This window comes from Panthera leo, chromosome B2 (assembly GCF_018350215.1).
Source record: "Panthera leo isolate Ple1 chromosome B2, P.leo_Ple1_pat1.1, whole genome shotgun sequence".
NCBI lineage: Eukaryota > Metazoa > Chordata > Mammalia > Carnivora > Felidae > Panthera > Panthera leo.
This window is the reverse complement of record NC_056683.1, coordinates 70,453,489-70,738,765: the sequence shown is the minus strand read 5'-3', so window position 1 is coordinate 70,738,765 and position 285,277 is coordinate 70,453,489. Positions and strand designations below refer to the sequence as shown.

Below are 285,277 nucleotides of genomic sequence, written 5' to 3'. Positions count from 1 at the left end.
AATTATCAACATACTTCCTTTATACTGGAAACTTTGAAATCGGAGTTAAATATGTTTATATATGCATGGAATCACTGCAACACAAGAGCTGCAGTCGTATCAGATACTCAAATACTACAAGGGCGCTGCAGTTGGTGATGTGGTGTTCTGAAATGGTGCACGACACTTGTTAAAGCTCCAAACTAAGCAGTGTTTAAAACTGTGCAAAAGGTATTCAGAATATTCAGTATGTATATGTTAAAACAGAGTTAGGTTCTAGGCTTAGAAACTTATGAGCATGATTTCTTTTTTTAATCTACCTGAATATCTGGGGGGCCTGAGTGGCTCAGTTGGTTAAGCACCAGACTTCAGCTCAGGTCATGATCTCACGGTTCATGGGTTTGAGCCCCGCGTCGGGCTCTGTGCTGACAGCTCAGAGCCTGAAGCCTGCTTCAGATTCTGTGTCTCCCTCTCTCTCTATCCCTGCCCCACTCGCACTCTGTCTCTGTCTCTCTCCCAAAAATAAATAAACATTAAAAAAATATATACATGAATATCCAATGGGGACATGAGAACATCATGAGAGATGTAAGAATGCTACACTCTGTGGGATTGTTCACGCACTGCAGGATGTCCAGCACCTCTGGTCTCTGCCCAGGAAATGCCAGCAATTTTCTCCAGACACCTCTCACCCACCTCCCCACTTCTGATCATTGTGACAACTAATAATGACTCCACAAAAGACCAGAATACCATCTGAGGGCATAGGGGTAGGCTCCATTAAGGAACACCACTCTAGAACTTTAGTATCCTCTTGGTGAAGTCAGAATTGGAATGAATCTGGGCATGAGGTCAGGTCCCAAGTGATGGAGCCTCTGCTGTTGTTTGGGGGCCTGATGGCATCAAGGTCACAAATACACCTCCTTTCCTGTGTTTTTCCATTCTACCTTTTTAATTTTAGTGTACTTTATTTTTTTTTAAGTTTATTTATTTATTTTGAGAGAGAGAGAAAAATGGAACCTGCAGACAAGCAGGGGAGAGGCAGAGAGAGAGGGGGAGAGAATTCCAAGTGGGCTCTGCTCAGTGTAGAGCCCGATGTGGGGCCCAAACCCACGGACAATGAGATCATGACCTGAGCCAAAGTTGGAAGCTTAACCAACTGAGCCTGAATACCCCTGTACATTATTTTTTTACTCAAATGTTTTGAAAGTCAAGTAGTACATAACAGTTACCTGCTATATACTTCCCCATCAAGCTCTTTCCCCAAAGGTATATACTTTCAGATATTTCCTCTGGTATTATGTATCCATAATTCTAAATATGTTTTTCTCTCCCTTAGGGATTGATGTCTTAAATCATAATCTTTTAAAATTTATATATAATTACATTATGATTATATATAATTTTATATTTTATATATAATTATGTAATTAAATAGAACTTTATATTATATATAATTAATTATAGATTAAATTATATTATTAAGTATAATATATAATAATACATATTATTAAAGTAATTTATAATCATAAATGTTATCTATTGGCTTTCAAATAGGGTATATAAATGTTTATGCCATATGTACAGCATATATTAAAATTAAACTACTTTCATGTAGTGTTTTAGAATTTACAAGCACACACAACACTTGCACACACATCATCTCATGTGATCCTCACAGAACTTTTGAGAGGGTTATTGTTAGTGTCATTCTCATTTAAAAGATAGGAAACTGGAACACAGCTAAGTGACAGATCCAAGATCTTGACTTACAACATAGCAAAGACAAGACTAGAGCCCGGAATGTTTGCTCTTAATAGACTTGTTTTCTACCTTGCTTCAACAGCTTATTTGTCTATAGACCTATTCTGCTTAGATTCCCTTCCAGCACTTCAAGGCCCTGTTCCAATGCCACTTTCTTCTTGAAACTTTGCTGACCCTCCCCAGGCTGTGAGTCCCCAGCACTTTGGCCCATACCTCCATAATAGCACTCATCACAATGAATCATGACTTGTCCTTTTCACACTGCCTGAAGTTGGATCATGAGCTCATCAAAGCCCTAGGCAGTTTCTGCTTCCTCTTTTTGTCCTCAGAGCCCAGCAGGTTATAGGGCACATGGAAGGTGCTAGTTATCCAGGAATGTGAAGAGGCATCTGTGTGTCAGGACTTGTGTTATGTGCTGGGGGTACACAGATGACCAGAACAGAACACATTCCCTGGCTTCCAACCCTCCAGTTGGTAAATACGTGAATGCTTGAGTGCTACTTTCTGAAATGGATAGAGAAGCAATGATTTCAAGAGGATAGCCACACAGACTGCAGTCCACTCAGATTTGGCTTGCTTTGCACCTTAAAACTTAAAAGATTAGCCAAAACAGACTGCAAGAGATACTCATGGAGGATGAACTAGATTCATAAGGTAATGAAGATCTTGAGAGAGGAATGGAATTAACAAAAGAGGTCAGTAAAGGTATATTCTTACAAGAACAAAGATGAAAAATGATTTTGGTGAACAGAAGTGAGCTATAAGTAAGGCCAATAGAAGTTTACATTAATCAAGATGGGAATTTATAAATGCGTGGATTGATATTTTATCTGAAAATTTTTTAATAGCTTTAACAATAGAGAAGATATCTTTGGCTTTCAAGATGATCGGGGAGAAAGGAGAAGAGGAACAATTGTTTTTAATATGAAATTTATTGTCAAATTGGTTTCCATACAACACCCAGTACTCATCCCAAAAGGTGCCCTCCTCAATACCCATCACCCACCCTCCCCACCCTCCCACCCCCCATCAACCCTCAGTTTGTTCTCAGTTTTTAAGAGTGTCTTATGCTTTGGCTCTCTCCCTCTCTAGCCTCTTTTTTTTTTCCTTCCCCTCCCCCATGGACTTCTGTTAAGTTTCTCAGGATCCACATAAGAGTGAAAACATATGGTATTTGTCTTTCTCTGTATGACTTATTTCACTTAGCATAACACTCTCCAGTTCCATCCATGTTGCTATAAAAGGCCCGAAAAATAAATAATCCAGTGAAGAAATGGGCAGAAAACATGAATAGACACTTCTCTAAAGAAGACATCCAGATGGCCGACAGGCACATGAAAAGATGTGCAACGTCGCTCCTCATCAGGGAAATACAAATCAAAACCACACTCAGATATCACCTCACGCCAGTCAGAGTGGCTAAAATGAACAAATTAGGAGACTATAGATGCTGGAGAGGATGTGGAGAAACGGGAACCCTCTTGCACTGTTGGTGGGAATGCAAACTGGTGCAGCTGCTCTGGAAAACAGTGTGGAGGTTCCTCAAAAAATTAAAAATAGATCTACCCTATGACCCAGCAATAGCACTGCTAGTAATTTACCCAAGGGATACAGGAGTGCTGATGCATAGGGGCACTTGTACCCCAATGTTTATGGAAGAAGAACAATTTAAAGAGATAAGCCTTGGGGCACCTGGGTGGCTCAGTCAGTTAAGCATCTGACTTCAGCTCAGGTCTGTGAGTTCCAGCCCTGAGTCAGGCTCTGTGCTGACAGCTCAGAGCCTGGGAGCCTGCTTTGGATTCTGTGTCTACATTTATCTCTGCCCCTCCCCTGCTCACACTCTGTCTCTCTCTCTCTCTCTCTCTCTCTCTCTCTCTCTCTCTCTCTCTCTGTCTCCCTCTCACTCTCTTAAAAATAAATATTAAAAAAATAAAAGAGAGAAGCCTTCAGAGGCAATATGATAAGAGAAAAGGAGTAAGGCTTAGCAATAAGCTAGTAATGGATATGAAATTGAAAGGAGTTTATAAAGTTATCAAATCAAGTGGTATTGAGAAATTATGAAGGAAAAGAGAGGAGGCTTTGTAGGGGGTGAGTAATTTTTTCATTGTCCAGTTGAGCAAGAAGTGAATGCAATGAACACCTAGTAGGAATTACAATATATAACATACAGACTTTATCCATAAATGCTATCAAAAGGTATTTGAATTGCCAGTTATGCATTTCTTTTCTTTTTCCAAGCCTAAAAAGGAAAATATCCTCCTTTACCTTTGGTAAATAAACACAGTTGTAAATAAATGTATTGGGGGAGTACTGTGTTAGCCAAATACTTTAGTTCAAAGAAAGCATTGACTATTTGTAAAGAATAATGTAATAGGGGCACCTGGGTGGCTGAGTTGGTTAAGTGTCCGACTCTTGATTTCGGATCAGATCATGATGTCATGGTTCGTGAGATCAACCCACATCAAACTCTGCGCGGACAGCATGGAGTGTGCTTGGGATTCTCTCTTTCCCTTTCTCTGCCCCACGCTCTCTCTCTTTCTCTCTCTCTCTCAAAAACAAATAAATAAACTAAAAAAAAAGAAGAATATGCATAATAGTAGATGCATACATGTGCTAGGCCTTGACACAAACTTGCCCTAATCTTCTGCAAAGAAGTTTTAGTGAGAAAATTAAAGTAACTTGCCTTTGGTCACATAGAACAGCTCAAAAGATCTGCTGTGCCAGGCACAGTGCTAAGCATTTCATATATAGTGTGACCCTTAATCTTTATAATAAATCTAAGGAGAAACTATTGTTCTCATTTCATGGATGAAAAAACAGGAACTCAAGAATAATTCTTGCCCGAAGTTGGTAATAATAGTTGTAGGAAGAATCTCCTGAAAGTCCACCTGGTTCCTCTCTTCCACCTGGCATCCAGCAATTCCTCTTTGATGATATGATGGATTATCAATTGTGCAAGGGTGTCCATGTAAACATGAATTATAATTTCCAGAAATATCTAGTTAAATAAACTCTCTTTTGTCAAAAAATCATTATCATCATTATCATCATCCTCATCATTGATGACAAACATCTGCCATTCTCAAAAAGAAGGCACTCAATTTTCATTAATGATGTTGAGTTGGGAAAATTCCTCATACACAGCAAGTTAATGGCCACTTTAGATTCAAAACAGGGGCTCAATAAAAGGAACAGCAAAGGAAGATAATTCTTGTGGCTCCAATGCAAAGCATGCATTAAAAAGGTAATTTATAGGAAAGGCAGACTGAATGAATTTCGGGTTGAAATAATGAATGTTAAATTAGGCTTTTTAAATCTTAAAGGAAGCTTCAGAGTGACCAAGTGTAATTTTGTTTCACACTTTCTCCTTTTATATTAGCATTTGTTTTAGAACAGCCAGTAATTTATCTTTAGCTAGCTTCTGAAACTAAATAAATTGATTTAAAAAGAGAGAGTTTTAATAAAATACCTCTGTTCCTGATGCATTTATTTGTGTCTCCATCCACAACATCTTTGTTGAGAGTCCAAGAACTAAAGAGTCACTTGGGGCTATGCCCTTTCAGGACCAGGTGAAATGGCAATTATCAGTGTAATGGGGTCAGCAGAGGGCCAAATAGCTTTCCCTGAATTAGCATGTGAGGGGAGTGTGGGCAAATTAACTGTGTATGACTAAACTCCACTTTAGTTGCTGCTGGTGACACATTGCTGGAGCCAGATTCATCTCTAAAAATGGAACTCTTCAGGGATCCTGAAAGAGTTCATTTCACATTCTTGGTCATTAGTCTGCATAATAATAAAGTTCACAAGTATTGAGTACTTACATACACTGGGTTTTGTGCTTTACATTATTTCATTCTCACAATAACCCTAGGAGATATTGATTCCAACAGGATTCAGTACAAAAAACAAAAGGAACCCTTCTAAGTATTTTAAGCAAGGTAGGATATAAGACAGGGAATTGGGTGTTTACGAAACTATTAGATGGGCCAGAGGAGCAGGTTCTAGATGGGGCCTCCAGAACTGATTCCCAGAGAAATAACAGAACCGGTCTACGAGGAGAGCAGTTACCTTCCAGGTTACTGAAGTTAGTAAATTTACAAACCATGTGCCAGAACAGGAATCCAAATTCAAAAAGCTGCTACCACTGCCACAACTTTTGACACCCAGGCAGCTGGAAAAAGAATCCCGGAGCACTGCTCAGATGAAACCTCACGCCTCCAGGATTTTTAGTGCCAGCAGTAAGATGGCCAAGTGAGATGAGAAGATGGCCTTCTCGTGTCTGCCTTCCAAATTTCAAACAAATCCATCTAAATGACGGGAACTAAATCACAGCCAAACTCCTAGTTGCAAAACAGTTTGAGAAATGCAGGATTTTAGCTTTTCAACCTCTGCAAGAGAGGAAGGACCGAGAAGGGAGGTGGAATATATGATAAGCAAGGTAATCCACATTATTATTCCAGGGGGGTACTCTATTACCATCCTCATGCCCCCTGTTAATAAATAAGGGAACTGAGGAACAGAGAATTAAGTAAATGGCCTAAGGTAACACCAAGGCAGTCTGCTCCAGAACCCGTGCTCCTACCCATGGGCCTTTACCGCCTCCTTATAGTCAAGTTATGGTCCTTGTGCACAGAGGCTAAATGAAAATTCTGGCAGCATTGCTCACCAAGTTGAAACTTTTTTTAACGATAAAAAAAGTTCCCACAAGGTAAATCAGGAAAGAACCAAAGCTATAGTAAGGGTACTATTGGATTCTTCCTACTTTAATAATACTAAACAAAATCCATTTAATCAGATAGATCCAGCAAAACTCTTGAATTTTACTTTTTTTAGGACCTGACTATTGATTTAGGTACTATTAGATGCTATGGAAATGGTGTTTCAGCTTGGAGAACCAAGAATAAACAGGGACCCAACTGCAGATTAATCCCCTTTCAACACTAAATTCAACCCAAAATCTCAGAATTTACTACTACAATGTGATGAGTAACCTCTTACAGAGACAATGGAATCAGACCTCCAGAGAGCAAAAGAAAATATCTTTTATCCCCAGCCCAGAACTGGTGTGACTGAGACATTTCCAAATGTTTACCAAGCCCATTTTAATTTCCTCGTGGGCTTCATTGCAGTTAGACTGGGGCATGTAAGTTCTGGACAATGGAGGTTGGGAAGTAACGATGTACATTACTTATAGGCCTGGCCACCCTTTCCACCCATCACTGGACCCTGATGACCAGTCCATGTGTTGATGATGGTGGGATCACAAGATAGAAGGAGCCGGAGCTCCTCACCACACTAGACCATGATGTGTGGAAGCAATACATTTTTATGGTATTAGGCCACTGGGGTCTGGAGCTGTTTGTTACAGCAGTTAGACTGACTAATCCAGCTGACCTGGACCTTCTGCTAAAGATCTTCTTGACAAAGACAAGACCAGGTCAAGAAGACCTAGCCCATGGGCAGAGGCACACCATGTTGGATTTGTAGGCGAGTACCCAAAAGGGTGTTACTCTCTGGATAGCCTCAATTTCATGGCGTTTTACCTGCCTTCTCCTCATCAACATCAGACTCTTTTTTCAAAAATTCATTCAAATATTTCCATACCCTTTGCTTTGCTTCTGCTTCTCAGACCAGAGTAGCAAAGCTGGACACAGTGTTGGAGAGGAAAATAAAAGAGCTAAAATGGAATCAGGGAAAAAGGACTCTACCTGAAATTGCTGGACCTTTAAAATCTTTTGATAGTGTCACCCCTGGAAAAAGTAGTCCCTTCCATCTGCTGAAATCAGATCATTGATGAGCCCTCTTCCACCTGGGGTGGGAGCAAGCAGCATGGGAAGACAGTAAGGACACAGAGGATTTGAGCTCCCTTTTCTGGGGAACATTGGTGATCACAGGATAGGACTTCACTGATGAGGGTCCCCTTCTGTACACCAAAAACATATGAATAGGCTAACCCAGAATTCACACACCCTAAAAAGAAAACCCTAAAGCTCCTTAAAAGCACCATTTATATACAATAGCAAATACGTTCATTGTAGATCACTTTTAGCTGTTCATTAAACCAAATTCCCTGGGGACATTTTATGTCAATGCTTTGGAAATTAGTCTTTGTTACTTTATGTAATTGAAAACAATAAAACTAAGGGCCTGTTATACTCTTCTGTAATTTGAAACAGGGACTCCCAACCTGAGGTCCTATCTCCAGGCCCCTCAATGGCCTCAGAGGTAATGATGGGAATCTGCATTATTTCCATTATATCAGAAAATCTTACAGAAATTGAACATTCAACTTAAAGCTGTATGACCTAAATAAAATGTTGTTTCTATTTTTTGACTGAGATATATCAGTTTAGTACAACAATTGATCATCTCAGAAGATAATTGATAGTTGATCACCTTATGCTACCTGGCCGTGCTGAATAGTAGTCATTTAATGTCTTTGATTAATCACCCAATAAGATCTTCATAAAGAGCAACCTTTAAGAAATGGGCTCCATGTAAGAAAAATTATTAGCAGTTTAAGAATCTAGCCAAAAAGTGGAAACAACTCAAATGTCCATCAATGGATGAGTGGATAAGTAAAACATGGTATAGCAATACAATGGAATATTATTCAACAATAAAAAGAATGAAATACTGCCACGTACTACAACATGTATGAACCTCACAAAACATGCTTAGTGAAAGAAACCCATCACAAAAGACCATTTATTATATGACTCCATTTATATGAAATGTCCATCAGATGCAAATCTATAGAGACAGAAAGTAGATTAGTGGTTACTTAAGGCTGAGATGAAGGACAATGGAAAGTGACTATTAATAGATATTAATAGATTGAGGGGGCGGTGATGACAGATTACGGTGATTGCACAGCTCTGTATATATTCTAAGACCTTTTGTAGACTTCAATGGGTGAATTTTATGCTATATAAATTATATCTCAATAAAGCTATTACATTTATTCAGAATCATGAATTGAACTCCATAATTTTCCATTTGACCAAAATTTGCCTGGATTAATGGAATCTTATAGTCTTGGAGTAAAATTGGGCTCTGGAGAAACAACACAAAAACAAACAATAACTGTCTACAGCATCTTCTCTCAACCCTCTCTCCCCACTTCAATTGGGTCTTCTCCTGTACCCTGTTCCTTACTCACAGCAGGAAGTCATGAAAAGAGAAGCTGTTTCTCCCACTGCATTGTCCCAAGAAATGACCTGGGGCTTTACACACTTTCACTTCTATGCAGAGAATACAGCCTGTGGCCCTTCAACCACAGCAAAGTCAATCCTTCTCTTTGGCAGTTTTCCCTTTTCCCTCTATAGCTGGTTTTACCTGGCACTAGATCTGCACACATGACTTTTCCTTTTCTCTCTTTGAGTCATTTAACAAATTCCTACCAAAGTCACCAAGAGGCACAACAGCATTCTCCTAATTATAAGTTGGAAGCCAATTGTAAAAATTTCAGAAAATATACCACTGGCCAGTAATAACCTTTGTTAATGTTTTGGCATATTTCCTTCTATGGTTTTATATATATTTTTACTCTTTTTTTTTTTTTAGTTGAGATCATACTAGAAATTTATTTTTGTAGATTATAGGAATCATGTAACTAGTCTCCTTGTCAGTAGCTGCTAAAAAGCCTAGAGGCAAAAGCACAAAATCTTACAACATTCATGCTCTGGATAAAACTCTCCTAGCTTAATTTTATGATTTTCCATTTAGTTTTTTTCTGTCCTACTTTCCTTGTTCTTTTATTTCTACATTTAATCTTTTATTATATGTATCTCTATAAACAATGCTAAAAGCTTTCCAAAATAAATACTTTTGTCCCTCATAATCATTCTTAAGTGTACAGTTCAGTAATGTATTCACACCATAATCTTGCAAAACTGAAACTCTGTACCCATTGAATAACAACTCCCATTTCTCCCTTCCTCTAGACCTGGTAGTCATCATTCTACTTTCTGTTTCTGTGAATTTGACTACTTTAGATACCTCACATAAGTGGAATCATACTGTATTTGTCTTTTTGTGACTGGTATATTTCACTTAGCATAATGACCTCAAAGTTCATCCATATCGAAGCATATTGGAGAATTTACTTCCTTTTTAAAATTCAATAATATTCCATTGTATGTAAATATTTTTTGTCTATTCATCCATTAATAGACATTTGGCTTTTATTTCCAATATTCTTGGCTATTGGAGATAGAGCTGCTATGAACATAGATGTACAAATATCTCTTTGAGACTCCACTTTTAATTTTTTTGGATATACAGCCAGAGTAGGATTGCTGGGTCATATGGAAGTTCTATTTTGAATTTTGAGGAACCACCATACTGTTTTCCAACATGATCGCACCATTATGCAATCTCACAAGAGAACACAGGGATTCAAGTGCCTCACCAATGCTTGTTATTTTGTTTTTGTTTTTGTTTTTGTTTTTGTTTTGATAGTAGTCATCCTAATGAGTGTGAGGTGATATCTCATCGTCCTTTTGATTTGCATGTCTCTAATGATTAGTGATGTTGAACACCTTATATGCTGTTGGTGATTTGTATATCATTTTTTTAAAATGACTATTCACATCCTTTGCCCATTTTTGATCAGATTGTTTTTTGTTGTTGAGGTGTAGGAGTTCTTTGTATATTCTGGATATTAACCCTTTATCAGAGATATGATTTGTAAATAATTTCTCCTATTCCATAGGTTGCCTTTTCACTCTAGGGATGTGTCCTTTGAGGCACATAAGTTTTTAAGTTTAATGTAGTCCCATTTATCTATTTTTGCTTTTGTTGCCTGTGTTTTTGGTGTCATATCCAAGGAATCATTGCCAAATCCAAAGTCATGAAGTTTCCCGTATGTTTTTTTCTAGAAGTTATATGTTTGGGGGTCTTATGTTTAAGTCTTCAATCTATTTTGCATTAATTTTCATATATGGGATAAGATAAGGGTTTAACTTCATTCCTCTGAATGTGGTTATCCAGTTTTCCCAGCAGCATTTGTTGAAGAGACTGTCCTTTTCCCATTGAATGATCTTGGCATCCTTGTCAAAGACCTTGTCAAATGTATTTGACCATATACATGAGGGTTTATTTCTGGGCTCTTTACCCTATTCCTCTTATCTTTATGTCTGTCTTTATGCCAGTATCACACTATTTTGATTACTGTAGCTTTGTAATATGTTTTGAAATCACAAAGTGTGAGGTCTCCACCTTTTTTTTTTTTTTTTTTTTTTAATGTTTTGCTTTTTGGAGTATCTTCAGATTCCACATAAATTTTAGAATGATTTTTTTCTATTTCTAAAATAGTGCCATTGGGATTCTGATAGAAATTGCATTGAATATATTCATTGCTTTGGGTAGTTGACATCTTAATAATAAATTCATGAACACAGGATATCTTTCCATTTATTTTTTTCTTTTTTAAATTTCTTTCAGCAGTGTTTTGTAGTTTTTAGTGTAAACACCTTTTTTCACCTCCTTGATTAGGTCTGCTTCTACATAGTTTATTCTTTTTAATGCTATTATTAATGGGATCATTTTCTTAATTCCTTTTCAGATAATTCATTATTAGTGTATAGAAATAAAACTGATTTTTGTGTGTTGATTTTGTGTCCTAAAACTGTACTGAATTTGTTTATTATTCTTAACAGTGTTTTGTAGAATCTTCAGGGTTTTCTACATATAAAATAAAATCATGTGCAAACAGATAATTTTATTCTTTTCTGATTTAGATGCAATAAACAATTTTTTAATGGAATAAATGTGTTTCCTGTGTTATTGAGATATGACTGACATGTAACATTGTATCCACTTTAGGTGTACAATATAATGATTCCATGTATGTGTATATTGAAAGATTATTCCTACAATGAGTTTAGTTAACAGCCATCACCTCAAATAGTTACATTTTTTTTTCTTGTGATGAGAACTTTGAAGATTTACTCTGTTAGCAACTTTCAAATATACAAGTACTGTTAACTATAGTCATCATGCTACACATTACATAGTCAGAACTTATTTATCTTATAATGGGATGTTTGTATCTTTTGACCACCATTACCCATTCCCCCACTCCCCCACCTCTCGCAATTACCAATCTGTTCTCTGTAGTTCAGGGTTTTGTTGTGTTTTTGGTTTTGTTTCTTTGTTTTTGTTTTTTTTTTTTTTTTTTTTTTTGGAGATTCCACATATAAGTGTGATCATACAGTATTTGGCTTTCTCTATCTAACTTATTTCACTTAGCATAATGCCCTCAAAGTCCACCCACATTGTTGCAAATGGCAAGATTCCCTTTTTTATGGCTGATAATGTTTCATTATGTATTTATACCACATTTTCTTTTTTCTTAATAATTTTTTAATGTTTATTTATTTATTTTGAGAGAGAGAGAGAGAGAGAGAGAGCTCCTGGGAGGGGCAGAGAGAGAGAGGGAAAGAGGGAATCTGCACTGATAGTGCAGAGCCTGATGTGGGACTTGACCCCACAAACTATGAGATCATGACCTGAGCCGAAATTAAGAGTCAGATGTGTAACTGACTTAGCCGCCCAGGCATTCCTATACCATATTTTCCTTATCCATTCATCTATCAGTGAACACTTACATTGTTTCCATATCTTGGCTTTTGTAAATAATGCTGCAATGAGCATGTGGATGCAGATATCTTTTCAAGATAATTATTTCATTTCCTTCAGTCATATATCCAGAAGTTGCATTATTGAATCCTATGCTAGTTCTATTTTTAATATTTTGAAGAACCTTTATACTGTTTTGTATAGTAGCTACACCAATTTACATTTCCACCAAAAGTGCACAAAGGTTCCCTTTTCTCTACATCCTCACCAATACTTATTATCTCTTGTCTTTTTGATAATAGCCTTTCCAATGGGTGTGAGGTGACATCTCATTGTGGTTTTGATTTGCATTTTCCTGATAATTAGTGATGTTCAGTACCTTTTCATATATCTATTTGCCATTTGTATGGAAATTGTCTTACTGGAAACATGTCCAATTTCCTTATTTGGAAAAATATCTACTCAGTTCTCCTGCCCAGAATAAATTTTATATACCACCTTTCACTATCAAAAGTATTCTCAACATCATTAAAAATGTTTGTAAACATGATTTTTTTTTAATTTTTTTAACGTTTATTTATTTTTTTGAGACAGAGAGAGACAGGGCATGAACAGGGGAGGAGCAGAGAGAGAGGGAGACACAGAATCTGAAACAGGCTCCAGGCTCTGAGCTGTCAGCACAGAGCCCAATGCGGGGCTTGAACTCACAGACTGCGAGATCATGACCTGAGCCGAAGTCGGACGCTTAACGGACCAAGCCACCCAGGCACCCCTGTAAACATGATTTTTAATTGCTACATGAGTCCACCATCAAGGTGTGCCATAATTTACATGACCATTCTTCATTGTTCTATTGTTGGACGTTTAGGTTGTTTTGAACTTGTGTTATAAGGAGCAATATTCGAAAGCATGTCTTTATGTATAGTTCTTTGGTCACATTTAAGATTTTTTTCTTTATGATACATTCCTAGAAGCAGTACCACTGAGTTAAAACTTGTGAATATTAAGACTTTTGACACATTTTTTTCTAATTTGGGAAAGCATAACTTTAAAAAGATAATTGAACATACAACATTTGGGTACATTATATCTATCTTTTGAGAATTTACATTATATCTTTATATTTTTAGATGGCATGAAATACATCATATAGGTAGTTTCAAAAACACAAATATGTAAATTTTATTTTTCATAACATTGAACTCTTTTGTTCCTTCCCAAATCCTTCCCTTCCTTGCTGGGGTGCTGGGCAGCCAGTACTGAAGAGTGAGTTTTGTGGGGCCAGGATGGGAAGGGGTAGCCTACTTTAGGATGTACAAAGTAGGAAGCAACTATGGGGCTAGTTTAGACAAAGTTTTGGGGGGACAGATGGCAAGGCTGAGAGTCATTTTTCTGAGGAGATATAGAGCAAGCCTGAGAGGCCTGACCTAGATTGGACAGTGCGAACCTAGTGCAGACCTGTGGGCCAAATGAGGCGTGTATCATAGCTGGGGGGCAATTGGAAAGGTGGGAGATTTGGGGCTGTCACAATGATTGGGAGGGTACTACTGGCATTTAATGGGCAGGGGAGAAAAATGCTAGAGATATTGCTTGGCTTCAGACTATTTCCTAAGTTAATTTTCTAGCCCTTAATGTCAGTATCTCTCCCACTGACATACACTGGACTACTTTTGTGTTGATGCTTCCAGACTCCAAGGGCTACCCTGTATTTGTTCCGTTAACCATTAAGGACCATAGAAATGTAGAAACTCACATTCAGTGATTTAATTAAGTGGATAACTTCAAAGTTCCTAAATGTGAACCATTTGAATGTTGGGTACCTTTTTAAAATGTACTCTATAGGGTTGCCTGGGTGACTCAGTTGGTTAAGCGTCAGACTTTGGCTCAGGTCATGATCTCACAGTTTGTGAGTTCAAGCCCTGCATTGACAGCTTGGAGCCTGGAGCCTGCTTTGGATTCTGTGTCTCCCTCTCCCTCTACCCCTTGCCTGCTCATACTCTGTCTCTCTGTCTCTCTGTCTCTCTCTCAAAAATAAACATTTAAATAAATAAATAAATAAATAAATAAATAAATAAATAAAATATACCCTCTAGTGATGATGGGTTTGGAATAAAAGGACAAATTTTATATTTATTCAAAAACCTATTATAAACCACAAACTTTATGTATTAGTCTCTTATGGCTATGTAACAAATCACTACAAACTGAGTAGCTTAAAACAAAAATTCATTCTCTCACACTTCTAGAAGTCAGACATGTGAAATCAAGATGCCACCTTTTAGAGAGGCTGTATTCCCTCAAAGGCTCTAAGGGATAATACATTCTTTGCCTCCTCCAGCTTTTGATGTCTGTAGGTATTCCTTGACTTGTATTGACTTTCCTCCAATCTCTGCCTTCAATAGCCTTCTCCTCTTCTATCTTATGTCCCTCTGTTTCACTCTTATAAGGACATTTGTCTTTGGATTTAGGGCCCAGCTGGCCAAGCCAAGATGATTCCTCATGTCAATATGCTTAACTTAATTAAATATCTAAGACCTTTTATAAAATAAGGTAACACTCACAGACTCCAGGGATTATGACATGAGTTTCTTTATTGGGGGACCACCATTTAGCCCACTACTACACTTTACTTCCAGAATCTTACATTTTATAGCAATTGTATGATGGAGCATTGTATTTCTTGTTTACAAGTGGAGACATTGAAATTTAGAAAAAATGAGTATTTGACCAAAGGGTCCTGGCACTTGAAGAGCTAAGATTCATGCCGCAGCTCCCTCATGCTTGGATCCAGTGCTGATAGGATCTGCCTCATGCCTGGTCAGTTACATGGCACTGTCTTCACTAATGGAAAAGTCAGTCTCAGACAACAAAGTTCACAGATGGCTACGTACACACCACTAGTCTTGACCTAAAGAAATAAAACTTTTTTGCTAAAAGAACATTTAGCTTAATACAAGAAAAATATAGTCAAGCCATTAGAGGTGCTCTTTCCACAATCAATTCTGAGTATGTATCAATGCAACCTAAATTTAGATATTGCAATGTTCCAAAAGTGCCTTTTTCCATTTTCTTATCCCCTGAAAAAAAAGATACATTTTTCTAGCTCAGTCCAACTTATTCTCTCAACATTTGTTGAATACCTACTATAATTTATGATATAACCTCCCTTTAAATCTTTCTTGGGCATTTTTATTTTAGAGTAAGAATACATTTGAACTCACACACATATACAAAAAGGCATAAAGATAATTCTAGTATTCTCTATATCCTGGGTTATTTTTTAACATAATTTATTGAACATTAACTTTTTGTTCCTTTTGCTTAAATTTAGGATATATTAAATAGCTTTAAGACTTTACATAACTGTGAGTGGTTATTTCTAAAAAAATTTTTTTAAATAAAGATTTTTTTTCACAATTCAAATTTAGGAGTGTTTTGAAACAGGGCCATGGAGTACACATTCAGTCAGGCCCATCAAAGCAATTATAAAATAAAGAGAATATCATACTGCTTTTCAAAAACAGTTCATTTTTCTACCAAGAGTGAGTTTTTCAACAGATACATATTAAGATATCTCATTATATACATAGTCAAAAAAGTTGATAGTTTAGAATCATAACACTTTTCAGGGAAAGGATAGATTTCCTGATAACCTTGTATGTTTAAGGAAATAATGTATTTAATGAACTTACACACAAATAACATCTGTTATTACTAATTGGGTAAATAATGTGGAAATACAAAAAATTGAAATGACATTAATTTGGCTACACTGGAGAGCATCCACAAAAGAGACCCCTTAGATGCTTTAAAATGTAAATAGTACCCATCAGGGGACGTAGCCTCACTTCACATAATAGGTTTTCAGATAAACAAGTAGGGGAAATTTGCACTAATTCTATAGGGGCATAATTAAAAATAATTAGAAAAAAAAACACATATTTTATGAAATAACTTCAAGAAAACATACAGAGATGGATTTTGCATTTTCAGAAAATGGTGAGCATGTTGCACAGTCCTGGGATCTGAAGTCCCCAATGATACAAACTTCCTTCCCTGTGTACCTGCCAATTTTCTTTAAAAAAAAAAAGAAGAAGAAGAAGAAGAAGGAAAGGAAATACACACACACACACACACACACACACACACACACAGGACTCTCCAGGGAAGAAAAGGCATGTGTTTAATGACTCAGTCCTTGGCAACCATCAATAAGTATGCTAGTTACAGGCAACCAAAGAGTGTAATATGTGTACTGCAAATCCAGGAAAATACTAGAGTGGATAGATAGATAGATAGATAGATAGATGACAGATAGATGAACAGATTCCTTACTACGAAATAAAAGAGTAAACAGAATGACAATCACTCTTGGCCTTTGCTACAATAACAAACAATGGCCAAATCTCAGTGCACCCACAAATATTTATTTTTCTTTCACATTACATGAAGGCTAAAGATTCACAGGGCTTGTGCTGAGTTTGTCTGGGTTCTACATGTCTTCTCGTTCTGGGACCCAGGTAATACTCATAGTAGAGAGCAGAAGGTAAGAGACAGAGCCAAATTACACAAGGACATTGTTCTGCTGGGACACAGCATACTCATCTGCCCACATTCCATTGGCCAAGCAAATCCAAAGTCAGTAGGGTAAGGAAATATGTTGTATTAAGAGGAAATATGGTGGGGAGCCTGGGTGGCTCAGTTAGTTAAGTGTCTGGCTCAGGTCATGATCTCATCGCTCGTGGGTTCTAGGCTCCTGTCTGTCTCTGTGCTGACAGCTCAGAGCCTGGAGCCTGCTTCAGATTCTGTGTCTCCCTCTCTCTCAGCCCCTCCCTCACTCATGTTCTCTTTCCCCCCTTCTCTCTCTCTCAAAAATAAATAAAGTTAAAAAAAATTTTTAAAGGAAATATGGAAAAGTGGAGAGGAATAAACAATTGTGAACAAATAGTCTATCACACCTAAGATATAGAAAATAGCAAAATAATATGACCAAATATATTTATTTTAAAGAAATATTATTATTAAACATTTAGGCAATTCAAACAGGAAAGTGCTCTAGTCAGTGGTGGACCCAAGTTTTATGGGGTTCTAAACCTATGCATTTTTGATCGTCTTTAGAAAACTATGATCAAATACTACTATTACAAAATTAGGGGACTTGAAGCTTAAGCTTAATTAACATCAAGGTAAATTCAATTTTGTCTTCAATTTATATAATGTAAAAAAACTTAATTTCATTCATCGGTAAAATTGTAACCAAGATACATATCCTCTACTTCAAAACTTGTATTAGCATAGTTCTTTTTTTAAGCTGAATTTTGTTTTATTTTATTTTTTGTTTTTATTTATTTTTGAGAGAGAAAAAAGAGCATGAGTGGGGGAGGGGAAGAGAGAGACAGAGACATAGAATCTGAAGCAGGCTTCAGGCTCTGAGCTGTCAGCACAGAAAAACTGAAAAATTTTAAACAATTTTATTAAGTTTTTATTTATTCATTTATTTATCTCTATATCCAACATGAGGCTTGAATTTACGACCCTGGCATCAAAAATCAATGCTGTTCTGACTAAGCCAGCGAGGCACCCCCAGCACAGTTCTTTAAAAATAAAATACCGTAATTTTTAATAGGCAAATGATGTTTATTCATTTGGTCCTAAGAACACAATACAATAATCTTCTGTCCTCCTGACGCTACACAGGGCACAGACTAAAAGGAAGGTGGGAGTTCTCTAAAGGTCCTCATCTAAAGAAACCCATCTATTCACAGTTTTATTTATTCAAAGAATCCAAATTGGTTGCCATTGTTAAGTATATTATGACCATCTCATACTGCTGTTTTAATGCGTATGTTTCATTTTGGAAAAAAATTTAGGCCCCTACCCCAAGAGACAACTGATGTGTAGATGCAAGATTGTTACTGAGAATTAACACATATTTTTACAGTTAACACAAAAAGCACATTATTTCTTATACATTTTCCACATCCTAGATATTGTTGAGGATAATAAGGGAAATCATAGATGGTATGGTTTTCAAGCCAGTGAGCTAAATAAAACTAAGCAATAAGAAGGGGGTAGTGTTAGAATATGTTGGAATGTATGGTAGTAGGCCCAGATCCAGTCAGCGTGGGTTAAGATCAGGAAGGTGGAGGCCAGAAAAATAAAGATTATCCTACTCTTTCTTCACTTGGTGTGGTAGGCAGGATAATGACCCCCTAAAAAACCTATTTCCTGTCCCCCCAAATCTGTGAATGTTACCTTGCATAACAAGGGTACTTTGCAGATATGATTAAGGTTATAGACCTTGAGATGGGGAAATTATCCTGAAATAGCCAGGTGGGCCCCATCTAATCACACAAATCCTTAAAAGCAGAGACCTTTTCCAAAGGTGGTCAGAGAAAAAGGTATGGTGAGAAAAGAGTCAGTGAAACTTGTTACAAGAGAGACTCCACCTGCTATGCTAACCTCCAAAAGCAGACACAGCTCGGCTGACACATCTATGTTAATCTAGTGAGATCCTTACTGGACTTTTGACCTCCAGAACTGTAAAAATAAATTTGTGATGCTTTAATCCACTCAGCGTATGGTGATTTGTTACTGCAACAATAAAAATCTAATATATTTGGCAAAGGCGGGAAGCGAGCCACTTGATGACATATGCAGATAGTATCCTGATTCACCAGTGGGAATGCTCTAGGAAGATTCATTCCCTGAAGCTCAGCACCAGGTCCTGGTCTTTGACCCTCCCCCCAAGTTTCTAGGGCTCTCCCAGGTACCCACTGCCTCTCTGCCATGGCCCACCAGGGGAAATCCTAGTTTATCTCTTCCAGTTTCTTCAGTTTGTTTGTGAAGTGACATTTCAAGATTACTCTTAGTTTGATTTTTCTGCATGAGGTATAGTGGGAAAACACGCTTCAGCAACTGCATGGGTCACATTCTCCAATGTGATCAAGCTGTTTGCAGTGGGTCAGGGAAATGATTTTGGAAGTACATTCATTTTCCACTGGTTCAGTGTTCGACAGTTTGGTTTGTTCACATTGCTGAAAAAAAGAGCATATAAGGTTAAGGTCTTCTGTGGTCTTTGAAATATGGATATATTTGAACTGTAAAACTGCATTCTGATTAAACCCACTTAAACATTGTTGCAAAAAACACAGGTCTGTATTTTTGTTCTCAGCTGGACATTCTGCTGTGCAAAACAATATCTGCCTAGCTCCAAAGGGGATACTCAGGAAGAAACCATAAGAAGAACCTCTAATTAAAAACAAAAGCAAAAAGTGAGTCATTTGGGAAAGTTAGAAAAAGATATAGAATATACGCTAAGGCAAGGGATGGACCGATTCCAAAACATCTTTTAAAATAGTTTGAATAGAAATGGTCATTGACTAGTGGTGAAAAACAGTCACACACAAGCTATTATGAATGATTTTCCTCACACATAAAATAGGCTAGAAAGTGAAATCAAGCAGCAGTAAAGTCATGATAGGTAAGTGGACTACATCTACTGAGGAGGAACAGAAGTCCTCAGGTAAGAAGAAACTATGAAAGAATAAAGCCATTTGCCAAATAATGGACCAGAATGATGAGCTTTGTGTTAACTGATATTATAAAGTTATTATATAATATTTTAGGATACTTTAATGCATATTCTTTTTCAACATCAAAGGATTTAATGTTGAGAAGAATGTTTACCATCCTCACAGAGCTTAGTTTCTGGATTTCAACTGTGCATCACTGAGAAAACAGAATGTAATATTAATCGAGCATTGCGTTGCCCAGAATATTGACTATTTATAATAGACAGTTATTAAGAAGAACCACTAGTATACTGACACTATTTAAATAGTAGAGATTGGCAAAAAAGGAGGTTATTTGTGTTCGTAAACTAGAGATATTTATTCATGCCAACTTTCTTTCCAATATAATCCAAGTAGAAGCACCAGGAGTATATTATGTATTTCCCCTTGAGAGATGGCTAAGTATAACAAGGAGCACTGGACTTGGTGCCAGGACACCTGGGTTCCAGTCCCCATTCCTCTGCTTCTGGCACTGATAATGCTGGGAGTCTCCCAGAGCCTATCCTTCACCTGAAAAACAGAGATAATGTTACCTATTTTTTGTCTGATTCACAAAAGAAGGTAACATGATATACCACAATATGAAAGTGCTTTGCAAATTTTAAAGGGTCATACATTAGGGTCCTCACATGATGCTTAAAAAAAATATATAGTATATAAGTCATTGAAATACCATTTAGCACAAATATACATTGTAACAACTTCTGGTAGAATTTCATCAAAACTTAATCTAATGATAGTTTTATAAGCTGGTTCTTGTTCTTGTCATGAACTTTGGTTGTGTGCTTGCACTGACGTCCTTTGCACATGAGTATTCTATAAATAAATGTTGCACTCTCCATAGTTTTGCCTAGAGCTAGCCTTTTACCTTTGTCTCCAAGTTCTCTTACAATTACTGTTCACAGCCAAATTGTGTCTCCATTAAGGTGCCAGAACAAAGTTAAATTCACAGATTTATTGACCAGCAAATATTAATCACTTATTATGTACATAGCACTATTCAAGGCGTTATTCAGTAAACTCAATGAAATGAACAGTTTGATTTTTTTCCCCTCTGCAAAACTGACTAGCTCGTTGTCTGAATTAATCAAATCAACCAGTAGGTTTTTGGCTTCCTGTAGACACAGCTTAAATGTCACTTTCTATCTTGAAGCTGCTATTTTGAGAATTGGTGATGTGTAGGTGGAAAACACTTTACTATTTAGAAATAGAGTACTATACAGTAAGGCTTATTAGACAGTTATTTTCACTTTGTAGTTTTTATTTCATTTAACTTTTCATTACAGAAAATTTTAAACATGTACACAAGCATATGGGATAATATAAGGAATTCATATATACCTAACCTAGCTTCAACAATTAACAATTCATGGTCAATATTGCTTCACCTGGACCCCTACCCAATAGTCCATTATCCCATATCATTTTGGTGTGAATATCAGAGTTTATATAATTTAATTATCAAGTGTTTCAATATGTATCTCTAAACATAAGGATATTGAGAAAATAACCACGGTAGCATAATCACACTCAAAATAAAATTAGCAGTAATTCCTTAATATCATCAAATATTCAGTGTGTGCTCAATATTCCAACTGTTTTGTAATGTGATTTTTTTGTAGTTTGTTTCAATAAGTTTTCAAATAAATCCACCCATTGTGATTGGCTGTGTCTCTTAATTCAATTTATACTTCAGCTTTCTCTATTTTCCTCCTTGCAATTTATTTGTTAAATAAATTGAGTCATTTGTCCTGTGGTCTTTTCTACAGATTAGATTTTACTGAGTGCATCCTATAATATAGTTCAGTGTTTTTCAGTCTTATGTGTTTCCTGAATATAAGTATAGAACTGTGCTGTTCTTTATTTCCATGTGTAGCTTCTTTTTTAAAATGCACATTTTTCAGGGGCACCTGGGTGGCTCAGTCGGTTGAGCTACCAACTTCAGCTCAGGTCATGACCTCATGGTTCGTGAGTTCCAGCCCCACATCAGTCTCTGTGCTGACAGCTCAGAGCCTGGAGCCTGCTTCAGATTCTGCGCCTCCCTCTCTCTCTGCCCCTCCTCTCTCTCTCTCTCTCTCTCTCTCTCTCTCAAAAATAAATAAACATTAAAAAAAATAAGCATTTTGCATAATAGTTTGATTTACAGAAAAATGTGAAGATTGAACAGAGTTAACACCCAGTTTCCCCTATTATTGTCTTCTTTGTTGTTGTTTTTATTCCAGTATAGTTAGCATACACTGTTATATTAGTTTTAAGTGTACAACATAGTGATTCAACAATTCCATAGGTTACTCAGTGCTCATCATAGTAAGTGCACTCTTTAATCCCCATCACCTATTTCACCCATCCCTCCTATCATTAAGATCTTTTTTTTTAGTTTTTTTTTTTAAGTTTATTTTGAGAGAGAGAGAGAGAGCAAGCGGGGTAGGGGGCAAAGAGAGAGGGGAGAGAGCGAATACCAAGCAGGCTCTGCAGGGTCAGCGCAGAGTCTGATGTGGGGCTCGGACCCACAAACCATGAGATCATGACCTGAACAGAAATCAAGAGTCGGACGCTTAACCGACTGAGCCGCCCAGGCACCCCTCATTAATATCTTAAATTAAGATGATTCATTTGTTACAATTAATAAGCAAATATGGATACACCATTAATACACCACTAATATCCATACTTTATTTAGATGCTCTTAGTTCTTACCTGATGTTCTTTTTCTATTCCAGGATCTCATCCAGGATACTAGATTGCATTTAGTTGTCATTATCTCCTCAGGCTCCTCTTGGCTACGACAATTTCTCAGAGTTTCCTTGTTTTTGATGACCTTTATAGTTTTGAGGAGTACTGGTGAGTTATTTTGCAGAATGTCCCCCATTTGGATTTGTTTGATGTCTTTCTCACGACTGATCTGAGATTAAGGGCTTTAGGGAGGAAGACCACAGAGGTAAAGTGTCATTTTCACCCCATCACATCAAAGGTACATACTATACAGATAATTTATCATTGTTGATATTAACCTCGATCACCCAATTGAGGTAGTATTTGTCAGGCTTTTCCAATATACAACTACTCTTTTTCTCCTCTTTCCATGCAGTCTCTTCTTTCCCCACAGTATCCTTTGGAAGGATAGCTCTATGTGAAGCCCCTGTTCGTGAAGTAGGAAATTATGTTCCATCTCCTATAGGTGGAATAGTACACACATTATTCCGAATTCTTCTGCATGGGCAATTTTTTCTACTCCTTTATTATTTATATATATATATATATATATATATATATATATATATATATATGTATATACTGGTATGATTCATGGATACTTATTTTATACTTTGGATACAATCCTATACTATTTTATTTTGCTGCTCAAATTGCTCCACATTTGGCCATTAGGAGCTCTTTCAGTTGGCTCCTGTGTCCCTTTGCCATACCCCATCATTGTGAGTGTGTGTAAGTTGTTTTTTAAGTAATTTCCTATTTTCTGGCATGTAAGACACCCCAGGTTCATCTTGCATGTTCCCTGCTCTCATCCTAGAACAAGGATTTCTCTAAAGATCCCTGGTTTCTTTTATTAGAGAATGGTATTAGAAACCAAGATCTGCGCACTAAGTTTAATAAAATATTTTTAATCATTCTTTTACCGACATTTTGTCTATTTCAAAAAAACTTAATTTTTTTTTATAGTTTGTGGTAAAATTTTTATTTTTTAAAGTTCCAATTTTCAAAAGTCGGTGGGTGTTGGTAGCATAGTGGTGAGCATAGCTGCCTTCCAATTTTCAAAAATCACTTTTAGGGTTTTTTATTTTTAATTTTTTCTTATATAGAGAGAGAGAGAATGAGCAGGGGAGAAGGGTAGAGGGAGGGAGAGAGAGAGATAGAGAGGGAGAGAGAGGGAGAGAGAAAGAGAATCTCAAGCAGGCTTCATGCTCAGTGTGAAGCCCAATGCGGGACTTGATCCCACAACCCTGGGATCATGACCTGAGCTGAAATCAAGGGTCAGATGCTTAACCAACTAAGCCACCTAGGTGATCCAAAAGTCACTTTTAGTCTAAAATTTCTGCCTATATTGAACAGTAAGTCTTTTTTCAAGCAAGTAATTTACACATATATTTTGGTTTTTATATCTTACTATTAAATCTAAGGTATGAAAATTTGAATTTTTCTATATTTTGCCAATTCAGTTAGTTCAAGTATCTATTTGGTTAAGTGATGTTAAGTGTCTGTGATCTTTGACTCTTTTTTTTTAATGAATTGACTAAATATTTTGATATGTATAATTATAAGGTAGCTAGAGAAAGTGGATAAAATGGCAAATGTCATAAAGAAAGATTATGTTAATTCTGTGGAAATCATACAACAAAAATTCATTAAGGTGAATCTGTTTAATGTGAACTTTCTGAACAGCTAGGTAAACTAGTCACTAAAATTTCCTCGTAAAATTTGTGAAGTGTTTGTTAAGAAAATAAACAATAGAAACATTTTAATCTAATAATACAAAAATAAAACATCAAAAAAAATTTTGAGTATAGTTGAAACACAATGTTACATTAATTTCTGGTGTACAACGTCATGATCCAGCTTCTCTCTACATTATGATGTGCTCATCACAAGTGTAGCTACCATGTGTCACCATAAAACATTTTCAAGAATTGTCATTTCTCTACAAGTATATTACTTACATTTTTTCATTTGTTGTATCTTCATAGAATTCATTTTTAAAAAATAGGTTTATGAAAGTTATTCATTAGGATTCCAAAGCCAGGCGAACCTAGCAAAACAGGTTACCAACTATCAGGCAAGGATATTTTTCTGTGTTGTTTCCTTCTCTGTAAAATCGGTTATTAAGATAAATTGGCTCATATTTGTATAGAACTTAATACATACACTACATGTATGTATAAAATATATGCGTATCTACATGTATTGACATACATGTATAATGTATGCATACACACAGAAAAATACCTAGAGCCCAGCCCTTCCAAATGTTCAGTGATAGCTGTGCTTTTCTTATCTTTAATAGTATTTTTTTCTACATACTCTAATATTACTTTTCCTTATTTTATTAATAGTTAATAACTTATACATTTTGCAAATTCAGACTGACCTCACCATTCAGTCCAAATTAGTGGAATTTGCTATAGTTAATATATTTTCTCTGAATCAATACTGTAATGGGAATGTTTTGATATATATTAATGAGTTTTTCTCCTTTGCGTTTCTTAATGTGTGGCCTTTGCTCATTCTGCCCAAGGCATTAGGATTATATTATAGCTGGAATGAAAAAATAAAGAGAGTTTCAATATTCAGCTTTTAATATCCAAAGTAGAGGTTTTAAGTTTGCAGCAAAAAAATAATCCTGAAATTTGGTCTTTGTCAAAAGACTATACAATTTTCTATATTTTTTTTAGCTCCATGTTGACTTTGTCTATGGAAGTTATAAAGTGACAGGGATAGACAGAATTCAAGATAAGACCTGAGGGAGGACCTTATAACTTGGGGAATATCATAAAGAAGGAAAGGAGAGGTCAGGCTATCTCTTTTGGCTTAGGGGAGATTTGCAGCAAAGAGAAGAGAGACAGGGATAGAAAGTAAGACCTAGGCAGAAGCCCTTCCAAAAGGGTAATGCCTTAAATATGTTGGGGAATCCTGAAGGCAGAAGGCCTTTGCTTTGCTTCCTCTGGTGAGCCTTTGGAGAAGAGGTGGTGTGGTGCCCAGCAATGGCATTTGGTGGAAAGAATTTGTCTACACCAAAAAGTCTGATCTGCTGACTTGCCTGGCCTGTGTGCAGTAAGCAAGGGATCCAGAAGTTTCTGTGTGTCCTGGTGAGGAAAGCAAAGATCTAGAAAAAGCCAGTAGACTAACAAGATCCAGGGGCAAGGTCCAGTGATGGGTGCCTACACAATGACACACAAGGCAGATGGGTCTGTCAGCAACCAGCAGTTGCAATTTCCAGGGACCAGATCAGGCACTCAACTGCAGAGATCAGCGAGGGTCCACTGATTCAGAGGTCACTATCTGAATCCAAAACCCGTTTTCACCACTACTCTCCCTACCTCCACCCCCTCACATGACATCATGACAGTATCTTAGAGTTGAGTAAGGGGAGGAAGAGAAAATCTTATATAATTAGCATTTGCCTAAAAGAGACTGGCATGCCCAAAAGAGACTGATGAAACCACCAGAAACTCAGTTATAGTGACTCTGTAAATTTAAAACACACTCACTATCTAGTAGGTGAGAAATAAAAAATCAGTTATGAGAAAAATATTAAGTTTGCAACCCCCTTAAAAATAGAAAAGCTTTTGCAATGATGAATGCCTTCCCTTCCCTGGCAGCTATGAAGATCAAATGGGTCAGTTGATGGGAAGCAATGTTGGAAAGTGAGAGCACTCACTGCGGGCAATGATAATGGCAGCTGCACATACTGCCTTGAACATGATGGAATTGGGACCATACAAGCAGCGGGTACATCTCAGCTCTGGGCCAGGAGGCAAGGGCATAGACAAGAAGCCAAGTTCAAGCCAATTGCATGGTATCAGGGAAAAAGAGACCAGAAATCAAGGGCTGCGTGCAGATGTAGCTGAGAAGTTGTGGGAGGAGAGCCAAAAAGCAGCAAAGGACCAGGTCTGAGTACAACCTCCCTACATGGGGAAGCAACATGGAGACACATTCTTCAGGAATGACACAGGGCCTAGAGCTATCTGATATATTCTTTTTTTTATGTTTTTTAAAAAATGTATTCATTTTTTGAGAGACAGAGAGAGACAGAGTGTGAGACAGGGAGGGGCAGAGAGAGAGGGAGACACAGAATCTGAAGCAGGCTCCAGGCTCCGAGCTGTCAACACAGAGCCCAACAGGCTTGAACTCAAGAACCATGAACCACGAGATCATTGCCTGAGCTGAAGTTGGCCACTTAACCAACTGACCCACCCAGGCATCCCTATCCGATATGTTCCTTAAACATATGGTGAAAAAGACTGAATATGTAATAGTAGATTCACTAAAGATCCTCAACAGAGTGTGGCTCCTAGTCCCACAGAAAGAGTCTTGAATTAAAATTAAGAATCATCTTGTTAGGGTAGAGAAAGATGAGAAGGTTAAGTCATAAAACTAAGTGAAATCAGGATAATTAATTCATGGGAAATTTTCTCAAGGCTTCCATTTGAGGAAAGAAAGTCTTTACAAGAATAAGGGGAGAAAACAGATTCAGGGATTCTGATGAACCATATGTTATTTGGCTCGTATTTATGGCACCTATGGTGCCAGGTTCTTTGATAGGTAATTAAGAGGTCCTTGCTAACAATCCAGTAGGAACAGATAAGTCAATAGACCTTTAAAACAAATGCACAATAATGGGAGAGGTATGGGAGAACAGAGGAGGAACAGAGGGGAAAATGGCATTTTTTTAGTCTGAACTGTCCAGGGTGGTACCTAGTTGGTCAAGTCTCTGAGCATATTTATTGAGGGCCTACTATGTGCAAATTGTACTAGAGGATATAAGAGTGGATGTGGGATGCCAAAAGAGGCTTCCCAAAAGGGGATTGCTATGAGAAATCCAAATGGTGTCCTGGAGAAGCAATTGACTGTTTGGATCTGGGGTTCTAAAATGATATCTGGCCTGGAGATGCAAAGCAGCTTAATTCAAGATGTGTAACTGTTAAAAAATAATGCTCATATTCTTCTCTTCTCTTCAATAGAGCTGTGTAAATGATTTTTATTTTTCAAACTGCATACCATAAAAACAAAGTTTTGAAATGTATTTGAAGTATGAATCGAGAATATTATTTCTAATATTGAATATGTACTTGGCAATGTAAAAAGAAATCAGTTTGCTAATTTAAAATGTTGGGGGGTTTTGTATGACAGGTTTTCTAACAAAATTATAAAATGTACGTTTAACTTTATATATTGTTCTTTTTACTCTCACAATTGAAATATTTTAATTTTTCTAATTTCTTATTATTGTTTAATTAGAGTCTAACTATAGTTTTTTAAAGTCACAGATCAAATTTTAATCATTTCTTGCAGAATTCCATTCCTTTGTGAGGTCATTTCTGCTTCAAATTTTTTAATTTTCACTGAGATATAATTGACAAAGAAAACATTGTGTAAATTTAAGGTGTATATGATATCATTGCTTTACTCTGTACCTTTATCCAAACACACATGAGCACTAAAATTTTGACAGTGTTTTGTCATCAGTAAATTTGGAAAATACTAGCCTGGTGCACCCATGTTGGTGTGGCTGGGGTCTAATTTATAGCTGTGCAGTAACTTGTGACTTAAACCCAGCCAACTGCTAGACACTTAAAATGTCTTTGATTTGGAAATGTTAATCATTGTCCTTCTCTCAACAGAACTAGTTGCATTCAAGAGAGGGCTCCAAGCCTTGAGCCTCTACTGACCGTGATGCCCGATACAATCCCTGTCTTTGCCTAAGGCTGGCTCTGCTTGACTGTGAAACTAGTATCTGTTAGGTCAAGCTCTTACTAAAACACTGCTCAACATGCTCAGTCTTCACTGTGGTTTTTCACTATATGCAAATGGAATAGTTGGAGCTAGACAGAGAGCTTCCATATGTAAAAAGACAATTGTCTCTCCATGCATGAGTTTGTTTTATCATAATGTTACAAAACTTCCAAGGAAATTGTGACATAAATTATGTATTTGAAATATGCTTACCAGATAAAATCCACCCAATGTTCCTGTCTACCACAGGCATTCATAGCTTGGCCAAGTCCCAGAGAGTGAAAACTCTCTATCAAGGCCCGTGTGTTTGTCACTTGTGAAAGGTGAGTCTGGGAAACTATTAGTATGGAAGTGGTATGAATTTGGTATGGAAATGCTATTTGGAGTTTCTATTTTAATTCCAGATGCCAGAGAAAATTTCAAATTGTTAACCATTGTATAATTGGCAAGCCTTAGCGTTTAGATCCACCAGCCATATTCATATGCCTCTCTAAACACCAGGAGAAAGTCCCAAAAGAAAGAGAAGTGGAGGATAATGGCATATTCAAAGTGTGGCTGGGCACCTGGGTGGCTCAGTCGGTTAAGCGTCTGACTCTTGATTTTGGCTCTGGTCATGATCTCACGGTTGTGGGATTAAGCCCCACTTCGGGCTCTGCGATGACAGCACAGAGCCTGCTTGGGATTCTCTCTCCCTCTCTAAACAAACAAACAAACAAACAAACTTACAAAAAATGTGTGGCTTACTTATCAGAAAACAGATATTTTGTTTTTACTTTCTTACATTAGCTGGGGACAACTGATTCTTTCCTGACTTCAAATCATTTATTAAAAATTCAGTATTAAAAACAGATATAGAAACCTATCAAAATACATTTATGGAAGCAATAATAAAACAACACTTGCAAAGCTGTAGGCATATAGATACACATTCAACATCACCCAGCATTTATTGGGCTTTTCTTGGGAATGTCCTAGATACTGAGGAAAAATACATAAATAAAATAGAAGACATGGCTTATATGTGTCAACACTGTTTCTACAGTTAAAACAATTGTTTGATTTAAATCTGACTCTTCCGATGCATTTAATCATTTATTTGCATTTATTTGCGTGTGACCAGTTAATATGAAATGGAACTTTGAAATCACCCATTTGATTCAATGTAGCCTGACAGACTGTTTAATTTTTTTTTAATGTTTATTTATTGGGGAGGGGGGGAGGGGCAGAGACAGAGGGAGACACAGAATCGGAAGCAGGTTCCAGGCTCTGAGCCGTTAGCACAGAACTCGACACTGGGCTCGAATCTACAAACTATGAGATCATGACCTGAGCCAAAGTCGGACACTTAACCAACTGAGCCACCCAGGCGCCCTGACAGACTGTTTAAATAATGTTCTCTACTGAAAGTTTTTAGCTTGAATTACCCAGTGTGGTATCTAGTTGATCAAATATCTCATTCATACATATTTACTGAGGGTCTACCTTGTGGTAGTTTGTATTAGAGGATACAGAGGAATGTAATCACCGTCCCCATCTTGGAGAACTTATACTCCAGCAAGATAATAATAGTATATACATAAACAACAACCACTTATCCTTCAGGCAGGGCATGATAAGGACCAATGATACAAGAGGGAGTGAATGTCACGGAAGCTCAGAAGAAGAAAAGGTGTCCATGGGTTTGAGGGTCTAGAGAGAATTCTGAGAGAAGAAGTGCAGGCTTTAGACTTAAGATTCTCATTATTTAATGAAAGATAATTCGGGGTGCCTGGGCGGCTCAGTCGGTTAGCCTTCCGACTTTGGCTCAGGTCATGATCTCATGGTCCGTGAGTTCAAGCCCCGCGTCGGGCTCTGTGCTGACAGCTCAGAGCCTGGAGCCTGCTTCAGATTCTGTGTCTCCCTCTCTCTCTAACCCTCCCCCGTTCATGCTCTCTCTCTGTCTCAAAAATAAATAAATATTAAAAAAAAAAAAGAAAGATAATTCTATAGTGACAAAAAAGTTATCTTTTACATCAACCCTCAAACATGTCTGTGCTGTGAAGCTATATTATGAGATTGGGTATGTCATGTTGTTTATTTCTTAATATTTTAGTCCCTAAATTCTTTCAGTTACCAGTTAAAGCCCAACAACAGCAACAACAACAAGACCAAAATTAGTTGCATGACTTTGTATCTCCAGATAATGTTGTTATATAAATTCATAGTTATAAAAATGAGTGGTACTAAGAAAACAAAAAACCCTATAATCAAATAAGAAATTTTATAACTCTTAATGATATTACTACTTAAATATGAGGGGGAGGAATGTGACAAGATTGTCTTACAAAAAATGTTAACATATTGTCCATCAGGTTTTCTTCAAATTCATAAGACCTCATTTTTCACTTATTTATTATAAGTCAGAACTGCTAATCTTCATACAACAAAATAACCACACTTTTCAATTTTCAAACGTTTTCTTTTTCTGACCTAGGAAGACCCAAGTGGATCAGAATTTCTCCTGTTCTAGTTAAGCGTTAATTTTTGGCCAAAGATTCAGTCATAAAGGCTGAATTTGGGGGAGGTTTAGCCCAAGGTTAAAAAAAAAAAAAGAAGCTATATAAAGGAAATGATAGTGTAATTTTAAGAAGAATATTTATAGCTGTGGGTACTAATTTATTCTTTTAAACTGGCTCTGTATTTTGAATTGGTCTAAAATAGACCAACCCTACTAAATTTACATTGGATGAGTGTTCAGCTGTTATGTATGTGCAGAGGTGGTATAGCATGGTGGTTAAATGCCGAGACTCCAGAGCCTGACTTGTCTGAGTTCAAATCCCAAACCTACCTCATTCTCTTCACATTTCCCTGGGCAAGTTGCCTAAATAAACTCTCTATCTTTTTCTTAACTGTAAAAGAGGAATAATAGCAGTGCCTGTCCCCGAAATAAATCGGTACATGGAAAGCAATTAAAACTGTGCCTAGCAAAGAGCAAGCATGAAGCGTTAGCCATTAATATTATTCTGTTTTCACGTAGTGATAACTGCAGGTGTGTTGTTTCTTTACTTTTCTGTCTACAACATCTTTTCTTTCCTCTCTCCTTCCTCCCTCCCTCTCATCTCCTAGACTATCTATCTTTCATTTTATGGCCATTTTCCATTGCTGTGCACATGTCTTCACAAAGGTGCACAATAACTGTTGAAAGAATGAACCAAACTCCTATTTATTTTTTAAATCCCCTCAAAACCATCCCTGGCCCTCTAACCCTGTTCTGTAGTGGAGAGGGTGCTTTCTTCCTTGCTCCCATAAGCCTTTATGTATACCCAGTCACTACAGTTAGCACTGGAGGTTAGGGTGATCTGTATATGACTCTTTCTCTTTTTCTTCAGGTTTGTTCAAATTCACGAGATCTTGTTTCTTCCTTAGGAATTACTGTGAACCGATATCTCTGAACTTCTTGAGGGTAGTGGCTCTCACCTTCATCCCCTAAGGTTTGGCACACTGTAGGCCTGGCTAATGATTGACTGAATGAGTACATGGACAAATGAATGGACTCATCCCAACTCCTCAGCAGGGGCTGGACATTCTCCTACCACTAGTCACCGTCCAGGAATGTAAGCACACGGGCCCATGGGTCCTCTGTTGAATGGCCTGACCCTGGGAAAGGGTGGCAGAAACCAATAGCAAAGAGCTCTGCCTGCCACAGAAATGAATGCTATAGCTAAAATTGTATTCTAACACCTTCATTTTTCAAATGAAGAAACTAAACCTTAAAAAAGGTTCAATTAGCCAAGATCTCTTAGCATATTAGAGAAACAATTGGGAATGTGATTTAGGTTTCCTGGATTGTTGCCTGTACATATCCAAGTGCAGAGAAAGTTTTCATTTAAGGTTTTCATATTCCATTGAAAGCTTAGTAGTAACAAGTGGAAGGAGAAGGGAGATAGGATAAATAAAAAATGTCATTGGAATGCCTGGGTGGCTCAGTCAGCTAAGCATCCCACTCTTGCTTTTGGCTAAGGTCATGATCTCACAGTCTTGAGATTGAGCCTTGAGCCTCAAATTGGGCTTCACATTGACAGTGTGGAACCTGCTTGGGATTCTCTCTCTCTCTCTCTCTCTCTCTCTCTCTCTCTCTCTCCCTCTCTCAAAAACAAATAAACAGGGGCACCTGGGTGGCTTGGTCAGTTGAGCAACTGACTCTTGATTTTTGTCTCAGGTCATGATCTCATAGTTTGTGAGTTTGAGCCCTGCATTGGGCTCCCCACTGACAGCAAGGAGCCTGCTTGGGATTCTCTATCTCCTTCTCTCTCTGTCCCTCCCCTGCTTGTGTTCACAAATGCCCTCCCTTTCTCTCAAAATAAACTTTAAAATAAATAAACTTTTTTAAAAAAAGAAATGTCCTTGTTTTTCTTGTTCATTATTTTTTTAAGTTTATTTATTTATTTTGAGAGAGTCTGTGAGCAAGGGATGGGCAGAGAAAGGTGGGGAGAGAGGGAATCCCAAGCAAGCTTCACGCTGTAGTGCAGAGCCTGACACAGGGCTCGAACTCATAAACTGTGAGATCATGACCTAAGCTGAAACCAGGAGACTGACACTTAACTGACTGAGCCACCCAGGCACTCCCTTATTTATTATTCTTAGCAAAAGCCTTGCTGGCTACAATATCCTCCCACATGTTCTAACTGTTAATGATCAAAGCCATAGATAGCAATTACAAATAAATGTTATGGTAGTTACAGTATGTTATATTTCAGAATCTAAGAACATGTACTACTCTCAACTCCCAGAATCTTTTCCTGTTTTTGGTAACCATGCCTTGATTTACCTCTGGAGATCTATGTCTTTCCAACTCCCTGCCTTCTTCGTCATAATTTCAGTGAAGATGTTCAGAATGTCCCAGTCAAGGTGTGGCCTTGTGAACTCTCATTCTGGGAATCTGGATCCTGAGCAGAATGTTGCTGAGACAGGGTGTAAATTCATTCCAGTGAGCTTCCCGCAGACATTGTCCACTGCTCCTTTTTACCTAATCCCTAGAACTGCTCTAGGTCTGCCATTCCTGGGGCTGCTCAGCAGCTTTCCTTTTGATTCTGTGAGCTAACCTGTATTCTTCCAACAAATTTCTTCTCTGTTTAATTAGGCAGAGTTTGTTTTCATTGCTTGCAATCAAATTCTGGTACTGGTTGGACTTCAACTTGCAAGTTCCACTTTAGCTATGGTTTGTGAGTACAAACCAAACTGGCAGAAAAAAGAAATAACTAGTAAAATGTATGTGTGTGCATGTGCGAGAGAGAAATCTACTAAGCATATAAATGCTTAAGAAAAAATAGATTTTGTGCTATAATATATTCAAAGCAAAACAAGCCAACAATATTTTTACCATGGAATTTGTATACTTCTTAAGATGGTCTGGAATTAAATTATTCAATTTAGGTTCTTTGTTACCTGACCTGACATATATTTCCCTTACAACTTAATATTTAAATTAAACTCGTTTATTTATGTAGGTAATAGTAAAACAAACAAATCAAGTTCATAAATTAGAGAAAATAGTATGTATAGTTTAATTTATTCACATTTATTACACTAAGCTATAAATATATACATTTTATAAATAATAGACAGGAAAAATTCTGTGTAAATCCAATGTTAATGATTTCACTATGAACTGTAGCTGTTCTTTAATTTTAAATTGCACTTAATAGGTTAAACTAGAAAGCACATAAAACATGTTCATTTTAAAAAGTATTTATGAAAACTCCTTAAGAATTAAATTATAAGAACAACCATCTATGTTCTCTCTGAAAAATAATTATTTTTTGGAAGAATATGACACAAAGGTCTTGAATAAATAATATTTGGGGATTTTTTCCATCTCTCCTTTACATTATGAGGCTTTTAAACATGTTATCTATTTAACTCTTTCTCAGGTGAATGTGTTTTGCAGGTTGAATGTTCCACCAAGCACTGGAAATAATTCCAAAGGGGTATTTATAGTAGTAGCAAAAAAGTACTTAAAAAATTTATGAAGAGGTCTTTACAGTTTCCATAATGCACATTTTTATAGTACATGTACACATATTTGAAGGAATTTTCTAATAGCTAATGTGTCAGTCTCTATGGTTGGCATACTCTTCAATTTTTAAAAAAATGCATACAGAAGCAACACTAATTTTTATTTCTTCCTCAATACAGGAGCTTAATGCATAATATTTACAACTCAGAAGCAGAAAGATAAAAGAGACACAAAGCTGATACCATCTGCCTTGCCTTATCTGGGGTTACTTTCCATTGCCTTTCACACCCTGACCTGTGTAGAACGAGGCTCGAGCACTGGTCTTCAGCACAGGTTGACACCGAGGTAATGTGTGCGTTGCCATTTAGCACTTGTTCTCTGATAACACTTAGAATAATGGTCTTTCATGAATTGGCAAAATCCGTAAGAAGACAGTCCTGGTTTCCTCAGATTCTGGGTATTTTGATTTGTGAAAACTGCTAGGACTATGAGTGTGTGTGTGTGTGTGTGTGTGTGTTCTCTTTAGTTACCTATTTGGTATTGCTTTTCTGTGCCAGTTTTCAACAGCAGGGGGACTTTAAAAAAAACAAAAAATTACTTTTGTATTGTTTGTGAGAGAGGAATTTTTACGTTAAAATTTTTTTAAGTTTATTTACTTTTGAGACAGAGAGAGGGAGAGAGCCAGAGCATGAGCGGGGGAGGGGCAGAAAGGGAGACAGAATCCGAAGCAGGTTCCAGGCTCCAAGCGGTCAGCACAGAGCCTTACAAGGAGCTTGAACTCATGAACCACGAGATGATGACCTGAGCCCAAGTCAGATGCTTAACCAACTGAGCTACCCAGGTACCCCAGGAATTTTTACATTTAAATGGAAAGTACATTTTAAGATTCAGAAAAACATACATCAAAGTCTTATTTCATGATTACATTAGGAGGAGAATGTTTCTGGGGAGGGAGGAACAATAGCCTGGAAGGGAGAAATAGAAAGGAGATCTTTATTTTTAACTCAAGATTTTTATTTAACTATACGTTTGGATTTTTAGAACAATCATACACTACCTTTTATAATTAAAATTAAATTTTAAATGTTTGAAAAATAGTTACTATATACTACAATAAAGCCTTATAAAAACTGGAAAATGTATGTTTTTCATTTGTTCTTATAGCTTTTAAAGTTTGACACTAAGTAGTTTAAGTTTTTTCATTTGAATATAGTTGACACACAATGTTACATCAGTTTCAGGTGTTGATTTTTAATTTTGATTGAGCTTTTACAATCCTTTGTATAGATAAGTAATATACTAGTATTAATAATGATAAAGGTGACAGCAATAGCGTCAAGGGCTTGTGCTAAGTGTTTCCTGTACATTGTCTATTTCATTCTTACAAAACCCTACCAGTAGAGGCAGAGCTAGGTTCAATGGGACTTGAAGTTGATAGGGTTTGGGGAAGGATGGATCTTTAAGAAAATAATACAAAATTACCATGGCCCTTTACAAGGCTCTGGAAAGGGATCTGTGCAGCTTTAGCTAAGCTTCATAGGCTTCCTAATAAATCCATCTTGACTCATCAATCACATACTAGTTTCATTATACATACAAGAAAATGAAGCTTAGAGAGATAACTCACCTAAAGTTATATACCTATGGAATGGCCAACCAAGCTAATTGCAATATTTTATTATTTTAATACAATTCTCTGTATCTCAGTAGTCTATGATCTAAAGTATTTCTAGTGGAAAGTTGGAAAGAGTATTCAACTCCTGCCCAGCTCTCATTACTACAGATCTCTGCTTCCCTTAATGACTTACCCAGTAAGAAAAGTAGAGGAGAAAGAGGGGACACTGAAGGAAAGCAGGAAAGAGTAGGGAATGGAACAGGAGTGACCAGAAGTTGTGCCATTGAGAGAAGGAAGGAGAAAACAAACAATGTCCAAATTCATGAGCATGTGCTTTAATGGCTGTCTATAGGCTACCATGGGCTTGCTGAAAAAGGCAGGGGAGGCCTGAGTCAAGGGTTCTGAAGGTCTGAAGCAACAAGTGTGTTCTTGCTTGAGATACACTCATGATGACGTACAGGGGTAAGACAGAATGGGAAATGGCCATGTTAGCTAATGGCATTAATATTATCAGGCTAAAGGTCAGAAAAATCAAAAGGAGCCCCAAGTAGCATTGTTTGAGGACTTGGAGCAGGAAAGAGTTGAAATAGCTGATATAGAGCTTAATCTCCACGAGAAGCAGGAAGATTCGCACTTGGAGGAGATCAAGAGATCTCCCAAATGAGGGGAGGAAGGTATATTGAATGATTTCTGATCTAATTTGAAGAGTTCCCTATTTTCAGTCCAACACTAAGGGTGATCCTTTAGGACTAGCGATTCCAAGGCAGACTTGAAAGAGCTACCAAGGGAGTCTGTGCCCTCTAATTGCTAGTCATCCTTAGATCTTTCACAAGGTCTTGCATGCAATGTGCCTTTAATATAATAAGTACTCAGTAAAAGAGTTTGAACGAATCAATCAATAAGTGAAGCTCACCAGAAAGTATAACCTTGAGCTGCCAAAAAGGTAAACTTCCTTAGGACCCCTCAAACCTTTCCTCCCCTCTAGTCTCCTATTTCCACCTCGCTTTAGCAAATCCCTTCCTTCTAGGAAGTCACTGCACATGAATGGAATCCCTAAGTAAACTCATAGTCATGGTTTTTCTCTCTAGGTCTATGAAGATGCATAAATAACTCCATAGGAGTGGAAAGACCAAAGGCAGAGAGGTCTTCTGAAATAACCTGATTTACAGGTATGTATGAATACAGAGCTATTATTTACAGTATATTCCCAGAGAATTTGTGTTACTGTAAAGTTCTTGGTCATCATCCTAAACCAGGTACTTGATATTTCCTGACAATCCTACTAGATCTTTCATATTTGCCACAAGCTCTTTCTCATTCCCACAGCAATCAATCACCAAGTCTCATCAGTGCTACCTCTCCAATCTATTTGATTCCATACATTCCCAGGGCTCATCTGGAGTTCTGACCACTATCCCTTCCCTACCGATTACAGCACTAAATTCCTAATGAATCTGCCTACCTTTCCTACTGTTCCTCTACTTTCTCCATTCCAGTAATCATCTTGGACTTCTCTTGACTTCTAAAACATGCCACATGCTCTTCCTTCACAATTTTCTACATGTGCTCCTATTCCCTGAAACACTTTTTCTCTCTACTCTCCATTTATTTATTTATTTTTTTAAATTTTTTTACATTTATTTATTTATTTTTGAGAGACAGAGCACAAGTGGGGGAGTGGCAGAGAGAGAAGGAGACACAGAATCTGAACCCGGCTCCAGGTTCTGAGCTGACAGCACAGAGCCCAATGCGGGGCTCGAACTGTCTACTCTCCATTTAGACAGCATCTACTTATGCTACAAATTCCCAACTAAATCTCTTTTTTAGCAAAGCATTCCCAGACGTGTATGCCTAGTTCAGTTCCCTTCCTGTATGTTCTATCATAATAGTCAATTTGCTTTATGGCGTTTATTTGTTGAATGTATCTTCTCTGCTAGTCTGTAAATTCCTTGAGGTCAGGGACAGTGTGGTCTCTTTCATTCCTGTGCTCTGAGCTCCCGAGCTCCACCCCAGGAATTCACAGTCCTCCAAGGTCTCTATTTTTCTTCCTGCTTTTCCTTGCCAAAGCCCATGAAATCTTTATCTAGTCTGGGAAAAGTTGAGAAACTTTCTCTTCTTACACAGCCTGCTTTCTTTCAGATATGTTGTCTTTGCCAAGGCCAAACCTTTTGAAACTCAAAAGCAAAGAATTGATCTTTGTGTTCTCTGTATTCTGCTGTTTCATCCCTCTGCCAAGATAATAGCAGATGGAATGGCAGACAAGTATGGGGTACAGGAATATCTATGTGGGGGTTGGGGTAGCAACCAAAGGTTATCTCAACTGTCAGTCACCTCACATTTGCAGTGAGCACCTTACCCAAGAATGACATCTATCCTCCATGACTTCTGGATCCAGTGCCACACTGCTTAGATTGTCTCTCCATGACCAAGGATCCTATTCTCCTGGAAGCTAGAAATTTTGTTTGCTGACAGCCATCAGCTTTCAACTTTCTCTGGGAATTTCCCTCAGGCGTAGTCAGCCTCCTTTCCTAGAGTGGAGTCCCTTCCTACAGCCATCTCATATCCAGTATAAAGGTGGGCCTCTTTCCCTAACCCAATCCCAGGAGTTGGCTGAAGTCTTGTTGTGACTATATATATTACAGGCTACCTTCTTGGGCCCATCATGCCTCTTTCCCTTCCCCTGGAAGTGTCAGTCCCAAGAGCAGTCCAGTAAATTTTGTGCACAGAGATCTCTATCTCAGGGACTCCTTCCTAGGAGACTTGTCCTATAGCAGCCACCTTTAGATCCATTTGCCTATGATTATATATATATATATATATATATATATATATATATATATATATTTCACCTATCTGCCAATTCTAGAAATCTAAAGAATATAGGGGGAATTTCAGGTCATTTAGAGTCTTCCCTCTTTTTTAATGTATATATAAGAAAATTTAGTACATTCTCATATATATACATTGATTGTATGTGTGTATATAAGTCACATAGAAAAACAGTTATAGTTTATTTCTGTTTACTTTAAATTTCAGATACAGTCAATGGGGTATTGTTGCAAGGAGAGAGAAAAGATAGGAGAGACAAAAATTCTGCACATTTATCTCTTTCTAGATTGCATTGGAAAGGACTTTATATGTGTGTGTATATATATAGAGAGAGAGAGAGAGAGAAAGAGAGAACTTGTAGAATTAAAAATAAGAAAGAAATGTAAATGAAAGTTGCTGGTAATTTTTTAAATACGAATTATAAAATTTTATAAACTTCTCTATAAGCCAAAATAACTCAAGTCATCTTGAAGAGTAGAGCTGATGTTTGTTATGCAGATTACAAAATACCATTTGCCAAGACTTTTAGTGTTAATTGCTTCTCACTGAAAAACTGAAGAAAATCAAGTTGAAGAGAAGGTAAGATTTAAAAAGACAACATTCATTGTGTTTTTCATGCAAAGGAATGATAATATTACTTTTTCCTGAGAGTTGAAAGATCTTAGAAGTCTCATAGTGTCAAGTCCTGGCCAGTGCAAAAATACCTTCTGTGAATTGTTTTATTTTTGCTTAGAACACATAAATATGTTTCTAATATTAATTTATATTTTCTTGTTTTGAAGTTTAATTAATAATCTTGGCTAAATATCAACTTGAGGCCCTGTGCACTACATTGCTTTTTATCATTCTTTGATTGTCTTAATATTGGTGCATTTACATATCTTTTGTTTAATTTTACCCATGGGAACTATTATATTTAGTTAGCAATGAGTGTCTAAAGGACATACATTGATTTGCTTTGGTTTGCTCTCACACTTACACTACACTTACCCCATGTTCATGAGAATCCAGAAGGTTTTCCCTCTTTGCTGAGCAACTACAAAACAGAGGTGGACAGTGTCAGAGTAATGCAGTAGAATAACTCTCTTGAGCATTGCCTCATTATGAGTGGATTATGTTACCAAGAAGACACCTGTAATTTTTTTCCTGTATGTGAGTGTATGTGTATGAGGAACAAGAGCGAGAATGTCCCCCTTGCCAAATAGTTTATTATTATTCTTGCCTCTTTATGAACAGTAGAGCAATTCCATTCAGAACACAGAAATTAAAACAAAGTAATAATAATAGCCACTCCTTATAAGTGTTTCCTATGGTCTAGGCACCATGCTGAGTGTTTTACATATATTTGGCCCATTTAAGCCTCATAACCCTCTGAGGTAGGTATTTAAAACCTACACTTTATAAATAAAAACCTGAGGCTCAGAGAGGTTTAAGTAATTTGCCTGAATTAACATAGCTGGAAAGTTACCATAAGTCATATCTGATTTTTTTAAAACCATTTTTCCAACACTCAAAGATTTTCACTTCAGGTCTTGACCAACTTTTCCAGAAACAGCCTCTTTGCCTTTACCTCTCCCTCTAGGATTAAGTAACTCAATTCCATAGCTGCTCCTCCCCTGCACATGAAAATGACCCGCGCTCCTTCCCTCTGCCAGCTACCTTTGCTTCACCCAGCCATCTCTCACTACTCAGCGTTTTATCTGTTCGTTATCTCCTAGACCTTGCTAACTGGATGACTAGCTGCCAAATAAAATCACAGGAGGAAAAGATAAAGCATCTCATCTTTCTCTCTTAAGCCTTCCCTCTCTTCGACTTCCTTGTTGGTGAGTGTTCAAGTTCTCCAGTTTCCACAGGGCTAAATATAGCCCACTGTGTGTGGCAGTGCGGTGCCATTTCCTGGGGAATGAAGGCTCCAGTAAAGACAACTAGTGCAGTGAGTGCGGGGTCACCCTATCCCTCGTCCCTGCAACCGCTGCCAGGGGGGGGGGGGGGGGGCCTCAGACTTCCCCCGGAATTTGCTCATAGTCACTCTTACACAGATCAGATCAAAAGGAACTGGTGTGTTTCCTCTCTCAGATGAGAGTGGTATAACTTAGCATGGCTTCAAGGACATAATATGAGTAAACTTGTTGAGGTACAAATATAATTCAAGCCTGTCAACCATACCATTGTTCCAACTAAGCAGAGAGGCTTGGCGAGAAGTAAATGTTAATTGTACTGCTAACGTATAACGAAACATAATTAAACTCATTGCAAATTGTTGGAGGAAAATCTTTCCTGGTACATACATAGAATTTGGGGGGCCATTTTTAAAAGGGGCTTACATTAAAAAAGACTCCCTGCCAGGACAAAAATAGAAACGAAATGATAAAGAGAAAAATATATATAAATCTGTACTCTCCTCAGCAATCTGTGATGAAATAAGGTTTTTCCACAAAAAAATAGCTTTATCATTTTTTATTAAGTAACAATCCCGTGAACTTCTAAAAATTAATCTGATATTAGAGAAGAAAGTAAAAATTACACAAAATCCCCCGCACTGAGAAAAACAAGTTTTGTGACAATCCTTTCTGCATACACATTTAGGCCTAAATCCCTCAGTTCATTTCCCTAGCCACAGGGATTCAGAAGTGCAGCCAGTTGGGGCCAACAAGATGTGAGAAGAAACTGGCTGAAAGGTTTTATTTCCTCACTCTTAAGAATAGGTCATGGGGGAAAAAAATGGCTCTTTTTATCCTGGCCATTGTCAAGTATAGGTGTCACTTCTAGAAAAACTGCTGCTATAGCTTTCTTGATACCAGCTTCAGAAGGAAACCAATTCAATGTTTATTTATTTTTGAGAGAGAGAGATAGAGAGAGTGCAGGGAAGGGGCAGAGAAAGGGAAACACAGAATCTGAAGCAGGCTCCAGGCTCTGAGATGTCAGCACAGAGTCTAGCTCGGGGGGCTTGATATCAGGAACCGGGAGACCATGACCTGAGCTGAAGTCAGACGCCCAACCGATTGAACCACCAGGCACCCCAGGAGGAAGCCATTTCAAAAAAAAAAAAATGAGCAAAGATGAGAGAATCACAGAAAAATGATTTGGATATAGACACTGAGTTAAGCCATTCTTAATGACCACCCTGCCTCTGGACTTCTAGGCATGTGAGCCCATAAATTCCCTTCTTGTTAAAGCCTGTATGACTTGGATTTCTTGGTACTTCAAGTGGAATGCATCTTAACTAACACAGGTATTTTTTGCCCTAAGAAAAAGCTTAATATTTATATAGGGTCAATCATGCATTTTCTTAATAATCTGGTTAGTAACTTAATAATAGTAAATACTTACTAATAGCAAAACGATATTGCTTTTCACAATATCCCCAACATATAGGTTATACACATTATCTCACGAACTTTATCTCTTAAACATTTTATTATTTTATTTTTTACCTTTTAAAATTAGTGGAATGCTTATACATCATATGCTTATACATCATATGAGGTAATGGTCCAATATTAATCTTTTCAAATGAATAACTAATTAAGCAATTTCTAATATGAAAATAAAATGTACTAATTTACTAAACCATTCTCTCCCTTTTGAAGTGCAATATTACCATTCTCCTATATTGAGTTCCCATGTATTCTGCAATTTTTGATTTGGTCTACTAATCTATTAGTCTATCCGATCTATCTGTATGCTAATACCTAACCATTTTGATTATGCTAACTTTATAACATTTTAATATCTCGAAAGGAATCTCATCATTATTTTTCATATTCATATATTTCTTAGCTTCCCTTGGACACTTATTCTTGCACATAAAATGTAAGATATTTCAATTTTTTAAAAACATAGAGATATAAATTACAATTCATTAAATATATATAACAACATGGGCAGAAGTGACAAATTTGTGAAATTAATCCTCCCTTGTAAGAATGGGGTATATGTTTCCATGTGTTCAGCTGTTGATGTAGTTCTTCAGTAAGATTTTCTGGTTCTCTTCCTATAGACCCTGAACTTTTCTTATTAAATTTATTACAAAATATTTAAAGTTTTTATATTATTGTCTGTGGATTATTTCTTACATTTCTAATTCTGATTATTTCTAGTATAGAGCCATACCATTACCTTTAAAATAAGTATGATGTATAAGCATGTCACCAAATTCCCTTATAACAGTTTCAAACTTGAATCTTTAAGTCTTTTGGTTAATGTCTAGAATTATATTTGCTCTTGGTTTTGCATAAGTAGTATTTATCACATTAGGTAGTTTCCTTTTATTCCTAGTTTGATTGAAATTTTAATAGAAATGGCTGGTGAATTTAACCAAATGCCTTTTCAGCATCTATTAATATCATTTTAATACATTAAAATAATGATGTAATAAATTATGTTATTGAAAAAGTTCCTGCCACAAAACCATCTTTGCATCTTGGCAATGAATTATACTCGGCCACTACTGACACCTACTACACTTTATTTGCTAATATTTTTATTAATAATTTTGTATTTAGGGGTGGGTGCCTGGGTGGCTCAGTCAGTGAAGCATCCAACTCTTGATCTCAGCTCAGGTCATGATCTCACGGTTTGTGAGTTTGAGCCGCACGTTGAGCTCTGCACTGACAGTGAACAGAACAGAGCCTGCTTAGGGTTCTGTCTCTCCCTCTCTTTGCCCCTCCCCTGCTGCTGCACATGCACAGGCTCTCTCGCTTTCTCTCTCAAAAATAAATAAATAAACTGGAAAAAAATTTTTAAGGTGCCTGGGTGGCTCAGTTAGTTGAGTATCCAACTCTTGATTTCAGCTCAGGTCATGATCTCAGGGTTCGTGAGTTCAAGCCCCATATCAGGCTCTGCATTGGCTACTCTGAGCCTGCTTGGGATTCTCTCTCTCTCTGCCCCTCCCACACTCACACTCTCTCTCAAGATAAATAAATTAAATTTAAAAAAAATTAAAAACAAATCTTGCCCAAAGTGGCTTTGTGACTCCTCATTCATATGAAGCAAAAATTCCTGAAGACTCTTTTTTTTATATTTTATTTATTTATTTTTTTTTTTGAGAGAGAGAGAGAGAGAGAGAGAGAAAGAGAGAATGAGTGGGGGAGGGGCAGAGAGAGAGGGGGACAGAGGATCTGAAGCGGGCTCTGCACTGACAGGCTGAGAGCAGCAAGCCCGATTCTGGCTTGAACTCAAAAATTGCGAGATCACCACCTGAGCCAAATTCAGACACTCAACTGACTGAGCCACCCAGGTGCCCCAGTTCCTGAAAACTCTTGAAAGAAGAGGTTGTTCATGTTCTCAAAACCCCCTGTGCCTCTGTGAAAAGTTTTAGGAATGGACAACCTTCCCACACTATTGACTTACCAATCTTGAACAATGCCATAGCTATACCACTCTCCTCTCCCATCCTCATGGTCATTACCTTGTGACATCACATTATCTCACAATCTTATTTTCTTTGTTTATCCTCAGCATCTTGAGAATACACAACATCCACATTGATGATTCGCCAAATCCCCATCTTGCAATTCCTTAATATTTTTTCCATCTATAATGCTCATCTCCTTATTCCTCAACACCCACTTCCATAGCTACATAAAAACTATCATTATAACAGCTTACATTTACAGAACACTTTTTGCCAAGCACAATTCTAAAAGCTTTATGTACATTAACTCATTCGGTCCTCACAAAAATCCTTCAGTGTAGCTTAAAATGTCCTCTGAGCAAAACTGAGGCACAGAAAAAAATGTGACTAACTTGCCTAGTGCCATATAGGTAGCAAGGGGCAGAGTTGTTATCTAAACCCAGGTAACCTGCTCTTAACCACTATTACATTATTCTCCTGTCTCTGTAAGCATAATTTCCTGTCTTTTAACTATTTCTGCGCCAATAGTCCTGCTAAACTTTTTCTTTAACCACATTAAACATACAGTTTCTTGTAGAATCTTTTGCCCTATCAGATTCTCTGGACTTTACTTTCTTCCTATTTGGATTTAACAATACTGTAAATCACTATACTTTTCCAAGCCTTCTTAATTATTTCGAAATATTCTCTTTGTACTAAAACTTATTTTCCAAGCCTTACTGTGGGCATAATTATTTGATTTTTCTGTTCCTTCTCTCAGGCTGGCCATCACAGCTATATAAAATGATACACTAGTGTTGACTGACTCCACTATAACCCTATGACCCAGCTGACACCTGCCTACCACTACTCTGTGGTTCTTTTCCTTCTATCTACTTGGCTGTCTTTCCCATTCTGAATAGTAATAGTCCCCCTCAACTGCTCAATAATTTTATTGCCCACAGTCTTGCTATTCACCTTCTCAGCAGATGACTTAATTTCTAATATCACAAGAATGCTGTGTCCATCATGAATAAACTCCTTTAACTTCTCCTTTTCTGCCTCCAAATTTTTCTGTATTTTTGTCCCTCTCTAAACTTTTCAACATTTGTGAGAGGAAGAGGTGGTCCAATTTCTCTCCAGACCCCCTAACTTACCATCTTGAATCCATTTTCTTCTGTCTCCTTTAAATTGCATGCCCATTAAGTACTGACTTTCAGATTTGTGTTTTGGTCAGAATCATCTACGCTATACTGCAATAACAAAAATCCCAAAATCAAGTGGCTTAATAAAAAAATGTGTTCATTTATTCCTTCCACCAAAACTACTGTGGATATAGGCAACTCTCCAGTGCAATTGACTTTGATATGGTGACTCATGAATTCAGGTAGCTATGATCATGTGGTTCCCCACATCAACATGAGGCCCCAGTGGTTCCCACGGCAGGGGAAGTGAGAAACTAAAAAATAACACAGGGGTTTTTCACCATCTCAGCTCACAAATAACACATCGAACTTTTGCTCACAACATATTCACCTGCACTACTCATATGACCTTGCCTAACAGCAAGGTAGCTGGAAATGGAGCTTTCAAAGAGATTTGAAACAGATTTGAGGACCATGTGGAATTGTTCTTCCATGTTTGTATCAGTCATCTCTCTCATTTTGCTGAATCTTTTGCCTCTATCACAAATAGTGCCAAGTCTAAACCATCTTGAAAAATGCCCACGCACCATTTCATCTACATACCTTCCCTGATATATTCCCCACATTCCAGCCACTCTGTACTGGTTGATGTTACCCACAGGTCTCATGCCACATGACTTATTTTCTCTACTCATGAGATTCCAGCTTCCATGTAGATAGATGCTCCTTCCTGGGATACATCTATATTCCTTGCCTCTGCAGCATTCCTGCTCATTCCATAAGTCCTATAGACAGAAAGAAGGTCTTATATCTGCAATTTATAAACCTATATCATAGTATAATTATTATTTGTATGATTTCTTGACTTTCCATATAAACAATGAGATCACTGAAGGAATAATTGTATTTTATTGACTCACATATCCAGCACCTTACATAGTAGTGCTTACATGTAGTGCCTGGCACATAGAAGACTTTCAGCAAATGTTTAGAGCATAAATGGCTGAATAAATCCATGAATAGTAAAATTTCTGAAAACCAATAGTGGAGAGTGTATGTTGCAATTTTTGAAGTATTATTTATGTCAGGGTTATGTCTTATTTTTTAAAAAGAGAATACAATACATATTTATTTTAAAAATTAGTTGGTAGCAGGGGTGCCTGGGTGGCTCAGTCGGTTAACCATCTGACTTCAGCTCAGGTCATGATCTCGCAGCCTGTGGGTTTGAACCCCTTGTTGGGCTCTGTGCTGACAGCTCAGAGCCTGGAGCCTACTTCAGATTCTGTGTCTCCCTCTCTCTCTGCCCCTCCCCTACTCATGTTCTGTGTCTCTCTGTGTCTCAAAAATAAATAAATGTTAAAAAAATGTTTGTAATTAGTTCGTAGCATAAGTAGCTTGAGATAAGGAATTACTGATAGCATTATATTATTTATGCAACAGTAAATAAACATAGCATGATACAAAATACATACTAACCCAATCATCCATTTAAAGGAGTTAAAGTAGGGGCGCCTGGGTGGCTCAGTCGGTTGAGCGTCCGACTTCAGCTCAGGTCACGATCTCGCGGTCCGTGAGTTCGAGCCCCGCATCAGGCTCTGGGCTGATGGCTCAGAGCCTGGAGCCTGCTTCCGATTCTGTGTCTCCCTCTCTCTCTGCCCCTCCCCAGTTCATGCTCTGTCTCTCTCTGTCCCAAAAATAAATAAACGTTAAAAAAAATTTTAAATAAATAAATAAATAAATAAATAAATAAATAAAGGAGTTAAAGTATGTCTCAATATTTATGATACAATGCCTTGCAATAAAGGCTGGGGGTGCTCTGGCATGTCCTCTATGACTGGTGATAATGTTTATAATATCAGGAATATATATGTGAAATTTGCTTATATGTGAATTTTGCTTATATATGTTATAAATGAACATGAAGTGAAAATATTAATGTTGGAAAAGAATTGACTAATTGATAATAATAAAGCTAAACAAATGTTTAAGGAAGATCTTAAATATGCTGAGGAAGCTTATAATTGTAAGTTAGAATCCTTTAAACTTATATTTGATATAGGCATGAAGGCTTGGGCTATAGATAAAGCTGAAATATTAGCATATAATTTCAACCATTAATTTTGGGCATTTCTATAATGCTTATTCACTTAATTATGACATTCCACCATTTGTCTTGAAGTGTAGGATAAAAATTATTATCCTCTGAATCTTTCTTATGTTCTAAAATAGAAGCACGTAGATAAGAGGATCTTGGCCAAAACAGACAGTGTTTTATTTGTTCACTTATCATAAGCCATACCATATAGAATTTAGCCAATGAGGACCATGCTTTTGTTAGAAAATGCTTTTTGAAAACTAGGATCATTTCATATGTTAAGTCCATTACTAATCCTCAAAATGGAAACTATTATTAAGTTTGAGATATACATATATATGTTATATATTTATATATATAATATATGTATATATATGTATATACTGGTCCATACTCTAAGACTGGCTGGAGATAGTTGAGGAGGAAAAAGGCAGGAGACAGTCAGGAGGGGTAGCTATGCATGCAAACATTTAGCAAGAGTTTTCCCTAAAATGGGAATCAGAAACTGGAAGGAGTCAAGGTAAGCCTGGTTGAACACAGGTACAGAGCAAACCCAGAAGCTGGAGCCAAGGATCAAAGGCAAGTTGAGCCCTAACAGTTATTGAAAAGAAAAAATAAATAAAAGGAGCAAGCAAGAGGATGCTAAGTAACCAAGGTGGTGAAATAAAAATATACCAAGAGAGAGAATCAAGGAGAGGGCAGAGTAATTAGCTAGAAATGAATTAATGTCAGAAGGAATGTTCAAAGAGCAAGAGGGTCTGTTCAGAATTCTGCTAGACATTGCCTTCTGCTTCCACTTTTGTTTATTCTTAATCTCCCCAGCCCAGGGCTTTTGATCCCAGGCCTTGAAGGCACCAAGAATGACTTCTGACATTTCAACTCCTACAAACATTTTCTTTCTCTCCAAGAGAAAGAGCAAAGGTCTTAACATTTCAAAATCCAAAGGTAAAAGCATGCAATTGAGAATTTTTTTTAACACTGAGGAATTCTTTAAAATTCATAGAAGTCTTATTTTGTCTATATGTTATTTCATATTTCACCCTGCAAGAGGACTATATATATGTTCCTCTTTTTGTATTTATGTATTTATATATAAATTACGTATTTATTTATTTTATATATATTATATATTATTTTATATATTTTTCTTCTTTTATATATATACTTTCCCCCCAAAGACAGTAGCCAAATACTTGTCAATCATCTGTATGCTCTATTCCATCTCACTAATTTATTCATCTCCTTCTAAATTGGAACAAATGGAGAGTATTCAAGTCAACTTTTTGTTATTTTGTTTTCTTATGAAAGATTATGAAGAAAAAAACTTGTTTGACTTGTTGCTGTCAGATGAGCTTCACTAAATTCAAGAGTCACTCAGTCCTGCTCCCATTTCCTTTTTGTTTTTCTTTTCTTCTTCCTTTCCACCCTTCCTCCTTCCCTTCCTTCCATTATGTTAAAGAAATAAAGAAACGGTGAACATCTAGTCATTACATCTTAAAGCCTAAGAGAGGCCTAATGCAATGGGAAGCCTTTGAAGGTTTTTGAAAAGTGGTAAAGTTTCTTGTTTTGTTTTATTTTTGATGGACTCTAGCTGCATAGAATTAGATTGACATAATCCTTGCTTCATGAGATAGTTTCATCATTGGTCTATGCAAGGCCTATTTTGCTTTATTCATACTAATTTATTTATAATATTATTATGTGTTATTAATGGTACTAATTCCTAAGAAAACTCATTACCATGCCAATTTAAAAATATATAATTATGGTGCATTAAGAAAAAGACATATAAATCTATACAACTAATGGTCATATCTTGCAGTTACTGTCACCTTGGCAAGATTAAATTTCAGATTCATTTCCAGGAGGAAACTGGGGCCAAGAGTTCTTTCTTGATGAGATAAACTTCATGGAATATTCCCTCTTTAGATAACAAGGAAAGCACATCCCGGGTGATATCTGTGAATGCCTGGAGAGAAGTGGGCATTATCTTTTCTCTTGTGTGAGACTCACAAATCGAACTCACAATAATAACTACCTTCATTGGGCAGCTACTCTGTAGCCAGCACTGACATAGGCTCTTGATTAAATATTCACAATAAGATCCTGACAATTAGGTACCTATTATATAGGCATTTTTATCAGCATGGTTTAAATGCAAACAGAGGCTCAGAAAGGTTTAAAAATTTAGCGAAGGTAGCAACACTAGTGAACGGTGGAATCCTAAGTTAAACCTGGCTCTGGCTGTAAAATTGCGATTCTCACTTTAGGCAAGTTACACATTTACTCTGAGCTTCCATTTCTTCAACTGTTAAGAAAAATAGAGATAACTTGTTCTAATCTAACACAGATCCTGGTACACAATTTCAGGTTGTCTGGGGATGAAATCTTTGAAGAGAGCATAAAGATGACAAAGACACTGAACCGTTCCCCTCTTCTAGGACTAGGGAAAAGAGTATATTCCAACCAATTTCCTCCCTAAGGAAGAACTACTTTTATAAGAAACATTAAGAGGTAGTGGTTAGAAGCACGAAGTTTCCATTTCCTCCTCAGTAAGGTAGGAAGGGTAATATCTGGCTTATAGGATTGTTGTAAAGAGTAAATAAGATGATACAAAGGAATTATCAGAGTTTGCAAATAGTAATCATTCAAAACATATTATATCAATATCATCATCATCATCATCATCATCATCATCAAAAAGCTATATACGAATCTTGAATTATAATTTCCAGAGGGAGTTATGCTGCTAACAGATTGAAAAATATAAAACTCCTAACTAATTGTAAGTTACTCTTAAAAACCGTGGTTTTCATATCCCTAATTTCTTGAAGAATTTTGCTTTGTAGGATCCACCTTTCTAAGTAAAGACCACGCCAGATGGAAACTGGTTCTCAAAGAACTGTGCCCAAGATGCTTCATTCTGAAAACATGATTGGCCAGTTTTGGGGGCTTCAGCACATGTTTGAAGGACTAGGGATCTGTGGAGGCTGAGCATGGCACCCGAAGATATGATACTTGGCTCCCATTCTCACTCTTAACCATCATCAAACTGGTTATATTCACAGAGAGCCCAAGGGCCAACACCTTTGATCTGTGCATATTTTTGGCCATAGAGACTTTTCGTCTAATTAAGACTTTTTTTATTAAAGGAAATTAAATGGAAATAATAGGCAAATGATTTGGTTGTAATGTATCAGGAATCAGTTTAGGCTTTGTTTTTATAATATAGACTAGGTGAATACACCCAAAATAGAAATGTAAAATACTGTATGAAATATATTTCTAATCTTTCCAGTGCTATGGACCTCCATATGTAAATCAGATACTTGCTGAATCAAATAACATATTATTCATAATTATATGATCATGGCGTGAAAATCTAGACATATTGCACATGCACAGCTAATAGAATTTCATGGCTTTAATGGATAAGCAAAAGTGAAATATTTTACTATCTCCATCAAACATTCAAAAGATCATACTCCTACTGAGATTATTTATTATGATGATGATGCTTTTTATAAAGATCAAGTATGAGTAACCCCCCTCCAAAAAAAAACAAAAAAAACTTAAGCTGTTTCTAAGGGCATAACATTTAGAAACAACATATGGTTCCTGTAGTCAAGAATAGGTTCCTTAAATTAGCCAAAGACATTCACAGAGAAATGAGTTGGAGGAAATAGGATCATGGGCAAGAGGGAAAAAATTGTCATCTCTCATCCTTCTGCTCTTCATCTTCCTTGCCTGGCTGAATGTGGTTTTGGTTTGATACCCAATTTTAGATGTAAAAATAAAACAGGTGTTGTTAGCCTCATAAAGAAAGATCTTTTAATGCACTTACCTTTTGTTTAATGACTATTATAAATGTTATTAAAGTAAAAAAGTGCACCAGATCATAAAATGTAAAAATTACATTTATCATTTAATAAGCATACATTGGATGCCTTCTCTGTGCCCAGGGCTAGGCCCTAAGGGGCAGCACCTATTCTCTTCACTATTAAAATCTAGTTGCAGCCTTGTTTTATTTTGCCAGCACTGTATTTCCATTTGGGAGCCAACATTTAAAAGTAAATAGATTTCATATTGTAAAAAAATAAAAATAAAAATAAAAAATAAATAAAATAAAATCTAGTGGCAGGCGCGAAGACAGACTTAACCTGGCTCCTTTTACTCTTGCATTCTCTAATCCTTTCAGGATACAGAGAATCGTATTACGTACCTGCTGAAAAATCCTTCAGTGGTTTCCCATGTCAGTAGAATAAAATCCAGACCGATTACTTTTTTTTATACAGTCCTGCATCATCATGCCTCTTCCTCTTAAATTTCAGCTCTTGCCGGTATCACTCACTAGCCTTCTTTCAGCCTCTAATTTTGCCTTGCTTCTTCCCATCTAAGGGCTTTACACATGTCTGGAACATTCACACACACACACACACACACACACACACACACACACCCTAGCTAGCTCCTTCTCATTCTTCAGATTTCAACTTAAATATTACCTCCTGGAAAGACTTTCCCTGAAACTCAAATGTAACTCAAATCACTTCACATGCTTTCCTTTATTCCTATTATTTCCTTCATTGTACTTCCTGTGATTTGTAATCATTATCATTTACTTGTTTATTTTTATGTATGTTACCTTTATTATACACACATTTTTTTAAGACTTTATTTTTAGAGCAGTTTTAAGTTCACAGAAAAATTGAGAGGGAGGTGTAGAGATTTCCCGTAAGCCCCCGACCCCATGCACGTCCTCTACCATTACCAACATCCCCCAACAGAGTGGTACATTTTTACAATTGATGAACCTACATTGACACATCATACTCACCCAAAGTCCATAGTTTACATTAGGGTTCACTCCTGGTGTTGTATATACTCATTCGTTTATCATGGTATGCTTCTCCCACTAGATTATATATTCCACAAGGGCAAACACCTTAAGCAGTGTAATTCCTGGTCTGTCATATCGTGTTCAATAAATTTTGTTTAAAAATGACTACTGAACAAATGACTAATTTGTTAAGGAAATAATTGCAAGGTAATATTTACATGAGCATATGACAATTTAGTACAAATTCTAGATATATATTCCAAGAAAGGCTTGATCAGAGTGGAATGGAATTTGCAGTAAGATCTTTCAGTAGAAGTGAGATAATTTAGCTTGGTAGGTTGTATGTTTCCAGGAGGATCCTCTTCACTGAGTTCAATGAAATGAAAGGAAAGAGAAAGATCCTTTGTGACTACTATTTTGCTCCTTCTGAATGTACAAAGTATAGAGGTGGTCTTGGCTCTGTGCAAGGAGCTTCAGGTAAGCAGGACTTATTTTATGAGAAGGGAATTAAAATTTTCCTTAAGTGACTCAAATAGTATAGCTGACTGGAACCTAGAACTCAGACCTCCTTCTAGTTCCTTCCTGCCCCTCTCCCACCTCGAAACCTGAGACTAGAAAATCATAGACAATTCACACATTTATGTATGGCTTTTCTCATACTTATCATCTCAACCTAAAATGATTTTCAGGTATTTGTAACAGGGTGTCTTATATATAACCAGGAATAAGGGGATGAGGTTTTTGCTTCTATACTGTTCATGTTTAAAAAACAAGCAAACAATCAGAACTATATTCATTTCCATCAGTAAGATGACCTGCTTTAAAATCTTGGTGTCATTGGAGAAAATTGAATATGTTAACTTCAGACCAAATTCTGCACTATAAATCCTTTCTTTAGCATGCTAGTAAGAGTTTTAGAAGTTGAGGCCTCTGTGCACCTGTCTTCAAGTTCTTACATTTCAACTAAACCATTATTTTACAGATCTAACACACTTAAAAACCATACACAGTCACACATTGCTTGTCCTACACACTAACTAAATCCTTTTGTTTGCATGGTTAGGAATTTCCCGATAATGACATTTAACTCTAATTCTGGAAGTAAGTAGGTAAAAAAAACAAAAACAAAAACAAAGAGTTGAGTTAACTAAGGCACTTGCCTCATACAACATTGAATTTGGTCACATGAAAAGTTCTTTTGCATAAATTTCTTGGTAACTTTGCACTTAGTTATTTACAAACTAATGTAGCTACCCTCCAATTTTAAAGGAATTGTAGGCATGAATTTATTTTTTTCTCTTTGGAGAACTCGATAAAATGGGTTGCTTTACAATTTATTTAAATGTCACTATAGCAATGGTTAGAAATTCCAATAACAACTCTCTCAAAAGATTTGAAGTTTGACATTCATCTTTGTAGAAGTTGATTCATTCTGTTTTTAACTAGTTTCCATGTGAGGAATTTGGGGCTCATTCACTTCACAAACCTAATAATTATCTAGGCATAACACTTCTCTGTATGTATCACATGATAGATGGGAAAAGAAATTATTCATTTAACAAATATGTATTAAGAATCTACTATGTGATAACTATTATCACAGGTGGGTAAAGGTCAGAATCAACTAAGAAGGGAAAATAGACATGAAAACATCATTTCAATGCAGAGCTAGCTACAAGGGAAGATTGTACAAGGTATGGGAGTAACACAATCCTCCAGTTAAGGGAAGTCAGGAAGGTTTTCTAGAGAAGACATTTAAGCTGGGGTTCAAAGTAAAAATAAGAATTTTGCTGGTAGATTAGGGTTGGAGGGTGGTTAGGAAGAGAATGGAAACATTGGACAATCCATGCAGAAAAATGTATAGGGGCATGAAACAATATAATGTACAAACAAAGCTTGGATGAAGCAACAAGTTTGAGAGGTAGAGTAGTTAGGCAACAGCTATTAGGTGATTTTTAAGTGCCAGGTACCCTGCTTGGTTTGGGGGAATCCAGAAGTGAATAAGACAGATCCCTAAGACAGACCCTTAAAGAGATTACAGGCTAAGCCCAGAAGATAGATATTAAACAAATTATTTCAAGTGTTATGTTCTTCAGAGAAGAAATGTAGGATGCTAAGAGAGAACACTACTCAGTCTGAAAGGATAATAATTTTGAAATACCAACAGACGTTTTCCTCTCCTTCATGTTTGCCCATTCTTGCCTTCTTCCATAAATGCCTCTTTTTCCTTTCTCCATTCCCAAAGCCAATTCAGGTAGCTAGTCTTATTGCCTAATAACCCTCGACAATAAGGAGAAAATAAATAACCTCTGTGGCTTTTCCCAACTTTGCAATCGTTGGTATAATAATTAAAACCATGGAAGTAGATGATTGACCTGAAGAGGGAAAAGGGTATAAAGTGAATAAAGGGTAGTACCAAGCATAGAGCTATGAGAAGCACACAAAAGAATACGTGAAAGAGTTAACAGAGAAATAAGAGTGAAAACAGAGAATAAGAGGAAGAGTAGGTAAATTAGATGGAGAGGTAGACAAGCCTCAGCTCAATATATGTAAATAATATAATATTTGGTTCTCCTTTCATGGTTCCATAATCAAAATGGCTCTCCCTTAAAAGTTCCTTAGTCACTCCTTCTCTATTACCCAAACTAGCTTATTCCTTTTGCCACTCCTCTAGGTACATTTCAGAAACTCCTCTTATTCCCTCCTTGTTCCACATCCATGCCTTGAAGCAGCCTTTCTCTTACCCCCACTCATGTGGCTACTGTAATTTACTCAACAAACTTCACCCATGAACAAAGGAGAGTCACTGAAAGAAATGTCTATTTTCTCACACTCTTTTTTTCTATTAAACATTTTTGTTAGTTTTACTGAAGTACAGTTTATATAAATAATATTAATCAAATTTAAGTGTGTACGTTAATGAATTTGGACAATTGGATACAGTAGTATGAACACAACACAATCATGATATGGTTTCCATGATTTCCATCACCATGAAAAGTTACCACATGCTCCCCTTGCAGTTAATTCCTGACCCTCACCCCTGGAAAATGTTGATCACTTTGCTGACACTATAGTGTTGTCTTTTCTAGAATTTCGTTATGATAGAATAATATAATATAATATGTAGCATCTTACGTGTGACTTGTCTTACTATAATGCTTTATAGAATCCTCAACATTGTTGTGTGTGTCAGAACTTTGTTCATCTTTATGGTTAGTAGTAGTCCATAACATGGATATTCCACAATCTATTTATTCATTCATAGTTTGACAGTATTTTGATTATTTCCAGTTTGAGGCTATTATGAATAAAGTTTCTATAAATATTCCTGTACAAGTTTTATAAAGATATGTGTTCATTTCTCTTGGGCAGATCTCTAGAAGTGAAACTGCTGAGTCATATGAATGTTTAATAAAAGTAGTACAAGTAGGTATCCTCGCCTTGTTCACAAACTTAGGGGAAAAGCATGTAGTTTTTCACCATGAAGTATTATGGTAGCCACAGGTGTTTTTGTAGTCACTTTTATTAGATTAAGAAAGTTTCCTTTAATTCCTAATTTTCTGGAAATTTTCATAATGACTGGCTGTTAATTTTGTCAAATGCTTTTGTCTTCATCTATTAAGATGATCATACCATTTTTCTTTTTTGTTTCTTAATATGGTGAATTACATTTATTAATTTTCTTTTTATCTTTAGGTTTATTTATTTATTTTGAGAGGGAGAGAGAGAGCACAAGCTGGGGAGGGACAGAGAGAATGAGAGGCAGAATCCCAAACAGGCTCCGTGCTGTCAGCACACAGCCCAATGTGGGGCTCAAATTCACAAACCGTGGGAGCATGACCTGAGCCGAGATCAAGAATCAGATATTTAACCGACTGCACCACCGAGACACCACACATTGATTGATTTTCTAATGTGGAACCATCCTTGCATTCCCAAGAAAGGCTACACTTGGTCCTGATGCATTGTATTATTTTTTTCTCTGTATTTGATTTGCTAGTATTATGATGATGATTTTGCATCTATGTTCTTGGGAGATATGGGTCTGTATTTTTCCACCTTGTTACGTCTTTGTCACATTTTATTACTAGGGTAATGCTAGCCTTATAAAACCAGTTGGGAAGCATTCCCTCCTCTCCTTTTTTTTTTTTTTTTTTTTTTGGAAGAATTTGTATAAAATTTGTATTATTTCACTGAAAATACTTGATGTAATTTGCCAGTGAAATCATCTGGGCCTGGAGTCTTCTTTATGTACAGATTTTTAACGATAAATTCATTTTCCTTGATAAACACTAGCTATTCCAGTTACTTATTTCTTCTTGAGTAAACTTTGATAATTTACTTTCAAGGAATTTGTTCATTTCATCTAAGCTAATTTATTTTCATAAATACTTATTAGGGGCACCTGGGTGGCTCAGTCAGTTAAGCATAAATACTTATTATACCTTTAATATATGACCTACACTGATGTCTGTTTTCATATTTCTGATATTGTTAGTGTGTCTTTTCTTTTTTCTTTTTAACCAGCATAGATACAGGTTAATCAATATTACTGACTTTTCTAAGAATCAATTTTTTGGTTTCATTGATTTTTAAAATTATTTTTCTCTTTTCTATTTTATTGCTTTATACTATTTATTATTTCCTTTCTTCTACTTGCTTTGGGTTTAATTGCTCTTCTCTTGCTAGTTTCTTAAGGTAAATGCTTCGATCATTGATTTAAGAATTTTCCTCATTTCTGATGTGAACATTTAATGCCGTAAATTTATAAATTTTGTAAATAAAATACTACCTTTGCTGTGTCCCACAAATCTTGATATGTTGCGTAGTCACTTCCATTCAGTACAAAATATTTACTAAATCCCTTTGTGACTTCCTCTTTAGTATTTACAAGTATGTTGTATAACTTCCAAGTATTTGAGAATTTTACAGATATCTTTCTGTTATCAGTTTTTTAGCTTAAATCCATTGTTGTTGGAGACCATATTTTGCATTATTTCAATTCTTTTAAATTTACTAAGATTTGAGGTGCCTGGGTGGCTAAATCGGTTAAAGGTCCAACTTCAGCTCGGGTTGAAGCCCCTGAGTTCAAGCCCCACCTAGAGCTCTGTGCTGACAGCTCAGAGCCTGGAGCCTGCTTCAGACTCTGTGTCTCCCTCTCTGTCTGTCTTTCCCCTACTCATGCTCTGTCTCAAAAAATGAATATACATTAAAAATAAATAAATAAACTAACTAACTAACTAACTAAGGTTTATTTTGTAGCCTAAAATATGCTCTATCTTGGTGGATGTTCTATGTGCACTTGAAAAGAATATGTGTTCTGCTGTTTTTAGGTGGAGCATTCCATAAACATCAATTAAAACAAGTTGGTTATTAGTGTTGTCCAGGTCTTCTATATTCTCAATAATTCACTCTCAATTTTCCCATCAATCACTAAGAAAAAAGTGTTGAAATATCTAAGCATAGCTGTATTTTTTTGTCTATTTCTCTTTCCAGTTCTACTACTTTTTGATTTATGCATTTTGAAACTGTCATTAGGTACATATACATTACATCATGTCTTTGTAGTTAACTGGCTCCTTATTATGTAATGTTTCTTTTTCTTACTATGAATTCTTTGTTTCATATTAAAGTAGTGAATTCAGCTTTCTTTTGATTTTTTTCCTAGTACATGTTCTTCCATTCTTTTGCCTTTTTTCATCCTACTTTTAACCTACCTATGTTTTAACATTTAAAGTGACTTTTTGTAAATAGCATTTAGTTAGGTCTTGCTTTTAATCTAATCAGACAATCTCTGTCTTTCAACTTGGATGGTTAGTTAGATCTGCATTTTTCAGTAAGATAGCAACTAGCCACATATGCCTTTGGACAACTTGAAATATGGCTGGTCTGAATTGAGATGTATTGTAAGTGTAAAATACCCATAAAATTTTAATAAACAGAATGTAAAATATCCCATTAATAATTTTTATGATGACTATATGACAAAATAACAATATTTTACATAGTTTTTGTTACATATATTATTAAAATTAACTTCATCTGTTTCTTTTAGTTGTCTTTAATGTGGCTACTAAAAAACTTTAAATTACATACCTTACTCACATTATATTTCTTTTGGACAACACTGGTTTAGACCATTTTCATTCAGTTTCATTTTTAATCGATTTAATTAAAATCCACCATCTTGCTGGTGGGCTTCTATTTGTTACTTTTTCCCTTTTGTTTCTCTTTCTCTGTTTGCTTTTGAATTAATTTATTATTTAATTTTTTTTCCATTGCTGACTTGTTACTTATAATTTTTAAATTTTTTAGTATTTTCTGTAGAGTTTACAATACATGTTTTAGTTTACCACAGCCTACCTTTAAAGTATATTTTACTTCTTTTCGTATAGTGTAAGAATCTTATAGCAACATACTTCCAATATCTTTCTCCCTTCATTTATGTTATTTTTGTCATACATTATACTTTTACATGTACTAAATACACACAGTACATTGTTTCTATTTTTGCTTTAAAAATCCATTGCTCCTTAAAGCAATTTAAAATGGGGAAATATGGGGCACCTGGGTGGCTCAGGCGGTTGAACGTCCAACTCCGGCTCAGGTCATGTCTCACGGTTTGTGGGTTCAAGCCCCATGTCAGGCTCTGTGCTGACAGTTTATAGCCTGGAGCTTGCTTCAGATTCTGTGTCTCCCTCTCTCTCTGCCTCTCCCCTGTTCGTGCTTTGTCTCTCTCTCAAAAATAATTAAACATTAAAAAAAATAAATTAAAAAAATGAAATGATGAAATGCCTTTCATATTTACCTTTATTTTCACTATTGCTGGAGCTCCTCCTTTCTCTGGATAGCTCTAGGTTTCTGCATGATATCATTTTCCCTCTGCATGAAGAATTTCCTTTAACATTTCTTATATCACAAGTCCATGGTAATAATTTCATTCAGCTTGTATTCTTATGAAAAAAATATTTATTTTGCTTTTGTATTTGAAAGATAGTTCTTCTGGGTAAAATATCCCAGGTTGACAGTTTTTTTCTTCAATGCTTTAAAAATGTCACTTCATTGCTCTGGCTTGCATGGTTTCTGATGTAAAATCTGCTTTAATTGTCATCTCCATTCCTTTTTATGTGTGTGTGCATTTTCTCTTGATACCTTTAAAGTTGTTTCTTTGATATAAGTTTTACACACTTTGAAGATGATATACGTAGGGGTTAATTTTTTGTATATTTTGGGATTTTTGGTATACTGTGAGAATTTTGGATCTAAAATGTCTTGTTTAATTTTGGCCATTATATTTTCCAAAACATATTTTACCCCATTATCCCTCTCTCCTTTTACAAGTCCAGTTACATGTATGTTAAACTATTTTTATATTGCCACAATTCTTGGATACTCTGTTATGTTTTTCCCACTGTTTTACTTTTTTAATGGATCTTTTTTTTTTTTTAAGAATGAGAGAGAGAGCATGAACAGGATAGGGACAGAGAAAGAGGGGGGCAGAGGATCTAAAGCAGGCTCTGTGCTGACAACAGAGAAGCTGGTGTGAGGCTCCAACTCATGAACCATGTGACCATGACCTGAGCTGAAGTCCATTGCTTTACAGACTGAGCCACCCAGGTGCCTTTTTTTCTATGTGTTTTAATGAAGATAATTTTTATTCAGCTATTTTAAAGTTCACTGATTATTTCCTGTATCAAGTTAAGTGAGGAACACATTGAAGGCATTACATATCTCTGTTGCTTTGGAGGATTTTTTTTTTATTTCTAGCATTTTATTAGATCTCGTAGTTTTCACTTTTCTGTTAAAATTTCTTATGTGCTCATGTATGTTGCCCACCTTTTCAAGTAGAACCTTTAGCATTTTAACAATAGCTATTTTAAATTCACTTCATGATTTCTGACCTCTAGGTCATCTCTGATTCTGATTCTGTTAGTTGCTTTAACAATGGGTTGCCTTTTCTTAGCTTTTTATGTGTCTGATAATTTTTATTGAATACTAGACATTATATGTAGAACAGTAGAAATTGAAGTAGAGGGCACCTGGATGGCTTAGTAGGTGAAGCATCTGACTTCGGCTCAGGTCATGATCTCATGGTTCGTAAGTTCGAGTCCCACATCAGATGAACTCAAGCCCCACTTTGGGTGAGCTTGTGCCCCACTTTAGGTGAACACAAACCCTGCTTCAGGTGAGTTGAAGCCCCGCTTCAGGTGAACATGAGCCCTGCTTTGGGTGAGTCCCACTTCTCTCTCTTTGCCCCTCATGGAATTCTCTCTCTCTCTCTCTCTCTCTCTCTCCTTTTCTCTCTCTGCCCCTCCCTCACTTGTGCTCTTTCTCTCTCTTTCTCTCTCTAAAGAAGAAGAAGAAGAAGAAGAAGAAGAAGAAGAAGAAGAAGAGAATAAATGGAAGTAGATGTTACTTATATTTGGAAATAGGCACACCTCTTCTACTAGACTGAGTTTTCAGTGTTGATTCAAACTTGTCAGAAGTTAAACTGGTTTTGGTTTTGTTGTTTCTATGATTACAGTTTTCCACCAGTTTCAGTATCCTTTAGTAAGCTTACCTTGTGGTTAGGGTTGGGGACTCTGTGCTGAATGTTTTTTTCCAATGATCCTGATATACCCTCAGCTTTCAGCCTTCCTTGTGCAAGTATGGCACATTGGAGATTTTTCCCCACAATCTTGCCTCCTCCCCAGTGGTAGCCTGCTATTGATTATTATTCAATGCTTGCCATCTGGGGAGGAGGCAGGAAGCTTCTCTGTTGTCCTGGTCCAGCTCAGTCTTTGTTATACTCTCTGTGCCTCAGCCTTTGTGATGGAGATTTCTCATGATCTTGTCCCTCTTCCCCATGACCGTCAAACTGTGCCTTGTATCCTTAGTGAGTCTTGTTCAGACTCTGCTTCCCTGCCCCCCACTACATCCCAGTAATAGGAGTACTTTAATGGTATAGATTTATATAGGATCTGTGAAATAGAACTATTTCCTGACTAAGTACAGGGTATTTTTCTTTTCCCAGTCACCAGCCACCCATGGTACTTCAAATGTGTCCTGAGAGTATCATTGTTTACTGCTTCTACCCCCATGACCTTAAGCTTTTATTCCATAGAGGTAAAAGATCCAGGAGAAGCTTCCTGCTTTTTGCACTGGAGCACTCAATCCCCTTCAGTGATCCTGCACCACTGAAGGAAGCTCTTTCTGGTCTCTTGTCCTGCCCATAACCTTTTTGTGTGTGAGTTCCCAGTGGAAACCATGGAAAAGTGTTTGCAGGTTGGTACACACTAACCTTGTGCTTGTGACTCTCAAGTAGGTATACTCTCATGCTAGCCCACACTTAACCTTTTTTTTTTTTAACCATTTCTTAAATGTTTAGCTAAACTCTTCTTACATATTTTTATGGTGTATATCATCTTTTTCTCATGTTATGCCACAGATGAGCCAATTCTCACATTCTCTCTCTTTTTTGGAGGGGTCTGTCTGCTTTTGATTTCAGAGCTTATGGTTGCCCTGTAATAGCTCTCTGATAGGTTCAGGAAAATTTATGAGTTTGTAACTCGTTGTTACAAACATGTTCTCATTGTTATGATAAAAACAGTATTCTTTCTAGCTTTCTACATCTGAAGAAAAAAGCAGAAGTTTTCTTCATTGTTGCAAGGGTTTTTTTTTTAGGTTTTTTTTTTTCTGGGTATAGAAATCTGGGTTAAATTTTTTTTTCTTTTGGTTTCATTTCTTTAATCAACTTCTATTATCTTCTGGTCTGCATGTTTTCTGATCAGAACTCTGCTGCCATTTTTATCTGTATTCTTCTGAACATAATGTCTTCTTTATCTATGGATGCGCTTAAGATTTCATTTTAATCACTGGTTTTTAGTATTTTTAAAATTTTTTTAAAAATGTTTGTTTATTTTTGAGAGACAGAGTGCGAGTGGGGCAGGGGCAGAGAGAGAGAGGGTGGCACAGAATCCGAAGCAGGCTCCAGACTCTGAGCTGTCAGCACAGAGCCTGATGCGGGGCTTGAACTCACAAACCATGAAATCATGACCTAAGCCAAAGTTGGACACTTAACTGACTGAGCTACCCAGGCACCCCACTGATTTTTAGTAATTTGATTATGATGTGTCTTGATGTGATTTTCTTCATATTTTTGCTTATAGAGGTTCATTGAGGCTCTTAAATCTGTGGGTAAATGTCATCAAATTTGGAGCAATTGTGGTCATTATTTTCTAAAATATTTTTTTGTTTTGCCCTCACCTTCTGATACTCCAATGATATTCATATTATTAGACTATTTGATATCATCCCACAACTCATTAATCTCATGTTTGTTTTTAAAAATTATTTCTCCAGGTGCCTGGGTGGCTCAGTCAGTTTAAGCGTCCAATTTTGGCTCAGGTCATGATCTCATGGTTCCTGGGTTCAAGCCCCATGTCAGGCTCTATGCTGACAGTTCAGAGCCTGTTTGGGATTCTCCCTCTCCCTCTCTCTCTGCCCCTTTCCAACTTGTGCTCTAAATAAATAGATGATAGATAGATAGATAGATAGATAGATAGATATTTCTCTTTACTTCATTCTGGATAGTTTCTATTACTGCATCATCAAGTTCACTAATCTTTTTTCTACAGTGTGTAATATGCTATTAATCTCATTCAGTTACTTTTCAGATCTTGTCTGTTTCAAATCTGAAGCTTAATTTGCTTTTTAATACCTTCCATTTCTCTCATTCTCATGTTTATGTTTTCCTCTACTGTCTTGAACATATGAAACATATTTATAATAGCTATTTTAACATCCTTGTCAGTTAATTCTATTGTCTCTCTCATCTCTGGGTCTGTATCTATCGATTGATTTTTTTTCTCCTGCTTATGAGTTGCATGTTTTTTGCTTTTTTGCATGCTTAGAAATATTTGATTGAATACTAATGTAATTAATTTTTACATTGTTAGACACTGGATGTTGTTGCATTCATTTAAGTATTGTTGGGCTTTGTGGCTTGGAATCAGTTTGATCCTTTTCCATTTGCTTTTAAGCTTTGTGAAGCAGATCTAGAATAACCTTTTGTGTAGGCTAATGTGTCCCCATTACTGAGACACCATCCTTCTGAGGATTTATTTAATGTCTATGTATTAGGAGGTTGTTCCACTCTAGTTATTTAGAACACAAACTACTACTTGACTATGTGATCTCAAGGATTCTTCAGCTTATTTCTTCCAAACAGTTTTTCTTCAGTCCCAGGCAGTTCCTTCCATACATTCACAGATCAATACTCAGCCTCGACATTCAGGGAACCCTCAGAAGCTTTCTGGGGCAAGTCTCCCCCACCCAGCTGAAGCTCTCACCTCTTCAGTATTTTGCTTCACAAATTCTAGCTACTTTCATCTCTCTGAACTCCAAACTCTGTCTCTTCAACTGAGCAAGAATGCCAAGCTTTGTCCTGGTTCTCTCTTACTTTGCTATGGCAGAAAATTTTTTCCAGGCAGTAAGCTAGAGCAATAAAAGGGTTCACTTTATTAGTTTCCCTTCTTTCTAGGTTCAGTGCCTTGTACTGCCTATTGTCTAAATGTCTAAAAATTGTTTTGTCTTGTTTCTAATTGTTTAAAACAGGAGGATAAACACACTCATTTTTACTTTATCAAATCTGTCATGTGGCCAACTTAAAGGTTTCAAGGTATATAGAACATGGTAAAATTTGTGTTAAGTCATTCTAATGGGCAAATATAGTATTAATTGGAAGAGAGTGAGTTAGGCACCAAAGTCGGGTTAAGATGTCAATAGCAAGAACATGAATTTTTGGCAGTAGACACTGGCATGGTATATTATGCCCAAGAAGTAACAGATATTATAAGTATTTAGAGCACTAGGAACTAGTGACTGATTGAATCTAGGAAAATCAAATGCGATAATGAGCACAAAATTATTTCCAAACATCCATTTAAACATTGATTAAATAACAACTGTGTGCCCAGGATTATGATAGGTTAACAGACTACATATATAAATAATACATAGTACCTGGACTAAGAGAGTTAGCAGACTTATAAATATAATTTTAAAACAATGCAGGGACTGATTTGATGGAAATGTAAACAAGGTACTATATTGCATAAATAATGGCACAGTAGCAGCTGAGGGAAGTCAAAGAAGCCCTTAAAGAAGAGGTCATACTTGAGATAGTTCTTGAAAGGTAAGTGGGAGCTCTTCAGGCAGGTAAGGAGGAAAGGATATTGCAGGCAAAGAATAATAAAAGCATTGTGATTTCCAATAACAAAGACAGTTTCACAGTGAATGAAGTATAGAATATGTTGGATAATTAAGGTATGTAAATATCAAAATGTAATATTATAAAAGAAAGAGGTTATTATTTCATTTCTAAGGATTGTTTCTCTACATATATACATACATCATGTGAAATGTATGAATAAGTTTTGGTGATGTTAAGGTACTCAAAGCAGAGTCCGTGTCGTTAGTTACATAGAACAGAAGAAATCAATATTTATGTGTATTTTCAATCCAGGATACAGTAAATGCAATTACTTAAAATGTCTGCATTCATGTACTGAGATAATGTTCAAACAATCCATGCACTTGAAAAGAAATAGAAATAAATATTTTAAATGGCTCTAAGAAATAAAGAACAGTCTATATAGCATTCATTTTCTTAAGTTCCCTTTATGTTGGTAATTCCATTGCTACCCATCAAGAGTGTTCTTTTTCTTCTTTGCCTCCGTATTCATAAGAAACATATAGATCTCCTTCTCGATATTTCAATGTTAAGCATTCGGATGTTAACTTTGACTTAATCTACCTATTTTTCTTTTGGAATTCCCATCCTCAAGTGTGTCTGTGGTTCTCCTGTCAAGACTCTCTACTTAATCCTCTCCAGCAAATAAAGCTCCAGTCTGTTGCTGTATAGTAGGGGGTTAGTCACCTGCAGTGCAGAGTGGTGGAGGTTTCTGTGGGTGTAGCTGCTTCTTAGATAGACTTTCAGCCAAGTCTGTTATTGCCTGACATTTACCTTCTCTACCAGAGGTGCCAGACACCCATTCCTGAGCCTTTGGGGTGGGGGTGAGGACAGGATTCTGCATTGTAAATCAGGTTGTTTCTTGGCTTTTCCCCACCACAGCTTCAGCTTTCATGAGTCGAAGTTAGTTGCCATTCGTCTTTCTTCTTTCCAGCTTCCTGTATTCTGATGCTATTGTTTTACTCTTGTTCTCTTAGTCCTTGTGGGTTCATACTTTATTTTTAAAAATCCATTTACTATCACTAGAGTGGTCTTCAGAAGGGAGCTGAAAAATGCATGTACTCAATACTTCCTTTTTAACTGGAAGTCCTTCAGTTCATTCTTTTTTAATATCTATGTCTTCGTATTTTATAATGTATATAATATATTTGAACAATAATACATACAATTTATAAATAAATAAGTACCTTCTTTCACACGGCTCAATTTATTTTTTCTTCTTCTTACAGATAATGCTATGTGATTCTAAAGGTTTGGAGACCACGGGTTTCCTGGACTCTAACTGATGGAGTCTCCAGGACTCAGAGCTTGGCATTTTTCTCTTCTTATGTTCATACTCCCTCAGGTGATCTCACCTAGTCCTGATGTTAATGGCTCTAAAATGTGTATATTTAGGAGCACCTGGGTGGCTCAATTAAGCATCCAACTTTGGTTCAGGTCAAGATGTCATGGATGGTGAGTTCAAGCCTCAAATCGGGCTATGTGCTGACAGCTCAGAGCCTGGAGTATGCTTCGGATTCTGTGTCTCCCTCTCTTGCTGTCCTTCCCTCAACCATGCTCAGCCCCCCTCTCTCTCAAAAAGAAATAAACATTAAAATATATATATATGTGTGTATATATATATATATGTGTGTATATATATATATATGTGTGTGTGTATATATATATATACATATATATATACACACACACATATATATATATATATATAAATAAAATGTATACATTTAGCCCTGACCTCTGCATTCTGCATTCAGGCCCAGATATCCAGATTCCCACTTGATTTCTTCACCTGGATGTCTAATAGGTACCTAAGATTTAGTATCCAAATCAGAATTCTTGATTGCCACAACCCCACACCTTCCCCAAACTGCACCTTGCCCAGGCCACCCGGTTATTCAATCAAAAATTGTATTGAATATCTGTATGATTCCAAACTCTGAGAATACAACACTGAACCCAACTGAAAAGACTGCTGTCATACAGCTTATGTTCTTGGGGCAGGGGGTGGGGAGACAACAAAAAATTGAAAAGCAAATATATGTCTTGTGTTTGTATGCATCTACATTTATCTAGGTTGAGTGCTATTAAGAAAAATAAAGTAAAAGGAATGGAAAAGGGTGTGTGTGTGTGTGTTTTCTGTTCTGTCTCCTTTCCAGCTTCCAAAATTTTGTCATGAGCGTCTCTTCTTTTGTTGTCTTTGTCTTTGTGAGTTCATGGGCTTAGAAGGTATTCATTTCATTAACCGCCATTTCATGGAGTTTGAGGAGAGTGTTGAAGGAAATGCATGTGTTCAATCTTCCATCTTCACCTAGAAGTTGAAGAGTGTTAAGGGAATATCTTTATGAGAAGATATTCAAGCAGAAACCCAAAAGAAGTGAGGAAGTAAGCCATGAAGATATCTAAAAGAAGAGCAGTCCAGATGGAGGGAGCTGCAAGTGAGAAAGGTCCTAAAGTAGGAGTGTGCTTAATGTGTTCAAGGAACAGCAAGGAGTCGTGTTGCTGAAGTGGAGTTGAGAGGTGGGATGGAAAGGGAAGACTGTTAGGAAACAAGGTTGGAGAGGTGGCAAGAGACTAGATCCTTTATTGGAGGCCATGCTAAGGATTTTGATTTTTATTCAGAGTGAAATGGAAAGGCCTTGGAAGGTTTTAAGCAGACATTATTAAAATTACTTTTTAAGTAAATCACTCTGGCTGCTATATAATGTCTTGTAGGAAGATGAAGGCAGAAGCAGAAATACCAGTTAGGAGTGGATAAGGCAAGAGATGATGATGACCTGAGCTAGAGTGGTGGCAAGAAATGTGGTGAGAAGTAGCAGGATTTTGGATATTCTTTGAAGTTAGAGCCAGCAGAATTTTACTGACGGACTGAGCAACAGAGTGCCAGCCATATTCTAAGATACTTTACTTAAACACATAGAATTACGATATTACTGGTGATGATGGTTGTATGTGGAACAGATGTGGGAGGAGTGCAGGGGACAGGAGCTCAGTTTGACTTGTTAAATTTGAGATAACTATTAAACAACTAAATGGTGATGTCAAATGATTGCTGGATGTATGAGTCTGGGGTCTCAGGGAGCAGGCAGGTAGAAGATACTTATTGGGGCTTATCAGTGTATAAAGAGTATTTAAAGCCACAGAGCCTGATTGGATCAACAAAGGAGTGAGTGTAGACAGAAATTCCAGTGAGTGAGATTGGGAAGGTTTCAACATTAACTGATTGGGAAGATGAGGAAGAACCTACTGAGCAGACTGAAGAAAGAGTGACCAGTGAAAAAGGAGAACCAAGAAAGGATGGTCCCTGGAAGAAAAATAAAAAGTATCTCAAGGAGAAGGGAGTGGTTGATTCTCTTAAATGCTGCTGAGAAGGTGAGTAAGATAAAGTCTGAGAAACGATCATTACATAAACAATGTAAAGGTCATTGAGGCCTTTGACAAGGTTATTTCCATGGAATGGAGGGAGTAAAAACCTGAATTGGAGTACTGCAGATGCCAACTGATGACTCAGGAAAGACAGGAATTATCTGTTGAAGCAGTGCTCACAGTTAGGCAAGAAACACAGGATCCAGGGTTTAGACGCAGATGGTTGTCTCAGGTAGAAAACCAGACAATTCATCCATTGCAATGAGAGGTAAGGCTGAAGGTTCATTTTGCGGTGGTTGGCAGGTGTGATCAGAAGTGTGGAAGTTCGATTTTTATTGAAATAGAAAGCAGGTCATTATAGGCTGAGAAAATGGGGAATGGAGAGGTATTGGAGGTTAAAAGAGAGAAAATAAAGTGTACAATAGTTATCTGAGAGAGTAGGAAGGTTAATTAGCTAGGAAATTATAGTAGGATTGCATGGCAGAGCAAAGGTCCACTCAAATTTTGAGGTCATGAAGAGAATCAGTTAGCCTGAGCATGTGATTTTTCTCTATCCATGTTTCATTGTTCCGATGCAGATGAAGAGTCAATGGAGATTTAGATTTGAGCAGGTTTGGGTTTTGCCAGGAAGAAGTGATGGAGAGGTGCAAAGGAGCTAAAGGTGTGTCAGTGTGGTGAGCCATCTCAGCAAATGCACCCTCAATCACTTGGTTTCTTTACTCGAAGACCCAAGAAGCAATTTTGACTCCTCCCTTTTTCATTCCCCAAACCAATATATATATACATTGGAATCTATCACCTTTTCTCAATCTCCATGGCCCCTACCATGGCCTAGCCACTTGCCTCCTCTTGGTGCCAGTGTCTTCCCTATCTAACTGGTCTCCTTGCCTCAACTCTTATTACCAACTTACTACCATGCAACCCATCCTCAGCACAATAGCCAGAGTCACTTTTCTTCACTCCAGCCTTTTGTGGCTTCCTAATGGATTTCTGTTTTAATCCAAATCATTGCCATGAAGGTCCTTGTTCCTCTGCCCACTTGTCCAAATCCTCTAGCACTGTTTTCTCTGATGACTGTTCTATCTCAGCCACTTTGGCCTCATCTTTGGTTCTCAAACATGCAAACTCTTTTTGTCTCAGACTGATGCAATTCTTTCTCCTTCTACCTGGAATACTCTAACTCTGGCTCTCTAATTGGCCACTTTTACTTATTTTCCAAGTCTTAGATCAAATAGTAACTTCCTCAAAGGAAACTTCCTTGAGCTTAATACTTAAAGTAGTCTTACCCATGTACTCCGTATCACATCACTTCATTTGTTTTAATATTTACACAATATGAAGTTATCTAAATATATTTGTTCACCTGTATACCCCAACTAGAATGAGGGTAGGGACTTTGTCTCTTTCATTCTCCTCTCCAGCCTTAGAGCAGTGGATCTCAAACTTCTTTATCTCAGGAAATTTATACTCTTAGAAAGCATTCCGGACCCCAAAAAACTTTTGCATATGTGAGTTATATCTATTATTAATCTACCATTAGAAATTAAAACTGAGAAATGTAAAAAATTTTAAGTATTCTTTTATTTTTAAATAATAAACCTATTACATGTTAACACAAGTAACATTTTTATGAAAAGTAATTCTATTTTCTAAAAATATTAGTGAAAACAGTGGTATTTTTCTTTATTTTTGCAAATAACTTTAATTTCTGGTATAATAAAAGACTTCTGGATTCTTATATCTATTTCTGCAGAATCTGTTGTGATATGTCGGTTAAAATCTGTCCTCAGGGCACCTGGGTGGCTTAGTCGGTTAAGCATCCGACTCTTAATTTCAGCTCAGGTCATGATCTCACGGTTTTGTGAGATCAAGCCCCCCCCACATTGGGCTCCCTGCTGGCAGCACAAAGACTGCTTGGAATTCTCTCTCCCTCTCTGCCCCTCCCCCACTCATTTCTCTCTGCCCTTCCCTCTCCCCTCCCCCACCCAAAATAAATAAATAAAACTTGAAAAAAAATCTGTCCTCATACTGGCTTGTAGTTGGAAAGGGAAGAATATTTTATAGGTTTTTCAGACATTTGTGTATATTTTCTTTGATACTACACGAAAACTCAGCAAGTAGTAGCTCCTTAAAGGCCAATTGCAACATGGAATTTGAAATCATATCAATTAACTTTCTCTTTTTTTTAAGTTTATTTATTCTGAGACAGAGAGAATGAGCAGAGGAGCGGCAGAGAGAGAGGGGAACAGAGGATCCAAAGTGGGCTCCATGTTGACAGCAGAGAGCCTGATGTGGGGTTCGAACTCAAACCGTGAGATCATGACCTGAGCTGAAGTAGGATGCGTCACCAACTGAGCCACCCACGCACCCCTCAATTAATTTTTTCAATGTGCATTAAAATTTATTGGTCTATTTTAAAATTTGAATGGATTGTTTGCCTATGTATGATTTTGTAACTTTATGCATTGGTCATTTGATCATTTATGCAGATTTTTCAAATGTTGACACATTTTATTATATAATATCAAAAAAAAATCACATTTGGTTCTGACCCCATCAGAAAAGTATTTGGGAGCCATCAAGCTCATGGTAGTGAATAAAAATTCTCCAAAATTCTAATTTTCATTTGGAAGCTTTAGTTTTTTATTGACATTAACTGTTGCTTCTTTTGAAATGAAGTACTCACTTTTTCATTTTTGAGAAAATATTTGCCAAATATCCAAGTCTGATAATCAGTTTGTCAGCCAGTTGTTCTTTCAATATATAACGATATTCCATGAAAAAATTGATTGCTTTTTTGGCAAAAGTGCTTTTCTTCAAGATGACCATTGTACTTCAGTATGTATACTTTGCATTCTATCACAGAATATTAAAAAGTCATATCCAAGTGTTAGATTTAATAAATTAATAATTTTATTGCTCAGCAAGAAGACCTTAATGAATAAAGCTGGTGTTTTTTTGTTTTTGTTGTTTCACTATGAGTGCATGTCAGTGAAGAATACAATGACTATTGGTACAGTTTGGTGCTACTGTCTGGATTCATGCTAAGATACTGGGAAGTTTCACCTCTTGAATTGCTTTTGCACCATCAGTGCCAATGTCAACAGAGTTGAAAAAGCAAATAACATCTTTTTTTTTTTTTTTTTTTTTTTAATTTATTTTTGGGACAGAGAGAGAGACAGAGCATGAACGGGGGAGGGGCAGAGAGAGAGGGAGACACAGAATCAGAAACAGGCTCCAGGCTCCGAGCCATCAGCCCAGAGCCTGACGCGGGGCTCGAACTCACGGACCGCGAGATCGTGACCTGGCTGAAGTCGGACGCTTAACCGACTGCGCCACCAAGGCGCCCCGCAAATAACATCTTAAAATTGTTATAAATAGAATTTTTCTCTTACAGCCCTTCTGAAAGGGTCTCAGGATCATAGGGATCTACAGATGATCCTAGAATACCTGATAGCCTACCATATGGTAGGAAGTCAGTAAAAATTTTATAATATAAATGAGGGATTAGATTACTCTACTAGTTGAGTATATTATTATTGAATCAAAACTCTTTATTATAAAAATAAGTCTTTATTCTAAAAATAATAATAAATAATAAGGATTTTTCACTTTGAGGGATCTTACGAGAGGCAAAATAAATAATCATTTAATTAAAAGTACATATCGATATCTATCTTTACATAGAGCTGTGTAGACATTGAACTTCATGCACAGATGAAGTTTGTAAACATATCTTGTTTGGGGCACCAGGGTGGCTCAGTCAGTTGAGCATCAGACTCTTGGTTTTGGCTTGGGGCATGATCTCGTGGTTCATAGGACTGAGCCCTGAGTCAGGCTCTGTGCTGCGAAGCCTGCTTGAGATTCTCTCCCTCTTCTCTCTCTCTCTTTCTCTCTCTGCCCCTCCCCGTTCACTCTCTCTCCCTCAAAATGAATAAATAAACATTAAAAAATAGAAATAAACAGACCTTTTTTTAAGGAGTTTATAAACACTACAGATATACAGGGCATAAATGGGGCTGATATTGAACGTATACATTAAGTTGGTAAATATTGCCAAATTTGTAGAGGGATAATTACATTTTAGATGAGATATCATTAATGCTTCAGTTCATTAGGGAGAAAATTTAAAATTCTACTAAATGATGTTAGAAGTCATTTGAAGATCTGGGGGTGCCTGGGTGGCTCAGTCGGTTAAGCATCTGACTCTTGATCTTAGCGCAGGTCTTGACCTCAGGATCCTGAGTTTAAGCTCTGCATTGGGAAAAATTGGCCAGTTCTATGATGCTAAGTGTGGCTGGGGTACCAGCAACTCCTTCATACTTGAACACCGCCATTTTGGAGAACAATCTGGCAAAGTATTTGCAGATGTACCAATTATGTTTGATTATCCAATCACACTTCTAAAGTAAAAGGGAGAGAGAGAAACCTTACAATAAGAAACATGTAAGAGAGTATGTTTTTCACAACACTGTGGAAGCAGGGAATTGGAAACAACCTCGTTGCTTACCATTAGAGAAAGGAGAAGGCTGTGATGAACACTGCTGAATATGACCCCGCAGTTAAAAACAACATCACTCTTAAAACATAATGCTTGGAGAAAATGGAAGAAAATACATGAGATCTATTTGCATACATTTTAAAATCCACACCAAAAAAAAAAAATACTACTTATTTCCAAAGACACATTTAAACTTAAGAATACACATTAAATACATTAGAGCAGTTATCTGTTGGGGAGGGGAAGATAGGAGTGAAGAATGTGATCAGGGGAAGAAATCCATTTAAAATTGCTTTTTTGCCTTGCTCAGATTAATGATGATACTGTGCCATGAACCAGAGAGTTAGATTAACTCAACCTCTGCATTTATCACACCGTCTAAAACAAACAACAAAACAAACAAACTAGATATATATATTAGGATAGTAGCAGAGTCATGTAGTGAGTACATTTGGACAAGGGTAATTAGAAAAATTTGCTATCTACCTATGTTGTGATAATTCAAGTGTGTTAGCCAGAGAACTGTAGAATTGAGAGCTGAGAGAAAATCTCAATAGTTCAGACTTTTAGTTTCCTGATTGCAAGTATATCTGTTTCCTGCCAAAACCAAATTGATGTTTTGTCTATTTTTCTGTGGAAAAGTCATCAACAAAAGAGACTTCACATCTTCTTTTTATAGCTTATTTTAATATTTAACAAAAAACCCTATCAATAAATTCTTTCTTATGTCTGTACTATATTTTCACGGTTACTTTTAAGTCATTTATGAGAGAAGTTGGATAAAAGTCGCTCTACATTTTTCTTATGATAATGCCTCATGTATTAGGAGGCAATTATTGTCTCCAAACTAATTAATTCCAACTCCTTCTACCTGTTCTCATGGGTCTTATTTATTCACCGCTTTAATCATATTATTAAGCTATTCTGAACTTCCCCATTTCACGGCATCCTCAAGGTGAGGAGACATAAACTAGATGCAATACGAACTCCACAATGGCCCAATGGGTGCCTAATTGAGAGAGAAATTACTTCCAACTATTGCTATCATGAGTCCTTAAAGCTAATATCTAGTGGCTGGTAAATCTCATCAACCATTTTCTTTATGCATTTCTATTATAACAATCCCTTATATGTGTACATGTTATTGTTAAAAAGCACTATCTTAGTTTATCTTCCAACAACTCAGTAGTGACAGGAAAGATCTCCTCCTTCTCATTGCATAGATGAGTCATGTGAAGTGCAAAGAGGTTAAAGTAACTTGCTTGACGTCGCTGAGCTAATAGGTTCTGGGGGTAGAACTTCTGATTCTCAGTACATAGAAAGCATGCCTGATCTCAAACATGTAAAGAGCTTGAGGGGGAGGCATTATAGAGTAAGAAAAGGTACATTAATTTGTTGCCAGAGGATGTGGATTCATACCCTAGCTCTGGCATTGGCAGCCATGTGACCCAACAGGGATAATAGGCTGGATGTGAACATTATTGGTTAAGGTGTAATGAGCTCCATAAACTTTGATTTTCATGTTTTCTTTGTTCTGATGATTTTCATACATCTGACTTTAAAAAGTTATTCCCAAATAATTTTCCTTTGTTTGTCTGCTCCCACATCACCAGTGTATTCTTCTGGAAAATACGTTTCTTTCTGTTGTTAATGGTTGTTTGGTTTTCTTCCTGTTCACCTGGGAGCAACATTCCCTTGCTCCTCTTATTTTTAAGATATTTACTAACAACATTAGAAAATTATGAAACACATTTGTCCTGACAATTTTGTCCTCCCTTAGATTATAAAACAACGCAGTCTCAAAATATTTATAGACTATGAACCAAAAAGAAGAAGAAGAAGAAGAAGAAAAAGAAAAGTATGCAGTTGAAGATGGAGTGAATGATCACAGGAATTGAGGAAGAAATATTTTAATATCAATCTATCTTTTGCCATGTCTAATGACTTTTTGAACTTTTTTTAAAAATTTTTTTAAACGTTTATTTATTTTTGAGACAGAGAGAGACAGAGCATGAACAGGGGAGGGGCAGAGAGAGAGGGAGACACAGAATCTGAAACGGGCTCCAGGCTCCGAGCTGTCAGCACAGAGCCCGCCGCGAGGCTCGAACTCACGGACCATGAGATCATGACCTGAGCCGAAGTCGGACGCTTAACCGACTGAGCCACCCAGGCGCCCCTGAACTTTGAAAAGTTAGCATTGGTGAGAGTATTGGTGAGCAAAATTTCAGAATATGTCAGTGATTCACTATTGCAATACTTTATTTTATTGAACCTAATTATAATACTTGTACACCAAATTTTCACAACTGAAGCGTCACAACATCAGATTATATAACAGCTTATAACAGATTATAAGCAATGCATAAACTTTATTTTTGCTTTGTAGGGGACATCTGGAGGTGTATGATTAATAGTCCTCTTCTAGAAAATGCCCCCTTTTCACTCACATAATTAAATTGGTCCAGGGCCTCTGCCCATGTTTCCAGTGTTTCCTCAGACTCAGTGATTCCTGGCTTATTATTTGGTTGTTCAGTATTTCCTTAGATTACATAAGCCAATTTAATTTTTCTGTCGCCTTAATATGGTAAAATTGATATCTCTTTTGCCATCCAACCAACATCTGCCACAATTATGGTTTACATGGTTAAGACGGTATCTGTCAGATGGGATGCTGAGCTGAGTAGACCAAGTGGGAAAATGTAGAGTAGGAATAAGGGGCTCCTTATTAAACTAGCAACAAAGAAAAAAAATCATGGGACATATGCATGCAAGAACTTTACCTAGTGAGTATTAAAGAATCTGTAGTCAAGGCATCAGCAACATAGTGTTGAAAGAACAACTAAGTAAACTGTCTGATTACTTTCTCTGCTTTTATAGATACTATGAGTTGTTGTTATAAAGTTCCCATTGATTATGTCCCAATTATTGCTCTTATTTTTTGCTTCAAGTCTTTAACTCTTTCAAATGTGCTGCCATAGCTGTAATATTCAAAAGGAACACAGAAGATCTGAGAACTCTTGCTTCAGATTCTGTCTCCCTCTCTCTCTGCCCCTCCCCCATTCCCATTCTGTCTCTCTCTCTCTCTCTCAAAAATAAATAAATATTTTTTTTAAAAAAGCAGGGGGGCGTGGCTTAGTCGGTTAAGTGTCCGACTTCAGCTCAGGTCATAATCTCAGTTCATGAGTCCAAGCCCTTCATCAGGCTCTGTGCTGACAGTTTAGGGCCTGAAGCCTGCTTCAGATTCTGTGTATCCCTCTCTCTCTGCCCCTCCCCATTCACACTCTGTCTCTGTCTTCCTCTTTCAAAAATAAATAAACATTAAAAAAAAAAGATCTGAGAATACAGACTGATTTACAAAATGGCAAAGAAAAAAGTTGAAACATACTATATTTTCTCCATTCTAGTTTTCTGTCTTCACACTTAATACACCTAGAGTTGGGTTATATTTTATAGTGATATCTTCTTAAAACCCTGCCAGCCATCAGAGAAAGAAGGGGAAAAAAAACAAAAAACAAAAACAGTACATTGTCATTGTCTGTGCATGTGCCAACCTGTATTTAGAAGGAATCTGTTCAATCTTGTTATTTGCTGTTGAATTTTAAGTTAAATGGGGATCTTGTTTATGTGAAGTGAAAGCCATTAACTAAAGCATTGAACATCTATCTGTCAAAAGCTCCCAGCTGGCTTAAGAAAAGTAATTTTTAATTTACAAAAAAACCTATGATTTTACCCAAACAGAAAATGCAGGAAAAACACATATTCCTCAATGTGCCTAGGAAATTCTATCAAGCCTTAAGACGTTAAAGAGGTCAAGGTTTGGGCAGGAACTATGAAATGCAGTTGGTCACTATGGTATTATCCATAACTGAAAATACCCAACATAGTGCAGACTTCTTAGATGTCAGACATGCAGAAAATTTACTCTCAAATTCTGATTTGCTGCTGAAAGAAAAAAAAACCCTAATTATATGGATAAAATATATTGGCAAGTTAAAAAAATATCTTCATTTAATATAGTTTTTTTCCTCCTTAAAAGCTACTGTAAAATGGATGAGGTGTCTCAAAATTGCTGGCAACTTATAATTGAGGGATTCATGTGTTTTTTCTGTGCTTCCAACAGATTGCTAGTTGTGACTTGAGTATCTGTTTTTCAAATATATGGTTCTAAAAAAAAATGTGGTTGAATTAAATATACCAAGGTCCAATTGAATTGCTTAACAAATAATTTTGTTTTCTTTATCCTCTAAAACTTCTAGGACATGATTAGTTAATAGACATTGTAGATTGACGGTTCTGTAAGTTTCTGCCACCGTATTTTAAAAATTATCTTTTAAAAAATGTTTTAAAAGTTTTTATAAGAGTTTTCCATCAGGAGGCCTACTGAAAACAATTGGTGATCATTAAATGAGTTCCACTGCCACTTTTTAAGAACTGTCATAGAAGGATGCCTGGTTGGCTCAGCCAATAGAACATGTGGCTCTTGATCTTGGAGTTGTGAGTTCAAGCATGTTGGGCATAGAAATTACTTTAAAAAAAAAATGGTCACAGAGATTGGAAATTAATTGGGATTGAAACAAGAAGAAATCTCCAATTTTAAAATATTTGAATGTCCTGGCTCTGGAAAAATTGAAAACTGTATGCTTTGAAGCTAGTGATAATTGAGATGATAAGATCATTACTAAAGCAAACAATAAATAGAGCCTGCCATTACTGGTCCTTTTATATCCTTGTTTTTCTTCCGGTATCACTTAGCCCAACCAGCAATATTTAGGTGATCTTTAGCTCAGAGTTGCAACACTATTGGGACATTTTATTTTATAATCTTTTATTTAATTAAATTTCATAGCCTATCTAGAATTTGTTTCTATGTCAGGAATACATTTCTTTCTTAGATCTTTCATATTGTTTTATGAATAACTGTGTCATGATATGTTAAAGTCAGTATGACCTTCTGTAAATAAAATTTTCATTATGTAAAGATGTTTAATTTTTTAAAAGTAATCCAATACCTTTGTTTATCAAGACCTTAGTAAAAAGCAGCATGGAGTATTGTAGCTTGATACTAACAGATCAGATTCAGTTCCTTTGATCTGCCTAAGTTTCCACAGGGATGGATCTTAAAATAGTCCCCATATCATGCTAAGATATTGCAACTTGTCACTTTTGCCACCTGTGCCACCAACTGCCCACCATGTTCAAGGGAAGCCACATGCAAGCACAACCAGACTTTATTATCTTTATCGTTATCATGGTCCATAAAATTCAGAGAACACATTAAAAGCATTCCTTACAATCATATACTGCTTTTGAGATTATAATTGCTGGTATTAAATTTAGCTTTTTTCCTTAACTTTAACATTTTATATCAATTTTGCATAGATAAATGATAATTTCCTTTTAGGATAAAAAAATACTTCACCCAACACAATCAATACAATGGACAAACTTAAATAATGATTTAAAGTAATAACTTCAGAAAGAACATATATAAAGGATGAACTTTCATTTAAAGACTTGGCATTTTTAGAAATCAATATTCATTCATTCATTTACAAAATTTAAAAGAAATGTACTCTTTACCAAAACAAAGAAAGAAAGAGAGATTTCGTAGAAAAGTTTGGAATCTCTAGCTCTTTTTATTGTATGGAAAAATTGGCAAATAAGACATATCTTCAAATATTAATAATGCAGTAAAATACTTCAGTGATGAAAGGAAATACCTTGAAATATATTTTATTTTGGTATATTATTGACTCTGTTGTTATGAGTGACCTGCTTATTTGATATATACTGCTTAATTCTGGAGTTGAAATCAAAATGGGAAACTGCCAAAGAGAGAACTGAGTTTAAGTTGAGTCTGAGACATGGCATGAAAAACAACGAATGTGATTGGATGAAGAAATACTCTTTTGAAGGATGATTTCATTGTTACCCTTCTTTTTGCCAAAGAAATATCCCCAAGCATCAGAAATGAAGCTAAAGGGAGCTTTAGACAAAAGATAGTGCTTAATAAACAGATTCAGTAATAAGGAGGGGGGCGGTGCCTGGGTGCCTCAGTCAATCAAGTGTCCGACTTTAAGTCAGGTCATGATCTCATGGTTGGTTAGCCGAGGCCCCCATGGGTCCCTCTGCTGTCAGTGCGGAGCCCGCTTTGGATCCCTGCCTCCCTCTCTCTGCCCCTCACTCACTCACACTCTCTCTCTCAAAAATAAATAAAAACATTAAAAAACACACACAAGGAGGTGGACTTCTCTTATGAACATAAGCTTTTTTGAAGGTTCCACTTTGTTAGAAATGACATAGAAATAATAATACTTCCCCTATATAATGATAGACCGATTTATTACAGAGTAATTAAAATGACTAGCCTACATTTTGAGATTTAGTGTTGCTTAACTGGACAGGGAAAAGTAGCAAAGACATGGTTGACTGTGAGGAAGAAAAATGTGACTTTAAAAAATCATTCAAGTCTTGATATATAGTGCAATTAATCTTATCAAACTTGCTTTATGATTTAGCAATACATTGGTTAACTAACATCTCCTTGCTTTCACTTAAAAGGTTAACCATGTGGATAAGCAAACTTTTCTTTCTTTTTTTAAATGTCAGTTTCCTAGAAAGTTTTGCAGCTTTGAGCAAAAGTTTCACCTGAATATATATTTATTTACATGGTTTTAACGTGACAGAAAAAAATAAAAACCAAACACAGGAATGGTTATATTTTTAAGGCACAAGAAGAGCTGATTATCTTGGTGTTAAATTACCAGCTATAATTTGGGTTGTGTCAGGAGATCACTGGGCCAAAAAATGTCCACTCTGAGGCTTGAGTGATAGAGATTCTTCATTTATTCTCAGAGGATAATTTTATGGGGGTGTAATTCTATATTACTTTGACAGTACGTCTGGTTGTTCTATTGCTCCCCTCTGCAGTCAGACTATGTGAAGGACTCATCATTTAACACTCTCTTTGAGTATAAATAAAAGTTATGGATTCTACGTACAGAAAGTATAAACACATATACAACATTTGCATACAATTTAAAAATGTTCTTAGATTTCAAAGCACCTGTGTATCTGGTCCAGGTTAAGAAACTATTCGGCAATGATACATATGCCATGAACTTGCCTTTTCCCTGCCACTGAAGTCTATATATCTTCCATAATGTGATATTCTCAGCTGCCAGTAGGTATAATGCTCACTGGAAGATAGAACAGCAAAAGAGAGGAGGTTTGCCTGCCAGTATAAACCCCAGAAGGGTACATGCCAGCACACAAAAGGAATGAACAAGCCCTAAATATTATAGTCTGTCCTCACTGACAGCCCCAAAGAAGTCAAACTTAAATTTGTCTAATGTTCAAATTTTAGCTCTTGATTTTATGGTAGATTTGATAGACAAATGTATACTTTACATAAATAATTGTAGAAGAATTTACATCTTTCCTTGTCTAAATGGTTAAGAAATATGTCTTTATGACTTCTCAACTAATCAATATGGGGGGAAAATGGACACAAAAGAAAAAAATGGCTGGTTTCCAACCTTTTTTTGCAAAAGCAGTACAGTGGCAAAGAAGAATTAGGCACAGCAGTTAAATCTTTTGCTTAGGTTTTTTTCTTTTTCTTTTCCTTTTTTTTTTTTCCACAATTAGGGAATGCATTCATCATACAAAGTCTTACTGTCAAATTGATCCCAATAGCTTACACTGAAGACCTTTTATGAAGCTGATGGGTAAAAATTGTATGAGTCAAGCACCAAGATGAATACAACAATGAAAAGCTTTTTTCTCCTCTCGGGGGAAAGTCAGATTTTTTTAGTGTCAAAGTTTTAAAATAATACTAAAAAATAAGCATAATGTAAGAGAGATAAGTTAGTCAAATTTGGGTGAGATAAATATTTTTAAAGTGGAAGAATGTACTTCTGCTTCCAGCCAAAATGGAATAGCAGGGACTGGATTTACTCTCCTGCCTAAAACAAATTAAAAAACTGAATAAATATATGAATTGTTGGTTTTCAAGAAATTGGACTTCGGGAAATGAGTGACAATGGTCGATGAAACAGAACACAAATGAGATGAGCACCAAGATTTCCCCCAGCTTATTGCCTATAAACAGACATGAAGTCTGGCTATCAATAAAAAAGTACAGAGGCGCCTGGGTGGCTCAGTCAGTTAAGCGTCAAACTCTTGGTTTTTTGGCTCAGGTCATGATCTCACAGCTCGTGAGTGCAAGCTCCGCAGTGGGCTCCATGCTGACAGCACGGGACCTGCTTGGGATTCTCTCTCTCTCTCTCTCTCTGCCCCTGCCCTGTTCATGCTCTTTTTCTCTCAAAATAAATAAACTTAGAAAAAAAGTACAAAGCATACTAAAAAGGCTAACCGCCCCAAAACAATAACAACAATAACAACAACAAACCCAAAACAATTTGAAGAAATGGCAAGCATCAGAACCAGACATTCCAGGTATGTTGGAATTATCAGACCAGGAATTTTAAACAACTATGATTAATATGCCAAGGACTTCAATAGATAAAATAAACAGAATGCAGGAACAGATAAAAAATGTGAGCAGAGATATAGAAATTTGGTTCTAAGAAAGAAACAAAAAGAAATGCTAGAGACTGAAAAAGAAAAAATACTGTAACAAACATAATAGAATAGAAAACATAATAGAATATCCAAGGACTGTGGGACAACTGCAAAAGGTATAATGAGAATACCAGAAGGAGAAGAAAGAGAGAATGGAATAAGATAAATATTTGAAACAATAATGATCAAGAATTTTTCTCTAATGTCAGACACCAATCCACAAATCCAGGAATCTCAGAGAATACCAAGAAGGATAAAACCCAAAACTCTTACACCTAAACATATCATTGTCAAACTACAGAAAACCAACAATAAAGAAAAAATTCTGCAAAAAGCCAGGGAGGAAAAAACACCATACCTATAGAGGAAAAAATTTAATAATTATATCCAACTTCTCCTAAGAAACTATGTAAGTAAGAGAGTAGAGTGAAATACTTAAAGTATTAACAGAAAAAAAAAATCTACCTGGAATTCTGCATCCTGTGAAATTATCCTCTAAAAGTGAAGGAGAAACAAAGACTTCCTCAGACAAACTGATATTAAGGGAATTTGTTGTTGGTAAATGTGCCTACAATAAATGTTAAAAGAAGGTCTTTAGCGAGAAAGAAAATGATGTGGGTTAGAAACTTAAATCTACATAAAGAAAATAAAAGCAGTGAAGAAGGAATAAATGAAGATAAAATAAAAAATTTATTTATCTTATTCTTAATTGATCTAATAAGTTTGCTCAAAATAACAATAGCAACAATGTATTTGATGATATATTCCTATGTATGTATGTATGCCTATGTTATGCATACATATAATTGTGTATGCTTATATATAAGTGAAATGTATGATGGCATACATAGGATTGATGGCATAATTAGGATTATTTTGTTATTATAAGGTATTCACACTATCTGTGAAGTTGTATAGAGTAATTTGAAAGTGGACTTGGATTAGTTGTAAATGTATATAGCAAACTCTAGGGCAACAACGGAGAAAAGTAAAAAAAAATACCCCTCTCTCTCTCTCTCTCTCTCTCTCTCTATATATATATATATATATATATAATTGATATGCTATGAAAGGAGAGAAAATGGTACCATATAAAACGTTCAATTAAAGCCATAAAAAGCAGAAAAAGAGTGGAAGACAAAAATAAGAACAAAGAATAAAGACAAGTAGAAGAAAGTAACAAATATGGTAAATATTGATCCAACTGTATCAATAATCATTTTGAATGTCAGTATTCTAAATGCACCAATTAATAGATGGAAAGACAAATATAAATTAAAAGATAATTGGGAATTAAATATAAATTTAAAAACATATAAAGACAAATATAGATTAAAACTTAGTGGATGGAGAAATATATGCAGTGTGAACACTAATTAAAAAAGAACAAGAGTAGCTATATTAATTACAAACATAGCAGACACCAAAGCAAAGAAAGTTATCAGAGATAAAGATAGGCATTACATAATGACAAAGTCATTAATTCTTCAAGAAGACATAACAGCCTTTAATGTGTATTCACCTAAAACAGAGTGTCAAACGACATAAGGCAAAACTGACAGAACTGAGAAAAGAGAGAAATAGATGGATTTGTTATCATGGTTGGAGACTTCAATACCCCTCTACCAGAAATGAACATATTCAGCAGGCAGAAAATCAGAAAGATACAGTTGGACTCAACAACACCAACAATCAATGACATAATTGACAGCTATATCCTATTTCATCCAACAACAACAAAATATACATTCTTCTCAAGTTCACATGGAACATTCACCAAGACAGACCACATTCTGGGCCATAAAACACACCTTAATTTAAAACAATAGAAATCTGGGGCATCTGGGTGGCTCAGTCGGTAGAGCGTCTGACTTCGGCTCAGGTCATGATCTCGTGGTCTGTGAGTTCAAGCCCTGCATCAGGCTCTGTGCTGACAGCTCAGAGCCTGGAGCCTGTTTCGGATTCTGTGTCTCCCTCTCTCTCTGCCCCTCCCCTGCTCATGCTCTGTCCCTCTCTGTCTCAGAAATAAATAAAACATTAAAAAAAATTTTTTAAACAATAGAAATCAAACAATGTCTGCTCTCAGACCACAATGGAACTAAATTAGAAATCAATAACAGAAAGCTAATTGGAAAGTCCCAAAATATATGGAGATCAAACAACACACTTCTAAACAACAGAGGGATCAAAGAAGAAATATTAAGAGAAATTTTTTAATATTTTGAATTAAATGAAAATGAAAGCACAATTTATCAAAACTTGTGAAATGCAGTGAAAGCAGTGTTTAGGGGGAACTTTACAGCATTGAATGCATACGTTTAAAAAAGATAAAAGAGCTGAAGTCAACAATACAAATTTACACTGAGAAAACTGGAAAAAGATAAGCAAATTAAATCTAAAGTAAGCAGAAGAAAAGAAATAATAAGAATTAGAGCAGAGTACTCACTTCAGCAACACATATACTTTAAAAAGTGGGAAAGATACAGAGATTAGCATGGTCCTTGTGAAAGAATGACACACAAATTTCTGAAGTGTTCCGTAGTTTTTCACTATATTGTACACCGGAAACTAATATAATACTGCATGTTAACTGTATTGGAATTAAAATGAAAATGTAATTTAAAAAATTGTCACAGATTACATAAAAAAAGAATTACAGCAGAAATCAAAACAGGAAAAAATGGGATACCAATAGGAAAAAATCAACAAAATCAAACCTGGATCTTTGAAGAGATCAATGAAATCAATAAGCTTCTAGCCAGACTAACAAAGAAAAACAAGACACAAGTTGTTAATATGAGAAATGAAAGAGGGGACATCACTACAGATCCTATGGACATTAAAAGGATAATAAAGTAATACTATGAAAACTCTATTCCAACAAATTTGAAAAATTAAATGAAGTGGACCAATTCTTTGAAAGACACAATCTTCTAAAACCCACACAAGAAGAAACACAAAATCAGAATAGATTTGTCTATCTAGTAAAGAAATTGAATCCATAATTAATAACCTTCCAAAACAGAAAACACTGAGTCCAGATAGGTTCACTGGGTGACTATATCAAATATTTAAGGAAGAAATTATAATTCTTTACAATCTCTTTCAGAGCAATAGAAGCAGAGAGAATACCTCCTCACTCATTTTATGAGCCTGCACACTAAAACCAAAGACATTAAAGAAAACAAGACTATAAACCAATATCTCTCATGAACACAGATGCAAATATCTTCAACAAAATATTATTTCCTACATGTCAATAATTAACAAGTGGAATTTGAGATTAAAAAATACAATAACATTTTCATAGCACCCAAAAACATGCAACATGTAGGTATAAACCTAATAAAATGTGTACAAAATCTGTGTGAGGAAAACTACCAAACTGATGAACAAAATCAAAGAAGAACTAAAGAAACGGAGAGATATTCCATGTTCATGAATACAAAGATTCAATATTGTCAAGATTTCTTTTCTTCCCAACTTGATCTATAGATATGATGCAATTCCAATTGAAATCTCAGCAATTATTTTGTGAATACTGACAAACTGATTCTAAAGATTATATACAGAGGCAAAAGATCCAGAATAGCCCACACAATATTGAGGAACAAGAACAAAGTTGGAGAATTGAAACTACTGATCTTTAATACTTATTATAAATACACAGTAATCAAGACAGTGTGGTATTGGTGAAAGAATAAACAATGGACCAGAGCAGAGAGCCCAGCCAGATGAGACTACACACAGACCTTATACCCTTCACAAAAATTAACTCAAAATGGATCACAACCTACATGTAAAATGCAAAACTATAAAACTCCTAGAAGATAACATAGAAAAAAACCTAGAGGACCCAGTATGACAATGACTATTTACACTCAACACCTAAGTCACAGTCCATAGAAGAAATAATTGATAAGCTGGACTTCATTACTATTAAAAACTTCTTTGTGAAAAGCAATGTCAAGAATATGAAAAGACAAGCCATGGACTGGAAAAAAATATTTACAAAATATACATCTGACTACAGATTGCTACCCAAAATATACAATGAAGTCTTAAAACTTAATATGAAAACAAATGATACAATTTTAAAAATGGGCCAAAGACCTTAGTAGGCACCTAACCAAAGAAGATATACGGATGGCAAATAACTATATAAAAGGATGCTCAACATCATAAATCATCAAGTAAATGCGAACAGTGAGATACACTACACATATATTAGTACTTATGGCCAAAATTCAGAACACTGACATACCAAATGCTGGCAAGGATGTGAGAAAACAAAAAGTCTCATTCATTGCTGATGGAAATGCAAAATGGTACAGCCACTTTGGAACACAGTTTGAAGGTTTCTTACAAACTAAACATATTCTTACTTTATGACCCAGTAATCATGCTCCTTAGTATTTACCCAAAGGAGTTGAAAACTTATATCCACACAAAACCTGCACACAGATTCATAGCAGCTTTATTCATAATTGTCAAAACTTGGAAGCAACCAATATGCCAGTCAGTAGGTGAATGGATAAATAAACTGTTACATCCAGATAATGGAATATTAGTCAGTACTAACAAGAAATGAATTATCAAGCTCTGAAAAGACAGAAGAAACTTAAATGCATATTAGCAAAAGAAGCCAATCTGTAAAGGTTATGTGCTATATGATTCCAAACGTGACATTCTAGAAAAGCCAAAATTATGGACACAGTAAAAAGATTGATGGTCGCTAGGGATTGGAGGTGGTTGGGTTTGGGATGCACAGGCAGAGCACAGAGGATTTTTAAGATGGTGAAATTACTCTATATATCATAATGATGGATATATGTCATTATGCATTTGTCTGAACCTATAGAATATATGATATCAAGATTGAACCCTGATATAAACCATGGACTTCAGATGATTATGATGGGTCTATATAGGTTCATCAATTTGTAAGAAATATACTATTCCAGTGGGGATGTTGATAATGAGGGAGGCTCTGCATAATGACGGTAGAGGGTATCTGTGAATTCTCTGTACCTTCCTCTTAATTTTGCTGTGAACCTAAAACTGTTCTTAAATTTTTTTTTTTAAAGAACAAAAACTGTATTGGATTATGTAAAATCCTAAGTGTATCCCAACTTCTGGTGTGATAAGTATAATGAAAAAATGTAGACAATTGTTGAAGCAGTTATTAGCATTAGTTGACCATTTTTGGTGTCACATTTAAGCAGCTTTAATTAAAGTGACTCATCTAACCAGCTGGTTAGATACCATAAGTGATGGTACTATATTCCTTTTGCTTGGAGGTGACAGAAATCAAATGTGATCTATATTAAGCAAACAGGAGAATTTTTAATATGGATATAGGATTTTCTCATCCAACCCAAGGATGGGAACTTGGTATCAAGTAAAAGAAGGAATTTGGACAACATCTGGTCTAGCACCTTTCACACGAAGGAAAATTTAGTAAATAGTAAGTATGATCAAGCAACTGGTTTGTTCAAAAAAGAGAGATGGTTCAGATGGACCATTCTGTTCTTGGATCACATCAAAGAATTTTTTTCTGGTCAATATAACAATAATTATATAAAACTGACACTTTTTCATGTGATATCACATTTAATTCTTATAACAACACTGAAAGGTAGGTGCTATTCCATGTTACAGATGTGGAGGATACAACTTAAAGAAGTTAAACGATTTGTATGTAGCTAAGAAGCTGGAAAGCAACAGTGTTAAGGTTTAAATTCTTTCTGCATCAAAAATCAATGTTGATTTTATTTCATATTGTCATGAAAAAATAAGTAAATTTCACTTCGGAAATTTTGAAAAAATTAGTGATTGCCTGTATCTGCTGTCAATTACATGCATCTTACACCTTGCCCAAATTTGGGGGATTTAGGATTGTTAAATTAAAGAAATATACACTTTGGGAACCTGGCTGGCTCAGTTGGTAGAGCATGCAACTTTTGATCTCGGAGTCATGAGTTCAAGCCTCACATTTGAGGTAGAGATTACTTAAAAACAAACAAACAAATAAACTTTAAAAATATATATGTACACTTGAGGACACTGTGGATATAGGTAACTTAGAGTTAGCCAGTTTTGATATATAAATCCTCTTTTCTCAAAGATTTTAAAATCTCTTCAAATATAGTCTGAAAGGAGCATTTAGAATAAACTTTGCAAATGCCTAACAGACTGGGATTTGGTTTTGTGAAAAAGAGGGAGATATTAGAAAACACCATTTTTAGTCAAGCTAGCATAGCATAGTCAGCATTCTGTCCTTGAGAGTAATGTCGAGAGATATAGGTATACTACACCCTGTAATGTTACCTGCAAAAAGCTAAAGACGTTTTCTGAAACATCTCTTTACCTCTTAATGGATCTGACTTTTATATATTAAGAAATTTTATTTTAAATGTTTTGAACCAATAGGGGCGCCTGGGTGGCTCAGTGGGTTAAGCTTCAGATGTTGGCTCAGGTCAGGATCTCACAGTTCCTGGGTTTGAGCCCCCTGTGGGGCTCTGTGAGGACAGTTCAGAGCCTGGATCCTGCTTCAGATTCTGTGTCTCATCTTTCTCTGTCCCTTCCCCACTTGTGCTCTGTCACTCTCTGTCTCTCAAAGGTGAATAAATGTCAAAAAAATTTTTTTTAAATGTTTGAACCAATAATATTACTTCCTTTGTCTTCTCCTGGAAATAACAAATACAATTTGGGGGTACAGTGAGAATTCACCGGTCCTAAATTTCTCCTCTTTCAAGCTTTAAGAAGTGCTCACAGGACACAACATTACTTATGTAGTATTCATGCCAAAAACTTTAATCTAACCATGAGGAAACAATCAGGGAAATTCAAATTGAGAAACATTCTGCAAAGTAATTTGCCTGGACTCTTAAAAAAACAATCAATGATGAGAAAGATGAAAAGCTCTGGCTGACTTTTCCATATTAAGGGAGAGTAGAGAGTTATGCCAAATAAATGCAATAAGAGCCATCTGATTGGGTTCTGAATCAAAAAAAAAAATACAAGGAAAGAAGGAAGGTAGGAAGGGAAGAATGGCAAACTATAGAGGACTTTGTTGGGACAATTGGAGAAATTTGGATCAGATTATATAATAGATAATAGCATTAATGTTAAATTTCCTAACTGTGATAATATAGGGTGATGCTGTAGGAGACACACTTTCTCTTGAGAGATATATTCTGAAGCATTCAGGGGTTAATTAAGAACAGTAATAAGAACAACTTGCTGGGTTCTGGAACTCTAGATCTTGATGAATAAGTTTGTGTTCATCGTACCCATTTTCATCCTAAAAGTTTTCAGAGTATTAATATTTTTAGTCCATTTTCTGGCAGACAACTTTCCGTATCTTTATGTCATTTTAATTGCCTTTCTCTAGATGGGTTGGCTTTGTGGCCTTATGATTCCCTTCAGGTATGGTGAATAGAACCAAAAAATATTCCTAATGCTTATGTACAGTACTATGGGATAATGCTTTATATTTCCAGTGCTCTTCCTTGTGACACTTTGCACTCATTTTTGGTACAAAAGCTTTTCAGGACAATGTTTTACAGGGAATAATGTAAAATTACTATAGATCCTTTGTCTAGCAGTTCATCTGGGAATCCTACCATTTGATATCATTGGTTTGGCCTTTTTCTTCCCAGAAAAGCTTAGGGTCAACTAAAAATTAGTCAATTTTAATGTGCGTTTGAATGCCCCATCATGTTCTAAAACATGAAAGTCAACTGGCTCCAGCACTGACTCTGGGGCATCAGCCATCAGCTTCTGTTCTTCAGAAACTTAGTAAAAGTTTCCCTTGCTACTGTTCAAATTCTCTTTACTAAGTATCGCTTGCCTATAGGTCAAAAAAATATTGATATTATGTATATATGTGCTTTATGTATTCTATACATATCTGCTTATACATCTAAGTGTGGTTTTCGTAAAAGAGGAGTAACAAGAGTGTGAATTCAAGTAAGGGTATAGGCTGAAATGTAGTAAAAACAACATGGGCTTTAGAACAAGACTATTATCCCCTTAATCTCTCTTCTCACCTATACTGGCTTCTGACCTTGGTGGGACCATGGAAACTGTCTGGGTGTCTATGGCCTTCCAGGCTGGTTTTAAAAAGAATGCCTTATGCTTAAAGTAGGTCTTCTGTCAATATTAGGCCTCTCTCTCTTTTTTTTTTTTTTTTTCCACTTGAGAAAGTGTGAAAGTATTAATAGCTTACATTTACTAGGTACTTATTATGTACTTAAACTGTGCATGAAAAGGGGTTTGCACATACTGATAGCACAAGAGTCAGAAGTTGACTGGTTAAAAGTAGGGGCTCCAGAACTAGCCTTCCTGGGTTCAATTCCTGACTTTACTAACAATTAGCTTCATGATTCAGGATAAGTTACTTAACCATTCTATACCTCAGTTCTCTTATCTTTAAAGTGGGGAGATGATAACAATATTTTCCTTACTGGAGTCTTGTGAGGATTGAATGAGATAATATTTGTTAAACACTTAGAGCAGTGTCTGATATATAATGAGTACTTAACATATAGTAGCTTTTATTATAAAGTGTTATTATCTCATTCAATCCTCTTAGCAGCCTGGTGGGTTAGATAAAATTACTATTCATACTATTTGTGAGAAACTGATCATAAGCAAGGTTAAATAATTTGAACCAGGACACTCAGTAAAAAAAACAGAATTAGGACTTGATTCTTGTCGGTTATTAACTACTAAAATTTCTCCTTAAGTCTCTCCAATCCAATTTCTTATGGGGATTGTTTAAACAGTCTGATATAGGAACTTGTCAAAAAGCTTGTTGGAAATTTAAATATAGATTTTTCTCTCTAAATCTCCTTAGTTATACTTATTTATTCTCTCAAACAACTCTAGTGAAACAAACAAACATCATTTCTCATGCAGAAGTCATGTTGACTCATTCCATGCTAAATTATTCTCTTTTAGCTATTCAGCTATCCTACCCTTACACCAATACCTCAGAAAAATTGCAAGGCTGACTGAAACTTGAAAAGGAGGTGTGAGTTTGGACAAATCATTTAACCCCCTTGAAAAGGTATTTGGACTAGATAAGCTGTAGGGTTTTTTCCAGCTCTAAAATTCTATGATCCATGATTATGGATGTAATGACTGAGACCCTCTTTTCCACTTGCTATAGGGGCCCTGCTGAGGCACTATTCCATTTATTTGATACTCTACTTACACGGATATTTGTTTTTCTTCTGATTCTTTAGGGTACAAAATAAAAGATAGAGACAAAAGACATGTAAGGAAAATGTACTAAAAAAGACATGTTAAAGTTAAGTAGCAAAGGGAATTTCAGAGGGAAAAAGAGGGATTTGATACTCACTTTAAATTAGGCTTCCTTTTTTGTTGTTGTTATTATTTTGGTATTCTGTGACCTTCTTTTATTGACCATATCATTCCTTCATTTTATATTCAAATAATACTGTAACAGAATTTCCGAGAAGGCAGAGCTAATATCCAAATTTGTGGAACATTCTGGTGTTTCTTTTAAATACAATGCATACTTTGTTTCCTTCCCTCTAATGGCAAAACCGTCAGTGTTTCCATGTGCCCATTTTAGTCCTGTCAAATTAGGCAAACTAAAATTAGGTCATTATTAGGAACCATCCTACTACACCTTCAGAAATGACCACAGTTCATCTAATAAGCACATTCTAAGAAAAAAACAACAACACTGTATTTATTAAATATCTGTTGTCTATTCTGAACTGTTGCATATATTGGGGATACAGAAATCCAAAATTCAGAGACTTTCCTAAAAAAACTTAGTGACTAAAAACAATATAAAACAATAATATGCCTCAAAGCTGTGCTACAAGAGACACACAGAAAACTGCTCTGGAAGCACAGAGGATGAATACCTGGTTTGTTTGCTAGGAGGAGATGCATACAGAGTTTCTCAAAGAAGCAATGGATAATTGAGTGGTGTCTTGAAAACTACATGAGAATTGGTCTGGTTTTGAGATGAAGGTTCCAGAAAGAGAGACCAGCATGTGCAAAAATGAAAGAAAGGCATGTTTGGAAAACTAATTCCATATAGGAGGCATTTAGACTGCTTATGGTCCAGTGGGTAAAGTTGAGTGTGGAGAGGTTGAGACAGGCAGATTATGAGGGGTTTCACATATCCTACTACAGATCGTCCAGGGGTTCATAAAGTATCATTGATAGGTTTTAAGCAGTTGAATGGGATGATCTGATTTGTTAACTGTGCATTTCCCATCATAAGAGAACTGCTTAGAAAGGGTCCTGATGACTTTTTCCAGCTAATCAATTCCCAGGACTTAATACAGTGTCTAAAATATGGTACATATTTTACCATATTTTAAAAAAATTTCACATGATGGATCAATCCATCAATGAAAGAACTAAGCTACTTAGTATTTGCTTCTGGACTACATATCAAATTATTTACAGGAGTAATGATGAGATTTTCTTTAAAACATTTAGGCAAGAAAGGGGGTGGTAGGGGAGGATAGATAAAATAAGATTGTCCAAATGTAAATAATCATGAATACTGGGCATCTAGTACCCAGGGGATCATATTTCTATTTCCTTTACTTTATGTTTGATATTTTTCCATGATAAAGAAGTTTTTAAAAATTGCTCCTGAGTTAATAAGGCAACTTGATTTCTAGATTCCAAATGTTAATGTTTGAAGCATAAATATCTCAGTTAAAAAGAACTAAGCTTTTAAAGAATGATAATACATTTGTAACAAAAAAAATACTATAAAAATACTAAAAAATACTATAAAAAAGTACTATAAAAATTTTTGGAGTTTTAATGTAATTCTTGACACTAGATTTTTAAGTTTTCAAACTAATTGTGGCTAGAAAACTTCTTGACTCAAACCTCTTTATAGTTTATATTATAGAATTGCAACTAATCTGTTAGAATTCTTAATTTTTTTAATATGGAAATCATACCCTTATTCAAAAACGTGTTGTGAAAGAAATGCTTTCACATTAATCTATATCACATGCAATTGATTTCACAAGATTTTATGTTGTTAATTTTTCAGTTACTAAAAATAACTTGCTGGAATTTATTCCTGCTAGTATTTGTAAAATATATCCACTTAGTACTAAAAGCAATTATATTAAGACACACAAAAACATTGGGGCACCTGGCTGGCTCAGTTGGTTGGGTGTCCAACTTCGGCTCAGGTCATGATCTCGTGGTCCATGAGTTTGAGCCCCATGTCGGGCTCTGTGCTGACAGCTCAGAGCCTGGAGCCTGCTTCCGATTCTGTGTGTGTGTCTCTCTCTCTGACCCTCTCCTGCTCATGCTCTATCTCTCTCTGTCTCTCAAAGATAAATTTTTAAAAAAACACACACACACAAAAACATAGTCTACATGTATAAATGTATCATAGTTTCTATTTCAGGAATGTGAATTCATCATCGTTAAATTTGAATGGTATGTATAGCCATTGATTCTATCTCTTGCAGTCCGTTCAATAAATTGAGATATTGCTGCTGATAAAGTCAGATTTTAATAATTGACAATTTCTGGGGACTGGCCAGACTACCACCAAAACCTTTTCTTTCCAGATGCAGCCATTTTGGGGGAGGGAGGAGGGTCTCAGCTACTTCAGATTAGCTGTCATATCTGCAATCAGTGTCTGGTGAGCTGCGTATCTCCATGTGTTGTATGAAAGTACACAATGAGGGTCCAACTGCAAGCTAGTGTTTAAATGCTGGTTCTTCAGTTAATGCATGGAGAGAAAGTAAGCATGTTACAAAGAGGATTGCATAGAAGTAGGAATGGCATATGGAGACAAGGGCAGACATTAAAGGTTGACTTTTGGTCCTTGTATCACTTCAGTGTTGCCCAAGAAAAAGAAACATGGCTTCACAGAAGTGGTACATGTCACAACTTGTGATGAAGTTCTTATTTTTCTTTTTAACACTTACAAAATAAGTTTCTATCAACATATTTTCTTAATAATAAAAAGGAAAAAACTAAGAAGCCACATGAGAAACTGGCTAATTGAAAGGGAAAATGACCTTTATAATTATTCAATAGAAGAATGCTATGTTAATAGGTGTTAGGGGGAAATATCTTACTATCGTGCCATGGAAATTTGCCCTTGTGTGTTCATCAAGGATGCCTTTAAAATTTTTTTTTGGCATGATGGGATCCGGCTCTGGAAATGAAGTAAGTTTCCCATACTAAATATCTCAAAGAGGTTAAGTTAAGCACATCACAACGGGTTTTGAGTCAATGTAAGTTTTCTTCAGCCACTATTAGATTGAAAACTTTACAAACGAGAGTCTGAAAGCTGCATTAATTACTCCAAAGATTATCTCTAAAAAATCAGTAATTCCTCTAACTCAGCAAAATTTAATATCTAAAGAGGCCACATTTATCTTGACTTCGGCAAAAATGTTGAAATAAAAATTTAGTAGTACAAAAATACATAAATATACTTCAGAAACAGAAAATGCTTCCTGCTTAGCACCTCATTTCTTAAGGAAAAGTAGACAACAGAAGGCCTTTTTCTTCCTTTTCACACAAGTTGTGTAAATTATTTCCCTAGCCTTTTGTGTAAATAACCAGGAGAGCTGAAAATAAGAGATCTTGAAGATTTTAATGTGTGGCACTCTCAACTATAAGAAGCATAGATCCTCTTTATATTTTTAGAGCTCTTAGGATATATCCACATTGATTACATATCTTAATTCCTATGCTTGGTTTATCATTGGAAACTAAAGTTTCAGTGATGGAAGAGAATGAAAATTTTATGGAGACCCTGAAAAAACTGAAAATATGGGGATATTGGGGAAACACGGAAATCTTATATGTACCGAAAAACCCAAAACACTGAATGACAAAAGTAAGTGTAAGGTGTAATGTATGCGAACTGGAGAGGTAAGGATGGTGAGACATTTAATGAGGCAATATATTTCTTCTTTTCCATATGATACCACTTACTCAATATTCTTAACAAAGATGTTCCCTAATGATGTTCGGTAACATCACTTCTGATAACTATTGAGAGAAAATAACACATACGTGCTTACGAGGAGATTCCATTTAAAGGCTATATTAGTTTTTCTATAAATCATTGTTATTTGATAAGTTTTGATGATCATTAAAAAATCTACTGTACCCATTTCATCTACATCTATATTTTTATGTGCTTAAATTTAAGTATGAAAACTATGACTACAATGGAATTCGTAGGTGTAATATCAAAATCAAATTGTAAGCTTTCTTAAATTTTGCACACACACAACTCAGCTGAAAGATCTACTTGTTATCAACATTATTTTAAATTTTATAACTGTATAATAGAATACATTCTTTGTTTGAGCTAGTTAGCTAATCACCATTTCAAAAAATATAAGTATACCTATCAAAGGGACTAAAGTAACAGAAACATAAGTTAAGAAGATCTTTGCCAAGTATATATACATAAGAAGAAAAATAAAGGCAATTTACAAGGAAGGTGGTATAACTTGACAGACCTTTCTGTAGGAATTCGGAAAATGGAAACACTTTTTTTTTTTTTTTTTTTTTTTTTTTTTTACAAAGTCCGTTTAAATCTAAATTGGCTTCATTCTCAATTTTGACTTGTATCTTACTTTTATAATATCTTACTCTCATATTTGAGTATCAGGTCAGACTTTTGGGCATTCTGTCAGTAAGATCTTACTCTTTAAACAACCATTCTCCTTCTTCACCAACAGTATTTACTTTGTGCCCTTGATTCTGAGTGTTCTTTATCATGTAGAGATTACTCACTGTCATATAAATCCCCCCCCCCCCTTTCTTCCCATATAAATACTTTTTCTTCTTTGGGGTTTTCAAAGTTTATGAATTCAGGCATATGGAAAGGCAAGTGACTACTTACCTCTTGTCCTCAAATCCCATCTTTAAATCACATTCATAATAGCATGTTTTATCTAAGACACCACCACTAGCAACTTTCGCAGCCTCTGCATCTCTTCCCCAGAGTCTACCTTCCCGTTTCCACCGTTCTGTGTTCAGTCCGGCCCACTCTTGATCCATCAGACATCTGCATATGATAGAACATGCCTACAGACTTCTCCTTTAAGTTTCCTCCCATCTGGAATAGCTTTTTCTACTTCATCCACTGTGCTGCTCCAAATCTTGTGGGAATATGTTCTAAAATTGCTTTTCTTCTTTAATCTTTGTAATTGTACTGTTAACTCATGCATGTTGTTAAAAAAATAAATAAGTCCATGAAGATGTGTATTTTTTGTGTAAACCAAGACTTACATATAAAATATGTAAGCTACTAGGATTATTTAATTTGGAGGAAAATTATTTGAATGGAAGTTTTTTGAATGGTGAATTACTAATAACATTCAAATAAGTAAGGAATTATACAATTGTTGGTAAACAACTAATTTTTGTTACATATTAAAAGGAATTGTGCTCTAACATAAGTAAAAAGATTTTTCAATGAGATACAGGGAGGCGATATAAATTGTTAAATAATGGATTGGTTTATTAAAGCTGGTTATCTTTTTCTTTCTGGAGTAGCCAAAGAGTATATCTGCTCATATGTTTCAAATTTGATATACATCCAAGCTTTGTGAAGGAAGAATGTGTAGAGAGAAAGTCAAACAGACATGGACAGAAACATACAGTATCAGGGAGCAAGCCAGGAGGAGGAGTGGGGTGTGTTAAATAAGACTCTATTGATAGTTGTGTGTTGTTGTTAGGGCAGATGAGTATTAAAAAAGAAGGTATTTTCTGAAGAAGAATGCTTTCTACTTTTCCATTTCTACACTTTATAGGATGAAGCTTTTGCTATAAAATAAAAGCACAACATCAAAATAAAAACAAGACTTAATATATAATTTCAAAAGTTGTGTTTGCAGAATCTTTTTGGAGTTATGTATTATTTCATCATCCTACTGGAGACAAACCAAATTTCATAAAGGTAGTGGGATCTTTTCATTTATAAATATCATCCCATCTTGTTCTAGGAAGGACTTAAATGGCAACATTTGATTATTTCATTAGAATAATAGCTTATCATGATCAAGACAAACTTTTTAAGTGTTTATCTTGTTTCATGTGATGCCAAATGAATTCTACAGAAACTGACTTTTCAAGAAAAGTTCATAATTCTCCGAAACATAGTGTATTAGATAAATACATTTGTTGTTAGCTTTTCAAACTTTTACTATTTTTGTTAGCCTTCTAATATAAAAGGCATGGAAATCTTTTTAAGTTGGCATTTTATTTTTGAAGTCCATGAAAAAGTTAAAATAATCAACAAAAAGGGATATAGATGGAATCTGAGCTATCCTCACATGCAAAAGAGTTAATACTGGAAGAAGAAGTGCAAGGTCCATGGCCTTGGGAACTAAAGTATAGGACTTCAAGGTCAGACTTTCTATCTGGTATGTACAGACTTTCTGCATACATATGCACAATAAGTGACTTAATGTAAACCTTATAGTTAATTGATGATGCCAGAATCCAGAAATGTGTTTCATGTTTAAAGAAATTAAAAAATTATAAGGGAGTATTTGTTACATTTGAAGAACTTAGAAAAATCCAATTTAACATCTACTGTTAAAAACAAATAGTTTATTTGGTTGTAAAAAAGTTTTAATTTTTAGCTGGTAACCTGTATTTTCTTGTAACAGACTGATGGTAATAAATTAATTCAAAGACAAGCTTACAAATGTCTTCAAATTAGGTATTTGAAAAAGAAACCATAAACATTGTCCAAGGTTAGTCAAAATGACAAGAGCATCATTTCCAGAAAACTTAGAAGGGAAATTTTCCTTAACAATTTTTTAGGAGCTAAGTACTGGTAGCAAGCTTAGGAAAAGTTTTCGTGGCTTCTAAATGAAAAGCATACATGAGATAATCATACTAGCTTTCCATGTTTACATAACACTCGCAAGACATATATGGAAAACTTTACCCAGAGTAATTTTATATTCCATGCCATAATTTGGTTTATTTTCCTTTGCAAGGACAAAACATCTATTAGTAAGAATCAGACTAATACAAATATTTCAAAACCACAAGATTATGACTATAATTTTTAGTTCCTAAAATCTGTTTGTAAGAACATCATGATGATATAAAATATCACAATTATTCGAAGAATATAAGACTTTTTAAAAAGTTAAAATAGAAAGCATCAGTCATAGAAACAAATAGAATTGCAAAAAGGTATATTAAATGTCTGTCTTTTCAAAGCTAACTATCTAGAAGCAAGCCACTTACCTACAATAGATAGAATGGAATTCATGTCTATAAAAATGCAAATATTTTCAATATTTGAAGGATAGCCATTTCAATAAATACAGTAGCTCTGATAACCAGGCTGCAGTAGGACGAGTCATGGTAACTTCTCTTTTTTATTCGATTAAGATTGTTCTAAAAGGCAATTTTTACATCCTATCATTCCAAAGAGGTTGAGGCTTTTTTTCTTCTTCCTCACATGTAGGATGATTTCTGGATATTTAGTATAGGGCATCACACCGGTTCAGTCTTGCAGTGCAACACAAGGCAGTTGCAGCAAGTATTTCCCACTAGTAATGTAAGGAGCTAGGAGGGAACAAGGCTTGAGGAAACAATCTAGAAAACCATAATACAGCTTGTTGGTCCTTTACCCACAAATAACCTTTTTAGACCAGATACATAAAACGCAGTTTATTATCTAAAATTTTAAAGGGGAATCTTTTGTTAAATGTTAACAAAGAACGACTATCCTAATTCCCTTTAAAATGCAACCCTTAAAAAAATCAACTATCAAGTCTTTTTGAAAAGTGCTTAAATCATCTGGAGATAAAAATCACTTGGTGTCCTTGTTTTCTAACAAATGGCTTTTTCCATTGTTTCCATTAATTTCACCCATATTCGTTTTTTAAAAAACAAGGCCCTTACCCTCATCAGCAAAACACAGATGTATGATTTAGCATATAAAACCGGTAATTACCTACTAATTTACGAAAGATTAATTTTTTCTCTTTTCGTCAGTTTTCAAGAAGTCTTCCCGTGATTAACTGTAAACAGGAATGGTTTACACCTCAAATTAGAAGCCATTAATTAGCATGACGAAGTCAACTGCAAGATACACAGATAATTTAAATTATTTAATCACTAATCACCTTGGTTAAACTGTAGTATACTCTTTCAATATCCTTCGGTAGGGTATTGATCTGTCAGTAAATTACCTCCCGATCAGTTAGAGATAAATATTAGCGTTCTTTCCTTTCTCTCAGCTTTACATTATTCCTTCTTGTAAATACTTAAAAAACCTTTAAGGTTCTTTAATCCCAAGTCGCTAATTAGCCATCACTAGCCTTTTTGTAACCAGGAAAAAGAGTATCTGAAGTACAGATCAGGAGTTCGCTTTGCCCGTAAACAATAAAATAAATTAAAATAAAACATCTTTAAAATGTAAAATGCTTAAGGCAACGGCAATAATAAAAGATATACGCAGAGGTGGCTTCGGCAAATAACGGGCTTGCAAACGCCAAGTGCTTAACAAAAAAAGCCGAACCTCTATTGCAATATACAGCACTCCAATAAATTACACAACACTTTGCATAGGCTGCAGAAATAACGCAGGACAAGACTTACACAGATGCCAATCCGCAGCATTTATACACATGCACATGGCAAGAGACAGAAACCAAACACTATCATTCAACTCGGGCCGGGGAGCGCGATCCCGAGTTTGCCCAGCGCGAGAGGGCTCTCTGCGTGTGTGTCTGTGTGCGCGCGTGAGAGTGAGACCCATCCTCGGGGCATTTCCCCTCTTTGGGCAGTTTTGCTTCATTTGTTTCCCATTTCTGCTACATAGAAACTAACTTCCATCTCAGCCCCAGCCAGCGCCACTGAATAGAGCCTGTGCTGCGGCTTCGTGTGCGTCAGATCCCTCCGCGGAGCCGTCCCCGGCCCCCTCCCTCCCGCGGTCGGCCTCCACAGAGAAAGCGCCTTTCAGCCAACCGGCGGCTCCGACTCCGACATCTTCTCCGACTGGAAATAAATAAATAAATCGCACCTTTGGCCGGGGAGGAAAGGGCAGGGGTCTCGTCACACTGGGCGCGGGGGCGCTGGGCGCGGGGCCGGAGGCACTCTTTTTTGCGCCGGGGGGCGGGGGCGCGGGCCGAGGACCGGGCCAAGCCCGGGCCGCGAAGGCGGCGGACTCCTTTCTGCGGCGGAGGGATCCGCGGCGGAGGCGGCGGCGGCCGTAGCCGCTGCCTGAGAGTTGTTGTTTCCTCCTCCTCCTCCTCCGCCTCCGCCGCCGTTGCTTGAATGGTGGAGCCGAGGCTGGGCTCGTGAACACACACTGACAGCTATAGGGCAGGCGGCGGCACCATCCCCGCTTCCCCTCGGCGGCGGGGTGTCCCGCCGGCGGCCCTGAAGTGACCCATAAACATGTCTTGTGAGAGGAAAGGCCTCTCGGAGCTGCGATCGGGTAAGTCGGGGGGCTGCTGGGGCCGCTGGCACCGGGCGATTCCGCCCGCGGTCCCCCGCCCCCCGCCGCCCGGCCGCTAAGCCTGTGTGTCTCCCCGTTCCCCTCTCCCGCGCAGAGCTCTACTTCCTCATCGCCCGGTTCCTGGAAGATGGACCCTGTCAGCAGGCGGCTCAGGTACGGCGGCGCGCGGCGCGCGGCGCGGGCCGAGCCGGCGCTCGCCGCTCGCGGGCGTGGGGGAGGGCGGCGGCGGCGGCGGCGGGGCTGCGGCCCGGGGCGCGGGGCTCAGCTCTCCCCGCTTTGTTGTTGCAGGTGCTGATCCGCGAGGTGGCCGAGAAGGAGGTAAGGGCGGCGGCGGCCCGGCGCGTCTCGCCGCCGCGCGGCCGCCTCTGGGCCGTGCCGCCGCCACCGCCGCCGCTGGGGCGCGGGGCGCGGGGTTCGGGGTCCCCGCCGGGGCGCGGGGCGGGCGGGGGAGGGGAGCTGGCGGGCCCGGGCTGGGGGCCGGGCTCACGGGGCGTCCTCTCCCCGCAGCTGCTGCCCCGCCGCACCGACTGGACCGGGAAGGAGCATCCCAGGACCTACCAGAATCTGGTGAGACATTCACGTCGCGGAGCAAAGAAACTTTTCCCCGAGTCGAATAAAAATTGAATTTCCCGCAATTTTTTACAGAGACAAAAACTTGGCCCCAGAACGTGAAAGCTCCAAAGGCCACGGGGAGGGTTGGGAGGCCGGCGCGGGGGCTTCGGGGGGCAGTGGTCGGGGGGACACGCACCCCGAGGCCGCAGGGGCTGCCAACAATTTATTTGTGATATTTTGTTAATGTACTAGAAATAAAGATACGTCATGAGTGTTGTGCAGTGCAAGGCCGGAGGAGGAGGGGCCGGCGCGCGCGTCCGTGCGGGCGCGGGGGCGCGCGCGAGGCGGCGGCGGCGGCGGCGGGAGCGGCGCGAGGAAGGAGGGCGCGCTTGCTCGCTCGCTCGCTCGCTCGCTTGCTCTGCACGCGCGGTCGGCTCGGCTTTCTCCTGCCCCACACAATAGCTGGTGACTAACTGCTCCGAAGTGGCATTAGCATTTCACAAGCAGGCTATTCAGCCGCAGCGGAACCGTAGCAAGGCGTTATTTTTTTTTTCCTCTCTCGATTCTTTTGCTTTCCTTAAATTCAGAGCTAGGCTTTTTGTTTGAGGGGTTCGGATGTATGATGACACTCGGCCGGAGGCTCCTCTTGCTTTTTTCCAAAACACATTCGCAGAAGTGTAAAAGCCTGTAACCCCCCTGAAAGCCAGAAGTTTAACCGGCTTTTTCTAATTTTGCTGATTCTCGTGCTATTCCGCGATTTCAGTAAAAACTGTTATTGGAAGTCACTGAAGAGTTTTGATTTTTACGCTTACATTTATTGTGGTATGGAACTTGGCAAGTAAAAGTTTTCCAGCTTATATTGGGATGCATTTTGTTTAATAGCTTGAAAAGTAGCTATTTTTTTTAATTTTGTGGGGTTTCACAGTGACTATGTTAGTAATTTCTAAACATGGTCTTATGAAAGTGGACCTGTTGTGGCTGGACGAGTAACGTATTTGTGTTCGGTAGTTGTATTTTTTCATATTGTCTCTCCTAAACCGATTTAGGTTGTTTGTATGAATATGTGTGTCTGGAGCAGTAAAAGCAATCACACGGCGGGGGTGGTGGGGGCGCTTAATCTGTGCAGTGCAACTGACTCGGAACTGATGTTTTGAGGTGGTTCTAACGAGTATAACGTTATTTCATGAGGGCTTCTGAAACGATTAGGAAGTTTCACCTACCTTGGAATTGAATGTCTTCTGTGAGGTGAAAGCATGACAAGATTTTGGTGGCATTTGTTTCATTTGGATGTAGAACATCTAACTTTTGAGTTTAAATCTCTTACGATTTAATATAGATTAAGCGTCCATTAGGTTTAGGAAATTTAATGGAGCCTTAACAATATATTTATTTCCACACTCTGTTTTCAAGTAGTGATCGAGGCTTTCATTAAATACTTTGCTACAGTGAATGCAGGGAGTTTGAAGCAAACTCTAAGATTCAGTGCCTGCAATATTTTAATTTGGGGGGGGGGTGTAAATATTTGACAAAATCCTAAGTGGGTTCCTTGACTTGTTACTTGAAAAAATTATGGAGCTTATAGTATTCTGTTTTTAAGAATTGGGCAGATTTTACAAAACTCATTCTTGCATCTCATAAAAACTTCAGTCACTGAAGATTGCTGTTTTCTTGTAAAATTAAAATGTGATATTACTGCATTTTTAAAATGAAGCAGCTGATGGTATTTTGCTAAATTATGGGAATGTGTAATACTTGCATGAATATCATGTTTTCTCCAGCAAAAACAGGGGCACTAATGTTCATTTTTAGTTTCTTGAGAGGGTTTTTCATTTCATATATTAATAAAATGAATTTATATTCCTTGTCTCTTTAACAGATTTAGAATAGTAAGTGGTGTCTTCTTTAGTGTGTTATTTTTCAAAATCCACCTATTTTGCATGGAAGTGGGGTTTTTTGCCTGGAGTGTTTTCTCCTTTTACCAGAACAGTCATCTTGGCATACTTAAGAGGCAGTTAAGAATTCTCGTTAAAATGTAAGAGTTCCTGGTTCATTTTCTCTTTTTGTTCATTCAGCATATTGTTCACTCCATATCTACTGGATAAAAGACACCTTTTGAAGTGCTTTTATATCCATCAAACTATATAACTAGGTGTGTGGGTATTTGGTTTAACTTAATTTGGGTTTTTGAAATTCAGTTAGCTCTAAGACATTTTGGAACACCATATGTCTAGGTGAGCACATGCAAAATCTCTTGTATAATGTTCTCTATTGTCTTAATTTATTCTTATGACTTAAAAAACTTCGTTGCCTTCAAGTTGAATTTACTTAACATTGGTTTTAAGTTAATTTGGTGAGTGAAACCAAAATAATAACTATTATTTGTGGTTTCAGTAGTGTCTATCTCTATCTGGAAATATGTTGCTCTGTTAACTGATAAATTGACTAATATGTTAAGTGGAAGAATATATATGTCAGATTTAAATTTCTAGAAAACCTCAAATTACAGCTATTTAACATAGATCAGCATCTGTAGTCAGCCTACATGTAAATCACAGCAATTGAGTTTTGACCAAGAGGAAAGTGGAGTTTTAAGAGCACTTTTAAAGGATTACAGGTTTAAAAAAAAAAAAGGATGCATTTATTGCAAGTGTGATAAAGTTATTATAAAACATCATTGTATTACCATCTACCTTAAGATTTAAAACATTTTTAAGATTGAATGGAATTTGATACAAAGTGAAATGGTTTGTTTCTTATATGTTTAATCAGAGTTTATATTTTTAAAAATAGGTTGGTCTTAAAGCAAAAGGGTATATTATAAGCTTTCATCAGAATTGTTATTTTTTAAACGGAGCCAAGCATAGGTAACTTTTTATAGAACAGGAAAACTCAGATAATTTTTGGGCAAAGAGAAAGCTTTGTCATTTATTTCTTATTTTGAATAGTGAAATTAGTTGGTGTATTAAGTTTCGCTGTCTAGTTGTCACTTTAGTTAGTGGTGATTGCATACTTACGGGATCTTGAGGCAGAATCTTTATAAACACTTTTTACCAAATTTGGGATTCTGATTACATTTCTTGCTTACATGGCTGTTTTGTTTTGTTTGTATACATATACATATATATATATGTATATGTGTATGTATATGTATATACATAAAAACTGGGTTCATGTTAAACCCAGTTAAAATGTTAAATGTTAAAAATGATGTAATTTTTATTTTATGTAGTGGTATTTGCTTTTCCTAAAATCATTCCACTTACTAGAAATTTTTCTATTCAAATGAAAGGATTGGGAGTTAGATATGGATTGTGATTTTAGTCCTGTCAGCAGTTAGCCTGCAGGTTACCTCAAGCAGTTACGGAATTTCTCTGGGTCCCAGTTAGCTCATTTGTAAAATGAGTGAATTGAAATTTTTGTAATCTGAAAATTGATTTTGAACAAGAAATAACAATACATTGTCTCTAAAAGCTCAACTCTTTCATTTTGTTGATGGTTATCCAAAACACAAAAAAGTAGATACGGAGAAAACCTACAGATTAGAAAATTATATAAATGCTTTTTATAGTGCCATTCTTAGGTTGTAGTATATTTCTTCTTAGAGACAGGTGAATATTTTTGATACCCTACCCACATTGTAGACTGCCTCTTTACTCTGTAATTAGTATATTTTTCTCCATGGTTTAAGTACTAGTTTTCATAAATTATTGCTAGTCTTAAATTCAGAGAAGAATAAGAACCATGAATAAGATATATTTAAGTATAGATCATAAGTGTGCATGTATTTAGAGTATGCTGATTAATGTGAAAGTTAAGATTCAAAACCTAGGAGACAAGTTTTAGAAAAAAACCAAAAACATGTTTTTGAATGAGGTATTTTTGTTCTATATTGAAGATAATACGGCACTTTTAAAACTTAACCAGTAAAATTTTGGGGGTGGGGGATGACGAGTAATGAAGTGAATGTGCAGAATAGAGTTACATTTCGTTTTTTAATAGAGTATCAGTGAAATAGTAAGATTTGCTTGGTAGTCGCTAAAACACAGCTTTTGTATCCTATAGTCCTTGGGGTGCCTGGGTGGTTCAGTCAGCTGTGTCCGACTTGATTTTGGCTAAGGTCACGATCTTACCGTTGATGGATTCGAGCCCCTCATCGGGCTCTGCGCTTATAGCACAGAGCCTGCTTGGGATTCTCTCTATCTCAAAATAAATTAAACTTAAAAAAAAAAAATCTCCTAATTCTTTTAATGAAAACTACAAAGTTAACATGTTAGGGAAACATGCTGAAGGGCTGAAATGGGCAAAACTTGATCCTTTCTTATCTATGCAGTTATTCTGTTGGTATATATACCATTATTTTAAGAAGTTGGAGGCATTTACAAATATTTTTAAAGGAAACAAAGTACCCGTTAAATTCTTTATACTCCCAAATGATTGTAAAGTGGCCTGAACATAAGGAGGAGTTGGATTATCCCATCGCCAACTACATAATGGTGTTTTACATGACTGTAATGAGGCAGAATAGTACTGCAGGAGCTTGTTTCCAGTCTGTAAAATGGGCTAAAAATAGCCCTATTTTGTAGGATTCGGTGACTGATAACTGACTGGCACAAATCAAGTACGACGTAAAGGTTTGTGTTTGCAATTATCAGGACTTTAATCGTGGTAGTAAAGGTTCCAATTATAGTTTTATGATGCATTAAAGTTTAAGAAAAACATCTTTATTTGAGAAGTAAGTATGCATAATTTTCTGAACATAGCAGCTGCAGCGTAAGAAAGACCGCTTTAAAACTTCAGAAGATACTATCGGTAGAATTATATTGTAGATCCAATAATTAAGTCTAAGGTAGAAAAAAGTATAATAAATACCAAAAGTAAATAATTTTTAAAACATTGTGGCTAGAATTCTAGAAAAAATTTGGTGGTCTGTATAGTGATTCTATGACTGTTTTTTGTGGACTAATTAACATTAAAAAATGTTTGGGTAGTTGAAGTATCCAAAACTGGTTAGAGAATACATGAAACTTTTTCTTTTGGTAGTCAGATGACATTTAGGGATTTGTGAAGGGAACTTGGCTGTTGCTTCTGTCTCCTTCTGTTCAAAGATTTGTATAATTTAAACTCCTCACAATGGTTTGTATTTTTGAAATTGTCAGAGAGGACATGTTTTGTCAGTCTGGTTTAAAGTTACATGTTTTAAACAGAGCTTAATACAGACTTTTTGAATTAATCTTTAAGTGAGCACTAGGTTAAATTAATCCTATGAATGCCAATTTTTTAATCCACTCAAAATTCCTTTGTCAGATCACAAGTTTTTGTTTCTTTTATGTAGAAGCACCTTATCTAGTCTACTGCAGTCATTTTTCTTTTTCCCAAATTTTATAGTTACCTGTCATTGTCACTGCAGAATTGTAACAGATAAAATTGCATCCTACACAACTTGTTCTGGACAAGTAATACCAGACAGGTTAATTTCATTCTTGTAGTTTCCCTGTTTAGGTTTCTGAATTCACAGAAAAGTGTATGTAATACTAATAAGCAAAGTGGACGTTAGTTAACAGTACTAAGTATCCATTTTAATGGGCTTTTTAATTATATTCAAGAAAATCAGGCATTAAAATGAGTGTATTTTTCTTCTAGGGTATTTAAGTTGCTTTTATAATTACATCTAAAAGTAATAAAGGCTATTATATGATACAAACCAAATTTAAAATTTTAGAAAAAAATTTAAAATGTGTAAAGATTATCGATTTCTGCTTTGTGAAAAGCTATGTTATGGGTACAATTATGAGTAATTTGTGAAAACTAATAAATTATCTTAGAATGGATAAGTATATGTTACTGAGCATATGGAATATAGAAGAGTCTATTTTAGAACAGATTGGAGAAAATGATACTTTTTTTTTCTCTATGGAATTTGAGGATTCAGTGTACTAAAAAATCAAAATTATGATATAGAAGAATGAAATATGTAAGTGAGAACGTTTGGTCTCTGTAGTGACAGAGAAGGCAATCTTCAGATATGATGCTGGTCCATCTTTATTTGCCTTACACACACAGAAGCAGCCTATTTGAGCTCAGGGATGACAGATAAGGAAAAGGGTGGTTGGTTGGATGAGAAGTTTTTCATACTAAGAATATGTAGTTAGCAACATGATCTGATGCTCCTTCTGTTTAAGTTAAAACTAAATTGTAAATGGAATGAGGTTTATAATATAGCTTAGGTTATTCGTGATAGCATGGATGATGGCAGCAGGAGGCACGTATTCTGGACTCCAGGTGGCCTGTGATCATGGTGGCATGACCCATTTGATCTTTATCAGGGATAGAGAACAGGCACATAGCCTGTCTTGGCAGAGGTTATAGTAGAAATGCAAGAAATATTTACCTTGTGTCATTTGATTCTGGTTTAGATTTTGAGGAAATAGTAAATTCTAGGCAACTTGGAGAAACATGCATTTTTTTTTTTTTTTAAACAACTTCACTGCCATTGTATGTGTGGTGTTAGTTATTTTGAGTATACTGTTTGAAACTGAAACATGACTAAAAATGAAACTAGTCGTTCTCTTAAGAGTATTTATATTGACATTTTAAGAATACTTTAAGAATTTTCCGTCTTTAAATTAATAGACGATGACTTTTCCAACAGAATCCCGAATTGGAAATTTAAATTCTAGTTTAGTAAATAATGTTTTAAAGAGGATTTCTTAACTGTACAAATTTTGCTTAGGAAACATGATTTAATTTAAAAACAAAACTTCAAAATGTAATATTTCAAAAAGTTAAATTTTATCATGTAGTGTTTTAAATTAATTTTTATAGAGAATCCTTTGTAGTTTCTGGACACCTAAATTCTTGATAAAGTTTTTTTTTTTTTTGTAGCAAAATATAGTCGGATTGTGATGAATAAAATTTGGAAGAGCATCATGAATATTCTTTAAAAGACAGATTTGTATTGATAATACTAGCTGAGTTATCTAAATGAATTCTTAGGTGGTTGATTAAATTGTGAATAGAAGACAGTCTTTCAAGCATGTTTATTGACAGTTAATTAAGGGTAAATAGACCACCAAGATTAATTTTGACACTTAATAAGATTCTGTATTAATTTTATTATACTTCTAATTACAAAGAAATCATAGGCATGTAAAGAGTCCTTGTGAGAATAGTTACCAGATTAGAGGATTTGACTCGAAAAATGTTTATGTAGGTTCTATTGAGTATAATCCTAAGAGCTGTGTGACAGTGGAGCAGGGACAAAAGTTTTGAGAAGGAAACTAACGTAGTGAAAATAACAGTAATCTTGGAATCAGGAGACCTTGGGTTTGATTACTAATTTTTCCTATTTTCTAAATGTATGACTTTTAAGAAGCTGTAACCTTTGGACTTCAGTTTTCTATATCCGTGAAATGGGGAAAATACTTGATCTTATTTGCTTGTGAAGATAAATTTTGAGAATACTTGACACAAAGTAAGTATTCCGTGTATTTTCTACGTGGAAGGCTATCACAATTTTTTAAAAAAATTGCTCAGAAAATGTAAACTAGTTTTAAAGATGGTGGATGTAATTTTAGCCTATACTTTGTAAGTCTGTTGATTTATAATTAGAAGTTTAAAGTTTTGAAAATTTGAGATCTGGTTTTAAAAATAGGTCTTACAGAATGATTAATGGTAAATAGGGCTTTTAAATTTATGATTTTGTTCATATGTTAGAATAGTTGTAAAAATAAGAATTGTATTTCACTAAGCTGACCTTTTAGAATTTAGAACTATAGTGGAGAGCAGAAGTAACTAGCCTTTCAGATTTGAAAAAAATTGAGAAAACGTGAAAAAACTGACATTTTTAGAACAGATCAGGTGTTCAGGACCTAGTAGTGCTAAATATTTGTGGATCTTATTTTCATAGGGACTTCTTAAATTATATGCTAGAGGAAGGACTGATATTTCTAGAGCTCATAGGTAAATCAAGTAGTTTCATTGTATTGATCTGCCTCATTTTGGAAAGGTCCTTAAAATGGTTTCCAAAATGTTTTTTCCCTGCGTAGGTCTAGAAAGATTCTCAACATGAAAGATCAACATGGAGCATGTAATGTGAAGTGTAATTTAAATGACAGACAACTCCATGTCAGCTACCATCACTACCTCCCAAGGTGGTGACTTGGCAGTCTCAGTCTTGTAGATGAGGACATTGAGATGTGGAATAAATGTTTTCCCGCGCTCAGCAAGTTTAAACGTAGACTGTTGGACTTTAGAGCTTTCAATCAAACTACTGACCTTTTCTTTAAAAATTGAGTAGAATTCTTAATGACAGTATGTCTGGTGGAATGCAGTGGCTTCCAAGTTTTTTATATTTTCTTCCCACTGATAAAATTTACCTTTTAACGGTAATTTCCATTGACAATGTCAAAATTTTCTTGGCTGGGAAGAACGGCTGTTTATATGAAGTAGCATAGCAAGCAGAAGCAGATAGTTTTAGGCAGGGATGCAAGAGAGTAAACTACTCAAAGACCTCAGTCTTTCCTTGCTCCTTCCTTGCTATAGTTTACATTTTCAGAAGAGGATCCTGTTGTTCAAATTGTGATAGACAATTCTAGAAATGTTTTAAATATGCAGCTGGAAAAAGGAGTGATAAAGGTTTATGATTTGGGCGAAGGCTTGAGCAGAGTTGTCTCTTTCACAGAATTCTGCTATCCTTGCTAGTGGAAATTTTGATAGAACCAAGAATTGTTTAGATCAGGGGTGGTAAACTATGTTGGTTGCAGGTAAATTGTGTAGGAAACCTGTTTTTGTAAGGCCTCGAAGCTAAAGTTATTACATTTTTAGAGTTGGTAAAAATATGTATGTACAACTGATAGGTGCCTCCAAAGCCCAAAATATTTACCATCCGACCCTTCACAGAAAATGTTTGCTGACCTCTGTTCTAGATATCCTAACATATTTACACAGGGACACCTTTAATTCAGGTTTTAACCATTAATTATGGACCCTTAACCCAAAGATTGTTGTTACTGTATCAAGTGATTTTCTTTTGGGATTGGAGGTGGGAGTGGGGATATGAGAAGTTTGAAAAAGCTCTGACTAGCCCCCTGGTGTTAAGAGTGAATCTCAGTGAGATGACATCAGAGTTTGCATCCTTAAATCAGGCTCTTGCATCTGAGTAGGAGAGAAGATGAGATGTTTATGAAAATTTAAAAGGGGAGCACAGCTAAAAAATAGTGCATTTTCCTTATTTTCTTTTCAGGATAGTAATCATAAATTTTATGGTTTAATCTGTTTGTACCTTCTAACTTTAAGAGTTTAAAATTTTAATCTTAGAAATATTGAGAAAAGTAGGGCTGATCACATTGATTTCCTTTAACCATAGTAGGAGATAACCATAGTAGGAGAGAGTATTTAGGGTTGTCACTCTATCTTTGTAATTTTATTTTCCATCCTTAGTTGTTTATCTTTTTAAAAAAGTTTTGTCTATTTACTCTGTACACCCAGCGTGGGGCTTGAACTCACAAACCTGAGATCAAGAGTCGCATACTCTTCTTACTGAGCCAGCCAGATGCCCCTCTATCCTTAGTTGTTTTAAGTGTAGCCCTTTACCTGTAGGAATTTGTGCCTTTGTGCTAATTTGTTTAGTACTGAAAGTGAACTTTAGAATGTTTCTTTTTCGGTGTAGTTTAATGTCTGTGTTGAAAACTATTCAGAATGTCTATTTTTAAGCTTTCTTCTATATTGATATATATGTATTTGAGGCAATAGGTACTACAGGCAGTGTAAATGAGGGCTGGAGTTACAGTGCCTTGGTTTGATTCTCGTCTCTGCCATCCACTAAATGTGTGTGATCTTGGGAACCTTGTTTTATATTATTGTATAATAATTTCTTCATTAACGGGAATAATAGTTCATATCTCTTAGGGTTATTAAAATAACTGAGCTTTTACATGTAAAATTTACCAACTTACCACAAGGCCTAGCATTTAGAGTGTAGTCAATATGTGTTAGCTAGATAGTGTTAATATTTATCACCCTTAACTTTATAATTTGATCATACTTTTTATACATTGAATGTCTTAAGAAATTGAAAGCAACATGGGTCATGGAAAGTAATCAGTATATTAGAATTGAGGATGTTGTTTTGTTTTTCCCAAATAATAGTGTACAAACCATTACCAAGAATCCAAATATATACATTTTGTTTAAGGGATTTTATTACGATCTCATTTCCGATTTCCCTTTTGATTTTAATTTCCTTTTAGTTATTTACTAGTATAAACAAATAAAATAAAAATTTATTCAAACTAAAAAGCTTAATATTAAAGATACGGTATCTTACTAATTTGAAAATTAAAAATCACATATATGTGTAGTCATATATGAGCCATTTTAATTTTTTGAACCATTTTCATTTTTTAAAATTTGTGTTTGTCTTTACATTTTATTGACCATAGTGACATGGATTAATACTCCTTAAGAATAATGATTTAAGGTAGCAAAAGAAAGTTTTCATTTATTTTTATAAGTATGTATTGGGTGGGTGTGTGTGTGTGTGTGTGTGTGTGTATGTATGTATGTATGTATGTGATGCAGTTTGGACCAAAAAGAGACTTGATTCTTACACTCTTGTAGTTAATGGCGAAGTTGAGAAGAAAAACATTGAATTATTAAACTTTTAGATGTATAACAACAAACTGGTACATGAGTTAAGAAAAAGTTGCCAAGAGTATGTACCCAAGATAACACATTTAGACTGGTAAGATAAAGGAAAACTAGGGAGATTACATTGAAGAGAAGATTTGAAGCACATTGAAGAGTTGTTTGGGCAAGGAAATGTGGGGAAATGTAGAGAGTATGCCACATGGGAAAAGCCTGAGAGCAGAGAGTGCAGGTAAAGAACCTGAAAAAAGGCCAGTGTGTCTAAATGTGGTAAGTGGGGGCTGGAGTGTGTAGGACTAAGAATGTGCCAGATGAAGTAGAGAAATATGAATGGACCATACGTGCCTTTCAGGATTTGTAGACCATGTTAAGGAGTCGGATATCTAAAGAGCAAGGAAAGTCTCTGAAGTGTTTGTTTTTGTTTTTTAATTTATTTTTTAATGTTTATTCATTTTTGAGAGACTGAGCGTGAATGGGGGAGGGGCAGAGAGGGAGGGAGACAGCATCTGAAGCAGGCTCCAGGCTCTGAGCTGTCAGCTCTGAGCTGTCAGCACAGAGCCCCACACATTTCTCGAACTCACTAACTGCAAGATCATGACCTGAGCCAAAGTTGGACGCTCAACCCACTGAGCCACTCAGGTGCGCCCCGTCTCTGAAGTGTTTTTAAATTTTTTATAAGTGTTTATTTTTGAGAGAGAGGCAGAGCGTGAGCTAGGGAGGGGCAGAGAAAAAGGGAGACAGAATCTGAAGCAGGCTCCAGTCTCTGAGCGGTTAGCACAGAGCCCTGTGCAGGGCTCAAACCCACGAACTGCAAGCTACAGTCGGACACTCAACTGACTCGAGCCACCCGGGTGCCCCTCTGAAGTGTTTTAAGTAAGGGTGACTTGACCAGATAAAGCTTTTGGAGAGATCATTATGATTGCAGTATACAGAGTACCTCTGGGATAGAAGAGATTATAGATTCGAATGAGGTTGGAGGCATGAGTAGATGTGGGAGAGATAGGGGTTTATTGCAACGATGATTTTGAATTGGATTGTTGTGGAGAATAGGAAGGGAAAATCAATTGAACTTGGTGACTACTTGGATAATGGGAAGGAGATGGAGGAATGGGCAATGTAAAAAATACAACTTTTTCACTTGAGGCTGGATGGATAGTGTTGCCGTTTGTCAGGGTAGAGAACATTTTGGGAGGTGAGTGTTGACATGAGGATTATGAGTTCATTTTGCATATGTTGAGCTGAGGAGGGCTTGGGATCCAAAGAGAGATATCTTTTAAAGAAGTTTGATGTGTAAGCCTAGGCTACAGTTACAAATTTTGGAATCATTGGTATAATAATTGTCCAAGTAGGAAGTATTGAGTGAGAAGAAATAGGGTCTGGAGCTGGACTCTGGTAGAACTCTGGTAGAACAAGTGAACGAGATCTAAGCCTGTGTTTACCTATATAGGTCATGGACAAGTAAATGGGCAGTCTTAGGATATTGCAGGGGTCTTAGGAACCTTCAAAACAGGGCAAGATAGAGTTGTTTGGGGGGAAGAGGATCATAGCTATGATTAGATTCTCACTGAGGTCTAGATAACAAAATATATGAAGAACAATATGATAGAAGTACTACAGACTGCTGGTTAGTGGGGTAAAAGAACATTTTGGGAAGGAGTATAATGTGCTATGGAAATACAAAGATAGAATGTCCAAAAAAGGGGGGCAGAGGTATTGTAGTAGGTCATAGAAGGCAGTGAGGCATAGACTGAGACATGAAGAAGAATGAGTTGGGGAAGGTGGATGGGCAGAGAAAAGATTTCCAGCAGACGGATCAGCTTGTATAAAGTTTCAAAAGCCAGAAAGCCCCTGAGGATTTTAAGAACTGAAAGTATCTGACTTTTAAAGTGAAAGTTGATTTTGGAAAATTGAAATATACTAAATCACCAAGGGAAGACTAAGTCTGAGAAAGTGGATTCATAGTATTTTATTCAAAGACACAATTCTGCAATAAAGATATTCAGATTCACTACCTGAAATGAGTCTTGCAAAATGACTCCAAAACAGGATAATCACAAAACTAAAGTTATTAAGTAATGAACTTTATGATTAAAATAAAATTTTTAAAAGAAATTTTGATTAGTTTAAAGAAAGCACATTAGAATAATGATATACAATTTAGAACTAGAAGGGACTCTAAATATTCTAGGCTTTTTCCTTTAAATTTTACTTTTAAGCAAATTAGGGAAGATTAAATATAATTTTAAAAATTCATATTTGGTAATATTCTTCTAATTTTTTTTTTTGCTTAGCTAATCACCTTAGTGTTTGAAAAAGTATGTTTTGAGTCAAGATGGTGATATTAGGGAAAAGGAATCATAGCTTAATAAGTTTAGGAAATTGTATTAAAATCAAACAGATTTATCTCAGGATTTTTCAGAGGTACATAATATAGTATATATAGTTTGTATTGGGACCTCTTTTCTGCCATTCTTCATTCCACTAGTACTTACTGACCATCTACTATATGCCACACGCTGTATTATTTTAAATTGTCGGTGTAACAGTATGGCTCTCTGTTGTCTCTATGACAGGAATGTATTATGATAAAAAGTAGGTTGGTTTCTCTTAATTGGCTTCAGCTTAGAAGGATGAATAGTAGCTAACTTTATAAAAACACCATTCATGTTCTTCTATAGTTTGGGTATAACAGATACTGCAAGATGGAATGAAATGATTTAACCCTTCACTTCCCTCCCCAGATCAATCTTATAAGGAATTCATATTAAAAGTGCCATTACCGTGTGTACTTGAGTAGCATTTCTCAAACACTTGGCCTCAGAACCGCTTTATGTTAATAAAAATTACTGAATTTTCTTTGTTTACATGGAATTATCTGTTCATATGATTTAAAAATTAAGGTAGATTATAAAATATTTTATTCATTTAAATATAATAAACTCACTTCATGTTGATTAACATTTTTTATAACAGTTTTCTAAAAGTTTTGAAGAGTGGCATTGTTTTACATTTTCAGGGATGTTTAATGTCTGGCTTAATAGGTTTCTTATATCTGCAGCCTCATTTAGTCTGTTGTGATATCACATGCCACTTGACCTTTGGAAAAATCCACCATGAGAAAGTGAAAAAGAAAAATAATATATTAGTATTATTTATGACTTTTACTTTAGGAACCTTCAGGAGTTCCCAGAACTCACTTTGAGAACAGCTGAACTATAATATTTAGGTGGTACATTGACAAATTTTTTATAACTTGATACCCTAATCATGAAATGATAAAATAGTATACTTTTTTTCTGTAATTCTCTTTAGATTCTTCTAAAAGACTTTCAGGATGGATAATAAAAATATTAGAATTTCATATCTTGGTTTCAAATGCTATCATAAATTAAACAGTGTTTTGAAGTTGTTCCAAAGTGCCCAAACTTTTTGTGGTAGGTAGATTTATTTTATAGTCGAAGCTTAGTTAAATCAGTAGTTGCAGTTTGGCCTTTCTCTCTAAGGTTTTTTGTGAATTACAAAATTCATCATAGAGGCTATATAATTGTTTTTAAATTTTGTGATGAGTACATGAACTATCGGGTTTTTTTTTTTTTTGTTTTGTCCTTAATTATTCTGGAGATATTCCTTATGTAAAAGATTCAAAACATTTATTATATTTTGTAGTTGGATGACTTGTTTGAAGCTTTTGAAAATTAAAATTTAAACATCATTTTAGATTATAATGCTATATAGTTTTTCTTCAGTCAGTATTTGCATTGACTAGAATCTGCTAATTTATAACTTGCTATATTTAGGTTACATTAATTCTTTAGCAGTTTTTCTCCTCACTGAAGTAAATGATGGTTGGGGTAACTATTCTGTGAGTCAAGTGGTTGAACAGAACAAACATGAACTTTGACCCCAAGTAAAATGAAATGTGGACTAGCCAGAACAAATTATTCTATTTTTTAAAGTATATTTTATTTATTACAAAGAACTATATCACTTTATTTAGCAAGTATTTTATATGTCTTTCACATAATAGGTGAAGTATTACAGACATTTAGCACCTGATCACTTGCTGCAAATATGTCATCGGCTAGGACCTCTTCTTGAACAAGAAATTCCACAAAGCGTTCCTGGAGTACAAACTTTATTAGGAGCTGGAAGACAGTCCTTGCTACGCACAAATAAAAGTATGAACAATTTGTAATAGGATTTAGACATTCTTTTTTGTGTATGTGTCCTACCTTTGGATCCATAAAAATATGTGTGTTTAATAGGCTGCAAGCATGTTGTGTGGAAAGGATCTGCTCTGGCTGCATTGCATTGTGGAAGACCACCTGAGTCACCAATTAACTATGGTAGCCCACCCAGCATTGGTGAGTTGTTTGAGTTCATTACCAAGTTGATATCCTCTTGGTAAAGAGCTTTTGAATATAAAAATGTTTTAGTTACTTCAAGAGAATTTCATATTATGTGCATTAGCATTCAAGTAAGGAAAAAAGCTATCATTTCTTTTTACTATGTCAGTAATCTTAGTAGTGAAGTCATGATATGTAATTATGGATTGTATGTATTGTACGTAATGTAGGCTAACTAGCTTATTGATATTCTATTTTTACAGAAAAACTGTTTTCCTAAAATGTATTAGATTGATTTTGTGGGTGACTGTATCACAATACACATTAGTTATGATGGTGGAAAACAAAAATAGTTCAGTTATTTTTTTATAAAGCATAGTGTATTTTTCTGCCTTTAAAATTTCAAAGAAGGAAAACTGATGCAGATAGGTCTTCCTTTTGAAATACCTCCTAGATTCATCCCTTGTCTCTTCTACCTGGTCCTTGGTCTTCCTGGATTACTGTAGCATTTCCAAACCAGTCTTGCTTTCAGTGTCTTCTCCCTCTTTCCCTTCCGGGTCATACTTAGAATACTGTAATATTAATCTTCTTTAATTCTACCCTTGCTGTGTTGTCCTTCTACTCAAGGTAGTATAAAGAGGTTGTTTAAGGTATTTTAATGGTGTCATACTTCCTCTAGCACCAATCTAAACTTCTAATTTTCAGAGACTTTCATATTTTAGTCATAGCCTTTTCTCCCACCCCCACCCTTTTGCCTATCCAGGAGCGTTATTCTCCCTCTCCCACCTATCCAAATCGTACTTACTTCTTCCTTTTCTGGATACTTATACTGATCATCAACATTGCAGTTCTGCCTTTTGCTTAAGATTTATATGGTATATCTTTTTTCACTGTTTTACTATTAACCTTTTTGTGTCCTTTCATTTCCCATATCTCTTAAAAATAGCAAAGAAGTGGCTTTTTAAAAATATAGTATGGCAGTCTTTATGTTTTATGTAAGGCATTTTGTTCTGTATGTATAATTATTGATATATGTGAGTTTAAATCTCCTAACTGTTGCTGCTTGGAAATCTTGCTGATTTTCTGCAGTTTGTCTGTGATATGCCTTGGTGTCTGTGGGGTTTATTTTTCTTGTTTGAGATCCATTAGGTTTCTTGAATCTGTAATGTCTTTTACTGGCACTGGAAAATTCTCAAATATTATCTTTTAAAATATCATCTTTGCTCCATTCTCTCTCCTTTGGGACTCCAGTTGAACACATACTAGACTCCCTTACTTTATCTTCTCTATCACCTCTTTTTTTACGATTTCTATCTTTTTGTCTCTGTGATGTATTCTGGTTTGTTTTCACTGACCTATTTTCCAAAGGTATCCTATGTGACATTTGTATGGCAGACAATCGTGGATGATTTTTTTTTTTTTTTCAGTATATTGTCTTGGTTACATAATGATATTTATTTATTATCTATATATAAAGAACAACTATTAAAACAAAGGATTTGAGACACTAGAGTATATTTGCACTTAGAAAATTATACTAGGGGCAAAATGGTTTTGTTGAAAGAAGGGGAAGGTAAAATATTAAAGGAGTTTCACTGGTAGGGAGAAGTTTATCCTCTCTGTGAAAAACTACAGGTCTGTATAGTAAAGAGAATGTGTTATGTTATTCTTTCAACACATTGTCATGTAGCCCTGTGGTAGGCAATGCAAGTGCAAGAATGATTGACGGTACATAACTTTCATCTTAACGTTTCCTATGTGAGTAATTACTATGTGCCAGGCAGTACTCAAAGCATTTTTCATTTATATTCTCTTTTAAAACCTAAATGGCCTATAGGAGGAATTGTTCTTACTTTATAGAGAAGGAAATTGAGTCATGGAAAACGTCGGCATTTTGACCAAGGTTACACGTTTAGTGAGTCATGAAACCAGCCTGACTCCATTATGCTGTGTCTTATTTTCAGTAAGCTAAACTTTCAAGTCGTAGCATTTGGCTATTCAAGAAAATTGGTGTTAAGTCTCATGGTCAGATCAGTAAATATTGCTGACATGGATGTAGGGAATATGACCAAAATGTCTTGAGTTTTTTGTTACAGCAGAGTAATGCAACTGGTATATTCAGGTATCAGAATTAATTACCAAGCTGGTAATTTTTGTACCTTTCTGAAAGACTTAATTTCATAAGGGTTAAGATGAATGCTTTTTTCTTCCATTTGTATTTTCAGGAAAATACTAGTTCTTTGTATTTAAAAAAGTAACTATTATAATGCCAATTTTACCTGCTTTTTCGTATTTGCATATAGTTTTTTAAGTTCCCAAAGAAAAAAAGCTGGACTAAAAATGAGTCTATTTATCATAGTCATAGTTTAGTATTCTCTCTTTTCGGTTCACCTTGGTGACAGTCTTGAATGTTTTGTGACTGCTACAAAATTGGGAATAGGATGGAAGTGGAAAGAAAAAGTTCATCAAGCTTTTGGCCTGCATGGTGATAAGGTGTATCATTTTACGTTATCGCAGACTATGGGTTAGAAGATTCTTTTTTTAAAATATGAACATTTGTAGTACTGACTTAATTCTTTTGTTGATTCCTCTTTGCTATTTTCTGTCTAGCTACTTGTAAAGATTTTCTTTGCTCTTTCCTTGATCTATGTAGTACTACCAAGTAAAAAGGGACGTAAGGAAAAAACCTTATCATTTTAACTTTTCATAAACTATGGATTTAAATGTTTAATATACATCTAGATATTTAAATTTTGAAACATTTGAGATACAGAAGTTTTAAAAATAAACTTTTAACTTGGAAATAAATTATTTACTGAAAAGTTGCACAGATAGTTCACAGTTCCTTTTATACACCCTGTGCAGTTTTTCCTAATGTTGTAATCTTATTACCTGGTACATTTCTCCAAACTACAGAACCAGCATTGGGACACTATTATTTAACTAAATACCAGATCTTATTCATATCTCACCAAGGTTTTCTGTTAATTGTGTTTTCTTGTTCCAGGTTACCAAACTGCACTTAGGAATTTAAGATTTTTTTTTTTTTTTTTAATGAACTTTCTCTTGTAACTCAGAAGATCATGTAAGATAAGTGTGGTGATAAATTGGATTTTCCTTTCTTAGATTTTTGCAGGCTATATGCAAACTTTTGTACTTCTCAATTTGAGTATTTCACATTTGTCTGAAACTTTAAAATGTGTAAAATAGAACTTCTAACCCTGTGAAACTTGTTATTCCAAGCCTGGGAGTTAGACTTCTTAATTCATTTCTTAACATTCACTTAGTAAATAAGGCATGTGTATTTTATTCTAATCTCTTGAGTCTGTTTTTCATTACCATTGCAATAGCCACATTTGAGGCCTTGGTACTTCTTGCCTGGAGCTGTAACATCATTCATTCACTTACTAAGTAATTACTGAATCTCTCTGCATTCATTATATCTGGCATTGGGCTAGCATCTGGAATTTTAGGATAAATAAGAACATGCTTGACCTTTGCTCTCCTTGAACTTACAGGCTACTTGATCCCTTGCCTCTAGTCTTATTCCTGTGCCCTAGGATTTAGCTCTAACTCAAGGTTTTGTAACTTTGGCATTGTTTATATTTTGGGCCGGAGAATTGTTTGTTGTAGGCTACTGCCCTGTGCATTGTAGGGTGTTTTATCAGCATCCCTGCCTGTGCCCAGTAAATGCTAGTAGCATTTCCCACCTTCTGCCCCTGGAATTGTGACAACCAAAAAATATCTCCAGATGTTCCCAAATGTCCCTGGGGCAAAATTGTCTCCAGTTGAGAACTCTAAAAGTTGTAAAAGGCATGTGTGATCCTATCATGCCTCCTTTCCCTCATTGACTTTGAATAGTTTTAACCATGTAATGTTGCTCATAAGACTGACCTTTTCCCATCTTCCCGCCTTTTCCTCGCCTCTACCTGTACTCTAGTTTTGTACAACTCCTTGGCAGTTCTTAACAGTGAGCTAAACCCTTAACCCTTTGTCTCTGCACGTTTTATTTCTATCTGCAGTGTCTCTCTTTTTTGTTAGTTCTATGAATATTCATCCTTTAAACTTTAAATGTCTGCTTATACTTACCTCTTCTATAGCTTTTGTCACATAGTTGTGTCTATTTCCTTTTCTTTTTCTACTATACTGTTAGGACATGGAGGTTAGAGATTATGTTTCATTGCTCTTTATAGACCCAACTCCTCGGCATTAGTAAACGTTAAATGAAGAGGCAGTTGGTAATTGATGAACTGGAGTGGGACTCAAAAAATTCAGCAGTGTATAGGGGGTGAAAATTGGAATAGATGGTTGGAATAGCCAAGAGAGAGACTTGGTCCAAGGATATCATTGAATTAAGGGAAAACCTCAGAAGCTGGTTTTTAAGAAATTAAGGTTTATTAATGAATTATCAGTTCATTACACTTGAGATGTCAAAAACCCATACCTGTATCATTTAAGAACCAGGTATTGAGCTTATCTCAGTGTGTCTTTACCCTATTTTATTTTATAAATCCCGATTGCTTTGTATCTCCTAGTCCTTGATGTAAATTGTGAAAATTGAACTGGAATTCATTCTCAGGGCAGGAGAACCAAAGCAGTCAGCTGCTTTCTAGTCCTCTAGAACCTCTCTTAATGGGAGAGAAATAAAAGAAAAGAAAGGTCCTACTAATCTGTTATCATTATCTCCTAACTCATTTTCTATGGAAGAGATACATGATCATGTATTAGGCATAATAACAGATTTACTTTCAAAAATACTTATGATCTCAGGTATTGTGCTTTCTCCAATCTCCTTACCCATATTATGCCTATTTTCAGATATAATTTACTCTGTATTTGCCTATGTTAATAGGCATAATTTAATAATAAATGACATTAGTGGAGGGAAGCTGGGAAAGAAGAGACATAGGTACATTAAAGCTGTTTTTAAAGTTAAATTCGGGGATTCATTTAATGCATGTTTATCTTGTGGAAAAGGTTGTAATAAAGTAAAACAATCTTTTGCTAATTGCCTGTTTAAATTTTTTGACATTTACCATATTAGCCAAGTAAACTTTTTATGTTTAGGTTTTCCATATCTCATCTTGTTTGTTGTTTTGCCTATGTAGTTCTGCTTGTTGCTTCTGTCATTTTACTTGCTGCTTCTGCTGCAAAGTTCCAGTTTTGGTGGGTGAGGATAAGGAGTATTGAGAAATCTCATTCTGTGTGAGTGTAAGGAAAGCTTTACCTTGAAAAATAGCCTTGCTACACAAACATGCAGTTGACATTAAGAAGCTTTTTGCATGAAAAGAAGTTTTAGATCTCATCTACATTTATAGTTTTTTCTGAGAAAACTAGTGTGAACAAAGGCAGCAAAGATTTGCTTAAAATTAGATTATAAATCTTGACTCGGCTTTAGTCTAGATGCGTGGCCTTAGGCAAATTATTTAATTTTTTAGCCTCTCAACTTCCTCATTTGTAAAATAGGGGTGAAACTTACCACATATGGTAATTTGGAAACTTAAATGAGATAGCAAAGTGACTGCACAATGTAGACTACACTAAATGTAACTTTTTGCCCTTTCTTTGTGTAATTCTCATTTAAGGCATTATTTTGCTAGTAAATCTTGAGTACTTTTAAAGAAAAGGGTCTTTTCCCCTTCTATTTTTACTGTGCTGTTTTGCCACATTTCCAATATTTGACTTATTCTACAGTTGGTAGTTTTTTAACATAATTTGGCACTGGGCTGAGATCTGGAGGTTAGAGTTAATTTTTTCCTCATGTAACCATGTTTCTTACATAAGTATTAATAACATTGTATGTTATAAATCTGTAAGATTTAACATATAATTTAACATTTGACATATAATTCAGTAATTTGTAAGATTATAATAATAATCTGTAGTTTCTTTCCTGTTCATGTATTCTTTACCTCATATTCTGTTAAGTTTTGTACTTTTTTTACCTCAGTCCATACTTTATCCTAAGTTAGGCATCTATTCATCACTTATTTAAATACATTCATTTTGACCTATTTTCTCAGTAACCATTTTCTCTTTCAGAACTCATTTTCTTCTATTTTTCTAATCTTAGTAGTTTTATAATTTGTGTTGTTTAATCATTTCTGACTTAGCTATATTTTTTGGATTTTTATTTTTTGGTCTTGGTTTCTGTTTTTTAATCTTTCCCTTGAATGATATTTATTTACCTTTGTTTTTTTCCTACTGTACTGTTAGGGCTTGGAGGATAAAGATTATATTTTATTGCTCCTTATGGACCGAATTCCTCAGCATTAGTAAATATTAAATGAAGAGGAAGTAGGTAATTGATGTAATTAATGAATGAGGTGGGACAAGAAAAGTTCAGAATGACATTCATATTTCCATTTGGCACAGGTTTTTGTTATTTTAATTCTCTTCCTTGCTCCCCTTCCTCTCCTCCCTCCGCCTCTCTACTTCCTTGTTTTGCCTTCTAAGAATAGGTAACTGTGAGAGACTCCTAAGATGTATTGCATTTTTGTTTTAAGGGAAATAAAGCTAATGTTCATTATGCCAAAGTGCCAAATATATAAAATAGACATTATTATTTATTTTTTTCTTTTGCTTAAATTTCTTTTCAAATTTATGATTGACCAGAAAAGGGGAAACACTTTGAAGAATGACAGTTTACTTAGTTGAGTTCAAATTGTTGCTCTTGTAGCTGTGTTTTATTTTCTTTTGTTAATAATGAGAAGAAATTCTTTTTAAGGTCATAGATGTGATGAGAGGTATCATCTGTGCCCCCTGCCCTCTTGTTGTACTATGTCTGGCAAGCAGTGTCAGTAGTAACTAGGAAGCATTAGCCTTTCATTACCCCCTTTTAGTTTGTGTCCCATATTTTTCCAGATTGTTTACTTTGATGTTGAATTTCATATCTGTTTAAGTGAAGCAAATTATCTTATTTTCTTCATAAAGTCTCTGACTTTTTATTTTGAATTTTGAGGTTAAGAATTGAACGTTTTCTGGGGCGCCTAGGTGGCTCAGTGGGTTGAGTGTCTGACTTCGGCTCAGGTGACGGTCTCACGGTCCACGAGTTCAAGCCCCGCATTGGGCTCTGTGCTGACGGCTTGGAGCCTGGAGCCTGCTTCAGGTTCCATGTCTTCCTCCCTCTCTCTCTGTCCCTTCCCCACTTGCACTGTCTCTTTCTCTCACAGAAATAAACATTAAAAAAAATTTTTTTAGGGACGCCTGGGTGGCTCAGTCCCTTAAATGTCTGGCTTTGGCTCAGGTCATGATCTCACACCTCACGACCTCACAGCTTGTGAGTTCGAGCCCCATGTCAGGCTCTGTGCTGACAGCTCAGAGCCTGGAGTCTGCTTCAGATTCTGTGTCTCCCTCTGTCTCTGACCCTCCCTACGCTCGCTCGCTCACTCTCTCAAAAATAAACATTTTAAAAATTAAAATAAAAATAACATAAAAATTTTTAAACCAAAAAAAAAAAAAAAAAGCAAGGAATTGAACATCTTCCTAGACATCTTGAAACTAGGAAATCCATGATCAGGCTGAATAGATATTTATATGAAGAGAGCAGCAGTTTGTTCAGCTCCATAAGGAAGACGAAGGGGAAAAAATGATGTCCCATAAAGTCTTTTAAAAAGTAAAAGAAAAACTGTGGTTAGTAAGATTTAATTTTACAACATGAAGATTTGATTGTTCAAAGTCAATATTGTGGTAGTATATAATACCTTTGAGTTTATAGAACATGTTGTCTCATTTGCTTTTCATAACAACATTGCAAGATACCCCAACTTTATCAAAGAAGCTGAAAAAAAGAAGAGGTAGTGACCAAGTCAATTATCCTTGGTTGTGTTTTTCTGAAATATGCATTTAACTTTATGTCACATTTATTTAGCACCGTTTTGCCTTCTCTGTGAAATTCTTTATGCATTAGCCTTGTACCACTTGTGTCCATTTATTGATTTGGGTATAGGAGCCTTTGAATTCAGAATGTGAACTTTAGAAAGATTGAAACATGGTATGTTGTTTCAAGTTTATCTCTTTCCATATAAATAACTTAATTTGAGAGAAAATAATTCAGTTCCTTGAGAAAGCATTATTAACAGTCTTGTTGGCAAACTGATTACATTCTATTTTAAAATGAAATTTTGTTTTTTGAGCCCTTTGATTTCTTTTGCAAAATCAGCTTTTGCTTTTAGCCATATTCCTTGTGATCTGTTCTCATTGTGGTCGAGAGATAAAATGGCAATCGGTTATCCCAAAGCAAATCTTATGTAATTCCCACTTCTTTCTCCTTAATAACCTTTAACTTCCTAAGTTGGGGGAAATAGTCCAGAATGCCTTACCATAGCTTACAAAACATTCTGGAGTCTGTGCCCTACCTTCCCATCTCTTCTCTTGACACTTCACCCAGTGTGCTCTGTGTGCTAGCCATACCTACTTCCTTATATAGTTTGAGTGCCATGTTCTTTCCAGCCTCAGACCATTGCACATGCTCTTGCCTCAACCTAGAATATGCTCCCTTCCCACCAACATTCTTTGTTCCACTTTCAGGTCTTAGTTTAAATGTCTGTTTTTCAGAAAAGCCTGACTCACTGATATGCAACCCCTTCCCTCCCCTGCCATATATTTAGGGCCCTCTGCTGTATATTTTAAGGTTTTTCTGAACCTTTTTTTTGTTTTGCTGACACTTCTTGTTATAAGTCCTTGTTTCACGTCTGTCTTCCCTGCTAGACTACAGTCTTCATGAGGGTAAGTACTGTGCGTTTTCTTTCTCCGTTACATCCCTTAGTCCATACTTGGCCCATATAGGTGCTATATAAATGTTTGTTAATTTAAAATTAAATGATTAAAATGTTTGGCATAAAACTATATAGCTTTAAAAAAATGAATTTTTATTAAAATTACTATAAAAACATTTAAAAGTTTTATGGTTGAAATACCATCAGACTAGTTTCCAAGAAAGAAAAGAGGAGGAAGAATAATACAAATCAAGTAATTTTACAATTCTAGTAAATTTGAATCCTTGTAATTGTAATGTCTGTTTTCGGGGTTTGTTTTGTTTGTGCTTATGTACTTGGTTCATGAGATTTTTTTGCTTAACTCTTGGAATCATCTCTTTACTTTCTGTATTTTATTTTAGTATTTGTGCTCTCCTTTTTAGAGCTTATTTGTCTTTGTGGTATCTGTTAAATCTTAAAAACGTGGTGTCTTTCATATGGGAGGTACAACTAAACACCAAATTGACTATGTAGAGATTTGGAGGGTAGCTACTGTGCATACTAATTATTTTAGTTAGAGTAGTAAAATAAAGAGAGAAGCTCTCCTGGGTGCTGTGTTGCCCAGGTGATTATTTTACTTTTCTATTCTCTCTTTCCTTTTTCGTGGACCAAAAGCTGTTTACAGGATTGTCCTTGTAATGTTACAGACCCCTTTTACTATAAAACTAAAGTTGGGAATTTTGTTCATTATAGTTAACGGTGATTTATTTGCCTTGTTCTCGTGTTGGTTAGTTGCTAGTTACTGGTGCAGAATGATACAAAGATCAGATGATGATGTAGAAATAAGCCAGTCTGTGTTGAATTATTTTCCAGATTATCTGTGGCCCTCAAATTACGAACATTTGGTTGTTATTCCCTACTAATGTCTATATTAGTAACCTCAGGAGAATTGTGGCAAGCTTATCAATTGTGGCTCTATGGTGAATTAACTGTTAAAAGTTCTTTCTTATAGGATTCCTTCCCAAATAAAATTGAACCTACACTGTCTTTGATATATTTCTCTTTTACTTTAAAATTTTATTGGGAAAGATTTTAGAAACAAAACTTACAAACAAAATTAATGGTGCTTTGTATTATTTTATGGCTTTTGAATCAAACCAGGTGTAAATTCTTTGTAGTCTTATCATTCAATTCATTGTCATATAGACAGTGGTTATTGTCTGTTTTATAGTATACAATTCTGATGCTTCGGTATGCTTAGTCTTAAGGGTTCTTTTTTTATGCTTAAATAAATTTAAATGCTTTGCATCTTTATCCTTGGGCGTGTTTTTCTCAGGTTTTGAATTTAAGTTAATCTCTTCAGACAGTTTAGATTTGTCATATTGCTCTTTTGAGTTCCTTGAGACAGACTGAGCTATACTTTATTTAATTAAAATTAATCAGAATGAATAGAGGAAATAATCAGTAGAGGAAACTTGGAAATCAGAGAACAGTTCAAACAGCAGTCAGTGTCACTGGTTAACTGCTATTACTGCTTTGGCATATTTCCTTTCAGTCATTTTTTTTTTCTAATATTTGTTTACCTAACCACCATGGTAAGAGTGCGCTCTTGGGAGTAGATGCCTGAATTCAACCTTGGACTTCACCTCTGGGAAAGTTAAATTTTATCTTTCAGTTTCCTTGCTGGTAAGGAATATCCCCTTCTTGGAGATAATAGTATCTGCCTTAAAAGACGGGTGAGATTAAATGAGAATCAATGTAAGATGCCTGGCATGTACTAAAGCACTCAGTAAATATTAGCCATTATTTTCCAAACCGTTATTTCATAATAGTGTTCTATAGCCATTTTTCTCCCCACTTTAGTAATTATATTGTATTTTGACATTTACCCACATTATTTGAAGCAGATAAGACTTTCTGTCATTAGATTTTTTTTAAATTTTTTTTAACATTTATTTATTTTTGAGTGTGAAACAGAGTGCAAGTGGGGGAGGGGCAGAGAGAGAGGGAGACACAGAATCTGAAGCAGGCTCCAGGCTCTGAGCTGTCAGCACAGAGCTTGATGTGGGGCTCGAACTTGTGAACCACCAGATCACGACCTGAGTTGAAGTCGGACACTTAACCGACTGAGCCTCCCAGGCACTCCAGTCATTGGATTCTTGAAGTCTCTAGCTCTAAGCCTTGGTGACTTTTTCCTCATCACAGCCATTTTTGCAAGGTATTTGATTCCTGGCTTTAGCATAACTTCTCTTTTAGAGATTCATATAGCTATTTTTTTGTGACCCCATAGTCATATCTTCTTTTCATTAGAACATTTTTGTGGTTCTTTAAAATGAATAAAATTTTATGTAATTTTATGGCTTATCAAATACCTTACACTACACATTTATCTAATGAAAATTTTGAAATCACCAACACACTAATAGGCAACTTTTTGAACTTGCAGGGTGTTTTCTATAGTAATTATTCTGTAAGTGCCTGGTCATGGATATAGCATTATTTTGTTGGGGAAACTAGTTATCATCTAGCAATAAAGCAGTTTGGAATTTGTTTTCATGTGGTCTTGCTTACATGTTTATTACCAGTTTTGTAGTTCACTCAAGTTTAGTTTTATAGGTTTCCAAATTCTTGTTTTATAGTTATGGGTTCCTAATTTTACATTTAGAAAGCCTTTATTAACACAGATAATGGAGGTTAAAATGAAACCTTGGTACTGATTATCCAGAATTCACTCTTTTCTACTTTAATTTAAGAATTGTTTATGTGGTTATTAATTATCAATTATAACTATTTTGCATTTTATTTACAGAAACTCTGGGAGGTTTCCAAGATTTTTGTTTTGTTCTGTTTTTAGGTTTATTTATTTTGAGAGAGGGAGAGAGAATACCAAACAGGTTTTGTGCTGTCAGCACAGATCCTAACACGGGCCTCAATCCAATCCCACAAACCATGAGACCACAACCTAAGTTGAACTCAAGAGTCAGATGTTCAACCAACTGAGCCACCCAGGCACCCCAAAGTGTTTTTTTAACCAGAATCACAGAATAAAATTAGTCAAAATATAGTACAAAAATAAATTTAGTAAAAATCAGTTATTCTTCTTATAAAATACCTTGAGGTTTTTTATCTGAGTACCCCTTTCTCTGTATAAGAAAAGATCCCAGGTTACACTGAGATACCTGCTGAATTACATATTCTGTCTTTCCTTTGCTTCTTCATCTATTGTCATAAAAATTCTCTGGGTTTTGGAATCTACCGCCACATGCTTCTCCTTGCATTCATTATGGCACCAGCAGGACTCTGCTTTCATGAGCTGGCAGAAGTTGCAAACACTAGTTATACTAGTTTAGATTGTTAAAGGAAAACAGTTTTCCTTCACTGCAGTAGACATTGTACAGCATGTTATATTGTTCTTTGTTAAGAAAAAACAACAAAACCCAGAAAAACTAACCTCTGCATTTTTGTTAATTCATAGTAATTAAAATTTTTTACCCAACTCTTTTTTTTAGCAGTTTTACTTTTTTTTTTTTTTTTAAGGTTTTTATCATTTATTTTGAGAGAGAGAGGGAGGGAGAAGGAGAGTGAGCATGAGTGGGGGAGGTACAGAAAGAGAGAGAATCCCAAGCAGGCCCCATGCTGTCAGCCCAGTGCCTGATGTGGGTGGGGCTTGATCTTGCAGATCATGACATGAGCCAAAATCAAAGAGTTTGACACTTAACCCACTGAGGCACCCAGCAATGGTTACTTTTGATCTTGGATAATTTATTGCAATTCCACGATGTGTTCTCCATTTTAAAAGTACTTAGCAGAAGGAGAAAAAATTCTAAACATTTTGGAGGGAAATGATAGTATTTCTATTTCAGTTCTTTTTTGTTTGCAGAGATTTTATCATGTATTTTTCCAGTGTCCTCAAAATCATAGCTACTAAGGTTATTGCAGATGCTCTTTCCTGGCAGCTACCCAGTGTTTCCTTACAAAACTTGGTTCAAATAGTACAGATTTGTATACAGATTTCCCAGGAAGTTGGTTCAGATGGTCCAGATTTGTATAGTGAGGAAAATCGTAAGGTTACTTTGATTATGTTTATCTTTTCTTAAAATCATCTGTATTGAAAACTTGGTCCCAGGTATAGGAACAGAGCATCATGTTCCTAGATAGAAAGATGTCAGTTGTTTATCAGGTAATGAAATTATCCTTACATTCCCAACAAATGGATTTTTTTTAACTTATCAGTGATCCTCAAATAGGATAATAATCAAGACTAAGACATTTAAAAATGGATGCATAGTGATAAATAGCCAGATAAATACTAAAACATTATTAGTTACAAAATTAAATTTTTGGTACTGGCATATAAATAGACATGTGGTCAGTGATCTGGCACAGATATACATATGTAAGATAATTTAATCACGATTTTTAATAGAAGGATTCATAAATGAAAAGTCTGGAACAAATGGTTATTTGGGGTAGAATAAATGTCTTTAGAGACTCACTTCTGTATATACTAAAACTCCAGATAAATTAAGGAGTTAAGTGAGAAATTTAAACCGCAGAGAAGTAAAAGAAAATGTAAGTGGATATTTGTTGTATTATTGGCTGGTTAGGAGAACTCTTCATATTAAATCAGTAGAAGAAATTATTTTAAAAAGGGAAATATACTGAAAATTGTGAAATTGTGAGATGTCAAAGAACTACATAACACGAAAGTCAAGTATATTGTGGAAGATGTTTCTAGAAATATAACTGGAGAAATTGAAATTGAGATAAAATCACTTGCTTAAAGTCCCCATGGTATGAAGTTTGAATATGAGTCTGTCAAACTTAAAGGTTAATCTTACTTCATTAAGGAATATAGCATAGCTGTTAAAATGCTGTTTATGAGGGAAATCTTTGCAAAATTTTAGAACTGACTGCGTTAGGTGTTAGAATCATGGATTTTTCTTCTTTCATTTGTGCTCTTATTTTCTGCACTGAATACCCATAGTATTATGATTAGAGAAATGAATCAATTCTTCAAAAATAACTAGGTATAAACTGGGGAAAAGTGACCTGTGGGGAGATTTGATTTATCATCCTTATACTTACAGAAGTAATGAACATGAGCCCACAGGTTAGATATGTATGTATTTATATCTAACATTAAAAATTTGTGGGCCTTTTGTTTATCTCTAATAGTTCTGTAGGCTTGTGCACATAGACTTTGTTTCAAAGACTGTTCTGAATGATTTGGTACAGATGGCGGTTTTCACCATTTTGTTTCTTTTCTCTCTTCACACTTTAAGAGACTGATATTTCAAATGTTTAACAGTGATTTCTGAATGTTTATTTTATTTGCTGGTCTGTTTACTTAGGAATTTGAGTAATATATGTTTAGTTTTCTCTTTCCCTCCAAATTAAATCCATTTAGCAGAGGAGTTGAAATGAAGAACTATTTAGAGACATTTTGGATATGTAATCAGTTTGACAAATCCTCCATTTTTGTTTTATTCCTTAAGCCTAATTATCTTATTATCTAATAAGATAATTTATTATCTAATAAGATAATTTATTATCTAATAAGATAATTTATTATCTAATAAATTTATTATCTAATAAGATAATTTATTATCTAATAAGATAATAATCTTATTATATATTTATATGTAATTTGTTCATTGAATTTACCAAATATATAGTGATCATCTACTAAGTGCCAGCCATCATTGTCAGCTCTATGGTACAGCTCTAGGTAGCATTGTCAGCTTTTAGGTAATACAAGGACAAAAAAGACAAAAATCTGGCACATATGGAGCTTGTTATATAAGTTGTAGTTTGGGGAGGCAAGAAATAAACATTGAACATAATGAGCTAATAAATGTATACCATCAGCTGATAACTGATGGAAAAAGAACAAATATAGAGCTAAATAAAGGATGACCAGGAGTAGTTGTGGGTTGTGATAGGGAATGAATTGCAATTTTCAATGGACTGATCAGGTTAGGCTTCATTGGGAAGTGACAGAAATCTGAGAAAAGACTTGGAGAAGGTCAAGGCATTAGCTGTATGGGGGGAGTGTATTCTAGCCAAAGGGAACAGCCAGTGCAGAAACCCTCTATTAAGAGCATGCCTCCTGTGTTGGGAGAATGGGGGAGAATAGAGTGGCTGGAGTAAACCAAGTAAAGGGTTTCAAGTAGCAAGTGAAATCAGAGAGGTAATGAGAGACAAGATCATGCATCGCCTTGATAGGCTTGGTGTAGGAATTTGATGTTTATTCTGAATGAAATGAGCATTGTTGTAGTTTTGAATAGGAGTGATATTATAAGGTGACCAGTTAGGTTGCTTTTGAAATTCACTACAGTCTTACTAGAAGAGGTGACATTTTAATTGGCCTTAGAGGGTAAGAAAGAATTTGCCAAGTGAAGGAAGATAGAAATTTGCTTTGGCAGGCTTAATTTAAGAATATTTCCCATCACCATACTTAGGAAAATAAATGTACTTTCAAACCAAGTCCTATATGTTACTTGATTTATAATAATGTCATATAAGGAACTTACTCCTTTGTGACCCCTTATATCTGTTTAACCATGCTCATTTTAAAAATTAATGTTCTAGTTTAATAAAATTTAAGGAGTTTCTATACTCCGAGAGACATTTCCTTATTACTCAGAAATCCAATTAGTCCATTAACAGTTTCTTTAGAAAGTGAATAATTGCCATTTGCCTTTTTGTCATAAAACTACAGATTAAATTGACCATGTGTATGTTATTAACTAAGATTCATTTATATACTTTTTTATTTAAAGGCTCTATACTCAGTTGTGGGAAATATGAGTAAGAATTTCTTTCCTTAGGGTACTTAAGATCAGATAAGGGAGATAGACATTATGCAAATGGTATAGTAAAAGAAAATGTTGAATTCATTGAATGGGAGTCCTAGAAAATCCTTCTCTCTACCTTTGTAAAATTTTTTACCTATTTAATTTGGTCAGGTCTTCAAATTCAGCCTCCTCAGGTTAACTTCAACTATTGAACCATACTTAAATTTTCTTCTCTAACTCCCTGTATCAAGTTTGAACCATCATCTTATTACCTGCTAATTCTACAGACTGTTCTGCATAGGTTATCTTTTAGTTACTGTTGCACAAAGTTTGTAATTTGTCTGAAATCTAAGGACTTGGCTAAAATAGTTAATTGGTAGCCAAGCATAACAAAAGGTAGTGTAGAATATAGTTTTAACTGTAAATATATTTTACTTAAATATATTGTTTCTGATAAGTTTTACTTGAAAAGTTAATTGTAAAATAGCTTTTTGAAAGAGATATTCTTTTTTTAGCCTCCTAAAATGAAAATAAAGATTTAATCCCAATTTAGAAAGATTCAGTAAAAAAACTATGTTTAAGAGAGCAACAACATTTTCTCTTAGGGCAAGGATTTTTTGCTTAGAAAATACTTCATTAACTCGATTTTTAAATGGTCTTTATAATGAATTTATTTTTACAAATTTTGACATGCATATGCCTGATCATCTTTAAAATAATAGTTTTGATATTGTAATTATCTCCAATAATCATATTTTTATGCCTGAACGGTGTTAAATACCTCAATAAAATTTGTGATTTTGAAAATTTTGTAAATTTTGGTTGGAGGGAATTAAACTACATCTTAGTAACACTGTCAGCATTTGTGTTTTTTGTCATCACTTACTTTCTTATAAAATAGGTAAGTTTGGGATGTCATTGATCTTAGTGTTTGGATAAGATCATTTTGAGTTCTCCTTTATCAGGACATTTGATGTTTGGTGGATTTTGCTGTAAATCAGTTTGAACCAAAGCACTAGAGGATGTCTTTTACCAGGCTATTTCTGTGCATAAGGAAAAATGTGTCAGGTTTATTAGAAAATTAATGAATTACTGTTGTTGTATAAGTAGCTGAAGCCTAAATATGTTAATTCACAACTGTCAAAGCTTATCTAAGATATCCCAGATGTTAAAATAGATTGTAGCATAGAGCTTATGTGCTAACAGCAAAAGGTACACTCTTAGAATATAAAATAATTGATGTAGTAAAAGAACATGTAAATATGTAGTTATTCTTTGACATATCATACAAAGCATTTTTCTACATTTCTCTTCGTAAGTCCCCAAGATTTGTTTTTGCTTTTAAATGGAGTGTGAGCCAAACATTTGTTGTACATAAATAAAATAATACTGATTCTTTTTTTTATGATACACCAATATACTTGTATTTCATCAACTTTAGGATATAATTGCTAGGCTCTGAATCTAGGTTAAATAGTATTTTGTATGTATATTTAAATTTTCTTTGGGACCAAATTCAAGTAAGAAGCTGCAGTGTTTATCCAAAGTAGATGGCAGTCATAGTCAGAAATAAAAAGTCATATATTAAAATAATTTTAAAAAGTGTATTAAAGGGAATCTGTCGTTGAATAACATCCCTGCAGATTAGTCAGAATGTATTTATTGAGCATTGTCTTTGTCCATAATTATCAGAATAGAAAATACAGTAGTGATTTAGTTAGAAGAGAACATTTTGGGCTGGAGTCAGCACATCAGGCTCTGGGCAGAAGATAAATTTCAGACATATCATGAAAGATGGTTAAAATGGATGAGTTGAAAAATAGAGCTAATAGGTTCTAGAGAGGGAATCATTATGCAGGTGTTTGGCAAGATCCCCAGTTTAATTATTTCTTAAAATAATGCAATATATTATTCCTCACTCTTCATTTATGCAAAGTTTTTGAGTACTAGCCAGAGAATAAAGAAGTCTAAATTTAATCCTAGCTTCATGTCTTTCTTATTTTGTGACTTCAGACAGTCATAAACTGACTTTGCTTGTTTGTAAAATGAGGACAATAGTGCCTGACTTACTTCTGGTGAAATAATGTGTTTTTCTTGACTATTTTAGGGACTTTTAACTAGGAACCATATGCATTAGAAAAAGTGTCTTTATTTTTACCAACATATGAGAAGTTGGAGTATGTGAATTCTTGAAAGATGGTAATTGAGAAAATGAATTTCTGAATTACACTCCTATTTCCCCTTTTTCTTGGTAGCGGATACTTTGTTTTCACGGAAGCTGAATGGGAAATACAGGCTTGAGCGACTTGTTCCAACAGCGGTCTATCAGCACATGAAAATGCATAAGCGAATTCTTGGACACTTGTCATCTGTCTACTGTGTAACTTTTGATAGAACTGGCAGACGGATATTTACTGTAAGTAATTTTTGAAGTATTATCTTAATTCATATAAGGCATTGAAGAAACACTGCTTATAGTTGAACTTGAAATAGAGCTTTTGATTTTTTTCTTTTAATGAAAAACTGAATATTCAGGTAATTTAGCTTACTATAATAAAAGATATTACTTGAAGTTGAACTTGATCCAGGTTTGGAAAGTTCCTAAAGGACATGTTGTAATACAGGCACAGCTATATGATAGTGCTACATTATGGATAAGTGTAATTCTGAGCATTATATCAAATTTGCAGTTTGACATTTTATAAAATGTCATATAATAATCTAAATTGTATACAGGGGCATTTCTAAAGTGTGTTAAGCAAATTAGAAGAGACTATTAAATGTATCTTTTTATATTATCCTTAGCACCTCATTTCTTCAGTGTATCTGATGTTGTGTTTAAAGAGGCTCTTTGGGTTTATTTGCTGTTGTTTCTTTTAGCTTGTTGATGGAGAAGAGCAGCTTTTCAGCTTTAACTTAGAAAATTACTTTTGGAAATATTTTTATTTTTAGTTGCTTTATTATATCCATTAAGGGTAATAGTTATTACACTGTTCTTATAATTAAATACTACGCTGTGGGCTGAAGGTATGCATTCATTCACAAAGCCCTTAATTTTCTTTGAAGTAAGGAAATAGGAAATGGAAGTTAAAATAGAAATTCCTATCTCTGTCTTTGGAGAGCAGCTGAGAATTTTATACAGTTTGGGACAATTACAGATTCTTCTTTTTTTAATGTTTACTTATTTTAGAGAGCGAGAAGGAGAGAGAGTGAGCATGCAGATGGGGGGAGGGGCAGAAAGAGAGGGAGACACAGAATCCAAAGCAGGCTCCAGGCTCTGAGCTGTCAGCACAGAGCCCGATACGGGGCTCGACACAGGGCTCCATCTCGAGGACTGCGAGATCATGACTGGAGCCGAATTCAGATGCTTAACCAACTGAGCCACCCAGGCACCCCCAGATTCCTCTTTTAAGTAAATGTGCTTGTAAAATAAGATTTACTTATATCTCCTTCTCTACCCATACACCCAGTCATCTGTAAAATGTTTGCTTAAACAGCAGGTTGTGGGAAAGGATTTCCATACATATCTTTTCCCTGGTTCTAATCTACTCAGGCATTTTCAGATCATTTCTTAGATTAGTATTCTCTTTCACCTTCTTTTACACCTTTCCCCATTGTTCTCTGTGAAGCAAAATAAAAGCGAAATTTTCTGACAGGTCATTATTTTCAAAGTGGAGAGCCGGTATCTATAAATTTGCCCAAGTGCTTGATATACCTACAACAGTAATTTGCTTTCAAATGGTAATGGGGAATCACATTTAGTTTTTTCAGGTTCAGTATACTAATATTTAAATTCAGTTCTCAAAACAAAGTAAATTTCACATTTGTCATGTTTAAAAGGATTCTTTGAAAAATAGTAATAAGCTGAAATTATGAGAAAGAAGCATTATGTTGTGTTTGTACTTCATTTTGGTGAGTATAAAGTTAATGCCATTGCATTGAGGCTATAAAAATATATAACTTGGGGCGCCTGGATGGCTCAGTTGGTTGAGCATCCGACTTTGGCTCAGGTCATGATTTCACAGTTTGTGGGTTTGAGCCCCACGTCAGGCTCTGTGCTGACCGCTTGCTCAGAGCCTGGAGCCTGCTTCAGATTCTGTATCTCCTTGTCTCTCTGCCCCTCTCACACTCACGCTTTGTCTCACTGTATTTCTCAAAAATAAATAAATGTAAAAAAAATAAAAATAAAAAAAATTAAAAATATATCACTTACTTAATTTTTAATGTTAGTAAAATACCTTGTGGGTATTCTTTCTTTAAAAATGATAGGGTGGTAAGCATTTGTTTTTGTAGTTTATGACGCATTATGTGTATTTTAATTTGATTTAGATACATAATCTAGAATTTTTTTGCAGGAAAATGCAGTGAAATAATGTGCTGATGCTATCTCATGAGTTTGGTATAGTGGTAGGTAAGAAGTTTGGAAGAGCAGCTCTTTGAACTTAAGGGGTAACAAACTACTCCTGTGGGTCAAATCCAGCCTTCTACCTGTTTTTGCAAATAAAATTTTATTCCAACACAAGCATGCTTAGTTGTTTACATGTTGCCTGTGGTTGCTTTTGCACTACCAAATGGCAGAATTGAGTAATTATGACAGAGACTGGCATGTTTGAGTATTTATGGTTACAAAGCCTAAGATAATTAGTGGCCCTGTAGGGAAAAAATCTGCATGCAGCTCCTGTTCTAGATTTGGGGAGAAGGAATGCTGTGTGAAGAAGAAGCTGTTTTTTGGGGCTCCTGAGTGGCTCAGTCAGTGGTTATGCTTCCGACTTCAGCTCAGGTCATGATCTCACGCCTGGTGAATTCAAGCCCCGTGTTGGGCTCTGTGCTGACAGCTCAGAGCCAGCCTGGACCCTGCTTCGGATTCTGTCTCCCTCTCTCTGTGCCCTTCGCCCACTCACAATTCTGTCTCTCTCTCTCAAAAATAAACATTTAAAAAAAAAAAAGCTGTTTTTGATTATTTTTCTACAGTTGAGGGCACATACTTAAAGGGAGGAAAATAATGTTTATATTATTTTATATGGTCTTACCAGAGCCTAAAATTGTTGATGTTTTATGTATGTGATATAATTTGCTAGTTGGGCCAAACTCATAGTACTGTCATTTTGTACTGGTGATTTGCAGTTATAGAGTCCAAAATGTTACCATGTGGTAAGAAATAAAAGGTATGAGAGTACTCTTATTTAAAATTTCCTTGTATTTTTATAATTCCCACCTCAAGTGGCAATGTGGTACATACGTGTTCACTGTTCATATTAACTTCATAAAGTAGGATGGCTGCTCATCCCACTGGAAACACACTAGCCACTGACTGACTTTTGAAAATCAGTCTTGAAAACTGATGGGATAAAGCTTTAGGATAGTAGATCATGATTGACCAATGAGACATTCCTGTGAGAGAGCACACTGTTATTTATTGGAACAACAGTTCAGTAATAGATCAACTCAGTTTTATCTTTTTATGTATTTGGTATCTTAAGACCTTACATATTTATTCCTAAAGTTCTTGTGTAGATGTATTTGAAAGTTTTTGTCCAAGGGACGACAAATTCTCTGGAGTCCTTTCTCAGTAGACATAGCTAGGGACAAAATAGATAGCACTGTGTTTAAGGGTGTCAACTTTGGCATTAGGGGGTGCTTAGTTTAGCTCACAGCTTTACCACTTCTAGCAGTGTAATTTGGACAGATTACCTCATCACTTTAATCTCTAGTTTTCTCATCTCTAAAAAAAGGAGGGAGGGGAAATAGACAATAATAATACCAACCCCACAAGATTTTTATATGATTACATGAAATAATGCATGTAATCAGTGTAGAACAAGCTCTACAGTAAGCAATCATTAAGTTTTACCTACTGCTGTCGATTTTATAGATAGATTTAAATTTTATCCATTTCATTTACTTACTAAAATCTTATTTGTAAATTCTATACAAGATCAAAAATGAAATCACTTTAATTGATAAGGGAAATTCTATAATAGGATAATTTACAAATATTTTGTACTAGAATGTTGTAATAGATATTTCCCAGTAGAATAATGAGAAGAACCCAGAGAGGGAGACAGCATTACTATCAAGTCAGACTTGCTTCCTAATTCTCTTAGTTTGTAAGTTGTTTTACTTGGTTTTAGAATCATTTCCTTAAATAATATTTACCAAAGAAAAGCAGAGTTAATGAATTTTCTCAGGAGTAAGCTATTCACTCATAATACACAAAGTATGTTGAGAACCATATACAAATATTCTTCCCTTCCCCTTTATAGAAGAAAAATATATCTCTCTTTTCAAATTAAGGCAAAAGGGCATAAAATATTTCCATAAATGCTGTAGGTTACAGCCAGACACTCTTCCAGACACTTAGTATCTAGAAATGAAAGAGTATCTGTCCCTGGAAAGTTCATCAGTAGTCAACAGACAATATTGATACAATTGATAAGAAACTTGAAAGGGGCTATATAAGATACTGAATTGTCATAGAGGGAGAGGTATCTAATGCAGTGTGTTGTAGAAAATGGTAAGGGAAACACTAGGAGTAACACCTCAGCTGAATTTAGCTGGATATTGCAACTTAGGGAAAGGCATTTATAAACCTTAGAAGAATGTAACAGGCAGTTGTGTATTTTTAGATATGGCAGAGAATAAATATAGATAATCATTTAAGCAAGAGCTGGAGATATTAGTGGGAGACAAAATCATCAAGATCCTTTTGATGATGTATGAAGGGGAGTGGGTTTCTTTCCTGAAGGCAAAGGAGAGAAAATGACAGATTTTGACAGAAGAGTGAGTATAATTTCTCTTTTTAACAATCTCTTGGCATTGTAAGGATGGATTGAAAGAAACAGAGTCTATATGGAGAAATTGGTGAAAAGGTTCTGGCATTGATCCATGAAAGAAATCATAAGGCTTGAACAGAGTCACAGTGAAAGTAGGGATGGAATTAACAGGTTAAAAATATCTGTAGGATTTAAGAGCTTCATTTGAGTATAGGGAAGAATTGAGTGGGAAGAGTATGGGATCACGTGTTTTTAACTTATGTGACTGGATAGAAAGTCCTATCATTTACTGTGGTAGGGATTTAAGTGAAGTTTGTGAAGGTGGGCATGTTGAATTTGAGATACTTACCCATATAGCCAAATAGAAATGTTCAAGAGGCATTGGGAGCTCAGGAAAAAGATTAAGGCTAGAAGATTCAGCTTGGGAATCATTGAATATGGAAATTGATTGTATTACCTCATATGTATGTAAACTAAGGCTGAAACTTTAACTTTTAAAACAGGTAAAAGAAAAGGAGAGGAGTCAATAATTGAGACTGAGAGCTGCTTAAGAGGCCAGAGAAAAATAAAAGAAATGGTGTCTTAAAAGCCAAGGGATTAATATTTTATGAAAGATGGAAACCTAAAGTAAATTAGAACTGAAAGGCATTTTTTGGTTGTCAAAACCATTAATGACCTTGACAAAAAACAGTTTTAATTTAGTATTAGGAATAGGAGTAAGATTGCAGTGCACTGAAGAGGGACTGGGAATTGAAGAATGGAAGAGACTTAACACAGACTATTCTTCAAAAAGTTTAACAGTTAAAAAAAAAAAAATCGTTTTCTGAATGTGGAGTACTATCACTTGAACTGCATACTTCTATTGTATTTTTGTGTTATGTTGCAATGAATTTGTTTAGATGTCTCTCTTTTAAGTTATGAACTTAATATCAAAGGTTTTTTTCTTGAACCTTTTTAGATCTTTAATGCCTCAGAGTATCTTGTGCATACATTAAGGGTGGAACAAATGATGAATGAATCAACCAGTCAGAGATACAAAAATGAATAATGTTCTTTCTTGTAAGAAACTTAGAATCTGTTAGGGGAGATCTATACAGATGTCTGTAAGACTGATTCCTTTCTTGTATCCTCCTTTTACACTGGTCTTTTTCTGTACTTTACACTTGCAAAGCCCATTTATGGCTTAGAGCCTTTGTAGTACCTATTCCCTTTGCATTGAATTGTTTTTTCCAAAATATTCCCATGACTAACTCCTTTATTAGCAGTTCTCTGTTCAGACACCACCTTCTTACAGACTTTTTCCTATCTTCCCTCCCATACTTCCAACATCGTCTATTCCATTTAGACACTTTATTATATTTCTCTTAATATAGATATCATTGTCTGAAATTCATATTTTTAAAATTTGAGTTTTATGAGCTACCACGCTGGGGCAAGTGAGAGCCAGATAGGCGCTGGGTGGTGACTGCCACACTGAGGAAAATAATTAAACATGGACAGAGGAGATCCTTAAGAAGCCAAGAGGCAGATGTCCTCATGTGCTTTCTTTATGCAAACTCACTGGGAGGAGCACAAGAAGCACCCAGAGGCTTCAGTCACCTTCTCAAGAGTTTCTAAGAAGTGCTCAGAGAGATGAAGACTGTGTCTGCTAAACAGAAAGAAAAATTAGAAGACATGGCAAAGGTGGGCAAGGCCCATTAAGAAAGAGAAATGAAAATTTATATCCCTTCTAAAGGAGAAACGAAAAAAGAAGTTCAAGGATCTCAGTACACCTGAGAGGCCTCCTTCAGCCCTTTTCTTGTTTTGTTCTGAGTATCACCCCAAAATCAAAGGAGAACATCCCAGTCTCCATTGGTGATGTTGCAGAGAAATTGGGAGAGATGTGGAATAACACTGCTGCAGATGACAAGCAACCTCATGAAAAGAAGGCTGTTAAGCTGAAGGAAAAATATAGAGGATATTGCTGCATAGTGAGCTAAAGGAAAGCCTGATGTGGCCAAAAAAAAAAAAAAGTCAAGGCTGAGGAAAGCAGGGAAGAGGAGGAAGATGAAAAGAATGAGAAGGAGTAGGGCAGTTTTTTTTCCCCTGATCTATAAAGCATTTAACGCTTGCTGTACACAACTTTTAAAGAAAAAAATTGAAATGTAGGGTTGCATAAAAATTTGTTTTTAAACTGTAGATTGTCTTTTTTTTTATATAGTTAACACAATACCAAATGTGTCTTTAGATAGCCCTGTCCTTGTGGTATTTTCACCAGCCACTAACTTTGCCTGGTACAGTATAGGGGTTGTAAATTGACCTAGAAATTTAAAGCAGGTTCGGAGCACCTGGGTGGCTCAGTTAAGTATCCAACTCTTGGTTTCGACTCAGGTCATGATCTCATGTTTCAAGTTCAAGCCCTGCACTGGGCTCTGCGCTAACAGTGTCAAGCCTGCTTGGGATTCTCTCTCTCTCTCTTTCACTCTCTACCCCTCTCCACTCATGCTCTTACTCTCTCGAAATAAAACTTAAAAAGAAATTTAAAGCAGGTTCTTATTGGTACACAGCAGAAACTAGTTATGCATGGGGATGGTAGCTTTTTTCATCTTTAGTTTTCTTTGGTGCAGCTTATAGGAAATAATTGTTTTGTTGATGGAATACCACTCTAATTGCAAAAAAAAAAAAAAAAAGTTACAGCTGTTTTGTTGACATTGTAAATAATTGTTTTGTTAATGGAATACTACTCTAATTGCAAAAAAAAGTTAACAGCTGTTTTGTTGACATTGTGAATGCTTCTAGGTAAATATAATTTTTTTAATTAAAAAAAGTAAATAGAATTGGGGTTCTGTTCTATTTTCTTAGTAAGCACCATTAGGATAGTCAGGGATTCTATCTTATTAGCATTGACTAAAATAGGAACCCATGAGTCTATACTGATATAAGTAAGTAAATGAATAAATGAGAAAGGAGGAAAAACTCTTACTTAGGTCAAATGTCAACTGATAATTGTAGAAAGAATGATGATTTGGCAACTATCACAGTGGTAGTTGATTCATTTGTGTGTCATTAACAAAAGCTAACTAAGACTAGTAGAGGATCTTGGTTTGAAGATACTGGCTTAATCTTGCAATATGTTCCCACAACATGTTAATCAAAAAGGGGAAATTTCAACTTTACAGGGGAGAAAACTTGAAAATACATGATAAAATTAACTTCACAGGTGGTGAGATGAGTTGACATGGTGTGTTCTCTCAAGTGGTACACTGAAAAATACAGCATTTTATTTGTGGGATTCCTGTCAAGACAGTAATTACCTAGATTGATTCGTGAAGAAACATTAGACTGAGGCTTGAGATCATCCTACAGAACTTAAGGTCTGTATTTGTAAATTTCTGAGGACACAAAACAGAAAGCCTGAGGAAATTTTCTACAATGAAGGAAATTGCAGAGATAATATAACTAAAATATAACATGTGTTGCTATATGGGATCCTGGACCAAAAAGGAAAAGGAAACATTTTCATAATAGTTGACGAAATTTGAATGGGGTCTGTGGATTGGATGGCAGTTATATAAATATGGATTTACCAACTTATGTAGATGAGTATCCCTGTTTTGGAGAAATATAGACTGGGATATTTAGAAGTGATGGGGCATCAAGTCTGCAGCCTGATCTTAAATGGTGCAGGAAAAAACTAATGGTAATGGGTACGTTGATCAATCTGGGTTACGGAGATATGGAAGACGTTGGTACTGTTCTTGAAACTCTGTAAGCTTGAAATTAAAAATTATTTTTTTTAAGTGCATGAGAAGTATAGTGGGTATTCAGTAAGTTTGGTAGTAATGGAAAGGAAAGCAAGAGCATAGTAATTTATAGGAAGATAAATTTGTGAAAAACTGTTGGTCAAAGAGATGGAACTAGAACAGTAGACTTGATATAGGAAGATCTAAGGAGGATGGATAGAATAAATAGATGAAGATGAGATGTGTAAAGAGCACTTTATTTTGGCCTATTTCAAAAGAGAGTTAATTAAGTTCACAATGAGCAGATTCTACTTTCATTGTGAAATACTTTATGTTAGGAAACAGAACTGGGTCCTAGAGGTATGTGATAAAGCCTCGTAATAGGAAAAGAGTGACAAATAGGGACCAGTTAGCTTTAGCCTCCCAAATAAATAGAGGGAGGGTTCATAATATTTTCAGTGTTGCAGATTTAGTACGCATATCTTCTTTTTCCATAATAGTACCTAGTATCTTGGGAGCAGGATCGGAGTAAGTGATAATTACATGGATACAGGTTAGTCATTGGTGGTGTAGGTGGATGAGAGAGTGAGAAAATTGGGCGTGTGTTGAAATGATTGACACTGAAGTTTGGGATTATTTGTAAGGGAAATGAAACAGGTCTGTAGTAGATTGGTAGGAAAGAAAATCAATGGCATCTTTTTTAAAAAAACATTGAACTACATTTAAATTATAAGCAAATTTTAGCTGCCTGAAGAGCAAGGTACTTTTTAGCTTGAATAAGAAAATGATACTGTAGTATACATGACAATATACATGATGTTTTTAACATTTAATTCTGTTCTAAAGACATCAAGAGTGAAATCTGATTCAAATCTGTGTTGTAGCAAGAAAAATTAGAATTCTCTTGATTTCTGCCAAGGAATGCTAGATTTTCCAAGATATTATAGGTTTAAATATCACATAATTTCTTTTTTTATTTCAAAGTAGTAATGTTTGGTTGGTCTGCACAGTTGATGCTCCTCTTAGCACGGAAAAGTTTATAGATCTACTTTTTCCTTTTAAGATAATCTGTAGATGTAACCTGCTGTACTGTTTCCAAATGTGTGTGGTTTTCTGCTTGCAGAAGTCAATCATTCTTTGGCATTTACTGTTCCAACCTGTAAAGGACTTTCTTCATCACTGACTAGTTCACATAATTGTCACTTCTAATCTTCTAGCTTTTAGTTTAAGTAAATACATAAATACAAATTCAGTTAAGCCTTTAAAAGTTGCCTAAAAAAAGCCTTTAAAATTTAAATTTTGGGAGTGCAGACTTTAGGTTCTGCTTTAGTTTCTGCATAGAATTTAAGTGATTCAGAGCCCTATTACTGATTGTTTCATAAAGTTTTCATAACATTAGATAGGACATTTTTTTCTAGATTTTGAGAGTTTTAATACCCAAGTCCATGACAAAGTGGAAAGCCATGTCACAGAGACCTGTGGAGTACCAGAATACCAAAGTCAGATGCGTACCTAACATTGCCTAGGCTTCATTTATGGAGAATGTCGGTATTTTTATTTATCTGAACTTTACCTCTCAAACTTTTTATTTTCATGAAACTTCGAAATTTCCAAGAGGGATTCACAAAATAGAATTTGTTGTTGTTAGGAATTACCTATAGTGTAAGAGATCCAGTTTCATGTTGGAAGGAGAGGTCTTTGCTGCCATTATCTCCATAGTCTAAGAAAAAGAAACAGAGAAAGAAAGAAACAATGATTCCTAGGTAAAGTCTGACTCCGTTTTCTTCCTCTATCCTAAGCTACAGAGCATATTGATTATTTTAAAGGCACACAGCTTTATTGTGAGTATGGCTTCCTTGGTGTGGCAGTGGAATATACAAATTAATAGGGTACTTCAAACTAAGTCCTGTGTTCAGGCAAATCTGTTTTCTTTAAGTCCCATTCTTTCTTACCAGGCCTTTTCATAAATAACATCTACACTGCTGTTTTTCCAAATAAAGATAAGTTGTTGTTGTTTTGTTTTTTCTTCTTTGGCTTTATGTTTGCATTGACAATGAGGTGTAAAAAAGTCACTGAAAATTTGGTGTCACATCTTATTTGAGGATTTAAATAAGTGAAGCTGCACATTCTTCTCATTGTAATTTTTTTCAGATTTTTTGAATGCTAGGTTTGACATAAACACAAATGACAACATATTAATGAGCACACTTTTCACAGTAATTATGACAATTTAACATTATTGAAGAGTGAAAGTAGTGATACACTGCTGTCTTATGTTTGCTTGTCATTAAACACTAGCTTAATATTTAAATTTGACTCAAAAATGAATTCCAAAAAAAGCATTTTCTATTTTGCACCTAGCTCATAGTTTCATAGAGTTTATTGTGGCTAAAAATATTGTGGTAACCAAGTCTTGTCTGCTTAATATTCTTCAGTAGCTACCTCACTGAGTTAAATCCAAACTCCTTAACAGGTATTTAAAACCGTCTATTATCTTACTCAGATAAAACCTTTCCAACTTCGTTTCTTGTTTCCACTTCTACTTTGTACTCCCAGCTTTTCTCACTTTGCCAATCCCCTGTCCTAAGAGCAACATCTAGATGTTATTGAAAAGAAATGACTACTCTGTTTTCCCCTAGGCATTGGAGCTTTGCTAAAAAAAACTGTTAGTTGAAGTTTTTCTAAAATCATGCTATCTAATTTTAGCAGGACATTCCCCTTTTGCTTACAGAGTTTTTCCTTTTTTCTTACTGCTCTTCTTCCACTTTATTTCCAAGCTTTGTTCACTTTTTTTTTCTGGTTCCTTATTTTGTTTCTCCCTTTCCCCATTTTAGGAAATAATCCTCAGATAATTGTATTGTTGCCGAGGTTAAGAATCATCTAATTTCTTTCCAGTTTACTTTAAATTTGCTATTTCTGCCATACCTCTTTCTTCTTCATACATCTTAGAAACCTGTGTAATCCTCGTAGCCAAGGCCAACCACGATGACTATGTTGTTCATCTTGTTCCTTTCACCATTACATAACATTGGTCTTATTTTAATGTCCATAACACTTTTTTAACATTTTAAGACTGTAATGCCCTACTCTTTGGTTTATTATTGACCCAACTAACATTTGAGGTAGGCTTGGGGAAGGAAAGTTTTTCTAATTCTGCTCTACGTTTTTGTTTTTGTTTTTTTTTTTTTTTTTTTTTTTTTTAAGAATAATCAGTTTTTAATATATCCTTCCACATTCAATTTAAACACGTGTATAGTGGTTTTAGAAATGTTTTCCCAGGGTTTTAGAAATGTTTTCCCAGGGGCGCCAGGGTGGCTCAATCAGTCAAGCGTCTGACTTTTGCTCAGGTCGTGATCTCATGGTTTGTGGGTTTGAGCCCTGCATTGGGCTCTCTGCTTGTCAGTACAGAGCCCGCTTTGGATCCTCTGTCCCCCCACACCCGCACCTTCCCCCCTCTCAAAAATAAACATTTAAATATAAAAATGTTTTCCCAGTAAATTTAATTTTTCTTGTGCAGTCCTTTTCAGTCAATTTATGTGTATTTATGTTTCTGATAGCCATTTTAAAAGAACTTAGGTGAATTTGTCAGATCATCTTTAGTTTTACATTCCCATAAAAATAAATTAATGATCACAAGTAATGATGCATGAAATAGAAATTGTTTAAGGATGCTTTAGAGTTCTGTTTGAAATTCTGCCAGGAGTTCCGGGGAGTAGGGGTGAGGATGGGACAGCACACTATTGTATAGGTCATGGAAGAGGATAGTAAAGAGAGATTTCCCTATAAGGTCAAAGATTTCTCTCCTGCAACCAAATGGAAGAAAAGAGGTCAATTGGAATAAAACGCACTTGGGGAAAATGTGCATAATGTTGTTTTATTTTAGTACTTCTCTATACAGAGCAAAATTATTAAAATATTAAATTGGTGATATTACTAATAATGAAGTCAATATGAATATAATGGGACTTTTTGTTCTTTTAGTTGGTGAAAAGTCACTGAACGCTGACTTTCAAGTTGCTACTATTTTCATTAAAAACTAGCATTTTGGTCAAAAAGGTGTTTGGTTTTTGTTTTTCCCTCTTTGTTAACATGAAAATATGTGAAACACCCTCTATAGTAGAATGTAAAGCAAACTTTTATTCAAATACATAAGAACAAAATGATTTCTATCAGTATTATGAAGCACAATGAGATGTCATGATTTTACTTTTTCATATATTCTACCAGTATTAACATAAAATTTTACTTTGTTGTGAGTTTAGGTCAGAGCCAAATATTTACCTTAATTTTTAGAAGAAAAAGTGAATAAATTGACTTAATTTGTGGAATTAAAAGTTGAATAAGTAAGTTTAAGAGTTGAATAAATGCTTTATTGCTGTTTTTTATTCAGCTAATGCTTAGTGCAATTCCCATGTGCCAAGTGGTATGTAGACCACCTTTCTGGAAGTCATAGTCTACTACCATTCCTTCTTCTCTTTTCACTGATAGCAGAGATACAATCTTCTTTCCTTTAATTCCCCAAACAGCTCTGTATTCTATCTCTTTTGAGCTTTCTCTGCTATCATAATCTGTTTTATCACTTCTCTCACCTGCCTGTACTGTTCTAACAACTTTCACCTGGCCTCCGATTGTTTATCCTAATTCACACTGATGCCAACAGGATCTTTGCTGATACTGACCTGCTTAATAATCTTAAGTGATCCCCTTTAGAAAACATATTTTATAGTATACCATAAAAGGTCCTTTACAGTTTTTCCCTAACTTCATCCTTGTGCCTTTACCTCACACTCTAAGTTAGCGTACAGACTACTTGGAGTTCTCACATTGACATTTTCATGCCTTTGATCAAACTTTTCTCTCTTGCCATATGGAATGTTTCTGTTTTTTTAAAGTAGTAAGAGTATTGCTAAAGTAGGGGCGCCTGGGTGGCTCAATCATTTAAGCATCCAACTCTTGATACTGGCTCAGGCCATGATCTCATGGTTGTGAGATCGAGCCCCAAGTTGGGGCTCGCGCTCGCTCTCTCTCCCGTCCCCTCTCCCCCCACACCAAATAAATAAAGAAACTTAAAAAGAATATCGCCAAAGTAAAAATAAGAATACTAATACCAACAGAAGCAGTGGTAATAGTCTTACTGTGTACCAGGTACTCCATCCTCACTTACTTATTTAGTTTTTGCAACAGTGCGATGAGATGCGTAAAGAAAAGAAAACTTAGGCATAGGAAACCTGTAACTTACCCAAGGTTAAACATATAGAAAGTGGCCATACCAGGTCATGAACTAAGATGTTTGACCCTGGAGTCTGTGTGCAAAGCTTACTACATTACGTTGTGTCTTCATGCAGAACGCTCTGTCCAGGCATCACTGCTTCTGGATTCTTTTCCAGATCCTGTTTCTTCACCGCTCAGGAAAAACACCCTGTTCCCTTGTTTGAATCTCTTCTGATCAACAGTATAGCACTTCAGACATGTTATTGCATTTACACTCTTTTGCCTTGCTTCTTAAGGACAGGAATCCTGTGTCTTTGTATCTCTAGTGTTTGGCACATACTTAATCTTCAGGCAAATGAATAAATGAGTGCATGAATCACTGAATTTTAAAAGTAGAAGGAACCTTAGGAATCATCCAGTTTAACCACCTTGTTTTATAGATAAAGAGCCTGAGATAAGTGAATGGGATACAAATACCAGATTTTAATGTAGATAATTTACCAAAGTTAAATTTTATCACTAGTCTTTAGTGGTTGGTTACCCACTTAATTTGCTTCAAAGCTCAGAAGAATGTGAGTTAATTGAGACTATTCTAGGTAGTGTTGGCCGACTCTGGTTTAGGATATAGCATTTAAAATGTTCTGTTAGGGCGCCTTGGTGGCTCAGTGGGTTGAGTGTCAGATTCTTGATTTCAGCTCAGGTCATGATCTCAATGGTTGTGAGATCAGCACTAACAGTGCGGAGCCTGTTTGGGATATATTCATTCATTTTCTCTCTCTCTCTCTCCCTCCCTCCCTCCCTCCCTCCCTCCCTCCCTCCCTCCCTCTCTCTCTCTCTCTCTCTCTCTCTCCCTCCCTCCCTCCCTCCCTCTCTCTCTCTCTCTCTCTCTCTCTCTCCCTCCCTCCCTCCCTCTCTCTCTCTCTCCCTCCCTCCCTCCTTCCCTCCCTCTCTCTCTCTCTCTCTCTCTCCCTCCCTCTCTCCCTCCCTTCCCCTCTTCCTCTTTCCCCCAAGCCCCTGCTCAATCTCCCTCTTTTTCTCTCTTTCTCAATAAATATTTACTTAAAAAAATGTCCTGTTAATACTGTGTTTGTGGTCATTTATATGTCATATCAGTATGAAGGTGATAATACATCTGTACATTTGCTTTTGTGGATCTTCAAACTACTTTCTAATATCAGATACAAGGAGGGGGTTGTTTTTGTTTTTGAAGAGTTAGATTGGATGGTTGTAACATGCCACCTTTGAAACCTATTGATAAGTTTGAATTTGGGAAATAGATAAGACTAATGACAATATTCTCCACTTTTTTGTGTATTTGAAACTTTCAGGGGCGCCTGGGTGGCTCAGTCGGTTAAGCGGCCGACTTCGGCTCAGGTCATGATCTCACATTCCGTGAGTTCGAGCCCCGCATCGGGCTCTGTGCTGACAGCTCAGAGCCTGGAGCCTGTTTCAGATTCTGTGTCTCCCTCTCTGACCCTCCCCTGTTCATGCTCTGTCTCTCCCCGTCTCAAAAATAAATAAAAAAACGTTAAAAAATTTGTTTAAAAAAAAAAAACTTTCAAATAATGGAAAATAAGAGGAAATAGAGGTTGGTAAACAAGTATAAATTTACAGCTATAAAATGAATTAAGGAAACTAAGAAAAAAAATAATAAAGCCTAGAAGTTCTAATCTCTGGTTTTGATTATGTGAAATTGAAATGTTTATTTGTAAATATAGATATTCCTGGAAAATGTGTATCTTTTACAATTTCTTTCTGAGCTTATGCTAGTATAGCAGAATGTGTAATTTATGTATTTTTATTGACTTCATGGGAGATAAAATGAACTTTGTTTTGGTAACTAACAAATCAGCTTTGGTGATTTTATATGTAACATATTTAGCTGAAGATTACTAATGGGAAACTCATTTATGAATTACATTTTTAACTTCCTAGGAGAAAAATTAGCTTTTGTTTCTGTATAACATAATATCATATACAGGATTAATCACTATTGTGTATTACATTATGTTCTCTTACTACAATTTTGTTTTGTTACTTCAGAAGTTCAGATTCTTTCACAAGATTCCGGATAGAGGTTACCAGAGGTGGTGGGTAGGAGATCATAGGTAAATGTTATTATTAACGTCCTGTTTCTCCTGGTAGATTGGTGGACACACAGGTATTGTTTATAAGTGAATGATTTAATAAAAATAGACTTGTATAGAGGAAAATTCCTAAAATAAGTATTTAACACTTAAGTACTTAAGAATATGTGTTGGGAAGTGAACATAACAGATACAATTTTTTATCTCTGTTCAGAATTTGAATTACAATTTATAGACTTAATTCCATTAATACTCATTTTTTTTTAAGGGTTCTGATGACTGCCTTGTGAAAATCTGGGCAACAGATGATGGAAGATTATTAGCTACTTTAAGAGGACACGCTGCTGAAATATCAGACATGGCTGTAAACTATGAGAATACCATGATAGCAGCTGGAAGTTGTGATAAAATGATCCGAGTCTGGTGTCTTCGAACATGTGCACCTTTGGCTGTTCTTCAAGGCCACAGTGCATCTATAACATCACTACAGGTAATTTGCTTAATTCCTGTAAAATCCTTTTGATTATGATTTAAATTTTAAGTCACTGTTATAATCCATTGTATGAAGCCAACTAAAATGAAGAAAGGAATATTTCTTTTTTCTTTATAAATATATGGACTTTAAATACATGGTAGTCATGACCTTCATCCATTGTGAATGTTTTCTAGCTCTGTTTATTAGTTGCTATGTATATGGTAAAAAGTGGGTTATTTGGATTGTGTCACTCTTCTTATATTTTTTTTCTTCTTCAATTGTTTTTCAGTTCTCACCATTGTGCAGTGGCTCAAAGAGATATCTATCTTCTACAGGGGCAGATGGCACTATTTGTTTTTGGCTGTGGGATGCTGGAACCCTTAAAATAAAGTCAGTTGCTCTTTTATATCATAGAATCGATTATTTAATTTAATGGTTAAAATTGCAATAATATAAAGTAGTCAACAATAAGTATAAATTTATTTATTCTCCTTGAGTAAAAAACAGAAATGCATTCACTGACCTCTTTGATTTTCATGCTTCTCCCCACACCCCCCTTTTTTTCCATGCTTCAAAGAAAGTTTATGTTAACAGGTGTGGTTTTTGGTTTTTTCTCTTTTTCCTAGCCTTAGCCATTTCCTTCAGAACATACCTGTTTCATTATCACTCTTAAAACAAGGTGGTTAGACAATGTTCTCTTTCGATTAAGGACAATGAGGCAAAACAGTTCTTAAGAATTGGCATGGCCAGGACTTAGAAGAACACTTCTCTGCCCTTTGGTACCATGCTATCTATGCCTTGCCACCTCTCAAGTAGGTATAATAGGGAGAGGAAGTGCTGCATATTGCCCCATAGGCAGTCTGTGAATGGGGAATTGGTGCATTCAGTGATTCTGCAGTGTCTAAATGGTCATCTCTGTGCTCTCATGGTAGAACATCATTCAGATTAGAAGGGATATCTCAATAATTCTGTCTGACTTTTGTTTATAAATATTAACTCAAGTTGAGTAATTTGAGAATGTCTTTATAATTTTAAAACAGTAGTATTTAGATAAGCTTCGTGTATATTAACATTCCTGTAGAGTGCTGCTAATGGCAAGGCATTAAGAGGCCATGGAAGGTAGAATGACATAATAAAATGTACTTCATTTGAAAAAAACGATTCTGATTAAGACATGATTGTTTGCAGAAAGCAAGTTGATTTCTAATTTTAGTTGCATTCTTAATATTTAGAATATTAAAGATTTTCTGTAAACATTAAATAAAAATTTAAATATTTTACTGATGTGTGTGGACAATAGCAAAAGTTAATTGTTGTTTTCCTTTGAGTATTTTTTACCTTCTTATGGACCAGATTAGGATACCATTGTGTTTTCATGTTTTGTTTTTATAGAGAAGAAAAATATGACTAACAGTCTTCAAATTATAGGAACAAAAATGTTTTCACAAAATTAAACTCTTCAACTTTGTGCTTCTTGAGGATTACATTGCTAAGTACGATCATATTTATCTGGATTCTTGAGAAGTGAATTATTCCATATAAGTGATATTTTTTTCAGAACCTTTACAGAGATTTAGCCATTAACCAACTATCCTAACAGCTTTTTCACATAAATGTGTATTTTTAATGTAGATGCAAGTAGAGAAATGTATATAATTTTCTGCTGTTTTTTTCTTAACATTTTATTATAGGTATTTATAATAATTTTAATAGCTGCATTATGTTCCACTGGGTTGTTATGCTATACTTTGCTTCATGTTTTTCCCATTTTTGGACATACAAATTTTTTTATAGTTATTATAGGTAGGATTATTTTCTATTCTTGTAATCATCCCTTAAAAGCTTTTAACCTACAGTCAGGCATAAAGGAGTAATTTTTTCTTAGTTATAGACTTGAGGACACTTAGTTTCTTTTCCATATTTACTCATGGCTAATAACTGCCAAAAATTTTGGCAGGATGTAGATTGTTACTGTCACATGGGTTTTAATTACTGATCAAAGACAAAAATTGTATTGAACTGTAATGCTTTTGTATAATCTGATGAGGAGGTGCCTTCAGCAACCCAGTCTGCATTGAGAAAATCAGTTCTTTTAGAAGTTAATGAAACCTCTTTTGAAACCCAAACCTCTTGATAAATTTGTTTTTATACAGAGTTTATGTATGTGGTAACAACTTCCACTAATAAAGATGCTGCTTCTTAGATGAGAAATAGGAGTGGCTGCGTGACTCAGAATCTGACTGAAGAGATCTCTAAGTAGGAGAGAAAGGCTGTCCAAGCATATTTAGATGTAAGAGGAGAATGGGAATCCTAAAATATATAGATGACAATGATTACAAATTTTTATTAAGCACTTAGTCTGACAAGCTTGTACTAATAAGCACTTTCTATTTGTCATCTCACTAATCTTTATGACAACCCTATGAAGAAGGTACAATTATTTTCTTTAGGACAGATAGGAGAGAATATAGAGGTGGATACTGGAAGTATTTCGTCAACCCCCTCTCAAGCAGAGTGCCAAACTAAAAGCAGTTATTCATTGATCGACTATCTAGAACTGGTTGAATTAAATTAATTAAAATACTAATGATACTAATACTTATTGAGTGTGCAGTACTAAGCATTTTACATGGGTTAAATTTATTCAATTATCTCAATAACTCTTAAGATATGCTTTGTTTTTACTCCCATTTTATAGATGAGACTGAGGCACAGAAATGTTAACTTGCCTAAGGTCATAATGCTTGATAAGTGGCAGAGCTGGAAACTGGGCTCACAGAATCTGATACCAAAGCTTTATCTTAAAATATTTCCTCGGATGTGCTTTTAAAAACAAATTATTTGTGGGGTTCCTGGGTGGCTTAGTTGGTTAAGCTTCCGACTCTTGATTTTGGCTCTGGTCATGATCTCGCATTTCGTAAGATCAAGCCCCACTGCTGACAGCGTGGAACCTGCTTGGGATTCTCTCTCTTCCTCTCTCTATCTGCTCCCACCCTCAAAATAAATAAACAAACATTTAAAAAATAATAAATTATTTGTACTTGTTTATCTATTTTTTTCCCTTTAAAAATATTAAAGTCCATTTAAAATGGCAATTTGTATGATTATTTGTATATTCTGATTGTAAGTTACAGCTAAATGGTTGCTTAACACTTACAAGAATGAATGTGCTAAAAATTAACAAAAATGGAGAGCTGGAATCCATAAGATATTAATGAAAGTAGTGTATTTAGTTGTCTTTATAATTTCAGATTACTTAAATTATGGTTACTTAATTCTACTCTGAATAATTGTTTAGGTTTTAAGAGTGTTTTAATAACTTTCTGTTCTCTAAACTATTCATGCTCAGTTATGTCAGGGCTTGTGACTATTAGGAAAGATTGTATAAATGTCACTTTAAAAATTTATTTAATTAAAATTTTTAACAAATACTTTTGTGTTCTGTATCACTTTGACAAAAATTCCTTTTTCTGAATGTGTAATTGATCATAAATATTTTGTCCTTTTTTCCCCTGATACGATTACAAAACTGAAACCACTCTATTTTCAATTGCTATGGATTATACAATTTATGCAGTGCACTTTGATTGAAAGCTCTAATTATTTCTTTGAATTTTCTCCCCTGATATCTTAAGGAAAAACTAGATCAAAATGTATGTTAAGTAGGGCTCTAAATAAAATCCCTGTATTAGAGCATTACAAATATATTGTGTACTTATTGGACCTGGTATGGTATAAAATCTAGTTTTTCTTTCTTCAATACTGTTGATTGTAACAAACATGTAACGTCAGTAGTGTAAATATAAGACATTCTGTAATACAAAATTATACAGTTAATGTAAATATATTTAAAGGAAGATGATTTTTCTGTAGATGTCTATTTTGAATGAACATTATAGTTGACATAAGATTCAAACAGTCTTCAGATTTTCACTAGGATAAGTGTTTAAGATTCTTTTTGGAGTCTTAAAAGGCATATTTTGTCACATTGGAAGATAAACAGAGGGAAGTATTTAATTAACAGTGCCTAATATTGAAAAAGTTTAGTTAACTGATGGTATACTTATGCCACAGAGGCAGTACCTATTTTGCTGGTGTGTTCATGTTTTCAAATGACTTATTTTCTAATGTATTTGTGCATTGCTACGGTACTGTATGAAAAACTAAACCCTGTTAAATTTGATTAGAAGTAAGTATAACTAATAACTGCATGTCTGGTGTGACAGTGGCTTTGAGAGTGTTTCATGTGTGGATTGTTGTATAATCTGGGGCTCCTATGAAATCTGTAGAGCTTCCATAAGATCTGCTGATCACGACACATAATGATTTCCAACTTGTTTAGGAAGGGAGCCATCTGTTGCTTCTTATTTAATTTTGTCTTTCTGTATTTAGTTTTTGAAACAGCTCATTTCTGGTGTTGCTCTTCCCTTTAGGGATATTTTTAATTGTTTATTTTTTACATTATAGTCCAAGACCTGCTAAATTTACAGAGCGCCCTCGGCCTGGAGTTCAAATGATCTGTTCTTCTTTTAGTGCTGGTAAGATTTTTCTCTCCCTAATTTTCCACTTAAAGTTGTACATTAGAAAGTTTCTAGTGGAACACATAAAATTTTGGAAAATATTTATTATCGTAATATAAATCATATTCACATACATAAACCAGGGGATGGTCATAAATTAATTTAGAAATATTTGAACTTTGCTAGAGTCTTTTTATGTATTCACGTGACTAAGAATTTTCCTTGAGACCATAATGCTCTGCTCTGGAGAATAAGAGTTTCAGAATCGACTCTGTTAAAGAATATATCTTTGAATAGTTATCTCATTGCGAGAAAGGTATTTTAAATACGTTTTATATTTTCATGACATTTGGGAGGTATCCTGTAGCTAAGTAAAATAAATTTGATTGCTATTTGTAAATATTAAATACTTCGCTCCAAATTCTTGTTCTTTGCTCTTTAAAAAGTAGCTATATAGCAATGCTGATAACTCCAATTATGTTCTGAGTTTGTGCAGTAGCATTTTGAATGGACATGTCTTTTTAAACAAACTATAATTTGAAGATTTGAAATGAATTGATGAGAAAATGAAATGAAATATTAATAGATTTAACACCTATTAAATGTTCCTAGTACCAGTTCCTTTTACATTTACTTCGAGTTTTACTTGTCTTTTCAATTCATAATTGTGAATAGCAGTAGTTCCTCAGATAAGTGATAGCATACTAATGACATAAATCTGTTTTTTCCATATTAATATCCAAACGTGTTTAATTTCTAACTTCTAGATTTCCACTTCTACTGCCATGAAGACCATTTTCCTTTTTGTAATAACACAATTACAGGCTTTATACATGATTTCAGAGTACTCTGTAAGGAGTTATATACAGCACTGTTTCAGCACTGTAGGAGAATATTGATTCAAAGTGGAGAGAGCAAATTGCTATATAAATAACTGTAATGTAAAGTAGAATGTATGTATTACAGACAAAGTCTTAATAAGAGTTCATAGGATAGCAGGCTCATTTGATTGCAGGGTGGCAAAGACAACCCATTGAAGAAATTGGGCCCTAAAAGTTTGATAGATTTTAACATAGGAAATGTGGCAAGAGAGGGACTTCAGTAGAGTTAAAGGGCATGTTTTTTAGGGAGAGTGACAAATTTTAACAAAGAATTATGTAATCACTTAATGAAATGATTTGTAGTGGAAATCTGTAAATATTGAAAATGCATCTTAGTTAAAGCTGTGTTAGTTAAATGTATTTTAAGTTCATTAAGTTCAGTTTTAGATGTAATTTTTATGCTTAGGATAAATATGCATAGTTTTAGAGTAAAATATTAATCATTATATATTATGGTAATATTGCTTGCACTTTATTTTCAGTGATTTTGAAACTGTTTTACTCACAAATGTTTGCTCCTACTCCTCAGGTGGCATGTTTCTGGCCACAGGAAGCACGGATCATATTATTCGGGTTTATTTTTTTGGATCAGGTCAGCCAGAGAAAATATCAGAATTGGAGTTCCATACTGTAAGTACTGATAAAAAGAATAAGATAGGTACAATTTAAATGAGTTTAACAGTTTATATTCAGGATTTTTTTTATCTCTTTATATGTAGGACAAAGTTGACAGTATCCAGTTTTCCAACACTAGTAACAGGTAAAATAATTATTTTTGTTTGTAAATTTAATTCCAATTTTAAAGTTATCAAATACATTTCTTACAGTCAGATTTTAATTAGAACTGTATACAACTTAGCTACTAAAATAAGGATCTTGAGCAGTTACACTGAAGAGTGACTATAGCCTTCACATGCATGTGAGAACAGGTCTTATGTTTTATTTCTATAAATGTTAGTTTATTTGGGCACTTTTAACAATAGGGACTTTTATCCACCCTATATATTTTCTATACATATCAAAGCGTAGGGAAACTTAGTAGAGTTTGGAAATGTATCATTAATGTAATATTTGAGACAGAACTATTTACTGAAGATAAATGATGTTTTGTAAATTTTCCCAGGTTCTTATTTGAAAACGAAAGAAAGCTATTCCTAAGTACCTTTTACCTTGAGTAAAAGAAGTCAAGTTCTTTAACATTGAGAGGAAAATCAGTATTTTTCCATTGGAAAATACTCATTTTATTTGTAAGGTAGTAGATGGTGGCCTTGAATCCCTTTTGAATGTCCTTTTGCGACCTAGCCATACACATTAGAATATGTATATAAAGTTTTAAAAGCCCGTTAAGTTGCAGAAGTTGTTAATTTAGTAGAGAATATCTGACAGAGACTAATCTGTATTATATTAGAATGCTGTGTAAATAAAGATGAGTCTGTCTTTTAGTATTTTGAAAAACAGCTCTGGAAAAATTCATTTAGTAAAGTACATGTGTTTTTTTTTGGGGGGGGTGGGTTTCCTTTAATTCAGATTTGTGAGTGGGAGCCGTGATGGGACAGCACGTATTTGGCAATTTAAACGAAGAGAATGGAAGAGCATTTTGTTGGATATGGCTACTCGTCCGGCAGGGTAAGAGATCGAATTTGAAATATTACATAAATATAGATAGATCATTTAAAGTATGCTGTATTACAGGCTGGTGTGACTCTCAGCCTATAGAAACATACGTCATAATCCATGTTAAAATGATTACTTTTCTGTAATAACTAGAGGTGTTACTGGAGATGGAAAGGGGATATTTCTAAAATTATTTATTGCCATATATATACACAAAGATCTGCATTAATGACTTTTTCAGTTTGATTTATTAAGATGATGATAGTACTACAAGAATACTCCTAGTTTTCTTTAAAAAGTAGAACATATCCTAGTGTTAATCTGTCACAGAGAGATGATGTAGTGTATCTAGTGGTTTTCTCCGGCCAAGAGAAATTATATTACACTTTGTAACTATTATTTTGGTTTTAATATTTAATAAATAATTCTATATTTATATGTAGTGGTCTCAGGTGGATGGGAGAGCAAAGCAATTAGCAGGGCATGACAGCAGCAGAAGATGGAGAGTGAGCTGCATGGCATAGAATTCTTGGATCCAGATTGAGTTAAAGCATTAATAACATGTTCAAGGTCATCTATTACTAAGGGCTTAGGCTGAAATCCTGGGTGTTTGCTGACTCAGTGCAGTGTTTTTGCCCTCATTCTTTGTTGATGCAGATTATTCTTAATTGCTGTTAAGTGATAGTTATTCATGTAATGAACTTAAATATAGATTATAAGAAAACACATTTAGGTTTTTGTCATAATAGTATTTTAATAAATAATACTGGTGTAAACAAATACTGCCTCCATCACTTTCAGCCAAAACCTTCAAGGGATAGAAGATAAAATCACAAAAATGAAAGTAACTATGGTAGCCTGGGATCGACATGACAATACAGTTATAACTGCAGTTAATAACATGACTCTGAAAGTTTGGAATTCTTACACCGGTCAACTAATTCATGTCCTGATGGTGAGGAAAAAAAAACTCATTTTTATTTGGTATAATGAAGCTTATTATAGAATGGCATATTTTCATTGAGGACTAAAGTCTTTTATAAAGTTAGCCAAAAAATCTTGCTAGATGGATAACAGGTCTTTGTGGGAGATTAGAAATAATTTTAAAATGTAGTTAAGCAGGTTTGACTTGGAAATTGAAATTCTTGCTGTTCTTTAATATTTAGGGCTGCATCAGTAGTATTCTCAGGTTTCACCAAATGATAGCAAAGCCCTGAATAGTGGTATTAGCTCAGCTTCATTATTATACATTGATAAGTTTGAAGATTTTTGCCACTTTAATAATTCTTAGAATTCAGATTCTAGACATGTTGCCATATTGATGTTTGATTGAATTTTCTTTTTTAAATTCATAATTCTGTGCAACTTCAAAAATATTTCAGGGTCATGAAGATGAGGTATTTGTCCTTGAGCCACACCCGTTCGATCCGAGAGTTCTCTTTTCTGCTGGTCATGATGGAAATGTGATAGTGTGGGATCTGGCAAGAGGAGTCAAAATTCGATCTTACTTCAATATGGTAATTATCAGTCTCTTCATTTTAAAGATTTGGGGACTTCATGCAGGTACTCTGCATATCACAAAGGAAATCCATTTAGGAGTTTATTTAGACTTTTTTTGCCTTTAAGTTTTAAAAAACAATTCTGTATTCTACACTTATATTTAGGTGTTAAATTTAAAAGAAAATTGTGCATATTAACAGTACGTGTTTATTGGTGATAACTAATTTGGTTTCTAAAATAGTTTTAAGAGTGATACTTTGAGAAACTCACAAGTAGAAAGATACAAAATAATATAGATTAGAAAACAGTTTGGAAAACCATGTTAAGAAATTATAATTATATTGTGTTAGTGTACTTCAGCAGCCCTCTTGTGCACAGTTTTATTCCAGTGCACCCATTTTATTTGTTTTATAAAGTTTTATTTAGGTAATCGCTATACCCCACATGAGGCTTTGACTAATGACCCTGGTATCAAGAGTGTCATGCTCTTCCAACTGACTCATCCAGGCACTGCCCCAATGCACCCATTTTAAAATTAGAGCCAGACTGAAGGCGTTCTTGTCTTTTATAATCGAATTGCAGTATGTTAGATACTTATTGTGTTTAAGCCCTTTCCCCTCCAAATTTTGCTTCTTATGTAAATTTTTAGTATAATTTGCTCAGTATATACGTAGCTTACTGTGCAGCGTTGTCCACTTGTCTCTAACCACTGTATGAAGTTTTCTTCAAATACTGCTGTTTATCGTCACTTTTTAAAACATCTACTTCCTAGGTATTAGGGATACCTTTCAACAAAAGGAAAAAGAAAAACATTTATTTCTACTATTTCAGCATCTTCAGATTTTTTTTAATCAATTATGGAAGCCTCTTGTAATGAGTCATGAAAAGGTACAATTAATAGTGTGTATAGTCAGTTATTTTGAAAAGAAAAAAACCTCAAAGTGTCATTTGTGAAATGCCATGTTTTGTGAAAAAATTTCATGAAGGTGATACTATACTTCATTGATAATGATAGTAAAGTTCTACATAGTAAGAAGTAATTAAAAAGTCAGAGGGAGGAATAAGAAGATAAAAGCATTATTAGTGAAGGAATTCAGTTACCTGCCTTTATAGATAATACCTTAGTGTACATAAGGTAAGAACTTAAGATTTGTCAAATTCTTATTTTTCTAAAAAGACTGCTAATTATTTGGAGTACAATTTTTAGTGACAGGTGGATTTCCTTAGTGATATGTGTATAGAGAGTTTTTTTTAAAGCAAATCCTTAAATATGCTGGTAAAGAATTTCTTTTCTATCCTTGTGTTTCTGGTTTGCTCTTTTTTGAGGCATCTCTGTTTAAATAAAAATACTATTTTCTCAATTTGTCTTTATAGCTTCAAAAGAAAACAATTTGTGTCCTATACATATATTTTAGTGACTTTTTTTTTTTTTTAGTAATTTCATATTTTCAAAAGGCATTGGTGGGTTAATTGAGTGTTTGGGGGGAAAGTTTTATCTCATACTTGAATACTGCTTTCACCTTTAAGCTACAAAGGTGAATTTTTCCTGTTCAGGTAAGTTGATCACACTAATATTCCACCTTATGTTATAAAAATTGGAATACATTGAGACTTAAGTGATTTGCTCTTAGACCATTACAAATAAGTGATGTAGCCGGGAATTGAAGTCAGACATACTATATTGCATAGTCTTTGAAATTAACTAAGGGATTTAGTTAACATTATTGCTTAAAAATTGTTTTAAGAGTTTTAGATAAGGATATTTTTCCTGTTCCAAGAATAAGAGAAAAGTCTCTAAAGGGCAGAAGAAACAACTTTATGTAATAAGTAGCCCATCTATGGATGGTATCCATAGAATACTCAAACTGAGAAAGACAAAACATAGACTAAAAAGGATTAAAAATATATCCTGCACTTAAAAAACTAGAAAATGAACTACATTTTATCTAATTAAAATAAAGATACTCCTTTTAATTTTTTGCATGATTTTTAATGATTTCCAAAATACTTCTGTGTATTACCTCATTTGGTTTTCATGAAAACTTTGTAATACAATCAACAGTAGATTTTTATTATTACTGGTTTTATGAATGGAGAAACCGTACAGAGATGAATTGCTTTGCCCAGGTTTATCTAGGTCACACACCTGTTACAGGGGAACTTGGGGTTTTAAACCCGCATTTTTTGGTCCATTGTTACTGTGTTCTTAATGCTAACTCTAGTTAATGGTTGGCCATTGCACAGCTAACTTCCAAATCTACCTAGTTAGTGATATGTCACCTGGAGGAGATGTTTTTATAATGGTATTAACTCTGAGTAGATCATTTGAGATCTTAAAGTTTAGTTTGATGATTTTTTTCTGTCTCTTCATTTATAAGTTCTCTAAGTGCCCTCCTTGCTTTTTGCTCTTTGCTTTTTTGTTCATTTCATTGTTTGTTTTATCTATGGACAGATGGAAGATAAAGCATCCAGCATTACTATTAAAATAAAAACAATTTGAGGGGAGAGTAGAAGCTTGTGTTCACTGTCCACTATCATGAAGGTAGCATTTTGGTTATAGTAGTTATAACTATTTAGCTCTGTGTAGCAAGTCAGTCATTTTTTCAGTTACTAAAATACCATAAAAGTTGAAGAAGTACAAACTCTAATATTAAATTGTACCAGTAATCATAAGTTCAACCTAGTAAATAATTTTTGAGTGCTCTGTAGAGGAACTATTTATAGCATGCCTTGGAAGACCTCTTTTAAGGATGAATAATTCTAGTGGAATACTCTCTGTTTAGACTAGAAATGGTAAAAGTTTAGAAGAAGTATCATTAGGGCTACGTAATATTTCATGTGAGTTTTAAAATCAAAGCTTTACAACATGAAGAAAAAAATCACCATTAAACAGATATACAGGCAGAAAATACGGCATGTAAACTGCCTTTAAAAGAAAAAAAAATGTATATATAATTCTTTAAGATGCAGGTTTTTATCAATTATATTTTGAGAATACTTTAATACTGGTTTTTCTTTTTTATGATACTTTGATTTTCCACTTGAAATTCATAATACCTTTGTAAGAAGTTTTGAAATCATGTAACAAATAATTATTACGTGTTAATCAGCATTTTACTGTCCCTTTTTACGTATTACAAAAATTAAACTTTTTTTGAAATTTTAGACATAGTCAAAAATTCTATGTCATCAAAAATGCCTTTCATGGGGGGAAAAGTTGAGTTTTGTAAATGCCTATGTTTGGCATGGAGTAAGTACATTTTAATAAAATTATATATACATTTAATAAATTTAAAGTATGAGGCATTGATGTATTAATATTGCACTGATACTTGTCATTCTGATAAATATTCTAATTACTTCCCCCCCCCCCCCATCAAGCCTTGACTTATACTTTTAAAAATCTGACACTTTATTTTAGGACCACCTAAATTTGTAAACAAGGTTTGAGATTAAGAATTGAGATAGTTAGTTACTTATTTGCCCATAAAACCCCCTAATTTATTTCATTTCAAAATTTAATAAAAAGATTCTTAACTTGCTAGTGGTATTGTCTAGAAAAAGTGATGGAGTTACCTTGCTTATTTTTACTACTAGCTTTCCTCTTAATGGAAGATCTGAATGACAAAACAGTTAGGGGTGGGTGGGTGTTAGGTTTGCTTTTGTTACATACAAGAAGTATATGACAAGTGAAAAAGAGATAACAGAGCATGAAGTAGAATAGACCGTTCATGTTCCTTGTAACACGCCCCCCCCCCCCCCCGTTGTCTCATCTTTAAAAATAAAATAATCTTAAACACTGAATAGCATTTGTTGGAAAAGTATATGAGGAAGAAACCTGGAACCTTTCTTTGTTTATTATTATTATTATTATTATTATTATTATTATTATTGTATTTGAGAGAGCACACAAGTGGGGTACAGGGGCTGAGAGAGAGAGAGAGAGAGAGAGAGAGAGAGAGAGAGAGAATCCTAAGCAGGCTCCACACTTACACAGACCTCAATCCCACGACCCTGGAATCATGACCTGAGCCAAAATCAAGAGCCAGATGCTCAACTGACTTAGCCACCCAGGCACCCCTCCTTTTTTTTTTTTTTTTTTTTAAATGAACCAGAGAATGAAAGTAAAGAATATTGTAGAGATGATTATAAGACAACTTTATTTTCTTTAAAAATATATATAAATTTTAGCCCTTAAGCTTTACTTGTCTACATTCCTCTAAAAACTGTGTCAGTTATTCATGTTCTAGTTGAACAGACCTTATATACCTATATAATATACTTATATATATTCAGGATAAAAGTGTATTTGGGTATTTTGTTGAAGACAGATAGTATATATTAAGAATATTCCAAACTATTCAGGCGTTGTTTAGCAAGCCTAGTATAGATGTGTTTTAATGAGAGTTCTAAACTCTAGTTTAAAGGCTCTGAAACTTAAATGTTAAAAGGCAGATAAATTGTTCCCAGAAATAACTTGAAAATGTGTGCAAACTCCTTGAACTGAATTTAAAGGATTTTGTACTATTCCCATTTCCTGAAAGGGGTAAGCAAGTTTGAGAGTTTAATATAACCATAAATGGTCCTAAATAATAAAGTTTTTTTAGCCCTTTTCCCCTTAAATCAACACAGTATAACTACGTTTTAACTACAAGTTTAAATGAACAATAAATTAATTTGAAAGGGGACTTTCAAGTTTCTTAGTTTGATTTGATTCTTAGAAAGTAAATCTATTTGAAGTGGGATTGTAGACCCCACATTAGTAGCTTTCCTCATGTTTCTGGTGCTTTTATCTTTTCTGTTCCCTTCCTTTTCTCCGTATTATTCCTAGCTGTGTCTATGACGTTCTCTTTTCATATCATTCTGTTTCTCTCATGTTACTCAAAGCTGTAGTTTGTTGCCTCTTGTCTGGTTTTGATTTTAATTGAAGAGTACAATGTCTCTTTCTAGACAGCAATTTACTGAATTTGAGTTTTGCTTTACTTTTGTTGTTTCATGAGTAAATTCCAAATAACAATTTTTATTTATTTAATTAAAATTTTCCTTATTTTTATAATTAACCTTTCTTTTACTTGAGATTTAAAAAAAAATGTTCCAGTGTCCACTAATCCAGAACAATATATTTCTCCTTGCAACGTTCCAAACAAGCAGAGGCTGCCAATCCACCACTCAGAATTTTTGCACATGCATACTTCTGACAATATGTTCTCAGTGTGACCTCTAATTTAGTTTTAGACAGTTGTAGCTGCATATATCTAGGAAAGGGAGAAAGAGAAGCTCAAAATAGGTAATCTCGTATTGTGTTCTCTTGTGAATCAAGATTTCAAGATAAATCTTTCTCTCTTTTTCTCCTTCTCTCTTCTCCTTCCTTTTTTGCTTTCATCCTTCCATCTCTTTCATTACCTATCTATCATCATCTAACAAGATGCCATATATCTGCACTCTATGTTAAAAGGATTCTTTGATGCTTCCAGTCCTTGTTTCAGCCTCCCTGGGTAAGGAATTACCTTCAATCTTCTGAGTATAAACTTTATTGTCACTTTTTTTTCAGGTTTCTCCGGTTCTCTAGATTCTGTCTCTTTCTCATCTTTGGTATCAAAAACATATCTTAAAATTTGTTGCCATGAATGTGAGTTTGTCTCTCTAGCTTGTCATACTATATTATATTTAGTGAATTACTTTTATGTAATTCTTTGACATGGTCTATGAATTACTGTCACAAGGGTTTTGGAGATTTGATAGTTATACAGGGAAATATGTAAACATACACATGGAAGACACTTTGATTAGCAAACATTTGAGTATTTTGTGCATTAGCACAAAATATGAGAACCACAAAGAAGAATAAGACATTGTCCTTGTTTTTAGCCGGCAGTGGTAGCATGGCATGTGAGAAAAGAGAATTGTTGTATCTAAAGATGTGTAAGGATCACTTCAGGATGGATGTTCAGAAACAGTTTTTTTGAGGAAAAGAATTGGAATTATGGCTTGAAAAATAAAAATTGAGTCATTAAGAAAGATACTTAATTTTGTAAATAAAAGGAATATTATAAATAACCAAGTAAGATATGTTAAGATGTAATTTGGAATGGTTGTCTGGAATAGATTTTGAAAAGTGGATGACAAGCTGAAAAGTGTAAGTTGGGGTGGATTGTTGATGGCCTCGTATTACCTTGTAAGCATAAAAAGAATAGTTAACATGGTGGGATTTTCATAAATTATACTTCAGAAACAAGGGAAGAGGTTTGATTGCCAGTAGTAGTATTTCAGGTGTGAAGTTGAATAGGTTGGGGGATAACTACTTTTGTCATTGAAATCATAATGAAAATTTATAAGGGTTAAGGTAGTAGAAAATTAGTGAAAGAAAAATGTGTATAAGACTTGGAGTTTTGTGACTAATAGAAGGGTTAGGGCTGGAGAGTGCTGGAAAATTTAATAAATATGTTGGGAGTGTACCGCAGGTTGTATTGAAAAAATGATATTAATGGAAATATGAGTTATGTGAAGAAAAACTGATTTCTTTTAGCTCATCTTTATGTTTATTATGATGTAGTGTTGGAGATCTATGTGGAAATGGCCAGCCAACAATTGAATATAGAATACTTAGAAGGGCTAGGAGTGGAAAGAGATGTTGAAATCTTCCATGTAGAACGCTGTTTACCTCATGGAGATAGAACAGTGTAGAGGGCTTACAGCTAAACTTTTAAAATATAGTCCTATTTAGAAAATGGAGAAGAGATCATAATCTTTAAAGAGTGTGTTAGAAAGATACCATGCTAATATTATGTCAGAGGCCTAAGGAGGAGAACAGATTACAAGGAAGACTGATGAATAATATTACAGCCCTCAGTGAAATCAGAATATGGGTAAGCAGAATGCTGTTAAATTTGAAGATTAGTTATTTATTTTGATAAGAAATGTTCCTTTGATGAAAATTAGAGCTCATTCTTCAAAATCACTTTTATGTATCTACTGGTTCTATCAAGATAGTTACAGCAGTTTCCTTTTTTATATAAATTTATTATCTTAGCACTCCGTAAACAGTTACCTTTAATTCATATTTAATAATGTTTATACATTAAAGAATTTTCAATATTAAAGGAAACATTCATTTGCTAATGGTCTTTAAAGTAATGTGATGACACCTAGCCTATTACAGTGTGGGTAATTTCCCTGAAGATCTGTTTTTTGTTTGCACTGTAACTATCATAATGATTAAAGTGGCCAAAGCATATTTTAGGCATATGTATGACAGTGTCTGTCTTCAGTATTTAGTATACTTTCTTAATTAAGTTTATTTCTCCCCTGGTAGATAAACTTTAAAAGTTCTTTATACATAAGGACTTTCTAAGGATAATTCTTAGCATAAGTTCTGTTTCTCACCTATTTTATTCCTGGGATGAGTCTGTATCACAGCATCGTTAGGATGTTTAAAGATTCATAATTTTAAATTATGGAGTATTTCTAGGTAAGATGCTCCCTTCTAGACAGTGGAATAGTTTTAAAAATGAATGAGGCAAAAAACAAAACAAAAAACCTGACCCCGGTCATAAACCTGGAATAATTCCTTAACAGGACGATTCTGCTTAAGTAGCCCATATTTAAAAAAAAAATTTTTTTAATGTTTATTTTTGAGAGAGACAGAGACCGCACAGTCAAAAATAAATAATGTTTATTTTTGAGAGAGACAGAGGCAGTCACAGAGACAGTGAGTGGGTTAGGGGCAGAGGGAGAGGGAGACACAGAATCCGAAGCAGGCTCGACTGTGAGCTGTCAGCACAGAGCCCGACGCAGGGCTCGAAATCAGGAGCTGTGAGATCATGACCTGAGCCAAAGTTGGACACTCAACCGACTGAGCCACCCAGGCGCCCCAAGATAGCCCATATTTTTAACATTCTTGAATTATGTTGAGTTTCTCCACGACTGCATACTTCTCATATTCACCTGTGCGTATATTCTTCATGATTGATGTAATTTAGACTCTGTAATTTTAGTCTGCATTGTAGTGCTTTTACTATATACCTCATTTCCAGATTTGTCTAATTTTTCCAAAAAGTCTTCCTGAATATCAGATGTTAGAATTTTAGAACTGGGTAGGACTCTGGCGATCATTTAAATTATCTCTATCGCAGAGAGATTAAGTGATTTGCCAATAACCAGAGAAGTCTCTTAGGTCTTAGGCCTCATTTCTCTGTCTCCTTTAATTATTCATCATTCTATTTCACAAAAATTACATTGGTAGTTGTGGATAGTATTCTGCCTTAAAAAAGATACTAGTATTCTTCATTAAATATGACAGTTCTGTCATCATCATGGCTTTTTGCTCATAAGTTTTTGTATTATTTTAAATTCAGTGTAAACTTCTAAATAGTACTCCTCATTTCTTGGAAATATTTCGAGAATTCTTTGGTCAGTAATGAGAATTTCTCTAACAAAGGAATTATTATTTTAACTCATCTAATCCTTTTATCTCTTGCTTTAAAAATAAAACAGAATGACTTCTGTATCATAATTGCATAATACATTTTTTATTTTAACTCCTGTTCTTTTGAAATTTTTGCACTTACTGGTAAATACCATCTCTTGGATTTTCTCAGCTCTCCTTATTGTGATTTAATGTGTATGAGTTTTATTATGTGGTCTGTATTTACATATGTTCCAAATGTTTCTTAAGCATGCTTGATTTTATTAGGAGTAGTTCATCCAAAATTTACTTTGAAAATTCTGCTCTTATTATTCCTTTCCATTTTTAATTTTCTACAACATACATCAAATACTAGCATAAGTTACATGCTGTATTAAATTTTATGTTGACTTATTCTTGGTCAGTACATTTAGTTTTATGATAGGCCCATATAACTTTAGTATGGATAGAGAAGATATTTTCATCCTTTTGGTTTTTGAATAGAAGCTTCATTGTTTTCTAGTTGCGCATGAATATTCAAATAGTACCTTCATTATTTTTTTTTTTTTCCCTTTGGGAATTCTTAGAAATACTTTCAGCCTGATTTCAGAAGGTGAAATCATTTTTCAGAGAGAAATACGTAACTTTCTTTTTTGGTTGGCTTACTTAATCATAACATAAAAACAGTTACAGTGTAGTTATATAGGAAAAGTAAAATAATTTTTCTACTTTGTATCAGCTGGAGAGCCTAGTCTGCATTTTATAGTTGTGTGATGATTATATTCTGAGGAGCAGTTACTAAAGATAAATTTGGCATTTTAATAAGGTTATGGACACCTTTTCTGATTCATGAGTAGATTCTTTCAATGCCTTCTTTAATGAATAATGGTTAAGCCAGATAATGTGCTTTTACTTTTTTCTGATGTTCTGGAAATATACTTTTATTTTGTCCGTATGAAAGTCATAACAGATGCCTTAAACCAAGAAAATTGGTACTGTCCTGACATATTCAAACATCATGTGTTATATAGGAAAGACAGTGACCCTCAGTAGGACTGATTTTTTTCTTTGCTTCTTTAGAATTTTATAAGTTCCACATCTCCCCATTATTCTTTTAGAGATCTACTAACTATAAATGTGGCAACATTGGTAGATTAAATGGAAATAGGGTTGATTAATCGTCATACAGCCCACTCCACAAAAAAAAAAAAAAAAAAGAAAGAAAAGGAAAGAAAATGTGTAGAGTGGGGTTGCCTAAACATGTAAAGGATACCATGCTTATGAACATCTATTAAATATCCTTTGTCATTGCTGATCAGCCTTGTTTCAGATCTCTTCCTCTGTTCTACTGTGTACTTAGAATTGTAAACTTAGACTTAAAATAATAGTATTACATTTTGGGGAGCATTTATTATAATAGAGTAGATTTATAAAGTAGTTGCTTTTTTGTTTTCACTTTCATTTTTTGTGAAATTTGGAATGACTGAGATAAAACATGTAACAATTGCCAAGGCAATTTGAATTGTCTTGAATTTTTTATATGAAATTCTGTCTAGAGGTAAACTTTTTCAAGTGGTTACTTGCTTATAATAGTTTGTGTAACTTTTTATTTGGTCAGAAAACATTGAAAAAGAAAGACCTGAACCCTGACACTTCTTTTTTTGTAGTCTTTCATTTTTGGCATATACTAAGATGTGTGTATCTCCTAATGCTTGTATTCTACTTAGGAGAAATCATTCTATTCTTTCTCTTTTTGAATAGTTTTAAGCAAGACTTGGAATCAGTTCCCTTTCTCTAATGTCTTATCCTCCAACCTTCTTCATAACCATTTTCTTCCTTGTATGGTAAATCTTTAAGTGTATTAGTCATTAGGTAAGTTTACCAATTTTCATATGATTAATTTTAAGAAAATTCTTATTTCTTTCACATTATTACCACTATCCAAAACATTAATAAACACCAGTGGTCTCTTTCCTTCTTTTCAAAAAGCTGAAGAAAAACTAGTTTTCTTTTTGAGTCAGTCCCATTTGTGATATTATGTTAACTTCTTAGGCAGAGCCCTTTCTTTTAGAGTGATAGTTTCTCTTTTGACCACAATGCAAACTTTCCTTGAGAAATTAACTTTTCTTCTGAATTTTAACTTCACTTCCATTTTTGGTGAACTACACATCCATCCCTATGCCATATTTTTAACACTAAAAAAAGAAAATTACCATTTCTCTCTTCTCTAAGCATTTCCTGGAATATTGGGATAGTAGTAGTACATTTCAGTTCTAGATCAGTGGATACCGGAACAGAGAGGAGGTATTTCTTACCTGATAATGTGTGTGTGTTCCGATTCTGCTAATCCAGAAATCCAATCGCATTTGTTGAAAATCATCCTTAGTTGTTATTTGTTAGGGAGTCGACTCCCTATTTTAGTTGTTTTCTGAAATTCAGTCCCTAGATGTGCTTTAGATAGGGTAGAACTTTTACCTCTTTCAGAACACTGCTAAAGAAGTTTTCAACTGGAACATAGTCTGAAGAAGCACTGAGAGCAAAAAAAATTCAGAGTGGTGATTGGCCACCTCTGTTTGATTGACAGGTTGCAGGGAGAAACCCATTCGTTCTGGATTAATGGAACTGGAAAACAGAAAACAATTATCAGGTAAAAAAAACCTTTTCTTTAACCTTTGAAATTCACCATTTAAAAGATGAGTCAGACCATCAAGGGAATTTATTACCAAAAGGAAAAAATTTAGTGTCTTGTGAACAATAATCTCTGGCTACTACTTCCAAGAGTTAAGAAAAAATCGCTACAGTTACTACACATTGTCAGCCTTTGCTGAAAGGGCTTGATTAAATGCAGATAAGTTGGAATGCAAGGTGCAATTACATTTTAAATGTGGCTTAAAGACATGAAGCAGAATTCTATGGGTGGGGGAGATTGATGTTTTATTTCCTGAATTGTGTGTGGTCTGTGTGTGCATAAAGAAAACACTTTGTTTTTCAAGGCTATTAATCTGGCACTTTTCATGAATATTCACAAATTTTGTTACTGTACTGTGTTATACTTAATCTTCACTTCATTGGGATGTATACTTTTACATATCTTTTACCATAAAATTTTAGTAACAGTAATGACCAGTCTTTTTATTTTAATGGTACCTTTCTGATTGTTGGTTAAATATATTTCAGATTGAAGGCCAAGGACATGGTGCAGTATTTGACTGCAAATGCTCTCCTGATGGTCAGCATTTTGCATGCACAGACTCTCATGGACATCTTCTAATTTTTGGTTTTGGCTCCAGTAGCAAATATGACAAGGTAGAGTATGATGATGATGATGATGATGATGATGATAATTCTTCTTCTTCTTCTTCTTCTTCTTCTTCTTTTCTTTGTTTTTGTTTTTAATCTGTGGATGCTTAGGGGTTGTATTTCTTCTTCAGGGGTGGGTAAGCATCATTTATGCTTTAACAATCATATTTTAAGTATTCTAGAGACTTAAGTTTCAGTGAACATAGCAGTTGTTAAATTCCTCTTCTCTGTAATAGACATTAGATAATATTTTATTCAGTCATCTATATTTCAGAAAGAATAACTTTTTACTTAGGTTGCTAGAGCAATCTAGCTTGTAATTCTAAAGCTGGGCATGAGAGAGGTTGTCCATAGAGAGACTCTGAAATTATGTAAAATGTTTTATCTATATGGATAAAATACATTTATTTACCTGGGGTAAAAATCTGTAGCTTTTATATGATTCCCAAAAATGTATGACCCACTGATGTAGCTAATATTTTTAAATACTAAAGAGCCTATTTAAGTTCATTGATTAAAAGACTTAAAAATTGAATAGGTCATAGTTTAAGAAATACCAAATCAATAAAATTGTGAAGTTACAGATGTGTCAGGCATGAGTTCATGTTAATAATTTTGTGTTAATTTAAAAAAAAAAATTCTTTAGCGAAAATGCTTATTAACTCTTGGAAAATCTTGTCATGTTGATTTTTAGGTTAATATAAGTCACATGTACAGTATACTTAAGAGTTTTCTTAAATTGTATAAGTGATTGCATTAGAGTTTAATTCAAGGAATATATTCATTGAGTGATTTCCCCTTGCAAAATGCTAAAACAATTACTGTTTAATAATTTAAAAAATAAGATAATGCATGGTAGCTCTATGAAAGTAATAGTACCCCTGAATGATTTATACCTAGATTTTATTTTACCATTTAATTTGAAATTACACAACTTTAATTATGTTAGTGTTTTATGTATACAGTCTTTTCCCTGTTCCAGAGAAAATTGAGAGCAGCTGCTTTTCTGATCATAAAATTTAATGTAAAAATATAGTAAAGATTTCTTTACCATTAACTCAAGAATATTCTTTTATATTGTTGCTTAATACCATGATTTACATTAAAACACTGCCTTCCATTAGAAATTTATCAATGATAAATTTTTATTTTCCTTGTCTTTTATGGGTCTTTTCTTTTTACAGATAGCAGATCAGATGTTCTTTCATAGTGATTATCGGCCCCTTATTCGTGATGCCAACAACTTTGTGTTAGATGAACAGACTCAGCAAGCACCTCACCTCATGCCTCCTCCTTTTTTGGTTGATGTTGATGGTAACCCTCATCCATCAAGATATCAGAGATTAGTTCCTGGTCGTGAAAATTGTAGGGAGGAGCAACTCATCCCTCAAATGGGAGTAACTTCCTCAGGTAAATGCTCATTTTCATAGACTGCCAAATTTTCCATTTCTACTGATGTCCTGTAAAACTGCTAATTGGGTAAAATTTTGTTACTATTTTGAACAAATGGGAAGTAAAGTGATTTTTAAAAATTTCTCTTAAGTCTTTTGAATAATGCTTAAGTATGTACTACAAGATAACTAAGGAACATTGGAGAGCAATAATCTTGGTCATTTATTTATTTATTCAACAGCATATATTGAGAATCTTCTCTGTAACACCTCTAAACTGGTTTTCAGTAGTGAATTAAACAGACACAATCCTTGTTCTCCTGGAGTAAAATTCATAAACACAGTTGTAAACAAATAGTTAAAACTTGTGATACATGTTCTTGAAGGGAATAATAGTATGAGGTGAAAGATTAAGACTAGATAGCCCGTTCATATCAAAGATTATTTTAAGAAGTGATCAACTTTTAACAATTTTAATTAAGTTAGGGGCAAAAGTGTTGAGAGCTTATTAGTGAAGTAATGGAGAGTAAAAGTAAAATTAGTTGAAGAATTGAAAGGAAGTTGAAATGGAAACAAGGTCTGCAGACCTTTCCTTTTGACAAAAAATGTGGGAATAATTAATGAAGTGAAAGTAATGGAGAGACCCTATAAAGAAGATTAAACCAGTTTTCTAATATATGAATCTGTTATATTTTAGATTAGAAAAATGCTTATGAAAATATTTTAAGTTCTGAACGCTAGCATAATGGACAAAAGTTCTAAGTAGATGGAAAGGACACATATGGGATGTAATATGTACTGAGTAACTTTGAAATAATGGATTTAGATTCTATTAAGGCTGCATCAAAAAACCCATCTCACTGTATTACAGAGAGCGCATCTCTTATTTTCCATTAAGGATTGGGCATGAAATTGCAATGAAGGTGAACATATTGGGTAGGAAGGGCTACTCTTTAAAGTAGATATGCCCACTAAGGATGGAAGGTGAGGAGAAGCATTAGAAGAATAGTCCCTGCTGCTACTTGCAGTGAGTAGTACAATCCAGCAGGCCTGAATGTCTGAAATATGTGAAACTAAAATGTCTCATACATGGACATAGCACAAACTCAAAGAATCTAAGAACAGGTAGTATTTGAGAAATCTAGGCAAATATTCAAATTAGAGAACAGGTAGTATTTGAGAAATCTAGGCAAGTATAAAATTAGAGAAGTCTCAATTATTAAAGAAGTCTTGATCATGGGACTGAAATTAAGATAAATGTCTTCAGTCTCTTGGAGGGGAACTGGCAAGGTCAAATCTTGCCCAGGTCTCAAAATAGGTACCTAGGCTGGGATTTCAAGGAAAGAGAAATAATTAAAATATCAGTGCAACATGATTATCATGGTTATCACTTTTTTCTTCCATTTAACAGTTTGTATTGGACTTTCATAAATAATATCATATATAGATATATATATGGCATCCTTATTCTAAAAGTTGAGAAAATGAAAATTTAGTAACATGTCTTATTTAAGTATATGGAACCACCGGGACTTTAAATCCAGCTCTGACTTTTAGTGCATTCTTTCTTCCATACTAAGCTGCCCTTACAGTAAAAGAGTGCTCCTGTTCTTGACAGTAAGTTAGACACCAGTTTTTAGTACAGGACCACAAGAGAACCCATAGCAATAATTATGGCTTCAACATGAGTCATAAGATTAAGTGTTCTAGGTCACAAAATTCAAGGTAAACTTCATTTTTTTTTCCATTATTTTAGACTTAACCTAGTGTAATGTAGGACAGAAGGAAAATATTTTTAGCATCATTTGTAACTATATTTTTATTTGTAAATCTAAATCTGCAATAAAATTTATTGTGGAAATCCCTTAGAATTAGGTAAAAATAGATGGCTGTTATGATAATAAGTTGGCTTCAGTGCAGTTTATATTTTACACTGTTAAATTTGTATTTGAGCAGTGCACTTTTTAAATATGCTGCTTCAGTTATAACTTGAACTATCAGATTAGTCACTGATGTTCAGACATGAGACACTACCCAGCAGCCTAACAGGAAAGGAACATCCACAGGCATTTTAACTTTTACCTCTACTTTTACCACTTTGTAGCTCTGTGACTTTGGGCAAGTTCATTTTATCCCATTGAATTTTACTTCTCTCATAAAATGAAATAACATTATGTGCTTATTAATACATGTAATTTTCCCTTTCCTTATACCTTCCTTACTACTAATTCTTCATTTCAGAATGTCCTTTGTATCTTCTGTTCCCAGCCCACTCTAGAAATCCATCTCTTAAATACCCACACACCCAATACTAATTGCTCCTTTTTTCTCATGGCAATGTTTTCATGTATCTCAATACACATTTTTTATCTATTCAGCAGGATTGAACATTCTTATATCCCTATTTAAAATTAGAATATTAAGGTAAATAAAGCAATCCATGCTTTTGAGGAACTATCTAGTGGGCTTCCTTTTTATATTGGGCTTGAGGAAATGAAAGAGGATAGCAGCTAAGTGTTTCAGGGGTAGTCTGGAAAGATTTCACAGAGGAAGTATCATAGAGTTGCCATTTCAGTTGGTGCTTGAAGGATAAGTTAGTGTTTTTCAGATTTATACTTGAACTGGGAGTATTGTGGTTAAAATCTCCAAAGCATAAAGGTGTTTATCCTGTTAGGAGAGCAGAAGAGTCAAGTAGTCCCATATGACGGATACAGGTGAAAGTTGATGCTGGAAAATTATGGTGGGTTAAAACACACCAAGTTCCTACCTACCTGAGGCTTTGTTCCAATTCTTACTTTCTGTCTGGAGTGTTCACTTTCTTGCTCTTCACCTGGACGACTGATTCTTTTTCTTCAAGTCTTAGCTCAAATGCTGCCTTCTCAAAGAGGGCTTCTTTGACTTTTCTGACTCACCATAAGTAGTTCCCATCTCTCTTCCCCATTTTCTTTTTCTCATTATCATCTTTAACATTTTTCAGTCTGCATTTTTTATATGGATTTATTGTTCCAACTTTTCCATTAGGATGTCAGCGCTTAAAGTCAAGGACCTTGAATTCTACTCACCACTGCATCCTCACTTCTTTGGTATAGTTCCAAACACATAATAGACACTCAAGGATTTGGTGAATAAATGAAGCAGTAAAGTTTTTTTGAGAAAGTTGGGTAATGAGATTTGCCTTTTTTAAAAGAAACTGGTCTAAGATGAAATCCTACTTTTGCCATTTACCAGATATGTGACTTTGAGTAATTATTTTGGTTTTCTCATCTGTAAGTGGAGTTAATAATACGTATCTTACTGAATTATTGTGAGGATTATATGAGTGCCTGAATCATGGTAAACAGTAAGTTATCCATGTCACTGTTATTTGTAGTAAATTAGGTTTGCGTTGTCATGTTCCTGGTGTGTGTGTGTGTGTGTGTGTGTGTGTGTGTGCGCGCGTGCGCGCGCATTTTACTGCCATTATTTCAAATTAATCATTTTAGGTCTCTTACTCAAGCAAAATTTATGTTTAATTCAGGACTCAAAGTGAGCTCAATTAGTAAAATGGTTTGACTAGTGGACTAAAGTGTCCTTAGCATTTTATGTGGTATTAAATAGGACTGAATCAAGTTTTAAGTCAGCAAGCAAACCAGGAGATCAGCCCACTGGACAGCATGATTCAGAGACTACAACAGGAGCAAGACCTGAGACGTTCTAGTGAAGCAGGTATCAGTAATACCAGCCGTTTAAATAGAGGTAAGCAGTGATTGCTTTAAGTAAAATATTTTAAAAATTGTAATAGTTTAAACAGTAAAGAGGCGATGAAACAAATTCATGGCACATCCATTAAATGAAATATTTGGCTGCCAGAATGATCATGTTTTTAAAAACACATAATAGCTAAGAAAACCCTCTTAAGGTTTCAAACTGTAGATAATGAGTCTTTAAATAGATATATTCTTCAGATTTCCCATAGTAAACATGTAGAACCTAGAAAAACTTAAAAAATAAATGTATTCAATAGTGTATGAAATACACTCCACATTCTCAAATATCTCGTCACCCTACTGTAACATATTATTTTAAGAGAAAAGTTAAAGCAAATTTATGAACCATAAATATTTTGGGTTTATCTGTTTTTGCTTCTTACATAGGTTTCCCAGAGTACAAAGCATATTTTAAAAATTAATGATTTTACATGTTTACAGTCAGTAGTTATGATTCATTAGCTTATTTAATTAACTGAATAACTGTGTTTTGTTTTCATTAAACTTTTGCCTGTGGTCTGGTTCCTGATTTGGTAGTTTGTTTGCCTTAATATGAAGTTTCATGTGGAAGATAGTATAGATTTTGTTTTTTCTGTTATAAGCTTATGTTTCTAACTAGAACTTACTATATTAATTTTTTCATTTAGGCTCTGTAAGTTCTACCTCAGAGGTTCATTCACCACCAAATGTAGGACTAAGACGTAGTGGACAAATTGAAGGTGTACGGCAGATGCACAGCAATGCACCAAGGAGTGAAATAGCCACAGAGCGGGATCTGGTAGCTTGGAGTCGAAGGGTTGTGGTACCTGAGCTATCAGCCGGTGTAGCCAGGTAAGGGGGGTTGTGAAGTTTATGTACTGCAGTTGTTTATGTTCATTTTGAATTATAGCCTTCAAAGTACCTTTTCAAATTTCTAATTTATTTTAAATTTATCTGAAGAGCTAGTGTTTTAAACTAGCCATGACTCTGAAGGAAAGTTAAGTTTCAATTATGTCCTTTTCTAGAATGATTCATGCAAATGATTCATGTGAAAGATGTGGATGGGGGGGGGTTAAGGTGAGCAGCATATTTAAATCTTAGTTTATCTTGTTTAACTATATTTTAAAACATATATTTCATCGGGGCGCCTGGGTGGCTTGGTCGGTTAAGCGTCCGACTTCGGCTCAGGTCATGATCTCATGGTCCGTGAGTTCGAGCCCCGCGTCGGGCTCTGTGCTGACAGCTCAGCCTGGAGCCTGTTTCGGATTCTGTGTTTCCCTCTCTCTCTCCTCCTCCCCTGTTCATGCTCTGTCTCTCTCTGTCTCAAAAAAATAAATAAACGTTAAAAAAAATTAAAAAAACAAAAACAAAAAAAACACATATTTCATGAAGTTATAATTTTTTATGGATTTTGCTCTGCACACCATATATAGGTAATTATAGTGAAATTATAATGAAATAATTATAGTGGAATTATAAATATAGTGAAATGTGTGGTATTTATTGGTAATACATTATATAATCATTTTTTATATATCAAAATGGTTCCTTAATGATTATTTTTTATATTTGGATGTATACATATATAAATTTTGATTTGATATAATTCTGTTCTGAAGGTCCATGTTATGAAAGAACTTTATATCCAGTTGCTTTTGATTTCTTTTGATTTACTAATGCATTATTCATGAATGTGGTCCATATGAACCCAGCTAGTACTAACTTAAAGTTGACCCTGGAACAACATGGGAGTTGGGATGCTGACCCCTGTATGACTAAATTTGCATATAACTTTTGACTACCCAGAAGCTCAACTAATAACACAAACAGTTAGCTAACACATGTTTTGTGTATTATATGTATTATGTATGGTATTCTTACAATGAAGTAAGCTAGGGAAAAGAAAATGTTATTAAGAAAATCAAAAGGAAGAGAAAATGCACTTATACTACTTTACTGTAAAAAATTCACATGTGGAGTACCTGGTGACTCAGTTGGTTGAGCATCTGACTTCAGCCTAAGTCGTGATCTTGCTGTTCCCAACTTCGAGCCCATGCCGGGCTCTGTGCTGACAGTTCAGAACCTGGAGCCTGTTTCAGATTCTTTGTCTCCCTCTTTGTTTGTCCCTTCCCCACTCATGCTCTCTTTCTCTCAAAAACAAATAAACATTAAAAAAAAATTTGTTTAATCTTCTAAAAACAAAAATCCATTTATAAGCGGACTTGAACTCAAAAGATAGTAATGATACAATTTAAAAACACTTTTAAGGGTGCCTGGGTGGCTCAGTCGGTTAAGCGTCCGACTCTTGATTTCGGCTCAGATCATGATCTTGCAGTTCCTGAGGTTGAGCCCTGCATTGTATCAGGCTCTGCACTGGCAGCATGGGGCCTGCTTGGGATTCTCTGTCCCTCCCTTTTCTCTCTGCCCCCCTCCCCTTCTCGTGCATAGTCTTTTTCTGTCTGTCTCTCAAATAAATAAACTTCAGTAATAAATAGATAAATAAAATTAAAAACCCTTTTAACCTGAATGTTTATATAGATTATGCTTCTTGATTGGACAATACTTGAAATTTGTGTCAGGATTTAAGATTAATTATAGAAATAAAGTATAAATTTGAACAGCAACGTTACTTGATGACAAGTCTACCCAGATGTTAATAAAAAATTAACTCTCATGGTGTGTATATATATATATATATATATTTTTTTTTAATGTTTATTTATTTTTGAGATAGAGACAGAGCATGAACGGGGGAGGGTCAGAGAGAGGGAAACACAGAATCCAAAGCAGGCTCCAGGCTCTGAGCTGTCAGCACAGAGCCTGACGCGGGGCTCGAACTCACAGACCATGAGATCATGACCTGAACCGAAGTCAGACGCTCAACCAACTGAGCCACCCAGGCACCCCTCATGGTATATTTTTAGTTGGATTTTTGTCTACCTTTTAATTCTAATGTTAAGGTTTGAAGGGGGTATAAGTAACACGCATCTTTTTAACAATAGTTCTATAGTAACTGAAAACAAAAAAGAATGGGATATGAAATCCGAATGTTACTCTTTATTATTGCTACAACTGTGGAGGATGAGGGTTTTATCTGCATGAACTTGTGTTCCTAGTCCTGAACCCTAAACACCAGTAGCACTGGATCACAGTATTTCACCCCATGTGAGGCAAGCAGGTTTGATTCTTTAAAATGCAGAACAGGGGCGCCTGGGTGGCGCAGTCGGTTAAGCGTCCGACTTCAGCCAGGTCACGATCTCGCGGCCCGTGAGTTCGAGCCCCGCGTCAGGCTCTGGGCTGATGGCTCGGAGCCTGGAGCCTGTTTCCGATTCTGTGTCTCCCTCTCTCTCTGCCCCTCCCCCGTTCATGCTCTGTCTCTCTCTGTCCCAAAAATAAATAAAAAACGTTGAAAAAAAATTAAAAAAAATAAATAAATAAAATAAAATAAAATGCAGAACAGAATGTATACATTGCAAATAAGAGCATAAGATTGGGAAGAAACCAGAGGAGTGGGGAAGATGTATTTCTCTTCATATGTTGTCTTTTTATCCTTTTTACATTGTGCTTAACCATTGAGCTGATGGTCAAGCAAGGCTGTGACCAATGACTTCCTGGAGCTTTTCCCCCAATACTTAGTACTCTCACTTTGAGAATTTTCCTGGGATATTCCCCCCTGGTAGGTAGTTTACAGTTTGCCCCTAGAAGGCTCTTAAGTGGGTTAGACCTATTACGTTAATTAAAATTAAATGCAAATGCACTGATTGGATTCTAACAGATTATTGTCTATAGTATATAAAGAACTCTCAAAACTCAGCAGTGAATAAAACAAGCCAGTCAGAAAATGGGCAGTAGACAAGAACATTTTATCAAAAAGGATATACAGGTGGCAAGTAAGCATATAAAAAGATACTTGACATTAGCCATTAGCAAGATGCAAATTAAAAACACAAGGAAATAATTTCTGTATACCCAGCAGAATGGCTAAAATGTAATAATAGCACTGAGTGCTAAGGAGAGTGTGGAGAAACTGGATTATTCATGCATTACAGGTGGGAATGTAAAATATTACAGCCACTCTAGAAAGCAGTTTGGCACTTTTTAAAGAAATCTAAATGTGTAACTACCATATTATCCAGTAATTGCATCTTGGGCATTTATCCCAAAGAAATGATAACTTGTGTTCACACAAAAACCTGTACCAAAGTGTATAGCAACTTTATTTGTAATAGCCAAAACCTATAAACAATCCAGATGTCGTTTAGTGAGTGCATGGTTAAACATATTAGCTATATCCACACTATGGAACACTACTTTGCAATAAAAAGGAATGACTTATTGATAAACAGATTGAATGAATCTTGAAGAAATAATGCTGAGTGGGAAATCAGTCTCAAAAGGCTACACACTTTATTATTTATGGACTGTTCTTAAAATGATAGAAGTATAGAGGTGGATAACCAATTAGTGGTCCTAGACTTTGTGGAGAGGAGGTGCTGAGAGGGAATACAAAGGTGTGGGCATGATAATTAAAAGTATACCACAAGGGATCTTTGTAGTGATGGAAATGTTCTCTATCTTGACTGGGGTAATGGATACACAAACTTGCACATTGATAAACTGGAATAGAACTAAATATACATATACACATGAGTAGAAGAAAAACTGGGGAATTCTGAATAGTATTAATATGTTGTATCAGTGTCAACATCCAAGTTGTGATAGCGTATTATAGTTTTGCAAAATACTATTGGGGAAAACTGGGTAAAGGAGACAAGGAATTTCTGTATTATTTCTTAAAACTATATGTGACTCTATGGTTATTCCAATAAATTTAATTTAAAAAGAATAAATAATGGGGCTCCTGGGTGGCTCAGTCGGTTAAACATCTGACTTTGGCTAGGGTCATGACCTCATGGTTCGTGGGTTCGGGCTGTGCTTCAGGCTCTGTGCTGAAAGTGCAGAGCCTTCCTGGGATTCTCTCTTCCTCTCCCCAAACTTGGGCATGTGCTTGCGTGCATGCTTGCTTGCTCACTCTCTCTCTCAAAATGAATAAACTAAAAAAATAAATAAGAAATCAAGATCAAACAAAAAATTAAATCAAGGCCATTCTTTTTACAAGATTTAAATTTACTCTATTTTCCATTTAGAATTATGACCAGCTGCATTAGAGATTCTTCAGTTAAGTAAAATGACAACATTCATATACTCTAGTAATAAAATATCCACATTATAGAGCTATTCCAAGTTTGAATATTAACTCCCTTCCAACTGAAATCTCCAGGGAAAAATTAAAGTTCAAATATTAAATAGCCCTGCAGGTCAAAAACTTTAAAGGTGTAAGGAATTAAAGTAAAAAATAAAATTCTCTTGCAATTGTAAGCGAGGTTCCATGAAATTAAAGTTCACAATTAATGTTCTTCAACTTTTTTTCTGTTGCTCACTTTCAGCTTGATGCCTGGAATGAGTTGAAGTTTTTTCAATAGCTGAAGCTATACCTACTTTTCATTGCAGAGGACATAGTTCTTTCAGGGCATTAGAAGTTATATTAGTTCACCCTCAAGGTTCTCTTCTAATTCTTTTTTTAAGATTCTAGCTATCCATGGGCACAAGAGATCATCACAGCCCAAAGATCATCACAGCCCTACACTGACATAATGTTAAAAAATACAATTTCTAACCCTTGGAGTAGTTACCTTAGGAATAACCATGTTCCCAGGACTGAGTACTTGATTTGCTAGGGACCATAAGCAGAAACAGTAGTATCAAGTTCAAGTAGACCATCTGTCTTTCCAGTATTCCAGTCATTTAATGACAAATGTCTAGAGCTCATAGCCTATGCATTTAAACTTAGAAATGGTTATCATATCCTCTGCCTGAAAAGAAAATTATCAGGGGTAGCATTCCTTCTCTGACACTGAACATACCTTTCAGAAATCATTTATAATAATTCTAGATTAACGTGTGACTTATAATTCTCTTTCAGTAGGCAGGAAGAATGGAGAACTGCAAAGGGAGAAGAAGAAATAAAAACTTACAGGTCAGAAGAGAAAAGAAAACACTTCGCTGTTCCAAAAGAAAATAAAATACCCACTGTTGCAAAGGTAAATAATAATTACTTGGATGTTTAATATTTTGCTTCATAAGCATAATGAATATTTTAAGGCCCTTTGGTAATTAAAAATGTTAACATTTTTAAAAGACTATTTCATTAATGAAATAAAGTTTATATAGTTAATTCTTGATTATCTCTTTGGATGATCAGTTATCACTTTATTTTTTTATTTTACTGCCTTCAAGCATACCTTTTCCCCAAATGCCAATTATTACTTGCCCATTAAATGTAATAAATTGTATTATAAGTCTAATAAGCAAGATCCTTTTAGTTCTGCCATTGATTGCACACTCTAAAAGTTTTTTAGTTTTGTTTTGTCCTATCCATTTTTTTGTTTTGTACCTGTTCTTCTAGGTAAGTCAGTTATGCTGCTATAAATAATAGTTCTTATTATCTCTATTAAAAAAAAATTGTTTCTATGAGTTTGCTTTGTTGGTTTCTCTGTGTTCCTACTCTGGAAAAGCTTTTGGATCTGGTAGGTTTCTCTTAGTCATGCCCTAATCTGAGAAAGATGTGTACTTATCTTCTTGAATGTCAAAGAATCACAATGACCTACTTTTCCATTCTTTCTCTTTTTCAAACCTTCTCCGCTTAGAAGGTTCAGAGCCTTAGAGTGCAAAATGGAAGTAAACTATGGTGCTTCTTTTCTCTTAGAAGTCACCATCTAAGCAGTGATCTAAACAAAAAATAACTGATTTCTTTACCCTGCTTTGTCCTCTTTCCTCTTTCTATTTGAGTTCCTTAAAACTATTGTATATTAGTCTTGCTTACAAGAACTCTTTTTTTTTTATTTTGTGACTCTTCTTTTTAAAGGACTTAGGTGGTCCTTTGCTATTGTATATTTTCCTTTATTTAGGGGTATCATACTCTGGGATCAGTAGGACCTCACAAAGGTTCATGTTAGTGTAATCTGAGGTAATCTTTTGTTTTCTGGGGGTCTTTTTGGTTGGTTGGTTGGTGGTGGTTTTCGTGGTGGCTAAACAGCATGCCCTTTTCTGGATCCTTTGTTCAGAATCCAAGGATGTGGAGATATAAACTCATGTAATGATGGTGAGAGTTTGTATGGCTAGCACTTTTTTGGATGAGATATGGTAATATATATTAAAAGAACATGCTTGCTTTTAATCCAGCGGTACTTGGATTACTTTAAAGAGCGGTTTTTGTGGGGGGCATCTGGGTGGCTTAGTCGGTTAAGCGTCCGAGTTCAGCTCAGGTCATTATCATGTTTCGTGAGTTCAAGCCCTACGTCAGGCTCTGTGCTCACAGCTTGGAGACTGGAGCCTGCTTCACATCTGTGTCTCCCACTCTCTCTGTCCCTCCCCCACTTGTGGTCTGTTGCTCGCTCTCTCAAAAATAAACATTAAAAAAATTTTTTTAAGATGGGTTTTTTTTTAATAGAAAACTACTGATGTATATGTATGTACGTGTATATGTGTGTCTGTGCGCTCAGATATTTATAGTTTCTCTGATGGGAACAACTAGAATGACTTTAACGTCCACTGGTGGAAGAGAGGTGAGGTAGGCTGTCATTATGTATCCATGGAATATTATACAGCTTTTTAACAAAATGAGTTAGAACTCTGTTGCCTTAGAGAATGTTTATATTTTTAAGTGAAAAAAGAAGTATGATAGTAATGTTTATGACCTAGTTTTTTGTTTCTCAAATTTTATCAAAATAAGGGTTTGAAAGCATACCTACAGGTGTATAAATTATGAGATGGCCATCTTTCATCTCAGAGTTGCAATGTTTTTTTCTTCTAATAAAAGGTACTTAGTATGCAGGTAGGAAGTATAAATTAATACAAGAAACTGTTTAGAAAGCAATAATAATAAAAGGATTTTTAGCAGTAGGTTTCGTCCTAAAAAATTACTTGGCTTAAATAAATAGAAACTATATTTTGCTCTGATAAAAAGCCTTAGTTGGTGGTCCTGGTCCACTGGTCCGTAAATTTTTAAATGAATTTGAATTGTAGGTGAAAATGTTAGATGAAAGAAGTAGGGTACATTACATTCCTCATGCATTACTCACAATTATGATTTTAGTTGACCACTATTTCCTTTTTATACCCCTTTGAATTTCCCAGAATTCCTAGAAAATTACAAAACCCTTCAATAATCCTTTTAGAGAGAATCCAGGTGGAGTGAATCTTGTGTCCTTGTATGTGAAAATGTCTTTTATTTCACATGGCTATTGCTAGTAACCATTTGGACAGGAGTAGGGCTGAAGTGCAGGGCAGTGTTCTAGTGACAAGAGTGGTTGCGGAGAAGGAACTGGAGAGTGGAGAGTTGGATGAGGGAACAGGGAATGGTTGAACTCAGATTGCAGTTATGATGAGTCTTTTTTTTTTTTTTTTTAAGTCTTTACATTTGCTTTATTTTTATTAATGTTTGTTTATTCATTTTTCTTTTTTTTTTTTTGTATGAAATTTATTGTCAAATTGGTTTCCATACAACACCCAGTACTCATCCCTCCTCAATGCCCATCACCCACCCTCCCCTCCCTCCCACACCACATCAACCCTCAGTTTATTCTCAGTTTTTAAGAGTCTCTTACAGTTTGGCTCTCGCCCTCTCTAACTTTTTTTTTTCCTTCCCCTCCACAATGGTCTTCTGTTAAGTGTCTCAGGATCCACATAAGAGTAAAAACATGTGGTGTCTTTCTCTGTATGACTTATTTCACTTAGCATAACACTCTCCAGTTCCATCCCCGTTGCTGCAAATAGCCAGATTTCATTCTTTCTTGTTGCCAAGTAGTATTATTCCATTGTATATATAAACCACAACTTTTTTATCCATTCATCAGTTGATGGACATTTAGGCTCTTTCCATAATTTGGCTATTGTTGAAAGTGCTGCTATAAACATTGGGGTACAAGTGCCCCTATGCATCAGCACTCCTGTATCCCTTGGGCGAATTCCTAGCAGTGCTATTGCTGGGTCATAGGGTAGATCTATTTTTACTTTCTTGAGGAACCTCCACACTGTTTTCCAGAGCGGCTGCACCAGTTTGCATTCCCACCAACAGTGCAAGAGGGTTCCCGTTTCTCCACATCCTCTCCAGCATCTAAAGTCTCCTGATGTGTTCATTTTAGCCACTCTGACTGGCATGAAGTGATATCTCAGTGTGGTTTTGATTTGTATTTCCCTGATGAGGAGTGACGTTGAGCATCTTTTCATGTGCCTGTTGGCCATCTGGATGTCTTCTAGAGAAGTGTCTATTCATGTTCTGGCCATTTCTTCACTGGATTATTTGTTTTTCGGGTGTGGAGTTTGGTGAGTTCTTTATAGATTTTGGATACTAGCCCATTGACCAATATGTCATTTGCAAATATCTTCTCCCATTCTGTCGGTTGCCTTTTACTATGTTGATTGTTTCCTTGCAGTGCAGCTTTTTATCTTGATGAGGTCCCAATAGTTCATTTTTGCTTTTAGTTCCCTTGCCTTTGGAGATGTGTCAAGTAAGAAATTGCTGCAGGAGAGGTCAGAGAGGTTTTTTCCTGCTTTCTCCTCTAGGGTTTTAATGGTTGCCTGTCTCACATTCAGGTCCTTTATCCATTTTGAGTTTATTTTTGTGAATGGTGTAAGAAAGTGGTCTAGTTTCATTCTTCTGCATGTTCTGTCCAGTTCTCTCAGCACCATTTGTTAAAGAGACTGTCTTTTTTCCATTGGATATTCTTTCCTGCTTTGTCAAAGATTAGTTGGCCATACTTTTGTGGGACCAATTCTGGAGTCTCTGTTCTATTCCATTGGTCTATGTGTCTGTTTTTGTGCCAATACCACACTGTCTTGATGATGACAGCTTTGTAGCAGAGGCTAAAGTCTGGGATTGTGTTGCCTCCCACTTTGGTCGTCTTCTTCAATATTACTTCGGCTATTTAGGGCCTTTTGTGTTTCCGTACAAATTTTAGGATTGCTTGTTCTAGCTTTGAGAAGAATGCTGATGCAATTTTGATTGGGATTTCATTGAATGTGTAGACAGCTTTGGGTAGTATTAACTTTTTAACAATATTTATTCTTCCAATCCATGAGCATGGAATGTCTTTCCATTTCTTTATATCTTCTTCAATTTCCATCCTACGTTTTCTATAGTTTTCAGCATACAGGTCTTTTACATCTTTGATTAGGTTTATTCCTAGGTATTTTATGATTCTTGGTGCAATTGTGAATGGGATCAGTTTCTTTGTCTTTTTGTTGCTTCATTATTGGTGTATAAGAATGCAACTGATTACGTTAATTGTGTATCCTGCAACTTTGCTCAATTCATGTATCAGTTTTAGCAGACTTTTGGTGGAGTCTGTTGGGTTTTCCATGTATAATATCATGTCATCTGCAAAAAGTGAAAGCTTGACTTCATCTTTCCCAATTTTGATGCCTTTGATTTCTTTTTGTTGTCTGATTGCTGATGCTAGCATTTCCAACACTATGTTAAACAACAGTGGTGAGAGTGGATATCCCTGTCGTGTTCCTGATCTCGGGGAAAGCTCTCAGTTTTTCCCCATCGAGGATGATATTAGCTGTGGGCTTTTCATAAATGGCTTTTATGATGTTTAAGTATGTTCCGTCTATCCCGACTTTGTCGAGGGTTTTTATTAAGAAAGGATGCTGAATTTGTCAAATGCTTTTTCTGCATCGGTTGACAGGATTATATGGTTCTTATCTTTTCTTTTATTAATGTGATGTATCACATTGATAGATTTGCGAATATCGAACCAGCCCTGCAGCCCAGAATGAATCCCACTTGATCATGGTGAATAATTCTTTTTATATGCTCTTAAATTCGATTTGCTAGTATCTTATTGAGAATTTTTGCATCCATATTCATCAGGGATATTGGCCTGTAGTTCCCTTTTTTCCTGGGTCTGTGGTTTAGGAATCAAAGTAATGCTGGCTTCATAGAATGAGTCTGGAAGTTTTCCTTCCCTTTCTAATTTTTGGAACAGCTTCAGAAAGATAGGTATTATCTCTGCTTTAAATGTCTGGTAGAATTCCCCAGGGAAGCCATGTGGTCCTGGACTCTTACTTGTTGGGAGATTTTTGATACTGATTCCATTTCTTTGCTGCTTATGGGTCTATTCAAGTTTTCTATTTCTTCCTGTTTGAGTTTTGGAAGTGTGTGGGTGCTTAGGAATTTGTCCATTACTTCCACAGTGTCCAGTTTGTTGGCATATAATTTTTCATAGTTTTCCCTGATAATTGCTTGTATTTTTGAGTGATTGTAATTATTCCATTTTCATTCATGGTTTTATCTATTTGGGTCTTCTCCCTTTTCTTTTTGAGAAGCCTGCCTAAAGGTGTATCAATTTTGTTTATTTTTTCAAAAAAAACAACTCTTAGTTTCATTGATCTGCTCTACAGTTTTTTTAGATTCTATATTGTTTATTTCTGCTCTGATCTTTATTATTTCTCTCTTTCTGCTGGGTTTGGGGTGTCTTTGCTGTTCTGCTTCTATTTCCTTTAGGTGTGGTGTTAGATTTTGTATTTAGGATTTTTCTTGTTTTTTGAGATAGGCCTGGATTGCAATGTATTTTCCTCTCAGGACTGCCTTTGCTGCATCCCAGAGCATTTGGATTGTTGTATTTTCATTTTCATTTGTTTACATATATTTTTTAATTTCTTCTCTAATTGTCTGGTTGACCCATTCATTCTTTAGAAGGGTGTTCTTTAACCTCCATGCCTTTGGGGTTTTCCAGACTTTTTCCTGTGGTTGATTTCAAGTTTCATAGCATTGTGGTCTGAAAGTGTGCATGGTATGATCTCAACTCTTGTATACTTATGAAGGGCTGTTTTGTGACCCAGTATGTGATCTGTCTTGGAGAATGTTCCATGTGCACTCGAAAAGAAAGTATATTCTGTTGCTTTGGGATGCAGAGTTCTAAATATATCTGTCAAGTCCATCTGTTTGTTTGGGCCCTTGTTTCTTTATTGATCCTGTGTCTAGATGATCTATCCATTGTTGCAAGTGCTGTATTAAAGTCCCCTGCAATAATCACAGTCTTATCAATAAGGTTGCTTATTTTTCTGATTGTTTTATATATTTGGAGGCTCTTGTACTTGGCGCATAGACATTTATAATTGTTAGCTCTTCCTGATGGATAGACCCTGTAATTTTATATAATGCCCTTCTTCATCTCTTGTTACAGCCTTTTTTTTTTTTTTTTAATATTTTTTTAATGTTTATTTATTTTTGAGACAGAGAGAGACAGAGCATGAATGGGGGAGGGGCAGAGAGAGAGGGAGACACAGAATCGGAAGCAGGCTCCAGGCTCTGAGCCATCAGCCCAGAGTCCGACGCGGGGCTCGAACTCACGAACCGTGAGATCGTGACCTGAGCTGAAGTCGGACACTCAACCGACTGAGCCACCCAGGCGCCCCTCTTGTTACAGCCTTTAATTTAAAGTCTTGTTTGTCTGATGTAAGTATGGCTACTCCAGCTTTCCTTTGACTTCCAGTAGCATGATAGATGGTTCTCCATCCCCTCACTTTCAATCTGAAGGTGCCCTCAGGTCTAAAATGAGTCTCTTGTAGACAGCAAATAGATGGGTCTTGTTTTTTTTATCCATTCTGATACCCTGTGTCTTTTGGTTGGAGCATTTAGTCCATTTACATTCAGTGTTGTTATTGAAAGATACGGGTTTAGAGTCATTGTGATGTCTGTAGGTTTCATGTTTGTAGTAATGTCTCTAGTACTTTGTGGTCCTTGCAACATTTCACTCACAGAATCCCCCTTAGGATCTCTTGTAGGGCTGGTTTGGTGGTGATGAATTCCTTTAGTTTTTGTTTGTTTGGGAAAACCTTTATCTCTCCTTCTATTCTGAATGACAGACTGGCTGGATAAAGGATTCTTTTTTTTTTTTTTTTTTTTTTTTTTTTTAGTTATTTTAAATGTTTATTTATTTTTGAAAGAGCAAGCAAGTGAGCACGCAAGTGGGGGAGGGGCAGAGAGAGAGAGAGAGGGAGACACAGAATCCTGAGCAGGCTCTAGGCTCTGAGCTCGAACTCACAAGCTGTGAGATCATGACCTGAGCTGCAGTCAGACGCTTAACCGATGGAGCCACCCAGGCACCCCTGGATAAAGGATTCTTGGCTGCATATGTTTTCTGTTCATCACATTGAAGATTTCCTGCAATTCCTTTCTGGCCTGCTGAGTTTCAGTAGATAGGTCTGCTACTACCCGTATGTGTCTACCTTTGTATGTTAAGGCCTGTTTATCCCTAGCTGCTTTCAGAATTCTCTCTTTATCCTTGTATTTTGCCAGTTTCACTATGCTATGTTGTGCAGAAGATCGATTCAAGTTACGTCTGAAGGGAGTTCCTCTGTGCCTCTTAGATTTCAATGCCTGTTTCCTTCCCCAGATCAAGGAAGTTCTCAGCTATGATTTGTTCAAGTACACCTTCAGCCCCTTTCTCTCTCTTCTTCTGGAATTCCGATGATAGGGATATTGTTCCATTTGATTGCATTACTTAGTTCTCTAACTCACCCCTCATATTCCTGGATTTTTTTAATCTGTCTTTTTCTCAGCTTCCTCTTTTTCCATAATTTTATCTTCTAATTCACCCATTCTCTCCTCTGCCTCTTGAATCTGTGCTATGGCCGGCTCCATTTTATTATGCACCTCATTGATAGCATTTTTTAATTCCTCATGACTATTTTTTAGTCCCTTGATCTGTGTATCAATAGACTCTCTGCTGTCCTCTATGCTTTTTTCAAGCCCAGCGATTAATTTTATGACTATTATTCCAAATTCTTGTTCTGTTATATTGCTTAAATCGGTTTTGATCAATTCGTTAGCCGTCGCTACTTCCTGGAGTTGCTTTTGAGGAGAATTCTTCTGTTTCATCATTTTGGGCAGTCCCTGCAGTAGCTGCAAACTGCAGGGTACTTCCCCTGTGCTGTCCAGAGAAACTTGTGTTGGTGGGCAGGGCCACAGTCAGACCCGATGTCTGTCCCCAGCCCACCACTGGGACCACAGCCCCTCTCCTAGGGGCAGGACTCGCAGTATGATGAGTGTTGAAGTACACATCTCTTTCACCCATACACCTCAGTAATCTTTTTTAGGAGTACAATACAAGACCTAGATTTTTGCTTTTTTCTCTCCTCCTCCTCCTCAGTGCAATATTAGCGCCCCAACATGCTTGTGAAGCCAAAGCATGATAGGTTAAAAAAAAAACCACACTACAGATGGACTTACATGACTTACATAGGGAAACTAATTGGATGCACAGAACAGATAGTTGAAATAGCATATTCTCAGAGAGCTAGCAAGGATATTGGGAACATGTAACCTTAAGCAGTTTTGGAGAGGATCCCATTAGATACATTGGGATGAAACACATCATTATTGAAACCAAGAACTCAGTGGATGACCTGACTAGAAGAATGTAAGACACTGAAAAATTAGTAAGCTTGGAAAGTCAAGTTGAAGAACTCCCCCAGAGTGTATCAACAGGGAATGAAATAATGGGAAGAATGAGGGAAGTATAAAAAGCAAACATACATAGTTATGTAATATGTATGTAGGTATATGTAAAGAGAGCATGCAAAGTATTAATGAGTCTCTGAAGAAGAGACAATAGAGGGAGGAAAGAGTTGAAAAATAATAAACCAGCATTTTCTTAAAATTAACCTGGCTGGTGTGCCGTGCCAAACAGTAGAAACAAGGAGTAAATGATATAGAATTAAAAATTTTAAAACCTCCACTAAGCACGTGATAGATTTGAAAACATGTAAAACAACATTCTGAAAGTTTCCTGACCCGAGAATCACCTGAAAATGAACACAAACTCGATTAATGTTACATAACTTCTTATTTTGTGTTAATAGCATGAATTCTTGTGAGCATCTCATAGAAGAGATATGAAGAAATTGTTAAGGAACCAGCACCTACATTAAGAAAATTGGCTCAGGCACCTGGGGTGGCTCAGTTAGTTAAGTGTCCAACTTCGGCTCAGGTCATAGTCTCACTGTTCGTGAGTTCAAGCCCTACGTCGGGATCTGTGCTGACAGCTCTTAGTCTAGGCCCGCTTTGGATTCTGTGTCTCCCTCTCTTTCTCCCCCTCCCCCACTCACTCACTCTCTCGCGCTCTCCCTCCTCTCTCTCAAAAAGGAAATTGACTGTAACCTCTACACCATAGCATTTGTGCCAGTTTTCGGTTGGACTGGTACATGTTAGAACCAAGTGCTGACGTACATTGGTTCAAGAGATGGAAAATCACCTATAAAGATGACAGTGCCAACGGAACCATGCTGCTTGTAGTTCTGGACAGTTTTGACATTCTACCACCAACTCATCCAACTTACAGACATTTGTGCCTGCCCTTCCCTGTTGCCTACAAAATTGGGTAGTATTAGTGCTGTCCCCTTAGGCCCAGTGCAGACTGATGTCCTCAAACCTGGCATGGTGGTCATCTTTGCTTCAATCACTACAGTTGTAGTAGGGTTTGTTGAAATATGTGCACCGTGAAGCTCTCTCTGGTGCTTATGTGGGCTTTAGTGTCAAGACCATATTTATAAAAGATGCTTGCCATGGCACTATGGCTGCTGATAGCAAAAATAACCCACCAGTGCAAGCAGCTGGCTTCGCAATGCAGATTATTCTCTTTAGTCATCCAGGCCAAATTAGTGCTGGCTGTACACCTGTGCTGAATTGTTACACAGTTCACATTGCTTACAAGTTTGCTGAGCCAAAGGAGAAGATTGATTGGTCTTCTGGGAGGAAACTGAAAGCGGACTCTGAATTCTTGAAATCTGTTGATGCTGCCATAGTTGATATAGTTCCTGGCAGGCCTGTGTGTGTTGAGAGCTTCTCTGACTGTCCTTCTCAGGTCATTTGGTTCTTTGTGACATAAGACAGTTGCTGTTGGTGTAATCAAAGCAGTGGACAAGAAAGCTGCTGGAGTTGGCAAGGTCACCAAGTCCGCCCAGGAAGTTAAATGAATATTATTCCTAATACTGGCCACCTCGTCTTAGTTAGTAGTGGAAGAGTAATCTCAGAACTGTTTGCCTCCGATGGCCATTTTAAGTTTAAGAAACTGTTTAACGATAGTAATGCATTGTAAACTCTTGAAAGAACCTTTTGTGGATCATTTGGTGTGTGTTGGGGCGGGGGGTGGCAATTTTAAGGTAATTTAGTTTTTAAATTAGTACTTTTAATGGAAGCAACTTGGCCAGAAATCTGTCACAGAATTTTGAGACCCATTAAAACAAAGATTAATGAGAAGGGGAAAAAAAGCCGGGGCTGGGGGGGGGTGGGGGGGGGGGAAATTGGTTACAATCTCAAAGTTATTTTCTGTCACTTTAAAGATTTTCTTATTGTATGATATATATTCATTAATGGTATATTGTATGCATAAATCTCATGGCAGTCTGTTTTTAAAAGTAATCTTTATTTTCTTTTTTCTTTTATATTCACAAGTAGTCTTTTTTTTTTTTTTTTCAGGTGTGAATTCTTAGGTTTGTTGGGTTTGTCACCATGTTGGATTTTCTCAGTTTTTGATCATTGTTAGTTGTGTTCTCATCTGCTGCGTTCAGTCTGCAGCAGAAGAGAGATAGCCAGCCACCTGGTGTCCTAGCCTCACAGTGGTAGGGTAGTTTTGTGATCACCGTTTTGGTTTCCAGTTTGCCCCTACCTAATGACATATGTCTCACAGCCCATGGTCCTCTTTCTTTTATCTGTTCTATAGGTTTAATGTGGGTATAGGAGAATTGTTAGTCTGCCATTATGAATCTTTTAGTCTGTATCACTTAATCAGAAAAAAACTTTTTCTAAGCTAATTTATCAGTAAGTGAATTTTAGAATTTCACAAACCTGTGATTTAACCTAAATATTTAATATTAATGATTTACTATTAAAATACTTGAACTGGAACTATAGTCCACTTATGTGATTATCTTAAATATGAATGTATTTTTTAATAATTAAAAAATAGATAACTTCTACAGGAAAAAGCATGCTCTTTGATCACATTTTAAATAAATAAAATTTAATTTACTTTTTTCCAGAATCATGCTCATGAGCATTTCCTGGATCTTGGAGAATCCAAACGGCAGCAGACAAATCAACACAATTATCGTACAAGATCTGCATTGGAAGAGACTCCTAGACCTTCAGAAGAGATAGAAAATGGCACTAGTTCTTCAGATGTAAGATCTCAGCACATTCACAAAGTTGTTATCAGTTTTACTTGTTTTTTTTTAATATGACTTTCATTCTTTGCACTCATTGATGTATTATAGATGTAGCTCAAAGATGATGTTTTCTAGGTCTTACAATGATAATGATAGCTTCCATTTACTGAAGACTTATTATATATGTTCCAAGCATGGCACACATATTCATAATACCAAATCCACAAAACAAATGCATATGAATGAATTATTCCTATTTTATGTATGAGGTGTCTGAAGTTCAGAGATGTTTAGATTACCTATGTACCTAATTATTAAATGGTAGAGCGGGAGTTAAACCCAAGTTCCTTTCTTTACACCAAAGCCAACCTTTTAAACTAATACCATGAAGCTCTAGTCTGTAATTATAATAACTAATTAAGAGACATTTGGCAATTTTGGTTAGCTTTTTAGCTCTGTACTAGTGTATGACTTTCTTAATTTAATCTTTTAAATTTTCCTTATGCATAATTATTTCTATAAATATCATTGTCCCTACTAAATTATATATTCTTTCAACAAAGGCAACCAATTTACGATCATAAATTAATCTTAAGTATTTACAACATTTCCCTTACTCTCTCCACCTTCCCAATCATCCCTCCCCCAGTTAGGTCAAAGACTCTATGATCCTATTGACTACTATATGTTTATGAAGCAATGTTAGACATATACGGGAATTCTCTGAGTATATTCTACTTTGTAGACATGGCAGTAAAACTCAAACTGTGAGAGTATGCTAACCACAGTTGAGAAGTTAATCTCCATTGGCTTCAGGTCCTAGTATGGCCAGGTCAAAATGATAATGTCCAATCTAGTAAAATGACCAAATATACTAATAACATAATTTTGACACATGACAGTTTAGATATACACATAAAATATATGTGAGCTAGTTATTTGCCTTTATAAAATATTTCCTTATTTTTGAAAGATTTAGTATGATTCTTTTAGTAATATGTTTCTATAAAATATTCTAAATGTGATTCAGCTTATTAGAAACATATTTTCACATATATCTGTTACATAGGAAAAAGTTAACTAATCCTTCATTTGTCTTCAAAACTAATTTGCTTATACTTTAACATTCATTCAGAGCAACTGAATAAATTTCTAGATGAATACATGGAGAAAAGAATATTGCGTATGGTACAATATATTAACGGAAAGAATCCTGGTTTTTTTTTAGTTCAAATATCTTGTACTTCTGTATAGTACTTAATTTTCTACTAAGAATATAGAAGTACATTTCTTTTCTCTCCCTTTAAAGAAGTAATATGTATAGTAATGATGGGAATAATCGGATCATTTGTTTATTTTTTCAGTTATATTGAGCAGAGATTAAATTTACTGTTGGATTTGATCTTTTCATATTTGCTTAGTTCTCAAAACATTGTGGAATAGTTGTATAATACATATTCTTCATTATTAAGACATCAAAAAGAAAAAATTCCTCCCCAAATAGGCTATTTTATTGAATTAGTAAAGGAATACATCCCATTATCATCTTGGAAAATTCTGTGAATATGCCCAGCAAGTGATAATACTGAACCATTCTTGTGGAGAGGAGTCTAAACTTTGGAGTAGCTTAGTTGCTTATTAATTATGCTGCCTAGGGTAAATTGCTTAACCTTTTTAAACTTTAATTTCTTTAAATAACTGCTCCCTATCACCAGCAATGTTTTGTCTAGGTCAAATGGGATAATGTATACAACATGCTTTGAATAATTTCTGAAATACTAATAAAAGCTTAATTAACGTGAGCTGTTACTTTTACTGAAGCATAAAGTTTTATTTGAGCAAGGGAGAAATTGTGTAAGATTTTGTGACCCTGAAAAACAATTTTTATAAAGAAAATGGCTTCTCTGGAATATCCTACGTTGAGCGGGGTATATTTACTGAAGAGAAACAGTGTTTGGGTATTTTTTAATCCTCTACTATTTGTATAGAATAATATCAGAGTGTAACAATAAGATATAAATTCCTAATTTAAGCTTCTCATAACATCTGTAGAAAAACCTTAAGTTTTTAAAATGGGCCAAAAAGTAAAATTGATTCCCATTGTTATCTATAGAATTTAACATCCAATCTCAAAGATATATTGAGGCTTAAGAAACAGTAACAAACAAAATGTTAATCACCTGAGAGATTGCTCTGAATCCATTATTAATAGGTGTTATTTTGTTGGCTATGTTTAATAATTTTGTTGGATAAAAATATAAGACCTGTGTTTTATAGCTAATTAAAATCAGGTTTTAATGGTTGTAAATATACTATGTGATTGGTACTATTAAATATCACTGATATTTCTTTTTTTAAATTGTTATGTAATAATAACATAGAACAAATGAGATTAAAAAAAGTTTTTGACATTTAAGTTGCTTTAAAATATGCTACTTCCCATTATGTCTGTATCTATATAATCACATATGCATAACCATTTAGCCAGGGATACATAAAGCAAATATTTGTTAGGTATATTTCCTTCGAGCTACCTCCCCCATTTTAGCCTGCATTTTTAAAAAATTGTTAGTTAACATATAGTGTAATAATATCAGGAGTAGAATTGAGCGACTGATACTTTCTATAATCATAGAATGTTAATGTAAAATTACACAATAAAATATATATTAAATATTTCTTAGGAAGGGGAAGTTGTTGCTGTCAGTGGTGGAACGTCTGAAGAGGATGAGAGAGCATGGCACAGTGATGGCAGTTCTAGGTAATTCATCGAATTTTATTTCTACACATGTAATATAAAATCTTTATAAACCTGAAGGTTCGTTTTTATCAGCAACACATTTCAGATTTTCTTTGGGTTTAAAGTTATTTTTGGCGGCACGTGGGTGGCTTGGTTAATTGTCCCAACTCTTGATATTAACTCAGGTCATGACCTCACTGTTGTAAGATCGAGCCTTACCCGTGTCAGGCTGCAGGCTGAGTATGGAGCCTGCTTAGGATCCTTTCTCTCCCTCTCTCTCTGCCCCCCCCCCCCCAAATAAATAAATTAACTTAAAAAAAATAAAGTTGGTTCTTTTTTAGAGGTCTTTTTGTAGTCCAAAAGTTAGGAGATTTTCTTTCTGATATGTTTATCTTAGCAGAAAAAAATTTTGGTCATTGCAACTAAATGTGCAAAATGATGCTTTTAATTTGTCTTCTTAGTTGATCTTTTATCTTCTGAATCCTATTATTTGTAATAGTGAACTACAAATTAGTTTCATTACTGGTTTTGAGAAATACTTAAGCATTAAAGTAATGAGATCTTGTAGAATTGTCTATTTTCATATAGTATAATTTGTTGAATGATAATTATTTCTTCCAGCAATGAGAAGTGAGGATTCCTTTATTTCCTTATAATGGTGATCTACATTGTTATAGTGCTGATCTTTGCTGACCTTATAAGGTCTTAGTACCAAGAAAGTAGCTTTTGATTATATTTAGCTCCTTACACTTAACACTGTCAGTAGTAGCTCTTAAAATTGCCAAGGAAACGAAGAGGTGGAGGTTATAAGAATTCCTTATATCAGTGTTAGAATCAAGGGCTTTCTTAGTCCTACAACATTGATTCCTAGTGATGATATATGCATGTACCCGTGGTTGTGTCTGGGAGATTTCTATATTTGAAACGGCAATAAAAGAAAAACTCACTTTCTTTTGGCTCAGCAATGGAAAATAGAGTATCTCAAACCATGAGACAGCATAGAAGTTCATATATTGAGAAAGTAGTAGTGGCTTCAGCAGTTAGGGGCAGTTGTAAAGACCACGGGTTCTGCAGTTTGTAGTCAGATCTCTGCTGGCATCAGATTTTCTGTAAGTGCCAAGTGCTCTGGAGAGTAGCAGCTGTGAGTACTTGGCAGGTGCCATTTTTAGTGACCATGGGCTGGAGTTAGTATAAATAAATGCTCATAAGTTGAGGACAGCTTATTCTTGGATAGATGTTTGCTCTGCAGATGCATTCCCATGCATCCAGTATAGAATCTGAAAATATTTTTTAAACCAAGTTCTTTAATATTGTTTTCAAAATGAAGTCATGAAATCATACTAGAATGCACCTTAATTATTTGATTCTTATCTGTAATGATTATTCTTAGGGAGATATAGGTAGATGTCTGTTAGGGATATTGGGGACAGGGGTTAGAAGTGGTGGTAGTAGAATAAAACTCCAGACAAATCTGTCCTTTCCACATTAATCTTTTTAGAGAAGTAAGGTTATACATCATCACTAAATATAGGAAAACTATTGATTTTAACATAGTGTAACTTAGATTTCTTTAAGGCATTTATAGTTTTAAAATTGTAAAAAATCAAGTAGTATTCTCATGTACTAAAATTAGAACAGAAGATAATATAACTGCATTCTTTATTTTGCACCAACATCAGTTCAATAAAATTTGAGTCTTTTGAAGGTACACTGAAAAGAAATGGCAAACATGCTTAGTAGTGATACATAAAACACTAAGGCATGTAGTTTTCAGAATCATGGCATTCTTTGAAGCATAAGCTATGTCTAAGGTATATGTAGATGTTGAGTAAAAGTTGCAAGCACAACCTTCCTAATAGGCCGGAACACTTGGGACAAACCCCACCTCACCCCCATTTAATATCCAGCTATCATGAAGGCACCAGTGCTCTACCATCAAAATACCTATGGTGAAGAGTTCCCTGCTCCTCTCAAATAAGTAATCCCTCTGCTTCCTCCTCCTTAATGTTGGTATCTCTGTGGCATCCAAGACTATCTGCCGTTGCTAGAATTGCTCCTTATTTTTGTATTCCCCACAGTATTTTGCCCCAGAATGCAGCACTCTTCAGAAATTAATTTTTTAAGTCTATTTATTTATTTTGAGAGAGGGGGAGAGAGAATCCCAAGCACACTCCCCACCTATAGTGAGGAGCCAACACAGGGCTCAAACTCACAAACTGTGAGATCATGACCTGAGCTGAGATCATGAGTTGAACACTCTTCTGACAGAGCCACCCAGGTGCCCCAGAAATTAATATTTTTGTTAAAATCATAGGAGGCACTTAAATTCATTGTTTCAATTAAAGCTATAGCCTTACTTATCTTAAAGTTTTTGAGATATTTAAGTTAAGCTGACAGAATTTTAAGAAACTGTTTAGAACATGAGTTGAAAGGGAAGTGTTTTTAGTTTATTTGTTACTCTGTCATTGTGATCTCTTTATATTTATAAAATAGTCTTACGGTATATCTTCTGTTTGTATTTTTTAATCCCTTTTGCCTTTTAGTGACTACTCTAGTGATTATTCTGACTGGACAGCAGATGCAGGAATTAATCTGCAGCCACCAAAGAAAATTCCTAAGCATAAAACCAAGAAAGCAGAAAGCAGTTCAGATGAAGAAGAAGAATGTGAAAAACAGAAGCAAAAACAGATTAAAAAGGAAAGGAAAAAAGTAAATGAAGAAAAAGATGGACAAATATCACCAAAGAAAAAGAAACCCAAAGAAAGAAAACAAAAGGTTTTCTTGTTTTTTTTTAATATAAATTGTTTTCTATGAAAACAAAGCACACTTTCTAAAAGTGCTGCTGATAAACATAAATGCTGTTGAGGCGTACCAGCAAGTAGTATTGGAAAAAACTCAGAAGTATACAGTAGCAAAATATAGTATGCCAAACGTATTTAATTTTCTCAAGTTTTAAATTAGCATGTGCGAGTATTTACTTATAGAATTACCATATTCTCAATATTAAGCATTTAATCTTATGAGCAGATTTTTTTTTGATAATCTCTTGGGATTTATTCATTTGTATATATAAAAAAAGTTTAAAAACATATAGTTTTATGAGTCTTTTAATTTCCTTTGCTTTTTGACCATCCTTATTGATTGTTAATTGCTGAAAATAACCAGCAAGCATAGAGCACACATGACTTGGAATAATAATGGCAGAACTTGTCATAGTTGACTACAAGGCAAATATGAATCTAAAATAGGATACTGCAGTTGTTAACAAGCTTTCATTAATTTATAGAGAAGATGAGCCATAATTAGATGATCCTTAGGTCAGTAGCAGTATTGACGTGATTACTTCATCTTTAGTCTGGGTAATTTGAGACAAATCAGAACGTAAGAGATAAATGTTATGGAAATAAGAACTGTCAGCTCTTACGGAAATGGAATTCTTTCAAGAAAAATAAGAGCTGTTTAACTTTTGCTCTAAAGTAAATGAAATACAAGGGAGATGTTTTCTATTCCCCAAAAGACTATAAGTAGAAAGTATATTTGGTTAAATAAACACAAGGAAGATTTTTTTTAACCTCTTTCATTTTTAGAATTAAATATAAGTTGTTAATTATAGGATTAAATACTAGGGAGGCTGTCTTTATCTCCGGAGAGCTTTCAAAATTTTAAGACTACTTCTGTTTTTAATGTTTATTTTATCTGTATCATCTGAACTCTTGTTTCAGCTTTATAATTATTTATTAATTTGGATTCCACAGCCTACTATTCTTATTACTTACTTTGCTTTTGTCTGGGGATGATTTACCAAAGAGAGTGTCACACATATATGTGCTCAGTTTTCTCTTGTGTGTCTCTTGTGTGTCAGTGATGATAAATGTAGGCTGACCCATTATTTTATGTGGTACACAGACTGGTTGAAGAAAACTGATTTAGCCTTCTATCTAATAAACATTTTTTTTCTTATCTCAAGACAGTTTTGATTAACTTTTGAGGTTTACAGTGTTAAGTCACTGTGAGAACGTAATTTTTTTGTCTCAAGAGTGCAGTTTACCTGACTCACCTGGTTCCTTTTGATTGATAATTGTGTGTAAACTAACACCTTGGGCTTTTTCATGCAATGCCACATTTAGATCCACTGTTGCTGTTTGGCATATTTTAACTTCACAATTTTTATTGAAGTATTACAACAGGATCTGTGTGCCACTGAATTTATGTGGGACAGACTTTAAATATCATGAGGTAAGGATATTATAGACTGTTCCCTTTAATTTGGTTTTTGTACACATGGTTTGGTATTAGTCTACCAATGGATCTAACAATAGAATTGTTCTTATTCTTTAGTCTCTTTGTTATTCTAAATAAACACAATAATATTTCCCTCCTTACACATAGGGTCATAGAGTTGGAAAGTAACAGATTCATTAAGTAATATTTACTGCAAGTATGAACAGACATTTTCATATGATTCATTAAGTAATATTTACTGCAAGTATGAACAGACATTAGTCATATGACATTTTCCATATGACTAATTGTATTCAAATTAATTAAGAGCCAGTAAGGCAGATAAAGAAAATGGTTATTAATAGAATTCTCCAGAGATGCAGTAAAGTCATCTCAGAGATGTCCATTATATTGTTAGGAACTCTGGAAACCAGATCAATAAATTTTTATTGAAGGCTTACGGTTTATAAAGCAATACAGTGGATAAAAAGAAGTGTAAGACATAGTACTTACTCTGAAAACAATGTGTGATTAACAAGTTGCTTTAATCCCCCAAGATAAAAATAGAATATCACATTGTCTAATATGTTTAATTACCAGATTAATTTTAAAGATGATAGCTCGAATCAAATAAGGACATCTTTTCTTAGAGTTTCAGGTAAGGCTTCCAGAAGTAAGATGTGAGGTAGACCTAGAAGAATTTCCATGAATACAAAGGAAAGATCTCAATTACCTGTATCTCCAAAATGAACAAAAATTCAAATGATGAGGCTGGAAATTTTGAGGAATATTCAGTGCATTTTATTTCCTAAGTGGTTTTAAGTACTAAGTGATAGAAACCTACTTTAAAAATTCTAGGTTTCCCAAGAATTATTGAGGAATAAGATGTATCATCGTAATGATTCTTGGCTGTGCCATACCAAAGTCTTACAGTTATAAATATTATTCCTATTTAATAGCCAACTTAACCTGGTTTCATGTAAGTGTTGTTCACTATTTCAGTCAATATAGGTATTTTCCTTACAGGGAGAAATATTTTTCTGCTATAATTAATAGCCCTTATTGAGGCTGGAATTAACAATTTTCAGACTTTTCCTACCTTTTTTTTTCTTTTTATTAATAAGTCAAAGGAAACCTTTTTCACACATACTTTAACTCAAAACCTCAATGTATAAAACTGAAATCTGTGGCTCTAATTTTTTTTTCTTTTTCAAGTTTTTATTTAAATTCTAGTTAGTTAACATATAGTTTATGGTTTCAGGAGCCGAATTTAGTGGTTTAGTGATTTATCACTTATTTTAACACCCAGGGTGCTTATCACAACAAATGCCCTCCTTAATACTTGTTACCCATTGAGCCCATGCCCCACTCACCTCCCCTCCAGCAACCCTGTTTGTTGTCAATAGTTCAGTCTCTAATGGTTTGCTTCCCTCTCTTTCTTTTCTTTCTTCCCTTCCCTATGTTCATCTGTTTTGTTTCTTAAATTCCACATGAGTGAAATCATATGGTATTTGTCCTTCTGTATTTCACTTAACATAGTACAATCTCGCTCCATCCATGTCGTTGCAAATGGCAAGATTTCATTCTTTTTGGTGGCTAATACTCCATTTTATATATACACCACATCTTCTTTATCTGTTCATCAGTCAGTGGACACTTGGGCTCTTTCCATAGTTTGGCTATTATTGATAATACTGCTATAAACATTGGGGTGCATGGGCCTCTGAGTATTTTTGTATCCTTTGGATAAATATCCAATAATGCAATTGCTGGGTCATAGGGTAGTTCTATTTTTAACTTTTGAGGAGCTTTCGTAGTCTTTTTCAGAGTGATGCACCAGTTGTTCACCTCCTTTTGTTCTGAATGTTGTCTGTAGGTTTTAGTTTATCTGGTTCTTTTTTTGTGGTGATTTGGAGACTGAATAACTATACTGCCACTGCTGCCGTCTTCCCAGAATAACGTTTTTAAAAGCTGAATATATATTTTTGTTCAAAGATCTCTTCCTCCTTTTATTTAACTACCTTTATAGTTATTTCAAAGGGCAGATTGAGAGATGAATGCTTTTCTGATAATATTACTTTATAATGTTCTAACTTTTAGAGATTGGCTGTAGGAGAACTCACGGAAAATGGTTTGACATTAGAAGAATGGTTACCTTCAACATGGATTACAGATACTCTTCCCCGAAGATGTCCATTTGTGCCACAGATGGGAGATGAGGTACTTTAAAATTTTTAAAAACAATCTTATCTTTAAGCCTTTTTTTTTATATAGCTCTTGAAACAGAACTGTAGAAAACTATAGCAGTCTCATGAAGTATCTAATTTTTAGATGCTTGTAAGCTTTGTATGGAAAAACTGTAATTAGGAGGAAAGCTCTAATCTTTTTTGAGGCCACTTGCCACTTTAAATATTGCAATAGCAAAAACTAAATATTGTAAGAGAATGGGAATTGTATTAACATTTTAAAAACTAGTATTATTTTTAACAAGAGGATTCTATTGCCAGTTTTCTTTTCCTTTCTAAAAATATTTTTTTTTCTTAGCTTAAGGCTTAAATATATAGCATGTTAAAGGAAAAATGCAATTCAGCATTTTATTTCTATTTAATTTTATTTCATAAGTTTTCATTTAAATACAATGTTTATAATTTATTTATTAGATCTTTAAAAATATTTATTGCCTTAGAATAAGGAATATTTCATTTTTTAAAAAATGTGATTGGCCATCATTTTGGACTATGCACTTACGAATTTGAAATGAAAATGTAAGATCTTAGATCAAAATTTCCCACTCCAGGGTTCATGTGTTCTTATTTTATGCATAGATGTTCAGAAGCAGAGTCATCTGGTATCCAATAGATTAGCAGTAATAAATTAGGGAGTACAATATGAGCTTCTTTAGCAAACCACACTAATGAGCAGTAGAAAGTGGCAAGTGACAGTGGACAGTAAAAAAAAAAAAACAAAAAGAAAAAACAAGGGGCGCCTGGGTGGCTTAGTCGGTTAAGCGTCTGACTTCGGCCCAGGTCATGATCTCGTGATTTATGAGTTGGAGCCCCCCCTGCACTGGGCTGGGCTCTGTGCTGACAGCTTGAAGCCTGGAGCCTGCTTCGGATTCTGTCTCTCTCTCTCTGCCCCTCCCCCACTCAGGCTCTGTCTCTATCTCTCAAAAATAAATAAACATTAAAAAAAAGAAAACATATAATGCAAGAGTAACTCTAAAGAGCAGTCCAAAAAAACTCATTTAGAGACCCTACTAAAGAAGACTTGAAGTGCACAGAACATTCCCGTGTTGTTGTAATTGTACGGTGATAGGTTCTAACAGATCCTTGAGCATCAAAGAAGATGCTTGGTTAAATTATATTTATTATTTCCAGTAAATTATATTCACTATTACTGGAAAGTGTGTAAATCCTTGTTAAATAACTTTCTTTCAGTATGTTAAACTTGTCTTTTTGATCATTGATGCTTAAACAGGTAAGTTCTCATTATTCAGCAAGCACTATTCCTTCATATGAAATTTCAAACAACTGGAGCAAAAGGATGTAGAATAATGGATATCCCAAAATGTTACTAAGAACTCAGTAACATCTTTAAAATTTTAAGCAGCATTTCTTAACAAGCTCTATTTTTTTTTTTTGTAGTGGGAAGAATAGGTGGTGTCAGACTACTATGTCAAGTACCAGTTTACAAGATGGTAGTCAAGTGTCAAATTTGACCTTCATAAAATTGGAACAAATATATGCCTTGTTCTCTTTTTAACAATAAAATATATTTATATAAATACATTTTTCATGTTAAAGTTTTCTGCATATGTACATACCACTTGCTACCAAAATAAGTGAATAATAAACTGATGGTGACTCCTACTTACAATTTACTTTGTTATACAACATAGGTCAACTTACTTTGAATCCAAAAATAAAACAGTGAAACAAACTGCTCATTTTATCCTCTTAATGTGTAACCAAAGTAATGTTATTTAGAACACTTTGTTTATGATTAAGTGACATTAAGACAACTTTAGGAAAAGAAGGGGAAAAATAACAAAATACTAGAATTTCTTTCTGTTCAAAGAACATTAAATTCTCTCCTGCAATTTTAGCTGATACCTTGCATCTTGGGTTAAAGGAAACATTCAAGTTTTAAAACTGTGACTTTATTTACTTTTTAGGTTTATTATTTCCGGCAAGGACATGAAGCATATGTTGAAATGGCCCGGAAAAATAAGATTTATAGTATCAATCCCAAAAAACAGCCGTGGCATAAAATGGAACTACGGGTATGGTGTTTATTATTTAAAAAGTTCCAGATTATGTAGAAAATTGTATTGAATGGTACTCTTTTCACTGTAAGAAACTGTTCCATGAAGATACCTTTTTTAGTTGAAGCAGTCCTAGAGAGTAGAAGGTATTTAATTTTCAGAGAGACACAAGATTGAATTTATATATTCCTATAGTTTATAAATTGGGTACAAAATGTAATTATAGAGAAAATTAGTACTAATGTCTAACGTAAACTTTGTATGTGTATTTCTAGATTTATCAGACAGAGTTCAAAATTATGTAGAGGTCTTTGGAACTATATTGGAAACTTTTATTTCAATAAAGTTTTCCCCTTTATAAATTTTTTATTTATTTTTTAATGTTTATTTTTGAGAGAGAGCTTGAGTGGGGGAGGGGCAGGGGAGGCACAGATGATCTGAAGCAGGCCCTGCACTGACAGCAGTGAGCCTAATGTAGGGTTCAAACCCACAAACCGTGACATCATGACCGGAGCCAAAGTCAGATGCTCAACTGACTGAGCCACCCAAGCGCCCCTCTCTTTTTAAACTTTCTGTTGAGATATAATTTGTGTACTATAACATGCACAGATCTTCAGTACACAGGTCAACAAATTTTTACATGCACAGGATAATCACCACCTAGATCAAGACAGAAATGAAGAAATGTTTTAATTATTTTTATCAGTTTATTTTGTGATTTATTTTATGAAGATGGTTTCTTATTTTTTATATCTTTTTTCAGGAACAAGAACTGATGAAAATAGTTGGCATAAAGTATGAAGTAGGATTACCTACCCTTTGCTGCCTTAAACTTGCTTTTCTTGATCCTGACACTGGTAAACTGACTGGTGGATCATTTACCATGAAGTAAGGACTATTGAAAGAGGCAGTGGTTTCTTAGTATTGTAGATTGTTTTTCAAGATTCATATAAATTTGAACTTTTAGATATTTTTAGGTATGTGACCTAATCAATTTGTTTCTATTTGTAATTAGATACCATGATATGCCTGATGTTATAGATTTCCTAGTCTTGAGACAACAGTTTGATGACGCAAAATATAGGCGGTGGAACATAGGTGGGTAATTTATTTAGAAGCCATACATGTTCGTAATTTTTTTAATCTAATAAATTATTTACTATTTTTAATAATTTAGAAAAAGATAATCAGAGAAATCTTCTTGCCATTTGTGGGAACGTTGATAGCAAAGTAAGATATGGTGTCAGGTATTTAACAGTGGACCCTTCAATGCAAGGATTAAGAGTACTGACCCCCTGCATAATCAAAAATCTGTGTATAACTTTTAATTCCCCAAAGAGTTAACTACCAATAGCTTACTGTTGACCAGAAGCCTTACTGATGACAATTAATACGTATTTTATATATGTATTATATACTGTATTCTTAAAATAGAGTAAGCTAGAGAAAAAATATTAAGAAATAGTAAGGAAGAAAAAATGAATTTACAGTACCGTATATATCAGGGAAAAAAATCCATGTATGAGTGGACCCACACAGTCTAAACCTGTATTGTTCAGGGCTCAATTCTCCTTTAAATATAGTTCATGCTGAAATTCTAAACATTTTCTCTCTCAGATTTGGTAACTCATTAGATTGTTTATAGCTATTTCTTCAGCTGTTTTATGTGTTGACTTAAATTTTCTTTTAAAAATATAATAATTCAAAGTTGAAGCAGAAGATGTCTTCCAGTTAATAATGTTTAATAATTTGGACTGGGGCCAAAGCTAAACTGACATTTTCCTTTCCTTTGTTTAATCTGTTAATAATCTTTAAACTTAATATTGTAATCAAGACTCAAAGAAACTTTAAAATTCTTAAAAGATTCCAGACATTTAAGATGTATTCATTTATGTACACATGGATGTGCAGTTCATTAGAGTTGGGTTTTTTGTTTTTGTTTTTGTTTTTTAATTTTCAAATAGGGGCACTCTTTGGAGTGGTACATATATGGCATATTTGGTTTGTAAAACCACATCAGTTGATATGCCAGTCCACCTCTCTTCCAGTGCCATTGGAAGGCATTGGCATGGTGATTTTTCTTGTTTGGTCATGGTAAACTTAGAAATTTACATATGTGTGCTCTAAAAAGAAAAATTAGAGAAATACAGTTTATCAAAATTAGGGACATGGGAGCTATCAAAAAATTTACATTCCATGTAAATTCTATTACACCATTTTTCTGGAAACTTTGAAAGGTATGTTCCATCATATAAGGAAATGAACCAAGGAAGAGAAAGACGTGGAATCCCCTCCCCTCCACCAGGAAACAGGAAATCTAGAACAAGAAAGAGCCAAAATGAATTCCCAGTAATAGTCCCTAGAAGTCTCAGGATAGCATCTGTCTAGCAAGATCTATAAAATGATAGTTCAGAAGATGTTGTCCTCTAAGAGCAGTCTTTAGAAAAAAAAGAAAATGGAACTGATGAATTATCTAATGTGTTTGACTTTGTTGGAAATTAAGTTGAGGAATGTTTTATAATTTAAGCCTTTAGAGAATGTGGGAAGACTTTATAAATACAGAGAAAACCAACCACAAACAGTGAAGCAGTTATTATACAAAACTATAGAAGAAGGGAATTGTATGTTTGGCTTTGTAGCAAACATAGTGCTGATAAAAACAAAATAGATTAAATAAAATACACATAAATTGTTTATACAATTATATGGAGAGGTTAATACTTAATGTCTAAAATTAATGAGTGAAACCATAGCTGTATACTCATTTAGAAGTCTAAATAAATTCAAGAAGAAATCTTTGCAAGAGTTAGAGGTTTTTCTTGGTTTTGGTTATAAGCCTTTGGTACACTTGGTTGTTTAAACTATTTGAATGTGTTACTGATAAATTTTATTTTATATATTTTTTTTTATTTTAGAGAGCATGAGTAGGGGAGAGGGGCAGAGGGTGAGAGAGAAGAATCTTAAGCAGGCTGCATGCTCAGCATGGAGCCCAACACAGGGCTTGATCCCATGACCCTGGGATCATGACCTGAACTGAAATCAAGAGTCAGACACTCAGCTGACTAGGCCACCCAGGCACCCCTAAATTTTATTTTTTTAAAGACCTGCATCTGCCAATAAAATGCAGAATAGTAAGTCAGAATTTAGGAATATTCCAGAAATGAGCTGATAACCTATGTCTTCAGAAATGTTTAAAGTTTACTCTGAGTGGTGTACTCTATTCCTTGCTTAATTTCATTGTTATTCTGTAGTATTGTTTGTTGAGGTTAGACATACATTATCCAGTTCTTCCTCTTTAGCATAATGTCATCAGTGTATGTAAGATCATAAAAAATAGCTTTTTGAAACTCATGTTTACTGTAAGGTTGTGGTGACATCAAGAATGCTGTTTGTTAATTATATGGTAGCTTCTCACTAAGCTCAGTGTCACTAATATATATGCATCTGAAGAGCAAGTAGAGATCTGATCTGGTAGTAGATCCTGTTTACTGCTTAACATTGGCTGTTAGAATGCTTGAATCTGCATTTGGGTCCCAATGAATACCCATTCAAAGTTAGATATAATTCAGCAACATGCACTTGTGTTCTATTAACTTACTCCTGGCTCCAGTTTCCCTGTTTGTCATTAAATTTCTTTTAACTTTTTTTGTTTAGTTTTTTTGTTTGTTTGTTTGTTTGTTTTTTAGTTTTTAGTTCATTTTATGCTGTATGTCTCCCTAAACTTCTAAATCGTTTTTTTTGTAAAAAATGAGAATATAAACAAATGCTTGCTTTTTTGGGTTTGAGAATGAAACTTATTCAGATGAGTTCTAAAATACCTAATTTGTTCAAAGTCACACAGATAAGTTATTTGAACTCAAGTCCTTCAGACCCTAACCTATGCTCACCAGGAGAAAACCACTCTGTACTGTGAAAGCAAGGAAGAGGAAAGAGGGGCAGAAAGGAAGACTTGATTTACAGTTTTCATATGACACAGAAGGAAGTTGAGAAGATAGCTTATTGGGTCTTTTGGGAAAGCAGTTTTAGTAACATGACAGTAGCTGAGTGCAGTTGGGTAAGGAAAGAGACACAAGGAATGATGTCTAGTTTACAAAGATTAGTTGTTTTTCTTTTTGTTTCTTGTTTTTATAGGAAAGGGAAAGTGAGTATATATAGGAGTGTTACAGCTTCAGGGTGATTGACATGAAAGGGACCAAACAGATTGGATGTTTTATTTTTGTTTCTAGGCTGGAGTCTTGATTGTTGGAGGAACTTGCCTATAGGAAACAAGAAAATAAAGATAGACTCTAAATACTTGTTGGGTAGAAATTATCTAAACTGTGCTTTTATTTGAATGAAAAGTTTGGGCATAGTCCTAATGATGAGCTTAAAATTTTAGAATGGTAAAAATGCTTAAGAGTGAATTTCTCCTGGCCCTAATAAATATAAGAAATGGTACTGGAAACTGGTAAGTCATACTGATGTGTTTATTAAGTAAGTTTTTTTCTTCAATATTACTAATTTTATTTATTATTTGTTTATTTTGGAATGTATAGGTCACTTTTTATATGTTTTCTGAAATTATACAGGCAGTTTAGATTTGGGTAAAAAGGAGTAAGTACAGCAGCAGTACATTTCAGAGTAATGAGATGGCTTTTATTCTTATCCAGGTGACCGTTTCAGATCAGTCATAGATGATGCCTGGTGGTTTGGAACAATTGAAAGCCAGGAACCTCTTCAGCCTGAGTACCCTGATAGTTTGTTTCAGTGCTATAACGTTTGGTAAGGGAGTGTTTGTTGTATTTTAGTTCAGCTTGAGTTACTTTTAATATTTTCCCCCATCTATTAATAAAGTGACAAAGACACTTCTTTTAAACACTTAATGTTATTTTGTAAAATTTACAACACAATATTTAGATTTTTTAATGTAAGGATTTTCCTTCCTTTAAGCTGGGACAATGGAGATACAGAAAAGATGAGTCCTTGGGATATGGAGCTTATTCCTAATAATGGTAAGTGTATGTTAGGCTTTTTGTGTCTGTGTTACAAAATTAGTTTCTTAAATAAGGAATCTGATTTGCTGACTTGCTATTGCGTAGGGTTGTTATGAAGAGCAAACAAAATATTCAGCAGTTAGTTATTGCACACCTGCTGTGACCTTGGATTGAAGGTAGAGATGGCATAGCATTGAACATGATAGACATAATCTTTGTCCACTTGGAATTTATAATCTTACAGTGAAGATTGAAATTAGTTAATTATAGCAAAATATGAAAATGTTTTGCTAATTATTGTTCCCTCCTAGAAGGTGAGCATTTGGGAGCAAAGATTTTTTTTTTGTAACTCCAGCGGAACACTTAAGACTATAACAGAATATTAAGATTCAGCTTTTTGAGTGAGACAAATACTCATACCCTGTCTCTGCCATCTTCTATCTGGTGTCATCTTGGCAAGTTCCTTTTTTTTTGTTTTTTTTTTTTTTTTTTTAATATTTATTTATTTTTGAGAGAGAGACAGAGCGTGAGCAGGGGACGGGCAGAAAGAGAGGGAGACACAGAATCTGAAGCAGGCTTCAGGCTCTGCACTGTCAGCCCAGAGCCTGACACGGCTCGAACCCATGGACCATGAGATCATGACCTGAGCGGAAGTCAGACACTGAACTGACTGAACCACCCCGGCACCCCTTGGCAAGCTCTTTAAAAGACTTAAAACTTCAGATTTTTAGGACTTCAGCCTTTGAAATTAGGTAAACTAATACAATACAGGGCTGTTGTGAGAATTAAATGCCATCATGTGCATAAAGAGCTTAATATAGAGCCTGACACATGTAAGGGCCTCCAAGAGTAGGTAGTTTGCTACTAATAACAACTGTCTTCTTGCATATGGCCTGATATATATTGCCTTAGGATTAGGGAGTCAGATTTGGGCAGTAAGCAGATCTCTTCCTGGAACTGAAAAAAAGCCGGTGTGGGTGAAGCCTGTAGATTGCATTTTCCTTCTACCTCAGTGCCCATTTTTGTTTCTATTTTTTAAAAAATATCGCACACATAAGTGTATATGCATAAAAGGACTTAAAAAGCTGTATATTCCAGAATATTAAGAATGATTATTTATAAAGGTTGGGGATTTTTCCCAATGTGTCACTTTTCCTTTCAGGTAAGAATAAAGACTTTAAAAAACAAAAGGGAGGAGCTCTTGTGACATAATAGAAATAATCATTTATAATGGAGTTGTTCACTAGTTATTGTATTCTCAAAAGTCAGAGAAAAGATAACTTGGAAATTTAACCCAGCTGGTAAACCTTAGAGATGATAAAATCATGCTCATACATTAAAACTAGTTCTTTCTCGAAATTATCGCTTTGAAAATTTAATACCAATAACATATTTTTTTATCTCACTACTAAATTAGAGCTGTTTGAAACTATAAAATATCTCATACAACTTGTAACATTGTTACATGGCTTATCTTCTGATTTTATTTATCTTGTAAGCTTGAGTTTGAAGTCACATTGGACTATATATGAGAGAAGTGATGCTAGTCAGTGTTGTAATGCTTGGGGTATTTCTTGAAATGAATTAGTGGCATTAATTAATACGGTATTTCCTACCTAAATTTATCTGTGGGTGAAGGGGGTGATTTTTGTTGGTTTTGTTCTGTCCTGATATATATACACACATGCACCTATGGAGTTTAATTACATTTTGTAAGAGGAAGAATTTTGTATACAAATAGTGGCATATTTTCCAGTGTTCTCTGATGAAGTTTAGCTTAAAGGAAAAGGTACTTGGCAGATTTGTAAATTTTATGTCACCATCACCTCCTAACGATACTGTTAAAGATTCAGGTATGCAGAAGGCATGCCTTCATCATTTAAAAGCAAGAAGCATAAGAATCATCTGTTAGTATTAATAATTCTCTGTTTCCACATTTTAAAAAGTTGAGACTTCGATTACAGTATTCATGAAAAACACCACTTTAGTTCAGTTTCACCTTGTGTATGTTTTATCAAAATAAATATGAAGATTATATTATAAAATTCAGAAAATCTTTAATTTCTATCATTTTACAGAAATATTTGTCCTTTATCTGAAACTGATAGTAGAGCAAGTTGTCTGGTATAATTTTGGAAAAGTAATTATATACCCATCTAGAGAATTATTTATAAAATTAATGTTTTAAAAATTAATGTTATTGACCCTTGAAACATACTTCTCTTTAATGAAAAAAAGGAATATACTTACCAGATCTTTACAAGATTATACTTTAGGTTTTTTTGACAATATCAACTCTTTGTAAAGATAACCTAAATATTAACAAATAACCTAAATATTAGCAAGAAAGACATATATTAACTAAATCTGCTTTTCTTTCTGTGTATTTCAGCTGTATTTCCTGAAGAACTAGGTACCAGTGTTCCTTTAACTGATGTTGAATGCAGATCATTGATCTATAAACCTCTTGATGGAGAATGGGGTTCCAATCCCAGGGATGAAGAATGTGAAAGAATTGTTGCAGGAATAAACCAGTTGATGACACTAGGTAAATAATAATAGTAACACAGCAATGCAGGACAAGCTGGCAAAAAGCAAAGGAAAGGAAAACTGTTAGTATTTGAATAAAATTTTTCTTCACGGTGTCATGTCAGTGGTTTTCAAATATTATTAAGTGGAGTGTTTTTTTAATGAGGTATTACATAGAACTCAGATATCTAGAACAGGTAAAACTGGGATTGCTCTAGGTGAATTTTAGAGTGAGGGCCCCCAGAAATGCCAGGGATACCTCTGAAAAATCTGGATCCTCCAGAACCCAACTTGAAATCCCTCAACATATTTAAGCTGACATGATGTGAATTGGGAGAGTGGGGCTGAATGCTGAATTATAATTATATGAATAGCTGTACCAGTTTTCCCCTTAACTTTATGAATATATACACAAGGGAATACTTGCAAGGTAATAGGAGAGAATGAAATGCTTTTTCTCATATGAAAAAAAGAAAAACAATGGCCACAAAATGTTTGGTTATCTGAATTAAGGGCTTCCAAAACAACTCTAACTGGTGTGGTGGTTGGTAGCAACCCCTTCTGTCGATAGGGAATCAAGCTTAAAAGAGGGAAAAATGATGAATAAGAAGAGGAAAATACTCTGGAGACACATATTGGATGATATTTTCATTTGAAGTCTTTTTAAATATGGCAACACTTCATTTAAAGAGTCTATAAATATAATCCTAAATAATTTTAGTAGTAGTTTAGCATAAGAAGTTGTCTTACACTAAATGTGGATAAGCAAAAAATAGAGAGTGATCTTTATCAGGTTTTAGATTTTACCAGTTTACTGTGTGCCATTTGGTCAGTGACGTTGAGTCAGAGACTTCTGGATCTGTTCTTCCTCTGTACTTGTCTGATATTTCACAGAATTACGTTGTTAAAGTAAGGTAAGTTTTTGAGAAAGGTTACATTTGAATGGAATGTGTTATTATAGTGTTACTGAATGATTGTGAAAAACCTACAGATTCAGGACTGGCCATGTTTTAAGTATAGAAATATATGTATACTTAATAGGTCAGATTTATATATTATCTGTCATGGCTTTTCTTCTAAGAAATCTGAATAACAAATATCCCTAGAATTTTGCAGTATAAATATAGATGTAATAAGAAGTGAGACTCTATTATGCTAGCTAAACTGTATGTATTTTCTATGAAAAGACAGTGGCAGTCTAAGGGTTATATGAATCAGAACTTGTCTTAACTCAAGCAGAATTGTGAAGTCTTGTTAAACCATGAAAATTAAACATACAAACTAATTTTTTTATTCTAGATATTGCTTCAGCGTTTGTGGCCCCTGTAGATCTGCAAGCCTATCCCATGTATTGCACTGTAGTGGCGTATCCAACGGATTTAAGTACAATTAAACAAAGACTGGAAAACAGGTTTTACAGGTTAGAACCCATTTGCTGTATGTAGCTACTACCAAAAGAATACTAAATGATCCTTGGGTGTTTCTCAAACTTTAATGTCCATACATATCACCTAGGGATTTTGTTAAAATGCAGAGTCTGGTTCAGTAGTTTTAGTAGGACGTGAGGTTCTGCATTTCTAAGTTCCCTGGGATGCTGATGCTCCTGATCTATAGACTTGGAATATGGTTCATAGATACGGTTTTTTCTAGTTGCTAATGAGTGGGACCTCCCTGTCTTCATACTGTATTTTACAATTCAAGCCAGAGTATTTCATTTCCCACAGACATCACATTGAAATATTTGTTCATGGATTTTTTCATAGAACAATATTAAAAAGTTGTGGGGTTTTTTTTTCTTATTTTGCTTATAAATACTTAAGAACAACAAAGTTAGGAAAATTAGGGTATTTTTCATAGCTGTACTTTAGCTTGAAATATAGAGTTTAAAAAAAAGACGTCTAATTTAAATTAATTTGCATCTTCTAGTTAGCGGTTTGAGTAAACATTGAGTTCTAATCTGAGACACCCATCGTAGGCTTATTGCCTAGAATATGTTTTTAGAAAAGTGAATTTAAGTCTATAGTTTTCACATAATGAAATCATATTTCCAGTTTTCATGACTTTTGCTTAAAAGACAACATTTTAATTTAAATCAGTGCATTAAAAAATTTCTTTGGGGGGGTCCCTGGCTGGCTCAGGTGGTTAAGCATCTGACTTTTGATCTTAGCAAAAGTTCCCACATTAGGCTCCGCTCTAGGAGTGAAGCCTGCTTAAAAAAAAAAAAAAAAAAGTTTGTGAGCACTTTCATTTTTTTGCAGTTCTTTACATTACTATTCATTTTAACTTAGGGGAATTTTTATTCATATTTCATATATTTTGATATAAAATGTGCCTTTGGTTCTTTTTATTCCTTAAATTATAATTCTGATTTGGTACTTTCTGTGCCTGCACTGAAAACACCATTTATTATTCCTTAACTTACTAAGCAAGGTTTTTCAACAAAAGCATTATTGACATTTGGGAGCTAGAAAATTTTTTATTGTGAGGGGCTGTCCATACCTTTACCCTTTGGGTGCTAATAGTAGCCCCTAGTTGTAAAAAGGAAAAATGCCTTTAAATATTGCCAACTAAGATGTTAAGACTTCAGGTTCTAAAGATTTTTCTGATCTTGTTAGGTGCTTCTGCTGTTGGTATATTGATATTTGTCAAAAGCATAGAGATGAGGAGGAAATCACAATGATGTGCGCCTCCCAGCCATCTTACCTTCAAAGTACACTTCTTTAAGTCTTTTTTAACATCACATGTTAGAAGTTTAAGAGAAAAGGGAGTAGTTATTTTTAACTATATCCTTCCTTGTCCCTAGACCCCTAAAATTGCTAAGCCTTAAGAATTGTACTTAGTGCTTCAGAGATGGAACAAGATAGGGGAGGAAAACGGGAGAAAGAGTTGTTCCTATACACTAATTGTTGGATTACAGCTAAAAAGATAAGCTCCTGACATCTCCCACTATTGTTGTAAATGTACTTTCTCATAGAAATACTACTTAATATGGTAATTGCTAACGTGTAGTGTTTTTTACGGTACATTATAGCTTAAATAGGCTTTATTGGCAATTGCTTAGCTTAGTAGTCACTTTAAGAAAAAATCTTGGAACACAATCCTTACATAAATTAGAAACAAACTGCCTGTTTTTGAATCTGGTAATAAAGACCTGAGTTATGTTATTTAATAAAATGATGCCTTCATGTGCGTTTTCACTGCTTCAAGTTTTTTGTTTTTCCTTTACTTATTGGCTACAGATTTCTTGCAGTTTATGGTTTTCCTCTCTGATACCTCTGGTTCAGTCTCATTAAACTACTACTGTCAGTTTGCCCTGCTGGGCATTAATCTAATACCTTATTTTACACAGTTTTCTATAGAGTATCCTGAAGATGCCTGTGATTCTGTTACTAGAATAAGTCTTGCAATGCTGTATGAAAAGCACACAGCTTTCTGTATGCTTCTGTACCCACAATTGTATATAATATTTGTAAAATTACATATAATTGTGTTTCTGTTCACACATCAGTATCAGTAATATTTTCTGAGCGTTTTCTTCTTTGCTATTTTAAGTGGGACCACATATTGGATGATACTCTAGAAGTCATTTTTGGATTTTTCTTTACTTTCAGAAAGAAAAGAAACCACTATTAATAGTCTAGTGTGTCTAATCTAGGGTGACATTTTCTATGCAAATACACAGTTACTGTTGCTACTCCTTTTTTTCCCCTGCCCAAATGAGATATATATTTTTTCAGAATAATTTTTTAAGTGGTGAGTTTTGTAATTGAATTGAGACTGCAGTTGAAAAGTTGGAATGTCTTGGTTTTAAATTGTGTGGAAATATTTCTAAATAAAATGAGGCTAAGACTTCTGTATTTTGTTTGTTTAAGGCGAGTTTCTTCCCTAATGTGGGAAGTTCGATATATAGAGCATAATACACGAACATTTAATGAGCCTGGAAGCCCTATTGTGAAATCTGCTAAGTTTGTGACTGATCTTCTTCTACATTTTATAAAGTGAGTAGTTTTTCCACACTTAATTATAATTAATTAATGTCAATATTTTAAGGTTTAAAAATGTCAAAATATAAAATGCAATTATTTTTTATATGTATAATGTTGCATGCTGTGCTATAAATTAGCTCCACTCAAGATAGGAAGCATACAATGTCTGTCTAAACACTTAGTTCATTGACTGATATTAATTATGAAGTCATAAAAGTTGTGTTACAGTTATATTCTATAGTTAATATTAAAAAATATGAATCATTCTCTAAATCTAGCTGTTAGATAATAATAGTAAGGGGTTAAGCACTTATAGAACATAATAATGTTTTACCTAAAATAGTTCTAAACCAAATAATAATAATACAGGTGGCAGATATCACTATCTGGAATTAACAGTTAAGAAAACAGTTGTAGAGATTTACATGTTTAATTTACACAGGAACAGAGTGTCTGCCATCTAAGAATTTTTCATCTTAACATTATATTGCCCTTGACAAGTTTGTAAATAAGTATTTATGTAGTCCAGCAAGAAACTAAATTTAGCTTTCAAGATTCTTCTTAAAAGTCAGGTTTACTTCCTCATTCATTAATTTCCTACCAAGAATGATAACTGCAGCTCTTTAAGGGAGTAGCTCTTTTATTTTTTTATCTTAATGAATTTTATATAGCCACAGAATGAATTGAGCTTTCTAAACTGAAGCCAGAGGAATGACTCAGTGGTATGTTTTGTCTAACATACCACTCTTGAGTTCATACTGAGGTTATTTAAATTGGATAATTTTTTCTGGCTAAGAAAAAAATATATTTTATAATTTAAGTTTAAATACTCAGCTGCTGACAGCTTTCATTTTTACGTGAAGATATTATTGAGGCTTTTTTAAAAACATCTCCAATTTCATTCTCATTACTCAGCATAATCATAGGGCCCCCTTTTGTGGTATTAGTTAGGGGTTTTTTTTGTTTTTTGTTTCTTGGAAGTTTTTTGGTAAAGAACGTAGGTAATTTCAATATAAGAAAACACCAAAGAAAATTAGTAAGATAAATGTTATGCCCTACTCTCTACCTTACTCTGTAAAGAAATCTGTTGCCTTTCAAATGGTTTGGGGGCTATTTTTACTATGCCTTTTTTTTTTATTTTTCCCCAGTTTTAATGGGGAAACTAATTGAGACTAATTAAGGATTAATTACCCCTGGAAGATTGTTTACATAACTTAGTTATAAGGCTTATAATATTTTGCCAGTGAAGTTTATAGTCTGTAATTTTGCTATATGTGTGTGTATGTACATTTCTCTTTTCCAAAGAGGAATCAATAGAATTGCGTGATACAGTAATTTCACACTTTAGTGAAATAATTTACATGAAACAATTATTTTTATATTTGGAATAGTCTATAAAATATTTTTCAAACTGTTACTTTGAAATGCCTTGTAAGAATAGATTAATGTTTAAAGCATCTATATTTTATGTATCTAAAAATAAACCCCTGCATTTTTTTAGAAGTATATAATTTGTTGGGGCACCTGGGTGGCTCAGTTGGCTGGGCGTCCGACTTCGGCTCAGGTCACGATCTCACTGTCCGTGGGTTCGAGCCCCGCGTCAGGCTCTGTGCTGACGGCTCAGAGCCTGGAGCCTACTTCAGATTCTGTGTCTCCCTCTCTCTCTGCCCCTCCCCCATTCATGCTCTGTCTCTCTCTGTCTCAAAAATAAATAAATGTTAAAAAAAAAAAAAAATTAAAAAAAAAAAGTATATAATTTGTTTATACATTTTTAGCTAACAGTAACTCTTAAATATTAGGTATATCTTGAAATTTTTATTATACTTTGAGTTATTTCTCAAAGTTTGAGATAACTCATAACTTTGAGTTATTGGCCAAATTTCAAGCAATAGGGTATATAATGAGGTGATATAAGAGATAAATGAGATAGAAATGTGTATTTATCATCTTAATACAATTTCATAGATAAATTTTAAGTAACTATAAGGAAAATAACAAGAAAATCTGTATGAAAGTATAGATGGGGATTACTTCTAGCTTATGAAAGTGGGGTTTTAGGTACAGGAAACATGGGTTAGGATGTTACGGACAAGGTAGATATCGATAGATTCAGAAGTTAGATGAAAGCCATTCTAGGGACAAGGAGTGTGGCATAAGGGGTAGGAAAGGGTAAGGAGTTATTAACGGAATTAAGCAATTTATACCAGGTGAATTAGAAAGTACGCGAGCAGAAGTAATAAGGATACAATGCTATAAGCATGAGTTGGAGCCAGATCATGTAGGGCCTTGAATGCATTTCTTTTTTTTTTTATTTTTTTTAATTTTTTTTTTTTCAACGTTTTTTATTTATTTTTGGGACAGAGAGAGACAGAGCATGAACGGGGGAGGGGCAGAGAGAGAGGGAGACACAGAATCGGAAACAGGCTCCAGGCTCCGAGCCATCAGCCCAGAGCCTGACGCGGGACTCGAACTCACGGACCGCGAGATCGTGACCTGGCAGAAGTCGGACGCTTAACCGACTGCGCCACCCAGGCGCCCCTTGAATGCATTTCTAATATTAATTGATAGGGAAGAGACAGAAAGCCTAAATAGCAGATTGATTGCTACAGCTGACCAACTAAGAGGTGATGAGGGTTTAATGTATGGAAATGAGAAAGAAGCAGAGACCAAGAGATTTTGAAGGTAGAATCACAGAACTTGGCCAATGATTGGGTTTATAAGGAGGCAAAGGAAGGAATAGTGAAAAATCATGCATTACTGTGAGAATGGTAATGCTGTTAAAAATAGGAGGAGGAAGAGTGGGGAGTGAAAATTAGGTTTAGACATGTGGAATTCTAGATGATGATAGGAATCTCAAGAGAAGAGTCAGACCAAATTATAGAATTCGGAATTCATTTACACAAGTAAGGTTATCAGGGCAAAAGCTGTAGTGTCAAGAAAAGATGACTAAAGGACAAAATTTTAGGGAATGACTATAAATATTTAAGAATGAAAGGAAGAAGGAATTAGAAGACAGGAAGTATCTTAGCTTTCCTTTGTGTATTGAGGAATGAAAGAGGGCATCACACACACAGCAGCAACCTGAGCAAATACTGGGAGGTAAAAATTGGGTTTGGTGTATTGAAATAGGCCAGAATGGAAGCTCCACATAGGGTGGAGGGGCACGGGCAGGTGTGTGGGTATAGGGTTTTGGAGTTGACCAATGAAAAAAGCGTTCCGCTTCAAACTTTATCTTAAAATCTGGTTTTGTTAACAGATTTAAAGGAAAAAAAATAAAATCTCAGGACTCTAATCTTATGTACTAACATTTCCTTGCTGTTTAGGGATCAGACTTGTTACAACTTAATTCCACTGTACAATTCAATGAAGAAGAAAGTTTTGTCCGATTCTGAGGTATTTAATATTTCATTATGATACTGATATTGGTCTTTTTCTATATATATATAAAAAGAAATGTACACGTAGTTTTCAGGTAAATGCTGTAATGAAAATTATTTTTGGCTAATGCTGTAGTTTCCAAAAAGTGGTTCAGCATTTTTTTGCTGTAGTTATTAAAAATATTGTGGGGGACTCTCTAATGAGCCCATAAAGTATTCCAGCATATACATTATGGGTTTTCCAAAGTGTAAAAGTGATAATTGGTATATAAATAACTATGGTAGATTCTCTAAACTCTAAAACATGTAATGAAGTCTAGAATGTTTAGTGAATCTGATAAACTCTTATTTCAAAGGAAGAAGAGAAAGATGCTGATGTGCCAGGAACTTCTACCCGAAAAAGAAAGGTAAGATTTTTTTGTTTTAGCAGAAATACTTTATATGAATTAAAATGTATTAAAGGCAGTTTTTTAACTCTTAGTATTTTTAAAGACAGATTAAGTATTACTTCCAAATCATTTTCCATTACAAAATACATGGTTTTCAGAACTAGGTGAATAATATTTTCTATTTGAGTTACTGTATATGACCTAATTATTTGAGATTGCATGAAAAATACAAATTGTACTGTATAAATGTTACTTTATTAATTTTTTATTTTAATATATTTGAAGCTTTTATACATTTTATTTTATTAATATATTGAAAATTTTCATTTCAGGACCATCAACCTAGAAGGAGATTACGTAACAGAGCTCAATCTTACGATATTCAAGCATGGAAGAAACAATGTCAAGAATTATTAAATCTCATATTTCAATGTGAAGATTCTGAGCCTTTCCGCCAGCCAGTAGATCTCCTTGAATATCCAGTAAGTATTTTTGAAAATATTACCTTACCTGTCAGCTTGCCATATATCTCACACATGACAGTTAGCTATTTAAGTTATTTCTTATGGTTATAGTTTATTTCTTCATTATTAAATACGTGTTCTCATCTATTTGGCTAAATGGAGCATCTAAGTTGAGTAGTGTGGTATTTAAAACAGAAAGAACCCCAGATTAAGACTCTGAAGTATTAGATTATGGCCCCAGCACTCCCACTTACCAGCTGTGCAACTTTGAGCAAGTCATTTAGTTTGTTTATCTGAATATTATTTTTTACTATTTTCTTTCTCAGACTAATTCTAAGAATTTATTATGGCAGTTACAGGAAACAAGAGTAATAATACCTAACCTTCCCTACAGGGTTATGGATGAAATGAGAACACATTAAAATAATTTTTCACTTGTAGCACTATATACAAATGCAAGGTGGCATAATTATATTTATGGAATTCAAGGTAGGGAGGTTGAGTAAAACTGATCTGAATATTTATTTTTGCGTGCAGTCTTAGCAATCTAAATATAGTTTAAAGTGATTTTTTTTTTTATTCCTTTATTCAGTTATTAAAGGTTGTACAGTTCAGGTAACATTCATTTATGATTTCAAATGAAAATAAAAATGAAATATTTTATAAGAGATCATGACCCAAACGTGATATCATCTGACTTCATTAATTGTTTTTTATGTGTGTGTTCTAATTCAAAATGATGAATGAAAATAGAGAAATTTCATCAGTAGATAAATATCATAAAATGCCTTTTTTTTTTTGTCATTTAAAGATCGAGAAACCTGGAATCTTGAATGTACAAGATAAACTTTTAATTCCAGCAATGTAATAAACTGGGCTAATTTGAACCCTATATTCCAAAAAAGTCATAAAGAAGTAAGCTAATGCTACAGTACTCTGGTTTTCAATTCTCTTTGCTTTTGGAACCTGTGGATTTCCCTTTGTTTCTTACAAGCCCAGCTATGTATTTTAGAAAACATTATAGTTTATCTCGTGCTTGCAGGTGTTTGTATTCTAGACTTTTCCCCAGAAAAGAAGAGATAGATGTAAGCTTTAATGTTTTGATTCTAGAGGCACAAGAATAACATGACGTAGAGACAGAAAAAGCCATGCAATCCACGCTGAGGAAGGAAATTAGAACTGAGACCCCCCCCCCCCCCCCCCGCTCCCCAGGACTGTTGAAAGACTTCACCCTCGATGAAAACAATAGTATGATTCCCTCCACAAGGAAAAATATCTCTGTTGTTCTGATGTCAGGAGAGAAATCTCTAATAGCTGGCTCTACGCATAGATTTAGAGCCTAAATTTACAGTATCCATGTGTGTAGAAATTCATCAGAGGGAGAAAAAAACCAAACCCTAAACAAAGGCGAATTAATGATAAAAAGAAATCGCAAACTATATGAGGGAGTGATCCATCATAAATACTACAGAAACAACAAGTGGAAATATTAGTACCCTCTTCCCCAAAACTTGACATAATAGATTATTTCTGAAATACTATACTTTATCAGATATAAAACACCAATGACTTATTTTATGCATCACCAAGAAAGGAAAAAATGCTGCCAATGAAACTTGGTTGTTATTTTGGTTTAATAGATAAATGGAGGTATAAGAAGCATAAAGAAAAAAAGACGTTATTTGAGGGGGAAAAGGCAGATATTTTTAAAAATTTAAACTAAATAAGGGGACCTGGGCAGCTCAGGCGGTTGAGCATCTGACTCTTGATTTCAGCTCAGGTTATTTCAGTTTGTGAACTCAAGCCCTGTGCCATGCTCTGCGTTGACAGCATGGAGCGTGCTTGGGATTCTCTCTCTCTACCCCTCCCCCCACTTGCATGTTCTCTCTCCCTCAAAATAAATAAATTTTAAAAAATTTTAAACAAAATGGAATTTCTGAGAATGAAATGTGAAATAATTGAAATGAAAACTCTTAAAGAAAGGAGATACAGTAGATAGGATGAAAAAATTCAAAACATAACTTACAGGAGTTTCAGAATGGGAGAGGGGCAATCTTTGAGGAGTTAATGGCTGAAGGTTTTCTAGGTTACATAAACATTTGACAAAGCATGACTCCTGAACAGGATAGATATGAAAAAAAAAAATCTTTACCTGGAATAATAGTGAAAAATCAAAACTCTAAGTACAAAAGAAAAATGTTAAAACAACCATACAAAAAATATAGAAGAGACCTATTCTCATGACTACATATAGTGTTACACTTGTGCATCTGGAATCTAAACGTTAAAGCTTGTATCTTTCTCTTCCTTAATGGAGAAAAGTCCAGAATACAAACACCTGCAGAGAGAGAGAGAGAGAGAGAGAGAGAGAGAGAGAGTGTGTGTGTGTGTGTGTGTGTGTAAAAAATATATATATGATAACAATACATATATTTATATATGGATACAGGTATAGCTGACTCATTGTTGAACTGAGGGTCATGTTAAGCAGCTCTCCAAGATACACAGCTATTTGTTGACAAAGTGAGGACAGGAGCCCCTATTTCCTATATCAGGTGCATCAGAGCTTAGGCAGTGTTCTTACAGAATAACTAGTATATAAGAATGTAGTCTCTCTGAGGTACTGAGGTATTCAAAATAATGAGAACAGTATTTAGAGGTTCTCCTTCTAGCAGCCAAAAGTATTAAACAAATAGAAGAAGCAAGAAAAAATTTTAATTTGATCACTTGTCTCTTACGTTACTCCTTGATGGAGGGAAGTGTAAAGACTTAGGATTATTTGCTGTTTTTTATTATTATCACTGAGAAGAGAAAATCGGATTTATCTGCTTTTTATACTTCAGAATTAACTATAAGTTAACTGCCAGCCTAACTGTACTAGAATATTTATGGCAGTCATATTCTTCATATTTCAGCTTTTGTATGAAAATGTTCACATTTTGAGTTTAGTCAAATACTTAAAGCAGGATTTTAAAAATTAAAATTTTTTGATGGAAATCAGCATGCTAAATAAATATTCTACCCCATTTATTTAACAGATACATTAAATGGTTATCATATAGTGTATGGAGTAACAGAAACCCAAGATATGAACCAAGAAGAAGTGTTCTATATAAATATATTTAACATTTTCCTAAAATCTGCAAAGTTTATAGAGCCAGTATGTCATAATATTCAGTATCCATGTAATTATAGTTTCTGTTGAAGTGGTTAGTTACCCTTAAGGAGAGAGAGGTTGCACAGACACTGTTCAAATGACGTTACCATTGCATAAAGCAGTTTTCTAACTCCTTTAACTTTGCTGCCCCCCCGAGCCCCTCCCTCTACAAACTATCTTAAGAATCAGGGTTTCAGTCTTTGGAATGTCTTTTTTTTTTTTAAGGTCATTTATATGATTTTATTACACAGGAAAATCTGAAATTACAGTTTTCACTTTGGATATGTTATTCTTTTCTATTTCACTTTTTTAAACTTTGTTTTTATTTTAAATCCAGTTAGTTAACATTCAGTTAGTTTCAGCTGTACAATATAGTGATTCAGCACTTCCATACATCACCCTGTGCTTATTAAATAACCACAAGTGCATTCCTTAATCCCTTATGGTAACCATTAGTTCTCTATAATTAAGAGTCTGTTTCTTACTTTGACACTCCCCCCCCGTCACTTTTTTCCTGTTGCTTGTTTTATTTGTGAAATTCCACATGAGTGAAATCAAATGGTATTTGTTTTTCTCTGCCTCATTTTGCTTAATTAACATTATACTCTCTAGCTCCATTCATGTCATTTCAAATGGCAAGATTTCGTTCTTCTTTATGGATGAATGATATTCCACTGTATATATAGACCTTCTTTATCCATTCATCAATAATACTGCTATACACATAGGAGTGCATATATCTTTTTGAATTCGTGTTCTACGAATTTACTGGGTAAATACCCAGTAGTGTGATTGCTGGATTGTAGAGTAGTTCTATTTTTAACTTTTTGAGGAACCTCCATACTGTTTCCCAAAGTAGCTGCACCAGTTTGCATTCCCACCAACAGTACATGAGTGTTCCTGTTTCTCCACAGGAGTGTTCCTGTTTCTCGCCGACACCTGTTGTTTCCTGTATTTTTGATTTTAGCTATTCTGACATATGTGAGGTGATATCTCAATGATGAGCATCTTTTCACATATCTGTTGGCTATCTGTATGTCTTCTTTGGAAAAGTGTCTGCTTTTTTTCATTTTTAAAATCAGATTGTTTTTTGAGTGTTTTATAAGTTCTTTATATATTTTGGATCCTATCCTTTATTGGATATGTCATTTGCAAATAGCTTCTCCCATTCCATGGATTGCTTTATTTTGTGTATGACACCAGTATATTTTGATAATTTTGTATATATTATAAATACCTGATCAACCACTTAAAAGATGTATTCATAGAGTTATAGTCATAAACACAGTACATAAATCAAATGGAATCTGTTCAAGTGACCAAGGAAGATTGGGAAGAAAAGTAAAAAAACAGCAGGACAGATGTAATTGAAATCATTACAGAGTGTTTTCCAGCCACAGTGGAATCAAACCAGAAATAAACAGGAAAATCTCTAATCACTTGATTGATGACTAAATAAATATATATTTCTGAATAATCTGTGAGATCAAAGAAGTCTTATGGGAAATAAAACACATTGAACTAATAAATGAAAATGAATACAATATAAAAATTTGTAGGATGAAGCTAAAAAATTGAGGAAAACAGAGAGCACTAAATAGTACATGAGAATAGAAAAAGTCTCGAATCAGTCATCCAAGCTCTCTCCTCAAGAACCAAGAAAAATTAAAATTAACCCACAGTGAGCAGAAGAAAGGAAATAATAAAAAGAAATCAATGCAACTGAAAACAAAAACAATAGAGAAAATCCATAAAACCAAAAATCTCGTTCTTTGAAAAGGTCTATAAAAGTGACAAATCTCTATTAAGAAAAAAGACACAAGTTGCTAATATCAGGAATGCAATAGAGGATATCACTACAGACCATACAGATACCAAAAAGATAAAAAATACTACAGGCAACTCTACACATACAGATTGGACATCATAGGTGAAATGGACCATTTCTCAAAGTACAGACTACCACAACTCCCCCAATAGAAAATAGATCATTTGAATAGCCCTGTAACTAGTAAGGAAATTTAATTTGTAATTAAAAGCTTTCAAAAAAGAAATGTCTTAAGTCCAAATATCTTCACTGGACAATTCTACCAAAATTTAAAGAATTAACACAAATTCTACATAGTCTCTTTCACAAGACAGAGAAGGGACTATTTCTGCACCCATTCTGTGAAACCAGTATTATCCTGATTTTAAAACTGGACCAAAAAAATATAAAAGAAAATGCAAAAATTCTCAATAAAATATCAGCAAATAGAATTCAGTGATATATACAAATGATATTATACGATGACCAAGTGGGTTTTTATCCAGGGATGTAAGGCTTATTCAATATTCAAAAATGAATCTGTGTAATTCATCATATTAAAGGAGAGAAGTCTCCTTTATGATTGTATCAATTAATGCATATGAAAAAGTATTTGACAGAATACACATTTGTTCTAAGAATGCACATATTGGATATGGGATTAGATGGTACAGTCAGCATTCCCATAAGAGGAAATGAGAATGGGGCTTAAAAGGAAATTTATTACATTCACAAGTCCCAGAGATGGTGTCACTGAATGCCACTTAGAGCCACAAGGGAAACATCAGGTTTTGGTCAGATGGCAAAAGGCAGGAGCAAGGAAATGCTTAAGCTAGAGCCTTTATTGGGGTCTTTATGAGAAAGGCAAGGCAGAGCAAGGTAAACACTTTAGGACTGGCTAATTTGAATAATTCCAGTGGGCTTTGGGGCATAGGGTTGGTCTATCTCTAAGAATTGGTTAGTCCTGGGAGGGGCAGGCTCTCTTCAGGTCTGTAAGAATCCCAAATCACCAGAGCATCAGGAACACAAAAGATAGGAAAATATAATTTACATAATTAGTCCTGTGATGAATGGATGCAATATAGACAAATACATAATGTAAGATAACCACCATTAATGATAATTAAAAAAAAAAAAAAGAAAAGAAAAACTCTTAAGTAAACTAGGAATAAAGGGGAACTTTGAAAACGTGATAAAGAGTATCTGTTTAAAAACCTACAGCTAAATTATACTTAATCATGAAAAACCAAATGCTTTCCCCCTAAGATTGGGAATGAGGCAAAAGATGCCTGTTCTCACCACTGCTTTTCAACATAGTACTGCAAATTCTAGCCAATGCAATAAGGTAAGAAAAAGAAATAAAAGGCATATAGATTGTTACAGAAGAAATAAAACTGTCCCTATTTGTAAAAGGTAATAATGCTATTTCCCTTTTGGTCAAACATACTTGATCATAATTTAAACTTGATGGTGCAAACTCAAGCTACGTGTTGAAAAATGTAGTTACATACTTCTGGTCTATGGAAAAGATGTATTACTCTTTCTCTTTTAAAAGATACCATATTCAAAAAAAAAAAAAAAGATACCATATTCAAATAATTTTATACCCTTCTGTTTCTTTCTGCTTTCACTTGTCTGTTTTTATTGCTTCTAATCTATTGCCTTATTTTATACACAGTTGACTAGGTAGATACTTTAGGTGATTCCACTTCTCCTTTGTCTGATGAAGTGTATAGGCTTTGTGACAACTATTTACATTCACAATTCCTGATTAATGCAGAGTTCCCAATTGTAGTACTAAAGTTGAGGTTAGTAGAATTCAGGCCTCCACACAAATGGAGTATTAGTGTATTTCTATTGTTTTATCTCCTTATTTTATTTTTTATTTATTTTTTATCTGCTTATTTTGAAGATCTATGTCAGAGCCTTTAGAGTTCATAGCTAGTATAAAATTTTGAGTTTTATTATATGAAATTTGTTAGTTGTGGATCTAAGGTTTTTTTCAGTACGCTTAATCCTTTTTCCAGAAAAACTCTACCCTTTACCTCTTCCTCAAGAAAAAGCAGCAGAACTTAATAGCTTCTTGAATGAGAAGAACCTATGTTGACTGCAATAAAAGGGAGAGGGCATGAAAAAAATAAAAATTATTAGGAAAAAAAAAAAGCCTCGATGAGGAAAGTAAGGGATTATTAATAGTCCTAGGACTTATACTCATCACAGGAATTGTATGTCAATCCCTGTGCTGAGTATTAATGCCTTGTGGTAGTGATGTTAATAGTAATACCACCTGTTTTTCTTCTTTTAGGACTACAGAGACATCATTGACACTCCAATGGATTTTGCTACTGTTAGAGAAACTTTAGAGGCTGGGAATTATGAGTCACCCATGGAATTATGTAAAGATGTCAGACTTATTTTTAGCAATTCCAAAGCCTATACACCAAGCAAAAGATCAAGGGTATATACTTAAAACTGGTTTTGTCTATGTTTAATTTAAATGAAATTAGTAGCAAAGTATGTTAAGTAACTAAATGTTCTGTTAATTAAATATAGAGCAAAATTTATATTATGTTCTTAATGGTATCCTAGTGGAAAAAAGAATTCACATATTTTTATTTCTTTCCTTCTATAAAATAAAAGTGATGACATTAATGTTTAGGGATGGTTACTTTTCCTTAACAAATACCACATACTTTTTGTCCTGATATATATTAGGGCTATGTGGGCTTAACTTTTCCAGCTATTTTCTGCATTAATGGAAAGGTATTTTTGTGAATCTTTTATAACAATGAGTAAAATTATAAATATCATTTACCTCTCTTTGGGCAGACAAGATATCACAAAAGGGTGATATATGGAAATGAAATGAAAAGGAATAGGGGCACTTGGGTGGCTCAGTCGGTTAAGCGTCTGACTTTGGCTCAGGTCATGATCTCACAATTCATGAGTTTGAGTCCTGCATCAGGCTTTGTGCTGACAACTCAGAGCCTGGAGCCTGCTTTAGATTCTGTATCTTCCTTTCTCTGCCCCTCACCCACTCGTGTTCTATCTCTCAAATAAATAAATGTTTTTTTAAAAAAAAAAAAAGGAAATTAAAAAAAGAAAAAATATAGATGATAGTCCTAGGTAACAGGTTCAAAACCTCAGGGATAGTTTCAGTGTGATAGAGTTCAAAGGAATTTTGTCTGTATAGGCCGTGTGAATTGATACTAGGGCTCTTATTTAAGAATCTGAAATCCAGGGCCCTTGGGTGGCTCATTTGGTTGAGCATTCAACTCAATTTCAGTTCAGGTCATGATCCCAGGTTTGTAGGATCGAGCCCTGCATTATAATGGCTCAGTGCTGAGCATGGAACCTGCTTAAGATTCTGTCTCTCCCTCTGCTCCTCGAACCACCCCCCCCCCCCCAAAAAAAAAAATAAAAACTTAGACTCTGAAACCTTGGAAGATTCCTAATCCAAATGTAAAAATAGTTTAATTGTCAGGGCACCTGGGTGGTTCAGTCAGTTGAGTGTATGACTATTGATTTCAGCTCAGATCATGATTCCAAGGTCATGGGATTGAGTGCTATGATGAGCTCTGCACTGAATGTGGAGCCTAGTTAAGATTCTCATTCATATTCTCTCTCTCTCTCTCAAAAATTAAAAATAAAACTTACAAAAAATACAGTTTAAATGTAAAAAGGCTTTAGTTTTACTCTTCATCTAAAGAGATTGGAAAAATATAATGTTTAAATTGTTGAAACTTTTTGCTAAAAAAAATACTTAAGTTCTATGTTAATATTTACTGAGCAGGCATTTTCCTTTCCACATTTAAACACTTTTTTTCTTATCGTAGATTTACAGCATGAGTTTGCGCCTGTCTGCTTTCTTTGAAGAACACATTAGTTCAGTTTTATCAGATTATAAATCTGCTCTTCGTTTTCATAAAAGAAATACAATAACCAAAAGGAGGAAGAAAAGAAACAGAAGCAGCTCTGTTTCCAGTAGTGCTGCATCAAGGTATATGATTTATTTTAAAAAACATCAACTGATCTATAACTTTGTCATCTAAATGATAGAACTCGGTGTTTTTTAATACTTCCTTTACTATTCCCTATATTGCAGAATGATATATTTGACATGCAAGTTCCTATGATGTGGAGGATTTTTAATCTTTTAACTAAAGCTATACTAGTGTAAGTGCTTAAATTCAAACTGCTAAATCTATACAGTAAAACAGCATTTTTAGGATAGTGATGGCATCATGCTTTCTGTCATATAACTGTAGCATTTATGGCAATCCTTCACTAAATATTCACTTTCAAAGGCTCACAACCATATGAAATCCACTACAAATCTCATATTTTAACATATTTCATAATAGTACAAATATTGAATCCAACAGTATTATAAAACTATTTTATTTATCCGCATAGAGCTATAGGAATGACTAATGATATTATTTTATTTACAGCCCTGAAAGGAAAAAAAGGACCTTAAAACCCCAGCTAAAGTCAGATATCTCTACCTCTCCATTCTCTACACCTACACGATCAATACCACCGAGACATAATGCCACTCAGATAAATGGTAAAACAGAATCCAGTTCTGTAGTTCGAACCAGAAGCAATCGAGTGGTTGTAGATCCAGTTACCACTGAGCAGCCATCTACTTCTTCTGCAGCAAAGGCTTTAATTTCAAAAGCTAATACATCTGCAATGCCAGGGAAAACAAGTAAGAATCATTTACGGTTTCTAAATTGAAGTATATATGATTTTTAAATTTAGCTTTTATTTTGCCAAATGAAATATATGAGATTTTTGTAAATTCCAGCAGAAAGTGTTGGTTTTGCTCTTTTTTGCTTATTTGTAATAAGAAAAAAAAATGACGTTTAGTAATGTTAGCATAGAATACTTAAAAATGGTAACTCTGATCCAAACTGCCTGGATTAAAATCCTAGTACCCAGACTTGCTAACAATTTGCTATGGCTTACCTTCATAATCTTGAAGTTACTGGACATCATCAGAAAGGTCTGAAACTGTTAAAAGAGTTTATTTGTGTATTCCTTTTTCCTGTTTGAAAGTAGATTTCCTAAGAAAGCATTAAGCAACTCCTAGGTTTTATCCTTTCGCTAATTCAAGCAGTCCAAATTACAAGTAATCCCAACCTCCTTGCTTATTTATAGGTTAAATAATTTAGCTTTTAATTGTGTGTGTGTGTGTATGTATATGTGTTTCAGTTCTAGAAAATTCTGTGAAACATTCCAAAACTTTGAATACTCTTTCAAGTCCTGGTCAGTCCAGTATTAGTCATGGCACTAGGAATAATTCTGCAAAAGAAAACACAGAAAAGGAAAAGTCAGTCAAACGTAAAGTGAAATCATCTGTACTCTCAAAAACATCCACTCTTTCAAAGTCATCACCCATCATGGAGCAAGGTAAGGTATTATTTGTATCTTCCAAGATAAAGTAGGTATTTCTTAAGAATGATGCTTTTTGTTGGAGGTAGCATTTATATCCACTTTTTCTTAGGTTGCTCATTTAAAAGTCACATTCTGTATTAGTTGGTGCATTCAGTGAGACATCTTTTGATTTGCAGCTTTGTGCCCAAAGCAAACTGTATTGTCATTAAATTTTAAGAGCCAAGAAAAACTTGCTTTATGGAAATAAAAACAAATTCTAGAATCAAAGGCTTTTACTGATGTAAGTTAACTAATTCCTGACTTCATTATTACAAAACCTTAAAAAGTATTTTCAGGTAGTTTAAATTAAATTAGATTTACTTAACCAAATGTATACGCCTTTCCTTTTTAGAAAAATTAAGTTGTTCTTACATCACAAAATTCAGCACACTGCCCTGCCCTTCACTAAATGTTAACTCATCAGGGTTGTCCACAGCCCGACCTTTGTTCTGTCATAAAACTTTTAACCCTTTACAGTTATGCTTCCAAGTTCTCTCATCTGCAGATTTTCATTTTAAAGGCTTTATGTTTGAACAATGGAGAAAGAAACTGATACAGTACACCCTATGATGTGTTAAAACAATTATGGCTTATTGGCAGTGAGCAGTTCGAGAAGAAGCATTTTGTATCACAGCTTCCAATGTATGCCTAAACAATTTCCTCTTCAATGTTCTCCTCAGACACCTCTCAAAATTTAATATTTCTACTGAAATGTCCTTTTATATGTATAATGGCATTGGGATATACCCCTCTATGTAAGCTTAAAGTCAGGGAGTCATCTAGCCTTCTCTTCCAGATCTACTTCACAGTCGTTAGTTTCTGTTATTTCTGCCTCCTTAATTTCCCTAAAATCGGTTCCTCTCACTTCCATGTTTTTAATTCAGGCCTACATAATTTCGCACCTGGACTGTTCTAGTTTTCTAACTGGTCTTGCTGTCTTGATTCTCAGCTCTTCCCTTACCCAATACGTCTTCCACATTGCGTAAAAGTGATCTTTCTGATCATTTATCTTTAGCACAAATGCATGCATGCCCATACACACACACAGTTGAAATCCTTCCCTGCGTTCAAATCATCCATAGAGTCAGATTTTAATGTTTTTGCTTATTATATAAGACTCTTCATTACTTGGCTGCTGCCTAACATTCCAGCTTTCTTTACTTTTCCCTCTCCTTTTTATGTCCCAGCTATCCTATACCACTTGAAGTCTCTGAAATATCATTGTCCTTTTCTTCCTTCTTTGGAATGTCTTTTTTTCCCTCCCAATTTAATGGTTTCCTGTTACCTTTCAAGTTCCACTTTGAAATATTATCCACTCCAGGAAGCCTCTTCTTGGGTTCTTTAGACAGAATCAAGCACTTCTTTTATGTTCCCAGAACACCCTGTTCATTGCTTTTTGTGGTAACACTTATTATTATTTTTTACATGTGTTTGTATCCAGTGGAATCTGAACTTCTGGGTTTAATTACTTTTTCAGTCACTTATACTTACTATATAGTGGTCAGTAAGTGAATAAAGAAGCAAATGACTTTGTATATCAGTGTTTTACATTTTTATTATTTGCTTCCTTTCTGAACTAAATTCAAAGTTTTTAGTATATTGGCCTTGCTTCTGTCACTTTGAACCCTACGGAAATCAGATGTACATAGTGAATTGGTTCTAGCATTACAATAGGGGGTCCAATAACCAATTTGATTTATAAGTTTTGCGTATCACAAATATGAGTTACCACTGCAGTATAGAAATATAATTAGCTAATAAGTCATTAATGATGACTTATTACATAAACATTGACACCTGGATTAACTGTTAGAATCAAGAGGCAATTCTGTCCAGTGGAAATATAATATAAACCACTATAAATCATGTGTATTATTTTAAGTTTTCTAGTAGCTACTGCATCTAATAATAGGTAAAATTACTAATTTTAATAATTTATTCCATCATATCAAAAATACTGTCATTTCAACCTGTAATCAATATTCAAAATGTACAGTGCTTCAGTATTCACATTTAAATTAAAAATTGAGTTCCTCAATTGCATAGCTGTTTCAATTGCTCAGTAGCCACATGGTTAATAACTACCATACTGAACACAGGCCCATATAAAGAGTGTTACATTCATTCTTAACCTTTTTACTTAATGCATTGCTTTGCAAAGTTGATGAAACCTGTAGTCCTTTCCCCAGAAAATGCCCATAGGCATATTCACACAAAATTTGGACATTTCAAGAAATTCATGGAGTCCTTGAAGCCAAGCTGTAGAATTTCTATAGTGAGTATGTGGACTGGTTATTTACAACCTTGTCAGCAGTCTTAATGTAAAACAAGTAAGATATACAGAATCCTCAGACAGGTTAAGTGTAATTGTGTGTTAGAATATACTTAATTACTTTATTCACACTCACACACATTTCTCCCCTCTTCCCACTCCCCTCCTTATGCCGGAAAACCACTAAAGAAAAGTATTTGTATCATGGGGGTCAGGAAATGAGGGCTTTGCCTTTTCCCTTTGCTTCTGGCTCTGGCCTCTTGTGACCTCTTGATTTTTTTCTTGATACATATGAAGTATAATTCAAGCTATGACAGATATCATTATGAGGAAGTATTCTCTTTAAAAGCAGTGTTCATCTCTTTATGTATTTTCTTTAGAATATTGCAGTGTAGATCACCCACCACAACCAAACAAAAAAACTTAAGAACTTTAGGAGAACAAAGGTAGTAGTAATACATGTTTGTCATCTTTTTCCTTCATCTAAAGGGGTAATAGCATTTATTTTTAACACAGAAAGGCAGTTCACCATGGTCTCTAGATAGATTTAGAGTTTGATCTCTAGAATTTTATATTTTTTTATAAAGCACAATAGCCTTTATCTTGGAGTTTGTTGCAATTATAATGGCATACATAATAGATTTGATTGATACATGGATTCAGTACTGCTTATGATAATAAATCAATTGTTTGCCATTCAATTACGTAAGGATATAGGACCGTTTCAAAGAGCCTGTGAAGGAAACTACTGTTTAGTTGTTTACTTCATCCTTTTTAAACTATTCTGAGAACATAGTTCATAACCAAGAGTAACTGATTTCTAGTGTTGTAGTTAGGATAGAGGAAGAATGTCAAAGGCATGGTAGTTTTTATGGGGAATAATTGATATAAATTATTCTAATAAATGTACTCAAAAACCTCTTTTGTAGTAGGATTAGGAGAGGAAATTCTTCTTACCTCTGAGGAACATAAGCAAATATTTAAATTGTAAACTCTTCTCTGATACCAGAGAGGGTATGATGATCGTATCCAAAAAGGAATCAAATAAGAGCTAGAAACATTCCAGTCTTGATATCCCTTTTTCTTCCATCCCTAGTAGAAAAAGTTATTAGAGGTAAGTGGAAGGAGATGTTATGCTTACTATGTATTCAGATTACCAAGTTAAAAGGTCATGGATTTTATACTAACATCATTTTCCATGATTGAGCTGCTTAAAGGTAGGAATACTGAAAACTTGCTAATGAGGTAAGCAGTAAAGTTCTTTGTGGTTGCTAAGCTCTATACAAGTGAATATGGTCATTTTGTGTAATCCAGTGTTCATATATTAGAACATGTAGTAAAGGTAATAATGCTAAGAAACGTTGGCTGATCTCAGCTATATCATAATTTACAATGTTAACAGGTTATTTGCTGAGTGTCATTTCCCTCATGTGAGGTCATTAATGATTTCATTAAGGGTCTTTCTTCCTCTGTGAGTTTTAAGTAGAAGATAATATCATTAAACTATTAGCCTTCTGTTAGTTCCTTTTCTCATTTTAGTAAAAACAAAAATTAGAATTACGTGCTTACGTAAGTATAGCAGTGTCCTTATGACTAGTTTGAGAGTCAAATAAAAAAAGCAATTCCCTATGTTAAGTGTACTGTTGTTCCTTTTTAGCAGATTGCAGGAACAATGCTCTTGTACCAGGAAGCATTCAAGTAAATGGCCATGGAGGGCAGCCATCTAAACTTGTAAAGAGAGGACCTGGAAGGAAGCCTAAGGTAGAAGTTAACACCAATAGTGGTGAAGTTATACACAAGAAAAGGGGTAGAAAGCCCAAAAAACTACAGTATGCAAAGCCAGAAAACTCAGAGCAAAATAATGTACATTCAATCAGAGACGAAGTAGTTCCTTCTTCAACATGCAGTTTTCTTTCTGAAACTAATACTGTAAAGGAGGATCTGTTACAGAAAAAAAGTCGTGGAGGCAGAAAACCGAAAAGGAAGATGAAGACACAAAAACTAGATTCAGATCTCATAGTTCCTACAAGTGTTAAAATGCTAAGGAGAAGTAACCGAAAAAAGACAGATGATCCTATGGATGAGGAAGAAGAGTTTGAGGAACTTAAAGGCTCTGAACCCCACATGAGAACTAGAAACCAAGGTCGAAGGACAGCTTTCTATAATGAGGATGATTCTGAAGAGGAGCAAAGGCAGCTGTTGTTCGAAGACACCTCTTTGACTTTTGGAACTTCTAGTAGAGGACGAGTCCGAAAGTTGACTGAAAAAGCAAAAGCTAATTTAATTGGTTGGTAACTTGTACCAAAATATTTTACTTCAAAATCATAAAGCAGGTACAGTTAAGGAATACGTAGAACTAAGGCTTCTGCTTCCTTGCTGCTATGGTGGATTAGGGAATGTTTTGATTTGCAAAAAAAAAAAAAAACAAAAAAAACACAAACAAACAAACTTACAAGACACTTCACTTCTTTAAATGAATATATATATATAAATATATACATATATATTTTAAATGTTTGCTATTTATTGCCTTTAGATAGGTTATGCATTTCAACATTCATTTCATTCACTGTTTGAAACAAAAGAAATTGAGGACCTATAATGAATTCCCAGTTTATTTCTGGAAAAGACAGTTCTGCTATACTCTTAAGGAGCATAATATTCCTAGTGATAGAGCATTTCATGTTAAAATGAATTATTTTTGACCAAGCCAGGTACATTTCTATTGATACAGAAGGTCGTGCCCCTAGGAAGACAGATGTTACCAGAGTAGCAGTAAATTCAGAAGTGTGTTTCCTCTAAAGATAAATATAAAAATTCCCACCATTTGATAACCCTAAAAAGTTTAATTTAACTATAGATTGTTCATCTACAAAGAATCTAGATGAGGCTTTTGCTGTATTCCATTTCTGCCAAACATAAGAGAAAATGTACTGATGGAAAGGAAACATATCCACATTGGAAAACATTTGACTGTCTAATTTTTCAGACCTTGATTCTTATATCAATCACTCAATCTCTGTTTATTGTGCCAAAGACTGAGAATCAGTGCAGTGGAAAGCCTGTTTTTGACTGTCAGGACAGCATACACTTTTCAATATTGGAAAGGCTATATATTATTCTAAAGAGCACGTTATTAAAAAGAGTTATGCTGAGATGTATCTTTTTTTGGTACTTAATAGTAGAAAATAATGCACTGGTGGGTCCTTTGACAGAGATGTTTTAGAGAAAATGTTTAAGTGGTTAAAGGATTCAAGGAGAATACAGGAAAAAGGTATGGGATTTGATGTTTACTTGTTGATCTGGATTAATGTCGTTTCTAAACTTTAGACATATCTAATAGGCTAAAATGACTTACAAAGAAATGTGTCTGTGTGTGTATGTGTATATATTGATAAATGGGTATAATTAAATATATATACAAACACATACTTATATACTATTACCCAGGTATAAATTCTTTTTTCAGGATTTTTTAGATAGTGGTAGAATAAAAATAATTTTAAAATGTCATACTTTATAGTTTAATTTTAAGGGGAAGATTGGTTATTTTCAATTATTAAAGGTTAAAATAGGCCAAATCACTTTTTATGCAATCATGTTTTATACAGTGGTCTCATTGCACATTGTGTTTTTTCTGCACTTTTTATGGTATCCTTATCACGCTGGTATGTCAATATACACCCTAAAGAAAAATTCCATTTAATGATTGTGCCTTGTATTCTATTATTTTTTGCATCATTAGTAAAATTGAGTTGTCTATTGTAAATGATAACTATATGACTTAGGAGAATGTATTGCTATATGTACTGCTATGGAAAAGGAAAGCAGTTATTTATTTGTTTATGGTACAGTAGTTATTTTATACCTTAAAAACCAACATAAATACCATTTCTATTGTTTAAAAATTGTCCATTTTTTTAAAAGTTTAAAGAATGTAGTATTTTCTGAGGACTGGTATGGTACAAAAATGTAACCAAAATTTTCAGATACTACATTTTTAAAAAGTGAGGATGGGAAAATCTGTATCAGCATGACCCTGATGTAGAAAAATAAAGTCTTTAATTGAACCTTGGCAAAATACATTACATAATTATTTCTTTACTTATTTCTGGTAGGGATAAATGTTAGCCATCATTTAATTGTCTTGAAGAACAGTGGAAAGTGATGCATTTGGGCTTTTTAGATCATTTGTACCTAAATTTGTACAGAAAACCTCCTGTGAAATTAAGTAAACCATTTTCCAGATCTTAACTGGATTGCTGTGATTTTGCAGTCGAAAAATAATTTCAAATTTTTCAGGTTTTTTGTATATTTATTTTTTTCTAACAAATATATTTAACTATATAATTAAAAGTCAGTAGTTAAACTCTTCATAATGCAGAAATGGATGGCTTGGTTGTATAGTAAAATGAGTCTTTCAGTTACACCATTATTGAGAATAATGTGTATGTTTGAAATTTAAGTCATTAATTAGTTGCTTTTGAAGGCAATCTGTTTGAAACATGTAATTTCCTGATGTTATCTGCATTGTGTTGGAAAAAAAAATAGACTATAAATCCATTTTTGTAAAAAATAAGTGTACAGTTTTAAGGTGTGTACAGAAAAAGGAAGAGCGTACACAGTCTTAGAGTGGAATATACCTCTAGTATGATGTATGGATTCGTTCTAACTCTTGAGCAAAGAAATGAGTAATTACCATCTTACATGCAACAAGTAAATGTATTATTTCTGTTCTAAAGACACTGTATATTTATGACCTTATTTGGACATTATTAGACATTGGTTTCTTAGTAAAGCAAAAATGACATGGATTCAGATTCTTTGTAATTAAAACATTTAAAAATGTATTAGTAATATCAGATATATTTAGATTTTATATTTTTATAATTTAGCTTCTATACATTGCAAAAGTTGAATTGAGAAATTTATGTCATCACCATATTTTTGTTCTGTTTGACCAGATATCAAAAGTATTGGAAAAAATTATCCTCTTTAAGACAGTGACACCATGTATGTATTCTTTGTAGGCCAAAAGAAAATTTGGCAGTTGTCTTAGGTGAGCAATAAAAACCTCAAGTTTATTGAAAGCTTCAGAAATATAACTTATTACATACATGGAAAATATAAATCAATTTCTGTGTTTTTAAGTACCTAATAATCTCTCCACCTGGTAGTCTCCAGTCCCAATCAAATCTTATAAAATTATAAAATGTTGCAAATGAGCAGTATAAATCATTCAATCAAATTACAGTCTCATAACTCTGGGCAATAGATCTATACCTTCTTAAAATTTTATCCTGTTTTCTGCTTAAATTTATGTACTAAAGATTTGTTGGTCTTGTTTCTATTGTTTTTATTATTGGCACAGCTTCACAAATTTGAAGGCTCTTTGTTAACATTATTATGAAACTATCTTCCTCCTTAAATTTAATTAGAGTAACTGTATAGAATTATTGTGGGCTTGATCATGTCACATCTGAAATACGAGTTTGGCAGAATTTAGTGTCGCTTGGAAATGAATTGCGTTAAGATAGACTGGTCTGCAAAAAGATCCTCATGCAGCACATGTGTGTTAACACCTAGAACTGACCCTTATCTGGAGTGTAGTATATTAATCAGACATTTTAACAGATGTATTCAAATAACATTTTGCTTATGTTGTATTCACATTTACATGTTTTAAAATATGATTAATAATATAAATTAGTTCTTCTAGCTAATGTTTAATTCTAGCATTCCATTTTATACAAACATAGCTTGTATCTCTCAAATGTCAACTAAAAGCAAATTGTTATTCTGAATGTTTTTATTCACCTGAAGTTAATTTTTGAGTAGGTTGAAAGGACCAAGATACTTGAGTGTTTAAAGGGCTATAAGCATTCTTATATGCAGGAAATACATGGTTGTAGAGTCATAAAAGGGGAAGTACTTATACGTTCTGTGAATTACCCCCATACTAAGAAAGTACTTTTTACATAACAGGTTGTGATGTGGTTTAGTTACGTTTAGGTGAGAATTTATTTTCCTATTGAAATTAGAAAAATACACCTTTTCCTTACTTTCCTCCTTGCACTTCTCCACAGTTCCCCAAATTTCCAAGTGATTTGAACTGAATATTACATTTACTAAGAAACTACTTATGTTCTTAATTATACTAAGCTAAGCACTCCAAATGATGTTTTGTACTATGTACAGTAACTAAGAAGAGGTCAAATTGAGTCAGAAGACTGTAAGTACCACTTTTGACGCTCCAGAGATAAATCTTGTACACACTACAGTAAAACAACTAGAAAATATTATGAGCTATAAGTATATATTATTTTTAGTTTTGATAGCTCTGTGTTGAAGTACTTCTTTTAATGCAGATAAAATCATCAGGAAATTAACCTTTATATGGCACAAACCAAATACGTAATAGTGGGTGGCTATGAGTTTCTACATTTAAGGAGCTAAGAGAATAGGTTTGAGATGATATATAGTACACGATAGGATACAGAGGCACACACATGCTCATGACTTTTAAGATTGTGTGTGATTAATCACAATGATAAACTATAAATTGAGGCAAAATACAAAGTTACATTTTTGGACCATATTAAAACTGCAAGAAGATGAGGTCTTATTAAAGATCTTTTAGAAAACTGTTAAATCCTGTCACACGATATTTAGACGTGTAGAATGTAGCTCAATTTTTTAAAAGTAACTGACCTAGAGGGTTAAAGTTGAAACTGACACATTTTCAAATTAAAATTATACTTATTTTGTACAGAAAACAATGTTAAACACAAGCAAATCTGTTGTATGTAATAAGTAACAGAGTTTAAAGACAAATTATTTAGCTTTATTGAGGTTTTTGTTTTTTTCCTTCCAGAAACCTGGAAGTATCATGTTATAAACGGCAGTCTCACACCAGAATAGCAGTGCCCTTTCTTTTTGTACATATTGATTGGACCTTTCTTTACTGTTATGTGGACACTTTCTATGTTAGTTTTGATGCATAATTCTTTGAATCCTTTTATACAAACTAGAATGTATGTGTAAGAATTCCTGTCCCTGCAATGTAGTAACTACAAACTTATTTTTAAAATAAATAGAAAACTTGTTTTTCTAAGCTATTTTGTAGAGCCTCCTGATTTCTTATTTCCTCTTTTTTTTGTGGGGGGGGGGGGGTGGTAACACATAACGTGCTCAGTACATAATTTCAACAGGCACTGTACCAAAGAAGCCATTATGTAAATGCTGGTGCATTAGAGTTTTGCCCTATTTAGCAAAATGTTAAAATTAATAGCCAGTTAAAGGATTGTGGGTACACTAATTCCAAAATAACCAAAGGTTGAAAATAAGTCACTTGCCTTTTAATGTGTACATTTTATTTTAAATTATTAATTTGTTACTATGTGCAAGTTACTGTACTGGGTGATAAATAGTATTCAGATATGTAAGATAATTCAAAGGAACAGTTTGTGTAAGTATTTTTTCAAAAATGTGAAGTAAAATTTCTGCAAAAGAAATGGAGGAATGAGGAAATATTTCACTTGTTAAACAGTTATAACAAGATAAGATTTATGAAAGCATTGCTTATTGACTTCCCAAGAATCCCAATTATAGTAAAAAGAATATATAAGGCTATAATAAATGACAATTCAGATTAAGCAGCTAAAGGGATGATTTGTATTTTTGTGCTATTGATCATTTCTCCCTACGAAATTTTGTTTAAATGACTAAAATTTCTAAGTTGAGGAAAGCAGGTATGCATTCCTGGGGCACTTTTTTTTTTCCTCTTTCTAAAATAGACGGATACTTACATGTGGTACATACTTAGAAGAACCAGTCAAGAAAAATTGATTTTCAGCAATCACTTTTTACTGGTTTCTTTTTGTAATAGCATCAATTTTATGTTCGAGGCTGTTTCCCTATTATTTAAAGACAGTAAGATTAAAACCCAAAACACAAGACTTCTGTCCCTTGCAGTATAATACCTTGTATCTGTAATCTTTCTGCACTTAACACATTTACTGTGTATTGATTGCTCTTTGGTTTTGTTTGGGACAAGAATAGTAGAAAGATTCAATGAAATACCTTTTAGCCTGATTAGCTAGACATGGTGGCAGCAGCGTAATGGAATGAAGTAGGCATAGAGTTGAGTCCTTTCATCTCATCTAGCTTTACTTTCTTCATCTGTAAAGTTTAAAAAAAAAAAATTTATTAGATAATTTCCAAGGTCCAATTCATTTCAAATAGCCTATGGTTACTTCTCATTTGTATATTGTCCGCTGTACTCATGGATCAGTCTTGGCTTTTCTGTTTAGTCCATAAATAAAATAAGCCATTTAATGTATAACTTCCAAGCAAGCTGATTGTAGTAAGTGTACATGTGACCATGACCTAATTGTAGGGAGTGTAAAATCTTGTGAACCCTTAGAAAATGGAGTTTTGAGTTGCAAAATTTTTTGCTACTAATAAAAAGTACTGAAGTTTGTGATTTTCCCAGGGCCCTCTGGGAAGTCTCAAAGACAGTTTCTGTGTAAAACATACCTTGAAATTTTTTGGATTCAATTTTGGGAAAGCAAAATCAAAAGTTTTCAGAGATTTAATCACTTCATTAAGATAGGATCATGGGTGCCGGAGAATAATAGTGGGTTTCCCACTTAATAAAAGTGAAAGAAAATATTTTTTAAAAATTTTTTTTTAATGTTTATTTATTTTTGAGACAGAGACAGAGCATGAAAGGGGGAGGGGCAGAGAGAGAGGGAGACACAGAATCGGAAGCAGGCTCCAGGCTCTGAGCCATCAGCCCAGAGCCCGACGCGGGGCTCGAACTCACGGACCGTGAGATCGTGACCTGAGCCGAAGTCGGACGCTTAACCGACTGAGCCACCCAGGCGCCCCCCAAAAAAAGTGAAAGAAAATATTTAAAAAGAAACCTAGAAAGCAGAGCAATTTCAAGGAAACTCCTCTATCGCAAATGGGAAACTTGTTCTTTCATTTTGATCTTTGTTTTAATAATTAACATTATAAAGTTAAAGCCAAGCAAATTATTCTGATGAGATATGGGATATTTGAGCAAATTATACAGAAGTTATAGAGCAATTTAGTCTTCTTTTGAGCTCTTTAAGAACAATTTATTATTTTAACAAAATCAACTTCTAGTTCAGTATTGACATAAGTACTTGGCAATAAAGTTTTCACACGCTCTTCTCTCCCTTGTGAATAAGTGCATCAAAACTGGAGAAATTTTGTAGTACATTTTGTAGTTTCTTTTTAGACTCTTACTTTTTCTTCTAGATACTCAAGTTTTTCATATTTTGGAGCAAATAGACACTTCAGGAAAAAACTGAAAAACTCATTCTATTATTGCGATACTTAATTGTATTTTTCCATCAGTATTTGTTCCTGGTCTCAGCTACATACGTTAATTACAAATTTTAAGCAAAGTAACTATTTAACTGAGAAAACTGAAAGGAAAGTAATTGAAAACTCATATGCAAGCATTTTTGTAGAATAGCAAAGCTCATGAATACACAACTTTGAAACCTTAACGTTGCAAAAATGAACATGTTCATTAAATACATGACTCAAAGATAACCACTCCATAGTGTATAAGAAGCAAATGTAAATGAAATTATGCTGAGCGAGCAGTATTTTAGTATTGAATCTTACAATTAAATAAGTAATGATTGCCCATTAATATTAGTCCAAAGTTTTAAGTTACCTGAGGATCTTGGAAATTATGTTCAAGCTGGCATAATATGAAATGTTATTACTGTTAATTAAAACATTTGTCATGGGACACCTGACTGGCTTGGTTGGTAGAGCATACGACTCTTGATCATGGAGTTGTGAATTTGAACCACGTGTTGGATGTAGAGATTGGGTAAAAATAAAATCTAAAAAAATGAATAATATTTGTCAGAAGCATAATTCAATTTGAACACATCTTATGTTTTTCTTCCAAATATGTAAGTAATGTTAGCTTATCTAGTCAGTAGACCGACATAAATTTAAGGACTTAAGATTAACTAGTCTCTTGAGAAAGCAAATCCAATCTTCATTTTAAAAATAAAATGTATTCTTGGATTATACTGTATACATAGAAAAGATGCAGCCATTGTTTATCTTTTAAAACCAAAACTACTGGAACACCTGGGTGGCTCAGTCAGTTAAGCATCTGACTTCAGCTCAGGTCAATCTCAAGGTTTGTGAGTTTGAGCCCCACCTCAAACTCTGTCCTGACAGCTCAGAGTCTGGAGCCTGCATCGGAGTCTGTGTCTCCCTCTCTCTCTGCCCCTCCACCACTCACCCTCTTATGTCTCTCAAAAATAAACATTGAAAAAATGTTTTAAACCAAAATTACTAAATCAGCTTAATTTGCCCAGAGATTCACCTTAATTATATGAACTGGGACCCATTTTAAGACGTTTGTGAGCCAGTGGTTTTTGTAAGAAAGATTGTTTTAAAATGTATTTATTTTGGGGGCACCTGGGTGGCTCGGTCGGTTGAGCGTCCAGCTTTGGCTCAGGTCATGATCTCACAGTTCATGGGTTCAGGCCCCATGTTGGGTTCTGGGCTGACAGCTTGGAGCCTGGAGCCTGCTTTGGATTCTGTGTGTGTGTGTGTGTGTGTGTGTGTCTCTCTGCCCCCTTCCCTGCTTGTGCTCTCTCTCTCTGTCTCAAAAATAAATAAACTTTTAAATAAATGTTTAAAGTTTATTTTGAGAGAGGGCACATGCACATACAGGCATGCACACGATTGGGGGAGGGACAGAAAGAGGGAGAGAGAATCCCAAGCGCAGGGCTCAGTCTCACCAACCGTAAAATCATGTCCTGAGCTGAAATCTAGACTGGGATGCCCGACTTACTGAGACACCCAGGTGCCCCAGAAAGATTGCTTTTAATGTCTCCTACACGTACTAGAAAAAGTCTGGGTTGGGAGGCAAATGTGGTTTCCAGTTACCATATTACGACATTTTAAATGTCCACTTTTTAAACAAAAAATTGCATGCAAAGACGAAAGTGGGGCTCATTCACAGGAAGGTAAGATCGCTGGATACATAAAAAACCTGGTTAATGTTTTACAGACCAATACAATAGCTTTGTAGTTATCTTTTCCAATAAACAGAAATGATTTTTAACTCTACTAGACAAAATCTGTAAGTCAACATGTAACTTTACTTGATCTGGGTGGGACCTTTAACCAAAATCTTAAAAGTCTTTGGAAAGGACTTCATATACTCAGTTAAAACACCATATCCAGACTTATAAAACATAATTTCATCAAGCTTTCTGCTGTTCTCATCGTATAAGGACAACCCTATTAAACCCGTGTAGGCCATATTTATCCCAGAGAAATAATAAACGTATATAGCCAATTTGCTTCTAGAGTGGTATCCTAAAGACTCTGAGGTCCCAGTTTTGTTTTTTCATGATTCACTAAATTTTGCTAATCCCCATGGCGATCTATTTGCTCCTTTACTTTAGCCAGTCTTCCTCACTTATTAAGACCACTTGAAAGGTTGGTCTAGAATGTTATTTCTCCATCATTGCTATTAGGAAACCAATTTAATGCTAATTAAATTATCATAGTAGAGTAGCCATATTTTATAAAATAAAGTGACATTATTCACCAGATATCAAATTACAATTAATAAATAAGCTTGCTACATAAAAACAGTGCAAAACTTAGAGCAAATGAAAGAAGTTCTCTTTCACTTTTCAGACATGTCACTGAATGAACAAGCTCTAGCTTTTTTCTAACCACTCTGACCATCTCTTTTCTGACTTTTTTCACTTACATGTAGATTTTTCTATCTTAGCTGTGTTTGCAATCTACGTGTTCTCAAGTACCAAATTCATACTGATAGTAATAATGATTGCTAACACACTAAACACTATGTGCCAAGCACTGTTCTACATTCTTTACATATAGCAGCTCTTTTTCTTTTAAGATTTTATTTTTAAGTAATCTCTACACCCAATGTGGGGCTCAAATTCACAACCCCAAGATCAAGAGTTGCAGGCTCCTCCAACCAAACCAGCCAGGCACCCCCTATAGTAGTTTTTTTTAGACTACAGAATAATCTTATGAGTTAGGTACAATTATTATTCTCATGTTAGGTTAGGGAAACTAAAACATACAGAGATCAAGTAACTTGCTCTCTACTCCCAAATGAGTTGACTAGATTAATGAGTGATTTCTATTTGTGATTTATAATATTGGCTCTAAAGGTAATTTTTTCTAAGATTAGGTCTTGTTACAAAAGGCCAGGACACAGACCACCAAGAGGTCCTACTTGTACTACCCATGATCATTTTCTAATATCTTGGATTAAAAACATCACTAATCTGTCATGGATCACATTACTGTTAATCCCCAACAGTATATTTCTAGACATACATTAGTCAAAGTCCTCTAAAGAAGTATACACCAAGATGGGATTAAACATGTAAGGATTTGAATAAAGGAAATGCCTCTGAAAGAAAATTGGGAGGGAGCTAGGAAAAGCTGAGATCCATCAGATGCAATGTAAGTGTGACCCCAGATGAAGGAGAGAGGGAAGTAAGTTTGGATGAGAGTACTTTGAGTGGGGTGCCTCAGTGGCTCAGGAGGTTGTCAGACTCTTGATCTCTGCTTAAGTCACGATCTCACGGTTCATGAGTTCAAGTCCCTCACTGGGCTCTGCACTGACAGCACAAAGCCTGCTTGGGACTCTCTCTCTCTCCCTCTCTCTGCTCCTCTCCCACTTGCACCCATGTGTGTGCATATGTGCACTCTCTTTTCTCTCTCTCAAAATAAATAAGTAAATAAACTTAAAAAATTATCTTTGCTGTGTAGTCTAAGGAAGTTCAGCAGGACAAGTGGGGAGTCCTTGAGCCAAAGTTGACCACCAGAGGAGTCCCCGCCCCGCCATCTCCCAGGTATGTATGCACCTGCTTTAGTATCCCTGCATGCCAATATTGGCTGGAAGCAGCCCCAGGAAGATGGATCTATGGCACAAACGCAGCAATGGAGTTCAGAGTATGGCTGTGGGGGCCCCTGGCCTATTAAATTCCCTGTAGTTGGAATTCTTCAAGGTGCATTCTCAAGGCCAACACAATATGCTTAAACAGCTGAAGAGCTTTGGCTTTATTTTAGTCTAAGTTCAGTGTAACATTTTTGCTACATTATTTCCATCACTCCTAACCTCTTGATGTATTGCATTGTTAGGAATGCAGACTCTCAGTCCTTCAATATGTTTTTCTGCTAATCTCAGTTGTTCATAATTTAATTCATGATATGCAACCCAGTATCCCATGACCCATATGATGTGGCCAGAAGTTCGTATGTCAAACATGATGACAATTCTGTCTATAATACCTAAGATATAAAAACTATAACTTAATTGTTAATATTATTAGTATCAGTAAAATTTATTCAGCTTATTAAGCCAAGTGTCATAATCACCTTACAAAGGAGTTGTTCCATCATTACATATAGGCAATGGATGATTCACTAGAAATCTTGAGAGCAATTCTGTATGTGCCATATATCACAGAAAGCTTTAAAACTGTTTAGGAGTGTTGCCTTGAATTAAATTTTTTTAATGTTTGTTATCTTAGAGAGAGAGAGAGAGAGAGAGCATGTGGACGGGGAGGAGCACAGAAAGAGGGAGACAGAGGATCTGAAGCAGGCTCCACGCTGACAGCAGGGAGCCCAACGTGGGGCTCAAACCCACCTACCATAACGTGAGCTGAAGTTGGATGCTCAACCAATTGAGCCACCCAGGCACCCCAACCTTGAATTAACTTTTTACATGATAGAGGCCATCAACCAGGACACTTGCAGAAATGGAACTTAGGCAGAACAACCTAAAACACACTAGACATAATACAGAAATGTCAGATTATAACTGCATAAATAGACCTTGCAATCTGACATTTTCTTTTCTCAGTTTCGATGCCTGCCTACCAATAGCCTTGGTATGCAAAAACTAGACTTTATTTTAGAAACATGAAAGTATTGTACAAACAGTTGTAATGGATATTACATTTGCTGGGTATTATGATTCCAAAATTTTCGAAACATGAAAGTATTGTACAAACAATTGTAATGGATATTACATTTTGGATATTATGATTCCAAAATTTAGAAAATGGCTCATCTTTAAAATTAAGTTCATTTCAGTCAAGACTTTAAAAGAAGTTAGCCTCTGGGTTAATCTTTTCATAATTTTTGTTAGGTGAGAGGCAAGTTAAGACACACGCTTTTTCTTGAGTTTTGAGAAAAATTTTCAATGTTCTCTTACAAGTTTTTAAAATCATCCAGGAGTTAGCTAATAAACATATTAACTTTTTGATCACTAGTTAAAACAAGTTTCTTTTAATTTAGAGGAGTGGTTAAAATGGTCTATATTACAAATGAAATTTTATTTTGAAACAGTACATATCACTCAAGAATTTTGGCAATTATTTGGCAAGTATAATATGGCAATTATTACAAATATTGATTCTTCATTCTGTCATCTTGTCATTGCTAGAAAGTGTCAAAAGACATCAGAGTGTATCACCTGCTCCTTCCTATTTACCCCTCCCCATTTTACTTACAATTTTACCTAATAGTTGTATTTTTCCAAGAAGTCTAAGAAATAACCAATTTAACTCCTTTGACAAAAATGGGTGAAATACCGCTAAAGAAAAAGAGAGGAATTTCATTTTAAATATGTGTTAATTAATTTGTTCTCCTCACTATTTGGTTTAAATTCTTATTTTTTCTAGACTTATTAATGTATAATTGACAAAAATTGTATATATTTAAGGTGTGTAATGTGATGGTTTGATGTATACATTGTGAAATGATTACCACAGTCAAGTTAATGCATACATCCATCACCTCACATGATTACTTCAGTTGTGGTAGTGAGAACACTAAAGATCTACTTTTTTGGCAAATTTGACACACACAATACAAAATTATTAACTATAATCACCATGTTGTGTAAATTAGATCCCCGGAACTTATTCATAACAAAGCTTATGCCTTTTGACCAGCCTCTTCCAATCCCCTATCCCCTTCTCAGCCCCTGGAAACCACTGCTCTACTGTCTCGTTCTATGAGTTCCACTTTTTTAGATTCCATATGTAAACGAGATCATCTCCGCAGTAATATTTGTGCCATCGATCATGCTTTCACAGTCCATTTTATTCCAAATGTACTATGTTTATACAACATGTTCTTCATGTGCTTATAGATACCTTGTAAAATATAAACACTCAGATGTTTGTGAAATAAGTTGCAAATACAGTAAGTGAAAATACGGATATCACATTTCTCTTTAACAAAGAGCCTGAGCGCCCTTTTAGATCTTGTCTAACTGTAGGCTCCATGCCCAATGTGGGGCTTGAACTCACAACCCTGAGATGAAGAGCTGCAAGCTCCACCTACTGAGCTGGCCAGGCACCCCTCTTATATCTCATTCCTGCATTTTTGGTAACACATTCTTTGTCCCTTTATATGACAATAATTTTGTAATATTTTCAAAATGTATTCATGTTTTTACACAAGGTATAATTCAGTCATTTTCATTGCTGTATATAATACTTATCCTGTGAATTTATCAAAATCTAATCACTGTTGCCAGTAAGACATGGTAATCCTTTCCAGCCTTTTGCTATTCTGAACAACCCTGCTATAGACATCATTTCCTGTATTTGCTTTTGTCCCACAACTCATCCCCTGCATTCTTTTTTTAAAGTTTATTTATTTTCGGGAGACAGGGAAAGAGTGGGAGTGGGGGAGGGGCAGAGAGAGAGAAAGAGACACAGAATTCAAAGCAGTCTCCAGGCTCCATGCTCCGAGTTGGAGGGCTTGAACCCACAGACTGGGAGATCATAACCTGAGCCGAAGTCAGAAGGTTAACTGAGCCATCCAGGCTCCCCACATCCTCTGCATTCTTGCTGACAGTGTGTGTGTGTGTGTTCAGTAAATACAATTCTTATCATACTACTTTTCTACTTAAAAATCCTTCAACCTGGTGACTTGGCCTAACCACCTGGAATATTTCAGATGGCCTGTAATGATATCAAGATAACTACAGTTACCTCAAGCCATTCCTTTTGAGGATATTCATCAAAATAGCAATGTTGCGGGGGCTTGGGTGGCTCAGTCGGTTGAGCGTCCGACTTCAGCCCAGGTCACGATCTCGCAGTTCGTGGGTTCGAGCCCCGTGTCGGCCTCTGTGCTGACAGCTCAGAACATGGAGCCTGCTTCAGATTCTGTGTCTCCCTCTCTCTCTGACCCTCCCCCGTTCATGCTCTATCTCTGTCTCAAAAATAAATAAACGTTAAAAAAAAAAAAAATAGCAATGTTGCTCAGTGAGTTTGCTACTTCTCTTTCTTTTTGTCACCAGAAGCTGAAACCGCTATAGAAACGTAAAGATGGATGGAAATTAAGATGGATACACTGATGCTTCAGCAAGGCTTGACTTTAAACTGAGAAAGTTTTCTCTTTCTCATTCTTGAAGCCTCTCCCTCCCCTTCACTTGTTTTTCTGTAGAATCCTTTGTTCTAGGAACTTGGCATTGATATGGATATCTTGCTGACCTTAATGTAACCAGACTTGGATGGCCCCCTGCTAGTGCTAGTCACCTTGAAAGACATGAAGAACGCAGCTGGCAGCACTGTTGAAACAGCCATGATCCTGTGTTTTCCTATAAAACCCCTCAGACTTTTACCCTGGGCAGGTCTGCAGTTTTGAATGCATTAGTCTGCTGCAGCCTCCTTTTCCTGACAAAATAATAAAACTACTGTTTCTCTTTTTCTCCAAACTCTGTCCTTGTGCTATGTTTCAGCTCTGGAACACAGTTTTCGACAACAAATCTACTCCGTCCCTCTCTGCTGTGTACTCTGGCATTGTATAGATGCTCCAAATCCGGTCAGATGTGAATATCTTATCACTGAAAAGATAAGCAACCAAGAATTCTTTCTCCAGCAAGTCTGTCATTAAGAATAGAAGGAGAGATAAGTTTCCCAGACAAACAAAACCTAAAGGAATTGGTGAGCAACTAAACCAGCCCTGCAAGAAAATTTAAGGGGACCTTGCTGAGTGGGGAAAAAAATAAAACAAAACAAAACAAAACAAAAAGACCAAAAGCAACAACGACTAGAGAACATCACCAGAAACACCAACTCTACAGGCAACACAATGGCACTAAATTCATCTCTCTCAATAATTACTCTGAATGTAAATGGACTAAATGCTCCAATCAAAAGACATATGATATCAGAATGGATAAGAAAACAAGACCTATCTATATGCTGCCTAGAAGAGACTCATTTTAGACCTAAAGACACCTGTATTGAAAGTAAGGGGATGGAGAACCATCTATTATGCTAATGGACATCAAAAGAAAGCTGGGGTAGCCATACTTATATCACACAAACTAGATTTTAAAGCAAAGTTTGTAACAAGAGATGAAGAAGGGCATTATATCATAATTAAGTGGTCTATCCACCAAGAATGTCTAACAATTATAAATATTTATTCTCCCAACTTGAAGGCACACAAACATATAAATCAATTAATCACACAAAAAAAGAAATTCCTTGATAATAATACAATAATAGTAGGGGACTTTAACACTCCACTTACAACAATGGACAGATCATCTAAGCAGAAAATCAACAAGGAAACAATGGCTTTCAATGACACACTGGACCAGATGGACTTAAAGATATATTCAGAACATTTCATCCTAAAGCAGCAGAATACACATTCTTCTCAAGTGCGTATGGAATATTCTCCAGAATAGATCACATACTGGGTCACAAATCAGCCCTCAACAAGTACAAAAGATCAATTATCATCCCATGCATATTTTCAAACCACAACACTATAAAACTTGAAATCAACCACAAGAAAAAATTTGGAAAGACTGCCAATACTTGGAGATTAAAGAACATGTTCCTAAAGAATGAATGGATTAACCAAGAAATTAAAGAGGAAATAAAAAATACATGGAAGCCAATGAAAATGAAAACAGGACAGTCCAAAACCACTGGGATGCAGCAAAGACAGTCATCAGAGGAAATTATATAGCAATCCAGGTGTTCCTAAAGAAGGTAGGTCTCAAATACCCAACCTAACCTTACACCTAAAGAATCTGGAAAAAAGAACAGTAAATAAAGACCCAATCCAGCAGAAGAAGGGAAATAACAAAGATTAGAGCAGAAATCAACGATATCAAAGTCAAAAAACAGTAGAACAGATCAGTAAAACCAGAAGCTGGTCTTTGAAAGAATTAACAAAACTGACAAACCCCTATACAGATTGATCAAAAAGAAAAAGGAAAGGACCCAAATAAATAAAATCACGAATGAAAGAGGAGAAATCACAACCAACACCACAGAAATACAACCAATAATGACAGAATATTCTGAGCAATTATATGCCAACAAATTGGGCAATCTGGAAAAAATGGATAAATTCCTAGAAACATATAAACTACCAAAACTGAAACAGGAAGAAACAGAAAATTTAAAGAGACCCATAACCAGTGAAGAAATTGAATTAGTAATCAAAAATCTCCCAGTAAGTAAGAGTCCAGAGAGAGATGGCTTCCCAGGGGAATTTTACCAAACATTTAAAGAAGAGTTAATGTCTATTCTTTTGAAGCTGTTCCAAAAAATAAAAATGGAAGGAAAACTTCTAAACTCATTCTGAGGCCAGGATTACCTTGATTCCAAAACAAGACAAAGACCCCACTAAAAAAGGAGAATTATAGGCCAATATCCCTGATGAACATAGATGCAAAAATTCTCAGCAAGATACTAGCAAATCAAATCCAACAATACATTAAAAGGATCATTCACCACAATCAAGCGAGATTTATTCCTGGGCTGCAGGGGTGGTTCAAGATCAGCAAATCTATCAACATGATACATCACATTAATAAAATAAAGGATAAGAACCACACGATCCTCTCAATAGACGCAGAAAAAGCATTTGACAAAATACAGCATCCTTTCTTGATAAAGACCCTCAAGAAAATAGGGAGAGAAGGAATATATCTGAACATCACAATGGCCATATAGAAAAACCCACAGCTAATATTATCCTCAATGGGGAAAAACTTAGAGCTGTCCCCCTAAGGCCAGGAACAAAACGGGGATGTCCACTCTCATCACTGTTGTTCAACAGAGCACTGGAAGTCCCAGCAGCAGCAATCAGACAACAAAAAGAAATAAATTGCATCCAAATCGGCAAGGAAGAAGTCAAACTTTCACTCTTTGCAGACGACATGATACTCATAATGTAGAAAACCCAAAAGGAAGAGTTGCATTTCTATACGCCAATAATGAAGCAGCAGAAAGAGAAATCAAGGAATCGATCCCATTTACAGTTGTACCAAAAGCCGTAAAAACCTAGGAATAAACCTAACCAAAGGGGTAAAAGATCTGTATGCCTAAAACTATAGAAAGCTTATGAAAGAAATTGAAGACACAAAGAAATGGAAAAACATTCCATGCTCATGGATTGGAAGAACAAATATTGTTAAAACGTCGATACCCAAAGCAATCTACACATTCAATGCAATCCCTATCAAGATAACACCAGCATTCTTCACAGAGCTAGAACAAACAATTCTAAAATTTGTATGGAACCATAAAGACCCAGAATAGCCAAAGTAATGTTTAAAAGAAAACCAAAGGTAGAGGCATCACAATTCTGGACTTCAAGTTGTATGACAAAGCTGTAATGATCAAGCCATGTAATTCAACATGAATTAAAGACCTAAATGTAAGACAGGAGACCATCAAATCCTAAAGGAGAAAACAGGCAACACCCTCTTTGACCTTGGCTGCAGCAACTTCTTACTTGATATGTCTCTGAAGGCAAAGGAAACAAAAGCAAAAATGAACTACTGGGACTTCATCAAGATAAAAAGCTTCTGCACAGTGAAGGAAACAATCAATAAAACCAAAAGGCAACTGACAACATGGGAGATGATGTTTGCAAATGACAGATTTTAGTATCCAAAATCTATAAAGAACTTACCAAACTCAACACCTAAAAAACAAATGATCCAGTGAATAAATGGACAAAAGACATGAATAGATACTTTTCCAAAGAAGACATCTAAATGGCTAACAGACACATGAAAAGATTCTCATGACTGATCATCAAGGAAATCCAAATCAAAACAACAACGAGATACCATGTCATACCTGTCAGATAGCTGAAATGAACAACTCAGGAAACAGCAGATGTTGGTGAGGATGTGGAGAAAGGGGAACACTTTTGCACTCTCACTGGGAATACAAACTGGTGTAGCCACTCTGGAGAACAGAATGGAGGTTCTTCAAAAAATTAAAAATAGACCTACTCTACAACCCAGCAATTGCACTACTAAGTATTTATCCAAAGGATACAAAAATGCTTATTTGAAGGGGCACATGCACCCCAATGATTATAGCAGCACTATGAGCAATAGCCAAAGTATGGAAAGAACCCAAATGTCCATCAACTAATGAATGGATAAAGATGTGGTATGTAGATAGAATGGAATATTTCTCAGTGATCAAAAAGAATGAAATCTTGCCTTGTGCAACAACATGGATGAACTAGAATGTATTAGGCAAAGCAAAATAAGTCAATCAGAGAAAGACAAATATATTATTTCATTTGTATGTGGAATTTAAGAAGCAAATCAGTTGAACATAGCAGAAGGGAAGGAAAAATAAGATAAAAACAGGGAGACAAACCATAAGAGACTCTTAAATACAGAGAAGAAAGTGAGGGTTGCTGGAGGGATGATGGTGGGGGGGGGGCGCTAAGTGGGTGATGGGCATTAAGGAGGCCACTTGCTGGGATGAACGCTAGCTGTTGTATGTAAGTATGTTGTATTTAGTATGAATCATTAAATTCTATTCCTGAAACCATTATTATATGTTAACTAACTTGGATTTAAATTAAAAAAAAAAAAACTAATCCTTATTACCAAAGTTTTCTAGGAAGAATCAAAAAAAAAAAATCTTCCTTTGGGAGGCTGTCCCAGAAAAGGCTACTATGGTGAAAAGAGCATAAGAAGAGTCAGATGTCTCTAGTCTTCAACCATGGTACTGCTATTTATGAACTCTCAACTCACTTGGCTTTCTGAGTCTCTGCGTAACAGCAAAAAGGCAGTTATGATTCCTGAATGGCCTGCCTTCCAGTGTGGTATAGAAGATCAAATAAAACCTCCATGTATTCCACAACACCAACCCAGTCACTGGACTAGGTCCACAGATGAAACACAAGGCCCCTTGTCCTACAAGAGCTCATCAGGCTAGAGCAGTGGTTCCTGGGCTGTATATGGGAATCACCTGGAGGGTTATTTTTAAAAATATGGAAGCCTGAGTTCCCTGTGTCTGGGCCATGTAACATTGAACAAATTTCTTAAGCTTGCTTAGTCTATACCCCTCCTGTATGATGAGGATAATAGAGGCTACTTCATAAGGTAGTTCTAAGTATTAAATAATTTATAACACCTGCTTAACTTCGTGCCTGGTGCCTAATAGCTGGCAATAAACTGCTGCAAGTGGGGTGGGCAAGGTAAGTGACTACATAGCTGGATAATGATGGTGTCTACAATGGAGAGAAACAGGCAGGTGCTCCGGAGATCCCAAGAAGGTCCTCTAACTCAGCTGGGATGGCCATCCCAGAAGATAGGATGTCAGAGCCCATTTTTTAACTCAAAGATGAGTAAAATAGCCAGACAAGCCTGGGAGGCAACTGGGATGAGGACTATACCAGAGAAGGGAGTCTATTCGTTTTCTCTTGGAGCATACAAGGAGGGATGAGAATGGGAAAAGCACAGGGGCCAGATCTTTTTAAATTTTTTAAGTTTATTTTGAGAGAGAAAGCACAAGCGGGCAAGGGTCAGAAAGAGCAGGCTCAGAAAGAGTGCAGAACACAATGCTGGCTGGAACTCACAAACTGTGAGCTCATGATGAGCAGAGATTAAGTCCGTTGTTTAACTGACTGAGCCACCCAGGGGCCCCCAAGAGGCCAGATCTTGAGGGGCCTTCGAAACCTCGAAGAGGGCGTTGGTCTCCCTGCTGCTGCCCATCAGAAACCACCTAAAGGGTTTGGCGGGAAGGGTCTGGTATAGTCCTTCCCAAACTGGGAAGAAGGCGATGAGAGTCAGTTTAAGTCAGGCCACTGCGTTCTGGTGTGGATTTGAGGGGATCAGATTTTGAGACTGGAGTAGGGTGATCAGTGGCCTGCTCTCAGGCGGTTGCCTGAGAGGAGAGGGGAGAAAATGGACCAAATCGACAGCCCTTGGCTGTATAAGAAGCGTGAGTGATGCGGCGGATAGGAAGGCCATCCTGCCACTTGGCACTACCAGTGGGCAAAAGAGGGCAGAGCCACCGCCTAGGACGGCGCTTCACCACACGAGCGGGAGCTCTGGGTGGACTCGGTAGAACAGACGCCGTGTAGGGCCGGGCGACTCCGCAGGCGGAGAAGGTGCGGCTCAGACCCCCGGGGGGGCGCCCTAGCCCCGCTAAAGCCTCCAGAAGAGTGCGCGCGGCGGTTCCGTGTGCAGCGCGCTCCCGCCGCGATGCCCGAGCCGCCCTGCCGGAGGGAGCGCGGTTTTTGCCCGTGTCGTGCCCGCAGCCTCCGGTCGCGCCCCACCCGGAAGTGAGGAGCGGGAGCCGGGGCTAGACCACTAGGGCGCAGGTGGGGGGCACCCTGGCAGAGGCCCCTGGCTCTCATCCGCCTGCTTCCTTAGGGCACCGGGCCGCGGGGCCGCGTGCGGATTGAGGGTGCGGCCCGCGAGGGGCCTCCTCTCTGGGACCCCTGAACAGGATCGACGAGGAACCTGGGCGATGGCGGCGCCCTCTGCCTCTGTTGCGTCATTTCAGGTATTTTGGGGTGAGGGAGAAGGAGGCGACGTGCATATTTTAGTGCGCCTTTGTCGGCCTCCGGGAGGACAGGTGTTTATCTTTCTCAAAGTTTGGTTTGTGCTTTGTGGTCCGCACCTTTCTCTCTTCCGGTCGATGTCAGGTTTCCTCCCCTTGTTACATCCCATTGGTTAGTTTCTTCAGGTATTTTGTGGCTTTTTTAGAAAAAGTTTAATTTAATTTATTTGAGAGAGACAGAGACAGTGTGAGCGGGGCAAGGGCAGAGAGAGAGAGAGGGAGAGAGAGAATCCTGAGCAAGCTGCGCACCGCCAGCGCAGAGCCCCACGTGGCGCTCGAACTCTGCTAGCTGAGAGATCATGCATGAGCTGAGCCCAAACCAAGAGGCTCTTGCTTACCCCAGGTGCCCCTATTTTGTGGCTTTTAAACAACCTGGATCTACATCAGTAGAAGTCTTCCGTCAGTAACTGTGGACGCAACCGGAAATAGGTTTTTCTGTCGAATGTTAACACCGAGGCCACTACTTTCTGTGAATAGTCTGCTCTGGTGATTTTGTAGTGATGCTGACTCTTGAGCCAAGTTCTAGGACGTGTATCTTTCTTGAATATTCCATAATGTCCAGGACAGTGGTCGGTACATGGTGGACTTTCAATACATTCTTGATAATCTATCACGTTTTTATGCGGAGAGAAACCAGTATCCTCTTCTCATTGTTCTTGTGACCTGATCACACCCCCACTCTCCAGACTTGCCCTCTTCCCTGTCATGGACCTCGCACTTTATCCGAGAGCGACTCCAGTTTCCCTCCACTGTAGCCTGCTGTTTACCCAGACACATGTCTAGGCTTGGCATCGGGCTTCAGCCTGCCTTTCAGACTCTGCATGTCTATCCTTTGTGACCCACCCAAGTCTTTTCCTGCTTTTTCTTCCCCCCATTCCCTATATTCTTGTCAGAAACAGCATACTATAATGGAAAGATGCCATTTTTAACAACTATATTATGAAAATAGCAAACATATAGAAATAACGACAAACATCTAGGCACTATTTAAATTTCCAAATATCTCCTGCCGTAAATATTTTTTTAGTTTGTTTGAATCAGGACCCAAATAAGCTCCACACGTTGTAATTGGTTAATATATTTTAAGTAAGCCATACATTCCCCTTCTATCTGGACTTCATCTCAGCCTCTGTACCTTTATATTGTTATCGGAGTAAGAGTTTTTTTTTTTTTTTTTAAGTTTATTTTGAGAGAGAGGGAGAGGAAGAGGGTGTGTGTGTGTGTGCGCGCGCGTGCGTGCCCGTGTGCGTGTGCGCACATGAATTGGGGAGGGGGAGAGAGAGAGGGAGAGAGAGAATCCCAGCAGGCTCCCTGCTGTCAGTGCAGAGCTAGCTGCAAGATCATGACCTGAGTTGAAAATCAAGAATAGGGTGCTTAACTGACTCAGCCCCCCCAGGAACCCCTATTTTTTTAATCTTACTTAATTGGTTTATTTTATTTTATTTTTTAAATTTACATCCACATTAGCATATAGTGCAACAATGATTTCAGGAGTAGATTCCTTAGTGCCCCTTACCCATTCAGCCCATCCCACCTCCCACAACCCCTCCAGTAACCCTCAGTTTGTTCTCCATATTTATGAGTCTCTTATGTTTTGTCCCCCTCCCTGTTTTTATTTTTGTTTCCCTTCCCTTATGTTCATCTGTTTTGTCTCTTAAAGTCCTCATATGAGTGAAGTCATATGATATTTGTCTTTCTCTGACTAATTTCACTTAGCATAATACCCTCCAGTTCCATCCACGTAGTTGCAAATGGCAAGATTTCATTCTTTTTGATTGCCGAGTAATACTCCATGGTATATATATACCACATCTTCTTTATCCATTCATCCATCGGTGGACATTTGGGCTCTTTCCATACTTTGGCTATTGTTGATAGTGCTGCTATTAAAATTGGGGAGGCACCCCTATTTTTAAGGCCCTTCTCATAGGTAGTGAAATGTGCGACTCACCAATGATGTTTAGATGTACAGTTTTGGAATTCTTGTGCATTTTTCATGCACTTAAAGCCAGCATTTTGGCTTTAAAGTCTCTTAAATTATGCTTGCATTCAGGGGGATCCTTGATGTACTTTAGAAAACATACAGACACTCTTAATACATGAACACATGGTGGGTTTGCTGAGAAGCTAGGTTAAAATCTTTACAATTCAGGGAAAGAGAAGGATGTGCTGACCTTCAGGCCAATCTGTTATTTGTCTGCTTTCCCTTCTTAAATTAGTAGTTTTCCCAGTGTGGAGGTTCCTCAGAAAATTAAAAATAGACCTACCCTATGACCCAGCAATAGCACTGCTGGGAATTTACCCAAGGGATACAGGAGTACTGATGCATAGGGGCACTTGTACGCCAATGTTTATAGCAGCACTCTCAACAATAGCCAAATTATGGAAAGAGCCTAAATGTCCACCAACTGATGAATGGATAAAGCAATTGTGGTTTATATACACAATGGAGTACTACAGGGCAATGAGAAAGAACGAAATATGGCCCTTTGTAGCAACGTGGATGGAACTGGAGAGTGTGATGCTAAGTGAAATAAGCCATACAGAGAAAGACAGATACCATATGTTTTCACTCTTATGTGGATCCTGAGAAACTTAACAGAAACCCATGGGGGAGGGGAAGGAAAAAAAAAAGAGGTTAGAGTGGGAGAGAGCCAAAGCATAAGAGACTTTAAAAACAGAACAAACTGAGGGTTGATGGGGGGTGGGAGGGAGGGGAGGGTGGGTGATGGGTATTGAGGAGGGCACCTTTTGGGATGAGCACTGGGTGTTGTATGGAAACCAATTTGACAATAAACTTCATATATTGAAAAAAAAATTAGTAGTTTTCCTCCTCCTCAATATATACTTTTCCCCTCTTATTTCATATTTTCTCCCTAGTCCCAAGACTGGCTTTTTATGCTATTACTCTTTATAGTTTTCTACCAATTCTGTAACGCTGAAGACCATTTATCAAAGATGCTGTAGAAGAGGTTTGGGATTAAGTGGAAGGTGGGCCCAGAGTTGACCTCTGTGGTCCTTCAACTCCAGGATTGCATGGTAAATCAAGAAACAAACCAGATGCAGGGAAAGAAGTTGAGAGAAACCAGTCAGGCTACTGTTGGTGAAGAGTCAGCTGAAGGTAAGAAATGACAGCTTAAAAAATGATAGCACATTGATTTTCTGCCCCACTACATGTCTAAAACCAGTAGTTCTTTTGGTGGATGAACACCGCAGGGAAAACGTAGGCAGCTATGTTACACTGACCGACAAATGCCATCTTAGTAACCAGAGTGAGAGAGCTCAAGTCAGCAGAAAAGTCCAATGTAATTAGGCTCTCTCAATTTTTTATTCTGTACCAAGTTCTAACCTTTTATCGTTTTAATACAGGAACTATGGATTAAATGGGTCTCAGGAATTTCAGTCCCCTCTTAAGAAAGTATCTTCTGATCCTAGTGAGGGAAGCTTTTCTGGTAGTCTAAGATGTCTTTTTAACTGTTTTTGCTGCATAGATGAAGTAAGCTTTCTGGGCTCACAAATGTGAGACACCTGTTAAGTGAACTCAAGTTTTGTGGAAGATTGGGTGCTTGAATTAGGGGAACCAAGTTAAGTTATTTATCATTTATTTTAAATTGAGTAATAGCTGGGAAGAAACCTAATGACCTGGTAATGCTTATAATAGCTTTCAATCCAAAAAGTAAAAATGCCAAAAACTAAAAATTAGTAACCTTCTGAGTTTGGCAGTAGTAATTGGAAAACCATCTGTTGTTTCACGTGCAAATGTTGCTAAAGGAATTTTCACATTAAGGGTGAGTAAACATGTTTTCCTTCTTTTTGTTTGATAATAATACATAGAGAAGCATCTTAGAAGACTTATTACTGTGGAGATTGTTGCAAATAGTGTACTGAGGGTTTTGTAGCTCTATTTTCCGTAGACAGCTCTACCCTTGCAGTGTTTTGTCTCCGGGGTATGTGAGCAATTGTCACAGTCTTAAAGGAAAAAAAAAGTTGTGTTGTATTGTAATTCTTTTATTTTCTTTCATCCTTAAAAAAAATTGCTACCATCCTTCAGAGGAGACCTTTACATGTTATTTAATAAAATATTTTGGGATTGTAGGGCAGATAATAATGATTAATCAATGTAGTGGCTTTTGGCAAATAAAGTATATAAAACAACATGTCGGGTGCTTGGGTGCCATGGTTGGTTAAACGTCTGACTCTTGATTGTGGCTCAGGTCATGATCTCACGGTCTGTAAGATCAAGCCCCAAGTCGGGCTCAGTGCAAAGTGCCGAGCCTGCTTGGGATTCTCTCTCTCCTTCTCTCTCTGCCCTTCCAAATCTCCTTCTGCTTGCTGTGCTCTTTCTCTCAAAGTAAATAAACAAACTAAAAAGTGCACATCTTACTATTTATGTTGAAAAGGTTCAGGAATAGAAACCTCCTAACACATTGATATAATCATCCTAGTGTAAATATTTGAAAACAAAAGTAAACTAAACCAATCCAAGATCAGTATGCATTGTCCTTTTGTAGTGGAAGCTTTGTAATTAAATCATCCCTCCTTTTACCTGAGGGCAGAAGAGGATGGTGTAGTAAATTGTAACACTAAATCTGTTTGTTTAGATTAGTAGAATACTTTTCAACAATATTTGAGTGATTTGACTACTTAAAAATTTCAGTTAGCTTTAAGAACAAAGAGGAACTCTTCTTCAAATCTCGTAAAACCTAGCTTGAAAAAAAAAACACTAGCTTGAGCACTGATGGGGAAATGGGGGCTCAGACAATTTTGGAGAGAAATAAGATCACTTAATAACGTTAGTTGACAAAGTGTAGTTTCTGAAAAATGTTTACTTTTTAGCTTTATCTCCAGGAAGATGAAGCAAGACTGTGAGGATAATGGAAAAGTGATCTTAATTTGTCTTTATCTATTTCATCTGTCATTTCCCTATGTAGTTGGAAAAGAAATCATATTCAGAAAAAAAGAATATTCATCCTTCCATATACCTGAGAGTAGTTTATTCTGCCATACACAAAAATCTTACTTTCAGCAATTTATTGGTGTATATTTGACCTATCCTTTGGGGGAGAGAAATACCCAAGTTACTCTTGCTACTTCAGACAGGCATCATGTGTCATGTCGTTGAGGGCTGAGGTAGAGGATGTGGTAAGTTTCTTGGCTGCCCCAAATCTGGATTTTACCCTCAGCCTCCATTATTTTGTTTGCAGTTTTATATGTTCTTGGGACATTAGAGAACAGTAGCAAAATATTATTATAAAATCACATATCAATGCTAAATATTGGTATATAGGGTTTTAGAATTCTTTTTACCATTAGAATAGACCAGTGTTGACCCCAAAAAAGCTCCAAAGTATTCCAGAGGTGACTCATTGCCCTATAAGATGTATTTCACTTTCTAAAAACAAATATGCTCCAAAAAGTTTTTTCTGAACAATAAATTTTATCTGATTTATAGTCCTTTTAAACATGTAACAAAAAAATAAGCATGTACAAAACGAGAAAAAGAGTCTTTGTGGGAAAAGGAAATTGACTGTAAGGAAAAATAAAATTATTATAGAAACGCAGAAAAATGTTATGTAGCCAGATTATACTTTTCTGATTTATAGATTATATTCTTGTGATACAATAATCTGAAGTTCTGACACCTTATTTCATGAAAAAGAGAAAATTTACTTGTCATGATACAGAATGTGTGTGTGTTTATGTATTTTAATACTCTTGTTTTACAAGAGAGATCTGTCTTCTCTTAACTTTCGCACAGATCAACTCAGTGTCGTTGGATGAAAGGCAGGTCCCCTCTCAGAGCGCCTGGGTGGTTCAGTCAGTTGAGTGTCTGACTCTTGATTTTGGCTCAGGTCCTGATCCCAGGGTTGTGGGATTGAACCCCATGTACTGGGCTCTGCACTTAGTGTGGAGCCTGCTTAAGATTTTCTCTCACTCCCTCTGGCCCTTTGTCCCTCTTCCCCACTGTCTGTCTCTCTAGAAGAAAAAAAAAAAAAAGACAAGTCCTTTGCTCAGATGACAGCTAGACATTATGTAACAAGCAGCATCATTTGCTATATATTAATATGCATATTTTAAGCATTTTATTTATTTTTAGTGCTTTCTGATTTTTGGAATGGTTTTAGATGGGCATACCAAAGAATGAAAGCATGGATGACTCATATGAAAGACTGGTTACTAAAGATAAAGTAGTATACGTTTATGTGATATAAATCTGCTTTCACATTTTACCTTTGAGTCCTAATCTGATTCTTGACTTGCACATACCCTTTCCAAGATATATTTTGAATGAAGATTTTGTGTATAAAATAAAGGAAGTTAGGAAAGGTCTTTTCTGACCATGTGGAAGATTTACCTAGTTTCTAGTCATCTAGATTTAATGCTTATTAAATCCATGTTTTTTCTGCATAAATATTTTAAAAGGCAGAGAACTAAGAGTAAGGATAATTACTTCCTTTTAAAAAAGAGGAGGCAGATTCATTTTCTTTCAACTGTAGTGTTAGGAGTAATGGCAGATGTGGCAAAAGAGTAATGCTTTTATTTTGAAGATTTATATGTCTGTCTAGCTATATACATACACATAAATGTTTACATAACTTTTCAGATAATAGTGTAAATCCGTGAATTTAAAAGCATCACGACCACTAGGGAATGAAGAGTGGTCCAAAAATAATTATGGGCCAAGGGGTATCACTGACCACAGGCATCAGTAAACAGAATAGTTTAATAGGCACTACAAATTTAAGAAGATTTATCCAAAGTTCATTGCAAACCTTGAAAATAAAAATAAATTTTTTGACATTTTTGTGCTGATTTTATTCTTATTTAAGAAGAAGAATGAGAAAAACTGTAAGAAATAATTAGGTAACTTGATATTTATTCCATTTGTCCCAGATTATTTTAGGCTTGGCTAGAAATGGGGATAGATTATGAAAAAGGAACTATGCTCTAGGTAAACCAATATTCCTTAGTTTCCATCACTATTATTAAAGACTTGATAAATAGTTTCAAACACATAATCCACTTTTTTCCAAATTAGTCATGAAAACCTCTCCATCATAATTCATTTGAGTTCTCAGTGGCAAAAACTAAAAGATGTCTGGCCTTATTTGTGATGTGGCTGATTCAGTTAAGGGCACTTACGTGCAAGCTTTTAGGCTGTTTATCCTTTCTATGACTAGACAGGGAACATTCATGGGAAATAGCACTTTGTGAGACAGGATAAGAAGGGGAGAATGAGAATGGTATTTAGAATTCTTTTTTTTTTTAAAGCAAATACTTAAAATTTAAGTGATTTCTCTTTTTTTTTTATTAATTTCAAGCATTTTTAGTTTGTGCCCCTTTATCATATGTTGCAAGTGTAGCATTACAGTGACACTACATTCCATAATCCTGATCATGATTTTTAAAAATTCTTTAGATTTACATTTTCTTTCAGGTCTGCATACTCACTTAGGTATATAGATGCATTGCATTTATCTACAGGTGTTCAAAAAGCGTGAATATGGGGTGCCTGGGTGGCTTAGTTGGTTAAGCGTCCAACTTTGGCTCAGTTTATGATTCGCAGTCCATGCGTTCGAGCCCCAGGTTAGGCTCTGTGTTGACAACTGGAAGCCTGGAACCTGCTTCTGATCCTGTGTCTCCTTCTCTCTGCCCCTCCCCCGCTCACACTCTCTCTGTTTCTCAAAAGTGAATAAACGTTAAAAAAATTTTTAAGTGTAAATAATAGTTCTGATAAGTAGTGGACTGAAAACTAAGCAAAGAAAGTACAACCTCCATTTTTACCTCTGGAAGTGGTATTACCCCTATCATGCCATAGCTATGTTTCAAAAAAGTTCATTATTCTCCCAACTCCCATGTTCCCTTTCTGAACACACTTGTTCACACATAGCAAAGCAGTAGTTGGGTGGCTGTGTGGATACTGCTGGGGTTTCTACTATTCCTGCCATCAGGGCTACTGTGGTGGGTGGGGTAAGTGGCTGGAATCTGTACAAATCTCAGAGCTGCAGGTGTTCTCATAGTTATTCAGTTGTGTGGTTGTTGCAGTGTTATGTTTCCAGAGTTATTCCCAAATAATATGAAAAATCATTAGTTAATATTTGTTAATGAAGTGTCTAAACATTTACATAAAACATTTCCACGGTGTTGAATTTAATAGTCATGAGATAATTATTATTCAAATGAAGTAGTAAACAATTGAATGTTTTTAAATGAATGTAATGTTTAAGAGTAGTAACATTTTGGGGTACTATGAAATCTCAACATTCCTACAGAATGAAACCAATATAGTCATTCCTCAAATACATGCTGACCTCTATGGTTTGCAAGTACATTCTTTTAAAGGTTTCTACTGCATATTCATATTGGCTTCTTTGTAGAGACACATCAGTTTGTAATCACTGCATCTTTATAATTTTAGAAATAGGTACAATGATGATGAAAAAGAAATCTATGCTTACTTTAGTATTGAGCTGGTGAAACACTTGATATATTAAAAATAATTTTGTATTTTATTTGGTTGACATTCAGCATTAATTATACCTTACCTCCACTCCAATATAGAATATCTTAGACTTTCCGTGATTAATTTAGCATAAACTAAGAAAAATTTTCTTTTGATGCTATTTACTTGGGCTAGAGTTGATATATTTGAATTGTTGTACCAATTCTTTTTAAATGAATTACAGTAAATGTGACTGATTCAATAAAAGGAAAACAAACCTTTTTGTATGAACTACAAATGCGTTATTGCTATTAAATACAAATATGGTTTTCTAAAATAAGCTTTGAAAGTAAAATTTAATGCTAATGGAAACAAATTCAATTTAAGCATCTGTTTATTAAAAGTTAACTTAATTTATTAGATGCACTTTTATAGTGGTTGCAGTCAGAATTTCAAAAGCAACTTTCCCTGAGCAGTGTATTTTGTTCTATTGGTGAGGCATGTGTGGCACAAGTGATAATAACTCAGTTGTGCAGGTGGCTAAAGGGCAGAGGTGGACACTTAGAGCCTATAGCTTAGATCTGTAAGCTTAAAGTGAATATAGGTTCTGAAATAATTTAAGAGATTAGTTTAGACAACAAAACATGTTTTTGCATAGCCACAGACTTATTTTCTGAGAAAGCTAAACTTTAGAGAAATAAAAGCATACCCATTTAGAGATAAAATGGGCATTCTGAACATACATTGTAGAACCAGTGCTTTGCATTTTCCTTCCCTACTTCTATGTGTACCAGCATTGTACTCTGCTATAAACGCTATCCCTCTGATAGGGAATAAAACAAAAGATCTGACAGCCAGCTTTTCCTCTTCTTAGCCTGTTATTAGCCAGATAGTGGGAAAAGAAATGTTTAAGATATAGCCCAGATCTTAAGGAGTTCATAGTCTTATATAGAGACAGATAAAACATAAGTATGTAATTAACGTGATCAGTGTAAACCTGATGTATGTATGAAGTGTTGGCACTATTTATCTGTTTTTAACTCTTTGCTCAAAGTTGTTTGCAGAAGGGAAGCAGAGGATAAGTGATACAATCTTCAGATTTTAAAAAATAGACACACACACACACACACATTCCACCACCCACCAGATGGTAAGTAGCATGATATTTGGAGGATTTTTTATTTTAAATTTAGGGATCACTTACTGGTTTCAGGATCATTTAGGCTAGCACTTTCTCCTGCCACCTGGGCTTTTCATCCCTTAGTATGGAAACTAAGATAGGCCGGACACTATTTTGAGGTGGGATTGGTGATCATCCACAATCACCATGGCTATCTGGGAGTAATTGTTGGTCGAGATATTGAAGCCAGATCTCCAGCAGAAGAGTGGCTGAAACATAAATACCCTCCTGATAAACAAGTTATAAAAAGGTATTCTTTTTTTAAAAATTATTTATTTATTTATTTATTTTTAAATTTTTTTTTTTTAACGTTTATTTATTTTTGAGACAGAGAGAGACAGTGCGTGAACAGGGGAGGGGCAGAGAGAGAGGGAGACAGAGAATCCGAAACAGGCTCCAGGCTCTGAGCTGTCAGCACAGAGCCCGACGCGGGGCTCGAACTCACAGACCACGAGATCATGACCTGAGCCGAAGTCAGACACCCAACCGACCGAGCCACCCAGGCGCCCCCAAAATTTTTTATTTTTTGAAAGAGAGAGAGGGAGACAGAGCACGAGCAGGGGAGGGGCAGAAAGAGAGGGAGACACAGAATCTGAAGCAGGCTCCACGCTCTGAGCTGGCAGCACAGAGCCCGGTGCGGGGCTCAAACCCATGAACCACAAGATCATGACCTGAGCCGAAGTCAGATGCTTAACCGACTGAGCCACCCAGGCGCCCCAAGGGTATTATTCTTTTAATAAAATAGCACAAATCATCCCTCTTGAAAAATATCTATTACCTCACCCCGAGAACAGTTTGACTTGGATTAGCCACTGTGAATCCTAGTCTTTTTTTTTTTAATTTTTTTTTTAATGTTTATTCATTTTTGAGAGATAGAGAGAGACAGAGCATGAGTGGGGAAGGGGCAGAGAGAGGGAGACACAGAATCTGAAACAGGCTCTAGGCTCTGAGCTGTCAGCACAGAGCCCAACGTGGGGCTTGAACTCATGAACTGTGAGATCCTGACCTGAGCCAAAGTCAGACTCTCAACCAACTGAGCCACCCAGGTGCCCCATCTAGTCTTTGAAACAAAACTGAACATGTAAAGTAATTTAAACCACATTAGATTATTGGTAGGAGCCATTTGGCTGTAAATACAATATGCATAAAAATATTAAATGTTATTTTAGTTAAACTAATTTATACAGTGGGTTTTTTGAGGAATGAATAGTAAAGCATTTGCCTCCTATACAATTTTGTAATATAGATAATATATTAACTCCCATTTTTGACCTCTTAATTCATGTTTTTATATTTTTAGGCCAGTGAAAAGAATTCCTCGCTATCAAGTTCTCATCAACATGTCAGACAGAATTAGGATATCCTCGACCTACATTCCTGAGGAGGACATAACAATAATTATGGGATATGAAGTACAGCATCCTAAATTACAAACTATTTTTCCAGGTCTTATTTATTTACATTGAACTAAAAATTAACTGTCAAGTAAGAACACTGATACTTAAAATAAGGTAAATTGCTGCTCCAAAAAAATGTATTCTTTACCATGTAACTGAATAGAATCCTAAATTTTGTCGGTAATATTCAGAAAACGTGTATATTTAATAGTAGTTCCTTTTACAAAGGTGCTTAGAATATAGTGGGTCTGTTTCAGATATCCTAACTGGAAATTTCTTTCTTTCTTTCAGAAAACAGCAATTAAAATTTGCTGCTTTCTGAAAGATTTTTTTAAAAGGGGGTTCAGGGGCGCCTGGGTGTCTCAGTCGGTTGAGTGTCTGACTTCGGCTCAGGTCATGATCTCGTGGTCTGTGAGTTCAAGACCCGCTTCGGGCTCTGTGCTGACAGCTCAGAGCCTGGAGCCTGTTTCGGATTCTCTGTCTCCCTCTCTCTCTGCCCCTCCCCTGCTCATGCTCTGTCTCTCTCTGTCTCAAAAATAAATAAAACATTAAAAAAAATAAAAAAAAAAGGGGGTTCAGAAAAAAAATTTTGTCAGGATTAAGTTTGGGGTAGGCTGATTCTAGCAGGCTTTGTGGCACAGGTACCCTGAGGAATTCATTGTGAGACTCTAGTATATGCCACATGTCAGAAATTCAGCTCTGTCAGCTGACAACTAAATTTGATACCGTTAGTCTTAAGGACATAGGATGTCATACATAAGCCAGTCCAATCTTTGAAGGATTTTTTTCTCTTTATTGCTGTACAGAATTGTAGCATTGCCCATTTTATAGGCTTTTTTTTTAAAGCAACATCTTTAAAAATTCATGTAAATTCTAAAAACTATTTGGTAACTTAAAATTTGTTTTTAGGTATTTCATGCTAAGTAGAAAACTTTACCAAATATAATGGAACCAAATTATAATAAAGATACAGCTAAGAAAAATCTACAAATATAATTGTTTATTGAGTATAAACAATTTTTTTCTTGATGTTGAACCCCCACAGTATTTTCCTATCCAACTGGATAAATAAAAGCTACAGTGGAATTTATTTAGCTTTGTTTTTTGGAAATAAAAACCTATCTTAAACTGTTTTTGTGATAACTTTGTTTTTAATATGACTCTTTCAATTCATCTTAATGGAAGACTTGGAAGAGCCAACTTTTAATTGGGTTGATCGTAATCAAAGAATGCAGTTGCTATAATAGCAACCATTTACTGAGTGACAGCTGTGGTGCTGGGTATTATTCTCATGGTCTTGTATTTATCAGCTTTAACCCTTATAGTAACACTGCAACGTAGATATTTAGCCTCATTTCATTGGTGAGGAAAGAGAAGCTTAGAGAGATTAAAGTGCCTGGCTAAGTTTACACCTCTGGTAAATTCACACAGCGGATATTTGAGAGCCTGCTCTGTGTTGGCCCTGATACTATGCTGGGTCTGAGAATGCAGCTGTGAACAAGACAAGATCTTCATTCTAAAGGAGCTTACATTCTAGTAGTAAAGTCTGGATTTGAACACAGGGTGTTGCAATCTAAAACTTTTCTTCTTAGCTTTTATACTCCCTCCTGCCAAGGACACACTATAGAGGAGATAGATAAAATTGTTTCAGTGCCACTTAAGAAGGTGGGTGGGGATGTAAACTACATTCTAGAGCGTGCTATAGGGAAGAAATACTGGTATATGAGTATCAAGATATATCAAAGGAAGAGCGCTAGGACCTGTATAACTCTATGGTGAGAAATGGAAGCCTGTGCTAAGTAACAGTCTTGGTTTATGATCATCTGTAGATAATGTGCAGTGCAATAGCAATGCCATGTACTTGCTGTTATACATCTCAGTCTTAAGATCAGTATTATCTCAGTGTATAACCCTGCACTGTCCAACATAGTAGCCATTAGCCACTTTTAAGTACTTAAAACGTGGCTAGTGCAATCAAAGAACTGAATTTTAAATTTTTAAAAATTTTAATTTGAAAATTGCTACTTGAAATTGCTACTTCAGTTACTATATCTTTTAAGCATGTTTGTAACAACCTGTGTGTGTGTGTGTGTGAATCTATTTTTTCAACTACATTTTAGTAAATAAATACAGATTATTTCTGATGAAAATTTAGCATCTGAATTAACATGGTTACAATATAAAATGTACACTATATAAATATCCATTAGTTATTTTTAAAATATTGACTACATGCTGAAATGATATTTTAGACATACTAGGTTAAATAAAATATTATTAAACTTAGTTTCTTTTTTTATTTTTTTTTTTTTATTTTTTTTTTTTTAAATTTTTTTTTTTCCAACATTTTTTATTTATTTTTGGGACAGAGAGAGACAGAGCATGAACGGGGGAGGGGCAGAGAGAGAGGGAGACACAGAATCGGAAACAGGCTCCAGGCTCCGAGCCATCAGCCCAGAGCCTGACGCGGGGCTCGAACTCAGACCGCGAGATCGTGACCTGGCTGAAGTCGGACGCTTAACCGACTGCGCCACCCAGGCGCCCCATTAAACTTAGTTTCAACTACTTTATTTTTTACTTTTTTTTCCTATGTGTCAACTAAGTACTTTGAAATTACTATGTGACTTTCTTTTATTTGTATTAAAGAGTGCTGGTATAATCAATCACAGGAGCCTGGTGAAGAGGATCTGGTCCATATATTTTATTTCTGGCATCAAAATATTTTCCTAGTATACCTCACTCTGCTTTTATCAAGAGTTAATGTATTCCTCATCATTCTGTTAATGTTAAGAATCATGCTAATAACTGCCAATATTTATTCCTGTAGTAGAAATATAAACATTTCTTGTCAGTATAAAAGTATGCACATATAACACATTGTTTTCAGAGTATTTCTCATAGTTAAATTTTTAAAAATAGAAAATAAGCTTAGATACTGTGGGACTGGATTCAAGGACTGACAGATTTGGGGGAGAAATAGTTTATATTATACAATATATATATTCATGAAAAAAAGCAAACATAAAAAGTATAAAAATAAAAAGATACAATATATTTTAGTTGGAATTTCAGAGATTTTTTCTTTTCTTCTCTTTCCCCTTTACTTCAAAAGTTATAAATACTTTTGAAGCAACATGTATTGTCGCACTTTTGATTTTTTGTTGTACAGTTAATGAACTTGAGAGTCTGGATGACTGGAGATCATCTATTTGGCCTTCCCATTCTTTTGTTTCTTCTTCTTTGATTAATAAAGGTTTTCCTAGAGTTTGGCCGACAAGGTTACAGACTTCTTGAGCTTTGCGCCATGCGTTCTCAACAGCAACAAGACAGGCTTGCCGTCTTAGGAATTAAATGCAGAGATTATTAATATGACATTCAATGAACTTTAGCACTGAATAGTTTTGTTTAATTGATAACTTAGTTAAAGATGTGCTTAACTTACCGAAGATTCTCAACAGAACCTGGAGTATGATAGAACTGGGGCTGGCTGATGACGACAGAGCTATCTAGCTTTTCAACAAGAAAGTTACAGATATTTTGCATTTTTCCAAATTCAGTAAATGTAATGCAGACCTGTAAATGAAATGACACTTGAAATTATTTTCATGCCTGATGGCTTCTTTTAAAGTTTTCTCTAGGAGCGCCTGGCTGGCTCAGTTGGAGAAACATGTGACTCTTGGTCTTGGGGTCATGGGTTCAGGCCCCATGCTGGGTGTAGAGATTACTTAAAACTTTTAAAAAATAAAAATAAAAAATAAAGTTTTCTTTAAATATGAGGAAAAAAATTAAAGCCAGATAACAAGGTCATTTTATAATATGTAACAGATAAGCCTACTTGATACTCAACAACTAAATTATTAAATTTTATTAAATTATTTTTAAGTAGTATCTCTACTTTTGAACATAAGAAATAGTTATAATAACTAATGATTATGTCTGTTAATTTTAATATCTGTATTGGTTCTTGGTTGGTTTGACTTTCCTCCTTATTGTGAGTTTTATTTCCATGCTGTTTTGTAGATCAGGTAATCCTTGTGAATTAACTTTATGAGAGGTGTTGGATATTCTTGTATATACCACTATAAATAATTATTTGTTCTAGAATTCCATCAACTTACTTGGAAACTGATCTCTTTCGGTTTGCTTTTAAGATCTGTTATGTGGGACTGGAGTAATGTTTGAGGCAAGATACTTCTGTATACTCCACCTCATGCCCTGTGAATTGTAAAATTTTCTAATCTGGTGCTATACAGCCCTGTATGAACCCCAGACACTGTTCCCTCTAAATTTTGGGGTGATTCTTTTTCTAGCCTCAGGTCATTTTCACACATAGGTGTGCTGATCAGTATTCTGCTGAGTACTTGGCAGGGGTTGGTGGTATCCCCTCTGTGGTTCTCCGAAGACCTCTCTCTCTGCAGCCCTCTACTCCTACAAACTCTAGCTGTCTTGTTTGGGCTCTCAATTCCATTTCTTCAATACAAGGAGTTTGCTAGGCTCTGTCTGGGTTCCCTTCCCTGTGAAGCTGCCTGGACACCTTGAGACACTGAGTTAGGACAACTGTAGGACTTTTGTTTGTTTCCTTTTTCTCAGGGATCACAGTGTTTCATTGCTTTATGTCCACTCTTTTGAAAACCATTGTTTCATATACTTTGTCAATTTTTTGGCTGTTTCAGGTGGGAAGGTAAATCTGGTGCATGTTATTCTACCTTAGAAGCAGGAGTCTTGTCTGTCTTTTGAAGAGGTCTTTTTTTGTGTGTTTTGTTTTTTTAAACACTATATGGGCTAATAAACTTTTCTGTTAGTCAAAATCAATTTCCTCAGCCATACCCAAGATGCTAGTTTTTAATCTCTGGGTAAGTTTCCAAATTTATATTTCCTTCCTGGTTGAAAATCAAAGCTCCAAAATGCCCATAGGCTGCCTTTAATAAGAAGTACAGACAATAAATACTTTTCTGCATTTGCATAGTTTAAATATGGAAACAAATCCTGTCTTTTGTGGCTGTATTTAATCTATAAAAGTGCCACAGCGGCCCTGTACATACATTTCATTACATGTAATGAAACATAAAAAGATGTACGGTGACTCTGTGGAAGTTGGAAGGTAGCCAAATATGAGAGTTCAAAGGGTTTCTCTGCATGGAGATTAAAGTGATTGAGTATAACAGGTTCCAGGTGTCAACAAAAGCAATTCTTTGCTATACAAGTGCCCTTGAAATGCATTTTATTTTTAAAATTTATTCCAATTTCTACTCTGATAACTTAAAACAAAAATAATTTTTATAAATATACCCGCTTTCCTATGAAATATGCTGAATCCTTTGCATCCTTGGTATTCTTCTTTGCTAAAAATAAGTTATCTGGAAGGACAGTAAAAATTCCTAAGCAGGTTGCAAAAAAGATACTAATTTTTCCTTCTTCAGTTCCCCTCTACCCCTAATCATCTGAGGCAAATTTACTCCTACAGAATCAGGTTTAACATGTGGTACTTACTTGCTCTATTTCTATAAATAACAGGAAAACCTGTCTGTTAAGATCAGCTCCATGGCTGCTCAAACAAGATTTTCTCTGCCTTTCTTCCCTCTTACCATTACCATGAGTTAAAAAGTTAGCAGATGTAGCTTTTAGAAGTACATCTACATTGATAAACAGAGCATGAACAAAGTATAGTTTAGGAGTAAGTGTGTTGAATGATTAACAAGTAAATTTGGTAGGAAAAAAAACTGTTTTCTGCTTTTTCTAACAGTTCAAGAACTGTTTTAAGTCTTCCAGTGGTCTGAACTTCTGCTTTTAAATTCAGCAATGTGGTATATAATCAAAATGTAGCTAGACAGAAATCCAAGTTAATGAAGTTGAGTCACTTTGCTGAATAGAGATGTTGCATCACAATTTTTAAAGAGGTATTTAGGATAAAAATATTTTAAGTACCTAATACATTGAAGATAAAGATAAATCTGTATATTCAGAATCCTCATTATATGTTTCATCATGGTAAAATAATGTGATTACAAATGTATGCACATTTACACACTATCTTGTAATAGCTATATTAAATTACTGAACAGATTGATAGATAAAAGCTTCCCATCTCTTTGGTCAAGAAGAATCCTCATTAGTTTAGAAATTTCAGTACTAAAAAAGAAACTGAATTCCAGAATAGGTGAGTTTTAAGTAAACTCTACCCCCAATGTGGAATTCAATCATGTCCCCAAGATCAAGAGTCTCATGCTGTACTGACTGAGTGAGCCAAGTACCCCAAAAGGTGAGCTCTTAAGTGCTTTTAATGAATTTGTCTCCTGGAGAAATCAAATCTCAGTTTATTAAAATTTTCTGCAAATGGGACTTCTGAATTATTGCTAATCTCAATTACCATAGAGAAACAGGCCAAAAGCCTCTTTAAAAATACTTGCAGTTCTAATTTCCAAAAAAGGCAAGTGTATAAAACTGAACAAACTACATGTAGTAGGCTAGACGCCTTTCAATTCTGGGCAAGATTCTAAAAGATTATTTTAAAAATTAGTTTGTGGGGCACCTGGGTAGCTCAGTTGGTTTAGTGTCTGACTCTTGCTTTCGGCTCAGGTCATGATCTCACAGTTCCTGAGTTCCAGTCCCTTGTCGGGCTCTGTGCTTATAGTGTGGAGCCTGCTTGGGATTCTCTCTCTCCCTCTCTCTCTCTCTCTCTCTCTCTCTCTCTCTCTGCTGCTCACCCCCCCTACCCCCCACGTGCTCCCTCTCTCTCCCATTCTCTAAATAAATAAATACTTAAAAAAATTAGTTTGTAAGGAATTAGGAAAGAAAAGGTTTCTATGAGAAACAAAGAAGATAGGACCTTGTCATTCATTTTGTTACCTTGCCACAGGCCTCCAAGTACTTTGTATATTTTCTTTTCTTTTTGGTATTGCCACAATCTATTATTTTCTTCCCTTTTTAAATATCCCCCAGTTTTTGTTTTTAGTTCTGTCACTGAAGAAAAGAATACAGGGTTTTCTCATTTTAATGGTCCTACAAGAAGGCATTCAGGGAAGAACAAAATAAGGACACAGGAATTTAAGAGTAAAATCTTATAAGTTCTCTTAAGTACTGAGTTTCTTGATGAGATGTTAGGTAAGAACTCATCTGACTTTTCACTTTGTTTTTTTCCTGAGAGTGAAGTTCACCAACTCTATGCTTTTCTTCTGATCTCTACCATTCTCAACCACTGCCAAATTATTTCTATCCAAAGGCCAATCTATTGAGCATGTATATTTGAGATTACTAAGAACAAATCACGATGTATTAAACTTGACTTCCTAACTGGCAAGTTACCAGAGAAATACTGTAGCAATAAAGAATTTATTTTTTACTTAGGATATACTGACATACAGTCTTCATGGCAACATTGTCAAGGTCATAGTTGATTGATGTTACTTAGTATTTTTATTAATTACACAGATGGGTACACGGATGATAAAATCAGCAGGTGACAGAAAGCTGGCCAGGCAGAATATAAACACTGATTGATAAAAATCAAGATCCAAAAAGATCCTAACAGGCTGGAAACATGGTCAAATCCAGTGGATAAAATTTTACAGAGATAAATTTAAACTCTCATACTTTATTTTGAAATAGCAATAACAAGTATAAAATAGAAATATGTAAAAGCAGCATGTGAGAAAGATACTTTGATAATTTTAATTACTGATTATAACTGTGAGCTCAACATAAGGGAACAATGTGATACAAGTACCAAGTTCAGTCTTAAACATTCCAGAATAAAGGAGATAATCATCTTTCACTAATGTGGACTGGTTAAATCACAATTAGGACACTGTAGTTGTGTTGTAGGTGCTTTGGATGGAAATTGGTTAACTCAGTAGTTTGTCTTATTATAAGAAATGACTAAAGAAACTGGGGATTCTTACCCCTGGAGAAGAAAAAACTAGCATCAACATGATACTGAACTTCAAGTATATACTTCAAGGAAGTAGTATTTGCCTTTTGTTCTTGGAGAGGTACATCATTAATAATGGATGAGTACTACTAAGTCCATTCTGGCTTAATGTTAGAAAAATTTGTATTGATTAGACATCTGAAAATGGAATAAGCTTTTTATATTCATGTACTTACATCATTTCTAAGTTTCAATATTCTAACCTTTAAAATAAAGAGAAACAGCAGGGGGTAGGTGGGAGTTTAGATAAAGAATCTCTAAAGTGCCATTCAGGATAAAAATCTTAGTTATTTTGTAAAGTAATGTTCTACCTCCTAACCTAACTTTATATATTTAACTGTCCACGAGGGTACTGGTATATGTTAGACATTATTTTGTACTTTGTGACCCCATCACCCTGGTCTCTGCTGACTGCTGATGCTGACCTAAGGGTAATATTATCAGATTGCATGATATAAGAATTCTGGCTATCAGGGAGCCCTATACAAAATATGATCAGATTCTCTAAAGAAGTTGAGTATGGGACATTAAAAAGTATAACAGAAGGGGAAAAAAGCAGAGTTTAGCCAAGTCCTAATTTAATCATGTTCTTCTAACAAAACAAGCAGCTCTAATGCATTTTCTGTAACTGCACAGTTGGTCCCTAAAACAACTTAAGTCTGAAAATGATGCCAGTTTTCCATGAAGCTTTTCTGTGTATTTGCTGGAACCATTCCTTTTTCTCCTTACTTCTTGGGGTACCCTCGCACTAAACCCCATTCACTTGAGATAACCTGAGCCAATGTATGTTCATTACAGCCTGAAGTCCTGACAGGTAATCACTGCTGGAGGAGTGCTAGAATAACTTCCAGCTTTGTTCTCTGCAATACAGACTCTTACCCCTCTGTTCTTCATCCTGTTTTTCCTTTTTTTCAAGACATCCAGTATTGTAATATCACCCAAAGAGCCCCAAATTGAAAAACTTATTTTAAGAAAACAATTGATATGAAACAGTGATACCATAGTGTGATATCATAAAAATCATTAAAAGTTATATTAAAACTTTTCACATCTGAGAAGTTTCATAACTCCCCTTATTTTTTTTTTAATTGAAGTACAGTTTGACACACAATGTTACATTAGTTTCAGGTATACAACATAGTGATTCAACAAGTCTATATACACCTTGTTTTTCCCCCCAGATTTTTTTCTTAATTTTTTTTTTTTTTTAACGTTTGTTTATTTTTGAGACAGAGACAGAGTATGAACGGGGGAGGGTCAGAGAGAGGGAGACACAGAATCTGAAACAGGCTCCAGGCTCTGAGCTGTCAGCACAGAGCTTGATATGGGGCTCGAACTCACGGACTGCGAGATCATGACCTGAGCTGAAGTCGGCCACTTAACCGACTGAGCCACCCAGGTGCCCCTCCCCCCAGATTTTATTTTAAGTAATCTTTATATCCAACAAGGGGCTTGAATTTACAACCCCGAGATCAAGAGTCACATACTCTTCCTACTGAGCCAGCTGGGTGCCCTCCCAAGTGTATAGTTTATGCTGTGCTCACCAGAAGTGTGGCTACCATCTGTCACCGTATACTATTAAAATAATATTGACTATATCCCCTTTGCTGTGCCTTTTATATCTGTGACTTATTCATTCTATAACTGGAAGCCTGCATCTCCCACTGCCCTTCACACATTTTGTCCATCCCCTAATGCCCCTCTTCATCCTGTTATGAAAGATATTTTTCAATCCCGACTACCATAAAATAAGTTTTGCCATGTGGATCTCTAAAATTATCATGAGTAATTTTAAAATTCCTTGAGATAGTTAAATTTTAAGTGGAAAAATAAAACTATTTAAGTACTGGAGCAACAGTGTATTGTAGAAATTACTGTTTCAAGGAGGTAAGAAGCTAGGCAGGATTCTAATTTCCGTTCTTTCTTTTAATATGACTGGGAAGTCTGAGACCCCAAGTTATCTGAACTTGAAGTCACGCCCTTAAAATTATAAAAATAATAGATTATCTGGTAGGACTAGATGATTTTTTGAGATATTTCCCACCTCTAAACATAAAGATTATCTGACTAGAAGGGCTCCTGCGTGGCTCAGTGGGTTAAGTGCTGACTTCGGCTGGCTCAGGTCATGATCTCATGGTTCGTGGGTTTGGCCTGCAATGGGCTCTGTGCTGACAGCTCAGAGCCTGGAGCCTGCTTTGGATTCTGTGTCTCCCTCTCTCTCTGCTCCTTCCCCCACTCGTACTCATTCTCTCTCTCTCTCTCTCTCTCAAAAATAAACATTAAAAAAAAAAGATTATCTGACTAGATAAATAAGAGTTTATCTCTAACTCCATTCTTGTTTGCTTCCTGTGAGGAGGCAGCATGGAACTAACACACAAATCCCAAGATGTTTGGATGTTGAAACAACCCGTAGTCCTATAACCTAACCACAACTATAACATACCTGATTTCATAAAATCCTGATCATAAAATCTTTAAAAATAAGTAAAAAGTATAGGCAGTTGTAGAAATTAAATGTTATCATTGAGTGTACAAAAAATATTTTGTTCTTTTTAATTTAATTGAGTGGTCTTTATTTTTTTTAGTTAATTATAAGAATTTTTCTTTTTTTAAGTGGGCATCATGCCCAGTGCAGAGGCCAACATGGGGCTTGAACTCATATCCCTGAGATCAAAAGTCAGATGCCTAACCAACTGAGGCACCCCTTAAAGATTTTATTTTTAAGTAACCTTGCACCCAATGTGGGGATCAAACTTACAACCCTGAGATCATGAGTCACACGTTCTACTGAGTGAGCCAGCCAGGTGTCCCAAGTGCTTTTTGTAAAAAAAAAAAAAAAAACCAAAAAAAACACCCACAAAACCCTGATAACTTAGCACAATAGAGTAAAATTGCATTATGAAAGAAAAGAAGGTTGAAAAGTGTTTCAATCCTTATGTTAGGACATTATTAATTTTCTTTTTATCTGAGAAGAAATTTCCTATAGTGTTTTCCTGCTCACTAGGTGATAACTTTACTAAAATTTCATTCAGGGGGCAATTAACTGCTCTTCCTTCTTGCTATTTTTATTCCATTTCAAAACAATTTCTCTTAAATATATCTCATTACAATTTATTTTAAAAGCTCATACAGGGGCGCCTGGCTGGCTCAGTCGGAAGAGCACACGACTCTTATCTCCAGATTGTGAGTTCAAGCCCCATGTTGGGTATAGAGATTACTTTAAAAAAAAATTAAAAAAAATATGTGTATATACACATATACACACATATATATAATATGTATACACATATATACACATATATATATAATAAAAATAAAAAATAATTAAAAAAAATTCTTTTCTTTCGATTGTTATTTTTAAGAAACAGAACATGAGTGGGGGAGGAGCAGAGAGAGAGGGAGACACAGAATCCGAAGCAGGCTCCAGGCTCTGAACTGTCAGCACACAGCCCGATGTGGGGCTCAAAACCACGAACTGAGATCATGACCTGAGCTCAAGTCAGACGCTTAACCGACTGAGCCACCCAGGCACCCTGAGAAAAATAATCTTTTATCAATATCATGAGAAGCAGTCCTCCTATACATTTCAGTTCAAGAATAAAAATAAATGTAAATTGTATCCACAAAGTCATGCTGTTTCCAATTATTTTTCATGATAAGTACATACCTCTGCTTCCATGTGATAAGCATTTTCCATTCTTCTAAAATCCTTTGTCACAGTTACATTTTCTGCCTGAAGCAGAAAGTACAAGAGTATGATTACTCAATGTTTGACTACCAAATGCAATTACTCTAAAACATAAAGTAGAAACCTGAACTTATTAAACTCAGAATAACAGAGGATGCAGAAAGAACTGGTTTGCCTGATGTTTTAAACCTTCCCTAAAAGTTACATAAAATAAGTGTAGAGCCACTTACCCATTTAAGAGAAAACAAAGCCCTTTTCCTTACACCAAAATAAATTCCAACACAGCAAATATTTAATGTAGTATAAAGGGTCCCTAAAAGTTCCAGGAAATATTAGTTAACAGCTATATAACCTTAGGCTTGGGAAGGACCCAATAAGTGTTATACCAAAGGCAAGAAACATACTGACAAGATTAGTGATTTTAGCTAAATAAAATTTAAAAATTTTGAATGTTCAATACTGTAAACAAATATGGCAAATATGAAATTGGGAAAATATTTGCAACAATGAGAGAGTTATTGATAATCTTAAGGTTCCCTTAAAATAATCTTGAAAAAGAAAAACAAAGCTAGAGGTATCACAATCCCCGATTTCAGGATATACTACAAAGCTGCAGTAATCAAAACAGTAGATGTTGGCACAAAAACAGACACACAGATCAATGGAACAGAATAGAGAACCTAGAAATAAACCCCACTTATAGGGCCTATGACAGTTAATTAATTAATTAATCTACAACAAAGGGGGCATGAATATACAATGGGAACAAGGCAGTCTCTTTAACAAATGGTATTGGGAAAACTGGATAGCTACATGCAAAAGAATGAAACCAGACCACTTTCATTAGACCATACACAAAAATAAACTCAAAATGGATTAAAGACGTAAATGTGAGATCTGAAGCCATAAATTTCCTATAAGAAAACACAGGCAATGATTTCTTTGATATTAGTCATAGAAACATTTTTCTATATATGTCTCATTTGGCAAGGGAAACAGAAGCAAAATTAAACTATTGGGACTATACCAAAGTAAAAAGCTTTTGCACAGTGAAGGAAACCATCAACCAAACAAAAAGGCAATCTACTGAATGGGAGAAGATAATTTGCAAATGATATATCTGATAAAGGGTTAATATCCAAAATAGATAAAGAACTTATACAACTTCACACCATAAAAACAAATAATCCAATTAAAAAATGGGCAGGGGCGCCTGGGTGGCGCAGTCGGTTAAGCGTCCGACTTCAGCCAGGTCACGATCTCGCGGTCCGTGAGTTCGAGCCCCGCATCAGGCTCTGGGCTGATGGCTTGGAGCCTGGAGCCTGTTTCTGATTCTGTGTCTCCCTCTCTCTCTGCCCCTCCCCCGTTCATGCTCTGTCTCTCTCTGTCCCAAAAATAAATAAAAAACGTTGAAAAAAAAATAAAAAAAAAAAAAATGGGCAGAGGAACTGAACATACATTTTTCCAAAGAAGACATACGGATGGCCAATAAACACATGAAAAGATGCTCAACATTACTCATCATCAGGGAAATGTAAACTAAAACCACAGTGCGTTAACACCTTATATCTGTCAGAATGGCTAAAATAAAAAATGCAAGAAGTAACAAATTTTGGCGAGGATAGGGAGAAAAAGGAACCCTTGTACACTGTTGGTGAGAATGTAAATTGGTGTACTATTGTGGAAAACAGTATGGAGGGACCTCAAAAGTTAAAAACAATTACCATATGATCCAGTAATTCCACTACTGGATATTTACCCAAAGAAAATGAAAACACTAACTGAAAAAGATATCTGCACCCCTATGTTTACTGCAGCATTATTTACAGTAGTCAAGATATGGAAGCAACCTAAGTGTTCATCCATAGATAAAGATGTGAGACACTTATATGTACACACACACACACACACTGAACTATTACCTATAAAAAAGAATGAAATCTTGCCATTTGCAACAATATGAATGGATCTAGAGGATTTAATGGTAAGTAGAATAACTCAGCCAGAAAAAGACAAGCACCATATAATATAACTCATTTGTGGAATTTAAGAAACAAAGCAAATGAACAAATAAGAAAAAAAGAGACCAAAAAAGACTCTTAACTACAGAGAAGAAACTGGTGGTTTCCAGAGGAGAAGTGGGCGGTGGGATATTGATAAAGGAAGCTAAGAGTATTACACTGATGAGCATTGAGAAATGTACAGAATTGTTGAATCATTATACTGTACAGCTGAAACTAATTTTTAAAAAGTTCCCATAAATTAATAAAAGTAGAAAAAGCAGACAAAGTTTTATGAACTGGCAACTTACATGAAAAAAGTTTAACCTCAAATGTAAAAAAAAAAAAAAAAAGAAACATAGGAAATGACAGTAACATTTTTTTGGGCTACTGACTTGGCAAAGTTAAAAAAGAAAATAATGCCCACTATGCCAAAGATATATTTGTAGTGAAGTTGTAAACTTATTGTCCTACACTGTAATTTTTCATAAGCCTTAAAAATATGCATAAGCCAGGAATTAATGTCCAAAAACATAATTAAAAACATGTATAAATACCTAGCAACAAGGTTATTCATTTTGTCACCATTTTTAATAATGAAAAACTATGATATGCTCAATCTATTCCTACTACTCCCTATCATAATTTGAATGCAACTAGAAATAGACTCTGAAACATGGATGTGAGTACAAGCAGTTAATTTTTAAGGCAATCCCAAGAGGGGCGCCTGGGTGGCTCAGCCGACTTCATTTCAGATCATGATCTCATGGTTTTGTGAGTTCCAGGTCCCACTGGGCTCTCTGCTGTCAGCATGGAGCCTGCTTCATATCCTCTGCCTCCCGGTCTCTTTGCCCTCTGGGGGGGGGGGGGGTGCGGGCGGGGGTAAAAAAAAAAAAAGATAATCCTTGGAAGCACCATAGGGGAATGGGAAGTGAAACAAAAGGAAAGCAAGCCATTGAAGTGTGCGTTGTCAAGCAGTCACCACTGTGGGCAACTGGAACTTATTCCTGCAGAGAAATTCTGGGAGCCAGGGCAGAACATATGCCTCAGAGCTATCCTGCCCTAGAGGTAAGGTCTCCTTCCATTCACTTCCCTCACTTCCTAGCTGAAGGCTGTTAGAGCTTGGGGAGGGGCTGTTAATCCTCTGGCACTACTGGCTGGCCCATTTGTGGGTGGAGCCAGGAAAAGCTGCAGCCAGGAAAAACTGGCAAAGGACGCTCCATGTTGGCAGATGGAAGTTGGGCCTGTATGCACACAAATGTGAAGTGCCAAGGGATACAAGTGTGGGGTATCAATAGCATCTGCTACATCCCCTACTTAAAACTCAATCACCCACTGCCAAGACAATAAAGCAGAGACATACTATAGTGGTTAAGAGCAAGAGCTCTGAGGTCGAAATTCTTGACTGGAGTTGAAACTCTGTCACTTCCTAGCTGTGTGACCTTGGGCAAGCGACCTGCCAATAATCACTTTGATCCCAAGAGTTCTCATCTATAAATAGCAATTGAAATGCCAGTCTCATATGATGGGAATGAGTATCAAATGAGATAACATTTGTAAAAGATCTAGCAGTAATAAGCGGTTTTTTATCACCAATAACATTCAAAACTCCTCAATGCAGCAAACAAGGCCTTCTTCCATGTTCTGCCTACAGCCTTCTTCTTCAGTCTTATCTCAGTTCTTGTCCATTTTTCCCAAGTACTCCTGTGTCCTAGCCATAATGAACTGTATACAGTGCTCTGAACACATACTTGCTGCATTCTAGTGCGGAATTGGAATGCTTTCATTTTGGTCACTATTCAAGATCTGACAGAGTCACTTCCATTTCTGGTGCCCAGCAACATGCATCTATTACACATTTATCAAAAAACCCCACAATTGTGAGTAGGCAAATATTGGACTTTGTACCTACGAAAGGAACATACACATTGGAAAACAAAATAATTACTATCACGTAAGTGCTATTTAAAATTAAACAGTGACAGGAAATGCTTAAAAAATGTTTGATGGTTGAATAAATACTGCTTAGTATCTTTAAAACATTTCTCCATGAAGGGGCGCCTGGGTGGCTTAGTCAGTTGAGCCTCTGACTTTGGCTCAGGTTATGATCTCAGGGTTCATGGGTTCGAGCCCCGCGTCTGACTCTTGACAGCTCAGAGCCTGGAGACTGCTTCAGATTCTGTGTCTCCCTCTCTCTCTCTGCCCCCCCCCCCCCGCCACTCTCTCTCCCTCCCTCTCTCTCTCTTTCAAAAATGAATAAACATTAAAAAACTACAACACTGAAAATGAGGGTATGCCTTCATATGTGAAACTATATATGATCATAAAATAATCTATAATGTAGTTGATCTATAATATAGTTGAATAGTTTTAGTGCTTCATTCATTTTTTTTTTAGTCATTCAAAGCCATTTTTTAAAGTTTATTTATTTTTGAAAGAGAGAGACAGAGAGAGAGACAGAGTGTGAGTGAGGGAAGAAAGAGAGAGGGAGACACAGAATCCAAAGCAGGCTCCAGGCTCCGAGCTGTCAGCACAGAGCCTGACACCGGGCTTGAACTCACAAACTGCAAGATCATGACCTGAGCCGAAATGGGATGCTTAACTAACTGAGCCACCCAGGCACCCCTCAAAAACCATGTTTTGAGTATATACTATGTGATGTGTGTGAAGCGTAACCCTTGAATGCAGAGCAAGAGATAGAAAATGGTCTGTGCTCGAGAGGTTCAGAATATGAAGGAGATACCAGTAAAGCAACAATTTAAAATACAGAGGGATACGTTTTATTATAAGTAGGGAATAGAGTGTGGTATGGCAGAGACTAGAGTTATGTTAGAAAAGGAATGCCAAGAAAGTAAGCTTGGGCTGATTCTTTTTTCCTTTTTTTAAGATTTTATTTTTAAGCAATCACACCCAACATGGAGCTCGAACTCACGAACCCTGAGATCAAGAGTTGCATGCTCCGCTGGCTGAGCCAGGCAGGCGCCCCTTGGGCTAGTTCTTAAAGGAAAAACTGGGAGTCAGCTAGTCAAGGAGGGGAGAGACAAGAGAGGAAACAGAGTTAGGTTCCATCTATTAAGCAAAGGAACCTGGAATATGAGGAGACCCTAAAGTAGGGGAGTGATGTTTTTAAACCCCCAATTCCAAAGTCTAAAATGAATACCTTTGTGAAAACCCATTATAATTCATCCTGAAAAGTAATATAAATTGTTTTTTGCATCATCTACTGAATAAATTGTCTACATGACTGCTTTCTTCCATTAGAGAGATAACTGGGAGATTACTGACGTTTTCTGTCTTGAACACTGAACCTTGATGTAATTAAGTTAGATGCAGTAATTTATTGCTTTCCATGTTAGAAGTTATAGCCATGTGAGCTTGGTATACTTAAGAATTAGTTATATTGTTCAAACAGGACTGTAGCACTGGCAATAGTTTTTACGAGGAAATATTTTCCACATAGTAAACCACTTAAATCACATTGTCTATAATTAGCCTTTGAATTCTTCTAAACTCTAAAATCATGGAGACATCTGTTCCAAATGACTTTTAAAATAATTCTATGTCTGTAAATGCAGTACAAATGTATTTTTTTCCTTAAAGCAATAAAATTGCTTTTTGGGGGTGTGCCATTTCTAACAATAGACTAGAAGCGCTTTTATGAACTCAGTGTTACTTTGGATAATCGCAACTCTGGCCTTTTGAGTCATACTATGTAAAATGAAGGAAATGAGATAGTCGACTCATTCTGTGGCTTCTTCATTTCCTGTTTCTAATTATCTGGGGCCAACTATGGTTGGAAGCAATGTAGAGTTTAGTCTCAGGAAGATAAGAGTTCAAACACCGCCCTGACTAAAGCTTAGAGCATTATGTAACCTCTTTGAATCTAAATGGGGATATTAAAACCTGTCTAACAGAACTGTTGTTCAGATGAAATAAAAAGCTGGTTCATTTTTTTCTCCTTTTCTTACAAGCAGAGTTTAGGTAGATTTACTTAGGGATTTGTTTTATGGACATCTCTGGTAAGTAAAGGTATTTCATTTATGTGGCATCTACAATATACTGGCTGGTTTTTAAAGTTAAAACTAAAAAATTTGCCGAAATGTTTTGAGTGCTCGTTAAACGATAATGGATGCAATTTTCCTCCTCACGTTACTGTTTGCGAAAAATACTGAGGAACCACTCCATGCAAATCTTTACATAGTTGGGAGGAAGCATGCTTTCACTTGCTAATTGCCTGGTGCGGAATAAAAACAAAAAAAATATATTAGTGTCTAGTATACTTAGGCAAGCACTTTCATCTAATGTGTCAGGTCTAACAGTTAACCATATCAAGGTAAAATACAAAATTACTGCGGCAAATGTCGCCAAATAAAAACCTACTCCATTTACATTCTTTTATTTCATAAGCCACTGGGACCAATAACTGCTTTCATCTAGAAGAAAAATGGGCCGAAAGTTCTACTCCGCCAGGTCCTGTCGCTCTGTAATACCGATGAGATAAGGTCAAGACCCTCGCCACCTCCAACTGACACCCGTCGGAGCCTGGAACTCTGCCTCCGCTTTTTGCGGTCCCGCCCGAGGCCCCTCCCCAACGAAGCTCTCACCTGCACACCTTGCTGCTGGAGGCTTTGTGTGATGTAGTCCAGGCGGCGGCAAACGCTCTTCTTGGCCTCGGCCGCCGCCTCCTTCGTGCTGCTCACTAGCACCGCCACCTGCGCCCGGTCGGGGCTCGCAGACACCTCAGCGGTGCCGCTAACGTGCACCTCGCGGGTCGCAGTTTGGGCCTGTGCTGAAGGGACGTGGCGTCGGGGTCCTGGCAGCAACTCACCCCCCGAGACCACATTGTTCTCCCGGCCCCGGTCAGCCCAGGGAACCAGTTCCACGAACACCCGCGACTGAGGGGCCTGCTGCAAAGACATAGCGAGGGTAGCTGGGTTTCCATAGCAACTTAGAGACTACGGCGGCCGAAGGAGCCAAACCGCGCCAGGCTTTTTGTGCGTGGTGCAAAGGATGCTGGGATGGGCTTGGAGGGCCCACAGTTATGGATGCGAGCTGCGAGGATTTTGCAGTGTCTCCTTTACCAGATGTTGGCTGGGCACGTTATCAATAGTTTTTAACGTGTTTACGTTACGGCTTCCAAAAATCTTAGTGAGTTTTCTCTGCGCCCTCTCTCTTAGCGCCGCCTTTCCATGCCCACCGTCCGTGACTGTCCCCCTATCTAGCTTACCTCCAAAGAAGCTCCGGAGAGGCCAGGCTAGGCAGAGTGAGAGTGCTTTTACATTTCTCTGACGCCGGTCTGCGATTGTCCCCAGCCCTGTCTACTTTGACTTTACCGGTTCGTCTTGGGCACAGACCTCTCTTTGAGGCTGCACAGCGCCACGGTACGGGAAAGAGTTCTGTTGCAATGAACTGCTTTCTGCTAGTTTAATCTTGGGGAGTTAATGATTCCTCGAGTTTCAGTGTCATTGTTTCTAAAGTTATGTTGGCAATACTTTTCACGTTTGCAGTGTGGTTTTAAGTGCTTGCCATGTGGAAAGCAAAGAGAAAATAGTGAATAGTAATAGATTTGACATGATTTTCATCTTTTGAATTTTCTTTAAAATCCCTGGAATGATTCTGGCTTTGAATATTGACAGGAGAGACTCGACTGGTGTCAGAGCACATTCAACATGAACATTGTTGGGTCTGTGCAACTTAGATCTTATCTGTACCCCTTTCTTGAGAGAACAACACCAATTTCAAACCACTGATCCCCATTAGGTAGGTTTTATTCTTACCACTAAGTATGTAAAAGATATTTTACATAGATATTACCTCTCCTGTCCCATGAGGAAAAAAAAAAAAAAAGAAAACCTTTTAAAGATAACTAATTAAAAAGACAACTGTTCTCTTGAAAGAACCTGAAAAGGCCAACTGACAATCCTCATGAAGCTTCCCCTCTATGTTTTTCTTTTCTTATCATTTAGTTAGATCAAAAAATGCAAGTAAATCAGATGGTACCCCCTTCCCTCTTTCATTTGGGTTAAAGCAATTTTGTATCTATTTTGATGTTTATTTATAACTAAAAACAAGTATGTGATAGTATTTTAATTTAAAAACTTTTCTCCTTAATATTTTTGTAATTTTTATCATTTGAGACACCCAAAATAGTGCTTCTTGAATTTGGTGGAAAATTCTTTTTCCTTAATGATAAATGTGGAACAATATAATTTCCAAAATGAGTTATTGAATAAATGAATATCATAAATAAAAAGCAACAGAAATTTTAAGTGCATATAAGTGTTTAGGATATGATAATATATTTAAAATAAATGGGAAAATGAGTAAGTGGTACAGGGATAATTGGTTAGCTGTATGAAAAAAGAATTGATCTGTATCTTATATCATACGTTGAAAGTAAAATTCAGATGAGACAAAAAAAGAATTGGAAGAAAATATAGGTGACTATAAGTATGCTGTAACAATGGAAGAACTTTCTAAGCACAATTTCAAATGTAGCAACCATAATGAAAGGCTTGAAAACTTTTACTACACTAAAAAATACTTCAGTATATAAAACAAAACAAAAGAGAAAGGTGAGGGGGTACAAAATAAACTGGGAGAAATATTTGTAACATTTATTTTGTATGAAAGGCTAATAGCCTTAATATTAAGAGAGCTCTCACCAGAAGAAAAGAAAAGAAAAATGGAATATGAACACAGGGAAACTGTGCTAGTCAGCTAGGCCTGCTGTAACAACATATCACAGACTAGGTGGCTTAGCAGAAATTTATTTTCTCACAATTCTGGAGACTAGAAGTCCAAGA

At 35.4% G+C, this 285,277-nt stretch overlaps 2 protein-coding genes, 2 long non-coding RNA genes and 2 pseudogenes across 12 annotated transcripts; 4 read left to right on the top strand and 2 right to left on the bottom strand.

Annotated features, from left to right (window-relative positions):
* Positions 1–83,352: 83,352 nt before the first annotated feature.
* LOC122220841 lies at positions 83,353–83,452 on the top strand (annotated as a pseudogene).
* Positions 83,453–99,140: 15,688 nt separating this feature from the next.
* On the top strand, positions 99,141–238,017 carry LOC122220109 (pleckstrin homology domain interacting protein). 3 transcript variants are annotated; one of them, XM_042939210.1, is made up of 40 exons: positions 99,141–99,381; positions 99,497–99,555; positions 99,691–99,720; positions 99,910–99,969; positions 114,626–114,776; positions 114,864–114,962; positions 132,696–132,856; positions 148,502–148,723; positions 148,998–149,098; positions 153,176–153,246; positions 154,639–154,739; positions 154,829–154,869; positions 155,637–155,735; positions 156,525–156,678; positions 157,106–157,240; positions 168,805–168,933; positions 170,112–170,337; positions 173,916–174,053; positions 174,712–174,895; positions 180,030–180,144; positions 191,153–191,293; positions 193,963–194,039; positions 196,562–196,793; positions 200,340–200,459; positions 202,414–202,521; positions 203,267–203,391; positions 203,519–203,601; positions 207,153–207,264; positions 207,433–207,494; positions 209,869–210,024; positions 211,305–211,425; positions 213,878–214,003; positions 217,315–217,384; positions 217,725–217,775; positions 218,090–218,239; positions 225,491–225,643; positions 227,022–227,185; positions 227,640–227,899; positions 228,406–228,603; positions 232,560–238,017. In XM_042939210.1, exons 1-40 carry the CDS (start codon positions 99,342–99,344, stop codon positions 233,192–233,194), a joined length of 5,460 nt encoding a protein of 1,819 aa, XP_042795144.1. In that variant the 5' UTR covers positions 99,141–99,341; the 3' UTR covers positions 233,195–238,017. The 3 variants fall into 3 exon arrangements, with proteins under 3 accessions (XP_042795144.1, XP_042795143.1, XP_042795142.1); XM_042939209.1 differs by having other exon boundaries at positions 232,557–238,017; XM_042939208.1 differs by having other exon boundaries at positions 99,142–99,381; positions 180,027–180,144; positions 232,557–238,017.
* On the bottom strand, positions 135,785–190,108 carry LOC122220113. 7 transcript variants are annotated; one of them, XR_006202675.1, is made up of 8 exons: positions 189,713–190,107; positions 170,208–170,398; positions 168,775–169,154; positions 167,943–168,249; positions 157,903–158,008; positions 154,616–154,746; positions 142,591–142,655; positions 135,785–136,019 (listed from the first exon to the last, which is right to left on the bottom strand). It is a non-coding gene; the product is annotated as an uncharacterized LOC122220113 (long non-coding RNA). The 7 variants fall into 7 exon arrangements; XR_006202680.1 differs by lacking the exon at positions 154,616–154,746 and having other exon boundaries at positions 189,713–190,108; XR_006202676.1 differs by lacking the exon at positions 135,785–136,019 and having other exon boundaries at positions 142,364–142,655; positions 170,208–170,395.
* Positions 135,990–139,599, top strand: LOC122220112 (annotated as a pseudogene).
* Positions 238,018–256,720: 18,703 nt separating the features above from the next.
* LOC122220114 lies at positions 256,721–264,893 on the top strand. Its single transcript, XR_006202681.1, has 2 exons — positions 256,721–256,957; positions 264,760–264,893. It is a non-coding gene; the product is annotated as an uncharacterized LOC122220114 (long non-coding RNA).
* Positions 264,894–267,887: 2,994 nt separating this feature from the next.
* On the bottom strand, positions 267,888–283,419 carry IRAK1BP1 (interleukin 1 receptor associated kinase 1 binding protein 1). Its single transcript, XM_042939211.1, has 4 exons — positions 283,076–283,419; positions 276,451–276,516; positions 268,299–268,429; positions 267,888–268,195 (listed from the first exon to the last, which is right to left on the bottom strand). The coding sequence occupies exons 1-4, from the start codon at positions 283,388–283,390 to the stop codon at positions 267,925–267,927; spliced, it is 783 nt and encodes a 260-aa protein (XP_042795145.1). The 5' UTR covers positions 283,391–283,419; the 3' UTR covers positions 267,888–267,924.
* Between the last annotated feature and the right edge of the window lie 1,858 nt (positions 283,420–285,277).

Coding starts and splice junctions, on each gene's coding strand:
- LOC122220109 (XM_042939208.1), top strand. CDS start 99,342: ATGTCTTGTGAGAGGAAAGGCCTCTCGGAGCTGCGATCGG. Junction 210,025..211,304: donor AAACCAGTTGATGACACTAG/GTAAATAATAAT, acceptor TTTTTATTCTAG/ATATTGCTTCAGCGTTTGTG. Junction 227,186..227,639: donor TCCAGTAGTGCTGCATCAAG/GTATATGATTTA, acceptor TTTTATTTACAG/CCCTGAAAGGAAAAAAAGGA.
- IRAK1BP1 (XM_042939211.1), bottom strand. CDS start 283,390: ATGTCTTTGCAGCAGGCCCCTCAGTCGCGGGTGTTCGTGGAACTGGTT. Junction 276,517..283,075: donor TCCAGCAGCAAGGTGTGCAG/GTGAGAGCTTCG, acceptor TTTCTGCTTCAG/GCAGAAAATGTAACTGTGAC. Junction 268,196..268,298: donor GGTTCTGTTGAGAATCTTCG/GTAAGTTAAGCA, acceptor TTAATTCCTAAG/ACGGCAAGCCTGTCTTGTTG.